The sequence below is a fragment of the Lissotriton vulgaris genome, chromosome 4_1 (genome assembly GCF_964263255.1).
Source record: "Lissotriton vulgaris chromosome 4_1, aLisVul1.2, whole genome shotgun sequence".
Lineage (NCBI taxonomy): Eukaryota > Metazoa > Chordata > Amphibia > Caudata > Salamandridae > Lissotriton > Lissotriton vulgaris.
The window spans coordinates 2,028,655,998-2,028,944,355 of record NC_141691.1 but is presented as its reverse complement, the minus strand read 5'-3'; the positions used below and the strand labels follow the sequence as shown (position 1 = coordinate 2,028,944,355).

Sequence of the window (288,358 nt, the reverse complement as noted above, 5' to 3'; positions counted from 1 at the left end):
GGTGCCTGTGTGCTTGTGGAGCGCATCCCCGACAGCGCGAGGAAATTCCCGCCGCTACGATGGCCGAGATCATCGCAGCGCCTGTTGCCGCTGCCAGAGTCGTCGCATCCTTCGTTTACGGGATGCACCAGACCGGTGCGGCAAGATTACCATCTCTGCGAGTGTCGTCGCAGAGCATGTCATCGCTGGGTGAAATCGTCGCACCGCTTGCTTGCGGACCGCATCACGTCGCTGCGAGTGTTGTCGCAGAGCCATTGTATCGAGGAGCTGCAAGAGGAAGATCACCACTGGTCTGCGGCATCATCGCCCCGGAGATCGTCGCAGCCCCAAAGATTATCGCAAGCTTCTTTCACTACGGAGTCGCTGCACCGGAATCCCCGCAAGGTATCGCATCCCTCCCCATACAGACCGGAGTCACCGCATTACGCCAGCTACATCCAGTGGGGCTGTCGCATCGCCTTCTCAGGGTCTCAGAAGTGACGCATCCCTTGTTTTCCACCGCACCAGCTTCTGTTTTGGAACTTTGTCGCATTCATAGTTACTGTTGGCTAAACGTGACGCAACTGTGAACTTTTCACGGAACTGTGGATTATTTTATCGCAACCTTAAGAACCCTTTTGAAACCATATTCTTGAACTGTCTATGTTGGATTTTTGTCATTTTGGTCTCGTGTAGTTTATTTTTCTAAACTGTTGTGGAGTCAGTTTGTGATGTTTTCACGGTGTTACGGTGAGTGTTGGTACAAATACTTTACACATTGCTTTTGGATAAGCCTGACTGCTGGTGCCAAGCTACCAAGGGGGTGAGCAGGGGTTATCTAAAGAGTGTTTCCTCCTTACCCTGACTAGAAGCAAGGGTTCATATTTGGACAGTGGTACCTACCTCTGCCAACTAGAGACACCCAGTTCTAACACAAATGATTTTCTCAATGTTTTGTGTTTGTATCCCACAGGCATTGCAGCTCATTGGCCCGCTGTGTACTCACTCACTTGGCAATAAAGGCCTGGAGAGGAAGAGTTCCAATCCGCAACTGAAGTCCAGCCACCAGATTAGAGGGGATTCAATTTCATACAGGAAGTCCTCCTGGTTAAAGGAGTCCTTTACATTGATGACTATGCATACGATGATCTCTTTGTTGCCAGTATGCAATTTTAATAATTGATTTGGAAAGAGTCCCTGTCTGTACCAGGGCATTCTATAAATCATCAAGGCCAGTGTCTGTGAGTCTACCCTTTCCATGCTTTAGCCATGGAATTCTGCTGGAGCCTACTTGAAACAAAATTTCCTCTAACCCCTGCTGGTAAGCAGATAGCTCGGAGGGAGCCCATATCTTCCTCTAGTAAAGTATGGGGTGCAATGCCAGTGTGTCAGAGTTGTTTCTGACCCCAAGGTCCAGCCTGAGTGGGGGCAAAGGAGTGCTTACAGATACACTTACCAGCTGTTGCATAAAGTGATTTTCCATCATTTCCAGTAAGATTGTGCCCAGAAACCCTGACAGCTCAGCACCAGAGGCGGCTGTCCCCAAGGCTTTGAGGTTATGCAGCTGAATAACTGGCAGAGTGGGACAATACAGTGAACTACTTCTTCATTTTGCAAACCTCTCTGTGTAATGTGGGCTTGCCACCCCAGCTGTTCAGTGAGAGTGAATCCTAAATACACAAAGGTACGCACGCATTCTAACAAGGCCTCTGCTAGAGTGAAATGTTTCCTAGTCAAGAGTTCAGGATTTAGAACCATCCATTTAGTTTTACTCACATTGATTTTCAATCCCCTCTGTTTGCAGAAGCCATAATCATACTGACCCAGGAGATTCTGGAGACCCATCTGGGTTTTGGAGATTAATAAGGTATCATCAGCAAACATGAGGGCAGGAACTCTCATGTTTGCTAATCTATGCACATCATCTAAACACTGATCCAGGTGCTTGACAAGGCCGTTGATGTAGAGTGTAAAGCACCTGGGCACCTGCACACACCCCTGCCTGACTCCTATAATTACGGGGAAGGGATTGTTTAGCTCTCCTGCTCTGCTGTGTCTAACCTGTGCATAATTGCTGTAATGCAGCCTGACTATAGTGTTTAGAAAATAACAGGGCACTCCCATCTCAAAAGTACCTGCCAAAGAGTTGATATTGGTACCAGATCATGAGCAGAGTGCAGGTCTACAAACATGACGTAAAGCAATCCCCCTCCCAGTGTAACTATTTTCCAGTACAACATTTTCAGGTGGAAAACGAGATCAATTGTACTTGTGGACTTCCTAAAGCCCACATTAGGGGTCACAAAGCACTTGCAGTTTACCACCTACTTCAAGTAGGTGGTAAGTAACTAGTAACCCCTTCCCCTTCGTGAATGGATGCAGCCCCATTGATTACTGCCTATTGACTACCGCCTACTCTTAAAAAATTAAAGAAAAATGTTTAATTTTTCTGTTTTAAGTGCATCCCATTTTTCTTTAGGGAAAACGGTCTGCCTTTAAAAATAAAAAATAAAAACTGCTTTTTTAAAAAAGCAGTCACAGACATGGTGGTCTGCTGAGCCAAGCAGGCTACAATCCCTGCGAGTGCGCGCCATTCCTTATGGGTCGCAAATTGCGATCTGCCCCATAATATTGATGAGGCAGGTAATTTGTTACACTGTTAGGAATCAGAAACAGTATTGAGACACTTGTGCATTCCATTTTGTGAGTTTCAAGTCGCGAAACATTGCAATTTGGGACTCGCAAAATGGACTGGCCGTACATATGCCCTAATTTTTTTTAACTGAATGTGTTTGTGCAATACCTTGCATTTTATTTTATGATATTTCTACGCAACAAAACATTCTCATGGATTTGTATGCAATGGGGTTGAGAATCAAAATCATTACTGGCAAGGTTAACTGGAAAAAAACAACCAAGTAGCAGGTGACAAAGAGTCACTTGGACAAAATGCAAAAGTTGTAATAATGATCTTTGCATTGTAAGACAATGAAGATCAGCTTAGCAGAAGTACATTCTTGGTGTTGGAGATGTGGCATGGCTGCTCTGGTTAAACTGTATTATTTGTAGGGAGAAAAAATTATTATCATGTGTTTATTCCTCTCCCAACCATAAAACAAAACTTTGGATACAGCTCAGAGTATGCCCCCTAACAGTGCATACATTGATATACAGTTATAGACTCGCTGTCAAGAAGAATCTAGAGGTATCAAGGTAATTTGTTTATTTGGAATGTTATCTTCACATAATAACAATGCATTGTAAATAAGAACAGTTTTGAATAGTAGTATTGTTTGTTTCATTTCAGCATGAATACAGGTTAATGTCCTTTTCAACTTAATTTTCATGAGGTACTAAATTGCTGTGGCATGTGAATATTCTCAATATAGTCAGTAACTTATGTCCATTTAGGGGTATCACACCTAGCATGGCTGCATACATCTCATGGTACTTTGTCTGACACCCACTCAGTAGATTAATAGTTTCCTTTAGGGACTTGTGCTTACTGGTAGGATGACAGGAAAAGATGGTCACATTACCGGCAGGGGTTTTAGCAAGATTTATGGCCTGCTCAATTTTTTTACACATACCCACACTCGTGTATGTTCCCCTCCTGCACAATTGATTAGGGATTTGTCAGAAAGTCTTAGGAGGTTGGAATGCCAAAATATATCCCCTCCACCTCTACTAATCTCATGCGTCATCTGATGCTTCCATTGAGCACACCCATCTCACTCACAACTAGTGATGATACACACACTAGAGATGATAAAGTTGGGGGTCCGGTGAAGTTTCCATACTCCATATAATGGTACATTATGCTTTTGGGCAGTAGTAGGTCACCTGAAGGGAAATCAAATAATGCAGGAGAAGTGGAGAAGTGGTTGTCACACCAGACTCCAGTAACAGTCTTCCTCTTCAGTTAAACTAGGTCCTTGGTAGGTATAGTAGGAAGGGTGTCTCTAACCTCCTATGTAGCGATGTATTAGCTGCACTTTTGGTAAGCTATAGCTGGGCTTGTTTTTATTAAGATTTCAGCTTTGATAGTTTTTCCCAACCATACCTATGGTTTATGGAAATTGGGCTATTTGTTGCTCCATTTCAGTATAGCTGCCACCTGACCTGTTTAGTAATTAACTTGCTTTTGTGGGGAAAGGTTGACTTCTTCAATGCCTGACCTCAATGTGACCACCCAGAATCTGCCTGTGCCTGCTCAAATATGGGCTACCCTGATCTCCAACTGGCAGCCTCTTGTGTGCTTATTTTGCTTCTCCTGGTTCAACCACATTGTCTCTTGTTGACTACTGCAACACTTTGTCTTTTTGCCAGAATCTAGGGATCCCTAAAAGCCACTGACCTCTGCTACGTTCTGCTCACACATGGAATGTTACTGTTTGAATTGAAGGTTTCATTGCCAACCCAACCAGGTAGACACACATCTAGGGTTGTATGTTTGTCTGGCCAGAGAAGGAGTGGGCTAAATAGTTAGCCTGGAATTCTCCTTTAAGAGTGGTATAAAGCAACAAGGGGACAAAATTGGAAAGTCAAACATTCTCCCTAATGTGCTAAATTCTGACTGTTCATCAACTTGCCATGGCTAGGAAGAACCATTGGAGGTTGAGCTTTCAACAACTATTCAAATCTACCCATGTTTTCCCCCTGATCGCTGACTTCCAATATGGGCTTAGAACAAAGACAACCACTTTAATGGTTCTTAAGGATTTTCATTGGCACTCATTGCAAATAGGGTGACTTTGACCCTTGACCATTCATTTTGCTTGACCTATCCGCTGCACCTGACACTGAATTAATATTTATATAGGGCAGGCCTGGCTAGGAAGCAGGGATGCACAGTGCATAACATGGGGGGAGTTGGATGACGATTTGATAGTGGACATCATGTGGGAATTATACATATACTTTTTAAACGTTATGGCACAGAAACAATTGATTATGAGTTTGGCGGCCCTGGTGCTGGCCTTACTACCATCGTCCAACTCCAGAACCACCAAACTCCACCCCTCACCAGATTACAAGAATTCTCATGGTCTGGGGGGCAGACCTTTGGCATTCCCAAGGCGGTGCCTATTAAAAAGGCACCACAATGGGAACACTAAAGCCTGTCCCTGCACAGCATGGATTGTAAAGTTCATACCATGCAGAATAGGGAGTGACTGCATACTGGGGGGCACACCATGTGTCTACTCTGCAGGCAACCCTTGGAACTGAGGCAGCAGGGCCCTGTAGGACCTCCTTTGTTTTCTCACAGCCACAATTTTCATGGCGACCTCACCGAAATGAAATCCATGGCTGTGAGGAAACTCCTAATATGCTTGGCGGTGCTGCAGCAGCACCACTACCATATTATGGCTTCTTACAGTTGTGCCACATGATCCCCAGTGGTTGTGCCGGTCCTGTGGCAGTACCACCGCCGTATTGATAATATTGCAGATGGATCGCAAGTCTGCAAGTCCAGGTACCGGCACCAATGGCTTGGCAGTCTAATGAACCACAAAACTTGTCATTAGGCCAAAAGTGATTTCCCCAATACCCCAAATATTGAGCCAAGCACCAAGGCCAGGTTTCAAACCTGCTCCAAAATCAGAACCTCCATTTATTGGAGCACATCTACTCTGAAGTGGCTTTATTTTTTCCTAGCTCAGCTATAAACAGTCGGTAGGGATTAGCAATCTCTTGAACAGTTCTCCAAGAAGCTAATCAATTCTGACTAATACAACCTCTTAGCCACAGAGTGGACTCCAGAGTTAACATACATAAGTATGCAGATGACTCTCCATTCCCCATGTTAAATACCAATAAAAGTCTCCAACTGGATGGCTTCCTTCTTAATTTTCCTATTGATATCACTCCTTCACTGCAAACCCCCATTATCAGGTGCTCACTAAAGGAAACCAGGAACCCTCTGACCCCCCATATCAGCTGAAAAGTACAGCCCCCATAATAATCATATTAAATCACAAATAGACTAGGCAAAGATCATTTTTTGTCACTCCCCCTTGAGCATGTTAAGCTTGTTTCTTCATGGAAAGATTTATAATGTCACCACAAAAAGCACATTTGACAACATCACCTGGTCCTGAGTGAACATCAGTAGCTTCAAATCATATCTGGAACTTAAAGGCTCAACACCTGGGCTAACAACTGTTTCCAGTTGACAGCAGGCCGCAGGTGTAAGAACATTCTCCCCTTAAAAATTCAAAAATCTATTCCCTCCCTAACATAATTCATTCAAGGACCACAGAAATAATTTTTTTTTAACTACAAAAACAGCTGAAAATATGGTATTCAGAATCACCTGAAGTAGTTCCTAATCACAAGTCTGTGTAATATACATTTTGTGTAATTATCTAATGTATGTAATATATTACCTTTTTATGTGTCCTATGTAATGCAAGCTAATGCAGTTTATTGCAAGGGGCCAACTCTTGCGCAGGTATACCAAAGCCTGCAAAGGGAAGCTCCTAAGGTCACAATGAAAGTGTTCAAGCACTCTCATAACATATTTAAGGACACATTTACTAAACTTTAATGCGAAAGAAAGCAGAAATCAATGTTGCTATTCTGCGTTGTGTGAAAGAGAGAGATCAAAAATGTTCTATATTAAACACGTATGCTCTCTCCCTGCACTGGGTAACTGTGCTCACCCTAGAGCTGACACAGGCACCTTTTGCACCATGGTGTCACGGTGACTGCATTATGGGCAGGATTGTTTTTGTGCAGGAAAGAACAACTTACTGCAGAAAGAAAACGCTTGGAGCAGAGGACTTCAAACTTTTGTAAGTTGAGCCCCCTCCTGAATTTCTTTAGATGTTGGTCCCCACCACCACCTGAACAGAAATTTCCGGAAGGGGTACACTACATAATCGACTGCCACACATATATCCTGGGCCATATCCAGCAAATAATGTTCAACACAATAACTGTGTTTAGTAAACTACAGGTTTGTGAGTGGGTGTGATGAAAAGACAGGTTTATTTCACAGCTCAAAACACAATTTTTCAAGATAAAATGTGCGCAAATAGTTTTTACTTGGATGCTTTGTTTTACACATGACATAGATTGATAATAACACCACCAACATAAATGTAATGGGTATGCCTGTTTTTCGCCACAGAAACGGTCAATCTGTGGATAGATTTTTGCTATTGCCATCCTCAGGTTGGCTCCACATCCAGTCTTGAACGGTACTTAGGGGCCGATTCACAGAACTAACTTACAACAAACTCCTAAACTTACTACTTTTGGTATTCATAGACAGCATTTTGTAGTCTTAAAGTAGGATTTTGTCTTAAATTAGGATTTTGTCCTAAATTAGGATTGTGTCTTAAGTTAGGATTTTGTCATAAGTTAGGAATTTTTTCTTAAGTAAGGATTTTGTCCTAAATTAGGATTTTTTCTTAAATTAGGATTTTGCCTTAAATTAGGATTTTGTCCTAAATTAGGATTTTGTCTTAAATTAGGATTTTGTCTTAAGTTAAACTTAAGACAAACTTAAGTTAAACTTAAGTTTAACTTGTCAAAATCCTAACTTAAGGCAAAATCCTAACTTAAGACAAAATCCTAATTAATGACAAAATCCTAATGTAGGACAAAATCCTATTTTAAGACAAAATCCTAATTTAGGACACAATCCTAACTTAATACAAAATCCTAATTTAGGCAAAATCCTAATTTAGGACAAAATCCTAACTTAAGACTACTAAATGCCTTCTGTGAATACCGAAAGTAGTAAGTTTAGGATTTTGTCAAAACTTAGTTCTGCGAATCGGGCCCTTCATCTTTAATACCGCAAGTGGTGAGAACCTAATCTCACATAAATAGAATGAGATGAATGGCAAGAGAGTCTTGATAGCAGTTTCTCTCAAAGATGAATATTCAGCAGACATTTTCAGCCAAAACAGTGAGTGTAAGGGAGACAGTGTTGTCAGATTTTTCGAGCACTCCCTAGCTCAGAGCTGGTACACGAGAATCAATTCTTCTCTAGAAATCATTAGCAAACGTTTTAGGGAGCATTATAATGGGATAATTGCCCACCAACCAGTTATGGATCTGAAGACGAAGTTGAAAGTCCACAGAGAGGGCGCTGAACGAACACCTAATTGAGAATTCCTAAGTGGTACAATAAGTTGCTTGCCTGAAGCTGTGGGGGTTTAGGACACGTTGGGCTTATGTTTAAAAAAAATCGAACTAATATTACAAGTTAAAGATGTCTATTTTACTTCAGAGCAATGTTGTCGGACAGACATTGTGGTGGTAGGGACATTCAAAGGATTTTGGGTGCCCTTGTCCAACAATATAACTTGTTAGTACAGCTCTTTGTTTAAATGATTTACTTTCAGATCTGCCATACCCTCTTTAACCAGGCTACTAACGGTGCACAGACACTTTGGTTGAAATTCTGAAAGCGTTTACATCCAATATATAACTTGTGATATCCTTCAATTTCTCATATGTGAGGACCCTCTTGGATCTAAAATAAACTTTTTCATAGTTGTTGCATGAAACAAACACATTTCTCTGCAAATAATAATGTACTCCCTCACATCAATCACATTAAAAAAATGAAATAAAACCATATTTACAAGAATCTGTTTAGGAATTATCCTAGGTTATCAGGGCAAAAACAGAGCTGTCTCTATCAAGAGGCCCCCTGAAAGGCTGGATTGCAGTGCATGTAAATGTGTCCTTTTGTAATTTAGGACAAAAACCTTGATGGGGTATGACATGCCTATACTTGTGTACAGGGAAACAACTAACCCCAAACTTCAGATGGGGGCTAACACTCTCAGACAGGGCTGGCCCTAGCACTGGTAGCACACAGTTCAACTTCCTTTTTTGGCTTCCCCTTTCCTCCTTCCCCGTGAATTTCCTCACTACCACTCACCAACGATGCACATCATCTCCCAGTAGCACCTTTCTGGCAAACAATTGTTTTTGTAGCACTACTCATGGTTTACTCACACTCAGTTCAGTGATTTGCTTGATACATGTTCTTTGTAGCGGACACATTTCCATCTGCACTGTGTGAGTGGCAGGAGTGCCCATGTGAGTGCACGGTGAGCCATGAGCCAGTGTGAGAGTAGGGTAAAAGGAGTGACTGCAGGGTGAGTGAGGTGACCATATGAATTTGGGTGTAGATGTGGGTACCGATGGGATGAATTAATGTATGGTTAGTGATGGGCTTATTTGAGTGAGATTGCAGATTGAGCAGTGAGAGGGACAGGTGAGTGAAGTGTCACATGAACGCAGCTTGAGTAGTGTGCTCTTGTGACTGCAGGACGAGGTACAGGGTGAACAGCGCAAGTGCATTGCGGGTGCAGAGTGATCGCTGTGAGTACAGGGTAAGCAGGTGAATGGTTTGAGAGCATCTGGATCAGTGTGAGTGCATTTTGATCGGTGTGAGTTCAGGGTGAACATGAAAGTGAAGGGCGAGAATGAGGAGCGAGTTGTAAGAATGCAAGGGGTGAAAATTGCAAAAAACACAGTTGATGGACAGAATGTAGAACAATGTCATACATTCACCCCAGTACAAGGATCTGGGCCTAAATCCATCGTTTTTTTGCACTCCACACCACCCTGGGTTAGACACTAGCTATATGCAAATCAGCTCTGACCCCGTGCCTCATGAAAACAGTCCAGTCCGAACTACCAAGCCATGTCTTTCCCAGACCGGAATCAAGCATCCAAGGACCGGTTTCTGGCTATCAGCTTTCATCAGCCTGGATAGCTTGACTCCAGTGGTGTGGAGAGCCTGGGACTCACGTCTGAGTATACCCAGCACACTCGGGGTGAAAATTGCAAAAAACACAATTGATGGACAGAATGTAGAACAATGTCATACATTCACCCCAGTACAAGGATCTGGGCCTAAATCCATCGTTTTTTTGCACTCCACACCACCCTGGGTTAGACACTGGCTATATGCAAATCAGCTCTGACCCCGTGCCTCATGGGAACAGTCCAGTCCGAACCACCAAGCCATGTCTTTCCCAGACCGGAATCAAGCATTAAAGGACCGGTTTCTGGCTATCAGCCTTCATCATGGATAGCCTGACTCCAGTGTTGTGGAGAGCCTGGGACTCACGTCTGAGTATACCCAGCACACTCGGGGTGAAAATTGCAAAAAACACAGTTGATGGACAGAATGGAGAACAATGTCATACATTCACCCCAGTACAAGGATCTGGGCCTAAATCCATCGTTTTTTTGCACTCCACACCACCCTGGGTTAGACACTGGCTATATGCAAATCAGCTCTGACCCCGTGCCTCATGGGAACAGTCCAGTCCGAACTACCAAGCCATGTCTTTCCCAGACCGGAATCAAGCATCCAAGGACCGGTTTCTGGCTATCAGCCTTCATCAGCCTGGATAGCTTGACTCCAGTGGTGTGGAGAGCCTGGGACTCACGTCTGAGTAAACCCAGCACACTCGGGTGAAAATTGCAAAAAACACAGTTGATGGACAGAATGTAGAACAATGTCATACATTCACCCCAGTACAAGGATCTGGGCCTAAATCCATCGTTTTTTTGCACTCCACACCACCCTGGGTTAGACACTGGCTATATGCAAATCAGCTCTGACCCCGTGTCTCATGGGAACAGTCCAGTCCGAACCACCAAGCCATGTCTTTCCCAGACCGGAATCAAGCATTAAAGGACCGGTTTCTGGCTATCAGCCTTCATCATGGATAGCTTGACTCCAGTGTTGTGGAGAGCCTCGGACTCACGTCTGAGTATACCAAGCACACTCGGGGTGAAAATTGCAAAAAACACAGTTGATGGACAGAATGGAGAACAATGTCATACATTCACCCCAGTACAAGGATCTGGGCCTAAATCCATCATTTTTTTGCACTCCACACCACCCTGGGTTAGACACTGGCTATATGCAAATCAGCTCTGACCCCGTGCCTCATGGGAACAGTCCAGTCCGAACTACCAAGCCATGTCTTTCCCAGACCGGAATCAAGCATCCAAGGACCGGTTTCTGGCTATCAGCCTTCATCAGCCTGGATAGCTTGACTCCAGTTGTGTGGAGAGCCTGGGACTCACGTCTGAGTAAACCCAGCACACTCGGGTGAAAATTGCAAAAAACACAGTTGATGGACAGAATGTAGAACAATGTCATACATTCACCCCAGTACAAGGATCTGGGCCTAAATCCATCGTTTTTTTGCACTCCACACCACCCTGGGTTATACACTGGCTATATGCAAATCAGATCTGACTTGTTAGAAGTTGGTAGAGAGCCTGGGACTCAAGTCTGAGTATACCCAGCACACTCGGGGTGAAAATTGCAAAAAACACAGTTGATGGAGTCAAGCTATTCAGGCTGATGAAGGCTGAAAGCCAGAAACCGGTCCTTGGATGCTTGATTCCGGTCTGGGAAAGACATGGCTTGGTAGTTCGGACTGGACTGTTCCCATGAGGCACAGGGTCAGAGCTGATTTGCATATAGCCAGTGTTTAACCCAGGGTGGTGTGGACTGCATAAAAACGATGGATTTAGGCCCAGATCCTTGTACTGGGGTGAATGTATGACATTGTTCTACATTCTGTCCATCAACTGTGTTTTTTGTAAGAATGCAAGGTGCATTCCCAGACATCTTAAATAACTCAGCATGTTATTGACGGCAGAGTAGGGTTTCAGATATGTTAAACTATTGCTATTATGGCATTAACAAGGGATCAGGGTGGAGGTAATGCATGTGCTGATCTTGCACCAAACTTTAAGTTTTATGATTAGGGTTGCCAGCTCATTATTTTGATGTCCCAGGCAGTACAAAAATAAGCTGTCACCTAAAGCTGTAGTGTAAGCACTTGCCAGTACATACTTTGAACAGCAAATATAAATAGAAAGAACTTTTAATTGTGTTCTAGGGCTGCCTGAATGACTCATGACTGATAAAAAAAGCCAACAAAGACAGAAAAGTCACATTACAAATGAATACATACTTCTTTATTTATAACCATATTTAGTGTCAAGACAAGCATTTTGCAGGCTGTTTAAACAACCTGGCTGGCTGACATTTTGCATGAATGCATGCCTAATTTTAAAAGAAACTTTGTCTCCTTTCTGGGAAGAGCTAAATCGCCCAGGACGGGGGACAATTCATAGAGCTGAATTGCTTCATCTAAAGGGGGAGGTAGGGCATCTCCTCTGCTAAAACTGAAAGCAAGAAACAGACCGTCATTTCAGCTGCAGCGGGAGGCAAGGAGTCTCCTCTGCTATGAAATCGAACGCAAAGAGTTACGGTTTTAGGGGAGGAGACTTCCTGCATCCCACTGCAGCTGAAGCATTTCAACTCCACCAATTAACTCCCTCCTGGTATAGTTAACATGAAAAAAAGGATGGGCACATTGTGCCCCATTGACTCTCCCTCCCTCCCCCCTGCAACCATACTGGAGTTCTCTAATAAAAAAATCCCCAGAAAACTTGCGACGTGGGACAGTGGAAGAGGAACAAAGGTAAGATTTTAGGGTGGAATGCGCATCCTCTCTGAAATGGTGTCACACCCCCCCCCCCCCCCCCACCCCCAGGGGGGCACCCCCCAGAACTCTGGCTTGGAGGTTTATCCTCTTTTTATCAGTGCTTCAAAACAATTTTAACAAACGTTCTATCATGGATTAAGGATCATCATCTCAAACTGAACCCCCTCAAAACAACATTTCTTTTTATCAGGACTCTGCATGAATCCAGCCCAGTTTAGTCTCATCTCACTAAATATCCTAAACTTCAAACTCCTGCTCATTGACTGCACACAATCTCTGTGCTTAAGCCAGGATAAGACAGTCAACACTCAAACCCACTTTTCTGTCAAGCAAGTACTGCCCAACATCAGCTAAGACTTCTGAATAGCTTCAGGGCCTTCATTCCTAAAGGAGACTTTAATTTATTAGTTCACTCAACTATGAGAGCTTCGACTTAACTGGTATGCCATGAACACAATGCTTCACTGAAAGCAGCCCCCCACACTTCAGCCTAACTAGACTCAGAAATCAAACACTGAGCATGTCACCCTTCGTGACTCCACATCGAAGCAAGAAGCAACTCCAGGCTAGGCTGTATTGTACACAAAGTGCTCCACACAGACACACCAAGTACAAGTGAGAAAAATCTAACCTATTGAACGTGCTAATCCCTCTTCAGTATGGACGCCCTTCTCTGGCAAATACTTCTGTTCAGGAAACAGCAAACACTCGCTCAATTCCTTACAGGGAGTGCTCAGAAGATAGATCTGGACCACAATCCCACCTGACATACAGCTTAACCCAGCACTTAAGTTGTAAAACAAAAATATAAAAAAAGAAGTACTAGGGCCTTTGACAGGAATCAACTGTAGCTTGTACCTCCCACTGCCCCTGCCAGTGACAGTACCAACAGAACTACTAACCACCACACTCATACAAGTGTGACAACTCTGACTATTCTAGGCACCCAAAGTTATAAAAATGACTTGGGCGGTGGGCATTAGGGATTTTAATACAGATTTAATTAATAAACAACTATTTAATTCTAAATTAGACTGAGAGCACCGCTGGCAGACTATCAAAAGTGCTGGTGCTCAGCAGCGGAAGCCACCTGCTCAAATTATGTAAAGTGCTCTAGTTCCTTTAGGTCTTGTTCACGCTACATAAAACTCCAAAACAAAAAACAATTAAAAAGCACTGGTTAAACCAATTCACAACTGCACTCTGTGGAAGAACGAACTTCTTTACTTAGATAATTAAACTCTCAGATACAAACTGTAAATCCGCAATACGTAAAAATGCTGTTGTGGTTTTACCATGTTTTTTTTTTTATTGTAGCCTACCCTTTTATCTATGGCTGGTGACTCTACTTTCCACAATATTCCTGTTATTATGAAACTGAAACATATTTAACTCTGTTGAGCACCCTAGGCATGTAGTACCTACGATATAAAATCACTAACATGTGTAAAGGAATAAAATAAGTGATCAAGCCCTGAGTGGTAATAATACCAGGTTCTACAAAACATAATACCCCACATTGTATCCAGCTGAGCAGAAATTGATTGTTCCACCAATGTTTTATGCAAGACCATGGCAGTGGAAGCAATATTAGCCTACTGAGCTGTCTAATTGTTACTAGACCAAACATGCCATTCCTGTTGGAGAACTTACCTAGTCCAAAAAGCATGGCTGCAGCCAGAAGAGCACAGCAGAGCACCTTCATTGCTTCAATATGACGAGGTCGCTCAGATGAAAGACAGTCTTTGAGTGATGCCTTTATATTATATCCCAGTGTGCTGACGCACCCTCTGGTGAAGATACCTGGGAGAGGCGTGTTTTATGGCACTTAGATTGCCTTTCAGTGAACAATGATGTGTGTCTTCCGGGAGGCAGCTAGAGGTTCTAAGTAACTCATGTCAGGCATTGATAAATGGATTATATTTATGGGCGTGGTGAAAGGTAGAAGCTCCCATTAGACAAGGAGAACAAGTAATTAAAAATAAATATGTTTATCTGCACATTCTTCTTAGAAAAATACAGGTCATTTGTTCATGTTTTAGAATTCTGCCTTTGCTTGTAGCGTGCATTGGAATACTATTTTTATTAAAATCCTCGGAGCCTTTTTTCTTTTCAGTCCATAAAATGTTAGGATTACTTTATACAACTTTACACAGTTCTAAAAAAACAGCCAGAAAATATACCAAATGTCTGTAAACAGCATCGAACTAAGTTGCAACTGATGACAAAAACCCTCAGCTCCCTGGTGCTCGCTGGAGCTTAGGAAGTGTAAGCAAAATTGTATGAAACAGAAAAGAAGGTGGAGGATAGCCTGTACAGAGGAAGAAGCGGAAAAATATAAACAATGTTTAGCCATATACAAAGAACTCCTCATGAAAGCTAAGGCAGAAGGTCAAAGACTCAACCAAATAGCTTTTTTGGACAGTAAAAGAACTAAGAAGTAGTCACAATAAAAAATCTCTGACTGCCAAACAATCTTTTTTGAAATCTATTGGCAGATTTATTTTTAAGAAAAAGTAGAATCAATTGTTAAACATTCCCAAATTGTACACCATGCTCTGCGCTGATATCTGCAAATGGGAGCAACTATCCCCTCAAAGCGACCAAAACCATGACAGAATTTGTTGCTCCACCTGCAGAGTGTATTATAAACTATTTGAAACCGCCACTTCGTGCTCACCAGATTACCCATGCCCGCCATGTACAACACCTGTTTACCAAATAAAGTGTGAAACAGGCATTTTCCCAAATAAGACAGCGTTAATTTCCCTGCTAACAAAGCCTCTCTTGACTAGAATCGCCCCTGCAATTATCGTTCTATCTCCCGTCTTCCATTACCAGCTAAAGTAGCGGAAAACATGCTGAATGATCAACTGGTATCTTTTATCCGGACAAACAAACTCCTGGATAGTACACAGCTTCGCTCAAGGCAACCAATGAGATCAGGCAAGCTCTATACCAAAGCGGCAGCCCTTAGCCTGGTAGATCTCTCAGTCTCTTTTGACACTGACAGTAATAAATCATTACTAAGTTGTTTAACTACCTGCAGAGTCACTGGTCAAGCATGGAACTTATTAACATCTTACTTAGCGAATAGGCAGCAAATAGTGAAGCTATTTTGTTGACTGATGTTTCATTGGTTGAGTTCCATGCTATTTCCTGCTCCCACCATCCCATTGTGAGACATGCATATGATGGGCTAAAAAACAGTTGAAGGGAATGCTAGCAAAATGCTAAATAATAATTAGTTTAAATATTTTGTTTGGTGCATCAATAAGTTGGTATTTTGTTTCAAACAACCTTAGAAACTACAAGGATCAGAATCCTTGGTTTAACATGTGACAGGAAGTGACACAATTTTGAAAAAAGAATGTTTATTTTTTAGTTCAAAACATTTTATTAGAATTTAAGGCAGTAAATAAATATTAAATCAAAATGTAAAGTGATACAGGTGATGAATATGGATATCGAGTAATATAACAATGGGGACTAGGTTACAAAAAAAAAACCATCAGAGAAGTTGCATATAGTTGTTGTAAAAAGCAAAGAAATAGTGATCTGGATAATAACAGGCATCAACAGTATCACTATGCAATCGAAAAGAAAACAAAAAAGGAGAACTAGCAAGAGAAAGGAGAAAAAAAAAGAGAAAGAAAAGATAAAGGAAAAGAGGAAGAAAGCGAGGAAGGAAGAGAGAGGGAAGAAAAGAGAGAGAAACGAACTCCTCCTGTGGGGCTCTACAACCAGACACACAAGACTCACTTAATCAGGTGACACAAAGAGATATTGAGCAACTAAACCTTTTGAGGCTAAATCCATATATGCATCCAAAGCTCTTCAAACGCCACTAGAAATCGAAGGAGGGAGATGGGCCTCATCAACTGAGGTGTGTGCACTTCTCAAAAAAGAAACCCATGCCCACCAGGTATGGTATGCGACTGAGGAAAAAGACTTCCATTCCATAAGAATCACTTTGACAGCAACAGTTAATAGAAGATCTAGTAATTGTAAATCTAAGGGATCTAGAGGCAACGGGATTGGAGAGGCCAAAGGACCCAGCATAATCATGGGAAAATAGAGCTGGAATTGAACATCAAAGATTAACATAAGATGTTTATGCACCATATCCCAAAAGGATTGTAGAAGAGAACATTCAAAAAACATATGTGGAAAATTACCAGCTGTTAAGCCACAACTCCAACAGAGGTCATTCTCCTTCAGAGACAGGGAATGCAAGCGAACTGAAGTCCAATGCAGGAGATTGATAGAAAAGAACTTAGACTGAATTAAAGAAGGGGCAATTTTGTTACGCAGAGAGAGCTTCCCAATTAACTGCCAGGAATCTGGTGAAATATGTTTTGTAAGATCATGAGCAAAATGACGCAACCATTTTTGTTGTGTAACAGTATCCTGGACAGAAGAGTCGGAAGAGAGAAAATTATAAATTTTAGAAGCCACATGACCAGTTCTGAGCCGAAGGTGAAATAAGGTAACAGTAGGGGAATTGGGAACCAATCGTAATTTAGCAAGAGCAACTTTAATTTTTAGAAATGTGTAAAAGTCTAAGTTAGTGAGAGAAAATTGTTGAGCTAAGGAGGAGAAGGGTAACGGATCATTATGTGAGTCATAAAAATGTCGCACAAGCGAAATCCCTTTAGCCGCCCAATAAGACATCAACTTGTGATCAATGACAATTTTAATCTTAGAATTACGCCAAATTGAGGACCAACGTGTTTTATGAAGAGGAATAGCGACTCTCTTATCAACCAGCCGGACTGCAGCAATGGTATCTAAGATAATCGAACGAGAAAACGGAATAGATAAAGTGGAAGTGGTTAAAAACGAAGAAGGTGGCAAAGGGGCAGAGAGCTCCCGTTCAATTAACATCCATGAAGGTATAGGAGCAGGACCCAAAGAGAACCAAAGAGCACCTTGAGAAGCTAAGAAAGCAGCTTGGTATTTCTCCCAATCCGGAAAGTTACAACCCCCCATATCGTAAGGCTTTCTCAAAAACTTGTAAGCAATTCTAGCTCTCTTGTCATTCCAGAGAAATTTGGAGGTAATGATATCCATCTCATGAAAAAAAGAAGAGGATAGTTTTACCGGGAGCATAGATGATACAAAATTAATGATAGGTGTTATCATCATTTTCAAAGTTTGTAGCCGACCCCACTAAGAAATATGTTTCGGAGACCAGGTGTCTAAAAGACGACGTACTTTGGTTATAGTCTGGGCTTCATTATACGCGACAGTATCATAAAGGGTGCCACAAAACCAAATCCCTAAATATTTAAGCTGTTTAGATTGCCACTTAAAACCTGCAGAACCCATATGCGCTGGGAAACAATAAGCATTCAAGGGGAACATCTCTGTTTTGTCTCTATTAAGGGTATAACCAGAGACCTTAGAAAAGAGAGAGATGGTATCAGTAATGGCGGGAATGGCCAATACTACATCTTCAGAGAAGATCAAAACATTGTCCGCATAAGCAGCTGTCTTCATACTATGGGAACCAAATTTAAAACCTTTAATGTCTGGGTGGAGATCAATCAATCAGAGGAGCGGGTCGATAGACAGTAAAAACAAAAGCGGGGAAAGAGGACAGCCTTGTCTGGTGCCTTGGCAAAGGTTAAAGAAAGACGACGTAGCCCCATTTACTCTAATGTTGGCTCTAGGTTGAGTATAAAGGGACATAACCATATGAACAAAAGAATCCCCATGGTTATGCGCCAGTAAAACAGCACGTAGGAAAGGCCAAGAAACCTTGTCAAAGGCCTTTTCAGCATCAAGGGCCAAAGCTGCAGCTGGAAGAATAGAGCGTTTAGCCGAACCCAGAATATGGCAGAAGGTACGAATGTTGTCCCTGGCCAGTCTACCCTTGACAAACCCCGTCTGAGATGGGTGAACAAGCTTAGGGATATAAGACTCCAAGCGTTTGGCCAAAATCTTGGCAAAAATCTTAGCCTCCATATTAGGAAGGGAAAAAGGACGGAAATTCTTGGGATCAGAATGATCCTTACCCTCTTTTGGAATTACCACAATTGTGGCGTCAGCTGCCGAACCCGAAACCGACCCCCCTTGAATAAAGGCCTCAAAAACTGATTTAAGGCGAGGAACAACAGAAGGAAGAAAGGTCTTATAAAACAAAATGGGGAAACCGTCAGGACCGGGAGCTTTTCCAGACCGGGTAGCTTTAATTGCAGCAATAATTTCCTCAGAAGTAATCGAGTCACCCAATTTGCTACTATCCTCCACCGAGACAGATTGTATAGGAAGTGTCTTCAAAAATTCTTGACATTGGGAAAAAGATGCCTGGTTAGTGGGAGTATAGAGCTTACTGTAAAAATCTCGGAGTACATCGAGAATCTCTGCGGTTTGAATTTTTTTTATACCAGAGCTATCATCGATAGAGGAGATCTGAGATGATTGAGAAGAAGATCCCTGAAACTTCAACGTAGCCGCCAAAATTTTACCGGCTCGGTTTTTTAAAAGTAGGCGTTTGGATTTTTGAGCTTGTACTCCTATATGAGCTCTTTTGGTAACAATTGTGTTGTAGGAATACTTTAAATTCTTAATGGTCTGTAAACTTGGATAGTAACCATCTGCCCTCCGAATCATGTTCAGTAGAGATCACGGATAAACCAGAATTCTTAGAGATTAACGTTATCACACCATTCTTTTTGCCCAAGGCCTCCGAGCAAGCAACGTTAAGACCCCAATCCTTCTTCAAAAACAAGGCCTCTTTGGAAGATACTTTCGTCTCTTGCAAGAGTACCACATCTGAAGATAAGGATTTACAATAATCTAGAATTTTTGATCTTTTCACCGGATGATTCAATCCTCTAACATTGAGGGACAACACATTCAAACCCTAACAGAAAAGATAAATCATAATACGTAGATAACAGAAAGGAGAAACGAACGACAGGAGAAGACCACCAGCGCCGTATCACAAACAACACATAAGGAGAACCCCAACAAGAAATTTGTGAAGAGAAGAAAAAAGAGAAAAAGGAGAAAAGTGAAAAAAGTATTGGAAAAGAGAAAGAAAAGCATAAAAGAAGATAAAAAAAGAAGAGACTCGCTAGGGTAGGTCCATAAGGGACCAAACTCATACCAGGGGGAACATGGGAAGGGAAAACATAGGACCGTCAGGAAGATCAGTCGATAAAATTGTAGATCCCAGACTGAAGAAGAGGAAGAAACAAGCAAGGCATCCAAGAGCGAGAAAATTAGGCATACAATGTAAGACATATCAAAGAGACAACTGATACATAGAAGTTAAAATGAACTAGAAGAAACGTATCTAAGATTCAAATAAACCAATGGAGATAAATACAAAATCTACATAAAGAACAGCGAAATAAGCATGAAATGCATAAAGTGTTGAGAACCACAAGCCAGCAAATAGAAAAAGGGAGGGGATGGAAGATATGGTAAACAATGCTAGCAATAAGTGTGAAAACTGCAATAGACGGCTAATAGATTAACAGGCAAGAACATACATGAGCAAGAATAAAGTCTGTAATTTTAAAAAAGATAGACAATACGGATACCTAGAAGTTAAAATGAACTAGAAAAGACTTATCTAAGAGTCAAATAAACCAACGGAGATAAATACAAAATCTATAGAAAGAACAGAGAAATAAGCATGAAATGCATAAAGTGTTGAGAACCACAAGCTAGCAAATAGAAAAAAGGAGGGGATGGAATACATGGTAAACGATGCTAGCAATAAGTGTGAAAATTGCAATAGGCGGCTAATATATTAACAGGCAATAACACATATGAGCAAGAATAAAATCTGTAACTTTAAAAAAGAAAAACAATACGGAAATAGAAACAGAAGAGAACCAATTAACAGAAAGAAATCACTACGAAAGGAGTCATAAAGTAGTATCAATACAGCCACAAATAATAGAGGCAAACGAAAGGAGTGAGCACAAAGAGATAAATCTGACAAGAGCGGAACGATCGGGTGAGAAAAACAAACGGAGAGGCATACACCATAAAAGGAAGAAACAAATATCGGAGAATATGAAGAGACAGAAACAAGAAGCCAGAGCTTCACCAACAACAAGGAAGATTACGAAAAAAGATGAAATAAAATGTACAAATAGCGGATACTTCAAACAAGGAACATAATATGTTCCAAAAGAGGAAACCAAACGGAGAATAACAATCACAAGTCAACATGACAGCTGACAAGTTACGGACAACTGAGCTGGATAACGAATCTCGTATCGACGAACAACAGGTGAAGCGAAGAAAAAGCGACACATGTCAAATACCAAGATGTAATAAACCACGTGAGTCAACAAAGACAGAAAGTCAAGACCCAGAGGGCCCAAGAGTTGGAGCAGAATCCAGCTGTATCAGATAATATGAGAGGCAGAAACAAGGAACCAGAAACCATCAACATCAGGGAAGGTTACCAAAAAAGACCAGGGAAAACGTACAAACAGCGGATACGTCAGACATCAGGAACATAAGTTGTTCCAAACGAGGAACCTAGACGGATAAATAACATGAACGAGTCAACATGACAGCTGACAGTTACGGACAAATCAGCTGGAAAAACGAATATCAATCAACGAGCAACACATGAAGCGACAACACAGCAATATTTGTCAAACAGCAAGACGCACTAAACCACGTAAATCAGCAAGGCAGAAAGTCAAGACCCAGAGGGCCCAGGAGCTGAAGAAGAATCCATCTGTGATTCAGATTGATTATCTAGGAAAAAGGAAAGGTCAGCAGGTTCATCAAAAATCCGGTGACGTCCCTTGAAAGTTATGCGAAACTTGGAAGGACCAGCAAAGGAAAAGGGGATATTCATGTCCAACAGACGTTTTCGCAAATTGAGAAATCCTTTCCGTCGAATGACAGTGTCTCTGGCAAAATCCTGGGAGATAGCAATCCGATGACCTTCCCAGGACACCGACTTAACTTTCCTCATGTGAGCCAAAATCTGTTCCGAATGCTGATGACGCAGCGGTTTAAAGATGACTGCCCTCGGATAGGTGGAGGATTTAGGTTTGAACGTAGGTACTCGATGAGCTCTCTCAATTTCAAAATCTCTCTGAAAGGAGATTTGTAGGGTAGAAGGAAGCCACGTAGATAGAAAGTCAATCATTGAGGAGGCCGATTTCTCTGCATCTTCAGGAAGGCCAAAAATACGCAGGTTACTCCTCCGATTACGGTCCTCCTGCTCGGTAAGGTCTATGCGCAGTGCCATCATCGAACGCTCCATCTGTTGAAGAGATTTTGAGTGCTGGTGTGTAGTATCCTTGACCCCACTGATACGGGATTCAGCATTCGTAACCCTGATAGATAAGGCTTTAAAGTCATTTCTGATAGCAGCCACCTCCAGTTGCAAGAGGTTGGTATTAGTCTTAGTAGACTGCGCAATATCATGAACAACATTTAAGCGCGCCAGAATAGCCTCCAAGGTGGTATTAGTATCTTTCTGGGAAGACTCAGGAGTGGGGGACTGTTGTTTAGATCTTTTCAAGGTCCCTTTAGAGTCTTTAGCAGTGGGAGCGGGCCCCATGTTGTCCGCCATAAGAGCCAGGCTCAATAGACCGCTCTAAAAAGGTACCACAATAAATATGTGATGTGAAATAAATAGTAAGGAGCGAAAAAATGCCAAACAAAGAAAGGAATGCCTCGCCAAATGCCACTGATATGAAGCTCCTGAAGCTCAAAGTAAGACCATGACGTCAGCTCAGAAAATGGGGAACAGGAGCAATGGAGGGGAAAGAAGAAGCCATGAACACACCCCCAGAGCGCAGAAAAAACACCTTCCAAATAGAAAGTAACCTAGAAATCAGGTAACTGAGCACAAACCTCGGTGAAGCAAGGAAGTCCCATGAGCGAGTATAGGGAGGTGAGTACTGATAGTTAGAGAGCCACATAAGGCAGTAATGACATACTGCGCCTGTATGCAGGGAAAGGATTCCAGAGGACCATCAATATCGATAAAAAAATAACAAATGTCACCTCAGGTCATCCTGTTGTACTCGCTGCGCTCCAGAAATATGCTCCGGTGTCAAAGAAACGAGCGACGCCACCGCAAGAACAAAATAGCGGCCGCTCACAGAAATGCAGGCACCGAAGTTCCAGACAAGAAGAAGGACAGTTCCTGTCGTCGTCTGCTATTGCAGGTGAAAGGGAATCACTCACGGCACCTTCCGACACCTCATGCTTGGTTTATGGAGAAAAACAGCCTCGAGCGGGATCTTCAAATCGTCCCGACAGCCGCTGTCATCCTGGAGCTCAAGCGCGACCCGCCATCTCGCAGCGGCGTGCAAGCTACGCCCCCCAGAAAAAAAAAAGAATGTTTATAAATGTACATGGGGGGGGCAAACCCGGTGATCGTGAGCAAGGTGGCGACACACCGAGACGCGTAGATCAAATGCGCTATTTGCCCTGTGTTTTTTGAAAAATAAAAGGAGATTGCTGTTAAAACTCCAGTTGGTTGTGCGACCCGTTGTTTCCCTGGTGGGAAAAGTTGTGGAGAGATTGAGCGGCGTGGTTCAGCCGCAGGACAACGCACATGTATGAGCGCTGCACGAATCCCGAGCAGGAACCATTGTGGAGGTGACATATATAAAGTTCAACAACAGATTCACACTGCAGAAGGGTCCGACACTGCTCGGGTACGTTACCAAGTGGAATTTATTCAAACCAAATCTTTCACATGGCGTTGAGTTTAAAAGTATTTGAAATACTTAGCAGACGTGTTTCAGCCAAATGGCTCTCCTCAATGCCAGTTTAACTGCAACTGGAACCTACACAAGGGGGGGTTATTAAATGTTTCAATGTTCACTCCCATTTGAGTACAATCTTGACCCCTCCCCTCCTCCACCTTTATACCATATGTTGTTCCCAAAGCTGCTTCACACCTGTATACAAATCCTGTTGCGGATGCCTATTCAGTAATTATTTACAACAAGGGGTGGTGAGGGACAGAGTCTCTGAATTAAGCAGAAAGCTCTCACCCAGTCAAGAGATCAGGGCTAGATCCAACACCGTTTTTTAGCTCACTGCACCATCCCAGTTTCAGAACCTGGCTGTATGCAAATTAGTCTGTTCCTGTCCCAGTGCATGATGGGAACAGGGCAAACCAAACTACAAAAGCCAATTCTTACACTGGGAAGAAAACAAGCTCCCGGGTAGCTTGTCTCCTTTCTGGTAAAGAATTGGCTTGGTAGTTTAGTCTGCCCTGTTCCCATGATGCACTGGGCCAGGGACAGACTGATTTGCATATAGCCAGGTTCTGAGCTGGGATGGGGCAGTGAGATAAATAACGGTGATGGATCAAGCCCTGATCTTTGGACTGGGTAAGAGTGGTCTGCTCAATTCAGACACTCTGTTCATCACCACCCCCTTTTGTAAATCTATTCAGTAATTAGGCGTTTGTACACCCAGTGGGGTCCCAATAATATGGCCCTTGGTCTGCGAAACCGCTGCAGCAGCCATTCCAGGGAGGTTCATAAGTGCTGGTGAGTCCACCTGTAAGTTCTCTTCACGCAGCAAATGTATATAAACACATGGTATGAGACGCAATAGAGAATGGATGCGTTGCAGTCGTCACAGGTGGTTGGCCGGGATTCCTGGGTAGAGTGCGTTGCCGTAGTCCAATCTTCTGCCGATGAGGGCCTATGTCACCATTCTTCTTGTCTCGGTGGGGATCCACTTGTAGAACCTGCGAAGCATTCAAAGGGTGTTGTAGCAGGAGGAGGAGACGGCGTTGACCTGTTTCGACATGGAGAAGGAAGAGTCAAGAATGATTCCTAAGTTGCGTGCGTGGATGGTGGGTGTCGGTGCTGTTCCAAGGGTGGTCTGCCACCAGGAGTCGTCCCAGGCTGAGGGGGTGGATCCAAGGATGAGGACCTCTGTCTTGTCCACGTTCAGCTTCAGTCGGCTGCCTCTCATCCATTCGGCGACGGACTTCATATTCTCGTGGAGGTTGGTTTTGGCGGTGTGGTGAGGGAGAGTATGATCTGGTTGTCGTCGGCGTAGGAGATGATGTTGAGGTCGTGCTGGCGGGTGACGTGAGCGAGGGGGGCCAAGTAGACGTTAAACAGCGTGGGGCTGAGGTTTGAGCCCTGGGGTATGCCGCAGATGATGTTGGTGGCTAAGGAGCGGAAGGGAGGAAGGCGGACGCTCTGGGTTCTGCCAGTGAGGAAGGATGTAGTCCAGGCAAGGGCCTTCTCTTGGATTCCGGCTTCTTGGTGGTGTGTCTTTAGTGTGCGGTGGCAGACCGTATCCAAGGCGGCTGACAGGTCCAGGAGGATGAGGGCTGATGTTTCGCCGTTGTCTAGTTGGATCCTGATGTCGTCTGTGGCGGCGATGAGGGCTGTCTCGGTGCTGTAGTTTTTTCGGAATCCGGACTGAGATGGGTCTAAGATGTTATTGTCCTCGAGGTAGCGGGTCAGTTGCGTGTTGACGTTTTTCTTGATGACCTTTGCCGGGAACGGGAGCAGGGAGATGGACCGGAAATTCTTGAGGTCCTTGGGGTCCGCCTTTGGTTTCTTGAGTAGGCGTTGATTTCGTCGTGCTTCCAGCTTTCCGGGAAGGTAGCTGTCTTGAAGGAGATGTTGATTACTTTCCGTAGTTGGGGTGCAATGGCTGCGTCTGCTTTGTTGAATATGTGGTGTGGGCAGGGGTCTGACTGTGAGTGGATGGAGTTCATGGTCTTGCTTGTTTTGTCGTTGATGACGTTGGTCCAGGAGTCAGGCGGTTGATGCAGGTGGTGTTCGTAGGGGGGGTGGGGTCTGACGATGTCGGGGTGGTCATGGTGGTGTTGAAGCTGTCGTGGATGTCAGTGATCTTGTGGTCGAAGAAGGTGGCCAGCGAGTCGCACAGTTCTTGTGAGGGCGGGATGTCATATTCATTGGCGCTGGGGTTGGGGAGTTCCTTCACAATGCTGAAGAGCTCTTTGCTGTTGTGAGTGTTGTTGTCCAGGCCAGCTTTGAAGGAGGATCTCTTTGCTAATCTGATGAGATTGTTATGTCTGCAGGTGGCGACCTTGTGGGTTGCGTGGCTGTCCGGTGTTCATTCGTGGAGCCATTTTGTCTCCATTTTCCGGCAAGCTCTTTTGGAAGTCTGGAGTTCTTCGGTAAACCAGATGGCTTTCTTGCTGGAGTGGCTGTTGGAGGGTTTCTTGAGCGGGGCAAGGGTGTTGGTGCAGTGATTGATCCACTGTCTGAGGTTGCGGGTGGCAGCCTCCGGGTTGGTGGGGTCGGTGGGTGTGTTCTGGGTGAGAGTGGTGGCTAGCTGGTCTTTGGTGATTTTGTTCCAGCAGCGTCGGGGCAGTTGTTGGGCGTGGTGGTGCGTGGTGGGCTTCTTGTAGGTGAAATGGATGCAGCGGTGATCCATCCAGTGGAGTTCGGTGGTGCGGTCGAAGGGGACGTGAGTGCTTGTGGAGAAGATGGGGTCAAGCGTGTGGCCGGTGTTGTGGGTGGGAGTGGTGATGAGTTGTCTGAGGCCGAGGTTGGCGAGGTTGTCGATCAAGATGGTAGAGTTGGCGTCGTTGTTGTTCTCGAGGTGGAAGTTCAGGTCCCCGAGGAGGATGTAGTACGTGGAGGCGAGTGTGTGGGTGCTGACGAGGTCGGCGATGGAGTCACTGAACTGTGGTCCGGGTCCTGGGGGTCTGTAAACTAGTGTTCCTCTGTGGGTGGTGTTGGGGTTAGTGTGGATCAGGAAGTGCAGGTGTTCGGTGGTGCTGAGGGTGTCCTCTGAGTCGGTGCAGACCTTGAGGCTGGACTTGTGGATTATGGCTATTCCTCCTCCAGTTCCGTTGGTGCTCTCTCTGTGCGCGATCTTGTAGCCGTCCGGGATGACTGTGGCGATGTCGGGGGCCGAGGAGGCGTTCCACCAGGTCACGGTCAGGAAGGCAATGTCTGGGGTGGAGGTGTCGAGCAGGTCCCAGAGCTCGACGGCGTGTTTGCGTGCAGAGCGTGTGTTTAGGAGTATGCCGCGGAGGTGGTTGGGTCCGGACCTTGGTGGTTTGGTGGCTCTGTCGCAGATGAAGCTGCAGGTGCAGCAGGAGAACGGTCCGTGGGTGCGTTTCGGGGTGGCCTGGAGGCAGCTGCGGTCTCGGCCAGCATTGAGTGCATGGAGGGTGTTGGCGTCGTATCGGAGTCTGGCGTTGTGGCGTTCGCAGGGGCCAGAGGTTCTGGCGCTTGGTACGGTCCAGGCACGGACGGGCACAGACCGGCTTGACCCTAGCACGCCAGTGGCACGCCCGCTGCGCGCAGCCGCCATAAGTAGCGAGGTGGGAGGGAGGTGCGACTGGGAGGATGGCAGGGCCACAGGGAAGGCAGCGGCGGGAAAGGCATGCGAACAGAAGGCAAGGGGGCGGGGCCGCAGGGGAGGCAGCGGCGAGAGAAGAAACAGCAAAAAGTGGGTCAGAGGAGAAGGGCAGTGAGTGGACAAAAAACAATACAGTAGCAAGGCAGACAATAATGCAAGTACAGCTAAACCAAATACAATTACAGTAATACCACACAGTCAGAGCAGGTACCAGAAGTGTAGACAGCAGCCTAGGGGGGCCTCGAACACACAAGCACTCAGTAGTAGCAGGCATGGGGAGCTGACACAGTCAGGTGGAGCTGCACGGTGTGGGGAGCGACCTGCCAGACCAGGGTCAAGGGTCGCTTGACCCTTGATGATTTTAAAATCATGAAGGACATTGCTAGTTCCAAATATAGTAATAACAGCATCCCACCTAGTCAAGAGCTATTTAATAGCCTAGCTACATTCTTTGATGACAAAATAAGAAAAATCATAGAAGGGCTGGAAATTGACAAAGTGGGCATTTCCGGCGAGGTAGATGGATAATCATCTATGGGTAAGCAAAAGAGCTGGAAAAGAGGGTCTGAGCCAGAGGATTAGGTAGTCTATTTGGATCATTTTGAGCTTCCCTCTGAGGAGGAGTTTAATAAGATAGCCTCAGGAGTTTCTTCAGGCTCCCATTTAGACCCCCTCCCTCCCAAAATTTGGAAGGAGCTGGGAGGTGAATTGCTTCCAATACTTCAACAGCTGTGCAATCAACCACTGAGCAGTGGACAGGTCCAGGCAAGCTGGAAACAAGCAATAATTAAACCCTTGTTGAAAAAACCTACACTTGATCCAGCATGCCCAAAAAATTTCAGACCGATATCCCTCCTCCCATACCCAGTAAAGATCATAGAACGTTTGGCCAGCAAGACACTCTCCCAGTTTTTGGAGCGTAACAAGTTGGAGGATGTGCAGTTTGGGTTTCGCCCAGGTCATGGGACAGAGACCGCTCTGGTTAGCATCTAGGCATGGGCGGAAAATCCGTTCCGCTCGCGGATTTTGCGGATTTTCGGGAAATCCGCAATCCGCGAGATTCGCGAATCTCCCGCAAAATCCGCAAATCCGCGAGCAGCGGATTTTGCTCGCACTGCTCGCACTGTTCGCGTGAGTTCGCGCCCCGCGAATAAGTGCAAAATTGCAGAAATACGATCTTAGCAAAACTGAAAGTAACTACTTACCAGGTTCAAAAGTTCAGGCTCATCATTAGTAGCCATTTCCTGTAGTGCTTCCTGAGGGGCCCCTCCAGAGTTCAGTTGCCAGTTGAAACTATTATGTGACCCTGCTCTGAACCTCAGAATAGTTACACATATGCCACAAAGGTCCTGAATTACAGCTAAGGGAGACAAGCAGGAGCCAGGCTGGAAGTTAAAATCCATTAATCAGCCCCTAATTCATTATTGTCAGTTGGGGCAGGGCAGGTGTTGTAACTAATTTTGCAACAATGAAAGCACTTAGCAAGTGCAAAAGATCACTAATCAGGGCGCACTAAGGAAGCAGGTGCCAGCTAAAAAAATATTCTGTGACACATTAATCAGCCCCAAATTAATTCAGGTCACTTGAGGCAGGGAAGGTGTGCTTTGCTTTGCCGAAAATAATGTACACTGGACAACCAGAGGGTGTGGTGATGAAACAGAGGGTGGCATGGGTGGGCCAGAGGGTGGCATGAGTAGTCAGAGAGTGGCAGTGGTGACAGAGAGTGGCAGTGATGAAGAAGAGTGTCCCAAACAGGCTGGACACGTAGAAACAACAAGTTCGAAAAACTTGCGACCCGACAGGTAAGTTCGCAAATTGCGAAATTGAAAAAACCCTCGCGAACTGGCAGAAACACGGGGGAACACACAAAAAAAAAAAATTCGCGGGAATTCGCGGATTTTGCGGATTGCGAATCCGCAAATCCGCAAAATTCGCGAACGCGAGATCCGCAAAATTCGCTCATGCTTATTAGCATCTTGAAAGACCTTCAAATGCGAGCAGACAGAGGACAACCAGCTATTCTGATCTTACTGGACCTGTCTGTTGGATTCAATACGGTTAACCACACAGCTCTCATGACGAGGCTGGAAACAGTGGGAGTGTGAGGTGTAGCACTGGATTGGTTTAGATCATATCTGACAACCAGACGACAGGCGTTCACCCCCTTATCGTTCGTACTTTACTGAGATTAGGCATGTGGTCCCCCAAGGCACTGCAATCAGTCAAATACTATTTAACACCTATATGAGCCCCCTGATCTCGATTATTAAGTCCTATGAGGTCAGCTTGGTAAACTACACTGACGATACACAGCTCATTGTATTACTGGAGGGAAACTAATCGGTCTCTCTGGAAAAATGTCATGCCTTTATGCTAGAAATGGTGCACTGGCTGAAAAACAAATCCTTACAATTTAATTGTGAAAAAACGGAGATACTCTGCTGTGCAGCAGGCAAAGTCCCCTATTCTCTCCCTTCAGGTTTTTGGCCCATTCCCACAGAGACAACTTTGCTACCCGACACAACGGTACGCCATCTTGGGGTCAGTTTTAACGATAAACTGAACCTTGAAACCCAAGCCAATAAAATTGTAGGAAGCTGTTTTTCGCTTATCATGGTTTTCCGGAAGAGTCTGCCACTACTCCCATATCAGGTGCGAGCACACGTAGTAAGGAGCAATATTCCTAGTCGACTTGATTATGGAAATGCGCTACTGCTGGAAACCCCTAGGTACCTGATTGGGAGACTCCCGAGAGTACAGATGGTGGCAGCTAAACTGGCCCTATCTAGACCAAGACGGTCATCCACATCCTTTGTCGGAGCTGCACTGGCTTCCGATACTCCACAGGATTCATTTAAGTCATTGTGCATCGTCTTCAAGGCACTGCATGGGATGGGACTAATACCACTGCAGTCTAAGCTCAACTGGTATAATCCCACACGGACTCTTCGGTCTTCCTCAACTAATCTGCTGAATATAACCAAGATTATGAAAGTTAAATCTGGTAGAAGAGCTTTTAGCTATGCAGCTGCACGCCTCTGGAATAGTCTGTCAGTTGAACTAAGACAGATGCAGGATCTGATGTAGTTCATGGGCAAAGTTAAAACTTGGCTTTTTTTTAGAGAACAGGCCGAGACTAGCAACCAGTGAGCCAGGAAGTGTGGTGATGGGGTATTTGTACCGCAGCGCCTAGGATTACAGCACGCTTTATAAATCTGAAATACAATACAATACAATACCTACATTGGTGCATGAGTGTCTGTGTGGGTTTATGGGGGTGGTCTGAGTCCCTGCATGGATGTATGTGGGAGATTCACTGGGTGTATGGGTTCATGACTTCATGTGCGATGGGCTGTTTGGGTGGGTGAGTGTACATATGACTTTGTTCGTAAGTACATATCACAGAAATATATGTGTGAGTAACTACATATGTGAAATGCTGTATATGTAAGTGTTGGAATATATAAGTGACTATATGTGAGAGGGACAATTTTGAGAGTGATTGTTTTTGAGTGTGTGCTTGTGTCAGTGATTGTACAGAAGAGTAAGCATGTCTTAGTATCTGTATGAATAAGTGAGCTGGTGTGTGTATAACTGTGTAGGTGAGTAAATGGCAATGTGGTTGATTTTTTGTATGTCTGACTAGTCTTGTAAATGACTCTATGGGTGAGTGGCGGTGTGGAAATGTCTGTATTTGAATATGATTGCATATATCAGTGGCTGTATAGATGAGTGACTGCGTGAATGAGTGATGGTATGGGTGAGTGAGTGGAGGTGTGTACACCTATGAATCAATGAGTGGGTATGTACTAACTGGTATTGATGTATTATTGATTTTGAGAATGGTAGTCTATATTTTAGAGTGAGTGTATCAAAGATTATGTTATCATAAGTGATGTAATTTGAGATCTCATCAGTGATGTCACTGACCATGTCATGAGTGATGTAATAAGTGACACCATCAGCTTTGCATTGTGGGGGCCCGGGTTATAGTTAGCTCAGTGAATTTCTAAGGTTTTTTAAACGCTAATTCCTAACTACAATGTCCCTGAAACATATGGTTATTTCAGTTAATTTCTACAGATTTTTAACTACAAATTCCTAACTTTAACGTCCCTGAAGTGTATGGTTTTAAGTATGCTTTTATGCTCTTTTTAAAAAAAGATTTTTATTAAAAGATGTTCATTATTTTTTTCATTTTAATTTTCCCAGCTTCTTCGGCGGCTTTCCCCTGGTGCTCCTGCTGGTTTGCGCAGTGCATGTTCTTCTGCTCCTACTACAAAATGGCTGTCCGTCCTGTGGTTGAGCCCCATCCATGCAAATTGTGGCTGTACTGTGAATGAATCCTGCAACTTTTTGAATGCTTGCCATTAGCAACTCTTGGCCTCAGCTATAGGCTCAACTTCCACTATGTCTATTTCACCTGCATGCAACCTGTGTTCCATTGTCTCCGGTGCCCCTTTGACTGCAACCTGGATGTCTGCCTTTCCATTTCCTCACACGCTGACCCCCACCACAGGAACTTAGCAGCCACAGAGTCCAGTTCCCAAAAGCACGCCCGTGGAAAGCAGAAGGGGGTATTTTGGAGGACGTGAAGGAATCTGGGAAGGATCATCATTTAAAAAAAGGCAACCATCCCCAAGGGGGTCTGCCATCTGTGAAGATTCTCCTTAGCTTTCTTGACGAGCGGGGCAACATTAAGAGACTAACCCAATACCGGGAGGAGAGCTACCCAGATCCCAAGATACTTAAAGGACTGGGGCCGAAGCGGTATCGTGGATTGCTAGTCGTAACATTCTCTGGATAGGTCGTGTGGGACCAAGACCGACTTGTTAAGGTTCATTCGGAGGCCAGAGGCCTGTACGAAGGAGCTCAGGATCTGAAGACAATGGGGACATGACTGGCCGGGATCTGTTAGGAAGAGCAGGACATCGTAAAGAGCGATCTTGTCCACCTCAGAATTGGGCCACTCACATCCCCGCACGAGGCTTGCAGACCTGATCAAAGTAGCTAGGGGCTCCATCGTCAAGGTGAAGAGAAGGGGCGAGAGGGGTCATCCCTGTCTCATTCCCCTTTGAATGGAGAAGGCATCCGAAAGAGCACCATCAACCAGGACTCGCGCTTGAGGCCGGGTGTAGAGGACACCAACTAGCCGACGGAAGTGGGTGCAGAAGCCCATTGCTACCAGTATGTCATCTAAGTACGTCCAGTCCACAAAGTCGAAGGCCTTCTCGAAATCTACCAGAAGGAGCACCAAGTAAGGGGAGAGCACCTGGTGGTGAGCCAGGGCCATTTGAAGCCACCGGAGACAATGTCTGATGCCTCGCTGGGGCATGAAGCCACACTGGTCTGGGTGGACCAATGTTGTAGGATGGGGCTTAAGCAAAGAGCTTAACGTCTGTGTTAATAGAGAGATGGGACGTTAGTCTGCATAGTGAGGAGATGGTGGTTGTGACTTCTCTGGTGGAAGGACCCTTTCTCCAAGGCCTATGCATACAACTCTGCTAAGCGGGGAACAAGGGCCTCGCAGTACGCTGCATAATATTCCTGGGGAAGGCCGTCTGGGCCAGGAGTCCTACCCGAGAAGGTGTGGGCAATAGCCTCATTAATCTCATCATGTGAGATTGGGCAGTCAAGGTCGGCCAGGGCAGTCGAGTCCAGTTGAGGGAGGTGGGCAACCGCTGATCCCAGCAGCCCGTGGAGAGACCGAGGCAAATGAGCCGGCTATAGCCACCGGGGATCATTGTGTCGACCCCTCTTGGTCCATTATCTCTGGGATAATACGGTTCATTCTGGGAGACGTGGCAAGCATGTGCAGGATGGTGCCATTCTTGTCCTCCCAACCATAGGCTCTGGCCACAGATGATCTCCACAAGAGTTTCGCAGCCTCCAGGGAGAGATGCTTGATTTCATTTTGAATATGCATAAGGCGCCGCCCATGATCGGCATTGTCCTCCGCAGAGGGGGAGTGCTCGAGACGCAGGGCCTGCACCTCAAATTAGGTGATCTGTGTTAGCTGGGCCCGCCGTTGCGGTTGGATGTTGTTGCACTTGGCCCTTATGGCAGGTTTACCCCTGGACTTTTTGCTTGTAATGGTGACCTGGTGATGGTGATTTTTGGGTTCTGCGCACTTTCACTGTGTCCCAGTGGAAAGTGCGTGCGCACTCTGAGTGCATGTGATGAGATAGGCCTGCCCTCCCATAGAAATGCATGGGGAATGTATGTGTCCCTGGTAGTTCCTGATGCGTGGGGTGTACAGGTTCGAATCTGATATGTGCGAACTCGTGAGAGTGAATGCTTCGCAATGGTGTGTGTTGCATGCGTGTATCATATGTAGAAGTGCAACTTCTAGGACTTGGCATATTAATGTAAAATATGCCTGGCGTGTGATTGGCTGGAGCTGGCTGGTAAGCCTGGCTCCAGGAAGGCTGGGTGGGTCTGCCCGGTGGTGAGTGTGAGATTAGCATGAGTGATGTGTGGGAGGAGTGTACCTGTGTCCTTGATGGGCTGGGTTTTCCCCACACAATGCTGGCTCCGCCCCCCTGTGGTGTGACTGATGACCCTAGCCCTGCCAGTGAAAGAAAGGGGTGGTTGGACCATCAAGGATACTCCCAAACCAGCTGCGACTGGTTTCTCCCCCACCCTGCACCTCCAAACAAAGGATTTGGTGTATAAAAATGGGGCTGTGTCCCCACTGAAACTGTTCTCTTCCAGGATCCTGAGGGGGCTGCTGCTGCATTTGCTGGGCCAGAGGACCGCCACTTGGGGTGTCTCCCTGCCTGGAGACCAAGTGTGCTGGCTCTGGGCCCAGCCTTGCCCCCCTGTCTGCCTACAAGGACTTTGACTGGGCTTTAGGGGCTCCTGGCGCTGGGGAGCACCTTACCTTGCCCTATAGCGCCTGGGAGCGCTTTGTTCGGCTTGCTAGCGCTTGGGAGCACTTTTCTGGCTCAGCCGGTGCCCACCTGGCGATTGCCCCGTGTTGCCGATTTTGAAATCCCCTGGCAGGTGCCCACCCTGCCAGGGACATTGCTGCCCTAAGATCGAGTGCCCACCTCGATTTATTTGCCCTTGTAAAAGAGCCGGTGTCCACCCGGCATTTCCTGCTTATCCCCTGCCTAAAAGTGCCTGGAACGGGTCGCCGCGCTGCCCGCGACGACCCGGAAGTGGTTTGCCGGCCAATCGGAGAGCGGCCCGACGGAAGTCCCGCCCCCACAGCCACGACCCGGAAGTCAGGCAGGCCGGGGACAGGACAGAGAGGCAACCGGAAGCGGACGGGAGGCCACCCCGCGCTCCGGTGAGGGAGAGAAGCCGGCGTCTTTCCTTGTCCCCCCCCAGGCTCCCAAAGCGAGGGAGAGCCCAGGAGAGAGAGAGGAGAGAAGTGTGCAGAGAGCCCCGAGGAGCGGGAGCTCTCGAGAAGCAGCCGGCTGCCTGCAGACGCCGCTGACTGGAGAAGAAGTCTCCATCCTGCCACAAGACCCGGTGAGTGCTGGTGCTGTGAAAGAGGAGAAGGGGGGGCGTCGGGACACATTGCCGGGTTCCGCCCCGCCCCCTCTCATTAGCGCGACCTCCGGGGGCATTGCAGGGTCACTTGAGCCCCGAGAGGCTCCACTCGGGCTGCATTCTTGTTTTCGAGCCCAGAGAGGCTCAGTGGTTACTCAGAGCCACGAGGGCTCCAGAAGGGGACATTGTTTGTTTTGAGCCCTGAAGGCTCCACCAGTGGCCACATTTTTTTACAGAGTCCAAGGGGCTCTTGGGCATTTGTATTTAGGAGCCCCGAGGCTCCAGGGCCCCATTGCTGTTTTAGAGCCCAGAGAGGCTCCAAGGGGACAGTCATTCTGCAGAGCCTGTGAGGCTCCCCCATCGTGTTGGCCCCATCATTGTGCTACCCAGTTGCCCAGCACTTTGTGGGCAACTGCTCCGTTTAGGCCCCCCTGACATTGGACACAGGGCGTCCTAGCCCCAACAAGGCCAGAGGGCCTAGGGACAGTCACAGGTGGTGACTTACGTGAGTTTGGCGCAATTGTTCATTTTCTGCACCTCTGAATGTATTGTTGATGCATCATGTGTTTTCCTCCTTACACCTCTGAATGAATGTTATGCATTGCATCATGTGTTATGTTCTTACACCCCTACAGGTATAGCGATACTTAGGTGGTTTCCTTCTTGTTAGTACAGGTGGTACTAGCGAGGCCCAGGTTCCCTAGTGTAATCTCCTAAGGTAGTGAGGGTTGCATAGGTGGTGCTCACCTGGTACCAGTAGTGACTGGTTGTATGTTATTTTTGTGCTACAGTGATAATTCTATGTTCTAAAAGTGCTGATTCCTGACAGTGGTCCAGGTGGCCCTGTCTTGTAAATATCCCCTGTAAATTCTGCCCGTGCCCCTGGCACATTGTAAAGTTTGTGTGTTATCTAATGTGTTTTGTTTCCTATAAATACAAAGGCTATTTTTTATATATATCCTTGAGTGGAGTTTTTCTTTGTGGTGGGCCTTGGGTGTTGTTGCTGGGGTGCGTGCGCAAATACTTATCTCCTACCGCCTCCAAGTTTAGCCTAGACTGCTCGCGCCACGTTACCTAGAGGGTGAGCGGGGGTTACCTTGGTGTGTGACTCCCTTGCCCTGACTTTAGGAATGGTGATCCCTGACTGACTTCGACGCGAGTCTTGGCCAGCCAGGGTCCCGTTTCTAACATTGGCGGCAAGCGGTGAGGATGAGAATTTGTGTTTGCGTTGTACCACAGAGGCAACTGGCCACATTACAAAACTCTGCATTTTAGATAACCACATTTAGGGGATTATTGTTTTTGAAGTTCCATTATTTTCTTCTCCTGAAGGTATCATTGTGCAATTGTGTTCAGTACATTTATTCCCCTGCCCCGCGCCCAGAGTTTGGTACCTGTGTCACATGTGGTCAGGTTGAGGATTCAGGGGTGGTAGAAACTGCCTTACCAGTCTGAGGGGGGGGTTGTGTGTGAATGAATGGTGTGTGGCACTAGGCAAGTGAGTGTGAGTTCTCTAGGGTAGAGAGCTTGCTGAACCCTTGTGAATTGTGTACTCCTGTGTAAGCTGAGACCCCTAGGTTCCCTGTGTAATCTCTTCTCTAGAACCTCCGCCAGAATGGAGCCTGCTTTTGATTTCTGTGATCTGTTTGGATACAGTATGGGAGAGTTGGTAAGGTTCTGTGAAGAGAGAGACATAGGGGTGGATGAGTCAGACACTCAGTCCGAACTTAGGAGCAGCCTGATCCTATGGCAAAAGGGTCAGTGGGATCTTGAGCGCAGTGAGGAAAGGGCCCGGGTCTCACACCATGAGGGTGGTGGGTCTGTGGGGAGCCCTGAAGATTCAGAAGAGGAGGGAGAAGATGTCAGCACCTGGACGCCAGTAGATAGGGAGTCCCTTGCTGGGTCCAGCGTAGGAGGCAGCGCCTCATCCCTTTCCCTGTCCCCAGAGGAGTTGGAGGATAGGAGGAGAGAAAGGGAGCATCAGCTGGCTTTAGAGAAGCTCAAGTTAGAGCATGCCCAGGCTATGGAACAGCTGGGCGTTAGAAAGCAACAGCTGGAGGTTAAGAAGCAACAGCTAGAGACTGAGAGGGTCTTAGCGCAGGAAAGGATAGAGGAGGCTGAGAGGGCCTCCACCAGAGGCAAAGTAGCTCTGGAGGGTAGACTATCCCCTGCGCGCAGTGTTGCTTGTCTGGATTCCCCGGGGAGGGTTGAGTCCAGTGGTGGCAGCTATTTAAATCTCAGTGTAGGAAATCCCAGTCCCAGTTCCCCCAGTCTGGTACCTGTTTCCCCAGAGGAGGAGTTAAGGGTGAAGTTCAGGGACAGTAGGAAACTGTCTCACCAGTCTTGGGTGGAGTTTGAGGATGAATGTTGTGATACACTGTTTGATTGGGTAAAGCTTCACACGAAAGATGATTTTGATGTCTTGTTTGAGCTTATTGTCAAGGAGCACCTGCTCAGTTGTTGTTCTCCAGGGTTGGGCACACACCTGTTGGGGTGTGGATTGTCTGACGCATGTGAGCTTGCAGATGAAGCAGACCGCTGGGAGAGTGCTAGAGGTTCTTTAGAGTCCCTAGTGAGTGAGTCCACCAGTAGTGGTATAGGTATCTTCCAGCCCAGCGTGGTGGAAGAGGCTCAGTGTAGCCCAGCTAGGTCCGAGTATAGTGAGAGGGGTGGAGGGGCTGACTACCTGGCTCAGTGGAGCAGGAGTCAGTGGGAGGCTGAGAGTCCCCAGAGGCCCGAAGCCCTATCTCAAAACCTGGGTGGTTTCTTGAGGGAACACCAGGTTAGGGACCTAGGCTGTCCTGTTAGTACACTTGAGGAGGATCTACTAGTGTCTAGGGAACCTGGAGCATCTGTAACTAGAGCTCCAGTGGTTCCAGTGTCCGGCAGTGCTACTCCAGGAGGGAGGGCACAGAAGTCCGAAGTGAGGAGTGATTGGGGTATGAGTTTCCCAGTGGATGCACCAGTGGACCAGGGACTTGCCAGTTGGGCTAGATCTTCCTGGGGGGACCCGGGTGGTGCCACTTCTGGTCTGGGGGATCTTTGCGCACTGTCAGGTGGACAGGAGTCGGGAGATCTGCGCCAGGCAGACAGTCACACGACACATGGGTCATGTGTCAGCCTCAGGGGGATTGCGTGTGAGTCCCCAGAAGTCCTGGAGTGCCAGGCAATTGTTCCACCAAAGGTTTTAGACCGGAGGTTGGGAGGCCAGGTTCAGGGTCAGCCTGACCTGAAGGGTAGGACGACTGTAACCAGTGTCCTGACCGGTTCGTCTTCCAGAGGAACTTCTCCAGTTGGGAGAGGGCAGACCTCTCGAAGGGGGTGCAGAGGGTGGGAAAGCCCACCTCTGACCCCGGTGCAACCTGAGGGGTTAAACCCTGGGTTGGAGTGGCGTTGTAAGGGTACCCCTCGCAGGAGGAGGAGGAACCCTAGAAGAAGAGGTAGGGGGAGGAGAGCCTTCCCCGAGACTCCTGGTCCGCCTGAGGTTGTAGGCCCTAGGCTGGGGAACCAGTGGCAGTCTAGTCCTGTCTTGCAGACAGGAAGAGTGGAGAATGGCTACTATGTACCAGGGGTTACTACCCCGCACTCTGTGAATAGTCAAGGACCGGTGGCACCTGGGTGGCCCAGGGCCTGGTCCTGGCCGCGGACAGCTTGGGAGTACCAGTGGGGTAGCCCAGTTGGTCCAGACAGTGGTTCGAGAAGGAATCCCATGGGTTCACCGTGGCGTAGAACAGGAGGGTGTCCCTGCAGTTGCGGGCCCGCGTCCGTGTTCTATCGCCCCAAGCAGGGAAGCCCATCACGGTGGTGATTGTTCTACCCTGCGTTTTGGCTGGAAGGGGGATGTGTTGGACTTGGCCCTTATGGCAGGTTCACCCCTAGACTTTTTGCTTGTAATGGTGACCTGGTGATGGTGATTTTTGGGTTCTGCGCACTTTCACTGTGTCCCAGTGGAAAGTGCGTGCGCACTCTGAGTGCATGTGATGAGATAGGCCTGCCCTCCCATAGGAATGCATGGGGAATGTATGTGTCCCTGGTAGTTCCTGATGCGTGGGGTGTACAGGTTCGAATCTGATATGTGCGAACTCGTGAGAGTGAATGCTTCGCAATGGTGTGTGTTGCATGCGTGTGTCATATGTAGAAGTGCAACTTCTAGGACTTGGCATATTAATGTAAAATATGCCTGGCGTGTGATTGGCTGGAGCTGGCTGGTAAGCCTGGCTCCAGGAAGGCTGGGTGGGTCTGCCCAGTGGTGAGTGTGAGATTAGCATGAGTGATGTGTGGGAGGATTGTATCTGTGTCCTGGATGGGCTGGGTTTTCCCCACACAATGCTGGCTCCGCCCCCCTGTGGTGTGACTGATGACCCTAGCCCTGCAAGTGAAAGAAAGGGGTGGTTGGACCATCAAGGATACTCCCAAACCAGCTACGACTGGTTTCTCCCCCACCCTGCACCTCCAAACAAAGGATTTGGTGTATAAAAATGGGGCTGTGTCCCCACTGAAACTGTTCTCTTCCAGGATCCTGAGGGGGCTGCTGCTGCTTTTGCTGGGCCAGAGGACTGCCACTTGGGGTGTCTCCCTGCCTGGAGACCCAGTGTGCTGGCTCTGGGCCCAGCCTTGCCCCCCTGCCTGCCTACAAGGACTTTGACTGGGCTTTAGGGGCTCCTGGCGCTGGGGAGCACCTTACCTTGCCCTATAGCGCCTGGGAGCGCTTTGTTCGGCTTACTAGCGCTTGGGAGCGCTTTTCTGGCTCAGCCGGTGCCCACCCGGCGATTGCCCCGTGTTGCCGATTTTGAAATCCCCTGGCAGGTGCCCACCCTGCCAGGGACATTGCTGCCCTAAGATCGAGTGCCCACCTCGATTTAGTTGCCCTTGTAAAAGAGCCGGTGCCCACCCGGCATTTCCTGCTTATCCCCCGCCTAAAAGTGCCTGGAACGGGTCGCCGCGCTGCCCGCGACGACCCGGAAGTGGTTTGCCGGCCGATCGGAGAGCGGCCCGACGGAAGTCCCGCCCCCACAGCCACGACCCGGAAGTCAGGCAGGCTGGGGACAGGACAGAGAGGCAACCTGAAGCGGACAGGAGGCCACCCCGCGTTCCGGTGAGGGAGAGAAGCCGGCGTCTTTCCTTGTCCCCCCCCCAGGCTCCCAAAGCGAGGGAGAGCCCAGGAGAGAGAGAGGAGAGAAGTGTGCAGAGAGCCCCGAGGAGCGGGAGCTCTCGGGAAGCAGCCGGCCGCCTGCAGATGCTGCTGACTGGAGAAGAAGTCTCCATCCTGCCACAAGACCAGGTGAGTGCTGGTGCTGTGAAAGAGGAGAGGGGGGGGGGCGTCGGGACACATTGCCGGTGTCCGCCCCACCCCCTCTCATTATCGCGACCTCCGGGGGCATTGCAGGGTCGCTTGAGCCCCGAGATGCTCCACTCTGGCTGCATTCTTGTTTTCGAGCCCAGAGAGGCTCAGTGGTTACTCAGAGCCACGAGGGCTCCAGAAGGGGACATTGTTTGTTTTGAGCCCTGAAGGCTCCACCAGTGGCCGCATTTTTTTACAGAGTCCAAGGGGCTCTTGGGCATTTGTATTTAGGAGCCCCGAGGCTCCAGGGCCCTATTGCTGTTTAAGAGCCCAGAGAGGCTCCAAGGGGACAGTCATTCTGCAGAGCCTGTGAGGCTCCCCCATCGTGTTGGCCCCATCATTGTGCTACCCAGTTGCCCAGCACTTTGTGGGCAACTGCTCCGTTTAGGCCCCCCTGACATTGGACACAGGGCGTCCTAGCCCCAACAAGGCCAGAGGGCCTAGGGACAGTCACAGGTGGTGACTTACGTGAGTTTGGCGCAATTGTTCATTTTCTGCACCTCTGAATGTATTGTTGATGCATCATGTGTTTTCCTCCTTACACCTCTGAATGAATGTTATGCATTGCATCATGTGTTATGTTCTTACACCCCTACAGGTATAGCGATACTTAGGTGGTTTCCTTCTTGCTGGTACAGGTGGTACTAGCGAGGCCCAGGTTCCCTAGTGTAATCTCCTAAGGTAGTGAGGGTTGCATAGGTGGTGCTCACCTGGTACCAGTAGTGACTGGTTGTATGTTATTTTTGTGCTACAGTGATAATTCTATGTTCTAAAAGTGCTGATTCCTGACAGTGGTCCAGGTGGCCCTGTCTTGTAAATATCCCCTGTAAATTCTGCCCGTGCCCCTGGCACATTGTAAAGTTTGTGTGTTATCTAATGTGTTTTGTTTACTATAAATACAAAGGCTATTTTTTATATATATCCTTGTGTGGAGTTTTTCTTTGTGGTGGGCCTTGGGTGTTGTTGCTGGGGTGCGTGCGCAAATACTTAACTCCTACCGCCTCCAAGTTTAGCCTAGACTGCTCGCGCCACGTTACCTAGAGGGTGAGCGGGGGTTACCTTGGTGTGTGACTCCCTTGCCCTGACTTTAGGAATGGTGATCCCTGACTGACTTCGACGCGAGTCTTGGCCAGCCAGGGTCCCATTTCTAACAGATGTGGTCCTTGGCGTATCCACGAATGGTGGCCATACCTGCCTCCCAGAGGGTATCTGAAGAGGAAACCGACCCCATATTGGCGTCAAAGTAGAACCGCAGTCCTGTCCCAACGCCTTCTTGAAGTCTTTGTCTTGAAGAAAGCAGGCGTTCAGCCACCACATTTGTTGTGAGTAGGGGGGGAGCCCCCATACTAAGGAGCAGCGGGAAATGGTCGGAGATTCCTTTCAGGAGTATGCAGATGTCTTCAATTGAGGAACAATCTGTGGACGGAAGAAAAACGGCATCTATACCCGCCTGCGTGTGGTGGATGGAAGACGTGTTTGTGAATTGTTTAGTGTGTGGGTGCCAGACGCGCCATGAATCGCAAAGGCCAAGGGATTCAGCACAGCTTGTCAACTGTTTCGCTTGCGCCAGCCTAGGGGTGGACGGAGGGCCTGTTGTGTCGAGGAGCGGGGTGGAGACCACGTTAAAGTCGCCCCCAATAAAGGTGGTTCCCAGAGGGGGGCAGGCAACAGGGCAGTGGACTGTTTTAAGATCATGGCAAGCATCGAGGGGGGTGAGTAAAAGGACACCAGGTTAAGAGGAGTGCCCCCATGCGTACCGCAAACGATTACGAACGTGCCATGTGGGTCATGAATAACTTGTGTCAGCACAAAGGAAGGAGTGCGTTTCAGTAGTACAGCTACACCGCGAGAGCCTTAGGCGAGGCCTGAGTGCCAAACTCTATCATCGCTGTAACGCGCAAGAAAGGGGCTGTGGTTGCCGAGAAGGTGCATCTATTGAAGCAGAAGTATTTCTACATTGAGGCATTGTGCGTAGCGCAGTACAGCCCTTTCGGTTGTGGCGTTCTAATAGGCCATTAACGTTCCAGGATAAAATATGGAGGGCTACCTTTGGAGTTGGAGCATCAATTATAGGGGCTGGAAGTCACTATTTCAGCCCATCGAACCCTGGAGCTTTGGCGGCAAATGCGGGGCCCTGAGCAAGCAAGACAGAGCGCTGGCGGGAAGGACCATGAGTAAGGGGCCCCCGAGGGGTGGATCCGCGTGTCGTATATCTGATGGTGCAACAAAACCGTAATGCATTGCGGTGTTCCGGCAGGCCCCAGAGAGCCAACAGTACATGCTGGGTCCGAAGTAGGTGCAAAAGCATGCTAGTAGGAAGGACCATGAATTGGACCCATATAGGAGTGGGTCTGAGCTTCGTGTGGGCGATGGTGCAGCAAAACAACAATAAACAATAAAAAAACCTTGTGAGCAAATATTCCCAAAACCCTCCTCATCCCACCCCCCTTCCTATACTTAGAGAACAGAAGCATCTGTCGACCCCCCAGAACCAGTAAACCAAACTAAAACACTGGGGTTGAGAAGCGTGGAAGGACCCCTCGATATGGACGGATAAACATGTCTCGTCAGGAAGACATAGACTCAGAGCAAACAGTTTGCCATACCCCTGGGTCAACACAGAGACGGAGGACATCCCCGGGGCGCCCACTGCTACAGCGATCTGTAATCAGCACTTCACAGGTTTGGGCTGCAAGAGAGGTCAGTGTCCGTTCCCGGGAGGCCCCACCGGCCCAGAGATGGAGGGTCCACCAGTGAGCCATCAGAAGCTTGGAGGTTAGGATGTGGAGGGGAGGCCGAGGAGCCGGAGGAACATCGAGGACCATAAGCCATTAGGCTGGAGGATTTGTGGGACACCATCTGGGATCGCCTCCTCCTGCTGGAGTGTGTGCACCCCGACGATCGGTGCCACAGGACCAGGGGGCAGAACGCGTTGCTGCCAGAGGGGCCTCTCCTCAGTCAACCAAGTCCAGGCCGCCTGAGGGGAGTCGAAGAAGTGGGTAGCGTTTTGGAAGATAACTTGCAGTCGTTCCGGGTATTGTAATTGATATTGGAGGCCCAGAGATCTCAGCTTCTTCTTGACCTCGGAGTAGGATCGACGTTGGTATTGCACTTCTTTGGTGTAATCCGGGAACACCATATTGGTGTGATTTTGAAACTTGAAAGGGCCCTGAGAACATACTACGTGTAAGATAGCATCATGATCTTTGAAGTTGAGGATCTTCAGAATAAAGGAGCGGGGCTTTGGAGCCAGGGACTGGAGGGCCCTCTCCACCACAATCCAAGCAGACAGAGAGTCCTTCGGCATCCAAGAAGTAAACCAGGTCTTCACAAAGGCGGCCACCTGATTCTTTTCAACCCATTCCGGGAAACCCACCAGTCGGAGGTTGGTACGGCGTGCGCGATTTTCAGCCTCTTCAGCGCGCCGGTGAAGTTCACTGGTGCGGGAGCACAAGCCGGCCACCTGGTCTTTAAGTTGGCGAATATCATCCTCTGCTGTCGAGATTCAGGACTCTGCTTCAGTGATCCAGGCCATGGCGTTATGGAGATACAGCCGGAGGAGAGACACATCCACCTTGATCTCCCCTATCTTCCCCCCCACCGAGGCTTGCAACAAGCTAATGGTCTGCAGGACAGTCGCACGGTCTGTTCCCGGAGTTGGGGGAGTGCCATCCACTTGTTCAGGCGGATCAGATCCTTGGGTGGTGAAGCGGTCCATTTAATTTTGTGTGGGGCAAGTCGCGGACCTGGGGGCCCTATCTCTTTCCATGATCTGCCCCCAGGCAGGCTGCAGGACCCGCTTGCACCAAAGTTAGATGAACTGCAAACCTGGCAAGCGATCCCGCCGCAGGAGCGGGGTTCAGGATGGTCAACACCGCGACAGAACGAGTGCAGATGGATGGGGGGGACCAGCGGTGTGCCAAGCCACCCCACCGTGCTGCAACTGTATGTTGTTGGCCGGGAGAGAGGGAGTATGGAGGCCGCAGGCACTTCCGGTCCATCATGCCCAGGGATGGGCAACCCACTAACCACCGCCCGGAATGGCAGCCAACAGGGTTGTAAATAGTGAAGGATTGGTTCAGGTCTCGTGGCTCCAACCAACCCGGGGTTGTCCCAGGTCCAAGCACAGCACCCGACCCGCAGTCCCTTCCCACAGGGTAGTAGGTGCTAGACCATAGCAGGCCCGGTGGATGTATGGCCCCAGCAGTGCTCTCCAATGCTTCTCCGAGCAACAGCCGGGCATGTTGCCACAGGCTGCCGCAGAACCCCGGGGGAAAGGAGGGCAGGGGGCACCCACAGGAAGGCCCAACTTCGACCTCCCAGTCCACCGCCCGACCAGGCAGCCGGTCCCCCGCTCACTTCTACTCACCGGTACCTTCCTGAGTGTAGAGGCTGCTCCTCCTATGTCGCGGAGTTGGGGCCCAGGAGAGGCCAGGGGCATCCCAGAGTGCAGTGTCAGCAACCAAGTGCAGAGGGCAGTCTGATCCCAGGGCCGCCCACTGCCCAGTCAGCGCGACCAGGCCCCTCCATCACAGCTGTAGGCAGCAACACAGGCGGGGTGGCAGCCACGGTCTTCAAGGTCAGGATAACAAAGGCAAGGCCTGCTCACACCCAAACTCCGCCGCCCAACACGGTGGCCATCGAATCCAGCATACTGGGGCTGGCCAGCGCCCCAGGGATGAGAAAAAGGGGCCCCAGGTGGGCCTCCCCACAGGGTAACAGGGGCTGGATTGCAGCAAGCCTGTTGGGGTTACGACACTAGCAATGATCTTCAATGCCCCTCCAAGCAACAACCAGGCACTGTGCTACAGGCCGCCACAGCACCCTGGGGAGAGGGGGCCACCCACAGGAAGGCCTAACTGCGACCTCCTGGCCCGCCGCCCAACCAGGCAGCCGGTACCCCGCCCACTCTCACTCACCAGGACTTCCTTGAGCGTGGAGGTTGAGCCACCTCTATCACAGAGCTGGGGCCCAGGAGATGCCAGGGCAGCCCAGTGTGCAGCATCGTCAGCCAGGTACGGGGGGGCAGTCCGGTTCCAGGGGTGCCGGAGATGAGGGGCTCCTTTTCCAGGCTATTGTGAGGAAACTGAGCACACTCCTCCTATGTCATAAGTCTATTTTCTCCCTGATGCAGGCCTTATACAATCAGTGATGGCCTATAAAAACCAGGAAAAGATTGTTGGTGCTCTGTAGCTAGAAAATGTAGATTGTCCTTGACACTTGAAGTGAAGGGCACCCCCTTCAATGCCAGGGCGACAGAGGTGAGGCCCGCTCACTCCCACCCCCTGCCGCCAGACACGGCGTACGCTACCTCCAAGGCACCAAGGTCGGCCCAGTCCCTCCGCTACCCGATATGGTAGCAGGTAAAGAAAGCGCTGCACTGATGGCATGCACAGGTCCGCAGTCGCTCCCCCGCCTTCACCCTGATTCTGCCGCCCTATATGGCCACTGCTCAAGGCTCCAGCACGGCCGCACTCACGCCAGTGCCCAGGCGCGCCCCAGGACCAGCACCAAGCAAGGGCATGAGTGGCTGCCCTACCCCCAATAAAACTGAAGGGATCCAGGAGTGCTTCAGGCCCGCTGATTCACAGGGCACCGCCTCCTTACCCCCACAGAGCGCAGGGGGGCCAGCAAGACTAGTCAGATGCAGGGCAGGCTCCAGAGCAAATTCTGACTACTTGAAGGGACAGCAGCCGGAGCACCAGGTCCATCACCAGGGCACAATGCAGGCCACCATCCCCCCAATAGGACTTCCATGTGTAAAAAAGCCAGCCTTTTTACCCCGTTCTCCCCCATTTGTGACTGATACTGCTGGTAACTGAGCTGATTGTACCCTGGGTTCTGCTACCCAGGGCCAGGGCCAGGGCCAGTTGGGTGAGGAAAAAGGTATATGGTAATGTGGTATAATACAATTGGCAATGACAGACCCCTGTAAGTCCCTAGTATATAATAAGGCATGGGTGATTCAAATTACCTATTAGTCCCTAGTATATAATAGGCCAGAGAGGTTAAGAGGCCCGGTAGATTTCCTGCACCTGAGTGTTGACTGCTGTGTTGCCTGCTTTGCAGACAATCTTTAAAATGCAAATTCGACTTTACATGAAAGGTACTTCCAAAGTGGTAATCTACCTTATTGTTACTTATATATCGGGGTCCGATTTAGGGATTCCTGTTTGGACTGCGTTCCCATAGTCCAGTCTTGATAGTACCAGAGATTGGGTGGCCAGTTTAAGGTCCTTGGTTGGAATGTAGGGTTTGATTTTGTTCAGAAGTCTGAGGTTAAGGAACGCACTCTTGGCCGAGTTCTTAATGTCTCATCATGTTCAGTTTTGGGTCTAAGGTGATGTCTAGAGATTTGACAGAATCTGCTAGCGTGTTTTTGAGAGCAAGGGGAGGTTTGACACAGGTCTGAAATTGTTTAGATCTGTCGGATCTAGGCCAGGTTTTTTCAACAGGGGGTGCCTTGCCCCATTTTAAGGCAGTCAGGAACCACTCCGTTGTTTAGGGAGCAAAGGCGTACTTCATTTTTTTTATCTGTAGGGGAGGAATGGGGTCTAGGATATGTGCTGAGGGTTTGGAGGAGGATGATTATCTCAGTTTCTTGCACCGGGTGAAAGATAAGCCATGGGTTGGGAGAAGAGCCAGGAGAGAGAACATGTGGCACACCCGTGATGCTCTTCATGAGGTTGCAAAAAAACACAGTTGATGGACAACTATCCAGGCTGATGAAGGCTGATAGCCAGAAACCGGTCCTTGGATGCTTGATTCCGGTCTGGGAAAGACATGGCTTGGTAGTTCGAACTGGACTGTTCCCATGAGGCACAGGGTCAGAGCTGATTTGCATATAGCCAGTGTCTAACCCAGGGTGGTGTGGAGTGCAAAAAAACGATGGATTGAGGCCCAGATCCTTATACTGGGGTGAATGTATGACATTGTTCTACATTCTGCCCATCAACTGTGTTTTTTGCTCTTCATGAGGTGTCATTTGTTGATGTCTAATGATAGTTCGATTTTTGATATCTTGTCGTTGAAGAACTGGGCGAAGTTGTCATAGAGAACTTTGGACGCCTTTACAGATGAGGACACTGGCTTGGAGGTTTATAGTCTAATGATGCTATAGAGCTCCTTAGGTCTGTTTTTGGCACTGTCCAGTACCTCACGAAAGAAGCTGGATTTCTTGTTTTTTATGTGGTTGTTTTACTTCCTACGGGCTGATTTAGGTTGATCCCGAGGGATAGTGGTTGGGATGTTTCTCCACTTTCGTTCTTTGGCTCTTAGATTCCTCTTTTCGGAGTTGAGGTCAGAGTTGAACCATGATCTGGACGGGATGGCTCTGCTCTTTTTGAGCTTTAAAGGAGCTATTTTGTTGAGTAAGGACACTAAGCTCAGTATTGTACCGGTCAGTGAGGTCATTGGTGGGGAGGTAGGCTTTGTTGTCAGGGAGAAGTGAGCTTATCTTGGGGCATATGTAGGTAGGCTTTTGCGATTCGCAAGCGCCGTAATTACTGGTGTTTGCGAACGCAAAAGCGTATGATGCTATGTAGGTAACAAATGTTCAATGCAAAATTTCTAATCGCAAAATTTGCGATTAGCAATTTTGCGAGAAAGGGGTTCTGAGAATAAATTTGCGATTCCGCAATTTGTGCATCAGTATTTGCGAAAATCACAAATACCGTAGGGAAAAATCGCAAATTGCAAATTTACGAAAATTGCAATTTTGCACTTCTCAATTACCACCAACTCTGACCAGGTGGTAACCAGGTGCAACCTATATAAAGTGGCCCATAATGCCTCAGTGCCTTCTCACAATGGCTGGGCTTTATATTATAGCCAGGAGGCTGCTCATCCGACAAGTTGAAGAGGGAAGGAGATGCCAGGAGAGGATCTACAGGACACACATCACCCTCTTCCAACTCACTGAGGAGGACATCTATGTGCACTACAGGCTGCATCCTGAAAGTATCCTGGAGCTGATAGAGGAGCTGACACCCATGCTTGAGCACCCCACATACAGGGCCCACATCATTCCAACACACATACAGGTGTTGTGCTCACTGCACCTCCTAGCGTCAGGGAGTTTATAGGGGGGTAATTGCCAAAGTGGGAGGGGTGTCCCAGAGCGCACTTTCACGTTTCTTCCATGCTTTTCTCAATGCTATGATGCAGAGGATGCATTTCCATATCAAATTTCCAACCACACAGCAGGAACTTGACCAAACAAAACAGGATTTTTATCAAATTGCCCAATTTTCACACGTGATTGGCTGTGTAGATGGAACACATGTCGCACTGTCGCCCCCATCACACAATGAGTATGTTATTAGAAACAGAAAATCATACCATTCAATTAACATCCAGGTAGTCTGCAATGCAAAAAAACTCATCACCGACATCGTATCTAAATTTCCAGGAGGCACTCATGATTCCTTTTTTTTTAGACACCGTGCTTTACATCGTAGACTTACAAATGGCGATTTTGGAGAGGGATACCTGCTAGGTGATTACATGGCACACACAAACAGTAGTATGAAATGATGAAACGTTGAACATCTCACTAACCTTCACCATTCTTCTTCCATGCAGGAGACAGTGCATATGCTGTGCGTGACTATATACTCACACCCTACTTGAATCCAACCACAGCTGCTGAGCGGAGATAGAACACTGCCCACAGAGCCACAAGAGCCACCATAGAGCAAACCTTTGGAATCATCAAAAGCCATTTCCGCTTCCTCCATAAGAGTGGAGGCACTCTACAGTACAGTCCAGAAAACATGTTGCAAGATAGTGGTGGCCTGTGCTATGCTACACAATATTGCCATCAAGAAGGGCACCCCAGTGGATCTGACTGACTCCGACACATCCAATGAGGAGGAACCAGCCCCCCAACGCAGACATGCAGGAGGAGCTGGGGCAGCTGCAGGGCGCATGCGACATGATGACATCGCACAGAACTACTTTGAGGTAAGACAATAAACCACAAAGACCAATGGTTTTTGTTCCAAAAAACGATTTTACTTCCTTAAATGCAGGATATGCAATGTCACACGATGTGACTGTAAGTCTGAAATATGCACGTGGGTGTGCATAAAAAGGGAAGGGTAAAGTCTGGCAAGTGGATGCACTTGTCAGAACATCATAGCAGTTTAACAAACTGGACGCAGGCACTGTGTGGCAGTACTGAGTTCCCTCTTTAAGGCTACTCATGTGGGTGGCACATTTAGTGCTGCAGGCCCACTAGTAGCATTTGCATTACCAGCACTGGCACACTTACTGCACTTTACTAGGGACTTTACAAACATACCAATCATGGACAACCAATTACCATTACACTTTACACAGGGAACACTTGCGCTTATATACTGATCTGCAGTGGCAAAGTGCCGAAAGCATCTAAACCAGTCAAACTAAATCCATCACAGCATCAAAAATAGAGGAGGTAAAGGCAAAAATTCAGGGGTATTCACACCAAGAAATGCCAGGTCTAACAGTCAATCGTAACAGACTAAACTTTGAACCCTCAAGGGAAACTTCGGGAACAAGTTCTAGAAGTTTGGAGAAGTTCAGAGCAACTTTTGAATAAAGCTCGATAAGGGGACCAATTCAACATCAACAGTCAATCCGCCTACCTTCAACCATGACCCGGATTCCAGGTTCATTCTTCTGAAAGCTCCAGAGCTACAGACTTCCAGGATTTGACTGAGGTCTTGCATTTCAATTATGTTGCATCAAAATTGACCTGCTAAAGGGGACCACACACCATCAAGTAAAAATCCTGCAGAAAAATGTCTAAGTCTAAAGGTCATATTTTGACCAAGGCCTCCAGCTTAGTGTATCGAACCAGGGTTCCCTTGCGGTCTGCCTCAAACTTTGACATTTTTTCGTTCATATGTGACCAGGTGTCCCAAGTTAGAGCTATATGTTCTATCTCTAAAAATTCATATCTCTGGTTCCCTGTATTGGATTTTTGTCATTTGGTGCCATTTTAAAGATAAAACGATGTCCTGTATTTATACATTGATGTGGGATTTTTATTTTGTTTTGTGTCATACTTATTAATTGTATTGGTGTTTTTAAATGCTTTACATACCTGTCTCCTAAGTTTTGCTTGCCTGCTTCCAGCGAGGTATCAAGGGTTGAGGCAGGCGCTACTGTATTGAGACTTTGACAGGAGCTTCTATTGCATTGGCTTACTTTTTGCTAGTGGTAGATGCATACTTACCCCTTCTAATAATCCCCCTTCTGACACCATCTAACTAAATAGCATCTCCTACTTCAAACATACAATTGCAGAATGTCTTGTAGCTTTCACTATACATGAGGATATCATTTTTATATCAGAATAACAAATGGTCTCGTGCTGACCTAACAAATTGCCTAATGCTGAGCTAACAAAGGGCCTAATGCTGAGCTAACAAAGGTTCTCATGCTAACCCTGTGCAACAAGATAATAAGCCCCTTCAGGTTATATATGGTTCAGATCATTCTCTAGTCATTCTCCTAGCCAATATAACATTATGTGAGAGACCAGCCTATCATGGAATGTAACAGTGCATAATGACACATAAGGTACACCTGGCTGAAAGGATTTCTCCCCTTTAACCTGTTCCTTCCATTATACCACCTCCTTCAACCCCCCCTTTCCCCCCACATTTAGCCAGGTGTATCTTATGTGTCATTTAGTAATTCAAAGGGATAAGTACCTACGTGGCTTTTTAAGATCCCTGGTGATCCACTGTGTGTAGAGCAATTAACAATGCATACCTTTGCTCATTCTTGACTTTATGAACTCTGAGTTGTTTTAAGTAAATATCTCTGAAGAGCAAACTGTGATCTCTACTTCCAGTTACAAAATGTTCTGTGACCTACTTCCTTGCATATCCTGGAGGTGGAGTCAGGGGTGGCAAAAGTTCCTTTTAACCTCATTAGTGGCAACACATTTTTAAGCCATTCAAGTCAACAAATGAAATCCAAGCTAAACAAATGCGTCCCGGACGGGGACTATGAAAGGGCACCAAAATAAAAGTGGCCCCATTAGTGAATATATCCATCTGCATCTCTTTTCTCTGCTGGGAACAGATTTGTCTCCTCTACTCACACTGTTGGGGCTCCTCGTGCCAGGGTGCAACTGCCACTATCTCTGACGGAGAAGGGGAGGCGTGTCCACCCCACATAAAGCGCTGCCTCTCCCCCCTTGACGCAGGATGCCTTATTGTTGCTTTCACCAGCTGAGGGACATATTTGACTGCTTTATTCACCCTGTGGTGCAGGACGCTCGGGGATCAAGCCTGGACCTAGGGCGGGCCTGTCCGTCCATGTCATAGACAGGAAGAGGCAGGGCAGGGCCACCCCCTTTGGCCTTGGCCTCTGTTAGTCAAACAGGTCGTGACCCTGTGGATGCAAGTAGATGATCTTCCTCATATGGCAGTGTTAGAACTGGGGGTCTCTAGTTGGCAGAGGTAGGTACCACTGTCCAAATAGGGACCCTTGCTTCTAGTCAGGGCAAGGAGATAACCCTCTAAGATAACCCCTGCTCACCCTCTAGGTAGCTTGACACGAGCAGTCTAGGCTAACCAGAGGCAATGCGTAAAGTATTTGTACCAACACTCACAGCAACACAGTGAAAACACCACAAACTGACTCCACAACAGTTTAGAAAAATAAAGGTATTTAATCTAAACTACACAAGACCAAAACGACAAAAATCCAACATACACAGTTCAAGAATATTGTTTCATAAAGAGTTCTTAAGGTTTGCGATAAAATTCTTTAGGTTGAGATAGAATAATCTACAGATGCGTGAAAAGTCCACAGTTGCGTCACGTTTACTCACAGTACCTTTTGGTTGCAACAAAGTTCCAAAAGCAGAAGCTGGTGCGGTGGAAAACAAGTGATGCGTTGCTCCTGAGACCCTGGGGAGGCGATGCGATGCAACAGCCCCGCTGTAGCAGCGGGCGTGTTGCGGCGAATCCGGTCTGTATGGGGAGGAAGGCCACTTGTATGGATTCCGGTGCGTAGGTTCCGTAGGAAGTTTGTTCTCGCAAAGGCACGATGCGACGATGCGATGATCTTTGGAGTTGCGACGATCTCCGGGGCGACGATGCGCGGACCGGCAGTGATCTTCTCTCTCGCAGCTCCTCGATGCGATGGTTTCTGTGACGACACTCGCAGCGACGTGATGCGATCCGCAAGCAAGCAGTGCGGTGATCTCACCCATCAACGACAGGCTCTGGGACGACACTCGCAGCGAAGTTAGGCTTCCCGCACCGATTGGGTGCGTCCCACAAACAAAGGATGCAACAGCTCTGACAGGCACTGCGACGATCTCGACCTTCGTAGCGGCGGGAAACTTCTCGCACTGTCGCGAATGCGCTCCGCAAGCGAGCGATGCAACACTTTTTAATTGCAAAAGTCTCTCAAGATTAGTTTCAAGCTTCCCAGCACAGGCACAACTTCCAGTGGCCCCACAACTGGATCAAGCACTCTAGGAAGGACTGAACTCTCTCAGCAGAGTTCAAGGAAGCTGGGGTGTGAAGTCCTTTTGTTCCTGGGACTTCAGAGCAGGGAGCCAGCTCTTCTCAAGCCCTTGGAGATTCCTTCATGACAGGGGACACAGCACAACAGCAATGTCCTTCCCCTCTCCTTGGCAGCAAAGCAACAGGTCAGTCTAGCAGAGCAACAGCAGGACAGTCTTCCTTCTTCAGATTCAGCTTTCTCCTTGGCAGAGGTTCCTTCTTGATTCCAGGATGATCTAATTTTCTGTTGTCAGGGGTCCTGTTCTTATACCCCTAAAAAGTCTTTGTTCTCTTTGTGCAAGTGGGCCCTGAGCCCGGTCTGAACCAGTTCTGGGTATCTCCTGAGTACTTTGTTTTCCTGCCTGCTCCTTTCATTTCAGAGTGAGGGGCAGGGTCGTCAGCCGCCCAGCAGGAGGTGGAGCCAGCATTGTGGAAGGCAGGCACAGCCCTATTGAGGCCCAGGTGCTAACTCCTCCCACCACTCCAGTTGCAAATGCAGTCATTCAGCTTAGGGCTGACTCAGCCAGCCTCCTGGGGAATCCCCAGCCCCTGTCACTCTCAAACCAGACAGTCAATCCACAAACAGGCCAAGGCACACAATAGGGTCAGACAAGAGAACGGCAACTTTCTAAAAGTGCTGTTCTCAAACACAGGATTTAAAAACAACCTTTCCTAAAAGATGTGTTATTAAATTCTGAGTTCAGTGATACTAGATACTTATGTCCTATCTTGTTCCTATGAGAAGAAATGCTGGAAGCCACTGTAGCCAGCATCCCCCATGTTAATCTATGGAGCAAGATAGCCTTACAGTAGTGAAAAACGAAAATGGCTGTAATTCACTACCAGAGCATGTCACCTGCACCAGTACATGCTCTACCTTTCACATACACTGCACCCTGCCCAGGGGGGTACCTTGGGCCTTCCATAGGGGTGACTGATGTGCACAAAAAGGGAAGGGTTAGGCCTGGTCAGTGGGGACACCAGCACAGCATCAAAAATACAGGAGGTAGAGGCAAAAAAGATAGGGGAAAACCACGCCAAAGATGCCAGGTCTAACAGGCAGCTTATACAATGACCTTGGTCTGAACTATTACAGCCATTATAGAATGGGAGTTGCCGGGACACTGATATGTAAACTTTTAACAGCTTGTACTGGAGTTAAAATCCATCCCTTGGAAAGCATTTGTCTGAATTGCCTAATTGAATCTCCACACTATATTACACTTTTTCCCTGATTTCGGAACTTTCTGTGATTACATCATTTACAATTATTTTCTTTTGTTTCTTCTCCTTATAATTGCATATAATAGTACTTTTATAGTATCCACTGAAAATGGGCAAGAGAAAGGCTACAGAGTCTGCTTCAGGTAAAAACAAGATACCTAAAACAGTTAAATCAAGGAAAACCACAGCAAAGAACTGTACCCTAGCTGCTATAGATGACCTAAACTAGGAAGTAGAATCTATAATGTCTGGTAGGAAGAGAGTACTAGCCAAGAAGGGCACTAAAAAGATAACATCTTACTATAACAAACAAGAATGAGCACATTGTTCAGAATCCCTTCAACAAAATATCATTATATATCATGTTGTAGATGAGACAGAATCTCAGCTCCCAACCCATACCCACCTCCTCTAGGAACCTTGGGACAGAAAATCACCCTCAAATTAGCGCCTCCAAAGCTGCCACATCAATGCTTGCTGAAAATAGGGACACTTGTTGTGAGAAGCTGGCCTGGCATATGCTGTCCACTATTCTAGTGGGCACCTTGGACCAGTCTAAACGACCCTTATTAATGGTAGGTTAAAGACAATCTTTATAGAAAACCATCCTAGTGGTAGCTGTGGAGAGCAGCCTTCAGGCTAAGTCTTGGAGGAATGTAAAGCAGCTTTTTTTACCAGTCTATAATCTTGTGAATGACCAAATGAAAGGAGAACCCCACCAGGAATATATATAAAATATATGTATTTATTCTAAACACATCCGACTAGACTCTTTATGAGGCTAGAGGCAAAAGTACATACAGAAAACTTAATAGCACACATTAAATTAGCATAATTTATGTTGAGTCGTAGGGGCATACCAAACCATATTTTAAGAAAGTGGTATAAGAACAACGACTTGACTAGACACTAAGTATAGGCGAAATGAGCAAATTCGCGGTACGCAAATTCGCGCGAAAGCGAATTCGTGATCCACAAAATCCGCGAATTCGGGCGACTTTGTAGATTTTTTATTTTTGCGTGTTCGCTGGGCTTTTTGCGTGTTCGCGGGCCGCTCGCAGCGCATCGGCCGTGAAGTTACACATGCGGTCGTACATGGGCGCAGCCATCTTGTACGCGTTGCACATTTCCGTTTCCGGTCGCTATTTGCATGCTAGCGTTGTGCACGGGCGCAATTACATGTTCGTGGGCGTTTTTGCGTGCTCGCGGGGAAAATATTGCGCAAACTTACCCACGCGGTCCTCAATGGGCGCGGCCATCTTGCTTTTCATTCATTGTTATGGTTCTGGGCATGCTTTTCCAATCCTCTGCTAATCTTTGCAATCCTTTGTTTCTTTTAACTTTTTTTTAATCTTTTTTACTCATTATTTGTCCCTCTCTTTTTCTACATCTATATTTTGTGTTTTTTTCTACTTTTGGTTACTTTTAAAGCTACTTTTTTAAACTCTTTTCTTTTCTTTACTTTTTCCATATTCTTTCCTATTTTTTTTTTTGCAGCTGTCCAGGACCATGGCAAAGGGAGCCAGGAAGAGTAGGGGGAAGGGTCCTGCACCCTGTACCCGGCTCCCATGCGGGCGCTTAAGGGGGGGAGCAGTTGTAGCCCAGGAGATTTTCAGTGCGGTGGAGGTGGCCGCACTGATGTTTTTCGTTCAGCGCCACCTCCCCAAAACCGTCGCAGCAGGTGGCAGGCTCGGTGCCAGGTACGGGCTCCGGGAGCGTCGCCAGCTATGGGGAAAGGTGTGCCCGGCCATGTATCGTGAGTCTGGGGTCCGGCGCATCTACAGCCAGGCGACGCACCGGTGGTCCGACGTCCTGGACCGGGAACACTACCTGCTCGACCTGCTAGGCGTCAAGGTCCCTGGGCTTGGTGAGTAGTAGTAGCTATTTAATCACTACTCTGTTTTCTCCTGCTCAATGTTATCATATTGCAAATGTTTGTTTTTTCCAAAGAGCAAGAATGCTGCTGATTACATTGCAGGTAAATTATGTTTCTGAAGCTTCTGCAATAAACAAAACTCCTATTCTATTCAGCAATAGCTCGATGCACTGAGTGCAGTCCTCTGTGTTGTCCTTACTGTCTATTGAAGTCTTCTAAATGTTTAACGCATGAAAATTCCCAACAATAAAATGTCAATGGCCATCAAGAATAAGATACTAGTTTACTTTTTGATTGGATAGGAGGACAATCCGTACTACTACTGTTGCAGGGACTATTCTGTACAAACAGAACTATGGACAAGAAATTGGGCATTGGTTATGAATTATAATTGGCGCAATTAGACTTTCCACATACCTCAGTCATAACAGAAGTTGAACCCCCAATCCCCTTACTGACAAGCTAGAGGGTCAGAGTCATTACTTTAGCTCCCGAATGCAGCAATGATTGATCCCCAATGATTAAACAACCCAGAACATAAGACTACGGAGTCGGAGTCCCGACCCCTCTGAGCCATAGACTCATGCTTGCAAATTGCAAACCCTTTCGCTCACTCACTCATGACCAAAAACTACAGAGTCTATGTAAGTTTTAAAGCATTATTAAAAGTAAAAACAATTAAAATCGACTTCATCATATCAGATAAACGGTGAAGGATTCAAAACTGAAAAGTGGCTGATTTCACACATTAATTGTGGGAGAGCCCTCACCTGGTTGGAACTTCAAGTCTTCTTTGTGGAGATGAATTGTTGCTGACTCCAAGTGATGATGATCTGATCTTGCTCTTGTTCTTAGAAGGGAAGCTTCTGTCTGTTATGAGAAAAATGGTGCATGTTAAAAAGCAAGCATTCATCAGTTGTGCCAAAAAGTGTAGCAAGACATGTTACGGCTAAGCATAAATAAAAAAAAAACTTCCCTGAAGAAAAGGAAATTTGTAGTTTCGAGACTAGAGAGTCACAAATTATTAATTTTTTTATGTAGTACTAGTAACATTTTTTCATTTCTAGAAAAAATAGGGAGTGGTGTATATGGCATCATCCACCATTGCCGGGGCCAGCACGGAAGTGGGCATTCCTGGGGCGGAGGTGGTGGAACAGCCATCAGGAACTGCTGTGGGGGATACCACGGTAGTGGCGGACAGTGGTAAGCTATTATATTCCTTACTTATTGAGATTGCAGACTGCAGAGTGTGCTCTCTGCACGGGTGTATATGTTGTACACTTTACTATTAAGAAGACTCACAAATTTAGAAGTAAGTTTTTGTCAACCAGGTAGAAGACATTCACCCTTGACTTCGCATGAGCAATAGCATTAGCGGCAGGAGTTGACGAGTAACAGAAGTTGAACCCCCAATCTCCTTACTGACTAGCTAGTGTGTCAGATTCATTATTTTAGCTCCCGAATGCAGCAATGATTGATCCCCAATGATTATACAACCCAGAACATAAGACTACGGAGTCAGAGTCCCGACCTCTCTGAGCCACAGACTCATGATTGCAAATTGCAAACCATTTCGCTCACTCACTCATGACCAAAAACCACAGAGTCTATGTAAGTTTTAAAGAGTTATTAAAAGTAAAAACATTTATTAAAATCAACTTCATCATATCAGATAAACGGTGAAGGATTCAAAACTGAAAAGTGGCTGATTTCACATATTAACTGTGGAAGAGCCCTCACCTGGTTGGAACTTCAAGTCTTCTTTGTGGGGATTAATCGTTGCTGACTCCAAGTGATGATGATCTGACCTTGCTCTTGTTCTTAGAAGGGAAGCTTCTGTCTGTTATGAGTAAAATGGTGCATGTTAAAAATCAAGCATTCATCAGTTGTGCCAAAAAGTGTAGCAAGACATGTTACGGCTAAGCATAAATAAAAAAAAGCCTTCCCTAAAGAAAAGGAAATTTGTCGTTTCGAGACTAGAGAGTCACAAATTATTAAATTTGTTTATGTAGTACTAGTAAAATTTTTTCATTCCTATAAAAAATAGGGAGTGGTGTATATGGCATCATAAGCCATTGCTGGGGCCAGCGCGGAGGTGGGCACTCCTGGGGCGGAGGCGGTGGAACAGCCATCAGGAACTGCTGTGGGGGATGCCACGGTAGTGGCGGGCAGTGGTAAGCTATTACATTCCTTACTTATTGAGATTGCAGACTGCAGAGTGTGCTCTCTGCACGGGTGTATATGTTGTACAGTACAAGTACACTTTACTGTTAAGAAGACTTACAAATTTAGAAGTAAGTTTTTGTCAACCAGATAGAAGACATTCACCCTTGACTTCGCATGAGCAACAGCATTAGCAGCAGGAGTTGACGAGTAACCAATGGCCTCCTCTAAATTTGACTTCAACTCAGCTGTGAAAGTTTTATCGAGAAGCCAAGTCAGATCAGAGATGAAGTTGATGGATGTGATGAACGAAAAGGGAAAGAAGGTATAAGGAAGGACGAGCGAGTTAAAAGTAATGACTGGCAAAGAGTGATACGTGTTTTTGAATGCTGCCCGAGGTGGCTGGGAATATGATGCATGGCCGGTTGAAGGCTGAAGCAAGGATGGGTGGATGGAGAAAGGGAAGAGGACTGCCTAGGTGGGTGAAACAGAAACTGTATGTGTGCGCTATATATCCTTTGGTTCAAATTCGAATGCAAGTCAAGCACGGATGAATGGCTGGCGGTTTCCAAAATAAAATAAAAAGGTTGTTTTTCCATGAGAAAAACTTATGTTTGTCCAGTTGAGACATTAAGAAGAATGATTGACTTGATCATGGTACTATCTTACTCATAGAAATCATAGGTGTATGTAGACAGAGTAGACGGTCACTGGATGAAGTAAGTGTTACTTTGAAGAGCATTTTAAACCGCACCCGCACGTCCGTTCCAGTCTAGCAAAGGCGAGCAAAAGAAGATGTAATTTATCTGAATACTACCATGACTAGTAACAGTAGTTTGCAAGCACAGCATATATCCTGCCATTATGGGGGCCACTCACTACCTCTGTTATTAATTTTATTACAACTCTGTCATTCATGTGTGGCCTATCAGTGTTCACTCAATAAAAAACAAAGCATCCCATATGTAAGCAAATATCCTGTGAAGGGATAGATAATCATAATATTTATATTCTTCATTTTCCTTTTCTAGTAGTCATTTGCACTGCAGGGTGAAAGTTCAATTAATCAAGCACTGGGATGCCTCCGGGTAGCCATGCGCTATATCAATGCTTCTCACAATCACAATCACTGTAGCCCTTGTAACAGAGTATGGCCAGTGCCAACCGTAATAGAAAAGTAAGAGCTTCACCACCTGCATGTACTAGAGTAGTAAAGTAACGCAAGTCTGTGTCATCATGGCTTACGTCTGTTTTTCTTGGGTGCAAGTTGACTGCACTGGCATTATGCCGGCTTCCACAAGTTTAAGTACCAATTTCGCTAAACGAGAGAAGAAGAAGACTAGTGTACTGTCTGATTCTAATGTAGTGAGTCCATATAGTGCTAGTAGAATTTCTGAAACTCCAACTAATGTTAGAGCAGAGGCCGATGAAGTGGGAGGTTAGATAGATACAGGCCACAAATGTTATGTACTGTGCTTGCAAGTTGATAGTGCTACTGTGACACAACTTTCTGCTGAATTATTTTGTGTTAATCTTAAAGAGCATTGGTTACAGTGTTTTTCTTTCTTCATATAGATGCTCCTTCTAAACCAACACGGAAGGAGCTGGCCAGACGGGCCCGGCAAAGGAAGCTGGAGGCGATTGTTGCCGAATATCGGCGGCTGGTGGCCCATGAGGAGGAGGACACGCAGTCGCAGTCTACAACAACATCCACCACGACACCTGCATCCTCCTCCGCGCACCCTGGGTCAGCCAGTCAGCGGAAGCCTCCAGTGGTACGCAGCCACTCGCCAGCACCAAGCAGCCAAAAAATCAGCTGCCCCCCACAGCAGGTGCAAGGCACGCATCGACCGCCTAACCCTCAGGGTGTCCAACCCTGAGCAGGAGATGGAGAGAGTGAAAACCCTGCTCAAGAAGAGCCTCCGCAGGGAGCAACAGGACCACCTGGCCAAAGGGCACCGCCGGCGGCAGTAGAGGAGGAGAGACTGTCCCTTGCCCCTTTTTTAAAGACTTTTGGGGGGGTGGGAATTGGGAGTTGAGTTTTTCGGACTTTGGGGACTTTTTATTTCATGGACATTCTTTTGTGTTAGGGAGGGGGTGGGTCGGGTCTTGCGGGATACTTTATTTTTGTTAGGGATAAAAATAATTATTTACTTTCAAATTAAACATAGCATATGCGTTTTTACTGTTTTGTGGGGGTGGCGGGGGGTAACTGTACGTTTGTTTTCCTGAAACTTAACTGGCTGCTTGATTCAAATTGTCTAAGTAATCGCCTAAATGTTTACAAAAGTAAGTACCACTCACAGAGTGAATTCAATTGTCCTACTACTTTACTAGTACTACCATCGGTCTCTCCTCTCTTCTCCTACTCCATTATTCTTCCTTCCCCCAAACGCTTATCTTACCTGTGATTCGTGTTTGAGAATAGGGCTAGGCACAGGGCTGGCTGCATGGCAAATGGCGATGAAGGTTGGCAATCCTGGGCGGATGAAATGGCATCGTTGTGCTGGTAGTAGTGTTGGTACACAGTGGCAGTAGCAGCATATGACAAAAAAGAAATTGAAACCTTGAGTGACCTGAGCGGAGCATTAGAACTGTACAATAGATCAACAGTACACAAGAACAGTGCCATAATTTAGCCTAACAAATGCTAAAGTATTTAATAATGATAAAATGATAATTACGTATTTGTATAGCGCACGACTACCCGGAGGCATCTCGGCGCTTGTACGAATACCGCTAAGGAACCCTTCCTTGCCTTTCCCTGTGAAGTGCCTACTTCTGGGCACCCCCAAGGTTAGGCCAGGCATCCTAGCGTTGTTGGGGCCGTTGTGGAGATTAAGCAAGCTATTGCCCAGAGTTGCAGAGTGGGATTCATGATTAGAATAGGCACCGAGTTGAGAATTATCAGGTCAGAGGAAATTGAGCCCAAGAACCCTGGTCCAGGTCCAGACTTCTGCATCAGGGTCTGCCGCTCTAACCATTGAGCCACACTTCTCCACTAATTCAAAGTATAACTACTAGTTGCATGGAATTTGGCTTTGGCTACTACTAGAAATAGTACTGAAGGTGAAGGACACAGCAGCGTAATCATTCGCCACGTGTAGGAGGAGGATCTTCTTGATGATCAATCCAGTTGATGGCGCACATGAAAATCAGATTTGATTTGCAAATAGTCATGGATTTGTGTCAAGCTGAGTAAGAATATATCCTCGGATTCCTTCACCAGCCTTGAAATTAATTTTCTGTTGCTTTGACCTTATCCTCCCCAGCAGGTGTGTGGAATTATTGTTGTCATTTAGTTATACCTCAATGAAAACCACACAGCCCGGGGGACAAGGGTTAGGGTTTGAAAGTTGGACGGGAATGGGGTTTTTGGGGAAAGTTTTGTGGAGAGAGGAAAAAAAAACACAGCATGGACAAACAACAAATAAAGATAAACAAATCTTTGGATATGAAGATATCCATAAATCTTTTAAGGGAAATAAAGGAAGTGCATGCACTACTGCATGCAAGAAGTTGTTTGCTAAATGGATAGGTTACTGAAAAGTAAGTAGTACTTTCTACAATGTACTAACTATGAGGAAACAATGTGACAGTACAGGGCTGCAGTATTTACGCAATTTCACTTGCCTGTCTGCCCTCAGAGAGAAGAACCACTTAGTACATTAAATTAGTTTAAAAAATAGCAAACAGAAAAGTATACAATGGCTGGAGGGATAAATTGAAGCAGAGAGCAAATAAATGCACAGAGTCACACTCATAGAAGTTCAAAGCAATAAAATTACTTAAAAGATAAGTAGAAAGGAAGATGGATACTGTAACTGTATGTTGTTGTAGTTGTCCTGTTGACTTTGGGAAGTTGCATGCATCCAGCCATTCCTCTTTTTCGCTGGACTCCTCCATTCCATCTGACGCTCCGTCGATCAATGTTGGGGACCAAAAGACACCTTGTCCACTGCCTGCCTGGCGGATGCTGAATTGCGGCTCGCTAATGGTAAGCCTGAGTTCATCCTTAAAAGCCGGCCTGTAATTGTTGATGGAAAAACAGGAAGTGATATTAAAAAAGAAAGAACAAAATATAAGGTACACAGTGTAGTGCAAAATAACACTTTCAGTTTCAGAGTCGACAGTATTACAATACATACAAACATCATTTCGGAAGTGCGTACTCTGAGTCTCCTTTTCAAGGATAAATAAGTGTGGGTGAAATTTGCAGATCTTTCCCCTCAAGTTAGGTGTAAAGTGTAAACTGCGATTTTAGAACAAAATTAGACCTTCGCAGCAGTGCCCCCAGACCCCTCAACCCACCAATGTAGAACATGCCACACTTAGAAAATCTACAGAGGCCTATCTGTAAATTGCTCCAAATGCGCTCTGCAGCTAGGCCCTAACCCCCCTTTTCCACCATGGATTTTCTCCAAACCACTTGTAATCAAAATTAGACCTTCCCAGCAGTGCCCCTAGACCCCTCAACCCACCCCCAGAAATGGAGAACACCCCCAAACAGCCCCCCAAAAATACGCAGGAGTGCTATCCTCAGCGAGGCCTACCATTAAATCGCTCCAAACGCGCTCTGCAGCTAGGCCCTAACCCCCCTTTTCCACCATGGATTTTCTTCAAACCACTTGCAATCAAAATTAGACCTTCCCAGCAGTGCTCCCAGCCCCCCAACCCACCCCCAAAAAAGCAGAACACCCCCAAACAGCCCCCCAAAAACACGCACGTGAGCTAATAAAGAAAAACTTTTTCACCATGGATTTTCTCCAAACCACTTGCATCCAATATTAGACCTTCCCAGCAGTGCCCCCAGACTACTCAACCCACCCCCAAAAAAGTAGAACACCCCCAAACAAGCCAAAAGCAAAAATGGAAAATGCCACACTTAGAAAATCTACAGAGGCCTACCTGTAAATCGCTCCAAACGCGCTCTACAGCTAGGCCCTAAACCCCCTTTTCCACCATGGATTTTCTTCAAACCACTTGCAATCAAAATTAGACCTTCCCAGCAGTGCCCCCAGACCCCTCAACCCACCCCCAGAAATGGAGAACACCCCCAAACAGCCCCCCAAAAACACGCAGGAGTGCTATCCTCAGCAAGGCCTACTGTAAATAACTCCAAACACGCTCTGCAACTAGGCCCTAACCCCCCTTATCCACCATGGACTTTCTTCAAACCACTTGCAATGAAAACTAGACCTTCCCAGCAGTGCTCATAGACCCCCAACCCACCCCCAAAAACCTAGAACCCCCCCAAACAGCCCCCCAAAAACAAGAAAGTGAGCTAAAAAAGAAAACTTTTTCACCATGGATTTTCTCCAAACCACTTGCATCCAATATTAGTCTTTCCCAGCAGTGACCCCAGACCTCTCAACCCACCCCCAAAAAAGTAGAACACCCCCAAACAAGCCAAAAGCAAAAATGGAAAATGCCTCACAGAAAATCTAGAGGCCTACCTGAAAATCGCTCCAAACGCGCTTGGCAGCTAGGCCCTAACCCCCCTCTTCCACCATGGGTTTTCTTCAAACCACTTGCAATCAAAATAAGACCTTCCCAGCAGTGCTCCCAGCTCCCCCAACACACCTCCAAAAACCTATAACCCCCCCAGACAGCCCGCCAAAAACACGCAAGTTAGCTAAAAAAGAAAAACTTTTTCACCATGGATTTTTTTTCCAAACCACTTGCATCCAATATTAGACCTTCCCAGCAGTGCCCCCAGACACCTCAACCCACCCCCAAAAAAGTAGAACACCCCCAAACAAGCGAAAAGCAAAAATGAAAAATGCCATACTTTCACACTTTCCAACCCCCCCTAATTTCGATAAAAAGTACCTGCTCTGGTTTTTTGGAGATACAGTAAAACACATATTTGTACAATACAACCAAATGAAACAGTGCAGTCAATCTTGGTCTCCAATCAAATCATAGTAATTTAGTCTGGGTCAAATAATCCACTGCAAGTCCTATATGCAGATAACAAACCGAACCAGACAAAATATTCCTACTGTAGTTTAATTATGTATGTTTAGGCACAACTTTTTCATACCCCCTTGCACCAACTCCTTAGCAGAAGACCCTATTTTATAAATAGGCACTGGAGGATACAGCTGAAAGCCATTTTCCACAGAGCATTTATTTATTTATTTGGTGTTTTATAGAGCGTAAAACAGACCCGTTAGGGTATCAAAGTGCTTTACAGTAGCATCAGGTGGGAAACAGGACAATGGGGGGAGGAGAAGCAAGGGATAGGGAAACAAATAGATACAGTATATGGCAAGACAACCATTCATACTATCCGACTACCTTATGGTATAGGCGAAAAAATATACAATAAGCTAGAAAAGCAGTCTCATCACCCTGGCGGTTTGTTTGGAAGTACATGGTGGGTAACATAAGGAGAGGAGGCCAAGGGATAGTGGCGTAACGATAGGTAAAGTCAGGTTGTGGAGGTGATTGTAACATGAAAATTTAGGAGAGGAATTTGCCCATTAGGAAAGTTTTGGTCTCCTTTTTGAAGTGAGCTAGAGACGGTATTCTTCGATTATGGGTGGGAGTGAGATCCATATTCTTGGGGCAGCCCCAGAGAAAGCCCAATTTTACGTTCTTTTTATCTTGAAGCTTGCAGGTTGGAGCAAAAGGGCTCTGGCGGACCGGTAGTCTCTGGCTCCTCCATTTTTTTTAGAATGGGAACAACCTGGCCGGCTTTGAGAGAGTCAGGAATCGATCCCTGTAGGAGGGAAGAGTTGATTTTTGTCGTCCAAGAAGAGATGATAGCCTGGGAGGCAGCGGCAAGGCAGTTTGATGGGAGGGGGTCATTGAAGTGATTGTTGGGGCTTAAGGAGGAAACAATTTTTGAGACCGAATGTTCATCATAGACTTTGAAGTTGGACCATAACGGTTGGTTTTTGAGGGAGGTCTGGGAGGGCAGCGCGGAGTGGGGAGGTAGAACCGGAGAGGTTTGGGAATAGGTAGCAGACATGAGTTCCTTTCCTAGGGCAGAGATTTTATCACAGAAGAAGGAGGAGAATTGCTTGCATGGGATTGGAGATATAGGGGTTTCTTTGGATGATTTAGAATATTTAGTAGTTTGTTGGATTGGTGTTTGACCAACTCGAATAATTTGCGAGGTCTATTCTTAGCGTTATCCAGTTCTGTTCTGAAGAATTCTTTTTTAGAGTTGATGAATTTTTTTTTATAGGCGTTTCTGGCCTGACAGAGAAGTTTAAGATGGTCTGCGGAAGGGTGCTTTTTCCAGTTCCGTTCTGTTTTCCGGAGGGACCTCCTCTCACTGTTAAAGGATCCATTGAACCAGGGGTTCCTGTGTTTGATCTGTGCTCTTTTAACTTTTAGCGGGCAAAGGTCATCAATTATATTGGATATCTTTGTGGAATAATGATCAGTGAGGTGGTCAACCGTGGTGATATGGACGGGAGGGGCCGCAAATTTTTCGTGGTCAATGTTCTTGGTGACTTTGATCCATCTTTTGGGGGTCACCAGTTGCGGTGTCCATGTCCTGTGAGTTCCAGGCAGACAGAAGGTGATAGCGTGATGGGCAGACCAGTCACAGGGATCTATGGAGGTGAGTTTGACCGCAGATTCCTTGGAGATGATCCGGTCTAGAATGGCACCTTTTGAGTGCGTGGGGAGGGAGCAGGCTTGGGTAAGGGATTGGTCGGCCAAGAAGTCTCTGATGGCGTTGACCTGCGGGTCCTTGGAGTTGTTCCAGTGCAAGTTGAAGCCGCCAAGGAAAATGTCATTGGAGTTCTGGGAGGCCTCGGCTGTGGTGGTTTCCATGAGGTAGTCTGTGAAGGTGTCATTCTTGCATGGAGGGTGGTAAAAGATGTGCAGTCTGCACTGAAGGGAGGTGTTGTTGCAGATAGAGAGTGCTCACTGCACCATCAGGATTCAAGCAAACCGGGCCGACGACGGCTGAAATGCCAGAAACCGGTCCCCGGAAGATTGTCTTCTTTCTGGTGAAGAATTGGCTTGGTAGTTTGGTCTGCCCTGTTCCCATGATGTACTGGGCCAGGGACAGACTAATTTGCATATAGCCAGGTTCTGAGCTGGGATGGTGCAGTGAGCTAAATAACGGTGATGGATCAAGCCCTGATCTTTGGACTGGGTAAGAGTAGTCTGCTTAATTCAGACACTCTGTTCATCACCACCCCCTTTTCTGAATCGTTGCAGATAGAGAGGGCAAGATATTCTCAGGAATCAGTAGGTTCGGCCAGAAGTTCAACGATAAGGAGGTTGGAGTGGTAAATGCAGGCAATGCCACCCCCTTTTTTTGTGATTGCCTGTCCAGCCTTACGATGAGCTAGTTGGGCAGGACTAGAAGGTCTAGGCAGGGCAAAGAGGATTCATTTAGCCAGGATTCTGTCAAGATCGCTACGTCCGTGTTTAGATTCAGGGTGAGATTGGCGACATCAGCGGCTTGCTTTACCGCAGAGCGGCAGTTGATAAGGAGAACGGATAGAGGGGGGACGGTATGCGTGCCATGACTAGGGTCGGAGGTTGGGACTAGCGCTAGGTTACTGTTGACAATCCTTCTGTTGCGGAGAGTGGCTGATCCATAGGGATTGATTGGAACCGTGCGTATAGGTTGTTCTTTCTTCAGGTCAGAGGTGCATGAGTATTCATAGCTAACGAGGAGCTTTGCAATTTCATCCTCCGAGAGTTCCATAGGGCTAGTCATAGCTGGGGTAGGTTTGTAGGTTAGGAGGAGGGCCTGTACTTCTTCCTCTGTGAGGTAGCAGGGCTGCCTGTGAGGGCGTAGGTGTCTCAGGGATAGCGGGAATGGGTGGAGAAGGGGCTCGGAGTAGGAAGTGGGGAGGGTAGAGTTCTGTGAGAGCCTGATCTTCGAGAGAGTGAGCTCAGAGAGGGAAAGAAGGTTTTTGAGGTCCGTGAATGACTTGTGGATGCTCAAGGTTAATTCAGTGGCTTTGCGGTGAAGAGTAACCAAATCCCTAAAAGAGGGGCATTCTTGCGGGCAGGGGTTTGACGGTGTGGGGACGGACCTGGTGGAGAGTGCAGTAGGCTTAGTTGTGTGGCTAAGACGACTAGAGTCATGAGTTCCAGTATCCATGCGGAAGGGAGGATTTAAGGTAGAGGGTTTAGGGAGTTTACTGATGGCTTGTGTTGGTGGCCTGGTAGACGGGCAAGGATGTCTAGAGGGTTGGGCCAAAGGGGGTGTCAGAATCCACAGGAGAGGGATGGGAATGTAGGTTGGAGGTTGGGGGTAAGGGCTCGTCGGAGTTGGTAGGCACTGGATGCATAGTAGGGAGCCTCTGTCAGTCTGTGTTGAGAGCCCTTTCGTGGGTGGATGGTGAGAGGGCAAATTCCCTTGGAGGTTTTGGTGGGGGAAGGTGCAGGAGGAGCGAGGATGAAGGGGGGTCGTGTACATGTTTTTTAAGGAGTGGGAAGAGGTACGCAAATTTGTTGAGGTCTTTTTGGTGGAGCTTGGATCAGGATGATGCCATTTTTGTATACGGTAATGGTGAGGTTAGCACGCAGGTTTGTGGATGGTGCGATCGTGAGCTTGCTGCCGTGTGGAATGTTAGTATTATGTACGTTGAGGAGGTTCGAGAGTGCTATGCGCCAGACTGACGTTCTCCTGGATTAGAAGATATGGTCATTGATGATTGAGCCCTTGTCCGCGCTGGATCAATGGTCGGAGACTAGGGTCTCAGGGTGCCTTTTCAGGATGGATTGTTTGAAGGATTTAGCGGTGTTTTTTTTAAGTTGGGAGGGTAGATAACAGTGTAGGAGTTGTCGCCTGTGGGGGTAAGACCAGTTCCAGCCATGTTGGGGCAAGTGTGGATACTCTCGTTCAGGAGGTCTGTTGATAGTAGTGAAGAAAGTGGTAGGTCGAAGTCCCCAATAGGTCTGTCCTATGCGCAAGGCTTTTGTATTGCACAATAATGCCAAGAGGAGTTGCTCCCTCTAGAGGGTGCACAATGTAGTGATGGTCCAGAGAGACAGGTTAGTGAGGTTAGGATATCCAGCTATCAGTGGGAGTAATAGAACAGATTTTTAAAAAAAAACATTCCATGATGGCAGCTACCAAGGATCCAAAAGTCCTCTTTCTTAGGCACAGGTGCACTTTGAGCAGTCCTCTTTCTCTTTCCCTGAGGGGGGATATGAGAGGACAGAGAGATTGATCAGTCCTCTTTCTGTTCCCATGTGTGCTTAGGAGCAGTCTGCTTTCCCTTATTATGTGGAGGGTCATGTAGAGACAATAACAGGCTCCTAGGTAAGTGGAGAGTCATTAACACAACAATAAAGAACTCTTAATTAAGATGGCTGACCCGGAGTGACTCAGGCGCCGCAATGTTGGGGCCAGGCAACACACTGGTAATAGTAGAGTGAATATTGCTTGTAATCTAGTATTCAGCTTAAAATGAGGAAAACCGGAGAGAGAACTGCAACCATCAACCAGATCCGGGGAAAAGGAGATTAGCTGTGGTCGGGGTGCCAGCCGGCACCCACAGGAAGAGGACTACAGCATGTTAATGCACCCCCAGAGCAGAATGCATTGAAGGGTATCACGCAACTCAGGTCCGATTGAGAAGTGTCACGAGGTGCGCAGCACAGAGTCTGGGCCCTAGACGGACTCGGGCGCTAGCAGGCGTCAAAGGGGCGAAGACATCACAAGCAAAGGTGATCTCAATTAGGTCAGGGGAGTACCCTCATGATCGGCCCGCAGTCACAGCATCGCTCACACTGGCGCAGCACCAGCCTCTCATGACTTCGCAGGGCGAGGCGGGATTGGCCAGCAGATGCCGCAGCACATCCGAGGGTCAGCGGCCAGCCTGCAATGACGGAAACAAGGGGGGCACTCACTTGGTTTGTCCTGTGACTGCAGCGCCGCTCCAGCACAGCTAAAGCTCTCCCAGGTTCTATAGCAGTGAGCGGGACTGACCAACCGCTGTAGGGTGTCTCGCAGTCTCCACATCCATAGAAGACTTCTTCTGTCCCAGCGAGAAGAGCAGTGGTCCTCCGAGAGGCAGATGCGGAGCCGTCCTCCGTCGGTCTTCGATATCGTTAAGTAGTCCAAAATTAATGGCTCGGGGTAGTAGCAAGTCTGCAGTGCTATTGGGGGTTGATGCGGGTAGGGTGGTTCACAATCCATTTGTGGTCCGATGTGAAAGCAAGGGTCCAAAACCCAGGAATCTAAAAACTCAAAAAGCTTGAGGGTGTCAGTGTGTAGACTCTGACTTCCCACTCTCAAATTTCCCAGTTTAAGTTAAGGGTTCATGGAACCCTTATACGTACTTATAACCAATCCATTTTTTTCCAGTTATTTCATCCATAGAACGTTTGAGATGAGATAAAGGCATGGCAATCAGACACTGCTAGTAAACCAGGTTTAAGTACATGTTTTAAACTTAAGATCAAAGGTCAGGAGAACATTAACCATTTTCTGAGTCAGGTCAGGAGGCAGCATTTTATTTTTCTGAAAAAGATTAATTCATGGACACCAGTAAGAGGTTGCCTCTGCCACCCTTTGTCTCAGGGGCCAGGAAGGTGGAAACAGCAGCAGCAGGAAGTAGACACTCTCTAAAAAGAATGCCTATTTTTTGTTGCTTTATTATTCTGCCTTAGCTCAGCAGCAACCTGGAAGCTAATGAGGGTCAATGCGTAGCAGAAATAAGCAACCTTTTGATGCCTTTGTGGGGATCAAAGGGTATGTGATGTCATTTCTGCTACCCCAAACCTTCCGACAAATTCAGATCTTTTGGTGCATGTCTACAATAACGACAAGCAGAAACATTTTTTTTTTTTGAAGGTCTCATCACTGTTGAACTTGGTGATTCTTAAACACCCCACAAGGCTTTTCGGGTCAGTGCATGTGAAGCAGTGCAAAGAATATGCTGGAAAACGGAGAAACATACACAGTATGATACATATGTCAGGTTTCAGGTTCCCTTCGCGCCTACCTGAGCGTTAAAACTACAATTCCCATGAGCCTTCACTTGGGGAGGTACTTAGCGACGTCACCCGCGGAAGCGAATGCGCGTTATTCTGTTTGTTTCCAGATGCCGAGCTAGAGGTCCGTAGGTATGGGTCTCTTTCTCTTCCTGGTTGCTTCCTGCTTCGAGTCTTCAGTTGTCACCGATGTCTCCATGATTCAGCGGTTGGTGAGTGAACGACGTACTGCTGCGCTCTCTTCCTGATAGCGGAACGTTGTGTGTCGGCCGACCACACGTTACCGTTGTTTATTCAGCATTTTCCTGTTTTTGGTCATTCCGAGTTATTCCAGCGCGGCTGCGCTTGTGAAAGTTTACAGAACGCTATGTGTCGGCTGGCCACACGTCTCTGTTGGGATCTTGTCCATTGTGATAACATTGCGGAACATAGCGGTTTTAGCTACATGTTGCCGTAGCTTCAAAGGCTTCCTTCTTGAGTGCGGAGCGCAGTGTGTTTCCTACCACGCGTTACTGTGAATGTTTAAACATCCTGTGTTTGTAGCAGAGTAAGGTGTGTTTGGTGACCACTTGCTGCCGTGAAACCGTCAAAGTACTTTTCTTCAATTATACAGCGGAGAATTGTGGTGGCTACTACGTTCTGCCGTGTGTATTGTTTCTTAGGTCTCGGCCTATTTCCATTCCGCAGGAATGGAATAGGACGAGTCTAATGCCGTCAAACCAACACTTAAACCCAAGTCTCCCAAAAAGCGGATTTCCTCCAGTTCACGTGAATCACGTGACCACAAGCACGCACATTTCCCCACATCAAAGCCATCAGCCTTGCGCTGCCCTCACTTCTCCTCCCCCCTAATTGCTCTCACTATCCATCTGTTGCCACACGCACTAACCAGGCAGCCCACCCGCCTTCTCCAGCACGCGCCCCATTCTCTCTCTGTTGCCACAGGCATTAGTAGGCAGCCCACCCCCCTCCATCTCCATATGGTAGCCCGAGTTGCAGGCAACCCACCCCCTCCCTCTACAGTGCCTGCCTCCTCTCTGCCAACGCATCGCACAATTCACTCACTTTCTTTTGCCACAAAGCCCTCACAAGCGCACACTCACATTTGTCTTTAAAAAAAAAACTGCATTATAGGGGGCGTTTAGCTTTTCCCACTTTATTCCTGCAATACGTTACATTTTTTTTTACTTGTCTTTTATTCTGCTTCATGCAGTACCCGAGAGTCGCTGTACTATCTGCTAATTACTATCTCCCTAATTACATCCCTGTTCACGGCTGCGAGGCCGTGCTTCAAAGGGATCCACAGTCCCGCCCTTAAAAGCTTCTTTCCTGACTCCACTCTTCCCCTCCTCTTTACTTTCCTGGTTTTCTTTCCGTTCTCTCTTCGTATCCCCCCTCACTCCCTCCTCTCTCTTTCTCTCTCTCTCGCTCTTCCTCCCTTGCTCTTTCTCCCTCATTTCTCTCCAACTCTAGCCCTTCGTATCCCTTTCTCCCTCTATTTCTCTCCCCGACTCTATGGTCTCTGCCCTTTTCTACCACTCTCTTTTCTGTTTGGGTAGATCTCCGTGTGCCTGTGATGTCTCCTGCTCAGAGTTTCTGCACGGTTATGTAATAGTTTATTTATTGCTGCAGTCATATGGTTAATATCTCCTTGGGCAGAAATTTGTTTTCACTGATTGATTAGTACATTAGTCTGCTCACTGTTGTTATACCCCAAATAATGTAGAAATAGATATGTTTCCTCAGTTGGGCTAAGCAACTGCACCACCTAGAGGCTTTTCAGACTCTTCCATTCATATAGTCTGACAGCAATAGCCTGTGCTTATCGTCTTGTGTTTTTGTTTCTCACAAGGACCGCAACACGAGCGTTTGAGAGTGAGCAGTAGTTACCAGTGCCTGGGGTCAAACTTTTTGCAATACGGTTACTTCCCGGGAACAATCGCAGCACATTTGTGTCGTACGAATGCGGTAAAAGTTGTGCTCTTTGTCATTCTTTGATTCAGATGTACGAACCCCTCAGGATCCCAGCACTTACGTCATCTGCCACTCTGAAATTGCACAAAGTTGAAAGTGCTTACCATGTCACTGCTCATGTTCCTTTGAAGGGAGCCCTGAGGGCTCAAACTGTGAGGGTGATTCATAGGGTCCCACCATTTCTTAACCTAGCCCCATTGTCCAGTTAGATTTCGGTTTCGATTGCGTACATATCAAAAGCAGCACCGGACGCCCGTCAGCCACCTGTTTTCCTTAGCTTGTTAATTACTTTCGGGTATTGCAAATACAGAATTTGTATGTGCTACCAGCTTATGCAGTATGGCTAAAAACTCGCTCTCTAATACATAAATATGTGCTCACTCTTTATCATGGAAAGTTTAAGGGTACACAGGTGTGTTGACTTTTCTAATTAAGACAGGGTATTTAAACGGGCACTTCTCCCAACACTGTCTCTTCTGTTCTGGTCCACGATACATGAGGAAACACTTTAACAGAGGAGGTGAGCTCGCCGTAGCTAACGCCTGAGACTTTGTCGTTTTGTCCGTGGGGTGTACCTTGGGAATAGATTGCTGTTAGTCTAGCGACAGGATTCTCTCACGGGGAGGCTTGTTTGTTCAGAATTTGTCATTAGTTTATCGATGTTCACTGTGGAGAGGGACGCAGTGATTACGGAGTTTAGGACTCTGCCCTAGGGCGGTTTTCAGACTTTGGAAATGTATTTAACCACAGGGGAACGATTTGTGCTAGCAGATTGGGAATATGCCTATGAAGTGATATGGATTAGAAATAGGCTATAAAATGGCACTGCAACATAACTGGTATTTGGCCATAATATTAAGATGGGGTCTAGAGACCATAGAGCTAATGGGGTTGGTGTTGAGTCATGGACGATGCTATGAATCGTGTAGTGCTTGTGGCTTCATAAGCTCACAGGCTTTCTCTCCTTTTGTCATACCCCACCGGCATTTTTCCTCCCCTAATTATTCACTGCATGTTCGGCCGGCACATCAAAGGCTGCTGCTCCCCATGTGTCTCGTCACCCTTCCTCCCATGTTGTTCTTTGCCTGCTGGTTTATTTTGCAGACCGTAGTTTTGAGTAAGTACTATGCAAGCAGCTTGAAACACCACGCACCATTCCCTCTTAGTTCCCGAGTTTGCACGGCAACACTTCGACTTAAAATGTAACTCCACTGAGCTGCTTTCAATTCTAATGTAAAGGAGTAGCAGAGGTGACCGCCACTAACACAGTTCATGGCAGTGTGCCTTTATTTATTTATTAAAGGTGCAGCTTTCACTTTGAGCTTGCATTTCTTTGTTCAAAATCAGCGCCACTTTCATGCCCCCTGATTAGTTAATTAAATACTATTAGTTTTGTGTTTTCCTTCATTACAGAAAATTAAAATAAACACCTGGCTATAGTATGAATGCAGCTCATTACAAGGAGAGCCCTGGTGGTTAATTTTGTGACACAGAGTTTATCATGATTATATTGTACACTACTCCGGTGTGGTGGGACTGGCTGACTCACTCCATTGTGGTTATGAAGATGAGCATCCAGACGCCCTGTCCATAGGAACAGCTGCCTGTTCGTTTTCACTACACCCTGGCACCGGCTAACTCTCTCTCTATACCCTCCCAACTCCTTTTTTTCCCCCCTTCATCGCTATCGTATCCCTTCAACTCCGATCTTAGCACCTACACATTCCAAAAGGACAGGACCTCCCTCCCACTCGCTGGCTCCCCCTGTAGGTCATGGCTGGTTATCAGCAGCTCTGGTGCATCTTCAGGTACCCGAAATCGAAATGTATAGTCCTATTCATTGCAGACTCTGTACTAGAATCAGCTGCCTAACCTGTGATGTGGTTTTATGTCTTCTAACATTGTGACATATTCGCCTCATCTCCCGCGTTCATTCTTTCCAAGGAGAGCCAGTCACTTTCTTTCTCTGGTTTCTGCTTAATTTTCTTCTACATACTGGATGCTCCATTTCCTTCTCCATCATGGGTGTAGGATGACCATTGCCAGGCACTTTTAATAATTGATATGTACAATGCTGCAGTGGAGATTGTTCTATGACCCTCACACCCCCTCACCCTTACCCTCACCCTCACACCCCCTCACTCACCCTCTCTCACCCTCACACACACTCACTCACCCTCACCCCATCACCCTCACACCCCCACACCCCCTCACTCACCCACACCCCCTCACTCACCCTCACACCCTCACACATCCCACTCTCACACACCCTCACCCTCAAACCCCCTCAACCTCACACCCCCTCATCCTCACATACACTCACCCTCACACCCGCACACCCCCTCACACACCCCCTCACCCTCCCTCACCCTCACCCTCCCCCACCCTTACCCTCACACACCCCCACCCTCACACACCCTCACTCACCCTCTCACCCTCACACACACTCTCACCCCCTCAGCACCACCACATTATCACTCAGCACCACCACATTATCACTCAGCACCACCACAGCACCACTCAGCACCACAACATCACCACTCAGCACCACTATAGCACCACTCAGCACCACCACAGCACCACTCAGCACCACCACAGCATCACTCAGCAGCACCACTCAGCACCACCACAGCACCATTTAGCACCACCACAGCACCACTCAGCACCACCACAGCACCACTCAGCACCACCACAACACCACTCAGCAACACCACAGCACCACTCAGCACCACCACAGCACCACTCAGCACCACTCAGCACCACCACAGCATCACTCAGCAGAACCACCAAGGCATCACTCAGCAGCACCCTCAGCACCACCACAGCATCACTCAGCAGCACCACCACAGCATCACTCAACAGCACCACTCAGCACCACCACAGCACCACTCAGCACCGCCACAGCACCACTCAGCACCACCACAGCAACACTAAGCACCACCACAGCACCACTCAGCACCACCACAGCACCACTCAGCACCACCACAACACCACTCAGCACCACTTAGCACCACCACAGCACCATTCAGCACCACCACTGCACCATTCAGCACCACCACAGCACCACTCAGCACCACCACAGCACCATTCAACTCCACCACAGCACCACTCAGCACCACCACTCAGCACCACCACAGCACCACTCAGCACCACCGCATTATCACTCAGCACCACCACCTTATCACTCAGCACCACCACATTATCACTCAGCACCACATTATCACTCAGCACCACAACATTGTCACTCCGCACCACCACAGCTCCACCACAGCACCACTCAGCACCACCACATTATCACTCAGCACCACCACAATATCACTCAGCACCACCACAGCACCACTCAGCACCACCACATTATCACTCAGCACCACCACATTATCACTCTGCACCACCACAGTACCACCACAGCACCACTCAGCACCACTCAGCACCGCCACAGCATCACTCAGCAGAACCACCACAGCATCACTCAGCAGCACCCTCAGCACCACCACAGCATCACTCAGCAGCACCACCACAGCATCACTTAGCAGCACCACTCAGCACCACCACAGCACCACTCAGCACCGCCACAGCACCACTCAGCACCACCACAGCAACACTAAGCACCACCACAGCACCACTCAGCACCACCACAGCACCACTCAGCACCACCACAACACCACTCAGCACCACCACAGCACCACTTAGCACCACCACAGCACCATTCAGCACCACCACTGCACCATTCAGCACCACCACAGCACCACTCAGCACCACCACAGCACCATTCAGCTCCACCACAGCACCACTCAGCACCACCACTCAGCACCACCACAGCACCACTCAGCACCACCGCATTATCACTCAGCACCACATTATCACTCAGCACCACCACATTATCACTCCGCACCACCACAGCTCCACCACAGCACCACTCAGCACCACCACATTATCACTCAGCACCACCACATTATCACTCAGCACCACCACAGCACCACTCAGCACCACCACATTATCACTCAGCACCACCATATTATCACTCTGCACCACCACAGTACCACCGCAGCACCACTCAGCACCACCACATTATCACTCCGCACTACCACATTATCACTCAGCACCACCACAGCAACACTCAGCACCACCACAGCACCACCACAGCACCACTCAGCACCACCACAGCATCACTCAGCAGCACCCCTCAGCACCACCACAGCACCACTCAGCACCACCACAGCACCACTCAGCACCACCACAGCACCACTCAACGCAACCACAGCACAATTCAGTGCAACCACAGCACCCCTCAGCCCAACCAGAGCATCACACAGCACAACCAGAGCTTCACTCAGCGCAACCAGAGCATCACTCAGCGCAACCAGAGCATCTCTCAGCGCAACCAGAGCATCACTCAGCGCAACCAGAGCATCACTCAGCGCAACCAGAGCATCACTCAGCGCAACCAGAGCATCACTCAGCGCAACTACAGCATCACTCAGCACCACCACAGCATCACTGATTCAAATATGTTCTCTCAATGTTTCAAGCTTTATTACAAATGTCACAAAAAGTTGTTAATATTTCACTTCTGTTCGGTTTTTCGTCACAATAAAATACAATGAACATAATCTTCACAAAAGTTATTTACAAAAGTTAAGGCTATTGACATTATAAATTAGAATCAATTTTATTTAAGTATTAATTATTTAAAAAAATGATAAGCCATTGTTATTTGCAATATCAATACATCTAAGTCACGTTAAGACAAAACTCCAACCCCACCCTCCAACTCCACCCTCCAACTCCACCCTCCAAATCCACTTTCACCTCCAACTCCACCCTCCAACTCCACCCTCACTCTATCTATCTTACAATACCAATAGATCAAAGTTTCCTAATGCAAGACCTATTGCATTGCAAATTCTTGTCTTTCTTTGGAATATATGAATTGCCTTTATTTGAAGACAGACGGAATATGGCTATATAATATTCCTGGTATTCGGAACCTTGTTTCAGTTTCAATGATGAATGGAGTATTTTGCTATTGCTGAACCTCTAAAGGGTTGCTGGAAGTCAGTAGGCTCTCCTATTACTGAGTGCAGAACACTCTTACATTGTTTCTTTGTTTTCGTTGCTGGGTGTATGCTGGCTCTGGGTTTCAGGTGTCTTTATGTGACATCAGGCATTTCCCTCATAGCGAGAATTGATGAGAGTAGCTGTGTTGTGTAAATGCATATTTTAACCGTATATATTGTGCTTATACCATTTCAGAGCCTTTGTCCCAGCAGTCCCTTCCCCTTTCCTGATATCCCTCGCCAAACGGTTCGAATTCCCTGTATTCTAAGATCAGGGAGTCGGTAACGTTAGGAGGTGGACCCTCATGAGCAGCGACCGGATCCTGTGGAGCGTAATCTTGACAACATATGCATGTATGTCAGTTTAGCTCCTATGTCTTAACTGGAAATATTAGGAGTGGCCGAAATGTATCAGTGGAAATGTGAAATGAGTGAAATGAGTTGAACTTGCCAAATTCTCCATGCCATTAGTTAGTGAAGAGAAATCAAGTGATTCCACACTGCCGGAAAAGTATATAGTTACCTTTAGTTTTCTTCAACACCAAAGCTGTCGGTTTCAACCAATCTTATTGGCCTCCTTGCAACCAATGTCAGCTTGAACAGTATCTTCATTCTGTTTGTTGCAGTGTGTTCAATCAGATGTGGTGCAAATTCAAGCAAAGAACAATGGAATTTAGCCAATCTGGTGTATGGAAGCAGGGCTAGAAGTATCTCGGTCAGTTTAGGGAAGGGATATTTTGGGCTCACTCACACTTAGTCTAGCTCAGGGAAAGAAAGGCTGGAAGTATTTATAGAGTGTTGGGCAGTCTGGAGTGAGCATTGGCTTACATACTTGGTTGACACAGAGAATGCACTAAAGAGCAATGCCTTTAGAACAAACCACATTTCCCTGCAGGCAGTGAATGCTCATATAGTTTAGAGACCTTTTCTCTATCCTATCTAGGTATATTTTCCAAGTGGCCCATTGTGTCTTTGAAAGGAAATTGTGATTCTACAGCCAGAACTTTGCTAAGCGGATGTAGGATTTCTTTTGAAAGAGCAACAAGTTACTTACCTTCAGTAACTCCTTTTCTGGTAGAGACTCCACCTAACCCCATAATCCTCACCTTGTGAATTTCTCCCAGGTGCCAGAGTGGTTAGGGAAATTACCCTTGTATATCACTACAAGGTATCTTGAGGTTCAATGCCGGATTCATTTGTGCCCCGAAGACAAAGTCGGGCCAGTGTATCTGAAACACCTTCATGCATTGACTTTAGTTTCTTTCTGGTCTCTGATCTCTGTCGGTGCAGTTGGCTGTGGAGCCCATAGAAACCAAAATATGGCAATGTGCAGATTTCTAGCTTAGCTTTGCGGTAAAATAGAATCTGTACCTGAAATGACATTGCTGAAGGGAAGTAACTTGTTCTTCTGATAGAGACTTCTAATTACAGATTCCCCACCTTGTGAATAGGTACCCAGGTAGTACCTTCCAAACTGGTGGATCTGGGGAATTACTCATACCTGGAAATCCTGCAGGACAAATCAGGGAAGGTTCCCACCAAACTTGGCTGTGCTGCCATTAGTGCTTTGTGAATGTGTGGAGACACATTCGCATAGCAGCCTGGCAAATGTCCAAGACTGACACACCATGTGCTCTGTGGAGTAAGTGTGCACGCCTTCTGGTAACTTTCTCAGCTAGCCCATAGCAGAGCATAATGCATAAAACAATCCATGTAGAGATGATTATCTATTGCTCTGCTTTCCCACTTTTAGCACCAAAGAAACCAGGAAAACAGTTCATCATTCAGATAGGGATCCCTGGTCCGATTAATATACCTACTTAGGGATCTCTTTGGGTCAAGTTGATTAAGCCATTCTTCTCCCTTGGATTAAATAGGAGGGCCATAGCAAGCCAGAAAGGGGATGGATTGCCCATTATGGAAGGGTCTAACTACCTTTAGCAGGAATGCCTCTGTCATCCAGAGGATCTGCGCCCACATGTACCACCTGGTGTGGTCTATCACAAAGATGCAGAAAGACAAGATGCCAAGAAGCCTCAGAGTCACCTTCACAGCAACCCAGGTGAGAGGCTTGAAACATCAGAATCATATCAATGTCCTGGATTGATTGTGGTTAAGGGAAGCACAGTAGAGTACTGTGTCCCAGATTGTTCCAGTAGTGGAGAGCCAATGGGAATGAGTTAGGTGTGTCTTTGTCACGTTGATGGAACAGTGCAATTAAACCCACAGATCAGCTATTGTTTGGAGGTGGTTTACAACCATTAACGGAGACGCATCTTCAGTAGCCAATCATCAAGCTACAGGATGTATGGTATTCCCAAACAGCACAGAATGGCTCCAACCACCACCTTTGTGAACCCCTGAAGTCTGCTGGTAAGGCCAAAAAGAAGCACAGTAAAGTAAAAATGCTCCTAGTGTACCTGAAACTGCAAGTGTCTTTTGTGGGAGTGTAAGACGGGGCTGTGGAAATAAGCATCCTGCAAATAAAATGCCAATTTCCAGTGTTGTGGGTCCAGAACAGACAGAACTTGGGCCAATATGAGAAGTTAGATCTTGTGCTTCTGGAGAAATACGTTCAAAGGGCAGATATCGAGGATGGGGCAGAGACCTCCATTTTTTCAGCACCAAAAATAACAGGAATAAAAGCCAGTCCTGACCTCTGATGCCAGCGCTCTTTCTATTGTCCCTTGGCCAATAAAGTTCAGACAGCTACTCAGAGTATGGACAATTGGTGCACGTGGAGGTTTTGTGATGCAGGTGATATATCTAGAAGATTTGACCGGAAAGGTAGAGGGTGATCATGTTTAACAATCTAAAGTACCCATTTGTCAGATCTGATGCACCTTCACCCGGGGTGGTAGCAAATGATCCAACTGGTCGATCGTGTGCTGCAGAGGACAAGTTATAGCGGTTATTCCGGCAGCCATGGAAGGGGTTGTGGCAGCCATGGAAGGGGGTGCTGAGGTTTGGGTCCAGAGTTGCCTGTAGGGATGTGGGTGCTGTTAGATTGTTCTCCGGCCTCCATCTTGAAAGGGCTGAGAGGCCTGTTGCTGCTCAGATATGTACAGTTATTGCCGCCCCTGGTATGTCCTGCTGAAGACTCAAAAGGGGCGAGTTTGTTTGGGGAACTGCTGAGCAGAAGTACCAAGGCCTAGAGAGCAAGCAGTGCATTTGCTCTCTTTAAATAGTTCTAAGGTTGTACAAACAACTTAGAGTAATCAAAGTGAATTTCCATTAGAGAATGATGGATGTAAGAAGGAAAGCCTGTGCAGTGAATCCGGGCACAGCAGCACCAAAGCACCACCCTGGTCCCAACTGCCATACCCAGGCATTTGGTTAATTTCAGCTATAGTCTAGTGTCTTTGTTATTCCATTCTGCTCACCATGTTCCTACCACTGGCCCTCATATGCTTGTATATGTGGCCATTGGTGGAGGAGGTTTGTCCTTTCTGACATAAGATTGTCAGATGGGTTAACCTCTTGCTTTCAGTCATTTTGTTTGATAATGGAGAAATTAAGGAAATGGGGCCTATTGCATTTCTGGACTGTCGTTATGGTTCATTTAGTGTTTGTCTCAGGTGTATGATACTTTCTGCTATTCACTGTTCAGAGGACAGGTGAGACATTTTACCAGCCTCACTTGGGTGAGGGCTATGTGCTTACTTTGTGAATTACATGATTGAATAGGATCAGTGCTTAATTTTTAAAATGGTTCAGAAGCCCACACCTTTACATATGCCCCTGCTGCCAGTGCTGTTACTACCTGTGTTGCTGCTTACTAAGTTTCAGTAGTCTTGATTCAGTCTGAGAACTCCTTATGCCATAAGCAAACATGGCCTGTCTTGTAGTGTAGTTCCTATATTCCCAATAGGCTCTGCGCATTGGAATAATATATCCTATAGATATGACGTAGGACTTAGGTCAGTAGGTCTCTATCGAATATACTAAACTTAATTGTGTGTGCCAGCTAGCTCAGAGTTCACTAGAAACTTTCTCAAATACACAAGAAGGGATTCGTTTCTGACAACAGCATAAACATGACAACTTTTTTTCCCTAGGACTGGAAAATATCTTCAGAGTTGTAGAAACAATAGATAACTATTTTACTTGATCAATTGTGCATGCTTCATTTCTACAGAGTTGCAGAGAAATAGTGAGATGGGCTTTTTCAATAAAAGGTTTCTTGAACAGTCTTCTTTCTCATGCAATTATTATTATTATTATTGGGACATTTGTAGAGCGCTGCGTTACGCACACCGGCGTGTCCATGCAAGAGAGGTGAACTGCTACAATCGTTAGACAGAATGCAAAGTATAATGCGTACAGCGAGAATAGTATTATGAAATAATACTGTAATAGCATTGTATGGTTTCTAAGCCATATAAAAATACATACATAAATAACACAGGCTAAAATACTCAACTAGTGCTTCTAAAATATGCCTACCCCAATGTACCTAACCTAGGTCTAGTATGAGGGAAGAAGTAAGTATTGTTTAGCATAAGTTTTAGTTCTGCCAAGAATTCCCAAAGGTTTCTATAGGTTCTAATCAGCTCCATACATTAGAATGAAGGCGGTTGTTATCTCTGTCTCGGGACTTGATTTCCCAACACCCGCAAGGGGAGTCAGAAACACCGGAGCTGGATTCTCGGCAGAGGAGGACAGCTTCTTGTCAGTGCGTCAGCTGCAGAGTCAGCTTCCTTCGGCACTTGCTGTAGCAATCTGCGTTGGGCAAGTAGGTCGTCAAACTGCACCGAACCACACCGTGCTTTGCTATAGCAAGTGAAGGCATATTTATACTTGAAGGTGTTTAGGAATGCCAGCTTTGACGTAAAGTCGGGCATATGAATGTCATGGATGAACCCCAAAGGAATAGTTGTTCAAGCATAATAATGAGTTTCTTGGATAAACCCATATCCAGGCTAGGGGAAGTCCCTTCTGCTTAAGAGTCTGGGTTTCCAAGAAATTGTTGTGACGTCGATGAACGGATGGAAGTAGCCATACCTGTATTTGGGTATCATGGGCTATGCATACATAAGGGCTTGATTTCTATGCCTATGTAAGGGCAACGTGAATTGTACCTATATTACGGCATGAATCGGGGAAAATTTATTTGGAATCTAAAAAGCCATACAACACCCACTCCACTTTCTTATGTACGACATTACTAAGTTCTAAACACGTTAAACATATCTAAACATTATGTGTTAAAACCCACTCAAAACAAATAAAATTGCAATGGTACTGGTTGTACACAAAAGCGCATTGGTGCTGTACGGATTTAAAGCAATGGTTCATTCTAAGCATATATGTTGACATTTGTAAATGCTGTCCGAATGAATCATGTAAATATACATTTATGAATTGGCTCGTAAATACAGAAGAAAAAGAGGGCCGAAACCATTTCCTGTCAGATTACATAAAACTTTGTGTATGTGGACAAGGTCAAATATTGTCTCCGGATGTTTTTTCTAAGAATTTTAGTTCTCTATGAATAGTTCTACTTTAAGCAGATTACTTTGTGCCAAAAACGGTAAAAATACAAATTTGGAATACAAAATTAATAATAGGAAAAAGAGTCCCAAAGTTAGAACATTGTTTTGAAAAATGAAGGTCGAATTCAAAGTCTCTCAGAACAATGTGTGCCAAATCAAAAGTCAGTGTTATTGTTTGTAAAAAGCATCAAATCTTCTAAGTCTGTAAAAAAGTCATCTACCAATGTAGGTGAAAGTTGGATTACCTTGTTTAGAAGATTAACTGCACATAGATGTGAAGCATCACCGTCAGCATTGGTCCCATTAGCAATGTTCGTAGTGGATGGTACCTGTGCGTCTATTTCCTCTTGTACCTCACCGTCAGCATTTTGCGTCTGTGAGATCTCAATGAATGCCATCATCAGAATTGGAAGCCGCTGGGGACAGCACAGTGCATGGACCGTTACTGGTTCATTCAAAGTATCAACATCTGTTGGCATGACAGATGGGAGTGTGAGACATAAGTCTAACATGCATTCTTCTCCGCATAGTAGGCAGTGTAGAACAGGTAAGATGCAATCTTGCCACATTGGTCTGATTGACAGAAACAATGTGGTATTTAATTTTCATAAACGAGTTAATCACAAAATTTGGATGATGGGCTCACAACACTTCGCCAGTAGAGTTGCCTCCATGGTCAACGGGATGTCGCTGGTAAATTGGCTTTCCGTATAGTATCAGGAGGAGCAAAAATAGTATCCCCGCAGCAAGTCCCAAAATCAGAGGCAGTCCACAAAAACACTGAGTGCACGAAGTTTGCAAATATTCCTAGGACTGCTTCAAAAGGTGCTAACAGTCCAGAAAATATGGTCTTAAATACATGTACAATACCACTCATATGGAAAGGGGCGACCACTCGGTCCCCCCGAACGTATGGTGGAGTACCCCGATCCCCCCGGGAAGCCATCTTGGGCGGGAGGCGAGTCTCGGCTGGTATGCCCGAAGCGGCGTAGCCGGGGCGCACTTTTTCCCGCCCTAGAGTGGGTTGTCCTAGACACTGAAGCCGCCAGCCACGCCCCTGGAGGCGGGCGGAGGCGGGTTTACGCCCGCCCGAAGAAGGATAAAAGGAGCAACAAGCCAAGGAAGCATCCTCGTGTTCCTGTGCTCTGAAGCTGCACCTCCCCGCTGCACGTGAGCTCGAGACGGAACGAAGAGCCAATGTTAAGCGTTGTAATTTTGTCCTTGTTCTTTCAGATATCTTCGTTGGAGAATGCCGAGCAAGAAGGTCGGAAAGCGGGTCGGTACCGATCAGATGCTCCGCATGCTCGTAAAGGATATGGCCGAGATGAAGAAGCAGATGGCGGCAATGAACGGGGCAGGAGGCCCGAAGCGCATCATCGGGCCAGCATTGCCGGGTGTAGTCCCCAGCGGTAGAGGCAAGAGGTCCAAGAGGGGGGCATCTGGGGGAGAGGCCCCGGTTCCCGATACACCGATTGAGGAGCCAATCTCGGTTCCGAAGGAGGGGCAACCGATCCCCGTCGTAGTCACCCCTGTGAACGAGGGGGATATGCCTCCCGAGTTGGCTGCACAACTGGCAGCGTGGTTGGGGAAAGATAGTGAGGGCACCACGGCAGATGACGCCAGGGCAGTAATGAGGCAACTGCGAGAATCTAGAGAGGCTGCGAAGGCATCATCTTCTGTTCCCCCACAGGCTCCGGTGGGTGAAACCGCAGCGGGCACGAGTTCGGCAGCGACTACAGCTTCTAATTTAGGTAAGCGGCTACTGCCGATTGCGGGGGAGGGGTCTGTACCCTCACGGAGAGAGAAAGTGGCCCAGCATATTCCAATTGAAGTCAAGGAAAAGATTTGGGCTGATAAGTATGTAAACATGTTTTCTTTGCTTACCGATCACTACGAGATCAAGCATGTGAAGGGTCAAAAAGAGTTTCTGCATCCGAGTGTTTGGCGCGCAAAGATGGCCGCCTTTAAGGTCGATGAGAACATAGGTACCTGGGGCAGAGCGTTTGGCATATTCACTTCAATTATGGGGGAACGAAGGCCTGAGTTGTTGGCTGAGTTGCCCATATATCAGACACGTATCATGGAGTATTCTCAATCATATGAGGGCAATCAGTGGTTTTGCTATGATAATGTTTTTCGGAAGGCCAAGGAGCAGGACCCAGCTTTGACCTGGGATTGTTACGACTCCATTTCTTGGCAAAAAATGGAGAATTCAGGCATGTAAAGACACCATTGTCGGGGGGTAGCGGGGGTGAGTTTTCCCGCCATTCGTCTGGGACGCCCTTTCGGACGGGGGCAGGTAACGAGCATCACTCGAAGCCGAGTGGCAACGCAGGTAAAAAGGGGATCTGTTGGAATTTTAATAGGGGAAAATGTACAAGGCCCCAGGGGTCATGCAAGTTTAGGCACGAGTGTGGGGGGTGTGGACAGTCCTCGCATCCTGTGACCATGTGCAGAGCCAAAACGGGTGATAACGGTGGTAGGGGAAGCGCCAAACAGGTCTGAAATAGTCCGAGGGGCGCCTTTACCTTCCCCGGTTGATACCATGGCAATGATTCCTTGGCTCAATGAATACCCGGATCATGTCTCCGCTGGGGTGTTGCGAGACGGGTTTTCGTATGGTTTCCGCATTCCAGTGGGGAATTTTCAGGGTAAGGCACGTTGTAAGAACCAACTGTCGGTCCTGCAAAATACGGCGGTGGTACAGGTAAAGATTGGGAAAGAGGTGACTCGAGGGCGGGTTGCCGGACCATTCGATATACCACCAGTTGCTAACTTTGTTTGTTCCCCCTTAGGAGTGGTCCCAAAGAAGGACCCGGGTGAGTTTAGACTAATACATAATTTGTCAGCCCCACGAGGTTTTTCCGTGAATGATGCAATAGACCCGGAAGTGTGTTCGGTGCGGTACGCATCTTTCGATGAGGCCGTCGCCATGTTGAATCGCCTGGGGCCCGGAGCGCTGATGGCAAAATCAGACATCGAGTCAGCGTTCCGGTTGCTCCCGGTACACCCAGACGATCAGCGTCTCCTTGGTTTTATGTTTCAGGGTCGCTATTACATGGATAAATGTATGCCAATGGGATGCTCCATATCTTGTGCTTATTTTGAAAAATTCAGTTGTTTTCTGCAATGGGTATTCATGAGAAAGACGGGTTTTCAGCATGTTATGCATTATCTTGATGATTTTCTGTTCCTGGGGCCAGCCGGGGATCCAGAATGTGCACAGGCTTCAAAAGAATTTTGTGTCCTGATGAGTCATTTTGGTGTGCCATTGGCACCAGGTAAGACTGTGGGGCCATCAACTTCGCTCGAGTTTCTTGGAATAGAGCTCGATTCAGAAGAAGGTTGCTTTCGGCTACCCAAGGAAAAGGTGGGGAAATTCAGGGCCTCCCTTGAAACATGTATTCGGGAGACTAAGGTGAACTTGCATCAATTGCAGCAAACTGTGGGTCAGTTGAATTTTGCCCTTAGAGTAATGCCAATGGCCCGCCCCTTTTCCCGCTCGATTGCACAAGCCATGGTCGGTCTTAAAGAGGGACACCACCGCACGAGGCTCTCGGCAGAGAGTCGCCAGGACATGCGCATTTGGTTGGCATTCATGGCGGATTTCAATGGTCGAATTGTCTGGAACAAGCCGGCGGTGTCCTCCGAGGAGCTGGGGCTGTGGACAGATTCGGCGGGGAGTATAGGTTTTGGCGCCATATTCGGTAATCAATGGTCGGCTCAAAAATGGCCGTCATGGTGGCACGAGTGCGGGCTGACGAGTAACATTGCTTTTCTTGAACTTTTCCCTATTTTGGTGGCCCTGAAAACATGGCCTGAGGGGTTCCGGGATCACTCTGTGGTGTTCTGGTCTGATAACATGACCGTGGTTGAGTGTATCAATAGTCAGGCAGCACGATGCAAATGGATTCTGAGATTGCTCAAAGAAATTGTGTTATTGTGTATGCAATTGAATGTGCTCTTTAGGGCAAGACATGTGCCGGGGGTACTGAACCAAGCGGCTGATGCGCTTTCTCGTTTCCGTATGCAGGCCTTCTGGGGTTTTCTGCCCACAGCGGACCCGGTGGCGGCACCCTTTCCCGAAGCTCTCTGGTCTCTCGGTGCCCCGAACTACAAAACCTGGTGGGAGAGAGTTTAGCACCCAGGACAAGGAAGGCATATGAAGGGGTGTTCCGTTCCTATTGGTCCTTTTTGGGTGCTGCTAGGGGGGAGCTTTGGGGCCAGGAAGAATTTGTTGTAAAATTTTTGCTGTCTTTACATCAGGCAGGCAAATCAGTAGCTACGGCCCAGAGGCATCGGGCCGCCATTTCCTTTATGGCAAGGGCTCATGGGATCCAGGACCCGACAGCGTCTTTCGTTGTGCAGAAAGCGCTACGTGGGTGGCAACGCCTTGAGGGTCGCAGAGTAGATGAGAGGCACCCGATATGTCTGGATAGGTTGGCCTTGTTATTATCCGTACTCCCTGCGACATGTTCATCCCAGTATGAAACAGTGTTATTCCGGGCCGCTTTTGCGTTAGCATTCCATGGGGCGATGCGGGTAAGCGAACTGGTGGCGAAGAACAAGCGGGATACGGTGGGAGGACTGTGCCGAGAGCACATTCAGGTTAAGGGGGAGACGATGATTGTCTCGTTTGTCAGGTCCAAGGCCGATCAGGGTGTGATTGGGGATTGCGTAGTCATACATCGGATTCCCGGATCTCCCATGTGCCCTGTTGTTTGCGTAGAGGAATATTTAGAGCAGAGGGCGGCATCATGGGGGGGGACCTTGTTGAGACACGCTGATGCCACCCCACTGACGAGGTTTCAGTTCCAGCGGGTGCTTACAATGGCAATTTCGGCCGCGGGCTTGAACCCCGGCGAGTTTGGGACCCATTCCTTTCGGATAGGGGCTGCTACTGAGGCTACAGCCAGGGGTCTGAGTGTGGAAAAAGTGAAACGATTGGGGCGTTGGTCCTCGAATTGTTACAAAAGGTATGTGCGGTTGCACATGTTGTGAAGCTGCTATCAAGTACTCACGCTTCTTGTTTTTGTTTGGTTTACAGTTTCGCAAGCTTACGAGGCGGGGCGGACTGTGCAGTCGACCCGACACCTGGGAACCAGCGGTCAAACATCACCGGCTGCGGAAAAAGTGGTGTGGGTCGTGGGCCACTCATACGTGAGGCGTGCCGCGGACGTATTCAAAGCAGGTGACATGATTCACATGGCTGGGGAATACGGGTACAGGGTGACCTTCTACGGAAGGGGCAGGCTCTGTATTGACCATTTTCAATCCTTTTTCGAGGGTTTGTTAGGGCGGACAAGGTCACCGCCATCTATAATCATAGTCCATCTTGGGGGCAACGATTTGGTGACCACTGGTAGACGACTTCTTCTCGAGGCGATACTTTCCACAGTAAGTTGGTTGGCGAGAAGGGTTCCAGGGTGCACAATTGCATGGTCCCATATGATTCCACGTAAGGTGTGGCGGGGGGCGAATTCGGTGTCTGCTATAAATCATTCGGTGAAGAAAGTCAATAACAAATTGGGTAGATTGTTTCGTTCAAATGCATTGCATTCTATTCCTCATGGTTGTATCAAGGTGGATAGTATGTATTTGGAGGATGGGGTCCATTTGTCCCGGGTGGGGAATGCGTTACTCATAGGAGACCTCATAGCTTGGTTAAAGAGTTTACAGCATGACCTTTAGGCAGGGGTTTTGTGGGGGGTCCGGATAGCCGGTCAATTATCCGGCCTGTGGCGGTAAGGTCATGATCGGTGAGCAGTAATTGAAAGATCCCTATGGTGGGGGCGTCACCCATTACGGATGGGTGCGCCCGGGGGGAGGTGGCCATTGGCCCCTCAACGGGGAGGCGGTCCCTTCTAAGGATGGGACGCCGAAAGGAAAGGGAAGGCGGTCAAGGCCCCTCCCTGGATAGGAGGGGCTACGGGCCCCTCCTGGGAATTTCCCGGGGCCAGGACATCTGCGACGGCAGATGTGGTAAGTTGTGTGGGGTGGGGAGGGGGGTTTACGCTACCTTCTAGACACCTCACACGAGTCCTCGGACGACCATAAAATGGCGTCGAGTTCATTGGGGCCCCCGTCAAGTCAAGGGAAATTGGTATGTGCACATGAGGTACAGCCCTCTGTGCGGTCGCCCCTCGCAAGTGAGGGGGTAATTCTGGTTTAGGGATCTGACACCGGTTACGACCTTGCAGTTGGCCCTTAACGTTAGGATGTACAATTTCAAGTTAAAATGTATTTGTAGGATGTTAGTTTCGGCTAGGAGAACCTTTGTATTAGAAATATGTTAAGGTTAGCCAAAACATCGTAATGTGGAAATGAAATTGTACATAATATGAAACTGTTATTTTAATGTTTTGATTTTGTTTCATATTTTAATAAATACGGCCGGGAGGGTCACTCCCTCCCGCCTTCCAAAAGTCAGAACTGTTTCCGGTTTCCCATCCTTGGGGATTGTGTTGAGAGGGGGTGGCGGGTATCTCAGCCATATGGAAAGGGGTGACCACTCGGTCCCCCCGAACATATGGTGGAGTACCCCGATCCCCCCGGGAAGCCATCTTGGGCGGGAGGCGAGTCTCGGCTGGTATGCCCGAAGCGGCGTAGCCGGGGCGCGCTTTTTCCCGCCCTAGAGTGGGTTGTCCTAGACACTGAAGCCGCCAGCCACGCCCCCGGAGGCGGGCGGAGGCGGGTTTACGCCCGCCCGAAGAAGGATAAAAGGAGCAACAAGCCAAGGAAGCATCCTCTTGTTCCTGTGCTCTGAAGCTGCACCTCCCCGCTGCACGTGAGCTCGAGACGGAACGAAGAGCCAATTTTGACCCACCCACCAGCCCCTGGAGACAGCAAGTGGTTTTGAAATAAAGTTTTGATGTGGTAACTCTATTTCTTACAGGTTGTTGTGATTAAAGTGTGGTTTTAGTATGCAATAAAGTGAATGATTCCTTACAGTATGTTTTTCGAATAAAGTATTTTGCACCAGTGTTGATCAATGATGTTTCAATAGTCATACTTAAAGCGGTTATTGTTTTGTTTTTTAATTTAGTATAGCTAGTTAATGTCGTATTTATTTTGGTCGGGCGGTAAGGTCATGATCGGTGAGCAGTAATTGGAAGATCCCTATGGTGGGGGCGTCTCCCATTACGGATGGGAGCGCCCGGGGGGAGGTGGCCATTGGCCCCTCAACGGGGAGGCGGTCCCTTCTAAGGATGGGACGCCGAAAGGAAAGGGAAGGCGGTCAAGGCCCCTCCCTGGATAGGAGGGGCTACGGGCCCCTCCTGGGAATTTCCCGGGGCCAGGACATCTGCGACGGCAGATGTGGTAAGTTGTGTGGGGTGGGGAGGGGGGTTTACGCTACCTTCTAGACACCTCACACGAGTCCTCGGACGACCATAAAATGGCGTCGAGTTCATTGGGGCCCCCGTCAAGTCAAGGGAAATTGGTATGTGCACATGAGGTACAGCCCTCTGTGCGGTCGCCCCTCGCAAGTGAGGGGGTAATTCTGGTTTAGGGATCTGACACCGGTTACGACCTTGCCGTTGGCCCTTAACGTTAGGATGTACAATTTCAAGTTAAAATGTATTTGTAGGATGTTAGTTTCGGCTAGGAGAACCTTTGTATTAGAAATATGTTAAGGTTAGCCAAAACATCGTAATGTGGAAATGAAATTGTACATAATATGAAACTGTTATTTTAATGTTTTGATTTTGTTTCATATTTTAATAAATACGGCCGGGAGGGTCACTCCCTCCCGCCTTCCAAAAGTCAGAACTGTTTCCGGTTTCCCATCCTTGGGGATTGTGTTGAGAGGGGGTGGCGGGTATCTCAGCCATATCAGACATGTTTAAGATACGACTTAACATTTCTGAGAAATGTACAGGGCAGTTTGTACTTAATAGGGCGTGTATCTCGGCAGAAGTCCATGCGATTTGCAGATCATAGGTCTCTTTGGCTGAGGTCAGTGGCACAGTTGTTTGCAAAATAATGGCTTTCATTCAGCTTAAAGCATCAATTCATATAGAAGAGATATTCATTGAAGGCCATAAAGGCAACTCCCTATCTGACATGGTCTTTCGAAACAATACTTGCATACAGCAGGTGACCCTGGCTGACACAGTTACTAGATACGGTAAACCTGACAACATGCCACAGCAGCTGTGATCGTTCAACATGAGGTAACTTCCATTGCAAAGTTGTCCAAAAATTGTATCCATCAACATAGCTGGTGAACCTTGCAGGTGGCAGGATAAGTTGTTAGATGAACCATCACAGGCCCGTTTAAATTAATACCCTGACAAAGGAGAGAACCGCTTAGTTCATTTTCACAATTGTTGCCACTAAGGAACACTTCTCTTCCCCACTCTAACATCTGTGTGTGTATGGTAAGTCCCTGAATGTCTTGATGTATTCTTTACCCAACCTTTCATATGTGCCTGCTGGTATATGTTTTAGGCAATATTGAAAACAGAAAAATGTAACAGGCAGAGAGATTGTTCCATGTATAATTAATTCAGTGGCTGGATTTTCAGCGACTGTAAATGGCAATATTCCCAGTTTTTCAATGCTCAGCACCTTATAGTCTGTTCCCCTTTGTGCCAATTTGATCTGTTTATCAGTGAGATTGAATTCTGAAAACAGTGACGTAGTATTGATTAAATGCCAAGGCACATAGCCTGCACGTAGGTTTTGCAAAGTTCAGCTTACTAGCATGATAGAACGTAATTGCGAATGACCATGTTGCAACATGACCAAGTTCTGTTCCATGATGTCTATAGCAGAAGATACTATGCTGTCCAAAGAATATATCCTGGGCGACGGAGCCGTTAACACATTGTCAACCACAGAGAGAGTTTTCCCTAAATTAATACAATCAATTTCTTGTATACTTTCTGCAATCTCTGCTTGCGTAATCTTCCATGCTTCATTATAAGCAGCAAAGATACTGGCTTTTATAAAAATGTTTATGACGCGGTGTTCTTGGTCCTAGCAAGAGTTTCCTACGATCAGCGCCATCTTTAAGTAAAGATAAGTGTTGTTTTACATCCTTGAGTGTAGATCTATGTGACCATTCAAGGCACAGTTTCCCTACACTGTATGATGTTAGTATTCCAGGATGCTGTAGTTGAACATATCTTGGGTCTGGCCTAGTGAATGTGAAACCCTTTGTTTTGTTCAGGAGTCTATATTGACAGGTGTTTGTGTCTGTGGGCCAGATCAACCATTTCTTCCAATCTGGATCTGTTCTGTTGGGATGCAAAACAGTATGTATGTCGACCTCCCCTTCTGAAGTGTTACTGCTATCAGGTGTAGATGTAGGTATGGACAGATTGTTCAAGACTTTTATCTCTGCTGACCCAAGGCAAAACGTCTGTTGGACAGTGTCATTCAAAAGCATAATTGGCTCAAGGATGATACAGGCTCCAAACAAAGCTTCTACTCCCTGCACTTGCCAATCTTTTGTGCCCTAGACAGTGTTTGTGTCAATGTTGTCTTTCCAAAAGTCGAAACCTAGTTTAGACAATTGAGCATAAAAGGCTGCGGAATAAATTTGTAAAATGATTTAGCATTGTATACATCGAACCCTGAAAAGTACGGAAATGTTCTTGCAAATGTTTTTGAGCTACCCTTTGGTGGTGTTGAACAATGTTCCCATTGGTTATACATTATTACATTTCGAGGATTTGCAGATTTGTGCAAGAAATGGTGACCATAATGGTTATAACAATACATTTGTTCATAGTCTGATAAACCTTCTAAGTATTCATGATTTGAAAAAAACAGCAGACTTTTCTAAGTCTGACATCATATTATTAACAGTCTCGAAGTCCCAATCATCAAAACAGGTACTAGATGAAACAAAGTCATTCAAGGAAATCTTGAAATGGTGAGGAATCTTCAACAGCTCAGACGGGGCAAAACATTTCGTAGTCAGTTCTGTCCCAAGCTATACCACCAGGTATAGGAACGGCTGTGATGTTCACTGTTGACAAGTCTCTTTGTTCACGATGGGATGATTTGTGTGGCTTGAGTAGTAAGTTGATGGTATTACTTGCTGTGTCCATTTTGACATATCTTCCATTTATCAGTATTCCCAAAGTTATTACCAGAGTCAACCAAAGTAGAAGAAAAAGCACAGCCAACACAATCCAAAGTTCCAATCCATGGTGAAACCAGATAAGATTTTTCCAGGTGATGAAAAAGGTCTGTTGCTTGTTCTTTGAAAGTTCTTTAACTGGCGTTGCTTCAGGTGCGCTTGGATCATCGGAAAACACATCAAAGTTAATGAAATAGCCAGAGGCAGTTCTGTCAATCTGAAATCGCTGGAACCAAAGGATCACTTGTTACTTCATTGTAGACAGGTGTTTCTTGACAAACTATTGTTTGGGTTTCAAGAGGTACACGTTCCATAGCTTTGTTGCATAGTCCTTAATTTCGCACTGCAGATTCTTCAAAGGTGATGAGTCTCTCAGTTTGAACCTCTTGGATAGTAGCCAGATTAGGGTGTCTGCCACTTGGTGGGAGTGCTTATGAATGGCCAAATGATTTTGTTTGACCAGGTCGATGGACACAAACCTTCTCTCCTTTTTACCAGCAAGGGGCGGCAGTAATCCTCTTCTTGATCTGTGGATTGCTAGGACAGGTACAGGTTGTCTGAAAGAAGGCCTGAATTCCTTCTTGTCCGCGATCTTTACTCTGACTAGATCCCCAAGCTTAGGAATCCAGACAGGCATTGCTGGGACGGTCGGTTTCTCTTCAGTGGTGGTTGGATTCAAGAACACGTTACTTTGTTTTGTTCTTATTTAATTTAAGTCCTGTAAAACCGCTAAACGGTCTTTGATATGAAAGTGTTTTTGGTCTACCCCTGAAGTCTGACAATCGAGGTACGATACTAACATTCTGGTCCAAAAAAGGACTTCATATGGAGTAATAGCCCCTAGAGAATTTCTTGGCAGATTGTTAAAACTACGTTGGACACTTATTAGATGTTTGACCCACCCGTCACCTGAGCCTAATACCTTAGCTGTTATAGATTGCTTCATGTCCCGGTTTTTTCCCTCCACAACCAAATTTCCCTCAGGATGGAATGGACTGGAGTACCGCAATGCAACACCAAATTTGGCCATGGCCTCCTTGTTAGCTCGAGAGCTAAACGCAGGACACTGTTCAGAATGTAGCGTGCCGACTGCGTATGTGTCGATAAAAACTCGCAAATCTTTTATAACAGTTTAAGCATTAGCCGAGCGCTGAGGCCACATCCAAATGAACCTTGAGCACGAATCCACTGCGATCATGATATATTTATAGTTACCATCCCTCTGTAAGAGACCGCAGTGGTCTAGCTAAACGCAAGCTAATGGTTTATCTGAAATTATCAGGGGCGTCTGCGCAGGACGTTTCACTGTATAGACTTTCACATTCCAAAACGTAGTTTCTGGTTTATTTCCTCATGCGCGGCCACCAGTATCTCTGTTTTAATAATAATACTCTGGCTGAAACACCTTCATGTGCAGAGGCAAGGCCTTCATGTGCAGCTAGGATTAGTCTTGATCTATGTTCCTGTTAGACTTGGCCCTTCTGGAAGGTTCACCCCTAAACGTTTTGCTTTTATATGTGACCTGGTGCTAGTTGTTTTTGGCTACTGCGCACTTTACCACTGTGTCCCAGTGTAAAGTGCATGCATGTGGTGAGGTTGAATCCAGGCACAGCAGCACCAAAGCACCATTCTCGTCCCAACTGCCATACCCAGGCATTTGGTTAATTTCAGCTATAGTCTAGTGTCTTTGTTATTCCATTCTGCTCACCATTAAGCATGGGCGGCAAATACGTTCCGCTCGCGGACTTTGCGGATTTTCGGTAAATTCGCAATCCGCGAGATTCGCGAATTTCCCGCAAAATCCGCAAATTCGCACGCAGCGGATTTTTTTTTCTTGGTGATACAATTTGCGGCGTTCACTTACCGTCATTCAGCGTTTGCCGAGTTGTTTTTCTCGATATTTTGCGAGTGCTGCGCCATTTTGGATCTTGCTGCGGGATCCCGCGGTAGTTTGGCGACCGCGATTACGTAATCAACGCTTGCCACCTTGCACAGCACGCATCGCGAGAGTTCGCAATTGCGAACACGTAGGTGCGGCGAGCAGCAACAATCTCGCACTCGCGAAAGTAAAAAATTTGAAATTCTGCACAAGAAATCCACCAGCAAGGAGCATAAACCTTCTGAAAATGATGATTTTTAGCAGAATAACTCCTCAGGTTGACATTTACCTGCACTTTTTTTGCAAGGAGTCCATTTTGGGGGTTGGGGGGTGGGAGGAAGGAAGTGCCCCACAGTCTCCAACTTCCTGTTCCTGTCCAGCAGGCTCCTCCCAGTGCTTTCTTCATGTGCTGGTCACCTGGAAGGATTACCTTTTGTGGATGCTGCTGGATATTTGGATTTGAGACCTTTTTGACTTTCTTTATATCACTTTTGGATTAGAAATTTCACAAGTAAGTTTGTTTGGGGCATTACAGTTGCTGCAACTACAATTTTGGAATTTTTGATTTTTGGGCTGTTGCTGGGGCCTTTTGCCCAGGGGTACTCAGTGGTGGGTGGACTGAGTCTTTCTGTGGGGTCTCTTTAATAAAAACATCATGGAGGGCCTGGATGGCTTGGGATTGTGCTGATTTTTCTGTGATTTTTGTTTTTTTGGGCTGTTGTTGTGGCCTTTTCACCAGGGGTAGTGAGTGGTGTATGGGCCTAGTCTTTCTGTGGGGTGTCTTGAATTTAAACATCATGGAGGGCCTGGATGGCATGGGATTTTGCTGATTTGTCTGTGTTTTTTGATTTTTTGGGCTGTTGTTGTGGCCTTTTCACCAGGGGTAGTGAGTGGTGCATGGGCCTAGTCTTTCTGTGGGGTGTCTTGAATTTAAACATTATGGAGGGCATGGATGGCATGGGATTGTGCTGATTTTTCTGTGTTGTTCGATTTTTTGGGGGGTTCATGGGGACAGGCCATGTGGGTGGGGGCCATTTTGAGTGCTGCTACAGGCAGGCACTGACCATGTGCTGGGAGGCAGGGGGCCATTTTGAATGCAGGCAGTGTTCTTAGGTCTGCAACCATTTTGCCTAGCTTTCAACCTTAATGCCCAGGGGTAGTGAGTGGTGCATGGGCCTAGTCTTTCTGTGGGGTGTTTAGAATTTAAACATCATGGAGGGCTTGGGATGGTGCTGATTTTTCTGTGATTTTCGATTTTTTGGGCTGTTGTTGTGGCCTTTTCACCAGGGGTAGTGAGTGGTGCATGGGCCTAGTCTTTCTGTGGGTTGTCTTGAAATTAAACATCATGGAGGGCCTGGATGGCATGGGATTGTGCTGATTTTTCTGTGTTTTTCGATTTTTTGGGCTGTTGTTGAGGCCTTTTCACCAGGGGTAGTGAGTGGTGCATGGGCCTAGTCTTTCTGTGGGGTGTCTTGAATTTAAACATTATGGAGGGCATGGATGGCATGGGATTGTGCTGATTTTTCTGTGTTGTTCGATTTTTTGGGGGGTTCATGGGGACAGGCCATGTGGGTGGGGGCCATTTTAAGTGCTGCTACAGGCAGGCACTGGCCATGTGCTGGGAGGCAGGGGGCCATTTTGAATGCAGGCAGTGTTCTTAGGTCTGCAACCATTTTGCCTAGCTTTCAACCTTAATGCCCAGGGGTAGTGAGTGGTGCATGGGCCTAGTCTTTCTGTGGGGTGTTTAGAATTTAAACATCATGGAGGGCTTGGGATTGTGCTGATTTTTCTGTGATTTTCGTTTTTTTGGGCTGTTGTTGTGGCCTTTTCACCAGGGGTGGGGAGTTCATGGGGACAGGCCATGTGGGTGGGGGTCATTTTGTGTGCTGCTACAGGCAGGCCCTGGCCATGTGCAGGGAGGCAGGGGGCCATTTTGAATGCAGGCAGTGTTCCTAGGTCTGCAACCATTTTGCCTAGCTTTCAACCTTTATGCCCAGGGGTAGTGAGTGGTGCATGGGCCTAGTCTTTCTGTGGCGTGTCTTGAATTTAAACATCATGGATGGCTTGGGATTGTGCTGATTTTTCTGTGATTTTCGTTTTTTTGGGCTGTGTTGTAGCCTTTTCACCAGGGGTAGTGAGTGGTGCATGGGCCTAGTCTTTCTGTGAGGTGTCTTGAATTTAAACATCATGGAGGGCCTGGATGGCATGGGATTTTGCTGATTTGCCTGTGTTTTTAGATTTTTTGGGCTGTTGTTGTGGCATTTTCACCAGGGGTAGTGAGTGGTGCATGGGCCTAGTCTTTCTGTGGGGTGTCTTGAATTTAAACATCATGGAGGGCATGGATGACATGGGATTGTGCTGATTTTTCTGTGTTTTTCGATTTTTTGGGGTGTTCATGGGGACAGGCCATGTGGGTGGGGCCATTTTTAGTGCTGCTACAGACAGGCCCTGGCCATGTACAGGGAGGCAGGGGGCCATTCTGAATGTAGGCTGTGTTCTTAGGTCTGCAACCATTTTGCCTAGCTTTCAACCTTTATGCCCAGGGGTAGTGAGTGGTGCATGGGCCTAGTCTTTCTGTGGGGTGTCTTGAATTTAAACATCATGGAGGGCTTGGGATTGTGCTGATTTTTCTGTGATTTTCGTTTTTTTGGGCTGTTGTTGTGGCCTTTTCACCAGGGGTAGTGAGTGGTACATGGGCCTAGTCTTTCTGTGGGGTGTCTTGAATTTAAACATCATGGAGGGCCTGGATGGCATGGGATTGTGCTGATTTTTCTGTGTTTTTCGATTTTTTGGACTGTTGTTGTGGCCTTTTCACCAGGGGTAGTGAGTGGTGCATAGGCCTAGTCTTTCTGTGGGTTGTCTTGAAATTAAACATCATGGAGGGCATGGATGGCATGGGATTGTGCTGATTTTTCTGTGTTTTTCGATTTTTTGGGGAGTTCATGGGGACAGGCCATGTGTGTGGGGGCCATTTTGAGTGCTGCTACAGGCAGGCCCTGGCCATGGGCAGGGAGGCAGGGGGGCATTTTGAATGCAGGCAGTGTTCTTAGGTCTGCAACCATTTTGCCTAGCTTTCAACCTTTATGCCCAGGGGTAGTGAGTGGTGCATGGGCCTAGTCTTTCTGTGGCGTGTCTTGAATTTAAACATCATGGAGGGCCTGGATGACATGGGATTGTGCTGATTTTACTGTGTTTTTCGTTTTTTTGGGCTGTTGTTGTGGCCTTTTCACCAGGGGTAGTGAGTGGTGCATGAGCCTAGTCTATCTGTGGGGTGTAATGAATTTAAACATCATGGAGGGCTTGGGATTGTGCTGTTTTTTCTGTGATTTTCGTTTTTTTTGGGCTGTTGTTGTGGCCATTTCACCAGGGGTAGTGAGTGGTGCATGGACCTAGTCTTTCTGTGGGGTGTCTTGAATTTAAACATCATGGATGGCATGGGATTGTGCTGATTTTTCTGCGTTTTCCGATTTTTTGGGGTGTATAACTGAACTGATGTTCCTCTGTCTTCCATTGCTTTTAGGTGCACAAGACTCTAGAGAACCACCAGTGCCAGGAAGAAGTCCTGCAGCGGTGTGTGTGTGCAGCATAACGTCACGCGACGTCACGTCTGGCCACAGACAACTCTGCAACTCGTGGAACTGCGGCCTGCTGTTCTGACCTGCTCCGAAGAAGATGGCCCCAAAAAAAGTTCCCCGTAGCTCCTCTAGCAAGAAAGTTGCCAGTAAGGAGCAGAAGAAGCAAGTTACCAAGGAGACTGGTGTGCCGCCCGCCACATTTTTTGGGAGTAAAAAAAAAAGTATGCCTGCAGCAGCAGCGGGATCTGCTGGGGACCAAGCTGGGAGCAGCACCCCCGCTCCATTGGGCTCAGTGCCACCACCACCACCATGCCAACTTAAGTCCAAGCCCTTGAGTGCTGCAGAGGCACTTAGTCTAGTTGTTCAATCACCATCGACCAGTGAAGTTGGCTCATCGCAAGAAAGTAGCAGCAATGTCCCTCAATCAACACAGGTTGTTGTAACTCATCTGACGAGTGTTGAACAACCACAGCCGCAAGAACAACCACATGTGCAAGTACAAGTCCAAGTACAAGTGGAAGGAGAGGCAGCGCAAGGAGATGCGCAAGCAGAGGTGCATGGAGGGTCACAAGTGCCCACAATAGTTGTTCTTCCCGAAGTAGGGGCACATCAAGAAATCGACAATCAAGGTGAGGTATCATTTGAGGAAGCCACTCCTCCTGATGATCATTCATTGTCTTCCACACCCCTAGCAAGGAAGAGATCAATGGTGGTGTCTACATCTTCTTCAAGCACACCTCCTTCTGATGATACGGATCAAAATTGCGAACCTGCACCACTGCCGTCTGAGAGTGAGGCACACCATGATCTGACAAAGGTAGTTAGGCGTAAAAGGAAGCTCCCCCAAAGTCTCATAGTTATGGAGTGTGATGAGGCTCAACAAGAAGTGGCGGATACTGCTGCTGATGAAGAACCCTCACAAAGACGACCCAGTCATCATAAAGGTCACTGCAGCCCCAGCGGGCATGAAGCAAACAGACATTTTGACCCTAGCCCGAGAAGCTGCTGAGCGTGATGATGATGTTGTCGACGAGGAGGCAGTGGAAACACCACAATCATTGGCGTTAACTAGTACACCAACACATACCTCTTCCATATTTCTTCCTTGCCAGAAGGGACCTCCATCCACCTCGACCTCAATTAGTGGTGGTGAAAGTGCACAACGTATTAAAGTTCGGCAATCCACATCCTCCACTTTATCTGGCATTAGCAGCATGACCACCACCACCAGTATCGCCACCTCCTCCGGCCCCCACAGACAATTCAAGTCCCCAGTTTGGGACTTTTTTAGTGTTTTGCCCAAAAAAGGAAAACTTCGCCATTTGCAGCATTTGTAAGCTTGCAGTTAGTCGTGGTAAGTTTGGTACCAACTATGGTACCGGAGGCCAAAGAGGTCATCTTATGAGACAGCACACTGTCCAATGGTTTGCGCACCTAAAGGAGATCAAGGAAGCCCGAATTGCAAGTCAAGAAAACGTTGATGTTTCATCTGATGATGACGAGGAGGAAGAAGACGTGTCAAACACTTCACTTTCACCCAGTACCCCTGTCAGCAGCACACCCGATGTGAGCCACACTAAGAGTGTGGGAGAGAGTGAGACACTAATGCGAAAAACTTCATCAGCGAGCGTAAGTGGGTCAAAGAAGTCATCATCATCATCATCATCCCGTAAATGCTTGGTCCAGGGCGACATTAGAACCATGTTTTGTTCAGATGCGCCATATAACGCAACCACCCACTGACGCGTCTGTATAACACTAAGCTGGCTAAAATGCTAGCTCTGGACCTTCTCCCTTTTTCTTTTGTAGAAGGGGTTGGTTTTCTAGAATTAGTGGTAGCGCTCTGCCCTAAATGGAAGGTTCCTAGCCGGTTCTATTTTGCCAGAGTTGTGGTTCCAGCACTACATGAAGATGTGCTGGAGGTGATTGGGGCAGCTTTGCAGAAGAGTGCTGTTCACACTATACATCTGACAACAGACATGTGGACCAGTGGCGCAGGCGATGATTATATGGGCATCACTGCACACTGGGTCTCTTTTTCAGGGGTTAAAGCAAAGCTAAACGCAGGTGTTTACCCGGACCAAGTTTTTAAAGCTGCTCGGAAACAAGCAACACTAGCCATGTTTGGCTTGGAGAAACGTCACACAGCAGAAAACATTTGAATGAGTTTAACATAAAGGTCTTTCACTGGCTGTCCCCAAAAAAAAGCCAGATTGTTTATGTTTCCACGGATAATGGTGCCAATGTAGTTAAGGCCATGGAGCTGGGTCACTATTTCAGAGTGCCGTGTTTGGCGCACTGTATAAACCTGGTTGTTAAAAAATTCTTGAGTGATGAAGACAGTCCAGCGTGCGAGTTAGTGGCCACCTGCCGAAGAATGTGCAACAATTTCAGCCATTCTTTTAAGGCCCGGAAGCATCTGAGGAGCCTGCTACATGAACGTCGAATGCCAGTGAAAGCACTCATCCAGGAGGTGGCAACTAGTTGGAACTCAACCTTCTACATGCTTGAGCGTCTGTATGAGCAGTATACGGTACTCGATCACTATTTCTTAACACTGGGTACAGCTCAGAAGGACCTGAGGCTAGATGCGGCGCAATGGAACCTAGTTAAAAGCCTGACAGACATGCTTCCTCCTTTTGAGGTCTTCACACGTTCAGTCAGCAAGGAGGACTGTAATTTGGGAAAAGCTATCTCATTGTTGCGCATGCTGGAGCACCAACTGAAGGCGGTGTCTTCTATGTTTGAAAAAGATGAAAAAAAGCAAGATGCTTTTCTTTTGGCGGATACATTTTTAGAGCGCCTACTTGGTGATGAACGTCTTAAAATGATCCACTCAGAACAGCATTACATTTGTGCTATTATTCTGGATCCACACTACAAAAAGGCGCTGGCAGGCCGAGCATTCTTTCCTTTTGGTGATGAAGATGTTACAAAGTACAAACGTTGGCTAGCCTTGTCAGCCAAGAGGTTTGAAAGAGAACGGCAGCAAATTGAAGGAAAAGGCATTACATCAGCATCAGCAGGCCATCCCCAGTCAAAAGAATCCACTTCTGCACCTGTGGCTGTGGCACAAGTGACCTCTCAGCCGTTAAAGACACCAGCAACCGGATCATCTGCACCAGACACAACAGTAACATTGGATGCAAAAGAGGATTGGCTAACTCGACTTGGGTTTGGTTCTCAAAAGGTCACAGCAAAAGTAAGCAAAGTGGAGGAACCTTGGAGGACCTTGAGTCGATGGTGCAGGACTATCTGAATGACTCAACAGAGGTCTATGTTAATGCTGAACCATTGGCGTATTGGCATGGGAAAAAGAATTGTGGGCACAGATCTCTAACCTGACTATAAACTACTTGTCTTGCCCACTCGCAAGCGTGTCTTCTGAACGTGTTTTCAGAGCTGCTGGTAGCATTGTAACTTCCAAACGGAGCCACCTCACGCCCAAAAATGTGGAGAGGTTAACAATGATCAAGATGAATCAGCACCTCATACCACCAGATTACAAAGTACAAGAAAGCACGCCGGATGAAGACGAGGTGGACAGCAACGTAGATGAGGGAATTTCTTCTCTGTTAGGTGACACTGACCTCATCCTGCCTGAATTCGCAGAGTATGATGACAAACCCTTATTCTTATTCCCTGACACCGAGCCCTGAAAGTGAGACAATGAATCAATAACTTTCTTTTTCATCCGTATTCACTTTTATTCCTATGTGTCTGTCTTTCTTTGTTGTGCACAGTTAATATAATTCAAACTTTAATCACCTAATCACAAAAACAAGGCCATCAGCAGAACTGTCTTCATTTGTTTGCTTATTGATCTGAAGGTGCCGCAGTCTGCATTCCTCAGGTTCACAAGTTCACAAGAACATGCTCTTCTATCCTCCTCCTCCAGACTCCTATTTCCCTCAAAGCAAAGGGCTGGATTATGCCCAATGAAGAAAGACTCTGCACTTGTGGGGGTGTTCTACTTCTTTGCGGGTGAGTTGACGGCTCTGGGGCCATTGCTGGGAAGCTCTAATACCGTGTAAAAGTGGTTTGGACCAAATCGGAGGCGAAATTTGTTTGTTTTTTGCTGACTTGCTTGCCTTTGAGGTGCTCTTTGGGGGGGTTCCGGGTGTTTGAGGGTGAGTTTTGGGGTCTGGGAGCACTGCTGGGACAGTCTAATTTTGATTGCATTTGCTTTTCAGGAAATCCGTGCTGGAAAACAGGAGTTATGACCTAGCTGCACAGCGCGTTTGGACCGAAGGCCAATAAATATTGTAAGTATAAGATTTTCCTTTTTGGCTGTTTGGGGGTTTTGTGCTTTTTTGCGGGTGGGTTGGCGGGTCTTGGGGCATTGCTGGGAAGGTCTAATACCGGATAGAAGTGGTTTGGACAAAATCCATGCAGAATTTTTTTTTTGCTATTTCTGACATTTTGCTCAATGTAGCGTTTTCGGGGGCCTGTTTGGGGGGCTTCCTGGTGTTTGTGGGTGGCTTTCAGGGTCTGGGAGCACTGCTGGCTATGGATACTTTAGATTGCAAGAGGTTTGAAGCAAATCCATGGTGGCAGAGGGGAGTTAAGGCCTAGCTGCAGAGCGCGCGCGGAGTGATTTTGGAGTTTGCCAAGAAAATGACTAAGTCCCCTTTTTTGTACTTATGCTTTTTGGCTGTTTGGGGGTCTTCTACTAGTTTTCGCCTGGGTTAACGGCTCTGGGGCCATTGCTGGGAAGCTCTAATACCGGATAAAAGTGGTTTGGACCAAATCGGAGGCGAAAATATTTTTGCGTTTTTGCTGACTTGCATGCCTTTGAGGTGCTCTTTGGGGGGTTTCCGGGTGTTTGTGGGTGAGTTTTGGGGTCTGGGAGCACTGCTGGGACAGTCTAATTTTGACTGCATTTGCTTTTCAGGAAATCCGTGGTGAGAAACGGGAGTTATGACCTAGCTGCACAGCGCGTTTGGACCGAAGGCCGATAAATATTGTAAGTATGAGATTTTCCTTTTTGGCTGTTTGGGGGTGTTGTGCTTTTTTGCGGGTGGGTTGGCGGGTCTTGGGGCATTGCTGGGAAGGTCTAATACCGGATAGAAGTGGTTTGGACAAAATCCATGCAGATTTATTTTTGCTATTTCTGATATTTTGCTCAATGTAGCGTTTTCGGGGGCCTGTTTGGGGGGCTTCCTGGTGTTTGTGGGTGGGTTTCAGGGACTGGGAGCACTGCTGGCTATGGATATTTTAGATTGCAAGAGGTTTGAAGCAAATCCATGGTGGCAGAGGGGAGTTAAGGCCTAGCTGCAGAGCGCGCGCAGAGTGATTTTGGAAATTGCCAAGAAAATGACTGTCCCCATTTTTGTACTTTTGCTTTTTGGCTGTTTGGGGGTCTTCTACTAGTTTTCGCCTGGGTTGACGGCTCTGGGGCCATTGCTGGGAAGCTCTAATACTGGATAAAAGTAGTTTGGAACAAAACGGAGGTGAATTTTTTTTGCGTTTTTGCTGACTTGCTTGCCTTTGAGGTGCTCTTTGGGGGGTTCTGGGTGTTTGTGGGTGAGTTTTGGGGTCTGGGAGCACTGCTGGGACAGTCTAATTTTGATTCCATTTGCTGTTCAGGAAATCCGTGGTGGAAAACTGGAGTTATGACCTAGCTGCACAGCACGTTTGGACCAAAGGCCGATAAATATTATAAGTATGAGATTTTCCTTTTTGGCTGTTGGGGGTGTTGTGCTTTTTTGCGGGTGGGGTGGCGGGTCTTGGGGCATTGCTGGGAAGGTCTAATACCGGATAGAAGTGGTTTGGACAAAATCCATTAGGAAAAGCCTTTTGGAAAGGGACGACCACTCGGTCCCCCGAACGTATGGTTGGGTGCCCCGATCCTCCCGGGAAACCATTTTGGGTGGGGGGGCGTGTCTCAGCTGGTATGCCCGAAGCGGCGTAGCCGGGGCGCGCCTTTTCCCGCCCAAGAGGGGTTGTCCTAGACACCTACACCGATGGCCACGCCCAGTAGGCGTACCGGAGGAGGGTACCCGCCCTCCCGAAGAAGAATAAATAGAGCGGGAATCCGAAGAAGCATCCTCTTGTTCCTGTGCTTGGAAGGCTGCACCCACTCGTTGCTCGTGAGCCCTCGACGGAACAAGGAGCAATTTTGAGAACTTGTAATTCTTGTGTTTCTCTTTCAGTGACTTTACAGCGAAGGATTCAGGACTGTGTTGATCTACTCGGAGTGGATAATCGAAACTATGTCCGGCAAGAAGGCAGGAAAGGGTTCCGAGACAGACAAGATGCTTCGCATGTTGGTGACCAGAATGGCAAGAATGGAACGAAACATCGGACAAGTCCCAGCGCTTGGTCGTGATTTGGCGGGCGTCAAGAAGCAACTGGCCGCAATGAACAAGCCTGGTAACCCGAAGAAGGTAATAGGCCCGGAGTCGTCCCCGAGGGTAGAGGGCGGTTGCAGGGGAGGTTCCTGTCCCTGAGGTGCCCCCGGTCATCCCCCCGGTCATCCCTGCCATACCAGCTGATGACCCAGTACCAACCCCAGACGCGGGTCAACTGATTCCGGTTGTGATTACGCCCGCTAACGATGAGGATATGCCTCCTGAATTGGCCACCCAGTTGGCCGCATGGCTCAATAAGAAGGCAGGGGGTGCTACGGCGCCCGGCGACACGGCCGAAGAGGCCAAATTACTAATCCAGCAGTTGCGGCAGTCGCGAGATGCCGCGAAGGCGAATCTCCCTCTTGTTTCCCCACAGGTGACACCGGTAGGACCGGCAGCTGGTCGCGAGAAAACAGCGGGAACAACGACCGAACCGGGTAAGCTCGCTTTGCCAGTGGCGGGGGAGGGCTCATTGCCCTCAAGGCGGGAGAGGGTGGTTCAACATATCCCGATGAAAGAATTGATATGGGCAGACAAGTATGTCAATATGTTTTCGTGGTTGACTGACCATCGCGAGATGGAATATGCTAAAACACAGAAAGATTTGTGGCACCCGAGCGTCTGGCGCGCCAAGATGGCGGAGTTCAGGGTGGAAGAGATGATAACGAATTGGGCGAAGGCCTTTGCAATGTTTACTGCGATTATTGGTGAACGTAAGCCCGAGGTATTGACCGAACTGTCTTGTTATCAGGCACGTATAATGGATTTTTATGAAATGTATGAGGGGGACGAATGGAAAGGTTACGACATGAAATTTCGTAAAGCGAAAGAGTATGATTCCTCTCTGACATGGGATTGCCTCGATTCAATTTCTTGGCATAAGCAGCTCCTGCCTGGGACGGCAGGGACATCTTCGCCAGGTGGGAATGGGTCGGGGGTTTCCCGCCAAAAGCCCGCGGTGCCCTTTCGAGTAGGCACCGGTGGTGATCACCAGCCGAAAAACGGTGGGAATGGTGGAAAGCGGGGGGTCTGTTGGGGCTTCAATAGAGGCAACTGTAACAGACCGCAAGGTACATGTAGGTTCAAGCATGTGTGTGCGGGTTGTGGTAATTCCTCACACCCGGAGAGTTCATGCAGATCGAAAAATAGCGGGTCGGGAGGTAAAGGAGGGTCCAAGCAAGACTGAGGTGGATCGTTGTGTACAATTGCCTACTCCCGTTGATCTCATGACTATGACTCCTTGGTTAAACAAATACCCTGATTATTTCTCTGCTGGGGTGTTGAGGAAGGAATTCTTATATGGCTTCCACATCCCGGCGGGGGATTTTCGTGGGGAACCTTTTTGAAAAAACCAGCTTACGGCATAGCATAATCCAGGTGTGGTGGAGAGAAAAATTGCTAAGGAAGTGAGCCTAGGCCGAGTGGCTGGGCCTTTTCAGCGCCCGCCAGTGGCAGGTTTCATCTGTTCCCCATTAGGGGTGGTCCCCAAGAAGGACCCGGGGGAGTTTAGGCTGATCCATAATCTGTCTGCTCCAAGGGGTTTCTCGGTAAACTATGCTATTGACCCAGAAGTTTGTTCGGTGCGGTACGCATCATTCGATGATGCCGTCACCATGTTAAATCACCTGGGCCCCGGGGCGCTGATGGCGAAGTCAGATATCGAATCAGCATTCCGGTTGCTCCCGGTACACCCACAGGATCAGCGTTTGCTAGGTTTTGCGTTCCAAGGGAGTTATTACATGGATAAATGCATGCCAATGGGTTGCTCCATTTCTTGTGCCTATTTTGAAAAATTCAGCTGTTTTTTAGAGTGGGCATTCACCGAGGCCACAGGGCATAGGCATGTTATGCATTATCTAGATGACTTTCTGTTCTTGGGAGCAGCCGGCGACACAAAATGTGCGCAGGCGCTACAGGACTTTTGCATCCTCATGAGGGAGTTTGGAGTGCCATTGGCACCAGGTAAGACTGTTGGACCATCTACTTCACTGGAGTTTCTGGGAATTGAGCTCGATTCTGTGGAGGGATGTTTCCGTTTGCCAGTAGGAAAGGTAGCTAAATTTAGGGCTTCCCTGGAACTTTGCCTTAGTAAGGAGAAAGTGACCCTGCACCAGTTACAGCAAACAGTGGGTCAGCTTAACTTTGCCTTGCGAGTGATACCAATGGCCCGCCCCTTTTCACGCTCTATTGCACAAGCTATGGTTGGTCTCAAGGAAGGACACCACCGCACAAGACTGTCTGCAGAGGTTCGCCAGGATATGCGCATTTGGTTGGCATTTCTGGCGGACTTCAACGGTCGAGTAGCGTGGAACAAGCCGCCAGCGTCTTCGGACGAGCTGGGTTTGTGGACTGATTCAGCGGGGAGCGTGGGATTTGGCGCCATCTTTGGTAATCAATGGTCGGCGCAAACATGGCCGACGTGGTGGCACACCAGCGGTCTCACAGGTAACATAGGGTTCCTTGAGCTATTCCCTATTTTTGTTGCTCTGATGGCATGGCCGGACGAGTTCAGAGACCGCTCTGTGGTATTTTGGTCTGATAATATGACTGTTGTCGAATGCATTAACAATCAGGCAGCACGCTGCAAAGGGATCTTGAGATTGTTGAAGGAAGTTGTGCTGCTTTGCATGAGACTGAATGTACAGTTCAGGGCGAAACATGTGCCGGGTGTACTGAATCATGCGGCTGATGCACTCTCTCGTTCACATATGCAGGCGTTCAGGGGTTATCTACCTACAGCGGACCTAGCGGCGGCACCATTCCCCGAAGCACTCTGGCTAATCGGTGCCCCGGATTACAAGACCTCGTGGCAGCAAGCTTAGCCCCCACTACGAGGAAGGCATACGAAGGAGCGTTTCGTTCCTATTGTGCATTTTTGGGTCCGACAGGGAATCAGAACTGGGGTCGGGAGGATTCCTTCCTAGGGTTCCTGGTAGCACTGCACAGAGAAGGCCGATCAGTGGCAACGGCCAATAGACACAGGGCGGCCATCTCATTCATGGCGCAGGTGCATGGCATTAAAGACCCAACAGGTTCCTTTTTGGCGAAAAAAGCCCTTCGCGGCTGGCAGCCTCTCGAGGGTCGCAAGCAAGACGAGAGGCGCCCGATTTGCTTAGAAAGGTTGTCCCTACTCATGGCGAAACTAGTCACGACATGCTCCTCCCAATTCGAAGCAGTTCTGTTCCGGGCAGCTTTCGCATTAGCGTTCCATGGGGCTATCCGGGTGAGCGAACTGGTCGCAAGGAATAAGAAAGATGTGGAGGGAGGCTTGTGCAGGGATCACATCCTAATTAGGGGTGATTCGATGGTAGTCCCAATAGCTAGGTCCAAGACTGACCAGGGAGCTATGGGAAACAGTGTTGTTGTCCAGCGCGTGCGAGGGTCCCCCACGTGCCCGATAATGTGTATAGAGGAATACTTGGCACTGAGGGCGCATACATGGGGGGGGAGTTTGCTGAGGCACATCGATGGCACCCCACTGACGAGGTTTCAGTTCCAGAGGGTGCTAGCACTGACAATTGCTGCGGCGGGCATGGACCCGTGCGATTTTGGGACCCACTCCTTTAGGATAGGGGATGCTACTGAGGCTACAGCCAGGGGTCAGAGTGCAGAGGAAGTGAAACAGTTGGGACGATGGTCCTCGAATTGCTTCAAAAGGTATGTGCGATTGCACATGTTGTTAAGTCAAGTGACATGCACTCACGCTTCTTGTCTTCTGTTTGATTTACAGTTTTGCGAGCATGTCATGCGGGGCGGAATTTGCAGTCGACCCAGTACCAGGGGACCAGCGGTCATGGATCACAATCTGAGGAGAGAGTGGTTTGGGTCGTGGGCCACTCATACGTGAGGCGTGCCGGGGACGTATTCAAAGCAGGTGACGCGACTCGCGCAGCTGGGGAATACGGGTACAGAGTGGCCTTCCACGGAAGGGGCGGGCTCTGTATTGACCAATTCGAATCTTTTGTTGAGGGTCTCTTAGGGCGGCAGAGGTCACCGCCATCTGTAGTCATAGTACACCTTGGGGGCAATGACTTGGTGACACTGGGTAGACGAGTATTACTCGAGCAAGTTTTGTCTGCCGTTAGCTGGTTGGCAAAAAGAATCCCGGGGTGCACGATTGCCTGGTCCCACATGATTCCCAGGAAGATATGGCGGGGGGGCCTTTCAGTGTCAGCACTGAACCATTCGGTGAAGAAGGTTAACAACAAAATTGGTAGATTGTTTCGCTCTGCGCAGTTGCATAGCATTCCTCTTGGGTGTATTCGCGGTGATCACATGTATCTGAATGATGGGGTACACCTGTCCCGGGAGGGGAATGTTTTACTCATAGGAGACTTCATAGCATGGCTAAGGGGTTTGAGGAAGCATGACCTTTAGGAGGAGTTTGGGGGGGGCCGGATAGCCGGTCAACTATCCGGCCTGTGGCGGTAAGGTCATGATCGGTGAGCAGTAATTTCAAGGTCCCTAGAGGGGGGCGCCACCCACTATGGATGGGAGCGCCCGGGGGGAGGCGGCCATTGGCCCCTCCCACTGGGAGGCGGCACCCACTAAGGATGGTTCGCCTAAGGGGAGACGTCCATAGGCCCCTTCCAGGGGAGGAGGCGGCTATATGCCCCTCCTACGAATTTCCCGGGGCCCGGTTATCCGCGACGGCGGATATGATAGAGAGTGTGGGGATGGGGGTGGGGTCCACGCTGTCCTTCCTACAGATACCTCACACGGGAGCTCGGACGACCTTTAAGATGGCGTCGAGCGGAAAGGGGGGCCCCCAACAAGACAAGGGAAATTAGAGTTGGCAAGGAGGGTACAGTCCTCTGCGCGGCCGCCACTCACACCGTGAGGGCGAGAGTTTTTGGTAGTAGGGATCTGACACCGGTTAAGACCTTGCCGTTGGCCCTTAATGCTAGGATGTACAATTTTAATTTAGAATGTATGCATTTGCTGGATGTTAGACTCGGCTAGGAAACCTTTGTATTAGAGATTTGTTAAGGTTAGCCAAAGAACATGTCTTCATCGAAATGTAATAAATGAAAATTGTACATGATTATGAAACTTTTATTTAATGTTTTAAATTTTGTTTCATATTTTAATAAATACGGCAGGGAGGGTGACTCCCTCCCGCCTTCCAAAAGTTCAGAACTGCGTCCGACTTCTGATCCTTGGGGATTGTGTTGGGAGGGGGTGACGAGCATCCCGGCAATATGGAAATAGGCGACCACTCGGTCCCCCCGAACATATTGTTGGGTGCCCCGATCCTCCCGGGAAACCATTTTGGACGGGGGCGTGTCTCGGCTGGTATGCCCGAAGCGGCGTAGCCGGGGCGCGCCTTTTCCCGCCAAAGAGGGGTTGTCCTAGACACCTACACCGATGGCCACATCCAGTAGGCGTACCGGAGGAGGGTACATGCCCTCCCAAAGAATAAATAGAGCGGGAATCCGAAGAAGCGTCCTCTTGTTCCTGTGCTTGGAAGGCTGCACCCACTCGTTGCTTGTGATCCCTCGACGGAACAAGGAGCAATTTTGACCCACCCACCAGCCCCTTATGGCAATGTTTGGTTTTGCAATGAAGTTTTTAGCTCGATAGGCCCCTTTTTTTCCTCCGTATAGAAGTAAATGAATGTCTAGATTGAGGATGTGACTTCTGTCTGTAGGATACTGTTTTTCTTTTAGGAGTAAACAGTCTTGATACAATTAGACATGCTGATATTTTCTTCCTTAGTAGGTGAACAAATGTCGTATTTATTTTGGTTGGGCGGTAAGGTCATGATCGGTGAGCAGTAATTTCAAGGTCCCTAGAGGGGGGCGCCACCCACTATGGATGGGAGCGCCCGGGGGGAGGCGGCCATTGGCCCCTCCCACTGGGAGGCGTCACCCACTAAGGATGGGTCGCCTAAGGGGAGACGGCCATAGGCCCCTTCCAGGGGAGGAGGCGGCTATATGCCCCTCCTACGAATTTCCCGGGGCCCGGTTATCCGCGACGGCAGATATGATAGAGAGTGTGGTGATGGGGGGGGGAGTCCACGCTGTCCTTTCTACAGATACCTCACACGGGAGCTCGGACGACCTTTAAGATGGCGTCGAGCGGAAAGGGGGGCCCCCAATAAGACAAGGGAAATTAGAGTTGGCAAGGAGGGTACAGTCCTCTGCGCGGCCGCCACTCACACCGTGAGGGCGAGAGTTTTTGGTAGTAGGGATCTGACACCGGTTAAGACCTTGCCGTTGGCCCTTAATGCTAGGATGTACAATTTTAATTTAGAATGTATGCATTTGCTGGATGTTAGACTCGGCTAGGAAACCTTTGTATTAGAGATTTGTTAAGGTTAGCCAAAGAACATGTCTTCATCGAAATGTAATAAATGATAATTGTACATGATTATGAAACTTTTATTTAATGTTTTAAATTTTGTTTCATATTTTAATAAATACGGCCGTGAGGGTGACTCCCTCCCGCCTTCCAAAAGTTCAGAACTGCGTCGGACTTCCCATCCTTGGGGATTGTGTTGGGAGGGGGTGACGGGCATCCCGGCCATATGGCACTTTTTGTAACTTAGGGTTCGTTAGGGTTAGCCCTAGCAGCAGGATTGCATGTGTTTCGGGGTGTTTTAGATTTTTGCAACTGAGTTCTGGGGTCTTAGAGCACTCGTGGGAATGTGGTTGCAAGTGATTTGAAGAAAGTCCATGGTGGGAAAGGGGAGATTTGGCATAGTTAAAGAAAGCCTTTGCCACTATTCTTAACTTAGGGCTCGTTAGGGTTAGCAGTATTAGTATTGCATGTGTTTGGGTGGGGGGGTTTGCGAGTCTTGGAGCGATGCTGGATATGGATACTTTCGCTTGCTTGCAAGTGGTTTGAATACAATCCACAGTGGGTAAGGGGGTATTTGGGCCTACTTTTACTTTCAAAGTACGTTTTCTACTAGGCCTCGTTTTTTGAGATCTGATTGGGAGTCTTCTACATTTTTGCGACTGGCTTTAGTAAGGGTCTGGGTAGGAGCACTGCTGGGAAACTCTAATTTTGTTCTAAAATACAGTTTACAGTACACCTAGCTTGAGGGGAAAGATCCGCTAAATTAATTTGCCCATACTTATTTATCCTTCAAAAGGAGACTCAGACAGAGTACGCACTTTCAAAAATATTGTACTGTCTATTAGGAAACTCAAAGTGTGACTTTTTGCACTACACAGCGTACATACCTTATATTTATTTATCAGTGGTGTTTTAATATCACTTCCTGTTTTTCCGTCAATAATTATAGGCCGGGTTTCAGTCTGTGCAATGGGAAAAAAAGGATGGAGTCAGGCTTCACATTAGGGAGCCGCAATTCAGCATCCGCCAGGCAGGCAGTGGACAGGGTATCTTCTGGTCACCAACATTGATGGACAAAGCGTCAGCTGGAATGGAGGAGTGCCGCTAATAAGAGGAATTGTTTGATGCGTGCAACTTACTTACCAAATTCAACAGGACAACTACAACAACATACAGATACAGTATCCATTGTTTTCTTCTATGAAGGTGACTGCATTTCTTGGATCTCTCTCTGCTTCTAAATTGATCCCTACAGCCATTCTATAGGTTTTACTTCAGCTATTTTTTAAACCTAATTTAATGTAACAAGTGTTTCTCTGAGTGCAGAGATAGGCATGTGAAAACGCTGCAGCCCTGTACTGTCGCATTCTGTCATTCACGGTTGTCGAAAGTACTACTTACTTTTCAGTAACAATGCATGCAGTAGTGCATGCACTTCCTATATGTCACTTAAAAGATTTATGGTTAGCTTTCTACCCAAAGATTTCTTTATCTTCAAATATTGTTTGTCCATGCTGTGCTTTTTTTTTCTTCTCTCAACAAAACCTACCCAAAAAGAAACCCCCATTCCCATCCATTTTCCAAACCCTAACCCTCTTCCCACGGGCTGTGTGGTTTTGATTGATGTGTGACTAAATGACATCAATAATTCCACACACTTGCTGGGGAGGATAAGGTCATAGCAACAGGCTGGTGAAGGAATCCGAGGATATATTCTAGACTTACTCAGCTTCAGTACTATTTCTTGTAGTAGTAGCCAATGTCAAAGAAATTCAACGCAAGTACTAGTTATACTTTCAATACTTTACCATTTGTTAGGCTACATTGTGGCACTGTTCTAGTGTACTGTCACCTGCTATTTTCTCTATCGTACCGTTGTAATGCTACAGTAAGGACAAACCAGGTTTCATTTTCTTTTTTTCCATAGGCATGCAACTGCCACTGTTTCACACCACTAGTACCACCGCAATGAGGACATTTCATCCGCCCAGGATTGCCAACCTTAATCGCCATTTCCTGTGGAGCCAGCCCTGGGCCTAGCCCTACTTTCAAACACAAAGTACAGGTAAGATAAGCGTTTGGTGGGAGGTAGTATAATGCAGTTTTAGGAGAGACGAGAGATTGACGGTTGTACTACTAAAGTCCTAGGACTCTTGAATTCACTTACTCTGTGAGAGGCACTTAGTGTTGAAAACATTTAGCCATTTACATTTAAAGGAAGAAAACGACACAGACTTAAGTTTCAGGAACACAAACTTTCTGTTAAACCCCCACCGACCAGACTCAAAAGCAGTAAAAAACAGGTATGCTCAGATAAAGTTTCAAAAAGTATATTTTTGTAGCTCTAACAAAATAATCTCCCGCAAGACCCTCCCTAACCCCAACGATTGTCCTTCAAAAGTCCCAAAAACAACCCAACTCCCAATTCCCACCCCCCAAAAGTCTCTAAAAAAGGGGCAAGGGACACTACGGCAGGATGCTGTTCACTTTTGCGGCCAGGGCATCATACTCCTTGCGGAGGGTGGCATGGTCGGAACGGAGGCCCTCCACCAAGGTCTTATACATTAGGACCTCCTGCTCCAGGTAGGACACTCTGAGGCATAAGCGGTGCTGGCGTGCCTTGCGACTCCTGTGGGGGGCAGCTGCTGTCTTTGCTGCTCGGCGGTGGCGGTTGGCTTTGGTAGCCCGGCTCCGTACCGCTGGAGCACTGCGCTGGCTGGCAGCCCGTGGGGGCACGGAGGAGGATGCAGCTTTCCCAGTGGATGTTGTACCGGTAGACTGCGTGTCCTCCTCCTCCAGGGCCACCAGCCGCTGATATTCGGTGACAGTGGCATCCAGCCTCCGTTGCCGGGCCATTCGAGCCAGCTCCTTCCTTGATGGTCTGTTTGATTTGGAAGGAGCAAGTATATGAAGAAAGAAAGACATAGTCTGTAACCAATTCTCCTTAAGATTAACACAAAATGATTGAGCAGAAAGTTGTGTCACAGTACAAGTAGCAAATTGAAAGCACAGTACATAACTATTGAGGACAGTATCTATCTAACCTCCCACTTCTTCATCCTTCGTCTAACATTAGTGGGAGTTTAAGGAACAAATTCTACGAGCACTATGGACTTCCATTACAGTCGACTATGACAGTACACCAGTCTTATTCTTATTCTTCTCTCTTGTTTAGGAAAATTGGTACGTTATATTATGCAAGCCGGCATAATGCCAGCGCAGTGAACTTGCACCCGAGAAAAACAGACGCACACCATGATGAGTGAGACAGACTTGCGTTACTGTACCGGTCCAGTACATGCAGGTGGTGAAGCTCTTACTTTTCTATTACGGGTAGCACTGAGAATACTCTGTTAAAAGGGCTACTGCTTAATTAATTTAGCTTTCACCCTACTGTGCAAATGAGTACTAGAAAAGGAAAATGAAGAAGCTAAATAATCTGATTATCTATCACTTCACATGGGATGTATTTGATAACATATGGGATGACTTTAGGTGCTTTGCTTATTATTGAGTGAACAGTGATACACCCACGCATGAATGACGTACTACTACTAAACTAAAGTTATTAAGAGAGGTAGGGAGTGTCCACCGTAATAACCGGATATATGCTGTGCTTGCAGTTGCAATACAAACTACTGCTACTATTCATGGTAGTATTTGGACAAAATTACAACTTCTTTTCCTTGCCTTTCCTACACTGGAACGGATGTGCGGTTGCGTTGTTACATGCTCTTCAAAGTAACACTTAGTTCATCCAGTGACCGTCTACTCTCTCTAGATACACATATGCTATCTAAGAATCAGATAGCACCATGATCCAGGCATCCATCCATTCAAAGTATATGCACACATACAGTTTCTGTTTCACCCATCCAGGCTGTTCTCCTTCCACCCATCCTTGCTTCATCATTCACCCAGCCATGCACCACACCATATTCTTTCCTTCCCAGCCACCTCGGGGACCAAGCAAACACATATCATTCTTCTTTGGCAGGTATCATTACATGTCTCGTCCTTCCACACTTACTTACACTCTTCTTTCGCTTTTCGTTCATCCCATCCATCAAGTTCATCTCAGATCTGATTGGGATTCTTCTTGCCAAAAACGTCACAGCTAAGTCGAAGTACATTTAGAGGAGGCTACTACCTGGTTGATTTATAATACACCCGTGCAGAAAGCACACTCTGCAGTCTTCAATCTCAATAAGTAAGGAATATATAGGTTACCTCTGCCCGCCACCACCGTCTGAACCCTCACAGGCACATTGGTGTCCTCCTGCACTTGCACCACATTCTCCCCAGAAGTGTTTCCCTCATCCACTACCACCACCTCCGCGCTGGCCCCGCCACCAGATGTTCCACCTACAAAGTACATTTAAGAATGCTAGAATACACCACTCACTATTATATAATATGGAGTGGAGAAGTGTGGCTCAGGGGTTAGAGGCGGCAGACCCGGAAGCTGAGATCGGCCCTGGACCAGGGTTCAATTCCCCACCTCGACGGGGCTCGGGCTCAATAATTCCACGGACCCGATAATTCTCGCTCTGGTGCCTACTCGACTCATGGGTTCACACTCTGCGACTCTGGGCAATAGCTTGCTTAATCTCCACAACGGCCCCTCGCGGCGGGATGCCTGGCTTTCACCTTGTGGATACCCTGCCGGGGTTATCTCACAGGGGAATACCAGGACGGGTTCCCTAAGCAAGCGCTTAGATGCCTGCGATGTGGGTGGTTTGTGCTATATAAATACATGTACATTTACATTTACATTTACATATTTGGTCTAGGAGGAATAAAGAAATGTGAAAAAAAAAGAAAACAATGTAATAATTTTGACTGTCTACTCTAAAGTAAAAATGTCCCTTTTTCCAGGGAAGGATGTTGTCTTGCTGCACTTTTTGGCACAACTGATGAATGCTTGCTTTTTATTTTTAACACGCACCTCTTTTTCTCCTAACAGACAGAAGCTTGACTTCTAAGAACATGAGCAAGATCAAGTTCAAACCAGGTGAGAGCTCGGCTCGACCACAAGAAATGTGTCCAATTAATCGTCAGCACTAAGCACTTTTCCATTTTCAGTTAAACGTTTAGTTTTATGACAAACTTGATTTTAATAAATGTGTTTACTTTTAATAAAGCTTTTAAACTTAAATAGACTCTGTGGTTTTGGTCTTCCAGACTAAAGTGGCTGAGCTAAAGGTTTTGGAATTTTTGCATGCATGAGTCTGTGCCTCTGACACTTCTTGACTCTGACTCCGTACTCTCGTCCTGCGTTGGATAATCTAATCATCATTGGGGATCCATCAATGGTGACTTTGGGAGCTAAATGACTCTGCCAAACTATCTAGTCAGTAAGGAGATTGGGGGTTCAACTACAAAGTCTGTTATCACTGAGGTATGTGGAAAGTCTAACAGCGCCTATTATAATTGATAAGCTAAGCAATGCATTATTTAGTGTCCATAGTCCTGTTTGTGCAGATTTGTCCCTGCAACAGTAGTAGAATGGATTGTCCTCCTATCCAAACCAAAAGTAAAGTAGTATCTTATTCTTTCTTGGTGGTCATTCACCTTTTTATTGTTGGCAATTGTCAAAGCATAAATATTTAGGAGACTTGCAAAGACATTATGGACAATCCCAGAGGACTGTACTCAGTGCATGGAGCTATTGCTGACTAGAATGGGAGTCCAATGGATTTGCCAAATGTGCAATCTTAGTTAGCTACACAGACAGACTAATAAGAATAATCTAGTAATACCACAGGGAGTCATAGTCGAGGCAGGATATGAATTTAGATCCAGTCTACAAGAAGATCAAAGATGATTTAGAAAAAATCGAATGAGGAACGCTAGGAAAAAATAGGTACTCTATATTAAAATTAAAACGTACTGGGGCCAGCAAAGGAGCCCAAGCCTGCCTGATCCTGGCCTGCATCCTGTTGAACAGCACCCTCCTCCTCCTGTGTACTCTTGCCCCTGGGGGGAGCTGATGTACAACATGAAAGAAAGAAAGACCAGAAAACATGGATGATATTTGTCAACCAAATCAAACATTTCAAAAGAACAATGACAAAATATTTTGGCGAAATAGCAAATAGACAACAATTCCACGGTATATATTGACCGATCTCATGTGGTCTACTACGTTATTAGTATTGCTTGATTTGCGGACCGTCGACTTGGAAAGTTCTTATGTAACTCACTAAACAAAGTACTAAAAAGGTTTGCCTAGGACTGGCAGGCAGCAGTCCGCAGCACGCGAAGTGACAGACAAAGTCCATCGTGATTGCAGATCAGCGACAACACTAAAGTTTCCTACTACATTAACCAGTCATTAAAATACTCAAACTATCAATCCACCACCACTATTTCTTCTTATCGCCATGTGTACAAAGGAAGGACTGGACTTGAGTCTGTAGGGGCTGATTTAGAAGCCCCTTGCGGCTCTTTTGCTCCATTGTTGCGTGACTTTTGTGACGCAGCGGCAGAACAAAAGAGGCGCCATGGTGCGCCGTATATTAACAACGTGACACATATGGGAGATGCATCACGTTATAAAGCCCTCCGCCATCAGGGGGCGTTCCGGCGCAAGGGAGGGCGTTCCTGCGCAGGAACGCATCCTAAACGTGGCTGAAGGAAATCTACAAGATTTCAATCAGTCACTTTGAGGACAATGATGCGTGTAAGCATGGGTGAATTTTGCGAATCTGGCGTTCGCGAATTTGCGTATTTCTGAACTCGCAATCCGAAAAATCCAGAAATTCTCGCGAATTTTTTTTTTTTGGTGTTCTCAAGGGTTTCTGCAGATCGCGAGGGTTTTGTACCAGTTCGCAATTGCGAACTTACTTGTTCAGCTCGCAACGGTCGCGACTATGTTGTTTCTACATCTGCTTCATCATCACAGGTTCCCAGCACCCTCTGTTTCACCACTGCCACCCTCTGTTTCACCCATGCCACCCTCTGGTACATCAATGCCACCCTCTGGTTCATCATCACTGTAGATTATGGGGGGGGGGGAAGCAAGCACACCTGCCCTGCTTCAACTGACATGAATTAATTTGGGGTTGGTTTATTAATGTGTCACTGTTTTAAAATTCCAGTCTGGCACCTGCTTCCGTATCTGTAAATTGCTTTCTGTTGCAGTGCAATTTTTTTTTCCAGGACCTTTGTGGCCTACTTGTAGCTATTCTATGAGCCTGCTGTGAGGGTCAGAGCAGGGTCATACAATTGTTGCAACTAGCAACTGAACTCTGGAGGGGCCCCAGTCAGGAAGCACTACAGGGAATGGTTACTAATGATGAGTTTGAACTTTTGCACCTGCTGATTGCTTTCAGTTTTGCAAAACTAATTTTTCTGCAATTTCGCGGGATTCGCGGGACGCGAACGTGTGCGAGATCGAATTCAGAAGCCGCAAATTCCTGCGAATATGCGATTTCTTTTTTTGCGGCGTGTTAGTTCGCAAGGTTTTGTGCGTTTTAGCGAGCCGCTTGTAGCGCAACGGCGTGAAGTTACCCTTGCGGTCGTTCACGGGCGCGGCCATCTTGTTTGCATGACGTATTTCCGTTTCCGGGCGCGATGTGTAATCTCGCAAAGTGTGCAGCTCGCTAGTACAATTTCGCGTGTGTTCGCGAGGAAAATCTTGTGCGAACTTACCCACGCGGTCGTGAACGGGCGCGGCCATCTTGTTTCTCATTCATTGCTATGGTTCTGGGCATGCTTTTTGTATCCTCTCTCAATCTCTGCCATCCTTTGCTTGTTTGAAGTTTTTTTTAATCTATTTTACTTATTATCTATCCCTCTATTTTTCTAGCTCTATATTTTTGTGTTTTCTGCTACTTTTGGTTAATTTTAAACTACTTTTTTAAACTCTTTTCTTTTCTTCTCTTCCCTATTCTATTTTCTTTATTATTTAGCTTCCTTTCTGCCCAGACCATGGTAAAGGGAGCCGGGAAGTATCCCGAGAAGGGGAAGGGTCCCGCACCCCGTGCCCGGCTCCCGTGCGGGCTTTTGAGGGGGTAGCAGGTCGCACCCCGGGAGATCTTTGGCCCGGAGGAGGTGGCCGGACTAATTTTTGATATTCTGCGCCGCCTCCCCAGGACCATCATGGCAGGCGGCAAGATCGGTAGCGGGTTCGGGATCCGGTAGTGCCGGAAGCGGTGGGAGAAGGTGTGCCGGGCCATGTACCACCACTCTCGGGTCCGGCACACCTACAACCAGGCTACCCACCGCTGGACGGATGTCCTGGACCGGGAACGCGATCTGCTCGACCTGCTCGGCCTTGAGATCCCCGGGCTTGGTGAGTAGTAGTAGCTATTTCTTTACTACTCTGTTTTCTCTTGCTCTGTGTGTTATTATATTGCAAATTTTCGTTTTTTACCAAGAGCAATAATGCTGCTGATTACATTGTAGGTAAATTATATTTCAAAATCTTCTGTGCATTTCAGGTGCACTGCTCTCCTTCTCAGTAGTGTTGCTACTATGCTTATTTGTTTTCGATTTTGTGTTCATTTCATTGGCCTGTGAAATTATGTATGAGTGTAGTTTAAAGAACTGCGTAATGCTAGACACTAAGGGGCAGATTTTTAATTACCGGCGCATCCCTGCAAAGTAGCAGGGATGCGCCAGTAATTGTGCGCCACGCCACCACCACCCATGGTGCGCCGTATTTACAATGCGGCGCACCATGGGCCCAAAACATCACCAAAGCGTTACGCATCTGTGCCGTAAAGGCGGAGCATTGCTGGAGTTGCGTCGCAACGATGGCGCAGCTCCATCAATGCTCTGGGATGCCCTATCTCCCCAAGGCTGCGTCAAGCCGTACGTCTGCTTCAAGCAGGGGCAGGGTTTGAGTCACGCATCATTGTCCTCAAAGTGACTGATTGAAATCTTGTAGATTTCCCTCAGCCACTTTTAGGATGTGTTCCAGCGCAGGAACGCCCTCCCTTGCACCGGAACGCCCCCTGATGGTGCAGGAATTTACAACGTGATGCATCTCCCATATGCGTCACATTCTTAATATACGCCGCACCATGGCGCCTCTTTTGTTCTTTCACTGCGTCACAAAAGTCATGCAACAATGGAGCAAAAGAGCCGCAAGGGGCTTCTAAATCAGCCCCTACAGACTCAAGTCCAGTCCTTCCTTTGTACACATGGCGATAAGAAGAAATAGTGGTGGTGGATTGATAGTTTGAGTATTTTAATGACTGGTTAATGTAGTAGGAAACTTTAGTGTTGTTGCTGATCTGCAATCACGATGGACTTTGTCTGTCACTTCGCGTGCTGCGGACTGCAGCCTGCCAGTCCTAGGCAAACCTTTTTAGTACTTTGTTTAGTGAGTTACATAAGAACTTTCCAAGTCGACGGTCCGCAAATCAAGCAATACTAATAACGTAGTAGACCAAATGAGATCGGTCAATATATCCCGTGGAATAGTTGTCTATTTGCTATTTCGCCAAAATATTTTGTTATTGTTCTTTTGAAATGTTTGATTTGGTTGACAAATATCATCCATGTTTTCTGGTCTTTCTTTCTTTCATGTTGTACATCAGCTCCCCCCAGGGGCAAGAGGACACAGGAGGAGGAGGGTGCTGTTCAACAGGATGCAGGCCAGGATCGGGCAGGCGAGGGCTCCTTTGCTGGCCCCAGTAAGTTTTAATTTTAATATAGAGTACCTATTTTTTCCTAGCGTTCCTCATTCAATTTTTTCTAAATCGTCTTTGATCTTCTTGTAGACTGGATCTAAATTTTTATCCTGCCTCGACCATGACTCCCTGTGGTATTACTAGATTATTCTTATTAGTCTGTCTGTGTAGGTTACTAAGATTGCACATTTGGCAATTCCATTGGACTCCCATTCTAGTCAGCAATAGCTCTATGCACTGAGTGCAGTCCTCTGGGATTGTCGATAATGTCTTTTCAAGTCTTCTAAATGTTTATGCTTTGACAATTGCCAACAATAAAAAGGTGAATGACCCCTAAGAAAGAATAAGATACTACTTTACTTTTGGTTTGGATTGGAGGACAATCCATTCTACTACTGTTGCAGGGACAAATCTGCACAAGCAGAACTATGGACACTAAATAATGCATTGCTTAGCTTATCAATTATAATAGGCACTGTTAGACTTTCCACATACCTCAGTGATAACAGACTTTGTAGTTGAACCCCCAATCTCCTTACTGAATAGATAGTGTGGCAGAGTCATTTTGCTCCCAAAGTCACCGATGATTGATCCCAATGATGATTAGATTATCCAACGCAGGACAAGAGTACGGAGTCAGAGTCAAGAAGTGTCACAGGCACGGACTCATGCTTGCAAAAATTCCAAAACCTTTAGCTCAGCCACTCTAGTCTGGAGGACCAAAAACCACAGAGTCTACTTAAGTTTAAAAGCTTTATTAAAAGTAAACACATTTATTAAAATCAAGTGTTTCAAAAAACTAAACGTTTAACTGAAAATGGAAAAGTGCTTAGTGCTGACGATTAATTGGACACATTTCTTGTGGTCGAGCCAAGCTCTCACCTGGTTTGAACTTGATCTTGCTCGTGTTCTTAGAAGTCAAGCTTCTGTCTGTTAGGAGAAAAAGTGGTGCGTGTTAAAAATAAAAAGCAAGCATTTATCAGTTGTGCCAAAAAGTGCAGCAAGACAACAGCCTTTCCTCGTAAAAGGGACATTTTTACTTTAGAGTAGACAGTCACAAATTATTACATTGTTTTCTGTTTTTTCACATTTCTTTATTCCTAGACCAAATATTATATAGTAGTGAGTGGTGTATTCTAACATTCTTAAATGTACTTTGTAGGTGGAACATCTGGTGGCGGGGCCAGCGCGGAGGTGGTGGATGAGGGGAACAGTTTTGGGGAGGATGCAGTGCAAGTACCTGACGACACCAGTGTGCCTGTGAGGGTTCACACGGTGGTGGCGGGCAGAGGTAAGCTATATATTCCTTACTTATTGAGATTGAAGACTGCAGAGTGTGCTATCTGCACAGGTGTATTATAAATCAACCAGGTAGTAGCCTCCTCTAAATGTACTTTGACTTAGCTGTGAAGTTTTTGGCGAGAAGAATCCCAATCAGATCTGAGATGAACTTGATGGATCGGATGAACGAAAAGCGAAAGAAGGGTGTAAGTAAGTGTGGAAGGACGAGAAATTTAATGATGACTGGCAAAGAAGAATGATATGTGTTTGCTTGGTCCCCGAGGTGGCTGGGAAGGAATGAATATGGTGTGGTGCATGGCTGGGTGAATGATGAAGCAAGGATGGTTGGAAGGAGAACAGCCTGGGTGGGTGAAACAGAAACTGTATGTGTGCATATACTTTGAATGGATGGATGTCTGGATCATTGTACTATCTGACTCTTAGATAGCATATGTGTATCTAGAGAGAGTAGACGGTGACTGGATGAACTAAGTGTTACTTTGAAGAGCATGTAACAACGCACCCACACGTCCGTTCCAGTGTAGGAAAGGCAAGGAAAAGAAGTTGTAATTTTGTCCAAATACTACCATGAATAGTAGAGGTAGTTTGTATTGCAACTGCAAGCACAGCATATATCCGGTTATTACGGTGGACACTCCCTACCTCTCTTAATAACTTTAGTTTAGTAGTAGTTCATGTGTGGGTGTATCACTGTTCACTCAATAATAAGCGAAGCACCTAAAGTCATCCCATATGTAATCAAATACTTCCCATGTGAAGTGATAGATAATCAGATTATTTAGCTTCTTCATTTTCCTTTTCTAGTACTCATTTGCACTGTAGGGTGAAAGCTAAATTAATTAAGCAGTAGCCCTTTTAACAGAGTTTTCTCAGTGCCACCCGTAATAGAAAAGTAAGAGCTTCACCACCTGCATGCACTGGACCGGTACAGTAACGCAAGTCTGTCTCACTCATCATGGTGTGCGTCAGTTTTTCTCGGGTGCAAGTTCACTGCGCTGGCATTATGCCGGCTTGCATAAGATAACGTACCAATTTTCCTAAACAAGAGAGAAGAAGAAGAATAAGACTGGTGTACTGTCATAGTCGACTGTAATGGAAGTCCATAGTGCTCGTAGAATTTGTTCCTTAAACTCCCACTAATGTTAGAGCAAGGATGAAGAAGTGGGAGGTTAGATAGATACTGTCCTCAATAGTTATGTACTGTGCGTTCAATTTGCTACTTGTACTGTGAAACAACTTTCTGCTCAATCATTTTGTGTTAATCTTAAGGAGCATTGGTTACAGTCTATGTCTTTTCTTCTTCATATAGTTGCTCCTTCCAAATCAAACAGACCATCAAGGAGGGAGCTGGCTCGAATAGCCCAGCAACGGAGGCTGGATGCCACTGTCGCCGAATATCGGCGGCTGGTGGCCCTGGAGGAGGAGTACACGCAGTCTACTGGTACAACATCCACTGGGACAGCTGCATCCTCCTCCGTGCCCCCACGGGCTGCAAGCCAGCGCAGTGCTTCAGCTGTACGGAGCCGGGCTACCAAAGCCAACCACCACCGCCAAGCAGCAAAGACAGCAGCTGCCCCCCACAGGAGTCGCAAGGCATGCCAGCACCGCTTATGCCTCAGATTGTCCTACCTGGAGCAGGAGGTCCTAACGTATAAGACCTTGGTGGAGGGCCTCCACTCTGACCATGCCACCCTCCGCAAGGAGTATGATGCCCTGGCCGCAAAAGTGAACAGCACCCTGCCGTAGTGTCCCTTGCCCCTTTTTTAGAGACTTTTGGGGGGTGGGAATTGGGAGTTGGGTTGTTTTTGGGACTTTTGAAGGACAATCGTTAGGGTTAGGGAGGGTCTTGCGGGAGATTATTTTGTTAGGGCTACAAAAATATACTTTTTGAAACTTTATCTGAGCATACCTGTTTTTTACTGCTTTTGAGTCTGGTGGGGGGGGGGGTTTAACAGAAAGTTTGTGTTCCTGAAACGTAAGTCTGTGTCATTTTCTTCCTTTAAGTGTAAATGGCTAAATGTTTTCAACACTAAGTGCCTCTCAGAGAGTAAGTGAATTCAAGAGTCCTAGGACTATAGTAGTACTACCGTCAATCTCTCGTCTCTCCTAATACTCCATTATACTACCTCCCACCAAACGCTTATCTTACCTGTAATTTGTGTTTGAAAGTAGGGCTAGGCCCAGGGCTGGCTCCACGGGAAATGGTGATTAAGGTTGGCAATCCTGGGCGGATGAAATGTCCTCATTGTGGTGGTACTAGTGGTGTGACACAGTGGCAGTTGCATGCCTATGGAAAAAAAGAAAATGAAACCTGGTTTGTCCTTACTGTAGCATTACATTGGTACAATAGAGAACATAGCAGGTGACAGTACACTAGAACAGTGCCACAATGTATCCTAATAAATGGTAAAGTATTGAAAGTATAACTAGTACTTGCGTTGAATTTCTTTGATATTGGCTACTACTACAAGAAATAGTACTGAAGCTGAGTAAGTCTAGAATATATCCTCGGATTCCTTCACCAGCCTGTTGCTATGACCTTATCCTCCCCAGCAAGTGTGTGGAATTATTGATGTCATTTACTCACAAATCAATGAAAACCACACAGCCCGGGGGAAGAGGGTTAGGGTTTGGAAAATGGATGGGAATGGGGGTTTCTTTTTGGGTAGGTTTTGTTGAGAGAAGAAAAAAGAAAGCACAGCATGGACAAACAATAATTGAAGATAAAGAAATCTTTGGGTACAAAGCTAACCATAAATCTTTTAAGTGACATATAGGAAGTGCATGCACTACTGCATGCATTGTTACTGAAAAGTAAGTAGTACTTTCGACAACCATGAATGACAGAATGCGACAGTACAGGGCTGCAGCTTTTTCACTTACCTATCTCTGCATTCAGAGAAACACTTCTTACATTAAATTAGGTTTAAAAAATAGCCGAAGTAAAACCTATAGAATGGCTGTAGGGATCAATTTAGAAGCAGAGAGAGATCCAAGAAATGCAGTCACCTTCATAAAAGAAAACAATGGATACTGTATCTGTATGTTGTTGTAGTTTTCCTGTTAAATTTGGTGAGTAAGTTGCACGCATCAAACAATTCCTCTTATTAGCGGCACTCCTCCATTCCAGCTGATGCTTCGTCCATCAATATTGGTGACCAGAAGACACCCTGTCCACTGCCTGCCTGGCGGATGCTGAATTGCGGCTCGCTAATGTGAAGCCTGACTCCATCCTTTTTTTCCCATTGCACAGACTGAAACCCGGCCTGTAATTATTGACGGAAAAACAGGAAGTGATATTAGAACACCACTGATAAATAAATATAAGGTATGTACGCTGTGTAGTGCAAAAAGTCACACTTTGAGTTTCCTAATAGACAGTACAATATTTTTGAAAGTGCGTACTCTGTCTGAGTCTCCTTTTGAAGGATAAATAAGTATGGGCAAATTAATTTAGCGGATCTTTCCCCTCAAGCTAGGTGTACTGTAAACTGTGTTTTAGAACAAAATTAAAACTTGCCAGCAGTGCTCGGCCTCTCATCCAGATCCTTACTAAAGCCAGTCGCAAAAATGTAGAAGACCCCCAATCAGATCTCAAAAAAACGAGGCCTAGTAGAAAACTCGTGACAAAACGTACTTTGAAAGTAAAAGTAGGCCCAAATACCCCCTTACCCATGGATTGTATTCAAACCTCTTGCAAGCAAGCAAAAGTATCCATACCCAGCATCGCTCCAAGACGCGCAAACCCCCCCACCCAAACACATGCAATACAAATACTGCTAACTCTAACAAGCCCTAAGTTAAGAATAGTGGCAAAGGCTTTCTTTAACTATGCCAAATTCCCCCTTTCCCACCATGGATTTTCTTCAAATCACTTGCAACCAAAATTACACATTCCCACGAGTGCTCTAAGACCCCAGCACTCAGTTGCAAAAATCTAGAGCACCCCAAAACATATGCAATCCTGCTGCTAGGGCTAACCCTACGAACCCTAAGTTACAAAAAGTGCCAAAAGGCTTTTCCTTATGGATTTTGTCCAAACCACTTCTATCCGGTATTAGACCTTCCCAGCAATGCCCCAAGACCCGCCAACCCACCCGCAAAACAGCACAACACCCCCAAACAGCCAAAAAGGAAAATCTCATACTAACAATATTTATCAGCCTTCGGTCCAAACGTGCTGTGCAGCTAGGTCATAACTTCCGTTTTCCACCACATATTTCCTGAATAGCAAATGCAATCAAAATTAGACTGTCCCAGCAGTGCTCCCAGACCCCAAAACTCACCCACAAACACCCGGAACCCCCCCAAAGAGCACCTCAAAGGCAAGCAAGTCAGCAAAAACGCAAAAAAAATGTCACCTCCAATTTGGTCCAAACCACTTTTATCCGGTATTAGAGCTTCCCAGCAATGGCCCAAGAGTCGTCAACCCAGGCAAAAACTAGTAGAAGACCCCCAAACAGCCAAAAAACAAAAGTTCAAAAATGGGGATTTAGTCATTTTCTTGGCAATTTCCAAAATCACTCCGCGCGCGCTCTGCAGCTAGGCCCTAACTCCCCTCTGCCACCATGGATTTGCTTCAAACCTCTTGCAATCTAAAGTATCCATAGCCAGCAGTGCTCCCAGACCCCGAAACCCACCCACAAACACCAGGAAGCCCCTAAACAGGCCCCCAAAAACGCTACATTGAGCAAAATGTCAGAAATAGCAAAATAAAATTCTGCATGGATTTCGTCCAAACCACTTCTATCCAGTATTAGACCTTCAAAGCAATGCCCCAAGACCCGCCAACTCACCCGCAAAAAAGCACAACACCCCCAAACAGCCAAAAAGGAAAATCTCATACTTACAATATTTATCGGCCTTCGGTCCAAACGCGCTGTGCAGCTAGGTCATAACTCCCGTTTTCCACCACGGATTTCCTGAAAAGCAAATGCAATCAAAATTAGACTATCCCAGCAGTGCTCCCAGACCCCAAAACTCACCCACAAACACCCGAAACCGCCCCAAAGAGCACCTCAAAGGCAAGCAAGTCAGCACAAACGCAAAAAAATATTCGCTTTCGATTTGGTCCAAACCACTTTTATCCGGTATTAGAGCTTCCAAGCAATGGCCCCAGAGCCGTCAACTCACCCGCAAAGAAGTAGAACACCCCCACAAGTGCAGAGTCTTTCTTCATTGGGCGTAATCCAGCCCTCCGCTTTGAGGGAAATAGGAGTCTGGAGGAGGAGGGTAGAGGAGCATGTTCTTGTGAACTTGTGAACCTGAGGAATGCAGACTGCGGCACCTTCAAATCAATAAGCAAACAAGTGAAGACAGTTCTGCTGATGGGCTTGTTTTTGTGATTAGGAGATTAAAGTTTGAATTATATTAACTGTGCACAACAAAGAAAGACAGACACACAGGAATAAAAGTGAATAAGGACGAAAAAGAATGTTATTGATTCATTGTCTCGTTTTCAGGGCTCGGTGTCAGGGAATAAGAATAAGGGTTCGTCATCATACTCTGCGAATTCAGGCAGGGTGAGGTCAGTGTCATCTAACAGAGAAGAAATTCCCTCATCTACGTTGCTTTCCACCTCGTCTTCATCCGGCGTGCTTTCTCGTACTTTGTAAGCTGGTGGTATGAGGTGCTGATTCATCTTGATCATTGTTAACCTCTCCACATTTTTGGGCGAGATGCAGCTCAGTTTAGAAGTTACAATGCCACCAGCAGCACTGAAAACACGTTCAGAAGACACACTTGCGAGTGGGCAAGACAAGTAGTTTATAGCCAGGTTGGAGATCTGTGCCCACAATTTTTTTTTCCCATACCAATACGCCAATGGGTCAGCATTAACATAGACCTCTGTTGAGTCATTCAGATAGTCCTGCCCCATCAACTCAAGGTCCTCCAAGGTTCCTCCACTTTGCTTACTTTTTGCTGTGACCTTTTGAGAACCAGACCCAAGCCGAGTTAGCCAATCCTCTTCTGCATCCAAAGTTACTGTTGTGTCTGGTGCAGATGATCTGGTTGCTGGTGTCTTTAACGGCTGAGAGGTCACTTGTGCCACAGCCACAGGTGCAGAAGTGGATTCTTTTGACTTGGGATGGCCTGCTGATGCTGATGTACTGCCTTTTCCTTCAATTTGATGCCGTTCTCTTTCAAACTTCTTGGCTGAGAAGGCTAGCCAACGTTTGTACTTTGTAACATCTTGATCACCAAAAGGAAAGAATGCTTGGCCTGCCAGCGCCTTTTTGTAGCGTGGATTCAGAATAGTAGCACAAATGTAATGCTGTTCTGAGTGGATCATTTTAAGACGTTTATCACCAAGTAGGCGCTCTAATAATTTCTCCGCCAAAAGAAAAGCGTCTTTCTTTTTTCATCTTTTTCAAACATAGAAGACACCGCCTTCAGTTGGTGCTCCAGCATGCGCAACAATGGGATAGCTTTTCCCAAATTACAGTCCTCATTGCTGACTGCACACGTGAAGACCTCAAAAGGATGAAGCATGTCTGTCAGGCTTTTAACTAGGTTCCATTGCGCCGCATCTAGCCTCAGGTCCTTCTGAGCTGTACCCACTTTTAAGAAATAGTGATCCAGTACCGTATACTGCTCATACAGATGCTCAAGCATGTAGAAGGTTGAGTTCCAACGTGTTGCCACCTCCTGGATGAGTGCTTTCACTGGCATTCGACGTTCATGTAGCAGGCTCCTCAGATGCTTCCGGGCTTTAAAAGAATGGCTGAAATGGTTGCACATTCTTCGGCAGGTGGCCACTAACTCGCACGCTGGACTGTCTTCATCAATCAAGAATCTTTTAACAACCAGGTTTATACAGTGTGCCAAACACGGCACTCTGAAATAGTGACCCAGCACTATGGCCTTAACTACATTGGCGCCATTATCCGTGGAAACATAACCAATGTGGCGTTTTTTGGGGGACAGCCAGTGAAAGACCTTTGTGTTAAACTCATTCAAAATGTTTTCTGCTGTGTGACGTTTCTCCAAGCCAAACATGGCTAGTGTTGCATGTTTCCGAGCAGCTTTAAAAACTTGGTCAGGGTCAACACCTGCGTTTAGCTTTGCTTTAACCCCTCAAAAAGAGACCCAGTGTGCAGTGATGCATATGTAATCAGCGCCTGCGCCACTGGTCCACATGTCTGTTGTCAGATGTATAGTTTGAACAGCACTCTTCTGCAAAGCTGCCCCAATCACTTCCAGCACATCTTCATGTAGTGCTGGAACCGCAACTCTGGCAAAATAGAACCGGCTAGGAACCTTCCATTTAGGGCAGAGCGCTGCCACTAATTCTAGAAAACCAATCCCTTCTACAAAAGAAAAAGGGAGAAGGTCCAGAGCTAGCATTTTAGCCAGCTTAGTGTTATACAGACGCGTCAGTGGGTGGTTGCGTTCATATGGCGCTTCTGTAAACAACATGGTTCTAATGTTGCCCTGGACCAAACATTTACGGGATGATGATGATGATGACTTCTTCGACCCAGTTACGCTCGCTGATGAACTTTTTTGCATTGGTGTCTCACTCTCTCCCACACTCTTAGTGTGGCTCACATTGGGTGTGCTGCTGACAGGGGTACTGGGTGTAAGTGAAGTGTTTGACACGTCTTCTTCCTCCTCGTCACCATCAGATGAAACATCAATGTTTTCTTGACTTGTAATTCGGGTTTCCTTGATCTCCTTTAGGTGCGCAAACCATTGGACAGCGTGCTGTCTCTAAAGATGACCTCTCTGGCCTCCGGTACCATAGTTGGTACCAAACTTACCACGACTAACTGCATGCTTACAAATGCTACAAATGGCGAGGTTTTCCTTTTTTGGGCAAACACTAAAGAAGTCCCAAACTGCGGACTTCAAATGTCTTTGGGGGCCGGAGAAGGCAGCGATACTGGTGGTGGTGGTCCTGCTGCTAATGCCAGATGAAGTGGAGGATGTGGATTGCCGAACTTTAGTACGTTTTGCACTTTCACCACCACAAATTGAGGTCGAGGTGGATGGAGGTCCCTTCTGGCGAGGAAGAAATATGGAAGCAGTACGTGTTGGTGTACTAGTTAACTCCAATGATTGTGGTGTTTCTTCCATTGCCTCCTCGTCGACAACATCATCACGCTCAGCAGCTTCTCGGGCTTGGGTCAAAATGTCTGTTTGCTGCATGCCCGCTGGGGCTGCAGTGACCTTTATGATGACTGGGTCGTCGTCATGACAGTCTTCATCAGCAGCAGTATCCGCCGCTTCTTGTTGAGCCTCATCACAATCCATAACTATGAGACGTTGGACGAGCTTCCTTTTACGCTTAACTACCTTTGTCAGATCATGGTGTGCCTCACACTCAGACGGCAGTGGTGCTGGTTCCCAATTTTGATCCGTATCATCAGAAGGCTTTGAAGTTGCTTTGAAAAATGTAGGTCGATCTCAAAGTCTCTCAGAACAATGTGTGCCAAATCAAAAGTCAGTGTTATTGTTTGTAAAAAGCATCAAATCTTCTAAGTCTGTAAAAAAGTCATCTACCAATGTAGGTGAAAGTTGGATTTTCTTGTTTAGAAGATTAACTGCACATAGATGTGAAGCATCACCGTCAGCATTGTTCCCATTAGCAATGTTCGTAGTGGATGGTACCTGTGCGCCTATTTCCTCTTGTACCTCACCGTCAGCATTTTGCGTCTTTGAGATCTCAATGAATGCAATCATCAGAATTGGTAGCCGCTGGGGACAGCACAGTGCATGGACCGTTACTGGTTCATTCAAAGTATCAACATCCGTTGGCATGACAGATGGGAGTGTGAGACATAAGTCTAACATGCATTCTTCTCCGCATAGTAGGCAGTGTAGAACAGGTAAGATGCAATCTTGCCACATTGGTCTGATTGACAGAAACAATGTGGTATTTAATTCTCATAAACGAGTTAATCATAAAAATTGGATGATGGGCTCACAACACTTAATCGCCAGTAGAGTTGCCTCCATGGTCAACGGGATGTCGCTGGTAAATTGGCTTTCCACATAGTATCAGGAGGAGCAAAAATAGTATCCCTGCAGCAAGTCCCAAAATCAGAGGCAGTCCGCAAAAACACTGAGTGCACGAAGTTTGCAAATATTCCTAGGACTGCTTCAAAAGGTGCTAACAGTCCAGAAAATATGGTCTTAAATACATGTACAATACCACTCGTATCAGACATGTTTAAGATACGACTTAACATTTCTGAGAAATGTAAAGGGCAGATTGTACTTAATAGGGCATGTATCTCGGCAGAAGTCCATGCGATTTGCAGATCATAGGTCTCTTTGGCCGAGGTTAGTGGCACAGTTTTTTGCAAAATAATGGCTTTCATTCAGCTTAAAGCATCAATTCATATAGAAGAGATGTTCATTGAAGGCCATAAAGGCAACTCCCTATCTGACATGCTCTTTCGAAACAATACTTACATACAGCAAGTGACCCTGGCTGACACAGTTACTAGTTATGGTAAACCTGGCAACATGCCACAGCAGCTGTGATCGTTCAACATGAGGTAACTTCCATTGCAAAGTTGTCTGGAAATTGGATCAATCACCGTAGCTGGTGAACCTTGCAGGTGGCAGGATAAGTTGTTAGAGGAACCATCACAGGCCCGTGTAAATTAATACCCTGACAAAGGAGAGAACCGCTTAGTGCATTTTCACAATTTTTGCCACTAAGAAACACTTCTCTTCCCCACTTTAACATCTGTGTGTGTATGGTAATTCCCTGAATGTCTTGATGTATTCTTTACCCAACCTTTCATATGTGCCTGCTGGTATATGTTTTAGGCAATATTGAAAACAGAAAAATGTAACAGGCAGAGAGATTGTTCCATGTATAATTCATTCAGTGCTGGATATCAGCGACTGTAATTGGCAATATTCCCAGTTTTTCAATGCTCAGCACCTTATAGTCTGTTCCCCTTTGTGCCAATTTGATCTGTTTATCAGTGAGATTGAATTCTGAAAACAGTGACGTAGAATTGATTAAATGCCAAGGCACATAGCCTGCACGTAGGTTTTGCAAAGTTCAGCTTACTAGCATGATAGAACGTAATTACAACTGACCATGTTGCAACATGACCAAGTTCTGTTCCATGATGTCTATGGCAGAAGATACTATGCTGTCCAAAGAATATATTCTGGGCGACGGAGCCGTTAACACATTGTCAACCACAGAGAGAGTTTTCCCTAAATTAATACAATCAATTTCTTGTATACTTTCTGCAATCTCTGCTTGGGTAATCTTCCATGCTTCATTATAAGCAGCAAAGATACTGGCTTTTATAAAAATGTTTATGACGTGGTGTTCTTGGTCCTAGCAAGAGTTTCCTAAGATCAGCGCCATCTTTAAGTAAAGATAAGTGTTGTTTTACATCCTTGAGTGTAGATCTATGTGACCATTCAAGGTACAGTTTCCCTACACTGTATGATGTTAGTATTCCAGGATGCTGTAGTTGAACATATCTTGGGTCTGGCCTAGTGAATGTGAAACCCTTAGTTTTGTTCAGGAGTCTATCTTGACAGGTGTTTGTGTCTGTGGGCCAGATCAACCATTTATTCCAATCTGGATCTGTTCTGTTGGGATCCAAAATAGTATGTATGTCGACCTCCCCTTCTGAAGTGTTACTGCTATCAGGTGTAGATGTAGGTATGGACAGATTGTTCAAGACTTTTATCTCTGCTGACCCAAGGCAAGACGTCTGTTGGACAGTGTCATTCAAAAGCATAATTGGCTCAAGGATGATACAGGCTCCAAACAAAGCTTCTACTCCCTGCACTTGCCAATCTTTTGTGCCCTAGACAGTGTTCATGTCAATGTTGTCTTTCCAAAATTCGAAACTTAGTTTAGACAATTGAGCATAAAAGGCTGCGGAATACATTTGTTTGGTATTTGTCAATATACTTTTCATGCCTGTTTTGTTTACATTTCTAAAGTAAAATGATTCAGCATTGGATACATCGAACCCTGAAAAGTACGGAAATGTTCTTGCAAATGTTTTTGAGCTACCCTTTGGTGGTGTAGAACAATGTTCCCATTGGTCATACATTATTACATTTCGAGGATTTGCAGATTTGTGCAAGAAATGGTGACCATAATGGTTATAACAATACATTTGTTCATAGTCTGATAAACCTTCTAAGTATTCATGATTTGACAAAAACAGCAGACTTTTCTAAGTCTGACATCATAATATTAACAGTCTTGAAGTCCCAATCACCAAAACAGGTACTAGATGAAACAAAGTCATTCAAGGAAATCTTGAAATGGTGTGGAATCTTCAACAGCTCAGACGGGTCAAAGAATTTCGTAGTCAGTTCTGTCCCAAGCTATACCACCAGGTATAGGAACCTCTGTGATGTTCACAATTGACAAGTCTCTTTGTTCACGATGAGATGATTTGTGTGGCTTGATAGTAAGTTTATGGTATTACTTGCTGTGTCCATTTTGACATATCTTCCATTTATCAGTATTCCCAAAGTTATTACCAGAGTCAACCAAAGTAGAAGAAAAAGCACAGCCAACACAATCCAAAGTTCCAATCCATGGTGAAACCAGATAAGATTTTTCCAGGTGATGAAAAAGGTCTGTTGCTTGTTCTTTGAACGTTCTTTAACTGGTGTTGTTTCAGGTGCACTTGGATCATCGGAAAACGCATCAAATTTAATGAAATAGCCAGAGGCAGTTCTGTCAATGGTCGATATTGCTTCCGGATTTGTTGAAATTGCTGGAGCTACAGGATCACTTGTTACTTCATTGTAGACAGGTGTTTCTTGACAAACCATTGTTTGGGTTTCAAGAGGTAGATTTGTTGCATAGTCCTTAATTTCGCACTGCAGATTCTTCAAAGGTAATGAGTCTCTCAGTTTGAACCTCTTGAATAGTAGCCAGATTAGGGTGTCTGCCACTTGGTCGGAGTCCATTCGGCCTACTGCTTATGAATTGCCAAATGATTTTGTTTGACCAGGTCGATGGACACAAACCTTCTCTCCATTTTACCAGAAAGGGGCGGCAGTAATACTGTTCTTGATCCGTGGATTGCTAGGACAGGTACAGGTTGTCTGTAAGAAGGCCCGAATTCCTTCTTGTCCGTGATCTTTACTCTGACAAGATCCCCAAGCTTAGGAATCCAGACAGGCATTGCTGGGACGGTCGGTTTCTCTTCAGTGGTGGTTGGGTTCAAGAACACGTTACTTTGTTTTGTTCTTATTTCATTTAAGTCCTGTAAAACAGCTAAACGGTCCTTGATATCAAAGTGTTTTTGGTCTACCACTGAAGTCTGACAATCGAGGTCCGATACTAACATTCTGGTCCAAAAAAGGACTTCATATGGAGTAATACCCCCTAGAGAATTTCTTGGCAGATTGTTAAAACTATGTTGGACACTTATTAGATGTTTGAACCACCCGTCACCTGAGCCTAATACCTTAGCTGTTATAGATTGCTTTATGTCCCGGTTTTTTCCCTCCACAACCAAATTTCCCTCAGGATGGAATTGACTGGAGTACCGCAATGCAACACCAAATTTGGCCATGGCCTCCTTGTAAGCTCGAGAGCTAAACGCAGGACACTGTTCAGAATGTAGCGTGTCGACTGCGTATGTGTCGATAAAAACTCGCAAATCTTTTATAACAGTTTGAGCATCAGCCGAGCGCTGAGGCCACATCCAAATGAACCTTGAGCACGAATCCACTGCGATCATGATATATTTATAGTTACCATCCCTCTGTAAGGGACCGCAGTGGTCTAGCTAAATGCAAGCTAATGGTTTATCTGAAGTTATCAGGGGCGTCTTCGCAGGACGTTTCACTGTATAGACTTTCATCTTTTGGCATATTTCACATTCCAAAACGTAGTTTCTGGTTTATTTCTTCATGCGCGGCCACCAGTATCTCTGTTTTAATAATGATACTCTGGCTGAAACACCTTCATGTGCAGAGGCAAGCCCTTCATGTGCAGCTAGGAGTAGTCCTGATCTCTGTTCCTGTTGGACTTGGCCCTTCTGGAACGTTCACCCCTAAACGTTTTGCTTTTATATGTGACCTGGTGCTAGTTGTTTTTGGCTACTGCGCACTTTACCACTGTGTCCCAGTGTAAAGTGCATGCATGTGGTGAGGTTGGCCTGCCCTCCCATAGGAATGCATGGAGAATGTATGTGTCCCTGGTAGTTCCTGATGCATGGGCAGTGCAGGGTCGAGCCTGGTATGTGCGGACTAGTGTGATTAAATGCTGCGCGATGATGTGTGCGGCGGTAATGTGCCTAGTTTGGAAGTGCCACTTCTAGAAGCTGGCCTGTCTGTGTAATAACGGTAAATTCCCTGTCTGGCTTGTGATTGGCTGTAGCTGGCTGGTGAGCCTGGCTCCAAGAGTCAGGATGGGTCTGCCCCGGTGGTGAATAGGAAGATTGACAGCCAGATGGGTTGGAGGAGTACACCTGGGACCTGAATAGGACTGGGCTTTCCCTACACCATGCTGGCTCCGCCCCCTGTGGTGTGTCTGATGTCCCTAGCCTGGCCAGTAATTTCAGCCCTGAGGGATTCCCCCGGTGTGGGGATCCCCCTCCACTTGATTCTTGGCGCGGGTGCCCACCCCGCTTATTAGCCACTTTGTAGCTCTTTGCTTACCACGGGTGCCCACCCCATACATTCCACCACTTTTATTGCCCTGGCGGGTGCCCATCCCTCCAGGGACTTGATATTGAAATGGGAGCCTACCCCGTACTGTGCCCGAGATCACCGCCGCCGGGCCCGGAAAAAGCAGGAAGGAAAGCGGGCTACCTGACTGTGGTCGGGCCCGCTTGACAGAAGTCAAGAGACTGGTCTCCCGTGTGAAGAGGAGAGCCCCGTGTCTGCAGATCTGCGAGCCCCGGAGTGCCGCGGAGAGAGAGCCCAGAGGAGCGGGAGCTCTCGTGCAGCTCCTGGCAGCAAGTGCCAGGTGAAGGAGTCCCCAAAAGAGACCGGTGAGTGTGGGGGCAGTTTCTTCCAGCTTAGAGCGGCCCTGGTTGGCAGCGGGCCGCTCCAAGAGTAGCTGGGGCATTGTTGTCAGTCAGAGCCCCCGAGAAGCTCCAACGACGGGGGCATTTTTCATTCCGAGCCCAGGAGGGCTCTGGGGTCCATTGTTCTTTGAGTCCCCAGAGCGGGACTCCCACGTAATTTGAGGGCAGTTTTGGTGGTAGAGCAGCCCCAGCTGACAGCGGGCCGCTCCCCCAACGCGAGGGCATTTGTTTATTTAGAGCCACAAAGCTCTGAGGCCACAGTTGTTTCTTCAGAACCCACGAGGCTCCCATGCGCACAGTTCTTTCGAGCCCACAAGGCCCCAACGCTGAAGGGGGCATTTGCTTATTCAGAGCCCCAGAAGGAGAGCCAGGAGGCACGCTGGTGCCAGGCTCAGTTCCATGGCTGCCCAGCACTTAGTGGGCAGCTGCTATGTTTAGGCTCCGAGAACTGTTGCACATTCTTCTTCGGCTGCCTGCTCAGCCTGTCCTGACTTTTCTGGCACAGGGCGTTTCAGCCCATGAGAGGCCAGGTTGGTCTTGGGTCAGTTCTGTGATATTTTGGCGCAAATGTGATACCTGCCTAATGTGATTGTTATGTCATATGCAATGCTTTTATGCCTATACCCCTAAATGTATTTTTATGCTTAGGAGGGTGTTTTCCTAGTATAGTTGATGCTAGTGAGTTCATGGTTCCCTGCCTGATATTTGCCTAAGGTATTTAGGATTGTGTAGGCAGTACCTACCTTTTACCAGTGGTTACTGGTTGTGTGCTACATTTGCTATTTGGTGCTACAGTTATTATATGTGCTATGTGCTAAGTGTTATTCGTACAAAGTGCTAATTCTTGCAAGTACTAGTTCTAAAAGTGCCTATTCCTGACAGTGGTCCATGTGGCCCTGTCTCCATGTATGTAATCCCCTGTAAATTCTGCTCATGCCAGTGGCACATTGTAAAGTGTGTGTTTATGATCCAATGTGTTTGGTATAATACAAAGGCTACTTTTATGTATAACCTTGTGTGGAGTTTCCTTTGTGGTGGGACTTGGGTGTTGTTGCTGGTTCCGCGCGCAAACGCTTTACACATCGCATCCGAGATAAGCCTGACTGCTCGTGCCAAGCTACCAAGGGGGTGAGCAGGGATTGTCTTGGAGCGTGACTTCCTTGCCCTGACTAGAGTGGTGGTTTCTGCCTGGCTTGGGCGCAAGCCTTAGCCAACCGGAAATCGCCATTTCTAACGGTTCCATTTTTGGAATTACCCTATCCCCCACTCCAGGGATTCAAGCAAACGGAACAATATTTGCATCAGTTATATATGAGTATTTGAGTCGAAACCCTTTCCGCAATGTGGTACCACTGTCTTTGCATGAAGCATTGACAGCTAGCATTATTTTGCTGTCTATTTTCATTTTTGAACGAGTGATTGCAGCTACGGAAGTCGTTTGCACAGCTGCCTTTGCAGCTTCATCATATTTACAACAAGGGGTGGTGAGGGACAGAGTCTCTGAATTAAGCAGAAAGCTCTCACCCAGTCAAGAGATCAGGGCTAGATCCAACACCGTTTTTTAGCTCACTGCACCATCCCAGTTTCAGAACCTGGCTGTATGCAAATTAGTCTGTTCCTGTCCCAGTGCATGATGGGAACAGGGCAAACCAAACTACAAAAGCCAATTCTTACACTGGGAAGGAAACAAGCTCCCGGGGACCGGTTTCTGGCATTACAGCCGTCTTCGGCCCGGTTTGCTTGAATCCTGATGGTGCAATGAGCAAGGGTCTCACATCTGAGAATACCCTTCCACGCTTAGGGTGGACAAAAATATTTACAACAAGGGGTGGTGAGGGACAGAGTCTCTGAATTAAGCAGAAAGCTCTCACCCAGTCAAGAGATCAGGGCTAGATCCAACACCGTTTTATAGCTCACTGCACCATCCCAGTTTCAGAACCTGGCTGTATGCAAATTAGTCTGTTCCTGTCCCAGTGCATGATGGGAACAGGGCAAACCAAACTACAAAAGCCAATTCTTACACTGGGAAGGAAACAAGCTCCCGGGGACCGGTTTCTGGCATTACAGCCGTCTTTGGCCCGGTTTGCTGGAATCCTGATGGTGCAATGAGCAAGGGTCTCACATCTGGGTAAGAGTGGTCTGTTTAACTCAGACACTCTGTTCATCACCACCCCCTTTTCTAAATCGTTTTTGGCCACTATAGGTGTGGCAGGGTATACTCAGACATGAGTCCCTTTCTCACTGCTCCATCAGGATTCAAGCAAGCCGGGCCGAAGAAGGCTGAAATGCCAGAAACCGGTCCCCGGTAGCTTGTCTCCTTTCTGGTGAAGAATTGGCTTGGTAGTTTAGTCTGCCCTGTTCCCATGATGCACTGGGCCAGGGACAGACTGATTTGCATATAGCCAGGTTCTGAGCTGGGATGGGGCAGTGAGATAAATAACGGTGATGGATCAAGCCCTGATCTTTGGACTGGGTAAGAGTGGTCTGTTTAACTCAGACACTCTGTTCATCACCACCCCCTTTTCTAAATCGTTTTTGGCCACTATAGGTGTGGCAGGGTATACTCAGACATGAGTCCCTTTCTCACTGCTCCATCAGGATTCAAGCAAGCCGGGCCGAAGAAGGCTGAAATGCCAGAAACCGGTCCCCGGTAGCTTGTCTCCTTTCTGGTGAAGAATTGGCTTGGTAGTTTAGTCTGCCCTGTTCCCATGATGCACTGGGCCAGGGACAGACTGATTTGCATATAGCCAGGTTCTGAGCTGGGATGAGGCAGTGAGATAAATAACGGTGATGGATCAAGCCCTGATCTTTGGATTGGGTAAGAGTGGTCTGTTTAACTCAGACACTCTGTTCATCACCACCCCCTTTTCTAAATCGTTTGCAGCTTCATCAGCCAATTAATTCCCTGCAACAGGAACACCATCACGTTGATGACTCAGCATATGCATCACGTGAGTGTTTTGTAGTCCTTGTCATAACTGAACTACTTGTCCTCAAAGTATTTTATGCTTGATTGTGCCACCTTTTAAATCTTTGTAACTGTTTTTGAATCCAGTTTTGCAAGTATTCATTGTAAGATTGAACACAATAATACGAATCGCACACTATGAGTGTGGGGAATTCGCGTTCTGTATTTTCAAGTACCATCTTGAAGGCTTGTAGTTCAGCTCGCTGAGCTGTACAATCTCCTAGAGATTGAGTTTTGGTGACCATTGGTCGGAATTTACTATTGCGGATTGTTTCCCCCGTAGCGTGTTGAGCTGGCCCGTCAGTATAAATTATACATTTATACTGTTCTAGAGGTAGAATTTCAGTAGGCAGAGGACATTCTTGTTCGTATTGTAGAAGTGAATGTGTCTTCAAATATGGGTCAAAAACATATTCAACATCTGTTTTCAGCAAGAAAATTAACCCATTGTATCCATCTTGGATGGAAAGCTTTAGCATTTGGAATGCTCACTTTCGTCACTTTCTCTAAGGCAGGTAGAGGTATAATGACCATAATGCGCTTAACCTGTGTGAGGGCTCTCTGTTTTGCTACTGCACTTTGAGCAGCTGCCAGAATTTTTTCTGTTGAAGTGAATTTAATTTCTGCTTGTGTGCACAAGTGTGATTTGTAAGCTATTGGTACTTTTTCACCTTTGTTAAAAGTTAAGTACATGAATTCGCATTGCCCTAGAATGATTCGGATCACTAAGTTGCGCACGTGTTTGCAGATGTCTAGTTGCTAAAATATCTGTGTAGAGTGAACGCAACATTTCTGGGTGTTTTAACTGTTTTGAAATCAGGTTTCATTAGTTCGTAGAGAGGTTTAACCCTTTCTGCGTAGTTTAGAATGTATGTTCTTCTGAAGTTCAGGAAACCTAGAATCAAAAGTACGTTTTTCAGCGTTTTTGGAGGTTGGAGCAGCGCACATTTCTCTAGAAAGTTTGCTGCCAGGCTTTTGCCTTCACTTGAAAGTTCATATCCTAGAAAGTGGAGGTTTAATTGGGCAATTCTAGATTTTTTAAAATTGAATTTGTAACCTTCAGAGGTGAATTGCAATATAATTGTGTATTCACCCTGTTCAAGTGCCTATCCAAGTCATCGTCAGTTAGATAGATGTCATCGACATATGACAACGCTTCATCATCATTTGTTTGTAGTAACTCTGTTACCCTCGCTGAGAATAACCCAGGACTATTCTTGAATCCCTGTGGGAGACGACAGAAGTGACGCTGTGTTCCCATAATTGAGAAAGCGCTCAAATACCTACTTTCTGAAATATCTAATGAGGTTTTATATTTTTTACGAACAATGTTATTCATTAATGCTGCACTGTGTGCATTTTGTACTGCAAATGGTTTACAACAAGAGTTTTGATGTCTGTAATCCAATACCAGACGACATGTATTGTCTGGTTTGGAGACAGGAAACAAAAGATTGTTCATGGACGAGATGCATGTTTCAATCACCCCCTGGTATTTAAGTTGATCTAAAATCTCCCTGACCAGTGCTTTAGTTTCTTGCTTAACTGTGTACTGCTTTTGTGCAGTTGGTTGAGTTTTTAGTTGTATTTTATGGTGAGGAGAATCCTCATCCCATCCTGCATGATTTTTATATACTGCAGGAGCATGGGCTACTGCCTATTTCCTGGCATAAGTATATTTTAAATGTATTGAAATGTGGTTGGAGAAGGCTGGCATAATGATCACTTCACTATTGTGGGCACTCCCTGACAAATTCTGGTGGCCAGTCTTGTTTAGCTAGAAGAATGTCATAACCCTTAGAGAGTCGCTCCCAAAAGAGTGCTCTCACTTTTCTTGGTATATCTCCCTCCATCCGGAGTGTTACTTCATATAACTTATGTGGAGAACTAACCCTAGAATCTGCAGTTTCAACTTGAATGAATTCATTCCAGTCCACTGTCTCCAAATGATCCTTCAAGTTCTTGCGAGCTATGGTGACTTCTGCTGCGCTGTCCAACATTGGCTCAGCCCATTCCCCGTTCTTGAGTTGTGTCCTCAAGATCCTCGGCATGTCTGATTTTTAGACCTGCTACTTTCTTTTTGGTGAATTGAGTTTTCTTGTTTTTCTGAAAGTGTTGATTATCTTTGGACTTCACGCGTTCTTCCTTGTTTTCTGACCGTCCGCTTCTTTTGGATTTCTGTGACGAAGTCTGAAAGGTACGAGAGGAACGTGTATCAGTGTCTTCATATCTATCAGGTTTTCTCAAATTATTCCTATTCCTGAGGTTATACCTCTTTTCAGAGGGCTCCTTTTGAGGAGACCTACCTCGGGATTGAAAACGCTTCTCTTTAGAAGTTTTGTTTAGTATTTTCCCACTTCTTTTTAGAAGGAGTAGGAGTGTTTTTAGTAAAGACCTTTTCAGGACTTTCAGACAGTTGGGGTTTAACTGTATAATTCTACTATTTTTTGTATATTACTAATTAATTCATCATCCGACATTGCTTCAATGTCAGGGTCAGGTGTGTAGCCGGCTAAAGCCAACCATATTGCTCCTGTTCTACCTAGTGAACCGAGCCTGGTTATGTGATTGGAATGTTTTAGGGCACCTTTGAACCAAAGCTCATGCTCTTGGTATGTGAGTGGAATTTCTATATCCTCGGAAGGAATATACTTACTCGGTGGTTCATCTTCTTTGTAGAAGTGAAATGTCTGTGTTACTGGATTTGCTTCAGGGAAGACTATTCATGAATAGAATACCTCTGTCTGGTGATATTTATGTGCCTCCATCACAAAAACTACCCTACCTCCTCTCGGTATTAGGCTATTTTTTATACGTTTTATAGTGATGGCTTTCCTTAAATCTATAGGAATGCTTATAGCATCCTCGAAGGTTTCATTAAAACCTGTTATGTTAAATGCTCCTGGATAAGCCGCAGCTCCACCGTTCTCACTGTTGTTGCCGTTATTTGACATTGTTTATTGAAAATAGCAGAGCAAGTTTCAAGGAAACAAAGATAAGGTGCACAATATTTTGGAACACTGTATCATTCAACGTTGAACAAACCGAAAGGCTAATGCATAGGATTTCCGTTCTACTCAGCTATGGAATATATTATCCCTTTACCCACTCCCGACATCTATTGGAGTGTTATGGAAAAAGGGCTCTCTGAGAAAAGCACGACTGAGTTACTTTAGTATCTAGCGTTAAATTAGTGCCTTACCAAACATTGGGCACCATGTAGTGTAGTTCCTATATTCCCAATAGTTTCTGCACATTGAAATAATATATCCTATAGATATGACATAGGACTTAGGTCAGTAGGTCTCTATCAAATATACTAAACCTAATTGTGAGTGCCAGCTAGCTCAGAGGTCACTAGAAACTTTCTTGAATACACAAGAAGGGATTAGTTTCTGACAACCGCATAAACATGGCAACTTTGTTTACCTAGGACTGGAAAATATCTTCAGAGTCGTAGAAACAATAGAATGCTATTTTACTCAGTCAATCGTGCATACTTCGTTTCTACAGAGTTGCAGAGAAATAGTCAGATGGGCGTTTCAATAAAAGGTTTATTGAACATTCTTCTTTCTCATGCAAGAGAGGTGAACTGCTACAATCATTAGACAGAATGCAAAGTATAATGCGTACAGCGAGAATAGTATTATGAAATAATAATGTAATAGCATTGTATGGTTTCGAAGCCATATAAAAATACAGACATAAATAACACAGGCTAAATACTCAAAAGGTGCTTCTAAAATACGCCAACCCTAATGTACCTAACCTAGGTCTAGTACGAGGGAAGAAGTAAGTATTGTTCAGCATAACTTTTAGTTTTGCCAAAAGTTTCACTAGGTTCTAATCAGCTCCATACCTTGAAATGAAGGAGGTTGATATCTCTGTCTCGAGACTCGATTTCCCAGCACCCCGTAAGGGGGGGTATGAAACACTGGAGCTGGATTATCGGCAGAGGAGGACAGCTTCTTGTCAGTGCATCAGCTGGATAGTCGGCTTCCATTCTGCACTTGATGTAGCGAGCTGCATTGGGCAAGTAGGTCGTCGGACTGCACAGAACCACATCATGCTTTGCTATAGCAAGTGAGGGTATATTTATACCTTGAAGGTGTTTAGGAATGCTTGCCTTGACGTAAAGTTGGGCATATGAACGTCATGGATGAACCCCTAAGGAATAGTTGTTCATGCACAATAATGAGTTTCTTGGAGAAATCAATATCAAGGCTGGGGAAGTCCCTTCTGCTTAAGATTCTGGTTTTCCAAGAAATCGTTGAGATGTGGATGAACCGATGGAAGTAGCCATGCCTGTATTTGGGTAACATAGGCTATGCCTAAATAAGGGCTTGATTTCTATGCCTATATAAAGGCAACGTGGATTGTACCTATATGAAGGCATGAATCGGGGAAAAAATAATTCGGAATCTAAAACGCCATACAACAGTCTCTTTATCTCACTCTTGTTGGTTCTTGATTATCCCTTCTTTCTGGCATTGCCTCTAGTTTCCTATCTCTCTTTTCTTTCTTTTTTCACTCTTTTCTGCTATCCTTGCTCTTCCACTGGGTCAAGGACTGATGATGGTCCCTAAAAAGGATGCTGATGTATCTCATCTACACCACTGGCACATATTAAGCAGTGAATATAATCTCTTCATAAAAAAAACCCTACTTTTGGATCTCTCCTGTGCTGTAAGATAGTATCTAGAAAGCAAATAAAGGTCACTCAGAAACATATTGAAGGTGGTGCATCTAGGGGTGGTGAAATTAGCAGTCATCCAGCTTCAGAAGCACTTAGCCAGATGCCAAAGGGACATCCCTTGTTCAAATATGGATCTGTCTGATGCTGATACTGATACCATGTAAACCTGATAGAGGAAATGGCAGCTCTTGTGGAGGTTGGTGGGTAGAGCTATGGTGCAGCGGCCGGGCATCATCTAGTCAGGGCCATGGTTTACAGACTCGATATGTGGCTTCAGAGACTCACAACTACTGATTGTAAGTTCCCTGTTGAGTGATTAGAAGAGTAGGGAGGCCTGGATTGCTAAATTACTGGCTACAAGAAGAGGCTGATAGTAGAGGCATGGGTAAAGTATTTACTAAACTAGAGACTGAACAGTCTGGTGCAAGATTGAAATGTAAAGTGGTTTCTTCTTCTGGAATGGTGGTGCAGGTATTGCACAAATTGACAATACAGTAGTGACTAATATCAAAACCTATAGTGCCAAATAAAATTGTAGGCTTATACATGTTAGAAAGGCTGCAATGATGACATAAAGGACTGTACTGGTGATATGGCAGGTATCCTGAGGTTTCATGGGCACAATCTTGGAATGACTATCTTGTTACAACTATAGCAACATTGGCAGCACTTCTGAATTATGAGTGCCTGACCACTCCTATTTACTTTCTTTGTTCAGCTGATGCTTCCTGATTTATACCATTACCTCATGTACTGAATACCCTGTATATTCCTGATCCTTGATTAGGGGTGGGATGAAATTGCAGAATTTGACTCTGGGGAATTCCACACAGTTTTAAAAAAAACTATGTGAGTTTCTGCAGAGTTCCGACAATGGGAAGAAAGAAGGAAATTGCACTGCTTATGCTGAGATTTAATTCCAGGAACATGCTCTGTGCAGAAAAATCAGCACAAACAGCACCATGTTGGAGAATCTCATCTGATGTCCTCCTCTAACCCAAAAATCAAGTTATGGGAATACTAGATTTCACTTGACAATGTACCATTTTGGTGCCCAAGAAAGAATTCTGCCACACGGCGATTGGCAGAATTTTTCACAGAACTCCGAGTTAGAATAATAATACAGAGTAACCAAAATTCTGCCAATTCTACAGGCGAAGTGGAATATTTCACCCCCTCTCCCCAAGATCCAATGAACATAGCAGTTCTTTAATTGCAGTGCTCAGTCTTCACTACCTTTGTTCTGATGATGATACTAGACTTATGACTGGGTTTAAACACTGTCAACGACACTGGTGATTGAGATAATATTATTGCCTCCTTACACTCATTTATGTGTAATTATATCTACCATGTCATCACCTTATGCACTCAACACTACTTACCTTGTATATATGATTTAAGTTTAAGTTCAGATTTCTAATAAAACCAATATTGTAGTGATCCTTCTGGTATTTGGGCTTTTTGCTCTAAATTAGGTGTATTTGAATTGATTATGTAAGTGCTAGGCTTTGTATTATCTTATATGATATTGGTTCCCATTTTTTTAATGGTTTTGTATACAATGGCCAGATACAAGGACCATTACTGGCAAGCTTAAGTGTTAGGCAGAAAAGGACAATCCATGAGCAGGTGATAGAGTCACTTGAACAAAATGAAAAAGTAGTGATAATGACCATCACATTGTAAACGGATGAAGAACAGCTTGGCAGAAGTTAGTTTTTGATGTTGAAGATGTGGCATGGCACCTGTGGCTCTACTCTGGGCCTTATTAGGAGTCTGGTGGTCTGGCGTAGGAGTGGCAGTCCACCATTTTGCTGATTATGTCTTTGTAAATCATACAGTGGACCGCAGACTGCACCAGGGAACAGTCATTCCGCAGGAGCACCACAATGCATCATGCTTAGCGCGACTGGCGCAGACCCACTCAGCATATTTTGAGTTCCTGAACCACCAGCCTTTTCATGGTGAAACCACGCGTAGTTGCAGATTAGCAGCACACTGCATCCCATGGAGGGGTGCAAAGACCCCAATGATGAAGCATGACACCAAGGGTCCTTTTGGTGTGTGAGGGGTATTTAAAGAACACTATGTGCTCCCCACAATTGTAGGGTCCACACCTATGTAATCTTGTAGTGGATTTTCTGTGTTTAATTTGCACCAGGGAACAGTCATTCCCTGGCGATGGCGCAGGAGCACCACAATGCATTATGCTTAGCGCGACTGGCGCAGACCCACTCAGCATATTTTGAGTTCCTGGACCGCCAGCCTTTTCATGGTGGAGCCACGCCATAAAAATAATACCGTTGGTGCAGGATCAAAGGTGGCCCTACAGGGTCCCCATGTCCCCTTGCCATGGGGATACTTTCAGGTTGAAATGTGTTGTACAGTGGACCACAGGCTGCATCACAATGCATTATGCTGAGCAGGGACCGGCACAGTCCCACTCAGCATATTTTGAGCTCCTGGACCACCAGCCACTTGCCACTTCGTGGCTGAGCCCCACCATGAAAAGGTTGGCGGAGCAGGAACAAAGATGACCCTAAAGGTCCCCCATGTCCCCCCCATGGGGATGCATTCAGGGGGGCACTACATGTGACCCCCTATCTGTATCCCCTCCAGTTTCAGCACAGCATGGACATCACCATCCATGTTCTTCTGGAACTATTTGAACTTTCCATTGCAGTGCCTGTTTTCAAGGCACTGCCATGAAAAATGCCAAAGGACCACCAACCGTATTCCACCAAACTCGTAATCAGGCACTATAATGCCAAGTGATTATCATGTGGTTAATTCTCTCTCAACCACAAAGCAAATCTTTAGATACAGCTCCGACTTTGTTCCCTGAACAATTCAAAAGTTGATATCCAGTTGTAGACTAAGCTTTTGAGACCATCTGGAGGTATCTAATAATTTATTTATTTGGAGTTTTATCTGAAATAATTTATTGTTTTGGAGTTTTATAGCAAGTGCACTAAATATCAAAGGTTGGTGGAACACTTTATAGAATAACAATGGATTTTGCATAATAATAGTTTTGTATACTAATATTGTTTTGTTTCATTTGAGCATAAATACAGGCTACTGTCCTTGTGAACTTAATTTTCATAAGTTAGTACATTGCTTTACCAAAAACCTGCTATGTTCCAAAAGGTATGTAATATTGCATCTTTGTGCACCATCTGCTTACCATGGGTGTGGCCGCATCATTTGTAGCAAGTAATCTGCCTAGTCACTTGGAACTTACCTCAACACTTGCATAGGGACCTCTCTCACCTCACATACACTTACACTGAACCAAACACTAGCCCTCCACACTCACTACAAAGACCACTCCTACAAAACACATGATACCAACAAATGACCACCATGGGTGTCAAGATGTCGGCTAAGACATGCCTTGTCTGTTTACTGATAGCCCACCGTATGGATGCTGAAAGACTGTACTTATCCCAAGAAATAGTCCAGAGAAAGCAAAATGTCTCATCCACCTGCGCCAATTTAGGATTGGGCTGGAGATACAACTCAGTAGAGTAGAACCCCTTAGATTAGTGGTAGATATCACCCAGTATGAAATCAACTCTATATCTGTATACCTTTTCGCTGAGTTAAGCGACATTTAAACTGAGTTATACAGGATACGCAGGTGTGGTACTATAAGGGGAGGAAACTGTTTGCCCTGAAGAGTTTCCCAGAAATTAGGTTGTTGTAAGTAGCAAGACCACTGCAGCAGTGCACAAATATATCAACTCCATCCTCTATCTGTGGTCCAAGGGTAGCCCTTAGTGTATCTAGGTCAATATTCCCTAATAGCAAATGGACCTCCAGAATGGAGATCCAGTGCAGGGCCATTTACTTCAATTATACTGGAGGGAATGAGAATAGAAGGGAATTGTCGAATGCCAGCATAGATACCCAATGTCATAGATACTGGGACACTGAGATAGAAAGGCGCACATGGGTAGAAGGGAAGGGGCAATCCTTTATTGCACTCCTTGTGTTTCTGAGACAAAGGGACACTATTGCTTGGCACCAATGAAGATTGTGAAGCTAACCTGCACATCCCAGATATGCAATGGGGCACATCTGTGTTGATGGGTTCGCACTGGCAGTGTGAAGAGATTGCCTACACCCAGCTTGTCCTCAGATAGGGGGATTCTGCCCCCTTGGAACGATACACACCCCGACCTAGGTCAATTCTGGAGAACATGCACTACAGAAGAAAAACCCTCTATTGCATCAGGCTCGAGAAAAAAGAACTGCTGGCAGTTTAAGAATTGCCAAACCAACATGCACACTTAGATATTTTCAGGTTGTTGCATGGAGAACAGGTGACACAGGCTCCCAGGCCCTGTGAGAGCATAAAACCAGATTGTTCCATCCAATCCCTGCACTTCTTTCATGCTGGGTGATAGTAATACGAGCGTGAGAGCCATGTCTGATTTAGCACAAGGGAGTCTGGGAGCATGTGCATCATGAGCAGAAGACCACCGAGGTGGCAAGGCAGAAGACAACAGATAAGTTGTATTTTTGTCCCCAGCACTCCCTCACCATTTTTCCTTGCTAGCAGCCACCAATGCATTTAGAAAAGTATACATTCATTATTCCTAACCACACATCCCAAAAACCTTGAAGATATATGTACCTCATAAGTTTGAACATTTTCTTCATGTACTTTGATGCATTTTTAATCTTTGGATGATCATTTTTAGCTTTCTTCTGCTAAGTATAGATTTCTTGATTGATTGGGAGAAAAAAAGAAAAAAAGAGAGTGATAGGAAACTATATGCAGAAAGATAAGGAGAGGATGCAAAAATAACCTGTGGGAGTGAGATAAAGTGACACACTAATAGGCTGGTAGCAGAAACAGTTATCAGAGGGAATCAAGACTAGTGATTCCTGCTATGCAGCAATACCGGAACCTGGTACCATTGATGGGAGGCTCAGAAGAAGAGCACAGATTCAATTCAATCATGCAATATACCTCTTATATAACTGTGTAACTAAATATAAACCTCTCCTTCATCTACTTCTCCTCCAACCTCATCTTTATCTATACCTCACTTCTCCATCACTCTCTTCATTCCTTCTCTACCTTAACTCTCTCTACCTCTTGCTCCACCCTTTTCCTATCTCACTACTCCCTCACAGCTCTCTCATTTCTCTCTGGCACATATCTGCCTAAATATCTCACCTCTTTACAACCCACTGATCTCTCTATCACTATCTTACCTCTCACTTAATCCCCATATTACTTCAATAACTCACCCTCTGCATCTTCTCATTCTACTTCTGATCCATTTTAACCGTCTCTCCAAATATCTTACTTCTTCTGGCTATATCTGTTTATGTATCGCTACCACTTTTTCACTCTCACCAACGCCACCACCTCTATCTTTATCTTTCGCTCTCATAAACACAAACACGCATATCTCAGTGGGCCTCCTTTTCTATTTCAATTCACCCCCTCCATCTCAATTATTTTTCACAACCTCTTTATAGCTCACTCTACCTTACCATCCCTTACTTGTTTTCCTCCTCACAACACTCTACCTCACTTCTTTCTCTCTTTCACTTATCAGAAAGTACTCTTTTCTCCCTACACCCAATTTCTCTCTGTCCTTCCCTCCTTTATTCCCCATTACTCTCTTTATGTGACCCGTTCTTCGATACCTCTTCACATTCTGCTCTCTCTATCCTGCATTTTTTCATTTTTCTATTATTTTCTCTGCCTATGTCTACCTCTCCCTGCGTTTACGTCTGTCTAATTCCCCTTTTTTTCTACATTGCCTCTCTCTTTACCTCAACCCCAGGAGTACTGTACTCCTCTGTCTTCCCTGTCTCTGTCTCTCGCCACAAGGAACTTTAAAATCTTACCTATTTCTTTGCCTACATCTTCCTCTCTCTATCTCTCTGTATATTTCTATCAGAGTACTGTACCTTCCTCTATTTCTCTCCCTTTCTCCCATATATTTCTACACCATCTCTGTCTCTCAATCACTCTAGTGCACTCCGCCCTATTTTATGTTCTCATTCCATCACTTGTATCCAGTGCTTTAAATGGAAAAATATAAGTGCAGGTACTCACCAAAAGGAGTAGTGGGCGGAGTTTAGGGCGGGCTAAGGGGGAACAAGGGGCGGGGTTAGCTTTTTGAGTGTGCTAAGGTTGTATGCACGAAATCTGCATGCATTTTATCAACTGCCTAAGGATTACATGCTGCTTCAGCCTGCCTTAAATCGAACCGGTGGCCCACTGCCCACTCAGCCATCTGTCCAGTACTGGTACTCTTTTGTAACATGCACATGTCACTTTTCTCTTGTAACATACTGTTTTCTACCTCTTACATTTTGTTTGCTTTAGATACTTGTGCAAGTGCCACCATTGCCTCATGTAACGTTTGTTCTTCTGCTGAAGTGTCTGTCATTTATTGCAGTACTATACCTCTACTTGTACTTTGTAAGCTTTTGTAACCTGCACACATATCACTTTTTTCTCCTGTAATGTATCGTTTGCTACCTCTTGTATTTTGTTTGCTCACAATTGTCACTTTTGCCTCATGTAACTCAACGTTTTCTTTTGTAATTTGTTCACTTTGTAATTTTCTCCTCATGTATCATTCCTGTTCCTATTGTGAAGAGCTCTGACACCTTCGGGTAAAGTCCGCGCTATATAAAAACGCATAAAATAAATAAACAAGTCTCTCCTGGAACATTTGTAGACCAGAGTTAGGTGCCAGAGCTGACAACGTCTGTACTGGGGAACCAGGTGCCAATCTCCACATTTTTGATTGGTCTTAAGGTCTGTCCAAGGTCGATGAATTAGGAATCAGCGAGTGTGGAAGTGGAAGTGTGCAAGAAAGCAATTCAGATCAGTGTCGACTGTAAAAGCCTCCCATACGTTCTTTTTTTATGTCCTGAATAGTGCCTCCCACCACCACCCATTAGATTTTACAGCCCCCTCTTAGCGCCCACTGTGAAAGATCTTTTGATAAGCAAATGACTCAGCAGACACACCCCTGCTCTGATTAACGAAGCAGCTCACGCTGGGTCCTGGTGACGAGCTCCATTGATTGATTCCGTCCAGTGCTTGAAAGGTGCTGCCGTAGTATAACATGAGGGATAAAGGGAGCGCGCTGCCTCGGTTAAAGTCAGATCCCCATGAGGACCGGTACTTTCTTTCTTCTAGAAAAAAGTGGCGGTACTCAAGGGGAGAAAATGAAGAAGTGCAGGTACTCAGTACTGGTGAGTACCGGCCCATTTAAAGCACTGCTTGTATCCCGCCTCAACCATTTCCCTTTCAGAAAGAGTCTTGCTCAGTAGGTCTAATCGGAGAAGTGCACACATATAGGGGGGAAGCAGGGGTTAAGAAATGATGAGAAAACTATTTCACCATGCCTCTGCAATTCTCACTGCCCATTTCCCTGGCTAGCACTGCTGGTGACAGTAGAAACAGAGCTACGATCATCAAAGTCCTTGGAGTGCAACAATTCTGACTTTTCCTGGCCTCCAAACCTATAAGAATGGCTTGGGTATCCGGTATTAGTCATTTTAATGTACATTAAGGTAATGAGCAACTGTTATTGTGCTCATTTCTTAAAAACACAAACAGCGGAACTATGTGGCAGACTGTCATAGGGCCGGATGTTGTCAATTAAGTGCCGATGCCAAGCACCAGAAACCATCGGCTCAGATTGAGGACTGAAAATATATCTCATTTTGTTTGGCTTGAATCACCCACAAAGTGTAATAGATTCAAATTTGCTCCAAACAGGGCTGTCATTGGCCACTCATACCTTAATCCTCACACTCTCAGGCAGTTGGAGTCATTAATAATGAAGTAAAATATTTATGTGTCAATTTTCCCTCCTATGTTCACCTCACCTCTTCGATCTCAACCTTCTCTCTCACCGCTCTCTCTTCAAGCCTGGTTCTAAGGATAACGCCGCCATCAAGTTGAAGTGAATTCTTCTTTATTGTTGAAGCCCTGCCACATGCAGGAACAGAGATGAAGAGATGCAGTCGGGCCAAGATCATTCAGTAACTGCATCCAAGCATTGCAGAATTACACATAGCCAAGAAGTGACAATGGCTCATAGGAACTAAACATAACAACATAACACCCTTCCTTTTTATGTTAAAAATACAGTTATACTGTGTTTAAACTCTGAAATTCATACCCTGAATTCCTTCAAATTACTCTACCACTCTCATGTCTAAGAAAGGAAGTACAGCCTTATTCATGAAGGGGCCGTTTTGCGAGCCCCTAATAGCGAATCATAGCGATTCGCTATTAAGGACTCGCAAAACGGTAATCATGTAGGAATCGCATAATAAAATGCGATTCCTACTGATTCCTTATTTGCGATTAGCAAATTGCTAATCGCAAATAAGGAATAACTCGCCATTCATTCCTATGGGTCAAAAGGCCCATAGGAATGAATGGGGAGTATTCCTTATTTGCGATTAGCAATTAGCTAATCGCAAATAAGATTGCGATTTGAAGGGTGCCAGGGGTGTCCACAGGACACCCTGTAGCACCCCTCAAATGAAATTTCACACAGGTGTTGCACACACACATGTCCAAAGGACATGTGTGTGTGTAACATGCAACTCAGAAAAATGCATTTAAATGCATTTTTCTGAGTTCTCGCAATTTACCGCGAGGTCTGACCTCGCGGTAAATTGCGGCAAGAAATTGCGATTTCGCAAATTTAAATTGGATGCTGAATTGCATTTAAGGAATCTCTAATAGAGATTCCTTAAATGTAATTTCTCGCACATTTGCGACATCGCAATTAGCGATTTTTGCATTTGGGATGCTGAATCCCAAATGCAAAAATCGCACTCGCAAAGGGCCGGATTCTCAGAATCCGGCCCTTTGCGAGCCGATTTAGCCTTCATGAATAAGGCTGCAAGTTCTTTCTCCAACTCCCACCCAAGTCAAAATCTTTCCCATGCTCCTATGACCCCTCTGCCTCCCAGCAAATCAATCTCAGTTTTAACAAATTATGTATCCTTGTAACCATACGCCTGTTATCTCATAAAGAGGGGTCCAGTGTATTTTGATGGTGAGTTACTCCCACCAAAACAAATAAATAATCTGGGTGAAACCAATAATTATCTATGCTTTAGTTGGGTTTTCCTACTTTTTGCAACCTATGAGGAAAGCTAACGGCTGATCATTTGTAGCATGATAAGGATGCTTGCCACAAAGTTCTGCAGTGCCAGAAGACTGAATAAAAGAGAACAATAAACTGATTATTTTGATTGACCCTTTCATTTCACCTTGTACAGTATACAGTTCCCAATAGGGCCAAGTGTATGCTTTATTTAAATAAAATGTAATGTTTACATTGATTCTAGATCAGTTTTCATTAAACAGTACTTTTTTGTTAATGGTTTTCCACAGAGGGTCACCTTATTCAAATGATTCTTGAGTTAACGCTGTGCTACTCAAATGAAGGCAACCCACATTGGGAATGGTGAACCATCACATACTTTAAGTCTGTTTATGGATAAACCCTATGTGACATTCTTGTACTCTCACATTTCCTCACAGATTCATTTTATACCATGATCCTCCTTTTACAATCAGACACATAGAGTTATATGCCAGAATATGAGTATTAATTGATCTGACCCTAAGTTATTTAGAATTAATAATATTGTGTAAAAAAGAAATATTCATTACAACCCAGCTTCGTTATTTGCTTGTACAGGGGCTTTGGGGAACTTCCAAGCACTTAGAAAAGGTCCATGTAGGGTAGGAGTGGCAACTGGAGAACATATTACATTACAGAACCTTTAAAGAGTAATCCCACCCTCACTCCATGCGTAATAATTCAGGAGTAACCCACAGTCCTCCAAAATTGCTCTTGGATTCTTCTAGGAGCTTTTTGCATTTTTTATGCAATCATTCAAGAACATTCCAATCAAAACAGGAGTGTGCCTGTGCCCTAGCAGTGCAAACCAACCCCACATCAACAATCCTGCACCACATAGACAGCTGTATGTGTCACACTGACATTGGCTTCCAGGAGAGCATGGTTCAGAAGCTGCATAATGATTCTGAAGCCCAAGCAGGCTTCGCCTAGTTGATGTGACCCCCTTCAAAAATCTGGCTCCTGGTCCTCAGGGGGATCAGCCAGTCATATTCAAGCACTGCCTCCAGGCTACATGCATGTGAAGTTGCCCATGTGTTCACCCGGGGCCTGTGTCACCCCACTGGTGTCCCTCTTCCATTGTAGTGATATGGTCTGCTGGCAAACCACACAGCTGCCACAGCCCCCATCTCCACATGTGTGTGTCAGTACCAGGGTGCCGGTCAGGTACCGCATCTAGCCGCATGCATGACCTCCACCTCAAACAAAAGTCCCAAACTCCACACAACGTAGCTGTTGTGGTTAACCTAGGGTTTGGGTAACACAGTCACCATGCTGTGCAATGTGGAACTTCCGGACGGCTTGCATAATGTTCTGGGGAAATTCAGAGTTCCGCTGCTTCTGGCTGCCCTGCTGTGTGGTGGTGATTTCCGCACTCTGCAACTTGCCAAATAAAGGAGGGTATAGCATTTGCTACAATTCTGGAGTGTATTACAGTGACTTATGATTCTGTCCTAACTCTTGATTGTGTCAAGTGTGACAAGCATCAAGTGTGCTGCGAACGCTCGTGCATTAAACTGAAAATCGCAAGTAAGAGTGAAATAAACATTTGATTAACATTTTGAAAAGTAGTAGTTATCTATGTGCATCCTTATTTATTGCCTTTGGAAGTACACTACTTTCTTTCACGGTACGTCAGTGTACACTTTAAAGGTCCGTAGTCATCAAATGCCTTGTGCGAGGAAACCTCTGCTCTCTGGCTTTATCCTAAAGAGAAACAAGATGAGGACATTTTAGTATAATTGAGACAATTACGATTTAATTTATATGATTTCAAGTAAATATACATTTTGAAGACAAACAGGCATACAGTGTTTTCTCCTAACCCTCCTGCCACTTTCTAGTGTATGTCCCAAAATATTGATTGTCTTCGGCTACCCCTCTGTCCATGCTTAAACATGAAGGAACAATTAATTAGCATTTGCTTAAATTCTCTTAAATGTAATGAATGTAAGACTTCAAAGATGGGCAACGCGATTTACACATTTTAAGCATGTAGTCCCAAGTTACTAATCCAATGTACCGGGATCATGTTACTTTTGTGACACAAACCTGGCGCAACGAGTTATGCTGTGATTTATTCAACGCAAATGAATGAAATGAAAAGAGCTTTTGTAAAGCGCATGGCTACCAAAGGCCTCCCAGCGCTGCAAGACACCCCTAAACCAGAAATACTAGCATGATCAAGGAAACAGAAAAGTTTTAAGAAGTTTACGGAAGGGAAGATGGTTGGCCTCTAGACGGATAAAATCTGGTAGATGATTCCACCTTTGAGCAGAGATGACTGAAAAAACACGGCCCCCAGTCCGGGTTCGATTAAATCTTGGGACAATAGCAAGACGTTTCACCTCGGAGCGGCGGCATCTTCCAGGGACATATAGAGAGACAATGGATTGGTGAATCGGTGGCAGATTAGACCCTAGTGATTTGTGGACAATGCATAAAGCTTTGAACTGAACTCTTTTGTCCAGGGGCAGCCAATGCAATGCTCTAATGTGTGGCTTAGCGCATTCTCTATTGTGGGCATGCATCAGAAGTCGTGCCGCACAGTTTTGGACAGTTTGGAGTTTTTTTGTGGTAAGATATGGGGAGCCAAGGTACAGCACTGCGTGTCGTCAGCGTATGTGACAATCTTAACTTCAAACGGCTCAACGATCTCAGCCAAGGGACGCATGTAAACGCTGAGATCAAGCATAATGATCACAGTGGAGCCTCCGGAGTCTAGGATTTTTCTTGCCTCCTCGATGACTGCTAACAGGGTAGTTTCAGTACCCTGTTGGGGCCTAAAGCCCGTTTGAGATGAGTGAAGGCAATGATTTTTCTCTCGAAAATCCGAAAGCACAGAATTGACGTGCTTTTCTCAGATTTTGGCGATCCCGGGAAGAAGCGATATTGGACGATAGTTAGAAAATACTCTGAGAATTCGCCGCAGACAATATTTTGTTAGTGAAGCAATCGGATTGGGCGGATCAAATCTCGGCTCAGTAGGTCTTAACACCTTCTCTATATTTAATTTTCTCCTGAGTTGAGAACTCCTTTCCCCAGGCTCTTTCAAGGCGCTTGCAGAGCTGTTTCATCTCCCTGAGTTTTGGGGAGTACCAAGCTGCGCCATGATCCGATTTTCTGCTAAAAGACCACTTTTTAGGAATATGGTTATCGAGCGATGTCTCTAGCCATTGATTAATTTTAATGTTATCAGACTCAGGATCAATGCTGAGCACAGGCCTCACACTGTCAAGCCCATGCGTCAGTGGAAAGTTTGGCACAATTCCGGTTCCAAGTTTTTTTCTGTTCCCTTAACTGTCCACACTCCTGTGGGGACCAGGCGAAAAGGACCAAAAAGTGATCAGGCCAGTGTAAAGGAATAGGTTTATCCACTTTAAGATCATTAATATTAGAAAAAAGAGGGTCCAAAAGATGGCCCTATTGATGGATAGATCCAAGCAATTTTTGTTTCAGAGCTAATGCATCCAGTATATCGGTAAGCGCCTCCGCTTCCGGATCAAGTGCTGGATCAAAATGAATAATAATTGGAGGTAGAGCTAACCAATTTGGCTATGATGTCAGGAAGTTCCTTTTTTAAACTGATACAAGGGCCAGGGGGACGATAAATAAGCGTTCCCGAAAAGGAACATGTGGGGAGAAGCCAATCACAAAACAACGACTCTCACATTCAGGAATCAACTTGTTGGTGATTTGACAATGACGGCAGTCTATATATAAATGCTTTCTAACCCCCACCACGTTTTCTCACACGATCTTGCCTCTGGATAAAATAACCTGAGGAGAGCATAGAGACTACAGCGGAATCTGCGGAACTGGTAAGCCAGGTTTTCGTTAGGAACAATACATCAAATATGTGTTCTTCCAAAAGTAGCCTTAATTCAGTAGAATGATTAGGAAGGGAGCGACAATTTAGCATAGCCATTTTAAAAATCCTATTGCCCGAGGGAGCAGAAATAGCAGCAGACTGAGTAAAAGGTTGAAAGCTAAAGGGGTAGTGTAAACATTTGGGCAACCAGTGTCAGGTGCCATAGAATAGCAACAGGTCGCAGCAGCACTAATTCTGAGCTGAAGAAGCTGAGAATGTGAGTACATGCGCTGACCTGTGGCCGGGGAACCAGGGGTACTGGCCCCTGGGCTAGTTCGGGCGCGGACGGGCGCATCCGCCCCTTATGAGGAGTGGTGAACGCCGGTACCGCCGCAGGTGGAATGCAAACCGTGGTTGCTTTCCCTGAAAGGTCCCCCAGGAGCATTGAATGCAGCTCCTTGTCCCCGAGTACAAATTACAAGGCTAGTGCAAAGCGCCGAAAATAAAATGCAGCTAAGAGCGTTTAAAACAGTTGATTACACAGCCTAAGAGCGTTGTCATAAAAACAGGGAAGACAGTTATTCAGAGAGTCTGAGCAATTTAACAAACAAACAGAGAAAGACAAAAATGGCAGCCTCTGTCCCTAATCGAGCCGCTAATGCAGTATTAGGTAGGGTTTGCTTTGCATAGTTTCCCAAGTGATGTCATCAGGGGCGTAACACAGGCCGCCCCCTCCCCCCGCAGCTCCTGCGTTGCGGGGGAGGGGGCCGGCTCCAGGGGCCTCCTCAGCGTGGAGTCAGAAAGCACCAGACAATACACATCCGTGACGGGTATCTGGTAATTTGATAGGTAGGGGTCACGTAACTTACGATATGATACCTGGCACCCTCGCTCTAGACTTCATAAATGAAAGGGGGGTGGGGGCGTGCTCCAGGGGCCCCCTCAGTGGAGCCAGCATCACATCCGTGGCGGTCTGGGATAGGCAGTGAGGTGTCTTCGGGATCAGCCGGGAGCAACAGGCTTTACTTCGCGCAGCAGTGAATCACGCAGAGGGCTGTGTCTCGGAATTTGAAAGTCTCCACAACTGTCACATTGTTTACGCACACACATTGTACTTCTTCCTAGTAATGCGAAGTCTCTCTTTTTTTTTTTTTTGTCCTCATTTGCCACTATGATCTGTTTCGATGATGAAGTTCAGTGGTGTACGAGCGGGATACTGTCTCAGCCGATATCTTAGCTGGTAGGGTTCAAAATCGACTATCCAAACTGAACCCTCAGCTCCTCATTCTCGACCAACTCCATTACACCAGACAGAAACCAATCATTAAAAATAAGAGTGGAAGATTCCACAATAGTACCAGGCCCTGGGATGTATCCATGTGGCCTAATCATTGGACCCGAGGGAAAAAAAAAAAAACGGGAAATCAATGTGCCCAGTTTAGTAGATGCCAAAACGCTTTTTTCTTTGAGTTACTAGACCTACCCAGGTCTAATCTGGAAACAGATAGAGTCGAGGAATACCAGTCTTCTGTTGTAGGGGGCAAAGGGTCTTTCCATCTTCTGCATATCTCCCTCCTAGCAAGCAAGATAGAATAGAAAACTAGCTTCTTCTCTGAGCTTTGAAGATTTTCCATAATGCCAAAGATAATCAGTGGGAGATCGAGGACTGTGCTCGAGTTCAAAGATAGAGGCAAAGTTCTTTTTATGCCCTCCCAAAAAGTTGACAGAGCGGGACACTCAAAAAACATATGACAGTCCGAAGCAGCTACCTCACCACATTTAGGACATGCTACCTGGCTCCCCTGTGTAAATTTCGAAAGCCTTAATGGGGAGTCGTAGGCCCTATGAATAGTAAAGATGTGATTCCTACGGAGCCAAGATGGTTTCACTACGTCCCACAACATTCCACAAGATAGGCCCCAAAGGATTTGTAGATTCCGTCCCATTATAGTTGATGACCAAAGGTCCTCTGGTAGTGAGAAATCTCCGTCTCTTTCCTCCATAATCAAAATATACCAAATTGAAATTTCATTTTTAGCGGGAGGTTTGTCAACCAAGGATGCTATTAAATGACTGTGACCTCCTATAGGGAATTTATTTCCACGCGTTGTGAGGGACTTGTACGCTTGGGACCAGCTGTCTATTTCTAAGTATTTAAACCTAGCAAAATTTATACCAATGGAGTTTCTGAGATACTCCCACGGAAGTAGCTCTCCTTCTATAAACAAATCCCCCCAGACAGTCAATCCAGCTTCCTTAATTGGTGTCGATAGGCTATCTCTCAACCAGGTGGGGGTCTCTGGGAGATCCCACAGTGGAGTCCTACTATTGTAGTACCCTGCCTTAATAGATTTTGTTATCTGTGCCCATAGCTTGGCAAATCCTTGCAGAATCTTCAACTTAATTTTTTTAAAGAACTTAGGATCTCCAAATTTAAACAAAAACCCTGAATGACTAACCCCTTCACCTGTGAGAAGAGTGGAATACAAAGATTCGACCCCATATCCCGATGGATTTTTAAGAAGTATTCTGGCATCGGATAATTGAAACGCCATGCATACAGTTGAAAATCTGGGGCCGCGATTCCACCTTTTTCTCTACGCCTTCTAAGCTTTTTCCAGGAAATCCTTGAGAGTCGGTTACTCCAGATGAAGGAGTTAATATCTGATTGTAGTTTATTTATTAATACGGGATCAAAATATAATGGAATAGTGTTAAAAAGAAAAGAAACCTTAGGTAAGATAGACATTTTAATCAAATTAATCCTACCTAAAAATGATAAAGGAAGTTGTGCCCATGAAGTTAACAATTTACGACATTCTTTAGCGACAGCAACAAAGTTTATCTTAGCTATCTGGTTAATATCCTTGATGATGTTAATACCCAAGTATCTCAACTTATTCCCTGGGCGTATCGTGATATCTGCTGGAATCTGATCTTCGTTCCAAATCAACATCTCTGTTTTATTGGGATTAATCTGTTATCTCCAAACAACCGGTCCCGTATCCCTTCAAAGTCTAGGTCTTTTTTGCTTAGTTCTATGAAGCAGTATGGGTACGTGGATGTTTGGAGGGAAAGATCTGGGACTCAGCAAGGGGTCTCTTTTAGAAATTATAAAAATAATCATCAATCTCGGATTGATTTTGTATTGGTCAGCAAGAGTTTAGTGTCTGCTGTCAAAGATATACAATATTTACCTATACATCTATCCGATCATTCAGCCGTGGTATTGGATTTATCAATAACCCTTAATGCCTCACGTAAAAGATGGACATTTGATCGTTCCCTGCTCTCCCACCCTGATGACATCTTATTTTTTAAAACGGAGGTCCGGCATTTTCTTAATGAGAATGTTGGGTCAGTTGACATTGGTATCGTCTGGGACTCCCTAAAGGCGTTTTTACGAGGCCTCATCACCGCTAAGATGTCCTATAGAAGGAGGGAGTATAGGGAGGCTGTTGCATCGCTTGAAGCAAATATAGCCAATGCCCAATATGATATCGATATCAACGGGGCCTCCTCGGTAACCCTTTTATCAAAGTTACAAAGTAACCTTCTCTCCCTAAAAGGGCAATTATCCTCAATCTTGAACCAGCGTGTTCAAGAAAGATGGGATGCTAGTAAGATCACCCATTTTGAGTATGGTGAGGGTGCAGGGAAACTATTAGCCTGGAAATCGAAAACCGATCAAATTCGTAACAACATAGATCTGATCACGGTTAATAACATCTCAAAAACATCGGATACGGATATAAGACAGGCTTTTAGAGAATTCTTTCAGGAAATCTATTATGAGGATAAAATAACTGAACCTGGTCAAATTAGGAAATGGTTAAATCAAACAGCTTTGCCGACTTTATCGAGGGAACAGAGTGATCATATGGATAGCATAATCACAGAGGGAGAAGTTGTAAAGGCTATTCAATGTGCAAAGAAAGGGAAAGCTGCAGGACCGGATGGTCTACCATCAGAAATCTATAGAGCATTGGTGCAAGAACTAGCCCCCTTTTTGACAACTCTGTTTAACCAAATCCTACAAGACGGTATGTGTCCTCCATCATCTTGGGATAATGCCTCTATAACCTTAATACTAAAACCTGGGAATGCACCTTCCGCATGTGGGTCGTATAGACCCATATCAATTCTGAATGTGGATTATAAGATTTTTACCACAATACTTGCTAATAGATTGGCACTGGTGGCACCTGAAATCCTTCATTCAGATCAGAAAGGGTTTGTGAAGGGACGGCAATTATACGAACTAACATATGATTTAATAGGGGCTATAGATATGGCCTCTTTGGAGTCCCTCCCCTTATCGATCCTCACGCTTGACGCAACCAAGGCCTTCGACAGAGTAAACTGGGCTTACCTGTCGGAGGTCTTGGCGAAATTCAACGTGGGTGTAAAGATGCGGAAAGTAATTAGTCTACTATACCAGAATCCGAGTGCATGCATCTTGGTAAATGGTATACTATCTGAGCCTTTGAACATCTCAAGAGGTACTAGGCAGGGCTGCCCTCTCTCCCCACTCCTGTTCGACTTATACATTGAACCATTTGCACAGAGTCTAAGGGAGAGTTTTAACAACAGACCGTTCATGTATAAAGGGTGGGAGAGAAAGGTGGCCCTATACGCCGATGATATTCTAGTAATGCGAAGTCTCTGTTTTATCTGATATAATTGATTCCTGGCAACTCTTAAAAATTGTTTTCTCCATAAAGGCATGGTTTGTTTAACTTTCTCCTTTTTAATGCGTACTTATTTCATTTCCACAACAGAGAACTTATTGGAATGTTTGCTTTCAGTCAATGAATGAGCTAATTCGTTTTCCAGTTGTATGTTTTTAAGGCTGTCTTTTAACATGTCAGGTGTTCTGTCCCAGCAGATGCTAATTGTGGACATCCATTACACACAGATACTATTGCATGTATTTAGTACTTCAAAACTGTAAAAGCAATGCCAAACTCAATAGGTCTGTGCATGGTGTTATTTTATGTATATTTATATGAGGCAGGTTATCAACCATGAAGGTAACCAGGCGCCAGAGCAAGAGTCTAGGTCTGGGGTACTATTAGTTGCAGTGGCGGCTCCTCCATAGGGGCGTTTAGGCATCGCCCCACTGCTTTCTCGCAGTGCGAGAAGCAGAAACATAAAATGGTAAACAACCATTTTATATTTCTGCTTATCGCACTGGGAGAAAGCAGAAGTGACTGGTTGGGGGCGGTAGGGGTAGCGGTCCTGCTCGAGCTTACTCACTGTTGTGGGTCCTGACTGTTCGGTCGGCCCCTGGAGCTGACCAAACATTCAGTACCCACAACAGTGGGTATGCCACTCCCCCCCTGCCCTCAAGCACAACCTCTCACTCTCCCTTTTTCTCTATGTAGGAGAAAATGGCATGGCTGGCACGCTCTCCTCTGCACCTCACCAATCACAACGCAGCCATTGCAGCGTTGTGATTGGCTTAGGGGAGTAGAAGAAGGGAGGCTGCCTAAAAAGCAGGAGCAGCAGGAGGCCAGGAGCTGAGGCGGCTGCTCGGAATGATGGAACTGGAGCAAGGTATGTTTTTTTTATTTGTGGCCACTTAACCCAACCCCGTGAACTCACCCGCCCGTATTGCCGGCCGTAACTGCATTGGGGATCTCTGATGAGTAAACACACACGGGGATCTCTGATGTGAACACCAAGAACCGCGGAGCACGTGTCAACCCCTGTAGCGCGCACACACACAAGCTCAGACAAACACACTACACAGAGTGCATCAGAGCCACCAGACAGTCCAGAGTCCAGTGAAGGCAGAGGCCCAATGCACACGAAACTTAAGGAGCCCTGCAGAACACACCCTGGGGAGCCCAGAGGTATGTGCGCACCTACTCCAGAGGGGACACTTGGAGCCCACAAACGGTACAGAGGTCGAGGAACGGAGAGGGCCCATTGCACAGAGGGGAGCGCTGAAGCACAGTGTTCAGTAAATCGAGAGAAATATACACACACACAGAGGTCTAGAGAGACCCTCAGTTCACTCACAAGGGAGCGTTGATATACACAGAGGCGTGAGGAGCCCTGATCGGCGCGCACACACTGCACATGGGACAATTACTTTCAATGGTTTGAAGGAACAATAGAATGAGTTAAACTCCTTGTAATTTTATTAAAAATAAATGTGGCTGACTGTTCCAAGAATTGTGCAGTGTGACGATGGTGTAGTGGTCGCTATTTTTTTACAGTGCAAAAACACATGCATCGTCATCTTCTCTTAAACATCCGTTTAAGGGATAGAATTAATATGTGAACCTAAAATGAATAGAAATGCCTGCTGCATGGTAAACGATGCACCTTTACCACCATACTCTTCCAATTGCACTGCTCATAAACTCACCCATGATGAAATAGCAAATTTCAGAGGTTTTTACATTTTGCGTAGTAAATGCTTAATGTCTCGTTAATCGTTGTCTGTCGGGGACTAGGCAATGAAATGTTACAATATCTCTGAAAGTAGTTAATGAGTGGTCAGCTTAAATTTGCATACGATTCCGGAGGTGGGGGAGGGAAACTAGAATTTCTCACTGACTCAACAGCTGTCCGCAAGTCCTGACTTGTGATCTGTATATATTCCCGGGGAGGGAGTATATCACTTGCAGCTTCTGTATTTATTTGGAGTGAAGAGGAGAATGCCCCGGGGAGGATGAAGAAAGGTAGATGGGAGCTGAGATGGAGAAGAAAATGGTGGGATCCCTCACCATGTCTAAACCATTCGTTTTAGTGCATTTGAAAAGTGGTGTTAGTTGTGAGAGCAGATGGAAGACAACTGGGTAGCTGCCATTCTTTTGTCTAATCATATCTGTCTCTGACTACCATTTAAGAGACTCTGAGCAAACCCTAAAACTCTTCAAGAGGCACTGCCCTGTCCAATATTTGAGGCATTCTCCACAAACCTACCTTCCTCTCAGAAACACTGGTCTGCCTCATATAAGAGGGACACACACTGTGCAAACCCCATGAGATACTCGCAAGCAGTGAGGGTCTAACATTTGAGTACACTGCCATAACATACCACCGTCTCTCTGATGTACCATTTGTCATTTCTATTCTGGCTAGATGTCCTCTTCCATATAAGGTGAGTTCAGGGGGTGAGAATTGCAGTTACACCAGGCAAGTCACATGTGTTTAAATAATCTCTGTAGAACTTTATCTTGGCTAAAGAACTTTGCAGGTATGACACACTTCTTGCAAATTATCATCATTTACGAGGTGACACCAGGACAGTGGTGGTGTGGAGGCAGGACAGGAACAAGGCAACATGGTATTATAATTGCTCCATTTTGCCATTGGTCAAGAGAGTCACCAGCCGCCACTGCTTAGATGAACATCCAGGTGTTTAGCTTTTTGTGGAAGTCGAGGAGTGGAGTGGCAGTCCTGATATGTAGAGGGAGTTTGTTCTAGCTTTTAGCTGCGATGAAGGAGAAGGCATGACCACCTGTCTTGCTTCTGCCGGTGCAAGGGATTTGTGCACGAGTGTAGGTGTCTGGAGGGTTGGTAGACTTGTATTCGGTCTTTGAGGTAGAGTAGTCCTGCATTGTGGAGGGCTTTGTAGGCATAGATGAGAAGCTTGAATTTGCAGCGTTTCTGGATGAGAAACCAGTGCTGTTCCGTGACATAGGGTGTGATGTGTGCACTTCTAGGGATGTTAAGAATGAGTCTGGTGTACATTAGTTGAAGCTTAATGAAAATCTTTTCCCTATTGAAAATCCAAAATGATTGGTACTTTCCACTTATGTGGTATGGTTTAAGGTTATGGAGGGTGAACAGTGTCCAAGGGTAGAGGGAGATAGAGCAGTGCAGGGTCAGGTCTGAAGAACAGGGTTCAAGAGGAAGTAGTAGTCTAAGATCTGAGGGGTGCATGTCATGGGTTAAAATGGTGGAGGAAAATTGTAATGCTAAGAGAGCATAGGCAGCACAATACCAAGGGAATGTAGTTCAGCCCAAGGTACAACGCCAGGGGCGTAATACAAACCCCTGCAGCCCCCATGGTGCGTGGTGCGAGGGGGGAACCCCGAGCTGCAGGGGGATTCCTCAGCACAGTACTCAGGCCACAGAGCTCCAGATTAAATACAGAGCGGGCCCCTCTGTGTATTGCAGGGGGGCCCCCTCAACTTTCGTTACGCCACTGGATGTCATGTTTCACTATGCACTACTTTACCTTATTTTGTAACAAAGGGACATTCTATGAGTGGTACATGTGTGTTTTCAGGCAATTACCGAAGGGTTTTGATACAAATCCTTATATACAAACATTATTAGACAAGAATTTGCACATAAATCCTGCAGCTCCTTGTAGTAGCCGTACAGAGAGAAATGTTCTCATTTCTCACTAGTTTATCCTACTTTGCATGCATTGTACATCACACCTACAAAGCAGGATTAATGTTAAAAGATAGTTTTTGTACTGGTCCCCTTCCAGGACAAAAGCTATTCCTTACACAACGCAAACACCCCTTTTGAGAAATTGGGTTATTGGTTGGCTGGGTTGTGGGCCCTGATCAAGCAACAATCAAAATGCTTGTCAGGGTAAAGCACAGCGCAGTCAGGCTTCACTTAGAGGCAATGTGTAAAATATTTGTGCAACCCTTCAAATAATAAAACAGTGAAAACACCACACAAAAAGGACGCCAGACCAAGTTAGAAAATTAGAGTAAAATTGAATATATATATAGCAAATCAATCCAATCAATAGAACTGGAGTTATGATTTTTTTTTTAAATAAAGTGAAAAAGAGAGCCTGAACGCATAATGCTCCAACAATAGCTATCTGGACTTGTTGTGCCGGGTCAGAGTCACAAGTTCAGGCCAACTGTAATGGAGCACAGCTTGGATACAGTCTCAGTTTTGTTCCATGAGCTCCATTGCATTGCAGAGCGTCACAAGAAGCAAGGAGAGCATCATGAGGGATTATCAGGACGGCACGAAGAGCAGGCTGGGCATCACGGACGGGCGGGAAGGCCATAGCTTTTTGTTGGTATCCCCCTCTTGCAGTCTATGCTGCGGTGCAAGGAGATGGGCTGGCATAAGCCTTTGTTTATTTTCGTTGCAAACAGCATGGTCTTGGTGCGAACAGGCCCATTTACAGTTCCAAGGAGCCAAACCAAGGGTTCAGGAACTGAAGAGCACCATTTGGGGGTCAGGAACTTGGAGCTCCTGGGTAAATGAGCTGTTTGAAAAGTCTTATAGGTCCCTGAGGCTCAGAACGGGAGGAGAGTAGATCATCCCTTCGAGTTACTCTGGGGTCCTGGAGGTCAATATGAAGTTGCAGGTTTAGTCCTCCTTACCCAGGCAAAAGGGAAACAGGCAGCAGGTCAGCACAGCAGGGCAGCAGTTTCTTTAGAGCAGCAGCCCTTGTATCAGCATAACAGTCCTGCTTCCTGGCAAAGTATTTACAGGTCTAGACGTAAACTGAAGAGTTGGCATCTGAGGACCTAGTTTTATGCTCTGGTGCCCTGGCTCTAGAAGGTGGGAGGAGCTTCTAGACAGTGGCTTTGAACTGCTTGAAATGTACTGCCTCCCCTGCCTTAGCTGCAAGCTGACTAAAGTCACAACATCTGGTCGTTAAGCCGTTGGTGTGAAGGCAGAGCATAGAATATTCAGTTGTAAGTGGGGGTGGGCTCAGCTCCACTTCGCTATCCTGCCAACAGATGGCCCATCCAGGAAAACCTAATCCCTCTGTTGTGTGACTGTCTAGGAGAAATTCACAAAATCTGCCAGCTACACCCAGTCATGTGACCCATGACACACTACAGGCACAAAACGGCTAAGAGCAGGAAAATGCAAACTTTCTAAAGGGCAATTTTCAAAATTGTATTGAAACATATGACTTTACCATTACAAGAGTTTGTCATTACAATTTCATAGACACCAAACATGACATGGTCATCCGCTCCCAATTGGTAATTACACCTTATTAAAGCCCAATTACTCCTTAAATTGCTCAAGCTGCCCAAGGAGGAACTAGGATTACCTCTCCTAGATGTTCTCCTTAATTATAAAAACAACTCAGTTACAAGTTCTCTTGGTCATTACAGGAGCCTGATGAACATTGGTTGCTCATGTATAAGGCAATAGTTGGGAAGAGGATGTAGCCTTTTGGATAGAGCGGTCGACCTCGGACCTGGGGAACCGGGTTCGAGTCTTGGCAACGTCGCTCAACATCCTGTGATTCTGGGCAAATCACTTAATCTCCCTGCACTTAACAAAAAAAAAGAATGCAATTATCTGTAACAAAACTGGTGCTCATTTAAAGCGCTCTGATACCCGATGTCTCGGGTCTAGTTTGTGCTATATAAAACTCTAAACAAAAAAAATAGTGGGGAGGATCACCTGGGACTTACAATGGAAAACAGAAGCAGAGCGTCCACCAAATGCTTACTTGAGTACCCCGACAAAAATGTCCCTCTAAGCATGGGACGAGATAAATAGAGTGGCCACTAGGACTACCTCCCCATCACCTCATAAACTGATTCACTACATATCGGATTTCTCCCAGTCTCTCACCGGAGCCCATTTGACGTTTGGAAGGAAGGGTGTGTTCTCACAGTCTCAGACCTTTTCTCATAACTGGACTTTTACATTTCAAACACTGTCAGCAAAATTTTGTCTTACAGACTCTGAACATTTTCACTACACTCATTTGAAACAGTGGGCACTACACTCTGACGTTAGGCTCACAGTAATAGAGTCCTCACGCCTATCTCCTTTTTGTGCTCCCTCAGCCTCAATATGTTGCTCCCCCTACAAGCACAACATATTGCTTTTGGGAAAATATTTATGGGGAGAAATTAGAGTGGGATTATGGAGGAATCTAGGTAAGTGTTAGATCTGGGGGACTCTAGTTGGCAGAGGTAGGTACCAATGTTCAAATAGGGACCCTTGCTTCTAGTCAGGGTAAGGGGGATACACTCTTTAGATAATCCATGCTCACCCCCTTAGTAGCTTGGCACAAGCAGATAGGCTTATCAAAGGCAATGTGTTAAGTATTTGTACCAACACTCACAGTAACACAGTGAAACTACCACAAATGGACTCCACACCAGTTTAAAAAAATAAAGTATCTTTATCTAAACTACACAAGACCAAAACGACAAAAATCCAACATACACAGTGCAAGAATATGATTTTAAAAGAGTTCTATGATTTCCACAGTTGCGTCACATTTAGTCCAAAGTACCTGTAGATGCGACAAAAGTTCCAAATGGCAGCAGCAGAGACGAAAAACAAGCAATGCGTCACTCCCAAGATCCTGGGGAGGCGATGCGACAGCCCCGCTGGACGCAGTGGGCGTGTTGCAACGAATCCGGTATGTATAGGGAGGGATGCGATACCTTGTATGGATTCTGGTGTGCAGGTTTGGTAGGAACCTCTCCCACAGGAACGATGCGATGATCTTCGGGACGGTGACGATATCAGGTGCGGCGGCGATGCGCGGCGCATCGCCGATCTTCTCCTCTCGCAGCCCCTCGATGCCATGGCTCTCCGATGATGTTCGCAGTGACGTGATGCATTCCGCAAGCAAGCGGTGCAGCGATCTCACCCAGCAACGACAGGCTCTGGGAGAATACTCACGGCGACAGGAATCATCCCGCACCGAGGCAATGCGTTCCACAATCGAACAATGCGTTGGTTCTCGCAGCGGCAACAGGTGCTGTGACGATCTTGATCTTCACGGCAACAGGCGCTTCTTCGCACTCTCGATGATGAGCACCGCATGCGAGCGATGCGTGAAAATTGCAGATTGTCTTCTCTTATCCTTGTCCAGCTCCCCAAACAGCAGGCACACCTTCCAGAGGCTCCAAAATTGGATCCAGTACTCTAGGTAGGGCAGAACTCATACAGCAGAGTTCAGGGGGGAAGCTGGGGGTGAAGTCCTTTTGTTCCTGAGACTTCTTTACAGGAGGCCAGCTCTTATCAGGCCCTTGGAAATCTTTTGAAGCAAGGGGACAAAGCAACAGTAAAATCCTTCCCCTCTCCTTTGCAGCAAAGCAACTGCAGGTCAGCCCACAAACACACAGCAGGTCAGTCCTTCCTCTACAGTCGTCCAGCTTTCTCCTTGGCATTGGTTCCTTCTTGATTCCAGGATGATCTAATTTTCTGTAGTCTGGTTAGCCCTTTTTATACTAGTCTTTCCTTTGTTCTCTGGAGGCATAGAGGCCTTGGCTTAGTCAGAACCAGTTCTGGTCAATCCTGGAGCACTTTGTTTTCCTGACTTCTTCTTTCCTTTCATAGAGAGGGGCGGGTCATCTGCCACCCAGCAGGAGGTGGAGCCAGCATTGTTGAAGGCAGGCACAACCCTATTTAGGCCGAGGTGCTATCCCCTCCCACCACTCAAGATGCAGATGTAGCTATTCAGCCTAGGGCTGACTCATCCTGCCTCCTGGGGGCTCCCCAGCTCCTGTCACTCACAAATCAGACAGTCAGTTCACAAACAGGCCAAAGCACACAGAAAAGTCAGACAAGAGAACAGACACTTTCTAAAAGTGCTGTTCTCAAAAACAGGATTTAAAAAAACATCCTTCCTAAAAGATAGGTTATTAAATTATGAGTTCAGGGATACCAGACTTTAATTTTCTATCTTGCTCCTATGGGAAGATATGCAGGTAAACAGTATACACAGCATTCCCCATTATAGCCTATGGGCAAGATAGCCTTCTCAATAGTGAAAAACAAAAATGGCTGTAATTCACTACCAGAGCATGTTGCACACACTAGTACATGCTCTACCATTAATTTTCTATCTTGCTCCTATGGGAAGATATGCAGGTAAACAGTATACACAGCTTTCCCCATTATAGCCTATGGGCAAGATAGCCTTCTCAATAGTGAAAAACAAAAATGGCTGTAATTCACTACCAGAGCATGTTGCACACACTAGTACATGCTCTACCTTTATCATACACTGCACCCTGCCCAGGGGGGTACCTTGGGCCTTCCATAGGGGTGACCAATATGTATAGAAAGGGAAGGGTTAGGCCTGGCCGGTGTGGTCACCGGCCAGGTCAATATGGCAGTTAGCAACGGCCCACAGGCACTGCTGTGACAGGCCCAAGACACAATTTTAGGGCTACTCATGTGGGTAGCACAATCTGTGCTTCAGGCCTACTAGGAGCATTTGAATCACCAGCCCTGGCACACTCAGTGCATTTTACTAGGGACTTCCTGGTAACACAAATATGCCAATCATGGATAACCAATCACAATAACAATTTACCTTGGGAGCACTTGCACTTTGACACTGATCAGCAGGGGCAAAGTGCCCAAAGCATCTAAAGCAGCAAAAATGAAATCCAGTACAGCGACTAAAATACAGGAGGTAGAGGCAAAAAGTCAGGGTAAACCACGCCAAAGATACCAGGTCTAACAGTAAGGATAGAGCAATATGCAATCACTCATTAGGCATGTATGAGGCACATTAAAAACTCCTTTATGGCTGGTACCCTTGCTCCACTAAGCTGAAAAAGATTTTATATAAATATTCTTTTTCCACCGGTTTTTTAGGGGGTTTCTAGTTTCTTCCAATATGGAGAGGAGGTGGGTGGGAGGAGGTGGTAAAACTGATAAAGAAAGTAAACATATTTTTACAAATATCAATATATTGCAGAGAGGTGTTCAGAGGTCACGCCTCTTTTTACAACACTCTGCAACGCAGCTCCGTGGCGCTTACTGGAGGTACCTGGTGGGCTAGTTGGTCCCCAGGGAACCTCAGGATTGACAAGGAATTAATTCCCCAACTTAAACCACGCCACAGGGTGTGTTTGCACACATGTGAACTCAGACCCCGCCCCCTCCCTTCACCACTGTGCAAACACACCCCTTGGTGCGTTTTAAGTTGGGGGATTAACTCCCCTTGAATCCTGAGGGTGCCTGGGGCGCAACTAGCCCACCAGCTACCTCCAGTAAGCGCCTCAGAGCTGCGTTGCAGAGTGTTGTAAGAAGGGGCATGGCCTCAGAACACCACTCTGCAACACAGCCCCCTGGCGCATACTGGAGGTTCCTGGTGGGCTAGTTGGCCCCCAGGAACCCCAATAATTCAAAGGGAATTCATTCCCCCTCTGCAAACGTGCCAGGGGGCACGTTTGCAAAGGGCTGCATGAAGGGGGCGTGGGCTCCGGCGCGTTGCCGGTGTTTCTAATTTTTTAAGAAGGGGGCTGTGTAGCCCCCCTTCTTTTTCTACTTTTTTTTCCCTGGGGACCCCACCACCCAGGGCTTGTCCCCTAATTTTTAGTTTTATATAAAAAATGGGGAGCGGGGCTGCGTGGCCCCCTCCTGAGGCTTCTTTTAGCCCTGGGGACCCCATCCCCAGGGCTCCGCCTAATTTAAAAAAAAATACTTGTTGTGGAGGTTGGCCGCATGGCCCCCCTCCTGTGGCCACTTATGGCCCGGTGACCCCATCCCCCGGCCTTTGTTTTTTAAAATATTTTTTCAATTTGGGGAGGAGGCCCGCGTGGCCCCCCTCCCAGGCCAATTATGGCCTCGGGGACCCCATCCCCCGGGGTCTGGCCTCTCATTAAGGACCGTGGGGGGGTCCCCAATCACCCCACAGTCCCTGCTGGTGTAGTGTACTTCCTATATTCCCAATAGGCTCTGCGCATTGGAATAATATATTCAGCAGGGTAGACGTAGGACTGAGGTCAACTAGGTCTCTACTGACTATATTAGACTTAAGGTTTGCCAGCTAGCACAGAGGTCACTAGAAACTTTCTCGAATAAACGAGGAGGAGTTTAACCTCCCTGGATAGACAAGAAGGGATTAGCTTCCGACAACCATATAACATGACAAATTTGCTCCCTCAGAATAAGAGTATATCTCTAGAGTCGTGTGAAAACAATAGACAGCTTTTTCACTCAGTCAGATGGGCGTACTTAGTTTCACCAGAGTGCAGAGAAAAGAGAGACGGCGTTTTCAATAAAAGGTGTAATTTATTGAGCAGTCTTCTTTCTCATGCAAGAGAAATGAATTGCCATAATTGCAATACTTAATGTAAAGTAAAGTGCGTACAGTAAAAAGAGTATTATGAAATAATACTGTAAAAGCATTGATATGATTTCTTAGCCATAAGATACTTTAAAATGGATAAAATATGTACATACATATATACATTTACTAATCGTACTCAACTGGTGCTTCTAAATATGCCTACCCCGGTGTACCTGAGCTAACATGCTGCTCCCCATGTAGAAAAGCAATAGTCTTTGGTTTTTGAAAGAGAGAGCAGGTTTCCTGCTCTCTCTTCCAAAAACTAAAGCAGTTTTCTACATTATACCCCCTCAAAATATACAACCCACTTCTAAAATGTAATTAAAAAAGTAATTGTGCAATTCACATAATATGATATAACTTTAATATTTATTATCAATATATATTCTAACCAAATTAAAATTGAATTTACTTCCTACCATATACCCCAACTAAACCCAAACGCACACTTAAAACTTGAGTTAAAAAAACATTAATTACAAAATAATAAAATGCATTCAAAATTAAATAGTCATTATTAAATAAAATGATAAATAATTATTGCTTAGAAGTAATTTACTTCCCGCCCTGTACCTTCATAAACCCCACAGACCATGCCTAAAAAAAAAAAAAATCCAAAATGAACATAATTAATCATTCATTAAATATGTATTTCAAATAATTAATAATTAATTAAAAAGTAAATTACTTCCCACCCTGTACCCCTATAAACCTCACAACCTGCACATAAAAAGTATATTAAAAAATATATTTACACTATTAACATAATTAATAAAATATTAATAATAAAAAATGTATCATGTATTTATTATAATGACATTACTTCCCTCTAAGTGCCACTAAACACATACAAACGGCTACGGTACTAAAAATAACTAAATTTACTTACATTACATTTAACAAATTCTACTAAGTTTACAAATATATAAAAAATGTAAACAATAATTATAGAAATAATTACATCATATACATTTAACATATATACAAAATACATAACAACAATTGAAAACTGATATTATAAACAATTATGGGCCTCATTAAGATGTCAGTTGCCTCCGACTGACATTGCCATGGTCACCGCAATTAGAATGCAACCGCACATTGTGCGGTCGCAAACTTCCATTTTACCGCCAGTAGCAGAAGCTGCCATTGTACAATGTGAGTTTTTTGCACATCCCTGCACTGTGTGGCAGGTACCTCACAGTGCCTGCCACGAGGTGCAGGGAAGTGAAGCTAACCACCATAGGTGCGCCCCAGAGCCACAACCGGAGGGCCACGGGAGAAAGGGGCCCTGCTAGGTGCCCCCAAAGTCTCTTTCTGTTTCAGAAAGGCAGACATGGAAAGGCTGTTGAAACCAACATCATAATCCCGTACGAGGGAAACACCATTCTTAAGGGATTATGAGTTGTTTCCCCAGCCGATTTACACTCCGATCAGCGGTCAGAGATTTTCCGGCCGACATCCAAATAAGATCATTTATTTTTTTATCAATATTAATGACTTTGATAATTTAGTAATCAATATTACTTACCGATATTCTTGCTGATGATATTTGCTCGTCACAATATTTCTGACTCAATATTTTTGTAATTTGATATTTCCAACTTTATATTTTGTCTCAACACGGTTTCAGCTGGATGATTAATACTAAGCCTATGGCTATGCTGAAGTCACCCTTAACAGTAGCATGTTGTCTAGTGCCATATATATATTGCATTTGGATGTATGTCACAATATCAAGATAAGGATACATACTAACTCCGTTTCTATATACCCTAACTATATACCCTGTATCATCAAGGTACACAGATGTGGAGTCAAGACTCTAAAGTCTAATTCCAGGAAAGACACCATATCCTTTCACGCTCTTGCTTTGTGGTAATAGCAGCTATAATTGGGGCTCAGTGCACCTCTCAGGCTCCGGTGTCCCAGTTTCACTGCACCTCCTGCACTAATTATATATATACCTTTCACTTTATTCTAAGCTTGAGCATCATAACTCACAATTGACAGTATATACTGATTTCTTAGAAATGCAAGCAAAGAGGTCAACATGTTTTGAAATCTAAGCCGCAGCTTGCATGAGGAACACCACTGTCCAGGTGCAAAATAATGCCTGCTTAACATTGTGCTCTCATCTTCTCCTTACCTCTTTCAGCTTTTTTCACCCACTGGCCATCCCTCAGCAGCTAGGAGCTCCAGAACCTGCGTAACTTTTTTATGCAGCCATCCTGCCCCATTGTTCCCAATTCGCAGGAAACTCGAATATATGATACCTCTGTAGAAGTAGCTCAACGCTTTTTGTTTGTTCTCTCTTAATCCTGCTAAATAAAATACATCCAAGATTTGCCCCCAACCATATTCAAGGAGGAAATGGAAGACTGACTAAGACTATGAAATACATATGTATCACAAATACATGAATTACTCAGTAGGGCAGATTTTCTGACGCTGATTTTGAACTTTTGCAACCGCTATGCTTGACATCCTTCATGAAATCTTCCAAGGGAAGAGCTAAGGAAAACTTTAAGTCATCAGTTAGTATGTATGATCTGAGCTTGACTTGGTGTATATAAGTACAAGAGGAAACCACCTTTTGCTGACTACTCTTCTCCCCTCTCTTTGTCGTGTTTTACTTGTTTGCCTTTATGCTCTAAAACAGAAGAAAATGGGCCCAATTCAGAAAAGTAAACATAGACTTAAGTCTAAGGGCCTGATCATGAGTGGAGCCAGGTCAACACCCAAGGACCACCGACCAAATTACGAGTTGAAAATGCGCAACTCGTAATCACAACTCATAATCCTGTTGGCAGTGCTATGGCCTTTCCCATGACGATACATTGAAAACAGGCACAGCAATGGGAATGGCCCTAAAGTTCAGGATCCACATGGATGGTGATGGCCATGCCATGCTGGGAATTGTGAGGTACACACTGGGGGGCAAACTTTAATGTGCTGAGCGAGACTGCACCATTCCCAGCTAAGCAAATTGTATTGTGGTGCAGCAGCACCACCGCCAGGGAACCGTTGTTCCCTGGCGCAGTCTGGGGTCCACCGTCAGCACGACTTTGTTAGTCTTGATACGGCAGACCACCAATGATGCGTCATCGCAAATCTGGCAATCTTGTGACTGCCAGGCTTATAATCGGGCCCTACATTTTCTACTTTTTAGCATTCACAAAGTTGTTATTACTAGTAACATTACTACTAGTAAAGAAGTAAAGTTGTTACTAATAAGTCTAGTAGTAGTAATGTTACTAGAAGGCTTTTACCTTTGAGAATACCAAAAGTAATAAACTTAAACTTAAGTTTATATTTACTACTTAAGTCTGATTTTACTATTTTTTAGGATGGTGGCGGGCGGACTTTGAAAGTGGTGAAGCATGAATCCTATCCCTACTTTTCAATGGTGCTACAAGTAAACTCTATTGCTTTTTTAGCCCAGGTGTGTGGGGGCAGGTGCGGGGAAATTCAGGAAAAACAAGGAAACGAGGCCACATAGTGCATCTCACAACACAAGGGCTCTATTTCTCATGACAATCTACAAAAGGGGAAGACATTTTCAGTTTAGGTGTAAAAGGGGAGACACTAGGTTGTCTAGGGATTCTGTCTCACGCTCACAAGGATGACATGAGAGCACAGAGGTAAGAGGACTGATCACTTGTCTCACCCGCTAATTTGAAGTCACAGTCACTTTTATTAGCCACTACTACCTGCACTCAATGCAATTGCACACAACCCCTGTACGGACTTCTTGGAATCTCTATATCCTACTTACAATGCAGAAGTATTTATTTACTGATTTACACTATTACTCACAAATAATAGAGAAGTTATATATTGTGGTCTCAATATTACAAGACTTGCAGTGTTGAATTTGCACTCACTATTATTTCCAAGCCAAAGACAGCTTCATATACACCATAACTCACTGTTCGCTTTCGGTGTTGCCTACAATCCAGAGACTGTGCTGGCTCAATGTCGGCTCCGCTGCGCCAAACCTGCTCATGGACCGTTGGCGGTCCTTTGGCCTTTCCCATGGCAGTGCCTTCGAACATGGCAACACAATGGGAATGGCCAAACGGTTCCATCACAGCATTGAAGCTGATGTCCATGCCATGCTGGAACTGGGGGGAATATGTGGTGTGGCCCCCCTGCTCCGGCGCCACCGCCAGGGAATAATCAAGCTCAGTATGTCTGCAGTGCCAGGTTTGTCAGTCCATGTTTGTCACTTTTGAAACTCTTGCATTCAAGAGTCATCTTTTCAGGAATATTACTTTTGGGTAAAAAATGTACAATCTTCACATTGAAATGCTCATACACAAATGAAACTATGTGTGCATCTATATAGGAAAATCATACTTAAGGAAGCAATAGACCCAATACCCTGATGAAACTGCTGGACCTGAAAGTGGATAAGTGGCACATAACTACAGGAATGTTACCCATATAAAAAAGAGCGTATCTAATATTTATTGTCATTAAAATCATTATTCAAGAACAGATTAAAGGCGCGAACATATAGAAAAACATACTCAGCACAGATATTTTCAGTCATTAAATTCCTATTGGAGAACATAAAAACTACACTATAAAGTGGTCAGACACACACCCTGAAAGGTAAACGGATTCCGAGATTAAAACTCTTTGAAAGGGCACATCTCACACAAGTCCACGTAACAAACGAACTCCTGTTGCTGAATGCCACTTAGGCAGTTAGGCTTTTTGCAGACTGCACTCCCAAGAGTACTTTGCACATAATCCTACCTAAACACTTTAATTAGCCCATAAATCACTTTTGTAATTTCGATGGAGACAACTAATTTTCTCATTGCTTATTGAGGTTAGGTAAAATACACGTTTTTATGAAAAATAATAAAGTTTTATTTTACATGCATACCATTAGGATTTCAGCTATCAACGGTAATCTTCAGCATAGGGTAAGGCTACAGACAGTGCATACACACAGGCTCTCTCTTTGACACATACCTTAGAGAATTGTTTGGTTGTGTCAAGCAGTACAACATCCAAGCTTTTGTAAACAGCAGAGCAAGAGGAAGATAATGAGGCCTGAAAACCTTAGCCCAATCACATCCGTGGACACTGTTTTACCCTGATGCAGCGAAGGCTGCACGGAGAGCAATAACAGAAAGTCGATGCCGGGGCCAGACGGGTACAGAGGTAGAGAATCTGATGAAGGGGTGAAATCCCTGGGACAAGTCAAGAAGTGATGCCAGGTGACCAGTTTGGCGTTTCGAGTCAATGACCTCTGACACAACTTCAATATGCAATCTAGATGCTGCTCTTATGCAATTAACTAGTATGAGAGCAGCACCAGGATTGGTTGGAGCAAGCTGGGTCAGCACTCCTCCAGGAGTGAGTGTGACGCTCCTGTGCCCTAGGTGAAAATTGCAAAAAACACAGTGCCACACTGTGCCCTAGTGCATGCACCGCTGCTGTTATTCGGTTTTAAAAAAGATAAGTTACTACTAGCACCTTTACTAGGCGTAAACTTAATAGTGGTAAAGTTACTAGCAGCAAAGGTACTACTAGTAAATACCTTTGTGCATACCAAAAAGTAGTAAACTCGTCTAAGTTTACCATTGTGAATCAGGCCTATTATCTTTCCTAGGTGGGAAGGAAAATGGAACCTCCCCAAAACTGGTTGGGGAAGGAGGATCCCGGTGGACGACAAACATTAAAAAATGAAAGCATGTGCCATTGGACCAAGGCAATCATCATGTCTAACTGTTTCCTTGGTATTGCCAAAAAAATATTTCAAAAGATGTTTGGAAGTATTTTTAAGATCCTGTGACTATTGCAGACTTGAGGGCATACTTCTGGTAAGCTTTGTGAATTATAACTAGACATAAATATGTACCCATGCAGTTCCTAAAAGTGTATTTGCCACTTTCACCGTGAATAGACACCTGTGTGTCCAGAAGAGATTTACACATTATTTACCTATGTAAAAAAGCCCCTAAAAATACAGAGGGGAGTAGAGGCTGCAGGACCTTCCTTACCGCTAATGCTCAGTTTCGAGAGGGTGCATAGCGACAAGTCCTCTTTGGTTAGTTCATCGTCTTCTTGCGCCCGGTTGGGGGCACATTGTTACAAAGGTTTTTCTGGCAACACATAGTCACAACACCAGGGATAGCGGATGGCGCACACGTAGACGTGCACACTTTGCTGACATCCAAAAATCCTGTAAAATAAAAAAAAATTAAAAAGTTATTTACGAAGATAACGATCATTTTTCTGTCTCCTTTATATATCCTGAGTTAGCTCTCTGTTGTTAAATGTACCTTCCCACCAGATTAATTAAACTTTTTATTCATCGCTGTCACTTTTACTATTACTTTTCATGCAATGCTGAGCAACGCACAGCAGCAACTATAGTTCTGTTAGTAGAAAAGAGCAGCACCGAGCATGTCTGACTAAATATGGCCTCCTGCTGCTCTCTCCCATGTGCAAAGGTGTGTGCATGGAATCTAGCATAGGTTTAGTACAGGAAGTATACCATTCCAGAACAGAATCTTATGAAAAGACAAACTTGAATACATTTCACTCAGTATGGGTGGACTATTAGGAAAACTATATATTTCCCCTACTCACTCACAATCTTTGTAGATCTGGCTTTGCATCAACATCCATGGGGGGCAGCATTGGAATGACAAAGTGACACTCAAAGAATGCTGCCCGTAATGCAAAGTACAGAAAAGCAACACAAAGCATCGACTGTGCTACTTTAAGGGCGACAATCCAGTGGGCATTTTGTCTGGAAAGTAAACAGTTTATCAAGTCTTTGTGCCACTTTGCTTCACTTTGTGTGACTTTGCAGCAATACAAAGTCTTGAAAATTCTGCTCATAGGCTCTTATCAATGTCAATAATTTAAATTATACGTACCTACTTCGTCCTCTTTATTTCTTACCTCGTTCAATTTCATACCTGATTATAGTGCAATATCCTCACTTTCTCTCTTAGAAATTATTTGCCTTTTGACCTGTGTCTACATGTGTATATGTTTTAGAGACTACTATGGCCCAGATGTTCTGTTATTCAACATCGGTGCACATGCAACAATTTTCGATTCAAAGCATCACAAACTGCAGTGATGATCAGTTTTCTGCCTCAAAATATTCTTTGTACGGAAACATTGATGTCGGTGCAAAACAAAATGGCTTTGCATCAAAAGATGTGAACAACCCTTATTATGACTGCAAAGCAGGCAGAACAGGGCAGCAGCAATGCAAACACGGATATGTTTTCATCCAGAGCCAGATCTTCTAAAATAGCATAATCTGGCTTTACTTGCAACCATCACATCAAATAAACTGAGAGCATACAAAACCCTAGCTGAATAAAGTATAAGATTGCTAAGAGGGAAATGCGTAAATACTTAACAGCACTGCTTTCTGAAAAATGTTTTTTAACTCCATGGAATCCAAAAAGTTTACTTTTACCTTAGGTAATGTACCTTGTTCTTTCATGTGAACGTTCTGCCCCACCTGGATATCGATATCCTTGGTGTTATTCCCTGAATCTCGTTGCAATTGGTGCTTATCATGAGATTCCTTTAATGTTGGTGCATATGGTTGCCACAGGCCAGTGTTTAACACTTGCCTTGAAGAACTCAGCTAAACCCAAGATTCCCCAGACTTCCTCCTGGCATGTTGGTGTGGGGACACCCTGGTTTTATTCTTTCTATAACAATCATAGCTATACTACTATTATAAAGAGAGAACTTGCACCTTTTGGCCAGGTAAACTCGGGAACCACAGCGCCAATCTACACACCCGATACATCTATGAAAATGTCAGGGTGTGTAGATGGACATAGCCTATATAAATTTAAAAAAAAAAAAAATTAAAACATTTTTGTTTCAAAACAAATAGTCCCCTGAAAGTAGCGCCGGCTGGGACCTAGAGCTGGCCGCGACGCGACGTGCGTGATGACCGCGACGCGACGTGCGTGATGACGGCGAAGGAGGAGCGCGGGGGAAGTGACGACCGGCTGTGCAGTGAGGAGCGGCGGCACAGGTAAGGAAAGGGAAAGTTCAGTGCGAGACTGTGTGATGCAGGGGGAGGCAAGAAGGACCTTCGCAGTGCTATTAGCTGGAAGAGGCAGCAGTAAAGGAAAATGTCGGAGCGCTAGTGAGTCGGGGCGGGAGGGGGTGGGAGGGAGTCGGGGCGGGAGGGGGGCCTGGTTCGTGTCCGTGCATGGGCATGCACGGACAATGTCGGGGCGGGCGGGGGCCTGGGCGGGCGTTTGGCCCTGAAGCCTCATTGCCCCCAGGCAACGCTGGGGCGGGTTGCTAGTAGGTTATATATCTGAAGCTATTTTATGCAAATTTGCATTCGGAGGACTCACCTTTTTAAACATTTTGGCTCCAGGATGTTTAACACGTTTTTGAAGTCTCACATCATTGTTATGTTTTTTTTGCAAAATACCAATATATTGTCCTGAAAGAACATGATGCCTCTTTCCTTCATAAACTACCTGAACACCAACAGCTAAAACAATGCAACAGTCGATGCCAGAACATCCATTAAAAATTAAATCTGGAATTAAGCAAAGGATAAATCTATCACAGAAAACCACTTGCCATCTCAAACTCAGGTCATCATTTCATTAATTCTAGACAGGGAAACCTGTCACTAACAATATTATTGTTAAGATGGTTGGTGCTGTGCCATTTAAAAGTGGAAAATCTTTCAAATGCTACAATAGACTCAATTACATCCAAGAAAACTGACTTTTCCAGTTCATTTTACACTTTATTCCTTAGCAATATTGGCATATTCCTGACTTTGTGATCTTTCAGACACACATCTTCCTTTAAAAGAATTCTGTGTTCAAACCCCAAAAAGTTCCCTATCATCACCAAATCCACTGCACTGCATTCTTGCGTCATTGCTGGACATGTTTAGCTATAGGCCAAATATTTCTATTACAAAGGTAACACCTGCACAGCTCCTCGTATTCAATTAGTCCTCTATCATACTTTGCGTTAGGTCTGCTTTCTACTGTGCAGTTATTTTTACTGATGACCTAACCAACTTTGACATTTTTTTTGTTTAAGAATTTATATTGAGTTTTCAGAATAACAAGAGAGAACAGAAAATAAAACAAAAAAAAATAATCATCCTTATCAGAACAATAAAACAAAGTACAATAATATATGAGCAAATACTGTAAGAATACAATATTATTAAATGCTACCAGAAAAAGAGGGGAGAATAAAAGAAAAGAAGGAAGAAAGAACATACAAAAGAAATAGGAGGAGGGTAAACATGTGTAGGATAGAATAAGGTGAGAATATCAACAAAAAACAAAAGATAAGATGTATTTAAGACATAGCTGCATATGAAGTAAGATAAGATGTGAAAGGTAACTAAAGAAGATCAGATTTCATTTTTTGGGATAAAGTGGAAGAAGAGACAGTAGCAATTCTATGTTCATCACAAATGAAATTCCACCAAATCAAAGAGGATAATTTGGAATTATCTTTCCAACATGACATAATAACTTTAAAAGCTAAAGCTATAAATAGATGGAACAATAAAGATATAGAAGTAGCAATACCAAAATCAGGTGAAGATGAACCAAGAAAAACATTTTGTAAAGATAACGTTATACTACAATTGAAAATGTTCATACTTGTAGAACAAATAGAACGCCAAAAGCTCAAAACATTAGCACAATCATAAATGTGGTGCTTTAATGTTCCAGTGGAATTAGAACAAGACCAACATAAAGGAGACGAGGTAGGGGAAACTTGGATATACAAACAGGAGTTGAAATTTTAAATAACTTAGACCATAATGTATCCCAATCAGAAACAGGTATTGTAAAAGATAAGTCATATTCCCAGGCTAATTCAGTAAGGGATTTAGGTCTTTCAGTTTCGTGTAATGATACAGTATATAAATATGAGCTGCTTTAGCTTTATGTTCTTGAGAAATATTATATAGTGGTGTAGGTGGAGTTAGTGAAGCAGAGACATTGGAGAGATCAAAGGTAGTTAAGTGAGAAAGCAGAGCTGTTGAAATTAAACTATATTCCTCAATGAATGTATCTGGTAAAGGATATCGCTGTTGTAATATAGAAAAGGGAATAACAGAATTCTGGTGAATAAGTTGATGAACAAAGATAATTCCCTTCTCCTTCCAATGTTTATAATAAAACGATTTACTTTCATATTTATTGTATTTGTTGTACCAGATAGTAGAGGATAAGAAACATTGTAACGGGTCAACGCCATCGACAAATATACTATATAGTAGGTTTTGGCAGTACTTTAAAATAGGATACTTAGTATTTAAGTGGATTTAGACATGTACATTATATTGCGAAAAGAAACATCTTTTAGTAAGGATCGTTCAAAAGAAATCCATCTAGGCATAGGAGTGTCACCAAATTCATGAGAAAGGGCAAAAAATTGTCTGATTAAAAATGCATTATTATAAGCTTTGAAATCAGGAAAGCGCACACCTCCTTCAGATTTTGGGCGTTTAAGCTTTGTAAGGGAAATGCGTGGGTGCTTTTTATTCCAAAGGAATCTTGTACAAATGGAGTTGATTTGTGAAAACTATGACAGAGGGATTCGAAAAGATAACATAGATAATGTATATAAAATATGAGGGACAATTATTATTTTATTGGTGTCAAGTCTACCCCACCAAGACAAATGAAGAGGTGACCAGGAAAGTAAAAGAGATTGAATCTTATTGATTAATGCATCAAACGTATGCTTAATTGTAACAGGTAAAGTAGCAGAAAACCAAATACCAAGGTATTTTATTTTAGTAGGACACCAATTGAAATTACTATCTTTAAACATATATTGGTAACAGAGGGAGGTCAGCGGTAGTACTTCCGTTTTTCAGAAGTTCAACTTATATCCTGATACACTAAAATATAATGTAACCTCTTTTAAAAAGGGAGGTAGGGAAGTGAGAAGATTGGACATATAAACTAATATATCATCAGCGAAAGCTGACATTTTGGTTTCTAGGGAATTATATATGAGGCCAGTAATATATGAGTTAACACAGATACGTTCAAGGAAGGGTTCAAGATGGAGAACAAATAACAGGGGAGAAAGAGTACAACCTTAACGTGTACCTCTAGATAGGGAGAAAAAGTTAGAGAAACAGCTATTCACAAAAATACGAGCACGGGGTGAGAGTATAACAGTTTAATATACGAAATAAAAGTTGGGTCAAATTCAAACCATTGAAGTGTTCTAAACATGAATTGCCAATTAATTCGGTCAAAAGCCTTCTCGGCATCTAGGGACAGCGCTGCTAAAGGGGACTTAATGTTCTTACTTAAGGAAATGACATTGGCAAACATTCAGGCATTATTTGCAGCCATTCTGCCTTTAATAAAACCTGCTTGATCAGTTTTAACCAGTAAAGGGATAATATTACCAAGATGGGAGGCAAGAATTTTTGCGAATATCTTACAAGCATAATTGATTAATGATATAGAGCGATAATTTTTACAGAGGGTATGATCTTTATCAGGCTTGGGGATAAGAACAATCAAGACTTCCATAAAGAAACCAGAGGCTTTAGATTCAGCAATAAAGTAGTTAAAAAGTGCCAAAAGTTTGGGAATGAAAATAGAGGAAAAGGCGAGGAAGAATTCAACAGAAAGGCCGTCAGCTTCTGGTGCTTTCGACTTCTCCAAAGATTTAATAGCATCGGATTTCTCCTGTAAAGTAACACATTTCTCCAATAAGTCAAATTCATCAGGTAAGGAAGGGGGAGTGGGGAGGCCAGAAAAGAAGGTATCTAAGTTTTGAGAGGAGGGATTTGTATAATCAGAATATAGTGACTGATAGCAATCATGAAATACAAAAGCAATGTCCTCATCCTATGATGCATGGGTAGTGGTGGATTCATTTAGAACTGGTCCAATATTTTTACGCTCAGATTTAAACTTTGACTTCATGTGTTACGGCATTAGCACACCTTCCAGATATGCATTCCTTGTGTATGATGGTCAATACATCCTCTAAGGCAGAATCATCATTTAACTAAAAGAGTTCCATCAAAACAGGATTGCGTGTGCGCAATGCCGCTTGTTCCCTAATTAGGTAGTTATGCAAGGTGCTCAATTTACAATCAGTTACCAAAGTTACTTTGGAAAACTTTTTATCTGATAATGCCAATACAAACTTTGAGTGCAAGATAATGATCTATTATGGCAGATTTATGATTTGTAATCCCCTGCAATTCCTCAAGTACGTACTGTAAGGAATTGTAGTTGGATTGGAAAAGTGAATGTAGAGCTTTAAAGTTAGGCGGCTAGCGCTCGGCTGCTCTTTGGGAGTTGTCATATCAAAGAAAAGTCAATCTAACCTGGCGTATCTATATTCTCATATGGATTACCACACCATCTTGGCGACGAGACACATAGGTTGTCTCAGCTGATTTTTTGTATGGCTGTGGCTGCTATTCTGTGATCCTGGAGCTGGTCTTATTTAAATGTATTTTCAGTGTCTGGCTATGCAACGTTGCTTAAGCTCCTGCACATGCAGGTGGATGCTGGTGTAATTACCCTAAGCGCATCTTGGACGACCCTGTAACATTGATTTGAGCAGGGACAAGAGACGCATCTAGCAGTGTACAGCTAGTCCATTTATCTGATCGAGAGCCAGTTATAATTCAGAGTGTACCATGCATCATTTTATGGTGATACACACACCTGAAAGCAACTGTCCCTTAAGTTAACTGACCATACCTGCTGTGAGAATTGTGCAAACTGTTTTGAGGTGATGCATGTAATGGGGAAATGGCTAATGAGAGGAAACAAGGTGTTTTTTTACATTCGTTACGCAAGGAAGTTTAAGAATTGACTGTACTTATATTTCATCTCAGGAAAAAGGTGATAGTGTGTCATTATATTCAGTGACTGAAAGCAGCTGGAGTTCTATTTTGGGGATAAAACTAATGTCATTCTGGAATGCTACAAGTTTTTTTCTGGTAATGTGCTTACCAGATGATTCTATTGACGTGTGTGGCTGTGTTGAGAGTACTCATGGTGAATTGTGCTTTCAGTGGTAACCAGGATGAATATAACCGCGACGAGTTGATGATGCACACATTGCTATTCAAAATAAATTATGGAGTGCACGCAATCCTACATTATTGGAAGCTTTAGATATAGTTAGGGGTGAATAATGAACTAACGTGCTAAAGTGGTCAACGAAGAGGAAGTGAATGATAATTGTGTGCATCCAAAATGTAAGTAGTTAGAATAAAATCTAGAGGTGAACTGCTTATTGACAACAACCCTAAGAATGAAAAATCATCTAGTGAGGTAACTGACAAATCTAAAGGTAGGTGGTGTGGTTCACAAAAAGGTGCATGTGTAAGATGTGGTGATGTGAACCATTGGGCCAATGATAGATCATGCCCTGCTAGAAATGTAACCTGTTTAAGTTGTTAGAATGTGGGTCATTATACACATTGGTGTGAAGGATTAGGATCTAAGGGTCCGATTCCCAGAATGAACTTAAGCCTAAATCCTAAACGTACTACTATTTGGTATTCTCAGAATGCACTTACTACTTTCAGGATTCACAGAGTAAACTTACTACTTTCGGGATTCACAGAATGAACTTACTACTTTCGGTATTCACAGAATAGATTTAAGACTACTAACTTTACGTCTGCACTCGGGCTGGAATTTCTGGCCCGGGGCGGAGCTTCCGGCTTGGGGGTGGAGCTAGTGGCCCAGAGGTGGAGATTTCAGCCATGGCTAGATCCCAACCTCGGAGCTGGAAACTCTGCCTCCAAGCCGCAAGCTCCGCCTCCGGTAAGGATGTACAAGACCACAATGTGAAATTGAATGGAGTTTTGGAAAGACGTTGTTACAATGGTCTAACAGTTAAACAGGAGAAGTGTAAGATGAGAGTAAACAGTGTAACTAACATTAGGACACGTTATGGATGCCAATGGATGTCGACCTTGTAAAAAGTTAGTAAACAACATGTTCAATACCATAATTCCGGTTTGCAAGGATGATTAGAAATCTTTTGGGGGTAATTGAATTTTTTATGCCAAGTTTGTAAAAAAACTTTCTTGATGAGACCTAATATATGAGGAGTTGGCTTAAGAAGTTGTGCAAGTTTGAATGAGATGAAATGGATCAAAAAGAATTTGACACAATTAAATTTAAAATTGCAAATGCACCATATCAAAGTAATTTTAACATGTCAGGTAAAACTATATGATTAACTGACGCTAGCGCTTTTGGTCTAAGTGCGGTGTCATCCCAAATACAAACTGGTAAAAGAAGTGGTCTTTAAATTCGCTTCATGTGAATTAAACAATATTCTGTAATTGAGAGGGAAGCTCTTTCAGTTTTTTGGGCTACTAGGCATTTATATGAGGCATACCTTTTGTATTCAAGACTGATCACAAACCCCTTGTCAAAAAAAATTCCACCTAGTGGGTCAGGTATTTTGTCACAGAGAATTTGCCGAATGGGTGACAAATTTACAAGAATACAATTTCACCATGTATATTATATGAGGCGCAAACAATGTTCTTCAGATGCTTTATCCAGATGCAAGACTATGTTGGAATATGAAATACATTCTTGAGATGACTTACAATAATTTGGATGGGTGGCAGTTGTGGAGTGTTTTGTCAAAAGGTTTGTCACTACAAAGGAATGGTTTGGTGCTGTAAGTGGTGATGATGAATTGACAAACTTGTGTAAATACACAAGGGAGGGCTGGCCCTCTAATGTATTAGACAGATGCAAATATGAACATGTGAAACACAAAGTATGTACATGTGAGTGGAGTATGAGAACTGGTGGTAAACTTATTCTTCCTGTTGTATTGCAGAGTAAGGCTGTAGAGAGTGGTCACCAAGGGTATCTGGGCAGCAGTAAGATCAAAAGCAGGTTAAGAGAATTCTTTTGGCGGCCAGGCATGGATAAAGTAGTTAAAAGTATAGTCTTGGATTGTGAATTGTGTGCCAGTAGTGATAACATTTTGAAAACCGGTATCTAACCCTTTCAGCCGGTACAATATTCCGAGAGGGCTTGGTCAAAGTGGTTTTGGATGTTAAGGGTCCCATCAATATAATTGGTAATTGCAGTAGATTTGTCAGTGTCATGGTAGATTAGTACTCAAAATGCTTTGGGGTAGAACTTGTCGGAGATGTCAGGAGTAAATCAGTTGAACAAATTATGGAGAAAATGTTCATTAGTGTAGGGTACCCTTACAAAGTTGTATCAGACAATGGCCATCAGTTTTGTTCCAAGACGTGGAAGCATATTTTAGCCAGAGGAATGTTCGTCCTTGCAAAATGGTGGTGTACAACCCAAAAGCAAATGGTCTTGTGGAGAGAGTAAACAGGAATATAATGGAGCCCATACAGATGTCATTAGCTAAGGGTAAAGGTACTGTTGATCATATTAATCAGAGGATGTGGGCTAATAGAAGAAGTGTATATTGCAGGACAGTAGTATCACCTTTTGAATTTTTGAATTATTGAGGAAAAGGAAACCAAATGGTTGCTTCGATGGGATCAGATCAAGAAAGTGTGAATGCTGATATAGAAGCTCTTCATAAAAAGATGAGTGAAAAACAAGCAAGATATAAGATTATTTTGATGGGTGTTGTAGGCACAAAGATTTGGATGTGGAATGTGCTCAAAGGGTGATGGGTAAATTGCCATGGTGTGTGAGAAAAGGCAAATCTGTGTTCTTTGTAAAAAGAGTTGAAAGGAATTATGTTGAGTTATGTGATGGGTCTAATGGAATAAAAGCAGAGTTGTCAAATGGTTGAAGTGTATGCAAAAGGGGTTGATGGTTGTGTATGAATTAATCCACAGTTTAAGTGTGATGAAACTTGCATGGATGAAAGTCAGGAAATGAATACCACAAGAAAAAAGAGGTATGTTAGATTCCCTGGAAAATACAAACAATGTGTGTGCAATTAATTATCAGTTTATGGGGGTGTGGCTATCAGCCACCAAGAATGGCCGCTTCCTAGGTGAGCTCCTGTCTTACTGCATGGCAGCCTGCCCTATCCTGTGCCATCCACATGAAAAAAGTAGCTGTGGCGGTGCAAGACCGCACTCCTTACCTTTGGGGTTGAATCTGGCAAATTCCAGAGACGGAGAGTGAAGATCTGTGCCCTTTCCCTGTGACGCTGCTGCGACGGAGGATTGAGGCTTTGAGGCAGCGGCAGTGAGGCGGTCACGAAGTACCCAGCGGAGATCTGGAGATGAGGTGGGCAGAAGCAGAAGCTTGACGGCCGCGATAAAGTGAGTTGGCCTAGGCCGTGAGTGGAGGCCGGGGCCTGGGAGGTGTGAGCCTGGTGACGGGCACTCCTAATTGAGGCTCCGGCTTGAGGGCCTATCGAAACCATTGTGTGGGGGCTGAGTGCGGAGCGGAGCTGGGAGACAAGTGAACCAGAGTCTAGTGCCCCATGGGGCAAACTAGACGCCATCAGAAGTGGAGCGGCGTACTGGAGAGAGCTGCCTCACAGTGGTGAGGAGGACAGCGTACAGCCGCGGGCGTCATCGGGAGGACTGGAGCGAGTGAGGCATGGGCCTCATTTCCCGAGGCCCCGGCAGCGCGACCCGCTAGGCCTTACGTCTCTGAAGGCGGACTGCTGATCAGGACCATTTGCAGGGCGTGGGGCTCCTCACTCTGCATTGCATCGTAGCCTAAATACAGGAGGCTTACTACAATAACTGTGGCCAGTGCGCCATAGGGCGCATTTGGCAGCTAGAGATGGTGTCGCACCAAAGAGCCCGCGGCGTATGTGATCCTTCACAGTGGGAGTCGGTGTCCTCCTGGGTGTGGTGGGCACCACCTGCACAACTTGAAGTTGGCACCCTTGCCCCAGGGTGCAGTGGACAGGATTTGTGCATCTATTGCTGGGGGCCCTCATTGAAAGCCCTGGAAGACGTGTTGGCATTGCCAGGGTGAATGCAGCAACCGCTGGAATGGGCCTGGTGTGCAGGTGAAGAAAAGGACTGGTTTAGGGTTGTCACTGGGACTAGGGGTGCTTACCCGTAGGAGGTAGTTGCCCCTGGGAGCCATTCCGAACTGATAAGTGCCCGAACCTCAGATACATTGGTGAGACCTGGCTGTCTCTGAGGTCAGAACCAGATCCAAAGTGGGTTACTGCTTGATTTGCCCCGTACCCCCACAGTGGTAGAGATCCAGAGCTGGCTGACATTCTCACCTGGGACGCTTGCAACTAACTAGGTGGCGAAGGCAAGGGGCTTGGAGAATCGGCCAATGTGGGCCCAGGAGCCACCATACCTAACGAAGTAGACAACAGGCACTATTCGATATTGCCCTGGGGTCCCTCTGGCCCCCGGGTCGTCGTTTTTCAAATATGGCGACGGGTGGCGACGGGTGGCAGGGGCCCCAAAGCAAATGCCTAGAAACAACTGGCGAGATTTGCCTGGTCTAAGGCTGGAGACAAAGAGGAGCCACAGCAAATGGAGAAGGAAGAAGGGCCAGATGCCACTAAACAGGGTCCGGAACCGATGCTGCATGTAAATGTAAATGTACAGGAATTTATATAGCGCAAATCACCACTTGTTTCTAAGCGCTTGCTTAGGGAACCCGTCCCTGTATTCCCCTGTGAGATAACTCCGGCAGGGTATCCGCAAGGTGAAAGCCAGGCATCCCGCCGCGAGGGGCCGTTGTGGAGATTAAGCAAGCTATTGCCTAGAGTCGCAGAGTGTGAACCCATGATAGGAGTATGCTCCAGAGCGATAAATGTCGAGTCCATGGACATTTTTTAGGACTCAAGACCCGCCAAGCCGGGAATTGAACCCTGGTCCCGGGCTGACCTCTGCTTCCAGTTCTGCTTGCTCTAACCAGTGAGCCACACTTCTCCACATGATGTAATGGCAGCGAATATTGGAATGCGCACCTCAACGGTGGAGGTCTCCCTCATCAAGGTGGACTTTAGGAAGATGGAGGAAAGGGTAAATAAACTCAAAATAGTTAATACTGCTTTGCAAACAGATACATTGGAGCTCCAAACGCAAGTGGTCGAGCTGCAAAAGAAACAGGAGTGAATGGCACAACAGCAAGATGATTATAAAGGCTGCACCCGATGTAACAATATACACATTTTTGAGGTTCCGGAAAGATCAGAGGGGCCTGCTGCGGACCTCTATGTGGAAGACCTATTCACCAACCACCTCAAACCTAAGACAATTGTCCAGCTATTTCTTAATTGAAGGGGCTCAAAGGGTGTCGGGAGGTAGGCCGAAACCGGGAGCTGCCCCCCGATAACCCTAAAAGCCTGAGTATTTAACTATCAAGACCCAGATACTATTCTACAGATATCCGGTCCCCCTCTGAATGTGGACAACTATGAAGTCACCTTATTTCCGGACTTTACGGCTAAGGTTCAGGTTCAATGTCGCAGCTTTCAGGCAGTAAAAAAGGAACTTAGCGACAGTGAAGTATGCAATGTTATTTCTGGCGAGGCTGAGAGCAGAATCGGACGGCAAAACGTGGTTCTTTGAGTCCCAGGAGGAAGAGTGCGACTAGATGCAAGGATGGAGCAAAGCTGAAAGCCAGAGAAGGAGTTGTGCTGGCAGATCTGGCAAGCAAAGAGGCAACCGAATGGAAGCGCGTGAGAATGGCTTGGCGGAAAGAGGAGGGCCAGCAATGGAGCAAGAATAGGACGCCCATTGAGAACATTAGACTGATTTGAAACACCACTGGCAGAGCAAGTATGGTGGGGCGAGGACTGGGTTCCTGCTATGAACTCATGTAGGACACAGAGGGTGGACGCTGGCGATTTGGTAAAGTATTGCAGACTTACCTGGGGTGGTCCACCCAAGACTTAAGTGACAGTGTGCTGTGGATGGCAAGACTCATAAATTGTGATATGTGTATGCGGGGAAAGGGACTGACTGACCCTGTCCATTTTCAGCATGTTGGGAAGGGGGTGAGGCACTGTGCCATATTTCGGAGTGGGTAGTACTAAATCAATGAGCAGGGAGGCAGGGAGGGTGGGACTGGGAGGAAGGGAGGGTGTTTTTGTGATAAGTTGAACTGTAAATGCAATGTTTTGCTACTTGATGATCTTCATAATGGCAGTGACAGATGCAGGTGTGGAAAAGCTGCTCTCGTTCACATGATGCGCCATGACGTGTCTTCCTTAGTATTGACCTATCATGCTGTAGATACTATCAAGTTATGGGATGGGGGTTGACAAGGAACTAGTGCTCTCTGTCCTGTCTTGGAACATCAACGGAATGGGTGACAAAATAAAAAGGTGTATTGTCCAACAATATCTAAATAGGCATTCCCTGGACCTTGTGCTGCTGCAAGAAACACACCTGGTGGGCAATAAAAGCAAGGCTCTTAATAGGTATGGATATCAGCTTCTGTTTCATGCTGATTATACCACAGGTTCTAGAGGTACGTGTATCCTGGTTAAGAAAGGCACGCCCTTGTTTGTACACAAGACTTGGGCGAACCCGGGGGGATGATTTGCCATGGCTGAAGCCCAATGGGAGGGAAGAGCTCTTAATGTTGTGTCTGTTTACTTGCCACCAGCACTGGGTAAGGTGGCATTGACGGATCTTGGTAAAGTATTGACCGGACTCCTGGATGGTACCTTGCTGATGGGTGGGGATTATACTAACACTATGGACGATACGATAGACAGGTACCCACAGAGACAGGGGATTCACTGCGGCACTGGGACTCTCAGATGTGGGGCTGGAGTTGCAAAGAGCGAAATCCAACTGCCCATACTTTTCTAGTGTGCACAGCAGTCTTTCCCATATTGACTACTTCCTAACATACACAGCCTCAATAGGCAGTTTTATGTGCCCTCAGATGTTACCCAGAGCTATCTCGGACCACTCCCCCGTTGGGATTTAATTCACTCACGGGGAGCGGCAGTCACTTTCCACTATATTTATTAACTCATGGCTGTTGAAAATACACGACAATAAAGAAGAATTATGTGTGCAAACTGGGAATTATTTGCAGGAAAATCTGGGCTCAGTGGATTCGGCACCAACTATATGGGAGGCTCATAAGGTGGTTTTAAAGGGGCATGCACTGTCATTGAAAACAAGATACATAGCGACGAGACGCCAAGTATTGGTTCAGCTGGAAGAGGAGCTCCGGGGACCGGAGGCTGAGCATGCAACTAATCCCTCAAGTAATACACAGCATAGACTGACACTGAAACAAGATGAATACAGACTCAAGATGCACAAACTCATGATGGCTACACATAGTGCCAGCAAACATAGGTTGTACGAGCTGTGATTGGTCAGGGCTCCCCATCTTCAAGATGGCTGGAGCCCGGGGTCGTGCTTCACCTCGCCTCTCCCACCTGAGGGGTGTGGTTGGCACAGGTTGGCACACCCCCCTTCCTGATGTAGGGTTCCCCCCAGTCTTCCCGCCAGAGTTGGGGTCAGAACTGGTGGGGGCCAGTTGCTGGGTACAACAAATGGTCTGGAGAAACTCACAGAGGTAACAGGCCTTTAAGGCTTCCCCCTGCCCATCCTGGGTGAGAAGACTTAGCACCTCGCCCAGAATGTGCATTGTTGCAGGTCCAGGAGAGCAGTGGGCTCTCCACCCAGGGGTCCAGAAACATGTCTACTGTGTGGCAGCTTAGGCAGCCTCTCAGTCCATACGTGGATTGCAGGTTAGGTTCCAGGGGGCATCTCTAAGATGCCCTCCGGTGCATCTTACATTAAACATCACACTAGCATCAGTGCAGGTTTAATTTGCTGAGCAGTGTGATACCAAACTTCTCAGTCTTCAGTGAAGCCATCATGGTGCTGTGGAGTTTGTAATGACGACCTTCCAGCACCATATACTCTTAAATGGCAGCACTGCACTTACCGTGCCCAGGAATGGCCCTGGTACTGTAGGGGCACAGGGATCATGCACCTGTGCTCATGCACCTGTTGTATAGGGCACCCATCTAGAGGGGTGACTGATGTATGCCAGGGCAGTGGGGTTGTGGGCATGGCACAGAGTGAGGTATGCCATGTCGACTCTCTGTTTAGTTCTGTCTTTAGACACTCAGCCTGCAAAGGCAGTGTGTGGGTGTCAGGGTACAGGGCCTCTAAGGGTGGCACAAGAAGTGCTGCAGCCGTTAGGGGTCTTCTCTGGTCACTATGCCCTGGGTACCTAGGGTACAATTTACTGGGGGCTGATAGGTGGTCAGAGAGGCCAATTTGGGTTTTTGTTTCAACACAGCCCTTATCACCTGGTTGGCAGGAGCCCAGGGCACACTCAGTCAAAGCACATCAGCAGTTCAGCAAAAAGTGGGGGCATACCAATGCAAGAAAGATGGCACATTCTCAACACCCAGCAATGGATCTGTTTGTTGAGAATCTCATCCTGAAGCATTTAAAGCCTAGAGGTCTCTCAAAAGCTTTCTCTGTGGAATAAGCGTACCTAGTCTCGAAGTCCCAGCTGAAGCCAGGGGCCCCACCAAGACCCATTATTGCTCGCATTTTTAACTTCAGGGACTGTGATGTAATTTTGCAGGCCACAACTGTGTCATCTCCAGTAAGTTGGGACAACAACACTATCTCCTTTTTTCCGGGCTGTATAATAAAGGTTAAAAAAAAGGCGATCAAGAATCCTCTGACACTCGCAACAGAGACTCAATTGGTCCAGGAGAAGATTCACATTGAAACATAATAGCAAATGCAAGAATCAGACGAGATCTGAAACACTTCTCCCACAGGCGTTTGGGGGAGACAATTATACTTGAACTGTACATGGGCGGAAATCTCCAGAATATAACAATTCACTGATAAGTCACGTATCACTATTATAGACTTTTTATTGGGATAATGTAATATTGTTGAATGCAAGGTAATGGTGGTACCAGTGAGAGTTGGATTGAGGGCCCCCATAAATCGGTTCATGTTTTTTACTGGGTGCAAAGGCACTCTTCATAGCTGGGGGTGGTCACTTTCTAGTCTGTCATGCAGGGAGCAGGGGAGGTTGGAAGAGGTAATGTTTTGGTTAGGAATGTATTGGTTTACTGTTTTTTAGTCGATCAGCGATGAGACACATGTTGGGAACAGTGCCAGTTGCAGAGGGAAAGAGGTATCCCCCCCCACACTCCTGGCCTACACAAATAGGCGGACAGATCATACCCGATAAAAGGCTAGATAATTAAAATGACATTATCCAAAGGATTCAAAATTCTCTCCTGGAATGTTAATGGCCAAGGGGATAGAATAAAAGAGGGGTAGTCCTACAATATCTGAAAAGGATATGCCTCCGACGTGGTCCTGCTGCAAGAGACCTACATCCAAGGGACACAGTATGGAGCGCTAAATAGATTGGGTCACAAACTGCTTCCCCTTTTCAATCCATAAGATCATTCATGATGACATCGCCCAGTATGTACTCATCACAGGATCTTGGGAAGGACGGTTATTCAACATAATCTCACTCTACGTTCTACCACCACTACAGACACAATTACTTCCAAAACTAGGGGCTCTACTCCTTGAACTCCATGTCAGCAACCAGATTGTGGGAGGGGATTGCAGCGTGGCTCTCTCCTCTGAAACAGACCAATGGCCGGCACGACCATAAGAACAAGTGGGTTCTAACTTAGGAGATATCCTGTCAGTCGTAGGACTCATAGACATTTGGGGGCGATAAACTGCACCACACACCAGTATACCTATCACTCAGGTGCCCATGGTCTCTTTCCCGCATAAATTATATTTTCACATTAGTGCATTCACTCCAGCGTTTTCATGAACCACACCACCTGGAGCGTGGGATCTCTGACTATTCCCCAGTGTGTGTGTGTGATGACCTGGGCTCCACTAGCCGCACTCACCATTGGGGGATAAACCTGTGGTATCTCAAAATACCCCAAATCAGTGCTAAAATCCAAGAAGCCACGGACAATTTCATAGCAGAAAAATGAAGGCAAAGTGGACTTTGTCACGATATAACGGAGAGCCTACAAAACAGTGATAAGAGGGATAGAGTAGAATAATGATTTAATGTAATGTATACTTGTAAAGTGCACTGTTGCCAGTCGGCGTCCTGGCGCTGTATACCACTGGGGAACCCGTCCTGGCTTTCCCTGTGGGATGGTCCCTGCTGGGAATCCCCAAGGTGGAGCCAGGCATCCCCGGCGTTGATGGGGCCATTGTGGAGATTAGGCAAGCTAATGCCCAGAGTTGCCGAGTGGGACCCCTGGTTAAAATAGGCACTGAGGCGAGAATTATCGAGTCCGCTGACCCTGGTCCACGACCCTGCCGTGTCGGGAATCGAACCCTGGTCCCGGGCAGACTTCTGCTTCCGGGTCTGCCACCTCTAACCAGTGAGCCACAACACTCCACAACACCGTCTTAGGCTTAAGGTGTAGGAGTTCAGAGATGCAGCCAAAGAAGCAGCTAAGGCTAGACATCGTGCAGTGCAACATAACCCCTATGAGTTTGGTGACAAGACCGGGAAGCTGCTGGCCTAGTTAGAGAGAAGAAAGAGAGCCCCGCATACAGTCCCAGTAGAGGAAGCCAGGGAGGTACTTGTTTATCTTCTCGTACAATTGCTTGCAGAGGTAGACAGAGAAGCCCTAGACATAGAAATAACAGAATGTTAAATAATTCAAGCAATTGTGGTGCTGAAGTCAGGAAAGGTGGGAAGCTCTAATTCATACCCATCTAATTACATAAATAGACGCATCAAAGGCGGCTCCATTACTTGTCTGGATTTTTCAAGAGAATTGTAGTCTTGGCAAGTTACCCAGAGACCAAAGAATTGCCAAAATAGTGGTTATACACAAGGTAGGCAAACCCAAGGAAGAGTGTTCCTCTTAGAGACCAATATCACACTTGAATGCAGATGTTAAACTATTGGCCAAACTACTAGCAACCCGTCTGACCAAGTCTTTACAGACCCTGATCCACCCGAGCCAGTCCGGTTTTATGCCAGGGAGAAATACTGCACTGACTATCCATGGAGTCTTGGTAAGAGCGGCCAAAATAGAAGAGGCCGCTCAGTGTTCTTATTGGACGCCTGAATGGCCTTTGACACCATTGAATGAGAAACAAGTTTTAGGGCCACAATTTCTATCTTGGATAAGACTGCTATATTCCCACCCACTTGCCCAGGTAGGCGTCTGTCAATAATAACAAGTCAAGGCTTTTTGGACTACAGCAGGGACCAAGACAGGGATGCCCGTTATCACCAATGATATTTGCTCCAGTGCTAGAACCCTTAGCAGTCTGCATAAGAGGAGACACTGTATTTAGAGGACTGAAATGGGCACTAGACTGGGAAGATATAATGTCACTATCTACAGATGACATCCCATTATATTTTTCAACTCCATGGACTACCCTCTATTGGATTCTGCATATATTTGAACTCTACCCAAAATATTATGGATATACAATAAACTGGGAGAAGTCAGTGTGGTACTTGCTCTTGGGAGCCCTGCCAGTCTTCCATAGAGGATGAGTGATGCCCATAGCGAATGAACGTTTTAAATACCTGGGCATTTATATTACCAGAGATCAAAAAGTCTTTTATGAACATAGCCTATAGCCTCCACTCCATGATCTGCACAGTGATGTGCAACATTGGAGATCTCCCCCATGGTTGCTTTTGGATAGAGCTTTGCTATTTAAGATGATGGCTCTGCCCTGATTCCTTTATGTGATATATAGCACCCCCCATTTGGTCTCCTAAACATACTTCCAAGCATTTGAAACAGCTGTGTTGCTACTTCTGTGGGGTGACAGCTCCCCAAGAATCTCTCTGCAGAATTAACAAGAGGGTGTATCATGGGGCTGCAGCAATCCTGGCACTGTAAAAATACTACTGGGCAGCCCAGCTCACTGTGGTTATCCACTGGGTGCATTAGCCTCAGGATGACCCAGCGTAACAAATAGACTGCTATAATATGCATCCAGGCAGATACCTGAGTGCAATTTACGGAGGCAACAGGATAGAGTCCTTTCTTGAGCCAACCTCCACTACATTGTGGGTTTTGAAAGAGGCACTCACAGCTCTTGGGTGGAAGGGTAGACTCACACAGATGACACCATTGTCGGATTCTGCATGCTTGGGACTCCTGGTAAAGCATGGAGGTTTTAAGGGGTGGGACCTAATCAGTTTCTCAAAGCTGGGAGACCTGTAGAAGAAGGGGGATATCAAACCATTTGCAACACTACAACAAGAACATCAGCTAGCATCATCGAAAACCTTTAGGCACCTGCGAGTTAGACATGCCCTGAGGGCAGTACTGCTAAAGGATGAGGAACTTCCAGATTCGTGGCCATTGAAAGAGAGATTACTGGACGAAAGTCTTGAAAAGAAGTTGATTTATTTGATTTATGGTAAGATCATGAATAACTCCCTCTGAGCCCACTGGGAGCAGGGCCTAGGACAGATAGAAAAGGAGGACTGGATGGAGGCCCTAGCCTCACCCAAGTAGGTAGACATCAGGTCAGGTTTTAGGCTTATACAATTAAAAGTATTCCACAGGTCTTATATTGCCCGTACAACTTTGATAACAATGGTTAGACTTGATTCCTTGAGCTGTAGCAGGGAATGAGGACAGGAAGTCTCCTTCCTCCACATAATATGGAATTGTCCAGCTGTATGGACGTATTGGGAGAAGATTGCTTCCTGCATTTGAGAGGTCCATGTGAGAGGTCCACTCTTTAGCAACACAGTAGTCGGCAGAATGGTGTCTCCTGAATATTTGGAGTGAATCTGATCTCACTGGTAAATAATGCCTCTGGGTGACACTGGGATTTATAGTGGCTAAATATAACATCGCTAAACTATGAAGTGCCCTTATGCTGAATGGAAAAGTGATATGGATTGGTGCATGGAGGCCGAAAAGACCATATATGAGAACAGAGGCTGCCCAAACAAATGGACAAATGTTTGGGGATGTTGAATGAATATTGAGGCATGATATGTGCACCAATACCACAATCAAGGAAGAGAAACCAGTTGACACCGGCCTGAAATATTAGGGAATTGGGATTGGGATTAATGATGTCCTGAAAAATATATGATCTACTGACAAGAACACTGCAGCCTTGTTCTTCTTTTGCAACATGAACATGATACTGAAAGTGTATTGATTCACTGATCACTTGCTGTTTGTATTCTTGTTTAAATTAAAATATATATTTTTTCAAATCTCACCTGTTTCAAGTACTTAGGACCTGTTAGACGATGAAGTATACATCTTTTGTCATGACCACATGGAAGCTGGTATCCAAGAACAGGTATTCTGGCTTCCTGCCCCATCATCAGGCTCTGAATCCGTCCCATGAATAATGCCAAGAAATATAATTTAAATCTGGGAGTTTAAACCCCCCCTTGCTTATAAGCAAATTTAATTTATCTCCTGGCCATCCTAGACATCAATGAAACTGCCAACTGCACTTTCTAGATGTTGTACAAAGGAATTGGGTATCAAGAGTGGTATGAAGAGGAAGAAGTAGAGACATTTTGGCAGTATCTTCATTTTATTATTATTACAGCGTCCAACTATGCTGAGTCTGACTATGTTGAGGGGGGAGCCGAAGCCACAGACATAGATTAGTTTTAACTGACTTCAAAAACAGCTCATAAATTAGAGAGATTATATCTTCCAGCTTGCTGCTCAGCCTTACCCCAAAATATGTGCCGTACTATTTATTGCTGCCTCAGAAGAGTTAGATTGAAAATGGAGAATCATCTGTGTTTTAATTTATAGCCTGAAAATACTCCAAAATACTCTGATGCTTTTGATAGTAGCTCTAAGGCCTTTGTTGGATCTGCAGAGAAGACAGCAATGTTGTCAGCATAAGGTGTTACTTGAGGTTGACACCGTTTAGATTAACTCATTGTATGCCCTCATTCTGCAGTTGGTGTTTTAGATATGGTTCTTTGTACAAAGCTAGCAACAGCGGGGAAAGTTGACAACCACGATATGTCCACCTGTATAAGGGGAAAATGGGCGAAGAGCTGCCATTCACCATAAGTCATAGGTTCCATGTATAATATCTGTACCAATGCTATAAATCGATTTCCCAGGCCAAATGCACACATGGTCGTCCAGAGATACACCCATAGTACCCTGTCAAAAGACTTCAAAGATCCAGCATTATCAACCCAATATGTTCTTTAATTTTCCCTGCCACATTAAATGCAGCTATTGCAGGGATTACGTGTGCCGTTGTATCCCTGCTGGGAACAAAGTCAGGGAGTTGGTCCGATAGTAGCTCATACAAAAGCGGGACCAGGTGGTTTGCCAATATCTGAGAAAAGACCTTGGCATCCACATTTATTAATAAGATAGGTGATAGGAACCCCTTTCCTCTGATGTCTTTCCTTTTTTTATAAACACTACTATGTTAGTCATCATCCAGGATACGGGTATGCCTCCTTCATTGCCCCCAAACGTAATAAAAATATAGAATCTCTTGAGCTAAAACATCCCAGAATACCTTGTATGGGGAATCACAGCTGCTTTCCTGTAGGGCAGTGTGCTACTTGAATCCTCTATGTCTGCCAATGTGATATCTTGCTCCAGGGCAACCTTCTGCTGAGGCTCCTGTGGAGGTAGATGACCCTCCAGCATGTATTTCAGGTGCTAATATGTTCGGAGAAGGATGGCTTTCTATAGACCCGTTGATAGAAAAACATAAATTGCTCAGTTATAGATTGTGGAAACCTTTATGACCCTCCTCCTTTGCCTATGATATGCTTAACAACAGAACAAGCCATTTCATCAGAGATCAGATGCGTGATGAGGCAGCCAACCTTCTTGCCATGTTCGTAGTGGAACATTTTGTTCCTGTGGTAGCTAGCCGCAGCTTTACCCCTCAGTCCTCTATTAAAAATAAGCTGTTTCACAATAAGGCTAAGATAGACCATTTGATCAGTTATATCCCTTAAAGCTATTGCCTGCGCGTGCTGTATTTCTAAATCGAATCACTCCTTGGGGTGTTGACCCATTTCCTCCAGCATGGATCTAATTTTGTTTAAGATGGATTTCAATGTTACCCCTCTAATATGTGACTTCATGCAGTCCCAGATCACTGCATCCTGGGAGGATTCTTTATTTTTCCACAAGAATTCAACACGGCTTCCTCTAAGATATGATCTGTATTGGAAATTAGAAAGAAGATGTTGTGGGAATGAAATGAATGAAAATGGGTGCTAATTTCCCCTATCTTACTTCTTCTGAACCGTCAGCATGACTGGGTTATGGTCTGTTGTGATGTTGGGACATACCCAGTTGCGGCCGGTATGAATGGTGGGGTGACTTGCGGGGTGGTTTATGTATGGGTTAGCGCGGGGAGGAATTTAATAAAAAATAAAAATCTTATCCTCCCAGGTCCTACGCTGTCTCAGCTCCTGGGTGAATCCCATGGAACAGGAAGTAGGCATCCTCCCTTCCCCTCCCTAAGCAAATCACAATACTGCAATGGCGCCTATGGGGAGGACATTTTCCCATGTAGGCTGCATGCAGCCTACATGAAGAAAAGGGAGAGTGTTCATAACTGGTTTGGTCAGCCCGCAGCATAGGGCTACCTACTCCTCCCCTGCCCTCCAGCAGAAGCCCCACAACCAAACCTTTCTGCTACCTCGCAGTGTGAAAAAAATAAACATAAAATGGTAGTTTTATAATTTTACGTATCTGCTTCTCACACAGCGAGAAAGCAGTGGAGGGATGCTGCTCCGCACTATTTGATGAGCTCCCACTGGACATACATCCATATGTGCATTTGCAACCCTTTTGTAAGAATCAAATACATTCATGAGTATTGTTTGTGTGGTGATAAATCATAAGTATACCCAGGTGTATCAGAAAACAATACCCATCAGGCTTCATCTAGGCCATGTATTTGCATAAGTTCCTTCATTGAGGTGCGGATCTTGACCATCCTTACATGTAGTTGCCTGTTTGTAGTGTCAGTCTTGTAACCTATCATGCAGTTAAAGTCACCCATGACAATTAGGTACCCTTCAAAGACCAATAATTCCATATTGCATTAATAAAATAAGTCTGGTTCATCCATATTTGGACTATACACAGATAGTTAATTTCTTCCTGGTTGTCATGCTCTGGGTGATTTCTCACCATCCTCTAGAGTCTTCTGAGGCCCTAAATACATTTATTGTAGAACTTTTAGGTTTCAATATAGCTGCACCACGTATTGAAACTGTTTAAGTGGAGCAGACTATAATATCATATCCTAGTTGACGAGCAGGTCCTTGGAAGCCAAGTGGGTCTCCGTTCAACCTAATATATGTGGTTTGAGCACTTTAAGTTCCTTGCAGACTAATTGCCGCTTCCTGGGTTAGTTTAGGCCGGCTATATTCCAACATAGACAGTTCTGATAACTCATCGATTTCCCTAAGTGTGCCTGACTTCCCCCTGCCTCCCCTTTAGTAGAAACTCCCTATTTCTTTAAAAGAATGATGTTTGAGAATGTGACATTGATTTATATAGCTACTTTTACCCATTCCTACCCACCCTCCCATGCCACCCCACAAAAATTACAAAACCAAATACAAAGAAGACTTGGCTCCCCTTGTGTACTCCTAGTCCCCCAGATACCTAACTATCCAAACAAGCACTGGCGTTGCCAATAGGTCTCGCAGTAGGAAAGTTTGAGCTATTGGTTTTCTAAATGACATTTTATTTTTTTGTTTTGTGATTTACAATGCCCATACTTTTAACTTTTTGCATTAGGAAAGTTTGAGCGATTGGTATTGTAAATGACACTTTTTTAATTTATGTGTTGGTTTTGAAAATAGCAAAGTTAATAGCTTTGTCAGTTACAATGTCAATAGTTTTAACTTTCGCAAATGTGACACCTATAGCATTTGTAATGCAATGTGTGTTGTATTTACGTGACTTAGATGCATTGATATTTCAAATAACAATGGCTTTTAATTTTGTAAATAATTAATACTTAAATAAAAGTTATTGTAATTTATAATAGCAATAGCTTAAACGTTTGTAAATAAATTTTGTGAAGATTATGTTCAGTGTATTTTATTGTGACGAAAATCCAAGAACATTGCATTTGCACCTACACACACATATGTGTTGTAGCACTGAGTGGTGTGAGGGTGTGAGGGTGAGGGGGTGTGAGGGTGAGGGTGAGTGTGTGTGTGAGTGTGTGAGGGTGAGTGAGGGTGAGTGTGTGAGGGTGAGGGTGTGAGGCTGAGTGAGGGTCAGAGGGTTGTGAGGGGGTGAGGATGAGGGGGTGAGTGATGGTGTGAGGGTGAGGGGGTAAAGTTTGGAAAACAGGTTCCGGGTTGGAGGGGAGATTGTACCAATCAATTGCAGTGCCGTGTAATCTACACTCTCTGTCATAATTTTCTTTGTCACTTACAGTATCCCCTTTCCCTCGTTGTTAAATAGCTAACAGTATGAGTGCTTCAGCATTGTTGCAATGCCTTGTGCACTCCTCTTTTTTCGCACTTTGTGCTTTAACCTTGCAAAATATTTGTATCCAATGCATAAAATTACATATGTGCTGAGAGCATATGCGCAGTGATTGAACTGGATGGCTGTCAAAAAAAGAAAAAAATCCAGGACCCATCACTTTATACACAATGAATTTGTACACCGTGCACCTCTGTGTGTACTTAATTTAACTTGTTTTATTTATTAAATAACTGCTGTTTCTTGTACCAGCCTCAGAATTATAATCACTAGGTAGAGGGCCAGGCGATGGCTTGCAAGCAACCAAGACATTAGATAACGAAAACATTAAAGGTGCAGAGCTGGTTCACTTTCTAATAATCCCTGAATTTGCTGTTTAAAAAGGAATTAATTTTATTATATGTATTTTACCTACTAGATGCGTGTATAGGCATTAGTTGCTTTGCCATGAGTTGCCATGTTCAAGAGATCTTTGTGGTGCATTGCTGGCGGCCTGAAACTGAAGCAAGTTCAACATGGCTTGGAATACATTTGTGCTTCTTGAATGATCAGGACGAGAGGAGCAATGCCGAGGAAACAGTACAGAAGATTCCTGTTGCTAGCGTTAAGCCAGCTGTAGTTTGATTGATGATCAAAATAGAAAAGACCTAACTGCAGTCATGCAGGTCTAAAGAAGACAAGCAACGAACAGTTTACCTGGCTCATGCTCTGGACATGGCAGGACTTCCCTAACAGAAGGAATCCGGCTGCTCGCAGGCAGCTTGGAACAGATGACAGTTTGAAGACGCCATGGTACAGTTTTGGTGCTGAAAGGCACCGGCAAGAAGCAGAAAACTGAACAAAAGAAGTGGACAGAAACTAAGGCGAGGTTCACAGCTGGATTATTTACAAAGCGGCTCACTGTGGCGGGTGCTGAGCTCAGAGCGTCAGAACACAGCATTGGTGTTGGAGGGTGTATTAAGGGAAATGCCGGTAACAGCGATGGTGGAAAGCAACCTTTTAAAAAAATGAAAGTCTGCACGTTCCTATATAAAAGGTATAATATGTCCGAATACTGATCAGAGCTGACATTTCCTTAAAATATCTTAATTGAACAAGACAGAGGGAAGGCAGAGAAGGGGAGGGGGGAGGAGAAATGCGACACGGCGGGCAGGGGAGGGGGCCGAGCGGGGAGAGCGGTGATGAGGTTTTGAAGCAGCAGGGGCCTTTGAAGTGAAGCTAAGCTTCACTTCAAAGGTGTGGGAGGAGTGCTGCTAAGGCCTGGGGGAAGCTGGCTGGGGGGAGGAGAAATGCAAGTAAGGCTGTGCATGGGGGGAGGGAGGGGAGGTTCTGGAGCTGGGGAACAGATGTTTATGGCCCAAAAGCTCGTGCCTGTGGCCACGTGAACTCGATGAAAGCCGCACGAAAAAAACCTGTGGTTTCACGGGTATTTTGAGCACTTGAATTCTCGCCATTTCCCATTCCTTCGGAATGGAAAAGGCAAGACCTAAAAAAGGAATTATCCACCCCCTTGTAGAAGCACGGCACATCAGCAGCTCCCACATTAGGTGTTGTGCATTGTTAATGCTGGGATCAGGAAAGAAGAACCAAAAAAAAAAAATTTGAAAGGAACACAAGAGAGAAAATATGAAAAAGTGCATGGAAAGTTCATTCCAGCCCTTCCCCTTTTCAAGTTGTGCCAGCTGTTTAGCCATGATCCAAAGTCATAGCACTGATAGCTGGGGCCTTTTCAAGACAGAAATTATATTTTTGGGGTGGAGCTTTATTATCTAACCTGGACTAATTGGAATTCTTTTTACTTTGACTGAGCTACTAGAATGTATTGACCTCAGATTGCCAGCAACGTTGAGCCTGCTTCACCTCAAACTCTGTGTTAAAAAACTGAGAGCAACCATCTTTGATGACTTTTAGGAGTGCTGGATCGTGCAGTCTATCAACTGATGCACCTTCCAGTGTCCCTCCATGGTATTCTTACAGAGTTCGGACCGCACAAAAATAGAAATAGATTCCACCACAACAGGAGAGGAGGATCGAGCTATTATAGAGACAGTCTGTCCTGAGAGAAAATTGCCAATGAAATAAGCATTGAGCGAGGGTATTGTGCTTTTGCATGGGCCTCTTGACTAAGGAAAATGAGGGGTCTATGAACCCCTCTTAATTTGAGTGTCCAAGTCCCAGTCCGCAAGTTCCCGAAAGTCGTTTTGCAATAACTCAACCTTTAATGCGCTAGGATCCTACCCTTCTTTCCCTGCAGGTATTCCAAATTGTTCAGCTGTTGCTGGTTTTCCAAGTATGCAACCCTCCCCTCTAGAAATACCAGTTGGCTTGACCTGTTAAATTGTTTTGACCACAGCTGAGCTGACCTTCTCAGCCTCAGTGACATGCTGTAGTAATTCTGTCATTTCACAATGGAGCATTTCTACTCTGCTATTCACTTTCCTATACAATTGTTGTATTAATACGCTCTGCTCAGACTCTTGCATAATGATCCTGTGGCTCTGCTCTTTGGGCATGCAGTGCCTGGAGTATTATCGATAATGACGGTTCTTTTGTATCTGAGGTATCAATTAGTCTGAAAGTAGTGGTTTCAGTTGCTGCTAAGCGAGCTACGGAGAGTCAAGATATTTTACTGAGTTATCAGGCAGTTCACACACTTCTGTTCTATTAGTGGTCTTTAAATCTAAGGGGCTCCCTCCTCCATAGCTATGCGTGCATCCTTGTTGGGTGCTTGTGGATAGGGCTGGATTCCTAGCATCATATTTGTTACATATATAGTGGTGCCATTTTACAACCATATTCTGCATTTGTACATCTTTCTTTACTTGACTCTCACTTTCCCACTTTTTCAATGCCAAAGGCCAGTAAGGTTGCAATTGTTTAATGGCCGCTCTACTCCTGAGTAAAAAAAATAGGGTTCTGTCTCTGATGTTCTGAGGGGTGGTGTTGTTTGAAAAAAATCTCAATCAAAGGGCTGCCTGAATCTGAATATATGACTTTAAGTTCATTTGTGTGGTTTCTTTGATCTACCAATTTGCTAATTTGACTTAGTCATAATGTCAGGTGGTCAGGATACACCTAGTTAGGAACACATACTCATGTTTCTTAAGTTGGCATCTTTTTTACACAAAATGACTTTTAATATACATTTGTGTACCTGACAATGCATGATAGCATTCTCTAAATCGGCATTACGTACATTTCTACTTATTAGCCACATTATCACAACACTTTGAAAATTCAGTACAAGCGATAAAGTTCCCTGCAAAAAATTACATCATTTTTATTCTCCGTAAGGCGATGATTCTATCCAACCAGAATAGACAATTGCGATCTGACAGAGGTTGCAACATGGCCATATGGGTGCTGTTTATTATATATACACAACACCTCTTCCTTGTGTGGAACACTCAGCAGATTCTGCGAGGTCACTTCATGCCAGAATTCCAGCTTAGCTGATTCCTGTTTGCAAACACAAAGGACGTCCAGCTCTACACCAAGACGTATAGCTTGAGGGGATTAATTACCCACAGGTAATGGGGAATCAATATTTGGCAGGTTATCCACACTAGGCAGAACTAGGTTAGGGAGTGCTAGGTAAGAGTGTACTATAGGACAGTACTCATATGCCTGCATATATTTAATATCTAAGCACCAGGATGGAAATGTATTCTTGTAATTCAAATTACACTAATCTGTTTCATTCTATTGATAATTGCAGCACACTTATTTAATGCAAGAATCACAATGCATAAATACATTTTGAAAATCCTTGCTAAGTATTTCTTGTGTACTTCCTTGGGTATGCCTGAGTGTCTAAATGGAAGGGTTCTAGATCTGTTAACACAATTTCCTTGGAGGATCAGAGTGTTCAAGTTTTTTAAGGTTACACATACATTTTTTACCCAATAAGGTTAGGAGTGCAGATGGTGCACTGTTGGCTAGCAGAACTATATGCCACTTTACCCTGAGGGTGTGCACGAAATCAGTGTGGAACAATCCTTATGTTTATGTTGTCTAACAAATGCACAGTTTTACTGGAGGAGGTACAAGCTATACGACCAAGTGTCGCCAAAGTTTTAGCTTAGGTTCTCATTTATTGGATAGCCTGAGTAATTTTATTTTGTGTACCCAAAGACCCCCACTCACTTAATAACAGGAGACATCCTTAGCGGTAGGGAGAAAAACTCCCTAGTTGAGTAGGTTAACCCTATGTATTGGCTGTAGATTGTTCAAGCTTGAACCTTCCAAAAGTTCTCTGAACAGGGGTACTCTTTCTGATTCTACGTATCAAAGTGTCTGAAACCTTTGACACAGTCATCAGCATACAGGAAAACAAATGATGATGGGGGGCCTTAGGGGAGATTATTTTTATAGACCTACTTGTATCTTGTCCCCCAACTAGACAATAAACCACACGGAAGATACCAAGGGTCTCAGATAACTATATCGCTACTTGGAACCTGTATAGTATCCCAAATAATTACCAAGAGGTTATTGAGTCAAAAGACACAGGAGACAGGAAAGAAAAAAGTAAAGTTCAAAATGAAGAACAGAAGGTATACCCATCAGCCCACTCAATAGTGGAACTTCGTCATCTGGGTTTACACGTTGGAAACTGGTATCCAATAGGCTTTTCCTCAGGAGCCACCTGAGGCTAGCTCTTCTTGGACCCAATGGTTGCAGATGAGAGTATAGAGGCTGAAGCGGCAAAGTTGCAGTGCTCAAAAGTTGTGAAAAAAGGAAAGAAAAGAATCCAAGTGATTAAAAATACCTATCTTGATGCCATGAAGCAACTTTATTGGGTTTGTCCATTAAGGTGGTATGATTAAAAGCAGAGTGACTTTAGCATGTAAGGAATTGCTAATCACCATGAATGATATGTGGTCAACATGTTTCAGCCCTTATGGGCTTTCGTCAGGACCTATGATGCACTACTGCAACACTTACCATGTGTTGTGATCAAGGATTCACAAACAATGTCCAATGCTAAGTTGGAACTAGTGTACGTTCTCCTGTGAATATAGTGAAACACAAAAGAAATTGATTAAATTGTCATAGACATCTTTCATATTTTATTAAATAATTTACACGTTGTGTTTCTATTTATCAACTCACCCAATTGTTAGGGAGGAGACGCCTCACCTCACCTGGCACTCGCTCAGGAAAAAGGAGGCCACGCACTACAAATTGAGAAATTATATGTATTTAGTTGATAAGGACTAGTAAGTCCACAACCTTCAAAAGTGACACAATATTGCAGTATGGATAACCACAGGTTGGATGACACCCTGAGATAAATAGCAAAACTCTGTTGTTATTGTGGTCTTGTAATTTCAAAAGCAGGTTAGGTTCATGCTTTATTCAAAATTCGCCATTTTGAAAAAATGGGGTGATGGACTCTATGTTTGCAAAAGCGAAATAAAGATTGAAGTAGAAAGTGACCCTATCTTGAGGGATATTCTCGAGAGGTAAGTAATTTATCTAGCTCACAAACATCAACCATTATTAGATCTCAAAAGGTAAAAGTACTCTGAACTAAAGTACAGAGACTCCCTCCCTGTCTACAGTTGAATATGTTTAAAAACAACAAGTATCTCTCGCATCCCAGACCACACTTACCTCTCCGTCCTTGCCTCGGTTTTAAAGCTGAGCCGAGGGGGAGGTAGTGTGTCTGTGCGATGTTCAGGGATTTGTACATTCCAGGCGGACCGGTGAGGGAACCGTGTCAGTTACAACAAGCTCTTTGATAGGCTCGAGCTGGAATGAATTAGTGTCTCGCTATTGGTCAAGCGTAACGGAAAAGGAAGTATACTTGCTGTTCTTTCCGTTCGCACAACACAGCAGTGGGAAATCAGCCTATTTCACAGTGTTTACACAATGATTCCTGGATACGCTTTGTAAACAAGTGTCTGTATACACACATATCTGTGGATAGTAAAACGGTATGCTGGAACAGAGAGACCTGAACAGCAACCGGCCTCCGATTCATCAGATCGTATTGGTGTTAAACACACGAAACAATGCTTCGTGATGAATGTATCGCTATTGGACCTGCATAAGCCATACAGAAACCCTATTGCGCATGTATCTAATGGCTAGAATGGGCGGCCGAGAACGCAAGCTAGGCGCATGCGCAGGCTTGCGGACCGCTCTGGGAGCAAGTGTGAATATCGCCTCCACTAGTGATTGGTCCTCTCTAAACGGAAACGGAAGTGTAACAGATGTGTGTTTTGTCGGCTCAAAACCATGGACAGGAAAGTTTATACGCATGCGTCTGCTCTGTGTGTACTAGCGGACCGCTATGTAAATGAGTGTTTATTTTCCTCTGCATCAATGATTGGTTAACACACTATGGTGACACAAAGAGGCCGGAGAAATGACCGGGAACTTTTATGTCTGAAACCCGAAAACAAGAAGTGCTTCTATATACGCGGCTTCATATGATAATATTCACTATCTGTGGTACAGTTGGTGTGTATATAAACCACTATATTTGAAACTGTGTCTAGTATTTAGAATCGAGTCACAAACCGAGCTGTTCCATCATGCTCAAGAGAACATGTATTTCTTGTCTTAATTAAAGAACAAGAAAGTGATTATTGTATGGATTCGTGTGTAACAGGGGGCTACACACTCACAGCTCAGAGACATGTTATCAATTGTTGTTCACATGTATGGATGTATGTTCCAGCAGAGAGTCAAGCGGAACTTGTGTCACATATCAGACACCAGCAAAGGAAGGAGACAAATCACAAAAGATAATCAAAGCTTTACAGTTACATCCTTGGAATGTAAGACACCGCAAACGGAAACAACAGTAGCGCACAGATAATCAGAGCTTACAGTTGCATCCATGGGATATCATCATTAAGCCCTTCCGTGTCGCTTTTTAACTTGTACACCCATTTCTGTTCTTTCCTCAGTAAGAACCGTGAGACATCTGTCACATGCTGAGGTATATAAGGTTGTTCTAAAACCAACCACTCTAAATCGTCTGCATGATGTTTTTTTGTGAGAAAATGAGACGTCAGGCGAGTCGCTTGCTTATTACGCCTGATAGTACTCTTGTGCTCCTGTATGCGTAGTTTGATTTTTCTTGTTGTCATCCCTATATATCTCAACCTGCAAGGGCAGGTGATAAGATATATAACTTTTTCACTATTGCAGTTAGTATGGTGTTTGAGGAGCCAGGGTCGAGTGGTCCCGATGTCTACTGACAGGGTCTTTTTAGTCTGGGGGCACACCGAACAGTTGCCGCATGGGTAATGTCCTTGTACTGGCGGAAGATTCCACAGAGTCGATATGGATTCTTCTATAGTATGTCGTGGTCTGGTGTGAACCAGTTCGTCTCTTAGGTTTGTGCTTCTCTTAAATGAGAAAAGTGGCAATGGAATGCTATCACCAGAACTGTTCAGAATCCGCCACTTCTGTCTTATAATCTTCTGAATCTTAGAAGATGAGGTATTGAAAGTGGTGACAGATGCCAGTCTATTTAAAGGTGGTTTGTCTACAGGAGGTTCTAGGAGTGCCTCAGGGTGGTTGTTAGCAGCTCGTTTAAGGGACTTGGTGACCAGAGACATGGGATACAGACGTGTTTTGAGTTTCTGTGAGAGATCTTTGGCCTGAGATTGAAAATCTGTTCTTTCAGAACAATTCCTCCGAACCCTGAGGAACTGACCAAATGGGAGGTTCTCTCAAAGGGAACGAGGGTGATGACTGTCAAATCTCAGCAAGGAATTTCGTGCCATGGGTTTCCGATATAAAGAACTCGCCAAGTGTCCTTCTATGCATCTTCCCACAAGAAATGTTGGGAAATGTTGCTGCAGAGTCTGCTATTAAGTTAAGGAACATTTAAAGGGGAAGCAGCAGCATTGCTGGTACTCCTATGACTCGCTAACCTGGCTCTGAGAGAGCAGGACAAAGATTAAAATTATTGAGTAGACCTATGCATCCCTAAGTGGAGATATTTTGGGAGTCAGACCTACTAAACCACAACTTGAGAGTAATTCTGAAAAAGAAAACTCTAAAACTCTAAGCAAGCATCTGACTCTTCTAAAAAAAAGTGGGATAATAAGAAACATAGAGAAAAGACAAAGACACAGGGTTGTTCCCCTCAGCAGTAGACTGTTGTAAATGAATCTCGGACCCTATTATAAATTTCCCCATTCATGCCCTTATATAGGTATACTTTATCATTTCCTTATATAGGCATAGAAATCATTACCATATTTGGCCTAAACCATACAGGCCAAATACTGCATGGATACTTCCACTAAGCTCCAAGAATTAACAACGTTTTCCTGGAAAAACCAGCCTTCAGCAGCCCGGAACTTCCCCCAGCTTGAATATTAAGTTCTCCTAGAACTCACGGTGTTTTCCAAGAAATGAGCCTTTGAGTGACGTTATTAACTCCAAACATGCATCAAACTCGGCACCTTCAAAGTTTAAATATGCCTTGATTTGCCTAAACAAACACACTGTGGTTTGGAGCAGATCGACTATCTACTTGCCCGACGCCCTGCAACAGCAAGTGCCGAAGGAAGCCGACCCTCCAGCAGACGTACTGCGAGACTCTGTCATTTCTCCTGCCGAGAAATCCAGCTCCAGTGTTTCCAGGCGACCCTTGCGGGTATCTGGGAAATCGAGTCCCGAGAATGAGATACAAGACCTCCTTCATTTTAGAACAAAGGTACGGACCTGATTAGACCTCTTAGAGAATTATTGGAATCAGATTCCTGGCAGAGAACTCAAAAAAACTTAAGCTACTCCTCTTATACTTCCTCCCTCGTACTAGACCTAGGTTAGGTTCACCGGGGTAGGCATATTTAGAAGCACCAGTTGAGTATTTTAGTCATCCTTTTATCATTGTATGTATTTTATACATTTTATGCACTTTATGGCTTGCAAACCATATCATGCTTTTACAGTACTACTTTATAAAACTGTTCGTATTATATGCATTGTACTTCATAGTAAGCTTTACTATTGTAGCAGTTCATTTTTAATGCTTGAGAAAGAAGACTATTCAATGAATACCTGTTTATTGAAAACACCTGTCTTTGCATTTCTCTTGCATCTCCGGTGAAACTAAGAATGCACGATTGACTGAGTGAAATAGTTATCTATTGTTTCCGCGACTCTAGAGATTTGATTTCTTATTCTTGGGAAAAAAGGTGGCATGTTTTAGGTGGTTTTCAGAAACTAATCCCTTCTTGTTTATTCGAGAACGTTTCTAGTGACCTCTGAGCTAGCTTACACTCACAATTAAGTCTAATATAACCGGTAGAGACCTAGTAGACCTCAGTCCTACGTCTAAACTACAGGATGTATTATTCCAATGCGCAGAGCCTATTGGGAATATAGAAACTACACTACAGGGTGCCCAACGTTTGGTAAGGCGATAATTTAACGCTAGATACTAGAGTAACTCAGTCGTGCTTTTCACAACAGACCCCTCTTTCTTGTAAAAACTCCAATAGACGTCTGGAGTGGGTGAAAGGGCATAATATCTGCCAAAACTTAGTAGGATGAGAATCCTATGTAGTAGTTTTGGTTTATTTAACGTTGAAGGATACAGAGTTCCAAAATATTATGCACCTAATCTTTGTTTCCCTGGAAACTTGTTCTGCAAAACTTTCAGTAAATAAAAATGTCGGAGAGTGACGACGAAAGGGAGAGAACTAGAATAGCAGCTCAAGCAGTCTTAGATGACACAACTCTCCAACAAAATGTCCCAGAAAATATAAGGAAAACCATAGAAAAGGGGGTATTATCGAGAGGTGCTAAAGTTATATTTGTGATAGAGGCACATGAATATCGGCAGACAGAGGTATTCTAGTCATGGATTACTTTTCCACAAGCAAATCCAGTAACACGGGAGTTCCACTACTACAAAGCAGAGGAACCTCCAGCGGAATATGTTCCTTTCGAGGACGTTGAAATTCCACTAACTTACCAAGAGCATCAGCTCTGTTTTAATGGTGCTCTAAAACATCAAAATCACATTACCAGGCTTGGTCCACTAGGTAGACCAGGAGCTACATGGCCGGTTCTAGCCAGCTATACACCACATCCTAACATTGAAGAGATGTCAGATAAAGAACGTTTAGCTCAACTAAAACAATTAATAAAAATACATAGACAATTGGTTCAATATGTCATGAGGACTTTAACAGTCCAACCAGCACTAAAAATTCCGCAACACACCTCGTACCAGGGAGACACAAACAAAATTACACCACAGACTATACAGTCAGTCATTGGCAAGTTACCCGCCAAAAGGGAACAAAATCCGTTTTGGTTAGCAAAAACAAATTACTCAAATAGAGGCAGTATTTCCCGATAGTACACCTCATGAAAAACACTGAATTCTGACAATCTGTTTACCAATTGGGATTGCACCGCATGTGGAGAACAGTCTTTGCTTCAATCTACACAAAAAAACATGGTGTACCGTCCATGGCGGTAATACCAGACGTTCTGAGACAAATTCAGAATGAATATGGCCCAGAACCAGCCTTAAATCTAGATATGAAATTACTGAAAGATTTCAAACAGGTCTCAGCTATATTATTAGCTAACATTAGAGGTGAAGCAGCATCCGTGGCAATCCGCCAGAAGTTAAAAGAAACATATATAGCAGACCAAACATATGAACTTGCCAGAATTATTGAAAAATCATATGAAGAATTAGGTAGAGATAGCTCGGGTGGAAAACCATTGAAGCCCCAAGGAACTGAAAATCCTGAAAAAACATTTATTAAGAATAATCTCACTACCCCAAAGAAGAAGTGGGAGAGTAATAAGCAAACTCTTCCTAGAGAAAAATATTCTCAACCCAGAGGAAGGTCTCCCCAACAGATAGACAAGTCTCCCCAAAGGGAGCCCTCTGAAAAGAGATGTAATCTTAGGGATAATTTGAAAAAACCTGATAGATATCAAGATAATGATACAAGTCCCTCTCGATCTTTTCAGACTTCCTCGCAGAAATCGGAAAGAAGAGGACGGTCAAAACACAAGGAAGAACGCGTCAAGTCCAAAGACAAGAAACCCGTACACCAAAGTAAAAAAGCTCAGTTTTCCAAAAAGGGGGTAGCAAGTATAAAAGTCAGACATGCTGAGGATCTTGAGCACAGAACTCAAGAACGGGGAGTGGGCTCAGACAATGCTAGACAGCGCAGCAGAAGTAACAATAGTTTGCAAGATCATGAAGGATCATCTGGAGACAGTGGACTTGAATGAATGCATTCAGGTTGAAACTGCAGACACCAGGGTCAGTGTACCCCATACGTTATATGAAGTAACACTCCGGATGGAGGGGGACATAACTAGAAAAATAAGAGCACTCTTTTGGGAGAAGCTCTCTAAGGGCTATGACATTCTTCTAGCTGAACAAGACTGGCCACCTGAATATGGCAGGGAGTGCCCACATGGTGAAGAGATAATTATGCCAGCCTTCTCTAATCACATTCCAATTCATAAAAAATATACATATGCCAGAAAATGGGCAGTAGCCCAAGCTTCAGCATTATATAAAAATCACGCAGAATGCGATGAGGATTCTCCTCACCATAAAATCCAGTTAAAAAACCAGCCCACTGCACAAAGGCAGTACCCAGTTAAGCAAGAAGCTAAAAAACAGGTCAGGAAGATTTTAAACAAACTTGAATGCCAATGGGTGATTGAAACATGCACCTCGTCTATGAACAATCCTTTGTTTCCTGTATCCAAACCAGACAATTCATATCGTCTAGTATTGGATTACAGACACTTAAACATTTGCAGTACAAAACTCACACAGTGCAGCACTGATGAATAACATTGTGCGCAAAAAATATCAAACAACATTAGATATTTCAAATTGATTTTTCTGTCAAAATTTTGCACCAGAAAGCAGGCATTTGACCGCTTTGTCAATTTTGGTGACACAGCGACAATTTTGTCGTCTCCCCCAAGCATTTAAGAATAGCCCAGGGTTATTTTCAGCAAGAGTAATGGAGTTACTCCAAACGTCCGATGCTGAGGCATTATCTTATGTTGATGACATCTGTCTTACAGATGACGACTTGGAAAAACACTTGAAAAGAGTGAACACCATAATACTTGGGTTCGCTTCTGAGGGGTATAAATTCAATTTTAAAAAATCAAGAATTGCCCACCTGAATGTCATATTCTTGGAATATGAGTTGTCAAGTGAAGGCAAAAGGCTAGCAACAAACTTTCTAGAGAAATATGCGCTGCTCCAACCTCCAAAGACGCTAAAAAAACTTACAGTCAATTCTAGGTTTCCTGAATTTTGGAAAAACTTATGTTTTGAATTACGCAGAGAGGGTTAAACCTCTCTACGGATTAATCAAACCTGATTTTAAACCAACACATTGGACTCAAACACAAACAGAAATTTTGCGTTCAGTCCAAACAGACATGTTAGCAAAAACTTAACAAGACACACGCGAAAACGTGCGCAACCTTGTAATCCGAATCCTCCCAGGAAGATGTGGATTCAAGTACCTAACCTTTAATGAAGGAGAAACAGTATCAATAGCTTACAAATCACACTTGTTCACACAAGGAGAAATGAAGTTCACTTCTACAGGGAAAATTCTGACAGCGGTTCAAACTGCTATAGCAAAAGAGAGAGCTCTCGCGCAGGGTAAACGCATAATGATCGTTACACCTGTGCCTGCCTTACAGGCAGTGACAAGAGCAAGCATTCCTAATTCGAAAGCTCTACATCCGAGATGGACACAATGGGTTAACTCTCTTGCTGTAACAGACGTTCAATACTTTTTTGACCCTAGTCTAAAGACACAAGAATTTCTCCAATATGAACATGAATGTCCTCTGCCGATCGAAATTCTTCCTCTTGAACATTTTTTGCTGTATAATATATACAGACGGATCAGCACAGCCCGCAATTGGGGGTAAAAAAGCCTATAGTGTTGCGTGCGCGATTGTTAAAGGTCACAAAAACTCAATCACTCGGAGACTGTACAGCTCAGTGAGCTGAACTACAGGCTTTCAAGATGTCGCTTGAAAATACTGATCGCGAATTCCCCACACTTATAGTGTGCGATTCGTATTACTGCGTCCAATCTTACAATGAGTATCTGCAGAACTGTGTTAAAAACTGATTCAAAGACGCTAAAGGTGGCACAATCAAGCATAAGTTGCTTTGGGAACAAGTAGTTCTTTTACAGAAAGAACTACAAAAGACTCACGTGATACATACACTGAGTTATCAGCGTGATGGCGTTCACGTTGCAGGGAATTCATTGGCTGATGAAGCGGCGAAGGCAGCTGTGCAAACGGCTTACGTAGCTGCTATCACAAAGTCAAAAACAAAAATAGACAGCAAAATAATGCAAGCTGTCACTGCTTCAATCAAAGACAGTGGTAAGACACTCCTGAAAGCCTTTCCAGTAAAGTAGCTATATATAACTGATGAAAACAATGTTCCTTTTGCTCGAATCCCTGGAGTGGGGGACAGGGCAATACCAAACAAGGGACACAGGTTAGGACTAATTGTTGCAGCTCATGAAGGGCTTGCTTCTGCACACACAGGTGTTTCTGTCACGGTATCATTATTAAAACAGAGATACTGGTGGCCACGCATGAGGAAACAAACTAGAGACTATCTACTGGAATGTGAAATCTGCCAGAAAATGAAAGTTTCTACAGTGAAACGTCCTGCGCAAACGCCCCTTCTGATTTCAGATAAACCACTACAGTGTGTTTATCTGGACCACTGTGGTCCCTTAACATGGGATGGCAACTATAAATATATCATGGGCGCAGTGAATTCCTGCACGAGATTTATTTGGTTATGGCCCCAGCGCTCGGCTGACGCCAGAACTGTTATAAAGGAGTTGCGAGTCTTTATCCGCACATACGCAATAGGCACGCTACATTCTGATCGGGGTCCTGCGTTTAGCTCTCAAGCTTACAATGAGGCCATGGATAGTTTAGGCGTTGCATTGCGGTACTCTAGTCACTTCCATCCTCAGGGTAATGCCGTAGTGGAAAGAAAAAACCGTGACATAAAGCAATCCATAACAACAAAGGTATTAGGTTCGGGTGATGGGTTGGTCAAACATCTAATAAGTGTCCTATGTAGCCTTAACAATCTGCCAAGAAATTCTCCGGGGGCAATCACTCGTGATGAGCTACTATTTGGTACTAGAATGATGATCGAGGGTCTCGATTGTCAGACTTCAATGGTAAAACAGAAACCCTTTGATATCAAAGATCGTTTGGCTGTCTTACAGGACTGAAATGAAAGAAGAAGAAGTCTGAGTAACACAACACAAAAGCCAACAGCCACTGAAGATAAACCACCTGTCCCAGCAAGACCTGTCTGGATTCCAAAAATTGGGGATCTAGTCAGGGAAATGATAGCAGTGAAGAAGGAATTTGGGCCTTCTTACAGAAAAGCAGTACCTGTCTTAGCAATCCAAGGAACGAGATCAGTAGTACTACCGCCCCTTGCTGGTAAAAAGGAGAAAAGAGTTGTGTCCATCGATCTGGTAAAACCACAACATGTGGCCAATACTAAGTTGAATGGAGCAAGTGGACCCCCAAGATGTAGCAGACAGCCAAATCTTGCTACAATACAAGAGGTTCAAACTGAAAGACGTATCACTTTTGATAAACCTGCAGTCAAAAAAGAAGGACTATGCAATAAAGCAATGGACCTCGTGCCTCTTGAAACCCAAATATCTGTTCGACCAGAAACACCAGTCTACATTGATGTAGCACATGAATACACTAATGACAAAGGAGAAATCATTTCTAGCAATTTCAACAAACCCAGATGCCATTCAAACAATTGACAGGACTGCATCTAGATATTTCATCAACTTTTATAACTTTTCTGAGGATCCAAGTGAACCTGAAGATACAACAACAAAGAAAACTCAAAGAAAAAACGACAGAACTTTTTCATGAACATGAAAAAATATATCTGGTTTCAACATGGACTGAATTTTGGATTAGTTTAGGTGCATTTTTCCTCCTGCTCTGGCTAATATTGGTTTTAAGCCTGGGACAAATGATAGATGGAAAATACAGTACAATGGACACAGCACGTCAGAAAATCAACTTGGTCCTAAAACCAAACAAATCATCAAGTTGAAAAAAGAGAACTGTCATCAGTAAACATCACAGCCATCCCTATACCGGGCGGTATGGCATGGAATAGAACTGATTATGTTATCTAGGGGAACGTCCTTTTGTTTGAATTGCCTGTGAGCCTGGTCTCTATTACCTGTTTCTCTGGGGCGTCCGAAGTCTGGGACCTGTGCCATCACCAGACCGGCTGCCTGTGCTGGTGTGCCCACGCCCCCCGCCGCCGCATTTTCATACTGTCTGTGCGGCCGCTGTGTGTGGGAGAGATTGTGGGGCAGGACTACATTGCCCAGCAGGCCCTGCGGCTGGAAGCTGCACACCGGGAAAACACGCCAGGAGCCGCACAAATACCTGCATCACTCCCCGCGTCGCGGAAGCGTGCGGGAGCGCCGGGTGAAGCCCGGGTCAGGGGGGGGGCCATCTGTGGCCATCGGGGGCCAGAGAGGGCCTGGCCGGGCTATCCCCCTAACACCTACAAGACGGTCTGAGTCTTTCACAAGGACTACCAGGACTATGGGTCAGTGAAGTAATTATGTCATTCTATTTAGTCCCACAGTGGTTTTGTTAAGTACTGTTAAGGGGGTATTATTGTTCACACTGCCTATGGTTGTAAGTTTTAGGCTCCTAACTGTCATATTGCTGTTTCTTGAGGTGCGTGAATATGTCGTCCACCTCTGGGAAAGGGAAAAAAGGCACAACTACTAGCACAGGTGGGTCCCTAACAAGAACTATGGACCAGTTTCTAACCAAGGCTACCGTAGCGTTGGAACGGGAGATAGCTATAATGGAGAAGAGACTGTCATTAGAACCCATCTTCTCCAAGAGTTCCTCGCATGGCACCATTAGGGGTGTTATCTCTTCTGAGAAGCTATCTACTACCTCCCCCAGGGTTGTCACACAGCAAGGAACAAGTCAGGACTTGGAGGCCATTGATGTAACAGATTCTTGTTCCTTGGTAGCCCCCACTATTTCGAGCTCTTTTTCAGATGGCAGCCCCGTAAAAACCTCTAAAAGTGGGAAAGGAAGAGAAGGGGGGGCCTATAAGGGTAGACGTCCCATGGTAATTAAATCTACAACTTCTAGAGGGGCCTCTGATACATCATCCCTTTCCGCAACAAATAATAAGTTGCTCTCCATTGGAAATATTGGGAATCAACTTAATGTGCCGCCACAGGGACTGTTGTTGTCTTCACAGCCCACCGACAGAAGCCTTGACCAGTTGGAGCACCTGATGAAATCACTGATGCTTCCCCTATTTGAAAGAATCAGATTAGTTCTTGAAAATCTGGGGAAGCTGAAAAACATTGTTGGGGCTAATACTTCCGCTCTGGATAAGCTTGTGGGCGGGTTCGTGGACTCCCAGTGTGCTTCCAAAGGAGTTGTATCGACAGCTCATGTTGGCAAACCTGTCACTAGTCCCAACTTAACACACCCCAAATCGCCTCAGCACCAAAACCAACACATTGGTAGTGGAACCTCAGGGGTATATAAGAAAAGTGATGCCTCCAGTTTGGGATCTAAAGTGCAGGAGAGGGAGTGCATGACTGGGATAGAACTTTTTTAAAGTGTGGCAGATTCCAACCCTAAGGGGAAGGAGTCTGAAGTCACAGAAGCTAGGCAGAGAAAATATCATTGTATCAATCTTCCCCCTGATTCAGTGCCTTACACTGTGATATTGACTGGGGTACCCGAGATACAACAGGGTGTACAGGAAAATCATAGTGAACTGAAAAACAAAGTCATCTTTTGGCTCAGCAACCATAGACCACTTCCAGGCTATATCAATGGTGAAATCTTACACGTAAGGATGGTGAGCTGTTTGGGTAGCAGATGTAAGGACCTGGCAGGGGATTGTATAATTGTAAACTTTAGAGACCCCAGAGCAGTCAGGTTCATCTGCCTAGGGACGGTACCCAGAGGGGAGGGCGGGATCCAATCTCTGGAGCTGAGCTATTTTTACCCCCAAACAACCAAAGGCTTCCCCTTGCTCTCTGGAATCTGGCATTAAGTGCCCTTTAGACATCCTACCTCAGCTTTTAGGGTGGGGGGGTCTTCCTCCTAGGGCCCATTACACGGATACTTATCTTAATAACCCTATTAACTCTTACAACCGATTCGCCCCTCTATCTACTTTAGAGGAAAATGATTGACTCGGTGATGGTAACGTTTTGTATAGGACTCCGCCTAATGGGAGGCTATTTCATAGTCCAGGGGTAACTAATGGTAGTAAGATATTACCGACATATGCTTGTCTCCATCCACAGCCCGCCACTCCCAGCAACACTAGTGTTGCTACAGGGAGCCCCGTCCCTAGTTATACGGGGGTGGGCCGAAGGAAATCCCTAGCTCTGAGGCCCCAGTGGTGAAGGTTTCATCATGGAACATTGTTATGTTAATGTTATGTTATGTTAATAACTTTTATTCGGCGCACAGCTGCCCCAGCTAAGGGGCGTCCTGGCGCCTGATCAAGTACCACAACACAACAAATCGATGCTGGAAAGAGAAGGGATCAGTCAGCAGAAGCGAACAGATGGGTTTTTATAGCGCGTCTAAAGAGAGTCAGGCTGTTTAGGGCACGAATATGGACAGGGAGGGAGTTCCATAATCCAGCCGCCAAAACTCGAAAGGAACGACCTCCTATCCTACTCAGTCTGAACCTAGTCTTAATCGCCAGATGAAGAGATTCCGACCTGAGAGACCGCGTGGGGACATAGGGGGAAACAAGACCCGCAAGGGCAGGAGGAGAGGAGAGTTTCAGGATCTTAAATGTCAGACAGAGAGCCTTGAATTTAATTCTCTGTCTGACCGGCAGCCAGTGAAGGGAGGTCAGGACTGCAGAGACAGAACAACGTCTCGGGAGGCCAATAATGGCCCGCGCAGCGGCATTCTGCACCCTCTGCAGCCTGGTGGCCTCAGCCTGATTTACTCCAAGCAGCAGTGCACTCCCATAGTCCAGCCGAGAAAGATCGGAGGCTTGGACCACCAGTTGCCGAGTAGGGGGGTCGAAGAATTTGAGGACTGGTCTCAGTCCTCGCAGAATACCATAGCAGGTAGCTGCAATCTTCTTTGTGTGGCTGGTAAAAGAGAGGTTAGGATCCAGCCAGACCCCCAAGTTCTTAACTTCGGTCGCTGGGATGGGGGTCACCCCCAATTCAGGAGGCCACCACTGATCTCCCCAAAGTTCCGCCTGCTTCCCTAAAATCAGGACCTCGGTTTTCTTGGCATTTAACTGTAAGCAGTTAATACGCATCCAGTTTGCCACGGCTATAAGTCCTGCGCGGAATCTGGGAGCAGTCACCTCAGGGTCCCCACTGAATGTCACCGCCAGCTGCGTGTCGTCGGCATACGATGTCATGGTTAAGCCACATTGTCTGACGACAGCAGCCAGCGGTTTCACATATAAGTTGAACAAAGTGGGGCTCAATGCAGAGCCCTGAGGGACTCCCAGTCCCAAAGAATGGAAAGAGGACTGACCAGGTGGAATGGCCACTTTAAAAAACCGGTCCGAGAGGAAAGAGCGGAACCATTGAAGAGCCTTCCCCTCAATTCCCACTTCCTCCAGCCGCCGCATCAGAATGTCATGAGACACCGTGTCGAACGCGGCGCTCAGGTCTAACAAGAGAAGCGCCGCTGTCTGCCCCGCATCCAGCACCGAACGCAAGTGCTCAGTCATAAAGAGCAGAGCAGTTTCGGTGCTGTGTTGTGCGCGAGAACCATTCTGGCTCTCGTCTAGAATATTATTACGAGAAAGGTGGGCAGACAAGATGGAGTTCACGTGTGCCTCAGTGACCTTGGCGGTCCAGGGCAGGAGGGAGATGGGACGATAGTTCTCAGGTAGCAGGGGGTCAAGATTAGGCTTCTTCAAAATGGGGCTGACCACTGCTTGCTTCCAGGAGGAAGGAACCACGCCCTCAGTGAGTGAAAGATTATTCAAATCCAGTATGGGCTCACGACAGAGGGGCGGGAGAAGTGTAATTTGCTCTGGCTTCAGCGGATCTAAGGGAGAGCCAGATTTAATTTTGAGGCTCAGAGTGTCAAAAGCCTCGACAGACATAGCAGGCAGGGTGGACAGAGTTTCGTAGACCAAAGCCTTCACATCACTAGGCTCAACCCCGGGCACAGATGGCATAAATCCTCGGTAGATTGCCTGCACCTTCTCCACGAAAAAGGATGCCAAGCTTTCACAGTGAGAGTCCGTGCAGATTTCTAGCGAGGTGGCCCGTTTCCCCATCAGATCTTTGAGTACCTTAAAAATTAATTTAGATGGGTTAGGGCTGTTCGAAAACTCAGAGGCATAATATGCGGCCCGGGTTTGGCAGATAGCTCTGTGATAGGTCTTAAGCTGGGCAAAATACAGCGATTTTAACGTGGGATCAAAGGATTTCCTCCAAGCCCTCTCAGCTTGCCGGCATGTTCTCTTGAGCTCGGCAAGGGTCTCATTATACCATGGGCTGAGCGTTTTGGCGTGACATTTCGACCAGCGCATTGGTATAAGAGAATCAAGGGCAGTAAGGACCCAGTTACAAAACTGTTCGTATCCCTGTTCCACATTCGGCAGATTGCCCAGGGGCTGCGCCTCCAAGATCTTAACAAACTCCTCCAGTTTGAGCTTACGCCAGTTTCTTTTAAGGATCAGTCTGTCCACAGGTTTAAATTGTGGGTCATTTAAAGGGCATGACACTTTAACCAACAGATGATCAGTTCAACCTACCACCATCGGGTCAGATGCCCTAGCCCGAACCAAGGTGGTAAAGAAGGGGTCAAGGATGTGACCTCCTATGTGGGTGGGGGAGGTAACTAGTTGGTTCAGTTGCATGGCTTCAAGGTCCGCTAACAGAGAACTGATGGGTGAAGATGACGTCTGCGGGCCTGGAATGCAAACTACATGTAAAAGGGTGGCCCAGCTTTATCGATGAGTCTGACATCTGGTCCTTTCAGGAAACCTGGGCAACAGCACCATTCTTTCGCTCTGGGTATTTGAATTTCTCTAAACCTGCAGCTAAGGGTAGTAGGGGAAGACCGGTGGGAGGTTTAGTGATATGGGTTCGTCAATGTGAGGGTGTCTCTGTGTTCGAGATCCCGATAGATAGCCCGGACATCATGGCCATTAGGATTAGTTCCACAAAGGGCTTTGATATCACTATTATTAATACTTATCTCAGGGGACTCCCGGGTGGGAGATGTTCTCCAACAGCCCTTCAATTAGAGGAAGTTCTCTGAGGAAGTTCTCTGTACAGTTCCCATAAAGGCCAACAGGCTTGTGGCTGGGGACTTCAATACCTGTTTTGAGCCATTCGGTAAAGATGATGGGAAGCTTTCAGAGGAAGAAGACTCTTTGTGGGGTATTCCACAGTTAGAATTGACGCCCATTAAAAAATGGACGCAAGCGGCACAGTTTATGAAGGGTTTGTGCCTGGATAAGATCTTGCGAGCAGTAAACGGGAGAACAAAGTCTGACAGGGCTGGGGTAGTGACCTTTGATAATGGTAGATCTGGGTCTCGTATAGACTATATATTGGTTAACCTGGAGTTGTGGTCAGTTATTGATGACATGGTGGTTATTAGCAGATCTGAAAGCGACCACAACCCCCTAGTCCTGTCTTTGACAGATAATTGTTTTACTGGTACAGCCTTGGTCGATGTCCCTATTGTGCAGGGTAAGGGTGGACAAACTAATTAGCTTAGAGTCTCGGGATGAGTTTAATGGGAAATTCCCGGGTATCCATAATGGATTTTTTTCTGATCTTAAAACATTTTTTGTTAAGAGTCTACCTCCTAATAGTAAAAATAAAGAGTTAAGACCCTGCTCCTGGTACGACAAAGGCTGTGGATGGGCACAAAAAGCCCTGCTTGTAGCTATTAAATTAAGAATACCAGAGGACATTCGAAGATGTAGGGCCACTTATAAACTCGCCCTATTAACTGCTAAGAATAACTGGGACGAAGATTGTTGGAGGGGGTTGCTTCATGCCTGTGAGGGGCGGAACATGACCCAATTTTGGTATCTCCTAAAATGGGGGAACGGCCCACAGGACACGGTTCCCGCTAATTATGTGGAGCCACAGGCTTGGGTTATGTATTTCGAAAACCAGTTTAAACTCAAGAGTAGGACCTCGGCTGTGATAGAGTCGCTAAAGTGTGAGGATTATCTCGTCTTTGCACCCAGCGAAGTGAAGGCTGTCCTAAAAGGCATTCCGGGCGGTAAAGCACCTGGGCCTGACTGTATCCCTGCTGATCTATTTAAACACGAGCAATATCTATGGGTACCTTATTTGACATTGTTAGCTAACGCCATTGCCAGCGGAGCCTTGGTTCCGGATTCATGGCTAGGGGCAGAGATATTGCCTATCTATGAGAAGGGTGATCGCTTTGCCCCGGCCAATTATCGGCCAATCAGCCTTATAGATGCGGTTCAGAAGATTGTAGCCCGTCTTCTTTTGGGTCGTATACAGGACTGGATGGCCGATTTTGATGTATTAACACCTTTGCAGGCGGGTTTTCGTTCTCATATTGGCACCCTGGACCAAGCATTTAGGGTTATGCTCCTATATTGGAAAGAGGTCTTGTTAGGGGGTGGCATGCTTTTTGCGGCCTTCGTGTACCTAAGGTCCGCTTTTGATCTTGTCCCTAGGAGCAAGTTGTGTGAAGTTCTATGGGGGATGGGCATGCCCAAAGAAATGGTAGTATTACTCATCAACATGCATGAACACACGTATGCCAAAGTTCGTTGGGGTAAACCTGGGGAGGTGGCCGATAGGTTTGAGGTCTCTAAAGGGGTCAGACAATGGTGCTTGCTAGCCCCTACTTTGTTTTCTCTTTTTATTTATGGGGTTATGAATTATTTTGTTAATCACCCGACTGACGCACCCTCCCTAGCCGGGAAGAAAGTCCCACAGCTCATGTTCGCGGACGATACAGTCCTACTTTCTAAGACGAGACAGTGGTTACAGCTTGCACTGTCTCGATTTGAGCTTTTTTACCGCGAACATGAGCTGGAAGCCAACGATGGGAAGACCAAATTCATGGTCCTTCGTGGTCCAAGACAAGTCAAAGCTATGGTAAAAATGGGTGGGGTCATTTTTGACCAGGCTGCTGTATTTACATACCTGGGAGTAACTTTCAGTGAAAATCTAAGCTGGAAACCCCAGATAGGCCTCCTTACCCTCAAACTTGCCCAACTTGTTGGTGCTCTGTTTGAAGGAGCACAGGAACTCCTTAACAGACCATTGGCCCCCCTGATAAAAATGTATGGATCTAAAATATTACCGGCCATTATGTATGGAGCGGAACTGTGGGGTTTTAGCGACACGTCCCAACTAAAGGTCGCACAGTATATATTTTTTAGATCAGCATTAGGGCTACCCCAATCAACACCTCGCCTTCCATTATTATATGATCTAGGATGTAACCCCGTGGAGGATGTGATTCGGTAAAGACCACTGGCATTTTGGCGGCGCCTGTGGACGACACCGGAACTGTCCATGTATGCTGAGGCCCTTTTGGAAGTAAAAGGGCTTTGGGGTTCATCCAGGATCCCTTGGCTATCAGGTATTAAGGCCGCTTTGATGGATATAAGGCTGGGGCCCTTGTGGGTTGATCCAGTCAACGCCATCTTCCCCTCTAAGAAACTTTTAAAGGAAATATATTGGAACAGGATACAGGAAAAGAGGCTGGCATCCATTCAGGTAAGTCCTATGACATCTTTATTCCTTGACATCAAAGACGCACCCTTATGTGAGGAATATTGGGACATCATAACAAAACCACCAGATCGGAAACTCTATCATCAGTTAAGAATAGGTTCCCTCCCTCTTAGAGGTTTAACATACTCTTGGAATTTGGGTAGCACTGATAAATGTCCCATGTGTGTGGAGGAGGTAGAAACAGTTGCCAATTTCCTCTTTTGCTGTCCAATGTACACACAACCCAGACGAGTATGGCTGAGGTCCTAATGCCGCTCGCTGGGTACCAGGTCCGCACAGGCCGCAAGTAGAATTTTGTTATCTGACACCTCTAAATTTATTGTTATTTGTGTATCCAAATTTGTCAAATGGGCGTGGATAATTCGGACTCGGAACTTGAGATCCTGATATACGTGTACATTATGCAGATGCGGGTTGGTGTGATTACCTACTCCATATGAACTTCATTTTTAAACCCTGCACGTTTTATTGATTGCCTGAGTCGTGAGTCTTGTTGATATATTTAATACTATTTTAAACTTGTTTTACTATGCACCTATTTATGAATTTTATCATGATATTTTTATAGGGTTAGTGCTGTATTTGTATAGTATGTTTTTTATGATGCAAGTCAAAATAAAGACTTTTCTGATATCTATGGCCCGGTAGAGATGCTGAGGATTCCACATCAGTTCAAGGTTTCTTTGAATGACTTAATAACACCCAGCACATTCTCTGATGATTGGGACTTTGAGACAATTAATAATATGATGTCAGATTTAGAAATGTCTGCAAAATATACTGAACATGACTATTTAGAAGGGTCATCAGACTATGAACAAATGTATTGGTTTAAACATTTTGGTCATCAATATTTGCACAAATCTGCAAGCCCTTGAATTTTTGTTATGTATAATCAATGGGAACATTGTCCAACACCACAAAAAGGCAGCTCTAAAACATTTTATGAAAAGTTTCCTTACTTTTCAGGGTTTAATGTTACAGATCCAGAAACGTTGTATTTCAAAAATGTAAATAAGACAGGATTGAAAACAATGTTGACCAATACCAAACAAATTCATTCTGCAAACCTTTATGCTAAGTTGTTCACATTGGGTTACGACTTCTGGAAAGAAAACATAGAGACAAAAACTGTCTGGGGCACAAAGAAATGGCGGGTGCAAGGTTAGGAAGCTTTATTCAGAGCCTGCATTATACCTGAACAAATAATGTTTTTAAATGACACTTTGCAACAAACCTCTTGTCTTGGCATAGAAACAATTAAAGATTTAAATAAACCGTCTATACCAAAGCCCATACCTGAAAATAACAAAATGACAGAAGGGGAAATAGATGTACAATATGTTTTCAAATTGAACAGAACTAGTCCTGATTGGAAAAAAATGGTTAATCTGGCCCACAGACACCAATAACTGTTAAGATAGATTCCTGAACAAAACACAGGGTTTAATTCTTAAATGGCCAGATCCAAGAAACTCCCAGAGACAACATCCAGGGATAGTAGCAACATTTAGTGTAGGGAAACTATGCCTTGAATGACTGAAAAATTCTACACTTCTAGAAATTAAACAACACTTGACTTTACTGAAAGAAAGCAATGATTTGCGAGATTTATTATTGGGACCCCGCAAACCATGGCATAAATGTTTCCTATACACCGGTATATATGCTGCGTACAACGAGGCTTGGAAAATAACACAATTAGAAACTTCAGAAAGAATACAGGAAATTGATCGTATTAACTTGGAGAAAGCTCTCTCTGTAGTGGACAATGGGTTAAATACTCTGTCCTCCAGAAAATATTCATTGTACAGCAGTGTATCCTCTGCAATTGACATAATGGAACAAGACTTGCTAATGTTACAACATGGCCAGTCTCAATTACGTTCTATAATGCAGCTAGGCTGGATATTACAAAATCTGCGTTCAGGCTACGTGCTATGGAGGCTTATCAACACAACGTCATTGTTTACTGGGTTTCACCTTACAGATAAACAAATCTCTTTGGCACAAAGAGGAGCAGACTATAAGGTGCTGAGCATTGAAAAACTGGAAAGATTACCATTGACAGTTTCTGAGAAACCTGTAATAGAATGGATAATTCATGGCACCATCATGATTTGAGTGACGATTTTCCAATTTCAGGATTGTCTACAGCATATACCAGAAAGCCTATATGAAAGGTTGGGTAAAGAAAACATAAAGTCAACATGGACCTTACCATATACACAAAAATGTTGGAATAAGGGGAAAGAAGCATTCCTTGGTGGGTAAAATTGTAAAAATTCACTAAGTGGTACACTTTTGTGCCTGGGTATTAATTTACGGCGCCTGCGATGGGTCTGCAAATAACCTTTCATGCCACCTGCACGGTACTCCCTCCACACTGATAGAACCCGTTTTCAGGCAGCTATCCAACGGCAGTTACGTTATGTTGAATGATCACAGCTGCTGTGGAATTGTGCCAGGAAAAGTTTATCTGGTTAGTGCGTCGTCCATGGTCACTTGTTGTATGCAAGTATTGTATCCAACTCGCAAGTCAGACAGTCAGACGGCAATATGGCCTTCACTGAATATCTCTTCTATACGACTTTATAATTTGAGCAGACTAAAGTCTATCCTTTTGCAAAAATATGTGCCATTGACATCATCAAAAGAAACGTATGATCTACAAGTTGCAAGGACATCTGCAGCGATACATGCATTATTATCAACAAACTGCCCTGTACATTTCGCAGAAATGTTAAGTCAAATCTTAAACATGTCTGATACCAGTGGCATCGCACATGTATTTAAGACGATTTTTTCGGGACGGTTAGCACCCTTTGAAGCAGTCCTTGGCATTTTCCTAAATTTCGTGCATTCTGTGTTCTGCGGCCTGCCTCTCATCTTGGGACTCCTAGCAGGAAGACTATTTTTATTTCTTCTGCTCCGATATGGCAAGTCCAGTAACCGGCAATACCCAGAACCTCATGGAACAAACGGTCTGTGCCCAGAGGTATCGTGAGAGAATAACACAGATTCTCTGCTTGGCTCGTTTAAGAGATCTGAAAACGACATGGCTTCTCTCGTTCTGACCAATCTGGCAAGATTGCATCTTACCTGTTCTACGATGCCTGCTTTGCGGAGCAGGAATGCGTGTTAGACATTTGTCTTACACTTCCATCAGTCCTGCCATCAGATGTCGACGCCTTGCTTGGTCCTGTAACGGCTCATGCACTGTGTTGCCCCAATGGCTACAGAACCTGACGGCATTCATTGAGATCTCACCAGTAAGTCTAACTGAGGGTGAGGTGCAAGAAACACCAAACACAGAGGTACCATCTGATATGACCATTACTAACGCGGCAACAAGCGCTGATGTCAATGCTTCTCATCTATGCACATTTGATCTGCTAGATCAAGTGGTTCCACTTTCACCTACTGTGGTAGACGATTTCTTTGCCAGCCTAGACGACTTGATGTTTTCTCCTGACACCGAGAATAACTTTTGACTCATGCACACAGTGTTCTCTGAACTCTGAAAGTCGGCCTTCATTTTTCAAAACAATGACTTCTAACATGTGGAACTCTATTTTCACAATAAATTGAATTTTTACTCTCTTTCCAAAACATTGAACTTTTTGGCACAGACTAAATCTGCTTAAAGTAGAACTATTCCTAGAGAACAAGTCATTTTTTAAAGACTGACTAAAAGAACTATTTGCCCTCGTCCCTATTAATAGTAAGATTGCTATGAAATGTTATGTTATGAAATGATCTCGACTTTTTTCTTCTGTATTTAAGAGACATTATCATGAATGTAATTTCATGATTCTTTTCAAATTGCATAAATTAAACTAAAGACTTTACGCTTAGAAATGTTTCCCTTAAGTATATTGTGTACTGTAGAAAGTGCTAAAAATATTTTTTCTGAATACCCAGTTCAAATGCATTCTTTGTATTGGGTTGGGATTGTAAACACTAGCTTTAGATATGTTCAGTGATTGCTAGGTTAGCTTTATTGAACTTAATAGTCGTGGAGTGGGTGTTGTAAATGAATCTCGGACCCTAGTATAAATTTCCAGATTCATGCCCTTATATAGGTATACTTTATCATTTCCTTATATAGGCATATAAATCATTACCATATTTGACCTAAACCATACAGCCCAAATACGGCATTGATACTTCCACTAAGCTTCAAGAATTAACAACGTTTTCTTGGAAAAAAACGCCTTCAGCAGCCCAGGACTTTCCCCTGCTTGAATATTAAGTTCTCCTAGAACTCCCAGCGTTTTCCAAGAAATGAGCCTTTGAGTGACGTTATTAAGTCCAAACATGCGTCAAACTCGGCACCTTCAAAGTCTAAATATGCCTTGATTTGCCTAAACAAACACACAGTGGTTTGGAGCAGATCGACTATCTACTTGCCTGACGCCCTGCAGCAGCAAGTGCCGAAGGAAGCCGACCCTCCAGCAGACGCACTGCACGACTCTGTCATTTCTCCTGCCGAGAAATCCAGCTCCAGTGTTTCCAGGCTACCCTTGCGAGTATCTGAGAAATCGAGTCCCAAGAACGAGATACAAGACCTCCTTCATTCTAGAACAAAGGTACAGAGCTGATTTGACCTCTTAAAGAATTATTGGAATCAGATTCCTGGCAGAGAACTCAAAAAAACTAAGCTACTCCTCTTATACTTCCTCTCTCGTACTAGACCTAGGTTAGGTACACCGGGGTAGGCGTATTTAGAAGCACCAGTTGAGTATTTTAGTCATCCTTTTATCATTGTATGTATTTTATGTATTTTATACGTTTTATGCACTTTATGGCTTACAAACCATGTCATGCTTTTACAGTACTACTTTATAATACTGTTCGTATTATATGCATTGTACTTCATAGTAAGATTTACTATTGTAGCAGTTCATTTTCAATGCTTGAGAAAGATGACTGTTCAATAAATACCTTTTTATTGAAAACGCCCGTCTCTCTATTTCTCTTGCATCTCAGGTGAAACTAAGCAAGCACGATTGACTGAGTGAAATAGTTATCTATTGTTTCCGCAACTCTAGAGATTTGATTTCTTATTCTTGGGAAACAAAGTTGTCATGTTTTAGGTGGTTTTCAGAAACTAATCCCTTTTTGTTTAATCTAGAAAGTTTCTAGTGACCTCTGAGCTAGCTGGCACTCACAATTAGGTCTAATATAACCGGTAGAGACCTAGTAGACCTCACTCCTACGTCTAAGCTACAGGATATATTAATCCAATGCGCAGAGCCTATTGGGAATATAGGAACAATACTACAAGACCACTGGAAAACACTATGATCTGCATAACTGTGATAACATTAAAATGCCTGACATATATCAGGAAACTGATACACGTCATCTGGTTCCTATAATGAGAAATTATTGGAGAGAAGTAGACGGTCAGAGCCCAGTTTACAGGAGTATGTGAAACCGGCGAAGGACTCACAACACTCACCTGACTACATAATAAATAAGGAAGACAAATCTAAACAGTCAAAACCTCAATTCAATAAGAAAAAGGTAGCAGGAGTTAGGGTCATTATATATATTAAGGACACTGCTTCTGAGTGGGGAGTATATTATGACCATGATCGCAAAACCTACTCGTGGCAGAAGTCCCAGTAGTGTGGCAGCATGGCAGAAGTTACAATAGTTTACCAGAGCCTGATGGATGGCCTGGTGGCAGTAGCATTGACTGACTATAGCCAGGTGAAAACACAGGATACTAGATACAACTCCAATTGGAGTGGGACGTACCAAAATGTATAATTGTTCTCTTTTGGGATAATTTGTTATTCATTTATGACATTCTTGCATTATCCAACCTCGTTCGAGAATGAGTTAAACATTCAGTTGCCAAGGCGTGGGCATTAGGGCTTGCTCCTGCAATATACCACAACGAGGTGGGGTGATAGAAAGGTTCTCCTCATCATGAAATACCATTGTGGTCGACCCCAAAAACTGAACTACAATACCCTATTAAAAATTAGGCTGAAAAAACAAGTTAGGTAGATTCTCTTACAACTTGAATACTCAGGTTTAATAGAAAGTAGCACCTCTCCTATCAATAACCCCGTTTCCAGTTATGAAACCAGACCATTCACATTATCTAGTGTTAGATTACTGACATCTAAACACAGCTACAAGTACATTTGCAGTACAGAACACACATTGCACTGCACTATTAAACAACAAATGGATTTTTCTGCCTAAATATAGTGCCTGAAAACAGGTATTTGACAAAATTTCCCATGATGGGTTCACAGAGTCAATTCTGTCAGCTGCCCAGGGGTATAAGAACAATATAACAAGTGCTGATAAATTGCATTCACATGCCAATGCTGAGATGCATTTTGCTGTGACAGAAAAACATCTGATGGCGGTACAGTCTACTATGGTGAGAGAGAGCATTGGCTCAGCGAATTGAACAATTATTGTGAATATGGTGATAGCTTTAGAGGCTGTCACGAAAGTCAGTGTTCCCAAAGCTAAGTCTTAACATCCAAGATGGATACAGTAGGCCAACTCTCTCACTGCAACAGATGCGGACTACAGATGTGATTCTACACTACAAACACAAGCAAACCTTCATTCCTTAAATGAATACCCTCTGCCTAACAAAATCGGGCCTCTTGATCAGTATGATTACATATTCTGAACTGATGGTTTCGCAGAGCCTGTGGTAATGACAAATCACCAAAACACGGCTGTATGTGGCTACCATGAAGAGGTGAATGCAAGATGGTGAATTCTACCCAGAGGAAACCTACTTTAATTTGGTGACTGCACAGTGCAGCTGACAGAACTTAAAGCTTTCATTCTTGTACTTGATAATACAAATCCTGGTTCCCCACACTCATAGTGTTTGATTTGTGTTATTGTGACCAGCCTTACAATAAGTATCCACACTATTGGACCGAGAATGGGTTCAGAGATTCCAGAGGGTACACCATAAAGCATAAAGTGCTTTGGGTACAAGCGGTTAAGCTGAAAGAATACTAGCCATAGACTTATGTGAGTCACACCTTGAGGCATCAGCGTGTACAAATACACATTTCAGGGAATTTCATGGCTGATGGCTGATGAAGTAACAATAGTAACAGTGCAAGCTGCTGCTGTCACTGCAGTTACTTGTTCCAATATGAGTATAAATAGAGAAATCATGATGACTGTAAACACTGCACATGATGACAACCACTTGCTGAAAGGCTTTCCAAGAAAGTACTCCTATGAGTTAAGTGGGAAAAACATACCATTCGCTCATATTCACGGAGAAGGGAATAGAGTAATACCAACATCAGATTGCAGTGTAGATTTAATCCAGGAAGCACACAAGGGTGGAGCACCTGCACATGCAGGAGTGACGGCTACAATTTCACTATTGCTGCAAGAGGATTGGTGGACAGGTCTTTACAAACATACTAGGGACTTTGTCCTTAAATGTGACATATGGCAGCAGATGAAGGGTTCCACGAAGCCTGTTTACCTGAGACACTTCTACTGACCTAGAACAAGCCACTCACTTGTGTTTATCTGGACCAGTGGGGCTCTTCACAATTAGATGGGACTTACAAATGCATAATTCTTGCAGTGGATTCTTGGACTTGATTTCTATGGGTTTGACACCCAAACTGTTATCAAAGATCTGCAAGGCTGTAATGGGACATACTCAGTTGGCACATTCTATTTGGACCAGGGGCTGGCATTCGCTGCTAAGGCTTGCAAATACACCATGGAAAATTTGGATGTGACCATGCGGCACTCCTCCCTCTATCATCCAAAGGGTAATTCAGTATTTTAGAGGAAGAATCTGCACTTCAAGCAATCTTTAACAGATATGGTATTAGGCTCAGGTCGCAGTTGGGTTTATTACCCAAGTGGGATCCAAAGAGCACTCAACAATCTGCCTAAAAAATCCCTGGATGGTCGGACTCCCTATGGGAACCTGTTTGGGGTTAAGATGTGGGTACCTGACCTCGACAGTCCCAGCACAATAGTGGTAGAAGCACCCTTTGACATCAGTGAACGTTTGGCTGTTTTACAGGAACTGAAGAGCAATGTCCAAGTAAATCAAAGGAGAAGTGAAGGGAGCACCAGCAACCTCGATCTCAAAAGATTTATGATCTGGTCAGGGACAAGACTATGGACAAGAAAGTATTTTGGCCATCCTATATAGTGCCTTTACCTGTCCTGGCCGTTGAACATATTAAAACTGTACTTTTACCGCCCCATGCTGGTTGTAAAAACAAGAGATTTGTGTCAGTGAATCTAATCAAACCTCATTATGTGGTTGGTTCTATACAGTAGGCCATTTGGGATCGAGAGCTGTTACCTGTTTCCTCTGACTACTGTATAGGAGGTCCTCATAACAGCTTTGATCAGCGATGAAGCTTCTACTCCCCAGTTGGATACAGCAAATAGTGAAGTGTCCCTTCTACCTGCTAGATCAACAACAACCATGAGACAACTTGTACAGAAACACAGATTTTTATTAGTAACACAGGTATGGATGCTGTGTTGTTCCATACAGCCTCTAGAGCTGCCAAAAATGGATCGAACAGCCTCTGGCTACTTTTTTTAACTTTGATGACTTCTCGCCAGATTCATTGGAGCCACTACCACCTGTCCAAGGGAGATTGTGTGCATTCTACTTTTAGCTGCAGGAGACTTACTTTGTTGTTACATGCCTATACTTGTGGATTGCATTATCATTACTTTTCCTCATCTTGCGGCTTGGTTTTGAGACAGTTTTTTTTCCTGCTTCTGAATGGACACCATCTCACATAACGCTCTGCTGTGCGATTGGTGAAGATGTCATTCTTCATCAGACAAAGTGTGACAAGACCATTCCTGGTGAACATTTCAGCTATTCCAGTTCCAATGGAATTGTTTGGGATAGGGCATCATATGATATATTTGGATCAATGGAACTTTTGCAAATACCAAATGTAATCTGTATTTATTTGAATGATATTATCACCCTTAGTATTGTCTCTGATGATACAATGCATGAAATGCTAGAAGATCAAGAGTATGCCACTGTTTTCAGTTCTGAGGACATTTAATATAGAACAACTATTTATGATGAAATGTTCTGTTTTCAACATGTTGGTCATCATATCCTTCATTAAGCAAGTTCTCCATGTGCTGTGTTTATTTACACGCAATGGGAACACTACCCAACACCACCATGAGGTAGCTAAGCTCACACACATGTGCACACACGTTTTCATATGTTTCTGGTCCTAATACCACAGACCCAGGGTCATATTATTTTGGACTCACACCAACACTAGCAAAGAAAGCAATGCTTAATAATATGAGGCTGATATATTCTGACTCTTTTTTCCAGTTGTCAATACAAGGGTTTGTCTTTTGGAGGGACACAGTTGATTTAAAATCAATTTTGGGAACAAAAGATTGGCAAGTTCAGCGAAAAAAGGCATTATTTTAGAGCATATGGCCATGTCTGAACTGGGGTGGCAGAGTGAGCTAAAGAATTACTGGGGGTGACTGCTTGAAATGTTCAACACTCCGTTCATCATCCCCTTTGGTTTAGCTTTGTTTGCCCTAAGTTGGCAGGGTATGCTCAGACATGGGTCCCTTGCTCACTTGGTCACTGGATTCAAGCTAGCCTGGCTGATTACAGCTGATTAGCCAGAAACCAGTCCCAGGATGCTTGTTTCCGGTCCAGGGAAGGCATGGCTTTGCAGTTTGGGCTGGACTGTTGCCATGAGGCACAGGATCAGACTGATTTGCATATGGCCATGTCTGAACTGGGGTGGCGGAGTGAGCTAAAGAATGATGATGGATGAAACCCAGATCAGTTGGGGGTGAGTGTTTGCAATGTTCAACACTCCATCTATAATCCTCTTTGGTTTGCTTTTTTTTATTTAGAGCATGCCAGCAATCAACTACACCCTCGAAACAGGCACATTCCCCACTGGCTTGAAATGTACAGAAGTCAAACCCCTCCTCAAGCAGCCGTCCGCAGACCTGACGGATGTCAAGAACTACAGGCCTATCTCTCTTCTCCCCTCACCACCAAAGTCACTGAGAAGATTGTCAACAACCAGCTCAAATACATCATTAAATCCAAATCGCAGCAACCACAGCACAGAGACTGCCCTCTTTGCTGCCGCTGATAACACCATACTCTCCTCGACCAGGACCACATCCTAAAAGACCTATCAGCAGCCTTCAACACCATCTCCCACTGCACACTAGGCGCCAAACTCCTGAATGATGGCATACAGGGTACTACCCTACACTGGATCTGCTCCATCCTTGCTGGCTGAAGTCAAAGATTCAGACTTCCGCCCTTCCTCTCTAAATTCACAGAGATCAGATGTGGAGTACCCCAAGGATCTTCCCTCACCTCACGCTCTTCAACATCTACATGCCCCCACTTGCAACCATCATCAGAAAACAAGGACTCAGCATAGTGTCCTACGCCAACAACACCAGCTCATCTTCTCCCTCACCAAGGACCCCAACATCACCTAACTCAGTTTCCAGGAAGGAATAAAAGACATTGCATCCTGCTTGAGAAGCAGCTGCCTGAAGCTCAACTGGAGAAATCAGAAGTCCTTATTCTCTGATACACCCCCACAGCTTGGGACAACACCTAGTGACTCCTCACCCTCTGCAACCTTCTCACAACCATGGACCATGGCCGCAACCTCGGCATCATACTCTTCTCCTTGCTCACCATTTACTGACAGATCAATGCTGTACCTTTCACATGCTTCAAAACCCTCTGCATACTCCACCAGACCTTCATATGGATCCCCCAAATCCATTAAAACAATCACCCATGCAATCATAACCAGCAGACTGGACTACGGGAAAGCCCTCTATGCCGAAATCAACAAATCTCTACTCCACACACTCCAGACTGTCCAAACTCATCCTCAGCATCCCATGTTAAGATCACATCACCGAGCACCTATAAGACCTCCACTGGCTCCTAGTTGAAAAAAATGTTACTTTAAAGCGGTTTACACACACCTACAAAGTCCTCCACAACACCGAACCCCACTACTTCAACCCAGGTATCTCATTCTATACCCCCAAAAGGATCCTCTGCTGACCTTGCTCTGGTCGAAATCCCACACATCCGCAGAACCAGAACAGGAGGAAGATCCTTCTTCTACATCTCGGCCAAGACCTTAAATGAAGTCCCCCTCAGCATCAGACAAAGCCCCACACTGCAAACTTTCTGGAAGAGCCTCAAGACCTGGCTCGTGCCCCTCCCCCCCCCCCTCACCCCTGAGCCTTGAGACCCTAACAGGTGAGTAGTGGGCATTACAAATCCCTGATTCATTGATTTATTTATTGATTGATCCACACATTCTGGGTGACACCAAATGGTTTAAAATTAACATGCCTGACCCACATTAAGTACAGACACAACACTCAGGGGTGGTAATAACTTACAGTGTTGGGAAGTGGTGGCTTGGTTGGCTAAAGACCTCACAATTGTCTCAGATGAAACAATACTTGTCCCTTCTTTCAGATGACATGAGACTGCAGTATATTTTACTAGTTTCTCAAAAAATAAGTAAAAGTGCTTCTTATATGCTATACATAATGAAGCATAGAAAGTTTCCCAGCAGGATACAGCACGAAGTTGACAGAACAAATATAGAAAATGCTCTTGCAGTAGTTGATAATGGTATGACTACCTTGCCCACTTGGATAAACTCTTTGGGTATCATTTTATCATCAGCAATAGACAATATGCAACATATGTCCACTTTGCGACATGGGCAGTCACAGCTTAGATCAATTATTTTACCAAGCTGGCCTCTTCAGACACATTGTGTTGGTTGCGTTCTATGGCTACACCTAAATGCCACAACATTGTTTTTACCTAACAAAACAACAGGACATCACACCTAGAAAGTACAAGATATACACCATGGTATACAAAAGTTAGAGGAACTACCATTCACTTTTGAGTAAATATCTTTCAAGGATGGATAATCCATGGGTGTATTGTTCTGCCAATCTCGACATTTCACTTCAAATTCTGTTTACAATGCCGTCAAGTTGAACAGTTAAGAAATGGTAGGAGAAGGATATGTGTAGAAGTCATAGAATTTACCACTTAGAAATCGCTGTAAGAATGGTGGGACGGAAGTCTTTCTTAAAAGGGACTGACTGTGAGAAAACTTTAGGACATTTCTTGGTGTGCAGGGATGTTTCGCTTCATGGCTTTTTAAATTCACCAATGGCAAATTTGTCCTTCTATTTGAAGTGTTCTCCAGTGGCTGTGATATGTCCGGCTTTCAGACTAATGGGATTTATTTGATCTTGAACGGTCAGAGCCGCTGTGGCATGCAACAGGGAAATGCCTATATGGTGACGGTTTCTGAAAGTGTCACCTCTTGCACAGAGGTACTGTTTCCACCTGCCCACATCTGCAAAGGAGACGTTTGATGTTCAACTTGGGAAGTGTTCTTCTGAGATACACCTGCTGCTTTGCACTAATTTCCCACTACATTTTGGGTACTTGTGCACCGCATTTTTTAACATGTTGAAATCTGCAGGAGTGTCACATGTTTTTAAAACCAGAGGCTCTGGGTTGGTTAGCACCTTCTAGACAGTCTTTGGAGTCATCCTGTTGGCCAAACGGCTAGGGCGGTTCAACTGAGTTCAAGTCTCGGCAAGGATGGTGAACATCCTGTGATTCTGGGCAAATCACTTAATCTCCCCAGTGCCTAACAAAAATGAATGTGTCCTCATGTAACACAGCTGGTGCTATGTAAAGCGCTCTGATACCTGATACCTTCGGGTCATGTTCGCACTATATAATTTATTATTTATATTTATTATACACTCCTTGCTTGAAAACGTTTTGAAGGTCTTCTGCTGGTTCTGCTCCTGATTGCTGGAACTGTGCTTTTGTTCTTTCTGCTCTGCAATAGAATTTCCACATGTGATCCTGTGTCGTGAATTATTATTATTATTATAGAGGCTTTTGTAGCGCGCTCTGCTACTAAAAAGTATAGTATCCTGGCGCGAGAGAAAGGGAAACAGATCACAATATGTGCAGGAAGAGAAACAACCATTAGGCAGTGGTGTTAAAGAGGTGGGTTTTTAGGCCTTTCCTGAACGCCATGATGGATGGGGCTGTTCTCAAATGCAGAGGCAGGGTATTCCAAGCTCTCGCTGCTCTAACAGAGATGGATTGGCCGCCAAGCCTGCTATATTTAAACTTTGGCACAGTCATTTGGTGGAGATTGCTTGATCTAAGAGGGCGGTTGGGAGCATAGAGGGAAAATCTTTTTCTCAGATAGGCTGGACCCGTTTGATGGAGTGCTCGGTATGCTAGCACAAGGATCTCAAATAAGATCCTTTGAGCAACTGGGAGCCAATGAAGATCTCTAAGAGGTTGGCGGACACTGGATCTTCTGGGTATGTTAAACAGCAGCCGGACCGCAGCATTTTGAATGACTTGGAGGCGGTGAATCAGGTAGGCTGGGAGTCCGCAGTAGAGGGCATTCGCATAATCCAATCTGGATAATATAAGAGCGCGAATGACCGTCTCCTTGGCTGCTCTCGGAAGCAAAGGTAGAAATCTGCGCAGGGTTTTAAGGGTAGAGAAGCAAATTCCAGTGAGTTTTTTCAGGTGGTCCTCAAATCTGAGATTGTTACTAAACCAGACTCCTAGATTTTTGGCAGGTCCACCAATAGATTTGGGGCATGGGAGATCGGTGGGCCAGAGAGAATCACTAAAGTTATCTGGAAAGGAGCTGTACAGCAAGATTTCAGATTTACTCTCATTGCATTTAAGTTGGGCACAGGCCAGCCAACGAAAAACCGATGATAAACAGAATTGAACTCTCGATGTGTCTGAGTTGTTTTTGGACCATGTAAACAAAAGCTGAGTATCATCGGCATAGGCCATAATTTTGGCACCTAGCTGTTCCGCAAGATAAATGAGGGGGGTCATATATATATTAAAAAGCAGGGGGCTTAGAGTGGAGCCCTGTGGTACACCAGTAGAACGTTTTTTGGGAGAGGAGGAGAAAGGCGGCATCCACACTTGCTGGGACCTGTTGTCTAAAAAAGATGTTAGCCAGCCAAGAGCAGAGCCAGTTATACCTATGGCTGCTAGTCTAGTGAGTAAGAGGGAGTGAGGGACCGTATCGAAGGCGGCAGAGAGGTCCAATAAAATCAGCGCCGCTCTGCCACCTCCGTCTAAACACTCCCGAATGGCCTCAGAAACCTCGACTAGAGCCGTCTCTGTGCTGAAGGCAGCTCTGAAGCCTGATTGCGCAGGGTGAAGAGCTTGAGAGCTTTCAACAAATTTGTCCAGCTGTGTAAATGCAACTTTTTCACATATCTTTGCCAGAGCCGGCAGTAGAGATATAGGCCGGAAGTTAGCGGGGGCCATCGGGTCTAGGCCATTTTTTTTAAGAAGTGGTAACAGTTTTGCCTGTTTCCAGCAAGCTGGAACAGTGGCGCTGGAAAAAGAGAGGTTGACAATATGTGTCACCTCTTGACCGACTGTATTAGCCAGGCCCGCAAGGACTCTGGCCAGGCAGGGGTCAGCGGGGGAACCCGATTGTAAGGTAGCCAGAATTTTCACAACCTCTGTTGTATTCACTGGAGTAAAGAGGTCAAACTGATCCATAGAGATGGGCATAATGGGGGAAGGAATAGTCATGGAGATTGGAAAATTGCTACATACAGTAAGCAAGTCATCTTGGATTTTTTCAATTTTGTCCACAAAGAACACAGAGAGTTCTTCACACCATTTTGCCGAAGAGGCTAAAAGAGGTTGAGCGGCACAAGGGGAGACAAAGCTTTCAACAATAGCAAAGATTTCCCCGCCATTGTTATTGGCCTTGGTGATGCGCCCGTCATAGTATAAACTTTTTGCCACTTTAATTGCTGCATAATACTTCTTTTGAGCCGTTCTTAGTTCTTTCTTAGCCTCAGGGAGATAAGCTTGTCTCCAGCGTCTTTCAAGTTTTTTACAGCCTGATTTGAGATCGCGGAGAGTATTGGAGAACCAAGGTTTAGAAGGGGTGGAGCGAACTCTACAGACGCGACCTGTTTTAGTTGAAAAAGCAACACCACCTTCGATCCATGAGTTGAATGAACTAACGGCTGACTCAATTTCTGAAGGAAGTGAGGAGCGAGAGGTATCAAGCTGATCACAGAGCATAGCTATGTTAATTTTCTGTGTGTGAGCAGCGGAATGATTGGTCTCAGCAGGGCGAGACAGGGGCCAGGAAAATCTTATTAACATATGATCAGACCAGTTTACTATTTCAGGGTCAGACATATTTATGTCAAAGTTGGCACATAATAGGTCAAGGACGTGACCCCCTGAGTGGGTGGGAGCCTTAATCCACTGTTTTAGCTGGGCCATTGCAAACGCATCGTTTAGCCGAACTGTGACAGGTAGATCTAGCTGATCCACGTGAATATTAAAGTCCCCCAAAAGGAGATATGTGGGGTATTTCAGGGCACGTGGGACTATCATGTCCTCTAGTGCCTCTAGAAATTTTCCTGCGTGGCCGGGTGGTCGGTACACCAAAGAACCCCCTAAGGTAAAATGTGCCCCCAGATTAAGAGAGAAATGGAGCACCTCGGCGTCAATTAAGGGGCCCATAGAGTCAAGAGAAAAAGTCCACTTATCTCTGAAAATGGCTGCTATGCCACCTCCTCTGCCTAAGGGGCGATCTTGTCTAATGATTTTGAAGCCGCGTGGAATGGCCAGTTCAATCACTGGGTTGCATGTATCATTGAGCCATGTTTCTGTGACAAAAAGAAGATCAAACTCATTGTCACTTAGTACGTCAAATATATCATTGGAATGTTTGACCAGTGATCTGGCATTGATCAGACCGGCCCGGAGACATTCCGAATCAGTGGAACACTGGGTAGGAGCAGTTAGAGTAGGTTGAAAGCGAAATGTGCATGCTTGACAAGTGCGCTGAGATGTATCTACCAGGTCCCATCGATTCAAGCAGGGGCAAGATTTGGCATTAAGTGCTATTAGATACTCACGAGAGTAGGATACACGCGACCGAACAGTGGATGGAGAAGCAGCGGCAGGGGGGCTGGCGCTGGCCACGTCCGGGACACGGACGGGCACAGACGGGCCCTCCTTTGGCACTCCTTCGGCGCGCAGACGGCGCGCCCGCTGCGCGTGGCCGCTGCGCGTCCTGAAGGGCATGGCTAATTATAGACTGAAGCCCCAACCTCCGCTGGACCGCTAACTCCGGTCCGGCAGGGTCCGACCCACACCTAAGATAAAAGCACATCAGTTGAAATGCATCAATGGTAATTGCAAGCAGAGGAGAGCCCTCGCAATCTGCTCGCCCTTCTCGAGCGTAGTGCCGAGGTACTGCCACTGCCTCAGCCCAAACGCGCTACCCAACGAGCATCAGGTCTAATTATAGACTGAAGCCCCAACCTCCGCTGGACCGCTAACTCCGGTCCGGCAGGGTCCGACCCACACCTAAGATGGCGGCCGACCTAGCCCTCCACAGCAAACGGCACGTGAAGCCGCGGTGGACCGGGGCTTAGGGGGAATACAGTCAGTGACAGGCAAAGTAGCGGAGAGTAAGTGAATGAGCAAACAATATCACACAATTAATGTAAAAGATTTTAAAAGATCGGTATTTTAAAAGCACATCAGTTGAAATGCATCAATGGTAATTGCAAGCAGAGGAGAGCCCTCGCAATCTGCTCGCCCTTCTCGAGCGTAGTGCCGAGGTACTGCCACTGCCTCAGCCCAAACGCATGATATAGTGTTTTGGTGCACCCTTGCGTCAAGATTTCAATGAATATTGGTACTTTTCCTTTCAATTTCTACACTGCCTTTAGCCCATATATCACTGTCTTCTGAGCACTTTCGAGTGTGCCCTGGACATATGCCTGGGAGCGCAACTGGTTTGGTCACCGGACATTGACCTAATGATGAGCCCGTTAATGGCTCACTTACACTGTTAAATGTAAAAAAAATGTAAATGTAGGTATACTTATATAGCGCAACCTGTCACCCAAAGGGCATCCTGTCGCTTGCTTAGGGAACCTGTCCTGGTATTCCCCTGTGAGAGGCCCCGGCAGGGTCCACAAGGTGAAAGCCAGGCATCACGCCGCGAGGGGCCGTTGTGGAGATTAAGCAAGCTATTGCCCAGAGTTGCAGAGTGAGACCCCGTGAGTCGAGTAGGCACCGGAGCGAGAATTATCGAGGCCGTGGAATTTGAGCCCGAGACCCGCTGAGGCAGGGAACCGAACCCTGGTCCGCGGTCGATCCAAGCATCCGGGTCTGCCGCCTCTAACCACTGAGCCACACATTCTTTGAAGTTCTGTTGAACTTACCATTGCTTCTGAACACATTCTACAAGCTCTCCTGGGATGTTTAGGCTCCTCGTGACCTGGATCTTTGCTCAAAGGACCTGATCCAATGAATGCCTAAGGGAACAGCGTCCACTGTGTCTGCAAAAAGGGATGTTTTGTCAACCTCTCAGAACACATAAACAATCCGGCAGTTTGGAGTTGTGAACCTTTTTAAAAAAATAGATTTCTTTCAATGCAAAATTGCTATTCAACTTTGTTTTAATGCAGTTTTTATTTTTTATCACTTCATATGTGGCTTTCACTGTGCTCTTTGTTAATTGCTGTTAAAGAAGCATGATGATTTTTTAGATTTTAGTAGGATTCTTTTCTTTAATTGACACTTATGTTTTAGCATTTCTCTACGGATTGCTTTTATGAACTTCCATCTAAGACGTGGGTATCACAGAGTCATGATAGGAATTGAAAGTAACACTGCCATTTAACATAGTCAGGTTTATAAGTTGCCTTCTCCTTTACATACAATTACTTTTTACATCTGGGTTCAAGTCTCGTTCAAATGGAGCAGTGTGGCTGTGGAGAAGTGTGGCTCAATGGTTAGAGCGGCAGACCCAGATGCAGAGGTTTAGCCCGGGACTAGGGTTCAATTCCTGCCTCAGCGGGTCCAGGGCACAACTTCCTCGGACCTGATCATTCTCGCCTCGGTGCCTATTCTAATCATGGGTCCCACTCTGCATCTCTGGGCAATAGCTTGCTTAATCTCCACAGTGGCCCCAACAACACTAGGATGCCTGGCTTCACCTTGGAAGTGCCCAGGAGTGGGCACTTCACAGGGAAAGGCCAGGAAGGGTTCCTCAGCTGTATTCGTACAAGAGCCTAGATGCCCATGGGTGATTTGTGCAGTATACAAGTACTACACATTTACATTTACATTTGCATGCATGACAATGTAGAATTACATTCTCTACATCGGCATTACTTACATTTCCTCTCCCAAGACACATTATCAAGACACCTTGAACATTCCGTACAAGGATAAAGTTCACTGCACAAAAGTTCCTCATTGTTTTTGTCTGTAAGGCAAAAACGCTATCCAACTAGTATTAACAATTGTGGACTGAAAAGGGTTGCGACATGGCCACATGGGTGCTGTTTATCGTATATACAGAGCTAATTCCTAATTTAGATAGAGAAGATTTCAGCTGACACTTCGAGGTCGCTGCATGCCGGAAAACCAACTCAGCTAATTCTTGTTTTTCGACATGAGGTATGTTCAGCTCTACACCAAGACAGACAACCTGATGACACTTACCCACGGGTAATGGGGAGTTAGTCTACCCTGGCAGGAACTTGGTAGATCATCGATCCTAGGCAAATATAGGTTAGGGAGCGCCAGGTAGGAGTACACTGTTATTGTGATGCCAATTAAACTAATCTGTTTCATTCTATTGATTATCGCAGTGCACATATTTTGTACAAGAATCGCAAAGCTTCAATAAATATTGAAATATCTTGTTAAGTATTTATTGAGTGCTTTGTATATACCACAATTTCCTTGGGTGGTCAGGGCTGTCATGTTCGAAGGTTGCACATTAATCTTTTTACCGTGTAAATTTAGGGGTGCTGATGTTGCAAGGTGGGCAAGCAGGACTATAGGCCAATATACCTTTAAATGTATGCAAAGAATCAGTCTGGCACAACCCTGAAATTTATGTTGTCCAACAACCAGACAGTTTTAATGAAGATGGTTCAAACCGTACAACAATTACACTGGGCATGGTATAAGGAGGACTTTATATGCTCATCACGGGTCATTGCAGATTACACCATCACAGCTTGTGAGCCCCACACGCACACACACACAAAGGCAGGAAGGAAGAACTGAGACTGGGGACAGGCAAGGAAACAAAATACATATTGGCATACACATAACTTAGGATAATAAACCACCTAGGAATCTCAAGAATCAATATTGCACTCTCTGCAATACTTTTACAGAGCCTAAAATGTAAACTGATTATGCAGTCTAGGTCACGAGGTGACCCATTTCTACTTGGTTCTTTCTTCAACGTTGACTGACTTGTGATTTCAATTTCAATTTATGAGCAGGTTTCCAGGGATATTTTTGGGAATGTCATATGATATCTCCCTTGGCTCACCTTTCTCCTGGACTGAATTCTACATAACATAGAAATGTACATAGAAAGCTTGTGGTTCCTCTTCTACCACTAGTCCAATGGATACTGTGAAACCCCAAAAACCTGTTCCTCAAGGGCACAGAGCTTGAGACACAGCGGTGACGGCAGACAGCATAAGCATTATACAAAAGGCATGTTGATGCCTACAGCCTAGACCTTGCGGTTACTAGCAGACCTGCGCAGTGGGCCACCTGCTTTGGGTCACATTTCAAAGCTTGTTTTTCGTCGCTTTCACTTTCGCGGCCAATTGAGTTAACTAGCATGCTATACTTCACCCGACGGTGTTACTCAAAGGGACCCCATTTATCTGGGGTCGAAGCTCCCTCTCTAAAATGGAAACTGTATTCTAACAGTGCGCGCACCACTCTCAGGACGCTGCAGATGCATTCCTCGAATCCTATGGTGTTTTGCCTGTGGGAGGGAGCAGCTGCAGTGCCTCCTTGTCTTGAGCGTGTGGACCTCTTTTCATTTAGGCAGGTTGCATTCATGGCGCTACACACAAGAGGACGCTTCCTCCCTCAGACAGGCAGAGCAGAGACAGGGGCCTTGCCATGCCGGGTTCCACCAGGATCCCCTTTCAGGCAGATCCGGTTTCAGATACATGACCACGGGCCCGTGAACCAGAAAGGTGTTTACCTGCAAGGTGAGCTAAAGAGGAACAGGACATGCTTTCAGGGGTCACATTTCAGGTGCCCCCTGCCCGAGGATTCCCCAGAAGAAGAAAAAGCGAATCTCCTTCCACTTTGTTCTGGCTCTGAGTCAATCACAAGAGCCCTTTGTTCCCCGGCGCAATGATGTGACTGCACCTTGGCCATTCATCATGTTACTGTCACCAAAAATGCACAATAAAAGCGGGGGAATCGGGCTTCTGCTACCCGGGCCCCATGTCTGCTATGACTGCCAAACGGCCCTGCTCCATCAGAGACACCGTCAATCAGTGCAAGACAACACTTCGCATGTAGGACGAGGTATGACCAGGTGTCTGACAGGAAACAAAAAACTCCATGCGCTGTTTGCTGATTGGATTGAATTAGCTGCAGCGTCACACATCTTTTAAGAATAGCCATGTTGAAAATCAGGCAATAGTGAGAGAGAGAGGGGACTTCGGATCCAAATACTCAAAAAAATACCTTCCTGTAACTGTCAAGAGAAGTGCCCATATCCCCTAGAAGTCATGACCCCCACCCTTCGTTGTAGACAATCAGGCAATGCCTGTGAGCATCTCAAAGATACATAACACATCACACAGCAGTCACAGAGATGTGCATTTATGTAGATCTGGAAACTGCCAAACAGTTTCACCATGCACTCAAGTACTGCCGTAGTCAGTGTGTCAAGGACCTGGTACAGTGAAAAAATGGGTCCCCAGTCCACTGTTTAATGTGAAATACAGCAATAATCTGGGTTCAGTGGGCCCTTCAGACCTTTGGGCCCCGGTGTCACTGCAACTGCTGTGCCCAATGAAAGCTATGCCCCGGCACTTCAGCGAATATTTGTCAATTCTGTTTGGGGGAAAATACTGGGAGACACCTATACTAGGATTCATGGATAGACACTAACATGAGAAAACACTGGGAGACACAAACACCGTGAGACAGAAAAGGGAAGACTCTCAGAGACACTAACAGACTCTGGGAAACACCTACCCTAGGATTCATGGATAGACACAGAAAAGGGAAGGCCCCGGGACACACAAACATTGAGAGACACAGATAAGGGAAGAATCTTGGAGACACAAACAGACACTGGGAGACACAGAGAAGGGGAGACCCTGGGAGACACAAACAGACACTGTGAGATACCTGCACTAGGATTCCTGGAGAGACACAAACACAGGGAAATACTGGGAGACACAGACAAGGGATGACCTTGGGAGGCACAACCACTGGAAGGCATAGAGGTAGCCACATACACTGGGATACACAGCTACTGGGAGATACAAAGAGACACAGAGAAACACAGAAAAAGTAAGACCCTGGGAGGCAAAATCAGACAGTGTGAAAGACCTGCACTAAACATGAGAAAACACTGAGAGACTCAAACACTGGGAGGCACAAAGAAGGGACGACCCTGGAAGACACAAACAGACACTGGGAGACACCTACCCAGGGATTAATTGATAGACACAAACATGGGAAAACACTGGGAGACACAGACAAGGGAAGACCTTGAGAGGTACGAACACAGAGACACATACAAGGGAAGACACTGGGAGACATGAACACTGAGAGACACAGATAAGGGAAGACACCGGGAGACACAAACACTGGAAAACACAGTCACTGGGAAAAACAAACACTGGAAGACACAGATACTGGGAAAAACGAAGACTGGGAAATACAGACAGAGGAAGACACTGGGAGACACGAACACTGAGAGACATAGGCAAATGGAAGATACTGTGACAAATGAACACTGAGAGACACAGACAGAGGAAGACAATAGGAGACACCTGCACTAGGATTCCTGGATAGATATAAAACATGGAAAAATGCTGGGAAACACAGACAAGGGAAGACACTGAGAGACACAGACCAGGGAAGACACTGCGAGACACACATACTGAGAGACACAGATTAGGGAAGACCCAGGGAGACACAACCACTGGAAGACACAGACACATAGAGACACTGGGAGACACGAAGACTGGGAGATACAGACAAGGGACGACCCTGGGAGACACAAACACTGAGAGACACAGATACTAGGAAACACAAATACTAGGAGCCGAAGCCGAGCGGAGAGTGAGAGAGCAAGACCGTGCGGGGAGCGAGGACGCCGAACCACTGCCGCCCACCATCGGTCCTACGCTTCGGCACCCAGGTGCTCCGGACCCCACGTACTGGTCTCAGTGGGGGCTTAGCAGGGTCTCCCGTCCGCCATTCGCAGGCCATTTCTCAGGGCCCAGGACGGCGCTCTCAGCGCCTTTTTCAACATTTTGGACATAGCCTTCCCAGGGGCATTAGAGGAAGTGGTCCAAGCAGCCCAGGTGAAAGCATATAAGTTGGTGCTACGGGCCCCTAGACAGGCACGGATCAATAGGCTAAGACTAGAAATAGGCCTGAAACAACCAGAATTGGCACTACTGGGGGATTTGCTGAAATATTATATTAGAGTACTAAAATCGCCCGAAAACACCTTAAAGCACTTCCTAAAAACCATCTATAGCGATGCAGTCTCTCCATGGCACTCCAAGGTGGAACTAGCCATTGAAGTTCTGAAAATCAAGGGAAGGAGCCTGTATCTTCACGAAATTCCATATTCCGCCTGGGCCCAAGCCGTTAAGCGCCAAGTCCAGTCCATCTCTTTTGAGCTTCACCTTTCTCCGCTCCGGCACAACCCACTAACTCTGGCCCTGGACAAGTCCTTTATACCCGGCAAACCCTAACGATACCTGCAAGACTCATTACCAATCTATGCAAGACAGAAAACTTTGTTTATGCTCTTTTGGCCCTTAGGATCGCGGATTTTAACCCAAATTGGGCACGAACGGATGGAGCCATTGATTGACGACTTTGCAACTATCGCAGAGAATCCTGGCTGCACCTGCTATGTTGCTGTACAAAGTTGGCTAGCGACCTATAGCGATTGCTGCGTCCGGCATTACGGAACGTGGGCCATAGAACATGCAGAGAGGCCTCGGACTGGTTTTTCTCAGAAACCACGACCTGCTTATTAGCAAGGGCCGGCAAGTTAATCCATCAGGTTAAAATGGCACTCGATTCCCAATTAAAGGCTACTGCTCCGATGGGTCCTGACAGTGGGCTTAGCGCTTTCCCCGTCGCCTCAAAGTTGTCAGCCTACAGTTAACTCAGGGAGACGTCGAAAAGCAATTGGAACTATCGGACTGAGGCAATTAATCTGGGTCGGCTAAGGGTCTTATGCAGAATCTACCCACTGTCAACTGCCTCCGCAGCGCGACTGATGATGCCAACCTTCTATACGCCTCTCAGACTCTAGCAGGCGTGGTCTCATGGAGAAATCAAAACTTTTATTCTTTTAATAGAACCCTGATTGGACAATAGTTTTTAACGTAGTTAGTCTTGTAACTATATAGTTGCACCAATGGTTTTACTTGGTTTTGCCGAAAAGGGGGGTGGTGTTTCATGCATTTTATTGTAGTTCATTGTATTTTATACTGTAAAGATTTTAAGTAATCGCACAGTTTATCAATAAAACTTCAAACTACTAGGAGACACAAACACAGTAAAACACTGGGAGTCACGGACACTGAGAGACATAGAAAAAGGAAGACCCTGGGAGACACAAACACTAGAAAACACAGACACAGGAAGACACTGGGATACATCAACACTGAGAGACACAAACATGGGAAAACACTGGGAGATACAGACAAGGAACAGACACTGGGAAGCACAAATACTAAGAGACGCAAACACAGGAAAAGACTGGGGGTCAAGGACACTTGGAGACACGAAGAAAGGAAGACCCTGGGAGACACAAACACTAGAAAACACAGACAAAGGATGACACTGGGATACATAAACACTGAGAGACACAAATATGGAAAAAGACTGGGAGATACAGACAAGGGTAGTCCTGTGCGACTCCTTCGCCCCCTTCTTCCACCGCAAGATCGCCGACATTCACAACAGCTTTAACCCCCGGATGACCCAAACAGGATGACCCAAACAGGGGATACCTTTTGTTAGAGACACGCCTTGAGGATGCTGGGCGGACTGCTCCTTGCTGCCAGATTGCTTCTCGTGTGCCCGGGTGCACACCAACACCTCGCTGGACCCGCTGCGCGGGTCCCGCTTCGTGCCCTGTGCTTGCGGGAGGGACAGCCCTCTTGAACTTTTGAAGGGGCTGTTGGAAAGTGGATCACCGGGGGAAGGGTCAACGCACCGGCAGGGCTGCGAGCAGTGCAGCAGGGACTCAATTTCCCAGGAGTCCCTGCTAGATCAGCCCGCAACACCTGGGCCGCTCTCCCTGCCGGCCACGACCCCGACCTAGCTATATTTACACAACTTACTAGACCGTTGTGAGGTAGCACGCGGGAGCGCCCGGGGCTAAGCCCGGGCAAAGGGCGGGCCCTCTCTGGCCCTCAGAGGCCCGAGGAGACTGGACTGGGCCAGAACCCTTGGCTGTTCATCGTCCCGTTGAGCATATTCTGAGTAAGTTTACTCAGGTCCATCATTTACTGGTGTTTTAAACTTTTATAATGTCATCGCCAGCACTAAGCACAGACCCTGTAATGTCGGACAGGTGCGGGGGTCTGCTTAATGGAACTCTAGATAATTATTTTACAAAGACTGCTGCTGATGCTTCCAAGGAAATTATTCTAGCAGAGCGGCGAGAGGAACGCCGTCATTCTGTTGAAAGCATGAATAATAGGTCATTGATTGAGTCATCTTTACTAGTTGTTTCCACCATTGAAGGGAGCCAAAATGGCAATGATAGCGTTGTTTTATTGGACAGCTTGCCTCTTGTACTCTTGTATTTAGAGATTGCACGCCGACACCCAGTACCTGCCCTAAGAAAATTGTGAATGGTTTTTCGCCCCCTAACCTTACCAACACTTCCATTGTAACTGAGGCACTGATTACTCCTACATCTATGCCATGTAAAATCATACGAAATAGGGCTAAGAAAATTACGCCGCATAGAAATTATGGTCCACCCCCTAACATAAAAAGGCGGAAAAGGGGAGTTCTACATAAACAAAAGTTGAGTCACTCCGATTTTGGCCTAAAGGTAAAGACTATCACTAGGAGTGATAAGGCTCCAATAGCTGCTCCCGAAGCAACAGGCCCAATGCCAGCATCTCCAGCCTCCACACATATAGTTAGGGAGGCTAGTATTGACACTCCTTCAGCTGACATTGTGCCGCAATTAGCTTATAATAGTGTTACACTGGATAGTATTGAGTGTATAATTAGGAGCTATACCCTAGTAATCATAGAGAGATTAAACAAGGTGTAAGAAAGACTAGGGAAAATAGAGCGGGAATTGGGAAGAAAGGAAGTCCCTATAAGGGCTGCAGCAAACGACGCTGCGCAAACCATCACATTGCCTACCCAACCTATTACATCCGCCCCCAACCCTGTATTGAACCTGATTCTAGCTACCCCGAAACCTTCCCACAATAAAAATAATAACCAACACAATCCACCTCCTATAATGCGGACAAACAAACCCGACCCGACTCCTGCTATTTCTGTTAGCAGACTATCTAACTGCCTGGGTAATGCATCCCTGGGGATACCAACAAGGGAGGGGGGAAGTATCAGGCACACTCGGGGGATACAAAATAGGGGCCCCCTTCCAGAACTTCCAAGGGAAGCAGTGCCTTTCGTGATATTAGGAGTTTGTTAAAGAGTGACTACTCACCCGTAAGGGTCTCAAGGCACTAGGGGTGGGGGGGCGCAGGTTCCATTCCATCAAGGAGGGGGTCTGTCGAAGAGCCAGGTTTTGAAGTTTCTTGAGAAGATGGGGAGCGATGTTGTCTGTCTGAGGTGGAGCGGAAGGGCGTTCCATGCTTTGGCCGCGAGGAAGGAGAAGGAGCGGCCTCCCCATCTGGTCTTTCTGGTGCGGGGGACCACGGCGTAGGAAAGCTGGGCTGATCGTAGGGTCCTTTGGGGTGTGTGGAATTTGAGTCGGCTGTTCAGGTATGCTAGTCCGGTGCCGTGGAGGGCCTTGTGTGCGTGGGTGAGAATCTTAAAGGTGATTCTCACCTCGACGGGGAGCCAGTGGAGTGTGCGCAGGTGCTGGGAGATGTGGCAGTGTTTTGGCAGGTTGAGGGCCAGTCTTGCGGCGGCGTTCTGGATGTTCTGTACCTTGTGGATGAGGTTTTTGTTTATTCCGGCGTAGAGTGCGTTGCCGTAGTCGAGTCTGCTGGTGACCAGGGCGTGAGTGACTGTCTTTCGGTGTTCGAGGGGGATCCATTTGAAGGTTTTACGAAGGAGGCGGAGGGTGTGGAAGCAGGAAGATGAGACAGAGTTGATCTGGCGGTCCATTTTGAGCTTGGAGTCCAGGATGATTCCCAGGTTGCGTGCGTGGTCTGTGGGGGTTGGCGGGTTTCCGAGGGCGATGGGCCACCAGGTGTCGCTCCAGGCATCGGGTTTTGGGCCCATGATGAGTACTTCTGTTTTGTTGGTGTTTAGTTGAAGGCAGCTGTTTTTCATCCATTTGGCGACGGCTTCCATGCCTTCTCGAAAGTTGCGTCTGGCAGTGTTGGGCTCGTTGGCTAGGGAGAGGATGAGCTGGGTGTCGTCTGCATATGACACGATGTTGAGTCCGTAGGTTCTGACGATGGGGGCAAGTGGAGCCATGTAGACGTTGAAGAGCGTCGGGCTGAGGGAGGAGCCCTGGGGGACTCCGCAGGTGATCGGTGTGGGGTCCGAGAGGAAAGGGGGGAGTCTGACCCACTGCGTCCTGCCGGAGAGGAAGGAGCAGATCCAGTCGAGGGCCTTGTCCTGGATTCCTGCATCGTAGAGTCTGCGTATTAGGGTGCGGTGGGAGACTGTGTCGAACGCCGCTGATAGGTTGAGGAGGATGAGGGCTACTGTTTCTCCTTTGTCCAGTAAGGTGCGGATGTCGTCTGTTGCGGCGAGGAGGGCGGTTTCCGTACTGTGGTTTTTTCTGAAGCCGGATTGGGAGGAGTCGAGGATGTTGTGTTCTTCAATGAATGTGGCGAGTTGGCTGTTGATGGCTTTCTCGATGACTTTCGCTGGGAACGGGAGCAGGGAGATGGGTCTGTAGTTTTTGAGGTCGGTGGGGTCCGCTGAGGGTTTCTTTAGGATGGGGTTGACCTCGGCATGTTTCCAGTCGTTGGGGAACGAGGCGGTTGCCAGGGAGCGGTTGATGGTTTGGCGGAGCATGGGTTCGATGGTGTTGGCGGCTCTGTTGAAGATGTGGTGGGGGCAGGGGTCCGTGGGGGCCCCTGAGTGGATTGACTTTATTGTCTTCAATGTGTCTTCGGTGGTGAGGGCTGCCCAGTCATCAATCGCTGGTTTCCGGGTGTCGGGGGTGGTTGGTGAGGGTTCAGTGTGTTGGTTGACTTCGTCGAAGTTGTCGTAGATGCTCTTGATTTTGTAGTAGTTCTTACAGGGGTGCCTGAGCTGGAAGAGAACAAGCAGGAGGGATTCGCCCAGCTGAAGAATAAAATTAAGCATTGGCTGAGCTTATACAGGCCAATTGCAAGTAACATCAGCGGCGAAATTGTACATGTCCGCCGCCTTCAGTGGTTGGGGGGTAGACCAAAGGATATAGAGGGCGATGTGGTGGTAGTGAATTTTAGAGACCAAAACGCTGTTCATTTTATATTAAATTGGCCTCCAGGTAATGCTAACAACTGCATCATCCCCGACCATTGACGAATTTTTACCGGAGATCCGTGGTGTTCCGACCTCAACACCAACTCCCTCAACACCCACAAATACAAGCTTACTCTAATACTTACTCTCCAATCACACAGAACGTCAGGAACCCTCCATATATGCCTTATTCTGTACCGGTTCATGATCTCTACGGGTGGAATATTGTACCTCTTAGGTTCAATACAACCGCCAATAGGAGAATGGACCATTTAAAGCCATTTACGCCACTGGGGAACACAAATAGGTTCAAGATATTTAACGTATTGGATGATTGTGATTGAAGTTTACTGAGTTTAGGGGATGAGGTGAGTGGAATACATACCTTCAGCTCGGAGGGCACCGACCACGCAGTTGATGTGGTGGGGATTCCTAGGGATAACTCTCTAACTACTGTAACACGCCTAAGTAGTCCGATGGGAAGAACTGAAGCGGAAGCCCTGAGATTGCTTGATAACATTCAGAGGTCCATGCAGTGGCGTCACTAGGGTTGGTGTCACCCGGTGCGGGTAACTCATGGTGTCACCCCCTCACGACTTACAGCATGGACCATCTCACCCTCTGCCTGCACCATCTCCCCTCTGCCTGCACCATCTCTCCCTCTGTCTGCACCATCTCCCCTCCGCCTGCACCATCTCCCCTCTGCCTGCACCACCTCACCCCCTGCCTGCACCACCTCACCGCCTGCCTGCACCATCTCACCCTCTGCCTGCACCATCTCTCCCTCTGTCCGCACCATCTCCCTTCCGCCTGCACCATATCCCCTCCACCTGCACCGTCTCTTCCTCTGCCTGCACCATCTCTCCCTCTGCCTGCACCATTTCCCCTCTGCCTGCACCATTTCCCCTCTGCCTGCACCACCTCACCCCCTGCCTGCACCATCTCACCGCCTGCCTGCACCATCTCACCCTCTGCCTGCACCATCTCTCCCTCTGCCGGCACCATTTCCCCTTTGCCCTCTGTCCGCTCCATCTCCCTTCCGCCTGCACCATCTCCCCTCCACCTGCACCGTCTCTCCCTCTGCCTGCACCATCTCTCCCTCTGCCTGCACCATTTCCCCTCTGCCTGCACCATTTCCCCTCTGCCTGCACCATTTCCCCTCTGCCTGCACCATCTCTCCCTCTGTCTGCACCATCTCCCCTCCGCCTGCACCATCTCCTCCCCTGCCTGCACCATCTCCCCCCCACCTGCACCATCTCCCCCCCTGCCTGCACCATCTCCCCCCTGCCTGCACCATCTCACCCTCTGCCTGCACCATCTCTCCCTCCGCCTGCACCATCTCTCCCTTTGTCCGTTCCATCTCCCTTCCGCCTGCACCATCTCCCCTCCGCCTGCAACGTCTCTCCCTCTGCCTGCACCATCTCTCCCTCTGCCTGCACCATTTCCCCTCTGCCTGCACCATTTCCTCTATGCCTGCACCATCTCTCCCTCTGTCTGCACCATCTCCCCTCCGCCTGCACCATCTCCCCCCTGCCTGCACCATCTCCCCCCTGCCTGCACCATCTCCCCCCGCCTGCACCATCTCTCCCTCCGCCTGCACCGTCTCCCCTCCGCCTGCACCGTCTCCCCTCCGCCTGCACCGTCTCCCCTCCGCCTGCACCGTCTCCCCTCCGCCTGCACCGTCTCACCCCCTGCCTGCACCATCTCTCCCTATGCCTGCACCATCTTTCCCTCTGCCTGCACCAACTCCCTCTCTGCCTGCACCATCCACTGCACCATCCACCCCCTCCGCCTGCATCCCCCGCCTGCTGCTCTTTTAACCCTTTCCTTGTAACTGTTAGGAAGTCACTTTTTTCTAATTTTGGCGTTCAGTGATGAGTTAGTAATACGCTGCTTTGTTGCACGGCCTTGGGACAGCTGTGTGTGGGTTGAAAAGGGATAGTCACATTTGGAAAACTGAAACCGATGGTTATTTGATATTACAAGTGTATAATTGGCACTTTGTCATGTTGTGTTGCCTCGCGGCGCTAAATGTGCAACTAGAATTGTTGCATGCATTGCGAAAGATTAATCTTGGAAAACCTCACACTCACTGGAGCCGACCACTTGTAGCTGGTCAATTAGATATTACTCTGGGAAACATCTGATATTTATTACACCCACCCAAGCAGGGACAAAATTAAAATGCCAACGTGCGAAGGCTGTTTGTTGGGAACATCTAACTGCAAACACGGAGTTGTATCACCTGAAGATATTAAAGGTGTCTCCCTCTACCCAGCAGGATTCAGGGCTCGGCTCAGACAGGAGGGCTCGGGCGGCTGTTTACCCTCCGCGGAAAGGACATTTGAGGAAACTCTCAGAGTTGAAGTCGGTGTCTATAGCTATTATAAAAATATGCCTCTGATGGAATATGAGACGAGCACATTCAAATAATTATTTTCTAAAAAATCTCAACTACATTTTCGTTACGAACGGAATTTTTGAAACTAATAAAATCTTGTTGTAAAAGAAATACAAGTATTTGGTATTTCCTTGGAGACTTCCTGATTATAAAGCCGAGCAGAGGTGAGGTGAGGCTGCAGAGATGTGCTACACAGCGTAACGGTGTCACCCCAGGCAATGGTGTCACCCGGTGCGGTCCGCACCCCCCGCACCCCCCTAGTGACGCCGCTGGGTCCATGGGGTGGAATGATCCCTCGGGGTCTATCACTCTCCACGGGGAAGTTTGCTCACAATATAATCAGGCCCAAATGGAACCCCTTAATGACCCTGGGGTGCAGGGATTTCCGAGTTATTGTTATGATCATGAAGTTGGACCCATTGTAGGTTGCCCGGCAAATGGAGATGAGGGATTAGGGGTATACCCGGATTCAGTCATTGCCCAAAGTGATAGTTTATCCCCTATGACACCCCAGATGGCACCTACCAACCCCCTGTTTTTAGATGAACCATTGAATAGGTGTCTGCCCCCTCCCCACATGGGAACACATATAGCCGGGGAAGCAAGTATTCCAGGAAAAGGATACAAGTTAGTGAGTTGGAATATTGCAGGGTGGTGAAATAAGGCGGACCGCCTAGGTTGGTCGGATTTTGTTACAAAGTTTGATATTCTTTGTCTCCGGGAGACATGGTCTACTGAAGATATCCTACTGGATGCCTATGTTGCTTATAACTGTCCGGCCCAGAGTTCCAACATGGGTAGAGCCAGAGGCGGGTTGGTGATTCTGCTCCCTGTGAGTCTTCCGGTGCGAGTCAAAACTCACATGACAGTTGACTCACATTCACAGGTACTAAGGTTGCAGCACAATGGTGGCCGGAATGTTTTAATAATCAACCATTATAATAATGTGTTCAACCATTCCAGTTCTCTAGTTGTCGATGAACTTGATGCGGTAGTTGACAATTTGTGTGGGCAAACCTGTGTTCCCATTGACATTTTGTGGGGAGGAGATTTTATTATTCATATGTGCTCTTATTCTTTCTTGAGGGTGTTTGGTTTTGGAGGGGAGGACGGGGAGGACCAGGCTCATTTCCTACATACGGCCTATGGCGATTCACTTAATACCCTTATGCTTAAATTGGACTTGCTGATTTTGTCGCCTAGGAAAGATAAAGGGGGTAATCTGGTACCAACCTTTGTGGGAAGGAACTCCGCCACTATCATAGACTATCTCATAGTCTCAGCAAGCATTAACACCCTGTGTAACACCCCGGAAGTACTAGATCTGGCCCTTAGTGATCACAATTGTCTTACAACGCATTTGTTTTTGTGGGGGGAGAAGGCTGGAGTGTCACATGGAACAGTGGCGGATTTAATCCTGCATAGACCGAACGGTCCTATGATTAAATGGGGTAGGCATAATGAGGAGCAGCTGTTGGTCAAAATTGTGTCTGCATGTCTCCAGGAGGTGGAATGCTGTAAATGTAAATGTACATGTATTTATATAGCGCAAATCTCCCACATCGCAGGCATCTATGCGCTTGCTTAGGGAACCCGTCCTGGTATTCCCCTGTGAGATACCCCGGCAGGGTATCCACAAGGTGAAAGCCAGGCATCCCGCCGCGAGGGACCGTTGTGGAGATTAAGCAAGCTATTACCCAGAGTCGCAGAGTGTGAACCCGTGAGTCAAGTAGGCACCGGAGTGAGAATTATCGAGTCCGTGGAATTATTGAGCCCACCCCCCGTCGGGGCGGGGAATTGAACCCTGGTCCAGGGCCGATCTCAGCTTCCCGGTCTGCCGCCTCTAACCCCTGAGCCACACTTCTCCACCTCGAGCCCAATACAGGCCTGACAGGTATATTAACTGGGTTTGATATAATTAACGAGATTACGAAAAAGATTCTGACTAGCAACAAGGTAAAGGGACTAGGGGCTCCTAGAGGGTGGTTTAACAGGGCATGTACAAAATCCTTACAAATTTAAAAAATGCCCTCACTAGTAAACCTAGGGATAGGGAAGCGGTCAGTTCTCTAAGGCGCATTTACAAAATGCACCTGAATCTAAGGAAGCAGGAATTAAGGGAGGAAGCGTGGGATAACATGTCCAAGGCCGTGGAACTCCGGGACACCAAGTTATTTTGGAATACTGTTAATATCCATTCTTACATAACGAGGTATACCCTGTACTTTCTGCCCAAGTAAGCGAGGAAAATTAGGTATCCTACTTTTCTAGTATATCTAATCCAGGAGGGACATCCCCAGGGAGAGACACGGTTCGGACTCTGGTCCCCCTACACCGCTTAATATTACAATCGCCAAGGTGGATAATGCCATCCGGTGTAGTAAAGGAGGGAAGGCACCCGGCCCTGATGGGGTCCCTATCGACCTATACAAAGCAGATGTATTGCTATGGAGCACCCTGTTGACCAAGGTCTTTAACGCTGTTTCTATGGTCTCTGCACCACAGACCTGGGGAGAGTCGATTATTATTCCAATTTATAAAAAGGGAGATAAGGGCGAGGCCAAGAAAAATCGCCCTATTTCTCTTCTCGACTCCTCCATGAAAATAATGAGCAGGGTGTTACTGATTCGCCTGGAGGAATGGGTAGAAGACAATGGCATCCTTGCAGACTCCCAGTTTGGGTTTCGCAAGGGGCTTATTTCTTGGCACGTTGGTATAGTAATTTGTCCGCTAAGATCCGCTTTGGGCCAATGGGTGAATGTACCTCTAGTATCCGAGTAGGTTCCGGCATTAGGCAAGGATGTGTTCTCGCCCCCCTTCTTTTCTCTCTTTTTATTAATGCCATAGAGTCGGAATTGCGATTAGTTAGTGCTGATGCTCCGTCTGCTGATGGTCTAGCAATCCCGGTACTGCTTTATGCGGACGACACGGTTCTCTTATCCAGAACCCCCGTCGGCTGCAGAGACTTATGGACAAATTTCTGGATTTTATCAACGGGAGAAAACTTAAGATCAACAATTCAAAAACTTTCATCTTGGCTTGTGGAAAGAAAGTAAATAAATTAAGATCATTTTCGTTTAAGGATCAAAGGATCCAAGTGGTTGACAAATTTTGCTATCTGGGTATTACTTTTAACAACGGGGGTATATGGTCTCATGAGATGACCAACGTCAGGGCAAAAATGGGGAAATGTGCATTTGGTATTTTTAAATTTGCATCCAAATTGGGCTCCAGGCGCATATTTGATATGCTGTACATATATCGCGATAGATCTGTAGCTCTGGCCCTTTATGGGTCAGGGGTATGGGGACACTGTAACCATAACTTGCTTCAAGTTGAAGAAAATAAATTCATTAAGAAGCTCCTCTGTTTACCATCCTCATTCTCTACCAGCTTGATCCACCAGGAGGTTGGATTGGAGCATCTATCAGACCTTATTAGTCTTAGACCCTTACTGGTATGGAGATCTATCTGGTTTAAAGGACAAACCAGTTTCACAAGGAAAATCATTAATGACTGCCTCCACTTGGACAAGTGTAACCTGATTCCCTTGCTCAATTACATTTTTACTTCATTTAAAGATGTATTTAAGCTGAATGTCCATGAAGACCCTTCCAGTGCCTCGGATATCCCAAAAAAAGAGCTAAAGCTTGTGTATATGAGGGCTAAGGCATAAAAGCGTAGTGTTGCCACCAGCCAGTATTCTACACACCGTTTTTACAATACATATAACCTGGCTGAATCTGGTTTTGCAGATTATCTAAAAAGGGTAACTATACGCTCACACCAGTATGTCCTTACAAAACTACGAATGAGGATTGTTCACATGCTTGTTCCTTGTCCGCACATCAAGATACATACCGTAGCCCCATGCCCGTGTGACGGGACCTCAAAGCAGAGCACTGAGCACTTTTTATTGATTTGCCCTTATTACCTACAATTCTGTATCATCTATTTGAAACCACTTTTAAAAAAATATAAGGTATGTTCTATGAAATCAGCCATGAGCCTTTTATTCGCACTTGATGCACCCAATGTGTGCTTTTTTACTGATGTATATATTTTAAAATCTGCATCTGTTAGGAAAAGTATGTCCTTTGTAACTTAATGTCTATAAAATTTAATTTGTTAATTGTAAGTTATGTGATGTACTGTATGCACTTTTATGATTATTTTTTTAAAATGATCGAATAAAGTTTTTGAATTGAATTGACCCAAACAGGCCCCAACACGCCGGACCCACCCCACCCCACCAACCACGACCCCCTGACAACCTGGGCCTACGTGAGCATCAAAGACACAATCAAGACCATGGGCACAATCCCCTCGGGCTTGCCGTCTGACCCTTTCCCACACCACATCTTCAACAAAGCCGGCAGCTCCATCACACCCCAGCTGCGCAACATCATCAACCTCTCCTTCGAGACTGAGACCTTCCCTGATAGCTGGAAACACGCAGAGATCAACGCCCTATTGAAGAAACCCAAGGCGGACCCGAGCGAACTCAAAAACCTCCGGCCCATCTCCCTGCTTCTGTTCCCAGCTAAGGTCATTGAGAAGATAGTCAACATCCAGCTCACCCACTTCCTCGACGACAACAACATCCTAGACCTCTTCCAGTCAGGATTCCGCAGCAACCACAGCACCTAGACCGCCCTCATCGCCACCACAGACGACATCAGAATCCTACTGGACAAGGGTGAGACGGCGACGCTCATCCTTCTGGACGTCTCCCCCGCCATCCACACCGTCTGCCACGGCACACTATGCACTCGACTCCACGACGCTGGGATCCAAGACAAGGCCCTGGACTGGACATCATCTTCCTATCCGGCAGAACCCAGAGAGTCCGTGTGGTTTCTGTACTTTGTGAAATAGTGCTCTTCTTTTATAGAGAATAGATATGTTAAAATGTTCTTTTGTAGTGGCTCATGTATTCTATATTTCTATGTAAAGAATGTTGCTCTATGAATAGAGAATGCTTCTGTGGCAGTTGTACCTGCTAACCTGAGCCGTTTAAAACGCTTCACCTACTTGCTGAGTATTTTAATAAATACTTCATTTTATGAAGACTTCTGGCTTCTGTCATCAATCTACAGATTTACTACAAGCAAGACCACTTCAGTCCGCCTCCCCCGTTCCGATCGGAAGCCTACGAGATCATCTGGGGAGTCCCACAGGCCTCGCCCGACGCTGTTCAACATCTACATGGCGCCCGTCACACGCATCGCCCAACATCACGACCTCAACATAATCTCCTATGCCAATGACACGCACCTCTCCCTCCCCAAGGACCCCTTCACTGCCAAATCCAACATCCACCAGGGAATGAAGGCCATTGCCGAATGGTTGGAGGACAGTCACCTTAAGTTGAACACAGACAAGACTGAGATCCTCATCCTTGGGCCCAACCCCTCAGCATGGGATGACTCCTGGTGGCCCATGTCACTGGGGACACCCCATGCACCCACCAACCACGCATGCAACCTGGGAGTCATCCTCGACTCGAAACTCACCATGACCAAACAAGTCAACGTTGTCTCCTCCACCTGCATCTACATCCTTTGTATGCTCCGCAAGATCTACAGATGGATCCCGACAGACACAAAGAAAACAGTGACCCAGGCCCTAGTCAGCAGCAGATTCGACTGAGGAAAGACCCTCTATGCCGGCCCACCGACCAAGCTCATCAACAGAATGCAAAGAATCCAGAATGCCTCTGTATGCCTGATTCTCGAGGTCCTGTGCCGTGACCACATCACCCCCACCTCAGGAACCTGCACTGGCTCCCTATTGACAAAAGAATCTCCTTCAAACTCCTGATCCACACACACAAGGCACTTCACAAGACTGGCCCGTCCTACCTCAAAAGTCGACTCTCATTCTACGCACCCAACAGGAAACTCCACTCCGCAGACCTCTCCCTGGCCACCATCCCAAGCATCCGTAGAGCCACAGCCGGAGGCAGATCCTTCTTCCAACTCGCCGCAACAACCTGGAACACACTCCCCCTCATCCTACGAAAAACCGAAGACCTTCTGTCCTTCAGGAGACAAATGAAGACCTACCTGTTGGACCAGTAGCAACAGCACCCCCACCCCAGCACCTTGGAACCCTTGCAGGTATATAGTGTGCTCTACAAATGGTATTGATTGATTGATTGATTGATTGATTGATTGATTGATTCCGTCGTTCTTCCCTTGTAGTGTAGACATGTTGACTGCCCCTGCTAACCAGATCCACCTCACGCCTTGCTGCACCTCATGTGTGTTGCACAATGGTTGTATGGCTGGTTCACCTCCCAGGTGCTTGGAAACCACCTTTTTAGCTACGCAGCTGGGCCTTAAGTAGATGTTTCTCAACTCCCTCAGCCAATTGTCATTCCCTTCGGAGACAGGGGGCTCGGCCGGAAGTTTCCCCATACTCCTCACTAGCTCCTCAGGCACCTGTGTTTCTTGGGTCTCGTAAACTCTTCAGGGTGTCGTACCAGGAAGTGGAAACACGCTTAGCTTACCTGTCCACTCATTCACCTTGTGAGTTCCTAGCAAGGGCTGCCTATCTGTTGGCCAAACTGGGCCCACGGGCCCTCAGGAGCAGCTGATTTTGTTCCCTGTTGAACACTCACCAGTTCCCCCTTGACAGCCGTAATATCTATGGGCCTCCTCTCTGCATGCTTTATTTTAGGCCCAGCGTTGCGTGAAAAAGTGCCAGCCGGCACGTTGCTTTTTCTTGCCGTTCTTTGCTTGGCATAACATTACTGCTGATGGGCCCCCTCGGCCCCTCAGATTCATTGTGTTGCTTCCTTTCTGTGTGCTCTATTTCAGGCCCTGTAGCACTCGAGTGAGTGTTTGCAAATTCCTTGCCTCTCTCGACCCGCTTCGCTGTGCCGTAAATTGACGTTGTTCGGCCACCTTTGCCTCCCGGCCCCCACCTAAGCTTAGCACCGCCTGCAGATCTCTTTACCCTGGTCCCAACTCAGGTGTCTCCTCGAGCCTTCCATATGCTGCAGGTCCCTTCAGTGCTATTGGGGTAGGAATTTTTCTATTTGGCCACTCTTTGCCCAGCTCCTGTGTATGATGAAGGGAAGGTACGCACTTCCCACTTTCGGCCGCTCCCTCTCTTCGAGAGTTCTCCCGCCCGCAATGGTGCTACCTCCAGGATTCTGTCCGGGGCTCGCATTGCCCTCAGCCAGTGGAGCCCCAGGGTCCCATTGCAGCGTACCTCTGGTATTGTGCATCCTTTGCCGATTTGTGCCTCCGCCAGACCCAAAACTTCAATTTGGATCAGCATCAGGTGCCGCCATTTTGTCTCTTCATCTTGTTGCTTTCAGGATTGGTGATAGTCACGTCGCCTGTTCGTTCTGCTCAGTCTGGTGCTCGGTGGGTTCCCCAGACACTCCCCCAGCTTTTGGGACCTCGCACTGCTCTGTTCTCGGTAACAAGACTGCTCAGCGGGCCGATGGGAGCAGGGAGACGATCAAGGCACGTCTTACCCAGTAGCCAACTTGGCCACACACCACTCCAAGTGTTTTTTGACCCCAAATATATGCTTAAGGATTTCCTGTCATCTTCCAAAGCTTCTGGCAATCCCACCCTCAATTGGGTGTAATAGGAAATCATGGAGCTGGTTTGACCAGTCCTGGAGACGATTCACAAAGTCAAGAATACAGCTAGGAGTCTCCAGACTGGGGTTCAGGCCCATTTTCAGCTTTCTGACCCTCTACCAGGACTTAAAAGTAGGGTAGAGTTTTCTATGGTTGGTGAGGCAGTCACCCAAGCAAGTGGCATGATGTCATCCGTTCACTGCTTAGTATCTAGCTCAGGTACCTACTACTGCCTTTCTCACCATAGACTACCTTCTGAGATGGTATGGGGTCTTTGCTCTGCCCACTGGTGCAGCAAATATCTCCCAGCCATGTATCTCAAATCACTAATCTCATTGAATACTGACTCGGACATATAACAAGTTAAACAAAAATGTTAAGGAATCTAAATATGTAAAACCTGAGCTCATGTTTGGATTCCAGCCCTCCTATTTACGTACAAGGTACCGACTCTGACTTTTGAAGGTACAATAAAAACCTAATTAACATATACTGTGCAAAGGTACAATATACCAAAATGAATCAGTGCAGTCAACCTTGGTCTCCAATTGAATCATAATAACTTAGTCTGGATCTCTTCTTCCACAGTGCTTCCTCTATTCTGATAACAGACGGAACCCGACACACAGAGTGAACAAGATAGAACATTCCGCTCGTAGTCTGATAATGTGTGTTTAGGTACATCTTTCTAAGAAGCCCTTGCCTTAGCTCCACAGCGAAATACCTTATTTTAAAAGGTGAGCAAAGGAGGATACAGCTGGAAACAATTGCCCACAGAGCATTATAGCAGGTGACAATCCATCAGGGGTACTGTGATATAGCAAAGGTCCAGAAAATAGTGCCATAAGTAAATGTTATATTGCACAGATTGAATCCGCGTAAGTTTCTACTGAGCAGATTTTTTAAGTAGTCGCTAAATTATCAGGTCAAACGTCCTCCGGAGTCTCAGCCCCTTCACAGTCGCTGTGCGACTCTCTAGCGAACTACTTTTTTGAAAAAGTAAATAACATCTACTCAAAATTTGCATCCGAGACTAACACTGTAGACCAGTTTTTGATAAATGGCACCACTGAACATTCTTTATCACAATTTGAAAACACCACACCTGACCAGATTGTCAATCTAATCTCCTCTATTAAATCAGGCTCAGCTAATGATCCTTGTCTACCGGCTGTACTAAAACCAGTCGCTGAACAGGTGGCACCTGTATTATCTAGTATTTATAATGCTATGTTGGCTTCAGGTATATACCCCACAACCTGGAAGAAAACTATCCTAAAACTCCTATTTAAAAAAGCAAACCTGGAGCCAACTGATATTAAAAACTACTGGCCAATAGCCAGCCTGCTTTTTCCAGCCAAAATCTTTGAAAAGGCGATGAATACTCAACTCTCCAAGTATATTGAAGACCATCATCTGTTAGATGACACTCAATTTGGCTTCCGTATAGGCCAAGGAACAGAGACCACGCTTATTAAGGCGTCGGAAGATAGCAGAATCATTCTGGATCAGGGAGTGATGACAGTTGTAATATTGCTGGACCTCTCAGCAGCTTTTGACATGGTCGATCATACCAACTTGACCATGTCACTAAAATGGACGTTCAACATAAAGCAAGAGCCTTGCTGACATCTTTTCTCACCAACCGCACACAGTCGAGAAACTTTGGCACTTTACATTCTGTCCAACTGGCCCTCCCGTGTGATGTTCCGCAAGGTTCATCCCTCAGTCCGACACTTATTAACATATATGTGTCGGACTTAGCTAGAGTTATCAAGGCACACAGGATGAGCCTTACATCGTATGCCGATGATACGCAATTGGTGCTGACTATACACAAAGATGGTGAAAGGGTAGCAGCCAACATTCAAAAGGGCATGCCGGCCATCAGCATTTGGATGGACAGCAATTGCTTTAAGCTGAACTCTGACAAAACAGAGGTTATGACATTTGGCAAAATATCCCTCATCTAGTCCCCCTCTTGGTGGCCCTCCTCATTGGCCCCCCCGATCCCAGTCACCAAGGTTAGGAATCTGGGCGTCATATATGATGACAGACTGAACTTTGTTCCTCATGCCAACTCAGTGGTCTCTTCCATAAATTGCGAATTATAAAAAAGATCCTACCATTTCTCACTTTGAATACGGGGAAAACTCTGTACATGTACTACTGTAATGGGCTTCTTGTGAATTCCCAAAATAAGGTAATTCATAAAGTACAATCAGTCCAGAACACAGCAGCCAGAATGTTATCAGGAACCCCCAAATACAAGCCCATATCCCATGTTATTAAGAAGTATCATAGGCTCACTGTGAAAAACCGTATAAAGTTCAAGGCCTTGTGCATTACCTTCAAGGCCTCCCGTAATTCTGGACCTCAGTTTCTAATCAAGGAGCTAGCAACTTATATTCTGAACCAGGCACTTTGCTCATCCACTGCACTCCTGCTTAAGGTTCCATGCACTAAAACCGCCTCATGGGGCGACAAGCGTTTTATTGTCGCCACTGCAAAACTCAGGAACTCTCTTCCATTAGAGATCAGATCCTGTCAGTCTCTATTAACTTTAAGGAAATGACAAAAACCCGGTTGTCCAATTAATAAATCATTCTGCTATTTGGTATAAGCCCGCTGTCTGTAGCGCCGAAACACCCATGGGTATTTGAGCGCTTTATAAATCTAAAACAAAAAAAAAATGTAGCCCATATGGGCATTGTCGTCATCCCTATGTTAGCTTTAGCACATGGTAGACAGTCTTCTGCTTTTAAACACGTTACTACAAGAACCTATTTTGCTTGTGTCATGCTGAAACTTTCACATAGAACTTGCTGCAGCTTTTGCACTCTGTTCTTTCCTGGGATTTAGTCTGAACATTTTAGACCGAGTCCAACAACAAAGCCCCTTGTTATTCTGTTCTGGTCAGGCCCAGCACCTAGACAAAACTTGCAGAAGCAGCTGTTGCAGAAGCGGCTGTTGTTTGGGAGCATGTACTTTGGTCATATTGGAACACACAGATAGGTGGCACACACTTCGAGAGTGATCTTTCCAGGGAGTATGACAGCACTTGTAATGTAGATCTTGCATTTATAAGACTGATGTACAGGGTCTGTTGCTAAAACTCAGATATATAATTATCTTGCTTCTATACAAGGGGAAGGAGGTTAGGCTAGTCTGCTGTATATCGCTAAAGTTCATTTTATGATTTACGGACTACTTTCTATGCTTTCTGTATTTGTGTTCGTCATTTTTCAACTGGCTATTACACATATACAGCATACTAGAGCACGTTAGTTGAAATAAATATTTTAAACTTTTCTCCTGTCTCTGTCAGATCTTATTGTGGATGAGTACAAAAGAGTGAGCAAAAGGGTGTGTCTTGTAACCACAAGTCCTGATAGAGTCAGGAGTGTTGTGTTGTGGAGTGTCTAATTACTGTGAGTGAGTAGGAGAGCATGTTAGACACTTTAGCTGGGCGCTCCCAGGCTCACTAGTACTAAGGTGGTAGGATAGCTCAGTCCCTGCCTACTAAGGTCCCATAATCCCAAGTATAGTTCTGTGATTTTGCAGAAGCCCTGCAACCCTGCAAATCTAGCAGTCCAAAAGCTAAACTAGTCTTGAGGATGACATGATGTAAAATCTGACTTTTCACACTTAAATTTCACAGTTTAAGCTTAGGGCACATATAACTCTTATACATACCTCTGATCTATCCACTTTTTTCAATGTATTTTATCCAAAGTACTTTTGAGATGAGATAATGCTGTGGCAGTCACCCACTGGGAGGACTAGGGTTAGGAGAACTTCTCACATTGCCAGAGGTAACATGCAATCATTGGCTTGTCGTTTAGTAACCATGTTGTGGCCTGGCACTGCCTTTCCTATCATTTGTCTCAGGGGCCAACAAAAGTAAAAACAGCAGCAAGAGGAAGTGAACAGGGCTCTAAAACAACAGGATGTTTTCTGTTGCGTTATCCTTTTGCCTTACCTCAGCTGCACGCTTGATGCTAATGAGAGTCAATATGCAGCATAAAGAGTCAAACTTTTCATATATTTATGGGGATCAAAGTATACATGATGTTATTTCTGCTACCCCAAAACATTCCGATGAATTCACATTTATTGATGCATGTCTACAATCATGAGAAGCACATACATTTCGGTTTGTCCTTACCTTCTGCAAAAGTCATTTCAGTTTTGCAGTAGGTGTCATCTTTATTGCATTTGGTCTTTTTTAGACAATTCATTGGGGACGCCGAGCCACCACATGTAAAGCACTGCAATGATGAATATGCTGCAAAAAGGAGAGAGACAGACACAGTATGATACATCTGTATGGATGTTAATTTATATCCTATATCATGACTGGACATATGAAATAAAATACCAGTATTTGTAAAGCGCACATCTACCACCGAAGTGGAATCCCGGCGCTGGGGACCTTCCAGGAGATTAAGCGAGCTAATTGCCCAGCGTCACATGGTGCTGGGCTAACCTACCGCGGGGGATTGAACAGTGATCCCTGTAGTCAGGAGTCCATCAGCCTGGCCTCTGCGCCACTCCTCTTCATATGCTAGAGTAGGCCTCTCCTGTAGCCTCCGGCGAACACTCAAAAGGGGCAAGTTTGTTTTGGGCGTGCCAAGTAGAGTGAGCTAGGCCTGGAGAGAAAGCAGTGAATTTCTAAGGTTCAATTCACTTTTGCTTTTAACAGCCAATAGATATCAAAGGCTATTTCCATTAGAGATTGAATGGTGCCAGAAGAAAAGCCTGTGGAGCTAATTCAGGCATAGCAGCTCCGAAGTTGCCCTACCCATATCCAGGGGGAGTGCAGTGTCTTTGTTATCCCATTCATCTCACCATATTCCTATCAATGGCCCACATATCCTTAAGTATGTGTCCATTGGTGGAGGCGCTGAGAGATGGGAGAGTTCATCACTCCTGCTAGACTTTGAGAACAAGTTCGCCTTTTTGACATGTAACTGGTCAGACATTACCTAATGGGTTAAAGTTCTTGCTTTCAGTCATTCTGTTTCATAATGAGTTAGGTTTGTATGTAGGTAAGGAGAGGGGACCTATTGCCTTTCTGGACTGTGGTTAATGTTGTCAAAGCTTATTGGGTATGTTGCAGTGGGTGCAGGACACTCTTATTTATTTTGGTATTCTGACAAAATATCTGAAATAAAATATTGAGGAGCAGAAACATTGAGTTTAAATGTTTGTGTGTAAAAATATAATTGAAAATAATATTGATTTTAATATCAGAAATATTGATGTCAAAAATATCTATTTTTATATATTTACTATACCTATGTGGTTAATGTCAACAAAAATATTTTTGTTAATATTATAGTTTTTTAATTATTTTGCTGTATTTTAGTATATATTTTGTTTGTATATGTTATAAATTGTATAATTATTATTAGTTTTTTAATAAAGATGTAAATATTTTGTTGTTTTTAAATGTAACTTATTAGTTTATTTGTATTTATAGTGCCGTATCAGGTTGTGGGTTTTATAGGGGTACAGGCTGGGAAGTAATTTATATATACTTAATATTTAATTGACATGAATTATTTAATTGATAATTAATTATAATAATTGTGTAATTAACTGTTGTAATTGTGTTACGTTTTAGGTGCAGGTTGTGGGGTTTGTTGGAGTATAGGGTGGAAAGTAGTTAAATTACAATCAATAATTAAATCCTAATTAATATACAGTATATAATTGATAATTAATTATAGTTCTTTGTAATATTTTTTCAATTGCATTATGTTTTGGTTGTGTTTTTTATTTAGGGGTACAGGATGGGGAGAAATCTAGTTATCAAGATTTAATAATTCATTTCTTATTATTATTAGGTTTTTAATTGATAATTATTTAAGTAAAGTGCATGTTTAACTTAATTTGTTATTAATACTTTTGATTTGGGTTGTGTTTTTTGGAGGTAAATTGGAAAAGGAAAATAATTCTAATAATGAATAATGAATTTCAATTATCAATGATTTTTTTTTAATTGGTCATTAATTATGTAACTTGTGTAATTATTAAATTCTTTAAGTGATATATGATGGGTGGATTGTTGTGTTTGTAGCGTCAAAGGGTGGGTAGTGTTTTAATTATAATTAAATTATATTAAATTAAAGTATAGCTTTCCCTACTGTTGCAGTGACTGGAGTGGGAAGAGTAAATTGTTACCCCACCTGAGTCCACTGTTTTTCCTACTGCCGCACCAATAGGATTAGGAATAACACAATTTTCTCCTCCTCAATCCAACACTTTCCCCACAAGTGTAGTGACCTGCTGGTAGGTCGCTCCCCCACCACACAACTCCGCCTGTGTGCCCTGACGCTGCTGGTGCTGAAAGTTGAGGCCCTCTTCCAGCCGCGGGCTACCAACTGTGCCTCATCCCTGGTGGCCAGTGGTGGGCCTGAGGTTTGTATCTTCTGCCCGTTTTGCCTCGGTCTCCCCCTCGCTGCCATTTTTTGTGCCACTCTTTTTTTCCTCTGTATCTTGTGCCCGTTTTTGCCTTCTGCCTCCCCCTCACTGACATTGTTTTGCCTGTTCTTCTCTGTTTGATTTTTGCATTTGTGCCTGTTTTTCCCCTCACTGCCACTGTTTTGCCTGTTTCCCTTCTGCTTGATTGGTGTATCTTGTGCCCATTTTTTTCCTCTCTCTCCCCATCTGCTTCAAGGCCGCCTGAAACACACACACGGTCCCTTCACCTGCTGGAACTGCAGCTACACCAGCATCCTACTGAATACCCGCTCTGCACGCAAACACGCCAACGAACTCTGGGACCTGCTCGACACAACATCCCCGGACGTCGCCTTTCTCACAGAGACCTGGATGAACAATTCCTTCACACCCGACTTAGCCATAGCCATCCCTGCCGGCTACAAGATCACCCACAGAGACCGCACCAACAGAGTCGGAGGAGGAATTGCCATCATCCACAAGAACAGCATCAGGGTCTCGACCAGCATTGACGACACTCTTAGCTCCGCCGAACACCTGCATTTCCGGATCCATACAGACCCCAACTCCACAGTCAGAGGCACCCTCGTCTACAGACCCCGACCCCAGTTCCGCTACTCCATATCTGACTTCATCAGCTTGCACGCCCTGACCTCCACCGACTACATCCTCCTGAGAGACCTGAACTTTCACCTGGAGAGCAACAACGACAGCAACTCGACAACCCTGATCGGTAACCTCACCGACCTTGGACTGAGACAACTTGTCACAACACCCACCCACTCCGCAGGCCACATGCTTGACCCCATGTGGAGAAGTGTGGCTCAGGGGTTAGAGACGGCAGACCTGGAGCTTGAGTTCGGCCCGGGACCAGGGTTCAATTCCCCACCTCGGCGGGTCTTGGGCTCAAAATTCCACGGACTCGTTAATTCTCGCTCCGGTGCCTTCTCAACTCACGGGTTCACACTCTGCGACTCTGGGCAATAGCTTGCTTAATCTTCACAATGGCCCCTCGCAGTGGAATGCCTGGCTTTCACCTTGTGGATACCCTGCCAGGGTTATCTCACAGGGGAATACCAGGACGGGTTCCCTAAGCAAGCGCTGAGATGCCCCAGGGTAAGTCGTGCGCTATATAAGTTTCATTCATTTCATTTCATTTCATCTTCTCCGAAAGCCCTCATGTCTCCTTCAGCCACACCACCGAACTCCTCTTGACCGACCACGGCTGCATCCACATCTCCTTCCAGAAACCCACCATACACTACTGCACCCAACAGAGCCCCCGCCGTTGTTGGAGAAAAATCATCGAAGACCAATTTCACGCAAACCTCGCTCTCAGCCCACCCAACGAACCCTCAAACACCGACGACGCTGCACGCAACCTCAGATGCTAGATCGACAACTGCGCCAACACCCTCGCCCTGCTAATGAAACCCCCCCCACAGAGATACCAACAAGAAGGCCAGCTGGAGCACCACAGAGCTCCTATCCTCCAATCAAGCCTGTCGAAAGCTAGAGAAGAAATGGCACAGCGGACAGACCCCGGACAGCCGCGCAGCCCACAAATACACCACCCGCCAACAACCACCACCTCATCAGGATGGCCAAGAAGACCTCCTACAAGGACCACCTCGACAACAATGCACACAATATCAAGGAGCTATTTAACATTGTGAAGGAACTCTCCAACCTCAGCTCCAACACCAACGGCATCCCGCCGTCACAAGCCCTGTGCGACTCCCTCGCTACTTTCTTCCACTGCAAGATAGCTGACATCCATGACAGCTTCAACACCCAGACAGCCCCAACATACAGCAACACAACAGCCTCTCGGCACACCATCGACCACGACCCCCTGCTAACCTGGACCACCGCGAGCATCGATAACACCATCAAGACCATGAGCACAATCCACTCCGGCTCCCCATCAGACCCATTTCTGCACCACATCTTCAACAAAGCCAGCAGCTCCATCGCACCACACCTGCGCAATGTCATCAATCTCTCCCTCGAGACCACGACCAGAAAGCTGGAAACACGCTGAGATCAACGCCCTACTCAAAAAACCAAAGGCTGACCCTAAAGACCTCAAGAACTTCCGGACCATCTCTCTGCTCCCGATCCCTGCCAAGGTTATTGAGAAGATCGTCAACAGACAGCTAACCCGATACCTCAAAGAAAAAAGTATCCTGGACCCTTCCCAGTCAGGATTCCGCAGCAACCACAGCACCGATACTGTCCTCATCGCTGCCACCTATGACATCAGTAAACTGCTGGACAGTGGTGAGACTGCAGCCCTCATACACCTGGACCTCTCTGCCACCTTCAACACAGTCTGCCACCGCACACTACACACATGCCTCCAAGCCGTAAGGATCAGTAACAGAGCCCTGGAATAGACCACCTCCATCCTCTCTGGCAGAACATAGAGCATCTGCCTCCCCAATTCCGATCCAAAGCCTCCAAGATCATCTGCAGCATACCCCAGGACTCCTACCTCAGTCCTACACATTTTCATGGCCCCGCTCACACACGTCACCTGACAGCATGCCCTCAACATATTCTCCTAAGCCAACGACACTCAACTGATCGTCTCCCTCACCAAGGACCCCATCACCTCCAAAGCCAACATCCACGAAGGAATGAAGGCCGTCGCGGGCTGGATGAAGACCAGCTGACTGAAGCTTAACAAGGACAAAACAGAATTCCCCATCCTCGGCTCCAACCCCTCAGCCTGGGAAAACTCCTGGTGGCTGACGGCACTGGGGGCAGCTCCGACACCCACCGATCACGCATACAACCTAGGAATCTTCCTCGACTCAACGCTATCGATGACCAAGCAAGTCATTCTCATCTCCTCCTCCTGTTTCAACACCCTTCGCATGCTCCGAAAAATCTACAGGTGGATCCCGACAGAAACAAGAAGAATAGTCACCCAGGACCTCATCCGTAGCAGACTCGGCTACTGAAACACCCTCTACGCAGGAGCCCCAACCAAGCTCATCAAACGACTGCAATACATCCAAAACGCCTTGGCATGACTGATCCTCAACGTACCACGTCACAGCCTCATCACCCCCCCACCTGAAAAACCTGCACTGGCTACCCGTCAACAAGAGGATATCCTTCAAACTTCTCCTCCAAGCACACAAGGCATTCCACAAGACTGGCCCAGCCTACCTCAACACACAACTTTCCTTCTATACCCCCAACCGCCAGCTTCACTCCGCCGACCCCTCATTCGCCATCATCCTGCACTTCCGAAGGATAACCACTGGCAGGAGGTCCTTCTCCCACCACGCCGCCAAGACCTGGCCCACCCTGCCACTTGACCTACAACAGACTCACGATCTGCTGACCTTCAGGAGGCTACTCAAGACCTGGCTGTTCGATCGGTAGTGCCCCCCCCCCCCCCCAGCGCCTTGAGACCCTCACCGGTATGTAGTGCGCTCTACAAATGTTGTTGATTGATTGACTTGATTGAGAATAGGAATTTGCGGCTCTCCTAAATCCAATGCTCTACCTACTGTTGCACCGACTGGAGTGGGAATAATATTTTGTACCTCTCTAGAGTCCAACGCTTTCCCTACTGTTGCACCACTGTAGAGTGGGAATAGTAAAGTATGCCCCTCCGCAAACCAACACTCTCCCTACTGTTGCACAGAATGGAACAGGAATAGTACATTTAATACTCCTGAGTCCTACGCTTTACCTACTATTGCACATACGGGAGTAGGAATAGTACATTTTACCTCTCCAAGTCCAACGATTTCCGTACTTTTGCAGAAATTGGGAATGGTATATGTAGTATTCATACTATTCAATTGTTTTGTTTATAATGTTTAAATTTATATTATGATTTTTGTGCTTTTTTGCATTATATTGCTTATAATATATGGCTGATAATATATATATTTAAATATGTGTGTGTTCATTTTTTAAAGTTTACAAACAATTTGTAAATGGTAACATAAATTATAATAATTATTTCATTAATAGTGTAAAATTATCTATGTTTAAATACACATATATGTGTTTACAAAAAAAGTTTAAAATGAATATATCATTAAAAATAATTAATATACATTTGATTACATCATAGTACTGTTTAAAGAAAACATATTTTTGTTTAGTATGTTTGAATATATTATAAATAAAAATGATATTTTTTTATATTAGTGTATAACGATATTTTTTCCAATATATTTGTTATTGACATTATACTTATAAGACAACAATATTTTTGTCATCAATATTTATGTTCCCACGATATTTGTTGATTCTATATATTGTCAGTGAACCATTTCTTGTTTATATAGCTGCATGCTGCATGCTTCAAGATTTATAGCATAACCCCACATGCAGAATAGCCTGTACATTCTTGACCCTCAGAGGATGGGGGATCTTGCAGAATTAAGCAGAGTTTCCAAAAAACTGCAACATTCATCAGAGTCCCGCTAAAGAGTGGAAATAGGGACGTTGTGTGACTCGTGCTGTGCTTTAGCTCCTGGAGATCCTTCCACTCTTCCTGCACAAAAACAATCTTTAGAGGCATATTCCTCTTCCTATTTGTGCTGTAAAACAATTCTTCTAAACAACCAATTCTGGATGATGGATCATCATCTCAAACCGAAACCCCTCAAAACAGAATTTCTTTTTATCAGACCTCTGCATAAATCCATCCTAATCTAATCTTGGCTCACCTCACTAAATATCCTAAACTTCAAACTTCTGCTTATTTGCGTCACAACATCTCAGTGCTTTAGCAAGGATAAGAAAGTCAACATGCAAACCCACTTTTCTGTCAAGCAAGAACTGCCCAGTGTCAGTTCAGACTTCTGAATAGCTTCAGTCCCTTCATTTCTAAAGGAGACTGTACTTTATTAATTCTCTCAATCATGAGAGCTCCATATTACCTGATATGCAAGACACACAATGCTTCACTGAAAGTAACCCCCGACACTTCAGCCTAACAAGACAAAGAAATTAAACAGTTGGAATATGTCACCCTTCTGCGTGTCACCCTGAAGTGGCTACACATCAAAGCAAGAAGCAACTCCAGGCTAGGCTGTATTGCACAAGAATTTCGCCAAGCAGACACACCTAAGTACTTAGTGAGAAAAATCTAACCTACTGGAACTTACCAATCCATTCTAAGTATGGACTGCCTTCTTTGGGAAATACTCCTGTTCAGGATAACAACAAAAAACTCTCTCATTTGCTAAAAGTGGAGCAAATGAGAGGACCCAAACTCTGGAATTCTCTTCCCTTGGACTTGCGTATGGAGAACTGTCATATTCTCTTCCGTAAAGCCGTAAAGACCTGGATTTTTGTCCTATAAATTTCCCTCTGGATTGTATTCTGCTACCACTGTCTTTCAGCGCCGGGAAACCCTTACGGGTAGCTGTCGCGCTATATAAAATTAATAAATAAATAAATAAATAAAAGTGCTCATAATTCCAAATGATATACAGCTAAATCCAGCCCCACATTTGTAAAAAAATAAAAAGTATGTTTCAGGTCCTTTGTCAGGACTCCACTGCAGCTTGTACCACCCACTTCCCCAGCCAGTGCAGGCAGTGGTGCCAGTGACGGTACCAACAGAATTACTAACCCACCACACTCCTACAAGTATACCAATTCATACTATTTCAGGTCCCCATAGTTATAAAATGGTTGGGCAGCAGGCATTATTCATTTTGATGTAGATTGAATTAATTAACAACTGATAAAATTAGACTAACGGCACCACTGCCAGACTGTCATAAGGACTGGTGTTGACAATTAAATGCTAGTGACGAGGACTGTAAGTCACCAGATCAAATTAAACATCTAAAATCTGCAAAAATGCATGACTGTCCTTCTGGTTTTAACATGTTTCTTTTATTATCTATAACTATCTATAACAGCTGACACTACTTTCCGCTATATGTCTTTTAGTATGAAACTGATACCTATTTAACCATGTAAAGCCCTCTAACCTTCTTGGGCTGTAGTCCAAACTATATAACATTGCTAAAATAAGCAAAGAAATCAAATAGGTCATCCCGCCCTGAGAGGCTGTGATAGTAAAAAACTGCTTGTTACATAGTTTTCTATTCCATGTACCCATAATACCAGATTCTACAAAGCACAATGCCACACTTTTTATCCAGCTCAGCAGGATGAAAGAATGAGTGGGTTTGATTGTTCCACAAATGGTTTTTCAAGACCTTGGCAGTGGAAGCAATATTAGCCACCTGAGCTGTATTATTGATACTAGACCAAGATGTCAATCTTGTTGGAGAACTTACCTAGTCCAAAAAGCATGGCTGCAGCCAGAAGAGTCCAGAAGAGCACCTTCATTTCTTCAGTTTGACGAGGTTGCCCAGATTGAAGCCAGTTGTTGGGTGATGCCTTTATATAGTATGACAGTGTGCTGATGCACCAACATGTGAAGGTACCTGGGATAGGCAAGTTTTCTGGCTCTTAGATTGCCTTTCAGTGAAAAATGTTGCATGCCTTCCAGAAGGCAGGTAGAGGTTCTAACATATGTCAGACAGTGATAAATAGGCAATAATGATGGGTGTGGTAAAAGGTAGGAGCTTGCTTTAGACAGGGAGAACAAGTAATTGAAAGAATAAATATAAATCTGTTAAAAGGTTTTATACTTCAGGTTTCATTTCCATTTTATTTGCACATTCTTCTTAGAAACATACAGAGCATTTGTTCATGTTTTAGAATTCTGTCATTGCCTGTAGCGTGCAGTGGAATATTATTTTTCTTAAAATCCAATGTGCCTTTTTTTCCTTCAGTCTATAACATTTTAGAATTATGTTATACATTTTACACAGTTCTTAATAAAACATATTCTTGATTTTTATATTTTGTTTTAATTTGAAAAATATAATATTACTAGGTGTTGCTGATTTTCCCAACATTTTAATCGGCCTTCACAGTACAGACCATGTCATTAGAATACTAGCCAATTTGGAACTTTAATGATTGGGCACAACTGTGAATGAACAATGCACAAGCTTGCCCAGCTTCAGCTCTCTGAAGGCCTTCTGAGATCAAACTGCTTTCTTCCTTCATTCTTGCCTAGTGAATGGACTTTAAGAGAAACCCACAGAGTGCATAAGGGTTGAAATAGAAAAAAAAACACTGTTTAAAATCACTCAAAATCCTTAAGAGCATTATGGGGAAAGCAAAGGAGAGATGTGCAACTTCCAGCCGGGCACAGAATTCCTTATTTGTTTATCAGTCGTGTAGTGTTTTAAAGGGCACAGAGGTGTCTAATTATCATGCACGTAGATTTGAACAACTAGGATACCTCCTCTTTGAGTATTAAAAGGTTTATATATTGGATGCAATAATGTACATTTTATTTGTGCGGTGATGCCAAAGACCAGTAGCCCCACTTAGAAAATTGTTCTGTCACCTCTTCTGCAATAACATTTAACAGTCAAACACGTTATGAGACTAAACAAAAGGGTAAAGTTCTTGCCAGCTCCGTGAAGTGTAGGGTGCTTAACTTCAGTCCGTCCGCCATCGTTTCAGTTTTGGGACTGGCGGACTATGAGGTGGTGGTGCCATACATGACATTACAATGCCACCGCCACTGTGGTGGTCTCATTATGCATGAATACCATTATGGCTGGTGCTGCTGGCTGCAGCTCCCACTGCAATGGTAAAAATGCATGTTGTGCATTTCCCTGCACTACGTGGCAGGCACCATGTGGTGCAAATTGTACATGCCCCTGCACAAGGGAGGCCCACAATGGGCCCCCAAAGTATATCCCCGCCAGCCTTTTAATGGGGGTAGAAACACCATAGACAGGCTGGCAGGGTTGCAGCATCCAAATCTGGTCACCATTTTGTGGATGCGGCGTGGGTCAGACAGGCAATCGTAACTATTGCCTCTGTCAGTCGCATGGCAGAGGAGCTTTCCACCCACCAGGCACACTGCCCACTGCCTGATCCTGTGGGCAGAAAATTGGCCTTACGATGGCAGTGAACCCACCATCGGCAGCCTGCCGGTGGCGGGTTGACCACTATCGTAATCAGTATTAAGTCCTCATTGTGAGTATGAAAGATGAGATAATATAATTTCAGTATTTGAAGCATGCTAAGAATCTTTTCTCTCACATCAATCTACTGTCTAACCAGATTTGCCACCTCTTACCTGTATACCATGAACTCCCTTCACTTTTGGAAGAAGATAGACAGCAACTGCAAAAGCCTGTAGATGTATCGGGAATCACAAAAGCCATACAGGCCTTAATCAAAGGGAAAGAGCATTAGCCAGATTGCTTTTTCTAAATTTTTTTTAGGACCTCCTTCAATATTCTAGCCACTGCCCCAGCAGACCTATTCCCATTTTTCCTGGTGTCAGTCAAAGTCTAGGGTACAGCAGCAGACATCTCCATGGTTAAAATATATAAAGGAAAAAACAACCCATCCTAAAGAACGTCAAGTTGATATTGATATGGAATCTTAATCTAGACTACTAGATTTATGCAGGAACATTGGCAAGCCAACTGGGAAATGTCATATATCAACTTAAGTACATGCGAGACCTTGTAGGCACAAGGTGGTTAACCTGAGCACTCCTATTGTAATCCAAAGTATTCCTCATATAAAGGCAACTAAGGCAAGTTTTTTTGAGACTCTTCAAAGTATTCAAGAATTCAATAAGGTGGCGTTCACTGGATGGCGTCTCACAGCCGTTTCTACACGATAGCCGTTTCTGCATGAAAAACCTCGCTTATACCCCCTGACGAAGATCCATTGGCTCAAAATGCATTGGGGAGAGGATTTATGCAATTGACGCAACCTTATTGAATTCTTGAATACTTTGAAGAGTCTCAAAAAAACTTGCCTTAGTTGCCTTTATATGAGGAATACTTTGGATTATAATTTGTGAATACACACTTTACCAATTTAATGTGAAAAAGTGAATAAAACTTTTTTGAACTTAACTCTTGGATTACCTTGTTGCTCATTCAGCACATAGGAGTGCTCAGGTTAACAACCTTGTGCCTACAAGGTCGCGCATGTACTTTCACGTTCTGCCCTTCCCGGACAGTAAGGGCAGTATCCTGAGCCCCCTAAAAGACTATAACTTTCCTTGGGATACCTCACAGAAGACATTTGGTTAACCAAGGAGTGCAGCGGATTTCCCTAAATTTGCATATATCAACTTAAACCTTCATGTCAAACACGTTTCCAGCGAGGGAGATGCTTCATAAATAACACAAGTATACCTCCCCTATCATTTTGAAACCCAAGTACATGCTCACTGTGCTGCTGTCAGAATGGATGCAGAGAAGGTATTTTCTACTAGGATTGTTAAAGACAAACAATGTGGCTGACCATGGTTAGGCACCTCAGTTTCAAAGATAGTTTATGAGTCCTTGATTTGTGCAAAACGTGTCCGGAGCTTGCCACATGCCACATGGAGCTCCACTATTCAACAGATACCAGAATTTTTAAAGAAAAGGACGGTGCACCAAGTAACAAAATTCAAAGAGCTTCCAATTTATCCAAAATGAAGTCCTTTATTCTTTGCAATCTTTAACAAGCCTCAGCTAATGCGTTTGGTTTCATTGGAACTTCGTCATGGCTGAAAAGAGCATAAATATAAAAAACACACTAAGTATACAGACAAACTCCACAAATATATAATGCATACTACATAAATATAAGTACAATTATATATACAATATTAACCGCATCGCTGCTGCAGTGATTTTTGCGCTGTGCGGCATTTTTAAAAATACCGCGTTACATGACGAGCTCAGCTCGTCATCAGCACACGCCACCCGTGGCTGATGACGAGCCAAGCTCGTCATCAGCAGCGAAGGGGTTAAGGAACAAACAACAAGACTTCAAGCAATGTAAGTGTACAGTCTAACTAGTATACACAAGGACAAAGAAGAAATGACAAAAAAGAAATGACAAAGAATGATTCTAAGATATCGCACACATCAAATTAGAAGCAACAGAACATATAAATAAACAACACCAAACTTTAGGACTACATTACATAAACAAAGTTGAAACATGTTGTAGATCTGTGTTACATTCAGAAGTCAACAAACTAGATTTCTTATACATATGTACAAAAACACATAAAAATAGTGCATTGGTGTGCGACAAAATAGTCACAAGAGATAAAAGATAAAAGATACTATGTAGAAAGGGGTGAACGGAAAACGGGAGACAAAGAAGCTTAACCATCTGTGAGCCAGTGGAACCAGAGTTATCAACTCTGCAAGATACAAATACAAATCAGTAACCAGGGATAATAAATAAGAAAAGAATATCTCTATGTATACAATAGCACTACAGCTGCAGACCAACAATAGTCCCAAACAACCTCAGTGATCTCTTGAGTTTCCAGAATAGAGGTCCTACACCAGGTTTCCCAAACGTTTTCAGGTCTTGTTCTAGACAACGCAAATATGTCATATATTCCATTAGAAGAATGGGAGTCACAAGTACAATGCTAAAATATGTTTCCATGAATTTAATACCACGGTCACAGTGCCATATGGGGTACCTTGTATTCATAACATGGAGGTGGAGTGAAGGTCTATGTTTGCGAGGCACCCACAACATAAAAAATGTGGGGTTGTTTGACATTACTCGTAAGAAGAGCAACCTGTATATTATAGTTCACCAAATCCCAAGAGGAGGACCATCCATACCACCCCCTTGAATGGAGGAGAATTCCCATGAAAGCAAGTCTCACCTCTTACGCAGTTTCAAATACAAATGAACTAGGAGATCTTTCTCTTCAAATCAGAGGTCAGAAGCAGTTCTAGTGGTAGTGGTAGAATTTTTATATATTCAATGACAAAAAGTAACAGATCAGCATATCAGTAAATGTACCCATATAAACAAGTACTATATGTGAGGCTCCCATTACATAATACAACCATGGGAGTATTTTTTATAACTTTGCAGGCTGAAATGTTTGTATAATCAAGTTTACCGAGGTCCAGGTGGTACCGCATTTCAAGCCCCCTTAAAAGAAAACAGGTTACGAGGAAGGCAAATCTCACCTCCTAAATGGTATTTCCATAGTTAAACGAGGAAATGATATCTAATTGGTCAGAAGCGATCCTAGTGGCCCATATTCTTGGCACACGTACCTGTATGAAAATATTTCCAATAAGAAGGGTAACAATACCGCATGACACGGAGATATACCCATTAGCGTGATTTTGAGTGAAGCCACCATCCATTGAGCATTTATAACCAATATCCTACCTCTATGATCAATTATGAACTAGAAAAGTGCTATGGCTCGAGTTCAACCTCAGGCAGTCCAAATAACTATTATGTGTAGTTCGGCCCGTAATCCTTGTATGTGAAACACAAAAACGGGACCATTGATCATTTAGCATCATAGAAACTAGAATGTGAGATCTCCATTGAATCTAAAAACGCCGCACACACGCTTACCTTCAATGGCATTTAAACCCCTCGATCAGATTGGAAATGACGGCAAACCGATATGATGGCCGTCCGTCCTATAGAAGTAAAAAAAAAAGAGATTATGTTATGTTTCCTATGATGTTCTGTATTCTTAACAGAGCTTTCCTCATACAGCATTCTACTGTCTTTGTCAGTTGTAACCTGGACACTGCTGTGCTAGGACTTGATGCTGAGCTGAACAATAAATCTACTTTTAAAGCCAACTTTTCCTGGATTAATACATATTTTGGCGACGAGGACAACCCTACTCCAGCCATCTTCAGCCCAGGAGCGGACTTTGTATTACTTGGATATTTTTTTCATCTTACTTTTGGCTCTTCATATCGAAAAGGAACTCTTTATCTTATCATTCCACTTGGAAATCGCTTCCACGAAGACTTTACTTATTTGAAATACTTTAAATCCTTTTTGTACTTATTTTGTCATTGCTTGCATCTTTTAAGACGCTCAACAGTGTGATTCCATTCAACACGTCACAGCGTCTTACCTACTTGACAACCACCTGTTGTTCTTGTGCCTGGCAACTGTCGCTCAGCGTGTGCTCTTGTTCCTCTTCAAGTGTGTGGAGCCTGGCAGACTTTGTTTCTTCTCTGAAGTAAGCAAGTGAAGCGAGCGAGCGTCATCACCGGACCGTGTGGAGGACTTAGTGCGCGGAAATCTCGTATTTTCGGATTGGAGTGTTATTGCGCACTCTGGGCATAAATTGATCTCTGCGCACTGCAAGCGGAATCTTCTTCAAGTAAACGTCATCGCGCATTTCCAGGAATCGTCACGTGATGTGCGCGCGTCACTCTACGTGCCGCCATTTTGTTTATTTTCGTTTCCTAGCAACAATTTCACCAGAGTTTATCGCTGTTTGAGCCAATCACCTTGATTTTAAGAAGCGCTTGTACTTTTCTTCTACTATTTCAGAGCAGCGTTTATTTCTTTCATAATTCACAGTTTTATTTCGTATTTTTATATTTGTTTTGTTTATTTTGATGCCTTTCTGGTCACACGAACTTCAAGATCTGAGGAGCGCCAGCCTGATCCTTTTAAGACTTTGGTATTTAATTTCTTTATTTCAACAAGTACATTACTTTAAATCTTATTTACACATATAACTGAAATTTCTTTTTATTGTACTTTTAATTCCTTTCATTGCATTATATTGTTGCTCATTTAAGTCTAATGCAAATTATTTTTCTTCACTAGTACAATGCAGTTTGACCCTCGTGTCAAGTTTTCGCAAGTTAAGGGTGATTCTCCCATGCCTTGGTCAAGATGGAAAGAGGAATTTTTCAATTATATGAGAGCTATAGATGGAGAGCGTATGGGAGCAGAGAGAAAAAAAAAGTATTTTATTGCATTGTTTAGGGTCCGAAGGACAAGACATTTTTAGAACTTTACCTCAATTATCTGTTCCTACTGGTAGTGGTGATACTTTGAATGTTTACACTGAGGCTCTTGGTAGATTAGAAAAAAGGTTCAAGCCAACAGCTAACATTGCTTTGAATCATTTCAAATTTATACCAGGGCACCAAAACAAGAGGAATCTTTTGATGATTTTCTCACGGCTCTAAGAGCTCTAACTTTACATTGTAATTTTGGAGCCATGTCCGATGAAATGATCCGTGATCAGATTATTGTTCATGTTAAGAACAAGAAAGTTCAGGATAAGTTGTGGTGTATAGGTGACCCCAATTTGGAAGAAACTATTGCTATTGCTAAATCCACTGAAATGTCAGAAAAATGGATGGATATTGTTGTTAAACAAAGTTCCAACATTAGTCAAAATAATACCGAAAAAGAAGTATGTCTTGTTAAGCCCAAAGTAAAAACCAAAAATTATATTCCTACTCAAGTAAGAACGAAAAACTCATATAGTTCCAATTACAGGAAAAATGATTTTTATAATAGTGTTATAGATGTGGAAACAAATCTCACATTGCTTCTTTTCAAGGTTGTCCTGCTTTGAACAAAACATGTTATATTTGTGGAAGAATTGGACATTTTAGTAATGTATGTAGAGAAAAAAGTTTTAATGCCCAATCACGAGCAGGACAATCACATACGTCTTCTATAGTATCTTCCATTAATATGGTTGATGAAGGTTAACAAGATCTTGACCTTGACCGTGGTTATGTTGTTTCCATTGTCCAAAGTGGGAGTATTGTTGTAACCAGTAAGAAATCTCTAAAATGTGTTTTTCATGTTTTTACTGTTGAAATTGAACTTATGGTGGACTCTGGGTCTCCATGGACTATAATTACTAAGGATTATTTTAATGAAAAATTACAAACTGTGTGTGACATATCTACTTTGCAACCTTCAGATATTCTTGCAGAAGGTTTCAATGGGAATAGGATTGACATTGCGGGATTTTTAAAAGTACCGCTAAGTTTTAGAGGAAGATCAGCTTTTATCAAGTTATACATTGCTGTAAAGTGAGTCAATGTTCTGGGCTGGCATGACCAATGGGAACTTGGCATCACATTAAATCCTAGGGCCAGAGATCCCATCTCTCTTTGCAGTGAGCAGGAAATGATAAACGTTATTTGTTCAAGTGATGAAGGGAAAAATGACATTTCATTTTGGAGCAACAAGTTCAACAAAGTTTTCTCTGAGCGGTTAGGGAAATTAGAAAACTTTTCACATAGGATTGTGTTGAAGGAAGGAGCACTTCCTGTCAAACAGAAACTAAGAGGGGTTCCTCTAAATGTTAGAGATGAACTAAAAGAAATGTTGAATGATTTGCTAAAAGATAATATCATAGAACCCATTGAGTCTTCCGAATGGGTTTCGCCCATTGTTTTGGTACGGAAACCCGATCAAAAATTGAGAGTGTGCATTAATTTGAGAGCACTTAATTCCAATATTATTATTGATTGTCATCCTCTGCCCAATATCAATGAGCTTGTTTCTCTTTTTGATGGTGCGCAGATCTTTTCCACTTTGGATCTTAGGTCTGCGTACCACCAAATTGAGCTTACGGAAGATTCAAAAAAGTATACAGCGTTTATCACTCCCATGGGTCTGTTCCAATACAAAAGAATGCCTTTTGGTTTGGCATCGGCTGCTTCCGTTTTTCAACGAGGTATGTTCCAAATCTTCAGAGACCTTTATTTGTTTGTAAAGTGTTTTCAGGATGAAATCTTGATTTTTTCAAAAAATGAAGTGGAACATGCTTCAACTTAAATGAGATTTGTAGCAGATTAGAGAAATGTGGTCTCACTCTCAAAGCACACAAGTGCAAACTGTTTAGAAAATCTGTTGAGTATTTGGGCCATACGTTATCTGGGGAAGGTTTAATTCCTAAGAAATCGAATGTTGAGGCCATACTCAGTGCTCCAGCCCCAAACAATAAGGAACAACTGCTGTCCTTTTCGGGCATGTGCGAATATTACAGCAAATTTGTAGTAAATTTCGCTACTAAAATGGAGCCATTGAGAAGATTATTGAGGCAGAGTAATGAATTTATTTGGGAAGCTGAACAAGAAAAAGCATTTACTGAAATCAAACATGATATTGTAAATTCACCTACTTTGAAACCTTTTTGAATTGGCAAGAAATGTATTATCACCACTGATGCAAGTTTGTATGGTTTGGGTTGTGTGTTATCTCAGACGGATGGTGTTATGGAATGGAATATGGGTTTTTCTACTAGGACATTGAGTGAGACAGAGCGCAGGTATGCCGTTATTGAACGTGAACTGCTCTCCTGTGTGTGGGCCATTGAACATTATAGAATTTACATTTGGGGCAGCAAGTTTATCTTGAGAACCGACCACAATCCGCTTGTACATATTTTATCGGTTGGTGGTGGTTGGAATTCCACGGCAATGATTGCACGGTTGGCATCGAAGTTACAAGAATATAGTTTTACTGTGGAATATATTCCTGGAAAAAAAAATGTTACTGCTGACTGCCTATCACGTCTTCCTTGTCAAAGTCAGGAAGACAACGTCAACAGTATCAGCAGAATTGATTTTGTTTTGAATTTATCTGATGTTGTCTCTCCTCAGTATCAGGACATCACTGAACAGTTCTGGATGAAATGTCAAGATGAGGATGAGAAATTTAGAATGTTATAGAGTTATTTTTTTAAGGGTTGGCCCAATAAAACCAGGGATGATTTGCTTCCTTTTTATAATGTAGCTGATGAGCTGTGTTGTGAAGGTGATTTGATTTTCAAATCTGGAAAATGCATTCCGCAAGTGGGTGTACAGGAGTTGATTCTTACGTTAGCGCACAAAACTCATCCTGGAATTTCAGCCATGAAGCGTTTAATAAGGTTGAATTTTTGGTGGCCAGGGATGGACAGGTATATTGACCGCACAGTTAGGGAATGTAGCGAGTGTTGTACCAAGGATAAAATGTTAAAATTGTATATTCCACCTCTTAAAACTGTAAAGTGGCCTGAGTTTCCTTGGAACAAAATAGCTTTTGATATTTCAGGCCCCTTGCATATTTTACCTGAAGCCTCACGTTTTGCCTTAGTTATGATCGACTATCATTCTAAATGGCCAGAGGTGAAATTTGTAGCTAAGGTGACATCTGAGGTCGTTATTGCTTTTCTTAAAGAAGTTTTTGCAAGGGAAGGTCTGTGCTTGTTTCGGACAATGGTGTACAGTTGGTTTCATCTGAAATGCAATCTTTCCTGCAAAACTGCAATATCAAGCACATTCGGACATCTGTTTATGAACCGCATGAGAACGGACAGGTTGAACGCTTTAACCGAGTTTTGAAGAGTTTTGTTACTGATGCCATTAAGGAGAAGGGTAATTGGTTGAATGCACTTAGGTAAAAGCTTTGAACCTATCGCATAACTTCTCATACCACCCCGGAAGTTAGTCCTTTCAAGTTACTTAAAGGTAGGGATCCTGCGTCAAACATATGTCCCTGGTGGTTTAAGGAAAAATTTAAAAATCTGGGAAAAGATGAGGTTGATATCCACAGTGTTGCGAATAGAGTTAGTGGTAAACAGAGTAAGTCACCTTTGTGGTACAACAAGAGGTGGAAGACAAGGGAGCATAATTTTTGTGTGGGTGATTGGGTTAGGATTCTGAAACCTTTTATAGTTAGCAAAGGTATGAGTAAGTATGGTAGACCCATTCGAATTAAAGAGGTTTTCAGTAATTCTGTCATCACCCAAGATGGCAAGGTCTGGAATTTGAGTAAAGTTGCAAAATGTCCAACACAAAATGATTTGCAGTCTCAATTTCAAGATAATTTTGTCCAAAGTGACAATTCCAATGGAAGAATTGTTTCAGGTCCTTTTTCTGACTCTGTAGCATCAAGAGTCAAAGATGATGTGCTTGTCAGAAGAAGACCTACTACTTTACAGGATTTTGTATAATATGTTTTCTGTTCTTTCTTTTAATGAGGGAGATGTGTTACATTCTGTATAGCCGAAGTATTATCTGTTCTGTAACCCTTTCCCTTTAAGTGCATGCGCCATGTCTTTGTCAGTTGGAACCTGGACACTGCTGTGCTAGGACTTGATGCTGTGCTGAACAATAAATCTACTTTTAAAGCCAACTTTTCCTGGATTATTACAGGCGTTTAGATATAGATAGATAGATAGATAGATAGATATATATCAGAGATCTGCAGAGGTCCATCTGCTTACCTCAAAAGCAATGGGGCATGAATAACCCTCAGTCAAGACCGACCAGACGATCAAATGGCCGTCCGTCATAGAAAAGAGAACGGGCGCGGCAGGGGGCAGTCTTGAGCGTTATCAAAGTTAATCGTACATAATTTCTACATTAAATGTGAATGACCCACCTTGTTTAGACCCCCTATTATAAACTAGACCACACAACACATACATGCATGGTTTCAGTACCTGAGTACACAGATAAAAGAACAAGTATACCTTTAAATCATACATAAAAAAATCAAAGTCACCAAACAGAGAAAAAAGTAATTAAGAAACAAGGCATAATGGCCCCGTGCCCGCATCACCTATATATTCCGAGCATAAGAGAAGGAGAGTTACCCTCGTTACATTATTGTCGATCTGCCAACCGTCCCCTAAGAGAACTCGAAACAAGCGCGCCATGTCGGTCTCGGGACTCTAATAGCTAGCGTTGGTCAGGTCATGCACAACCCCTGTCACATGTGCGTTCCAAGCCCTGTCTAAGTAACACATACCCGAATGGGCACCCTATTGTATTGTCTCACGCTTGTATAGGAGTTGTCAACTAACCCATAATTCAATTGCAAGTGAGACCTCTGTAAAAATACTAGAAACATAAAGGTATCCAAAAGAGCATAACAGAAAAATTCCACAGGTAGTAAGATAATAAAGCATTCCGATCACACAGAATGACAGGAGATGTGATTAGCCAAACTGTAACTGAAAGTAATGAGGGGATGCGCTGTGTTGCTAAACAACCATTGTTGGTCCATTGGAAAGAGGCGTATCGATAACTACATACCAAACGGCCTCATGTAATTCAAGTAAGCGGCCATCGCGATACTACAACACAAAGCCCCGTATCCAGGACCTTTTGGTATATATGCTCTTCAGGCTCAGGCCGGATTTATTTAGCCTTGTCGGATAAAATACAACTCATAACAATAAGAGAAAAATTATAAGATACACCTAAGTGTTTCAAACAAAAAATAAATAAAGTAAGAATCAGGCCAGATCTAATTAGCCATTTCAGGCAAAATGCAACTAATAACAGTAAAAACAAATAATGGTTAAATACACATAAATGTCTACAAACAAACGGTACACAGAAACCATCCTAAATCCCGAATGTAAACGAGATATATTAGAGTTGATCCTAATAAATCAATAGTACAATCTAAATGAAAGGTATGGGAACAGCCAGCACACCAGCGCCCGTTGCGAGAAATATAATTTATACTCTGTATAATACTCGCAGCCAAGTGGTGGCTTGCTCAAAACAGGAGGGAGAAAAGGAGAGTAAAGGGTGTTAATAGTATCTTAGCTAGAGAAGGAAAGGGGAACAAGGATCCCCCAAGAGCGAGGTAGAAGAACCGTTGTAAGGAAGAGAGTATATATGTAAAGTATAAGTCACTGACACCATTAGGTGAATCCCAAATAGTTCAAATTACATCTGATGGGAGTCATATACCTTCATTAGTAATGCTGAGCCCGTCATACAGGAAATTACATCTTGATATATTTAGAGGAAATAGTGCATTTCCCAGTCGGAGTAATGTCCCAAACGAATCGCCCTCAAGTGACATATCCATCTTGACTCCTTCTGCCGTAATAATAATTCCCTATTGCCAACTCTTATTGGCACAGGGACATGGTCAATAGCATGGAACCAAAAGGAGGAGTCGTCTGGATGTTTCTTGACATAGTGGTTGGTTACCAGATACCTAGTATCCTTAGTTTTAATGGCACATCCATGTTCCTGTATTCCTATTTTAAGGCTTCGAATAGTGCTGCATATGTAAATAATTCAAAGAAAAACCAAAGGGGTTTTTCTTTGTTCGCCATAAGTTGGCAGGGTATGCTCAGACATGAGTCCCTTGCTCACTTTGCCACTGGCTTCAAGCAAGCATGCTGAAGATGGCTGAAATGCCAGAAACCGGTCCTCGGTAGCTTGTTTCTGGTCCAGGGAAGGCACGGCTTGGCAGTTCGGGCTGGACTGTTCCCATGAGGTACAGGGTCAGACTGATTTGCATATGGCCATGTCTGAACTGGGGTGGCAGAGTGGGCTAAAGAACGGTGATGGATTAAACCCAGATCAGTTGACTGGGGGTGAGTGCTTGTATTGTCAATGCTCCGTCCATCATTTCCTTTGGTTTGTCTTTGTTCGCAATAAGTTGGCAGGGTATGCTCATGTGTGAGTCCCTTGCTCACTTTGTCACTGGATTCAAGCAAGCCGGGCTGAAGACGGCTGCAATGCCAGAAACCAGTCCTTGGTAACTTGTTTACGGTCCAGTGAAGGCATGGCTTGGCAGTTCAGACTGGACTGTACCCATGAGGCACAGGGTCAGACTGATTTGCATATGGCCATGTCTGAACTGGGGTGGCAGAGTGGGCTAAAGAACGGTGATGGATTAAACCCAAGTCAGTTGACTGGGGGTGAGTGCTTGTATTGTCAATGCTCCGTCCATCATTTTCTTTGGTTTTTCTTTGTTCGCCATAAGTTGGCAGGGTATGCTCAGACGTGAGTCCCTTGCTCACTTTGCCACTGGATTCAAGCATGCCGGGCTGAAGACGGCTGAAATGCCAGAAACCAGTCCTTGGTAGCTTGTTTCCGGTCCATGGAAAGCATGGCTTGACAGTTCGAGCTGGACTGTTCCCATGAAGCACTGGGTCAGACTGATTTGCATCTGGCCTTGTCTGAACTGGGGTGGCAGAGTGGGCTAAAGAACGGTGATGGATTAAACCCCGATCAGTTAACTGGGGGTGAGTGCTTGTATATCAATGCTCCGTCCATCATTTCCTTTGGTTTTTCTTTGTTTGCCATAAGTTGGCAGGGTATGCTCAGAGGTGAGTCCCTTGCTCACTTTGTCACTGGATTTAAGCATGTCGGGCTGAAGACGGCTGAAATGCCAGAAACCGGTCCTCGGTAGCTTGTTTCCGGTCCAGGGAAGGCATGGCTTGCCAGTTCGGGCTGGACTGTTCCCATGAGGCACAGGGTCAGACTGATT

General features: G+C 45.2%; 1 protein-coding gene across 1 annotated transcript; it reads right to left on the bottom strand.

The window, feature by feature from the left end:
• Positions 1-176,758: 176,758 nt before the first annotated feature.
• On the bottom strand, positions 176,759-274,588 carry LOC147724910 (ly6/PLAUR domain-containing protein 2-like). Its single transcript, XM_086918129.1, has 3 exons — positions 274,537-274,588; positions 265,944-266,063; positions 176,759-176,892 (listed from the first exon to the last, which is right to left on the bottom strand). The coding sequence occupies exons 1-3, from the start codon at positions 274,586-274,588 to the stop codon at positions 176,759-176,761; spliced, it is 306 nt and encodes a 101-aa protein (XP_086774255.1).
• Between the last annotated feature and the right edge of the window lie 13,770 nt (positions 274,589-288,358).

Bases quoted from the DNA above. Each gene is read 5' to 3' on its own strand.
- LOC147724910 (XM_086918129.1), bottom strand. From the start codon at position 274,588: ATGAAGGTGCTCTTCTGGACTCTTCTGGCTGCAGCCATGCTTTTTGGA. The intron at 266,064-274,536 runs GTAAGTTCTCCA...TCCTTTTTGCAG, and splicing joins AGCCATGCTTTTTGGACTAG to CATATTCATCATTGCAGTGC. The intron at 176,893-265,943 runs GTAAGGACAAAC...TTTATTTTACAG, and splicing joins TGAAATGACTTTTGCAGAAG to GATTTTTGGATGTCAGCAAA.